The 251246-nt window shown below is 35.3% G+C and overlaps 13 protein-coding genes and 2 pseudogenes across 15 annotated transcripts; 5 read left to right on the top strand and 10 right to left on the bottom strand.

Moving 5' to 3' along the window:
- Positions 1-4541: 4541 nt before the first annotated feature.
- On the top strand, positions 4542-6190 carry LOC146723736 (large subunit ribosomal RNA; annotated as a pseudogene).
- Positions 6191-7499: 1309 nt separating this feature from the next.
- On the top strand, positions 7500-9434 carry LOC146723735 (uncharacterized). The gene has a single exon (XM_085481297.1). The coding sequence runs from the start codon at positions 7500-7502 to the stop codon at positions 9432-9434; it is 1935 nt and encodes a 644-aa protein (XP_085337423.1).
- Positions 9435-11983: 2549 nt separating this feature from the next.
- LOC146723734 (uncharacterized) lies at positions 11984-16069 on the bottom strand. Its single transcript, XM_085481296.1, has 3 exons — positions 13844-16069; positions 13245-13481; positions 11984-12805 (listed from the first exon to the last, which is right to left on the bottom strand). The coding sequence occupies exons 1-3, from the start codon at positions 16067-16069 to the stop codon at positions 11984-11986; spliced, it is 3285 nt and encodes a 1094-aa protein (XP_085337422.1).
- A 65060-nt stretch (positions 16070-81129) lies between these two features.
- LOC146723733 (uncharacterized) lies at positions 81130-81859 on the bottom strand. Its single transcript, XM_085481294.1, has 2 exons — positions 81776-81859; positions 81130-81700 (listed from the first exon to the last, which is right to left on the bottom strand). Exons 1-2 carry the CDS (start codon positions 81826-81828, stop codon positions 81130-81132), a joined length of 624 nt encoding a protein of 207 aa, XP_085337420.1. The 5' UTR covers positions 81829-81859.
- A 7390-nt stretch (positions 81860-89249) lies between these two features.
- Positions 89250-204731, top strand: LOC114946706 (very long chain fatty acid elongase AAEL008004-like). Its single transcript, XM_085481295.1, has 9 exons — positions 89250-89314; positions 101180-101501; positions 102163-102465; positions 200123-200502; positions 203186-203352; positions 203444-203612; positions 203851-203983; positions 204080-204212; positions 204368-204731. Exons 1-4 carry the CDS (start codon positions 89250-89252, stop codon positions 200153-200155), a joined length of 723 nt encoding a protein of 240 aa, XP_085337421.1. The 3' UTR covers positions 200156-200502; positions 203186-203352; positions 203444-203612; positions 203851-203983; positions 204080-204212; positions 204368-204731.
- Positions 146876-148880, bottom strand: LOC146723732 (uncharacterized). Its single transcript, XM_085481290.1, has one exon. The coding sequence runs from the start codon at positions 148224-148226 to the stop codon at positions 147243-147245; it is 984 nt and encodes a 327-aa protein (XP_085337416.1). The 5' UTR covers positions 148227-148880; the 3' UTR covers positions 146876-147242.
- On the bottom strand, positions 150157-151690 carry LOC146723731 (uncharacterized). Its single transcript, XM_085481291.1, has one exon. It carries the CDS (start codon positions 151432-151434, stop codon positions 150508-150510), a length of 927 nt encoding a protein of 308 aa, XP_085337417.1. The 5' UTR covers positions 151435-151690; the 3' UTR covers positions 150157-150507.
- On the bottom strand, positions 160164-167733 carry LOC146723729 (uncharacterized). Of its 2 annotated transcripts, XM_085481289.1 has the most exons (6): positions 165674-167733; positions 165456-165554; positions 165227-165364; positions 164847-165134; positions 164665-164765; positions 164476-164540 (listed from the first exon to the last, which is right to left on the bottom strand). In XM_085481289.1, exons 1-5 carry the CDS (start codon positions 166005-166007, stop codon positions 164710-164712), a joined length of 915 nt encoding a protein of 304 aa, XP_085337415.1. In that variant the 5' UTR covers positions 166008-167733; the 3' UTR covers positions 164476-164540; positions 164665-164709. The 2 variants fall into 2 exon arrangements, with proteins under 2 accessions (XP_085337414.1, XP_085337415.1); XM_085481288.1 differs by lacking the exon at positions 164665-164765 and having other exon boundaries at positions 160164-164540.
- LOC146723730 (uncharacterized) lies at positions 165590-167733 on the top strand. The gene has a single exon (XM_085481292.1). The coding sequence runs from the start codon at positions 166967-166969 to the stop codon at positions 167729-167731; it is 765 nt and encodes a 254-aa protein (XP_085337418.1). The 5' UTR covers positions 165590-166966; the 3' UTR covers positions 167732-167733.
- Positions 187689-188736, bottom strand: LOC146723728 (uncharacterized). Its single transcript, XM_085481287.1, has one exon. It carries the CDS (start codon positions 188734-188736, stop codon positions 188134-188136), a length of 603 nt encoding a protein of 200 aa, XP_085337413.1. The 3' UTR covers positions 187689-188133.
- Positions 204732-210650: 5919 nt separating the features above from the next.
- Positions 210651-215183, bottom strand: LOC146723727 (uncharacterized). The gene has a single exon (XM_085481285.1). The coding sequence runs from the start codon at positions 213378-213380 to the stop codon at positions 212070-212072; it is 1311 nt and encodes a 436-aa protein (XP_085337411.1). The 5' UTR covers positions 213381-215183; the 3' UTR covers positions 210651-212069.
- Positions 215184-226841: 11658 nt separating this feature from the next.
- LOC114942257 (uncharacterized) lies at positions 226842-231074 on the bottom strand (annotated as a pseudogene). The gene is made up of 8 exons (XR_014924419.1): positions 230040-231074; positions 229274-229416; positions 229081-229197; positions 228679-228999; positions 228547-228605; positions 228250-228442; positions 227731-228171; positions 226842-227659 (listed from the first exon to the last, which is right to left on the bottom strand). The product of XR_014924419.1 is annotated as an uncharacterized LOC114942257 (transcript).
- Positions 230476-234429, top strand: LOC146723726 (uncharacterized). The gene is given in 4 exon segments (XM_085481284.1): positions 230476-230586; positions 231718-231903; positions 231906-233945; positions 233947-234429. Coding segments are annotated over 4 exon segments (2820 nt in total).
- Positions 234430-241062: 6633 nt separating this feature from the next.
- LOC114942251 (uncharacterized) lies at positions 241063-244498 on the bottom strand. Its single transcript, XM_029317568.1, has 2 exons — positions 241283-244498; positions 241063-241212 (listed from the first exon to the last, which is right to left on the bottom strand). The coding sequence occupies exons 1-2, from the start codon at positions 244496-244498 to the stop codon at positions 241063-241065; spliced, it is 3366 nt and encodes a 1121-aa protein (XP_029173401.1).
- A 3075-nt stretch (positions 244499-247573) lies between these two features.
- LOC114942255 (acyl-CoA Delta-9 desaturase-like) lies at positions 247574-250574 on the bottom strand (the record flags this gene model as incomplete). Its single annotated transcript, XM_085481293.1, has 4 exons — positions 247574-248076; positions 249829-250011; positions 250110-250315; positions 250444-250574. Coding segments are annotated over 4 exons (764 nt in total), but the record flags the coding sequence as incomplete, so codon positions are not given.
- Positions 250575-251246: the final 672 nt, after the last annotated feature.

Raw genomic sequence — 251246 nt, 5'->3', positions numbered from 1 at the left:
TATTATGACAATAAATTTGCAAATAATAACATTAAAATTGAATGTAAAAATTGAAATTGAAAATTGAAAATATCTAACCCCGCACGCTGTCAATATAGCGGAGGGCAACTATCGCCGTCTGTTGTAAAACGTGCGAGATGGACATTTCCAATACATGCATCTATTCATGTGTTGTGTACGTGTGATATATGTGTGCGCATGTGTTGTATACGTGTGAATACGTGTAGCACGATACTACTATGTTTGCGTGGTCGATGATAATAATGATGACGGGGACGTTTCTTAAAAGAAATTTTTCATATTTCGACTTTGCAATTATATATCTCTGCTTACAAATCACGTAGAGCAGAAATAAAGACACTTTTATTATATAATTCAAACTCAATCTATCGATTAAGTCTAGTATAAACTTGATTGCTTCAGCCGTTATTGAGAATTCGAAATATTATAAAGACTCAAATGTCCGACTCGCGTTAAGATACACGGTGTCTCGGCTACGCCCTTAACTGGTCGCGAGACACTACCGTGTCTCTTGATAGTACCCAACCGGCCGGCCAGGAGGTCGGCGACGCACGGTCCTACGCACGGCCGTATGCGAGCGCGAGCGCCGAAAGGCGCGTTCAATCAAGACAAAGTCGCGGAGAGCGAACGATCGAAAAGTCCTATTGTACGATAAAATATTATCACGATAGCCGTATGGCGAATGTCAAACAACGATAATTAGCATTAATTAAGAAGGAAACAAACGAAATGCCGGGACAATAAGGTATAAGCACCGACGGTACCTCCGGGCCGGGCGGCACCTCCGGGTCGGGCGGCACCTCCGGGCCGGGCGACACCTCCGGGAACCACGGCCGACCGGCGACACCTCCGGGCCGGGCGACACCTCCGGGAACCACGGCCGACCGGCGGCACCTCCGGGCCGGGCGGCACCTCCGGGCCGGGCGACACCTCCGGGAACCACGGCCGACCGGCGGCACCTCCGGGCCGGGCGACACCTCCGGGAACCACGGCCGACCGGCGACACCTCCGGGCCGGGCGACACCTCCGGGCCGGGCGACACCTCCGGGAACCACGGCCGACCGGCGACACCTCCGGGACGGGCGGCACCTCCGGACGACCGAATGATCTCTCGAAGTCAGACGACCGCCGGCGGTACCTCCGGAACACTTAACGACGATTTACGGCGCCGCAACGAGGAGAGCTACGTAAAAACGTTTCGGACGAAAGTTACTTACTATTCGGCGCTCGCTCGACATGAGGGCGCTGTCCGATTACTAACTCGAAACGTGTCTCTCAAACCCACGTGTCGGAGACATATATTTCGAATTATTACGGATGATACGCAACACGCAAGCTGCGGTGACCGCGATTACGGTACGGAACACTCGCCCGATGCGAAATCACGCGCGCGGCAACCGAGACGGCTCGTTACGGGCGTGATTATACGTGCGGCACCACATAACGGCCGGCGTCAACTTGGGGACGGACGGCACCTCCGGGACGGGCGACACCTCCGGACGACCGAATGATTTCACCAAGTCCGTCGCCCGCCGGCGGTACCTCCGGGGCACTTGACGGCGAGTAGCGCCGCTACGAGGAGATAATGCTACGATACGGAAATACGTTTCGGACAAAGGTTTCGTACTTTTCGACGCTCCGCACGACCGCGCGACACGATTATTACGATATCTGCTAATTCCCGGCTACCACTCGTCGGATGCACAATTTTCGAGATTCTACGACCGATACGTGGACGAATGCAGGCAGGATGCCGATAAGCGAAACCGGAGTGTGTTCAGCGATTTTCGGATCTAAATTTTTCTCTTGCATTCATTTATTTATTTTCCGAAGGGGGGTTAAAGGGGGTATTGAAATTAAATCTCAAATATGAGATTATTTCATATTTAAAATCTTGGCCGTGTCCAAGTAAAATGTGGTGCCTTGTGCACCGGTATTTAATTCTAACGGAAAATTATTTAGTTTCGTTAGGATAACGCATTGTCATCCGCGATTTGGCTCTTGTTGCCCGTCTTATACGTTAAATTTATATTTATATTACAGAACCTTGTTAAAACTTTTATATTTGATACACGCTGGCTTAAAAAATGCGTTTGTTTACCAACATTAATATATATAACAGAGAAAAGTATAGAATCGAAAGGATCTGAATAGCTCAGCTGGAAGTGCAGTCGCCCGGCAAGCGAAAGGTCTCGGGTTCGATTCCCGATTCAGCGATTTTCGGATCTATATTTTTCTCTTGCATTCATTTATTTATTTTCCGTAGGGGGGTTAAAGGGGGTATTGAAATTAAATCTCAAATATGAGATTATTTCATATTTAAAATCTTGGCCGTGTCCAAGTAAAATTTGGTGCCTTGTGCACCGGTATTTAATTCTAACGGAAAATTATTTAGTTTCGTTAGGATAACGCATTGTCATCCGCGATTTGGCTCTTGTTGCCCGTGTTATACGTTAAAAATCTACTATGTTAGGCAATATTCTCCTCTTCGGCGTGGTTTTCGAGCCAGGTATCGCATTTATGACTTTGTTATTCGACCCATCGCATTGTCGGTAGAATTTCGAAACATGTATAATTGTATTTGCGTGCTCGAACAGCCGAAAGAGGCGAATATTTGCTAAGGCTCAGTGCCTATTGAAAATTGAGAGCGTCTTTATAATTTAGAAATATTTACTCGAAAATTGTAAAAGGTTTTTTCACCTTCTGATTACTTGCCCTCGTTATTCGATTGCAAGGAATTATTGCATTGATCTCTTGTTTGATTTCTTGGTTGATTGAAAATTGATTTATTGTCTTCATCGTACGTTGAAGACTACCGTTGGCTATATTTCGCATATTCGCATACGTTCAAATGCGAGGCGGGCGATATGTTTAAAATTGTCACGTATTTTCGGAGCGACGAAGCAAGGTTAATCGTAGAAATTGAAAATATTCGACGCCGAGATGTTATTCCGGTTGTTTTCGATTCCGCGAGCGAGGAATCTACAAAAACTCGCCTTTGTCTCGCGTTTCGGAGCGTGATGGGGCAATCGTCCGCGAATAGGATTTCAGCACGTGTGCCACGCGTCGATCGGATGAGCCTTAGCTGCCGAATTCCGCGAGGATCAAAAATGAGTCTACTCGAGGAGTCTGAACTGAAGAGACGTCTCCGTGTATATCAGCGAAAAGAGCATCGCGCGAATTTATCTCGTTCTAGAGCGAACTTCCGCGTTTTAATCTTGTCTGCGAGAGTTTTGAATAAAACTGCTTTGCCTCAAAAGTGAATTTCTCCACCTTTACAATTTTCTCCGCATCCAGTCTCCTTCGTATCTACGAGCCGACTTATAAATAAATAAATTTGCCTCTGCGCGGAAAATTAAAACAAATCGAAGGTTCTCGCACAACTTGTGAACTGCAGGACACATGAACATCGACATTTCGAACGCACATTGCGGTCCACGGATACAATTCCCGGACCACGCCTGGCTGAGAGTCGTTTTAGTACCCCTAAACTACTTGCGCCCGAAAAGCGCGCACGGCCACGACGCGGGCGACCAGAGAATGGCGCGCGCGTCGCCTGTGCTCTGTGCAACGCTTACAATGGGCGTACGAGCGATCGTTGGACGTTCGCCCGAGGTGTCTGTGCCGCGCCGACCAGCCGCGGCGCAAATCCTTGAGTCGTCTGAAATGACACACCGAAATAATAATGAGAAAGAGAAGCGCACAAGCGTGTAAAACGTTGGCGAACGCGCGCCCAGAGAATGCTGCGCGAATTAAGAGGGGGAGCGTGTTTGTGTATCCAAGTCGTGTGTGTACGCGAGAGCCGAGGAGAAATGGGATGAGAGTAAGAGCGCGCGCGAAGGGAGCAACAAACGGCCAAAAAAAGGGTCAGGGCGGTGAATGGCACCGCTTTCCCTAGAGCGGCGCGTGCGTCGTTGTCTCCCGAAAGTAGGTAGCGCATGCCTCACCGTCTCTCCTCTCCGTACATCACACAGACTGACCGACTGCTCTCGCACTCTGTGCCGCGTCTCTTGGTGCGATAGCGCTCGCGCGCCTTATGCCGAGGCGCCCTTGCCCGCACACATAACGGTATTACGGAGAAATATACGGCGCGTCGTCGTCCGGCGGAGAGAGCATTCGTAATCCTTTACCTCTTTACGGAGAAGGGTTTTGAATCGCGAGCCGACCGCGTGTCCGAGTCCACGAAATTTTCGTAAAGCAAAAAAAAAGGACCGGCGCGCCGCGTCGTGTACTCGTCGAATCGATTCCGCCCGAATTTCGTATATAAAAGAAAAAGGAGAGCCGAGAATTTCGAACCCCGCGATATATCGTCTCCATTACCACCAACGAGTGTGTGTGCGGTTAGCGCCCCGGCGATTTGCCTTCTCGCGTATTTCGTGTGCTGCCGCTGCTGCTCTCTCGTCGACGCTCTCTCTCTCTCCCTCTTATATATTATAGAAGAGAGACGACGATGAGCGACGCGGAGGAGGCAAACGGCTACGAAAACTCACTATGCGACGACCTCAGAGCAGGCGAGATTACCCGCTGAATTTAAGCATATTATTAAGCGGAGGAAAAGAAACTGACCAGGATTTCCTTAGTAGCGGCGAGCGAACAGGAAAGAGCCCAGCACCGAATCCCGCCGTTCCGCCGCAGGGAAATGTGGTGTTCGAAAGGATCCGCTTATCCCGAGGTGCCGCGTCGCGTCCAAGTCCATCTTGAATGGGGCCACTTACCCGTAGAGGGTGCCAGGCCCGTAGCGACCGGTGCGCGCCTCGGGAGAATCTCTCCTTAGAATCGGGTTGCTTGAGAGTGCAGCTCTAAGTGGGTGGTAAACTCCATCTAAGGCTAAATACGACCACGAGACCGATAGCGAACAAGTACCGTGAGGGAAAGTTGAAAAGAACTTTGAAAAGAGAGTTCAAGAGTACGTGAAACCGTTCAGTGGTAAACCTAAGAAACCCATAAGATCGAACGGGGAGATTCATCGTCAGCGGCGCTGGCTTCGCGTCGGTCGGCGATGTCCCGCGGAGTCCGTGCAAATCGATCGTCGGAACTGGGTATAGGGGCGAAAGACTAATTGAACCATCTAGTAGCTGGTTCCCTCCGAAGTTTCCCTTAGGATAGCTAGCACTCGGCCGTTCCGCACGGAACGCGCGCGAGTCTCATCTGCTAAAGCGAATGATTAGAGGCCTTTGGGCCAAAACGACCTCAACCTATTCTCAAACTTTAAATGGGTGAGATCTCTGGCTTTCTTGAATTATGAAGCCACGAGCATCTTCGAATCAGAGTGCCAAGTGGGCCATTTTTGGTAAGCAGAACTGGCGCTGTGGGATGAACCAAACGCAGAGTTAAGGCGCCCAACTCGACGCTCATGGGACACCATGAAAGGCGTTGGTTGCTTAAGACAGCAGAACGGTGGCCATGGAAGTCGGAATCCGCTAAGGAGTGTGTAAAACTCACCTGCCGAAGCAACTAGCCTTGAAAATGGATGGCGCTGAAGCGTCGGGCTTATACTCTGCCGTCAGTGGCAAGTGGGGCGGCAACCGGGAGCGGGCGTTAGTCTTCTCTCGCGTCGTCACGAAGCCCTGATGAGTAGGAGTGTCGCGACGGTGAGCGCAGAAAAGTCTGGGCGCGAGTTTGCCTGGAGCCGCCGTCGGTGCAGATCTTGGTGGTAGTAGCAAATACTCCAGCGAGGCCCTGGAGGACTGACGTGGAGAAGGGTTTCGTGTGAACAGCCGTTGCACACGAGTCAGTCGATCCTAAGCCTAGGAGAAATCCTATGTCAATGACGGCGTACAATATACTCGAGTGTCGAGAAATAATAATAAATATTATACGAAAGACACACGCCCGTCGGGCAAAAGGGAATCCGGTTCCTATTCCGGAACCCGGCAGCGGAACCGCATACAATTCGGGCCCTTGTAAGAGTGTTCGTCGGGGTAACCCAAAATGACCTGGAGACGCCGTCGGGAGATCCGGGAAGAGTTTTCTTTTCTGTATAAGCATTCGAGTTTCCTGGAAACCTCTAGCAGGGAGATAGGGTTTGGAACGCGAAGAGCACCGCAGTTGCGGCGGTGTCCGGATCTTCCCCTCGGACCTTGAAAATCCAGGAGAAGGCCACGTGGAGGTGTCGCGCCGGTTCGTACCCATATCCGCAGCAGGTCTCCAAGGTAAAGAGCCTCTAGTCGATAGAATAATGTAAGTAAGGGAAGTCGGCAAATTGGATTCGTAACTTCGGAATAAGGATTGGCTTTGAGAAGCGGGGCTGACGTGCCGGGCCTGGGCGAGATGAACGGTCGGCGTTCTCGCGCCGGTCCCGGGATCCGAGCTCGGTCCCGTGCCTTGGCCTCCCGCGGATCTTCCTTGCTGCGAGGCTTCCGTGGCGGCGCAAGCCGTCGTGGTCGTCCTCTTCGGCCGCCATTCAACGCTCAGCTCAGAACTGGCACGGACTAGGGGAATCCAACTGTCTAATTAAAACAAAGCATTGCGATGGCCCTCGCGGGTGTTGACGCAATGTGATTTCTGCCCAGTGCTCTGAATGTTAACGTGAAGAAATTCAAGCAAGCGCGGGTAAACGGCGGGAGTAACTATGACTCTCTTAAGGGAGCCGCCGATTTTGGTGGTTTCCATGCGCCAACCCCACCTCCTCGCGGTGAGAGTCGGGCAACGTCGGAACCAACCTCCCGGCGGCCAACGGGGCTCTGGCTTGGCGGAGCGGCAACGCTCCGTCCGGGTCCGTGGGGTTGCCAGCCCTTCGGGTCTGTTTACGGCAGGCACCACAAGAAGAGAAAAATATAATCTCCGGCGGCAGCCTCGGGCCGCCGGTCCTGTCGTCCCTTCGCCACCCTCTCTTGACCCCTCTTCAGGCTCTTCTCGTCGGCCGCCCGCTAGGCCACGACGCCGCCCAACACCCGCTGCCCCTGTCCCTGCTCCCCGCAAGCCCCGCAATTCCCATGCCCACACTGTGATCGTGCGTTCACCACGAAGACCGGACTCGGCCTCCATCGCCGATGTGCACACGAGGCCATCGTCAACGAGGAGGTTAACGTCGAGAGGGTTAACCGCCAATGGAGCGACGAAGAGAAGCGCATGATGACGAGGGAGGAGGCGCTTGCCGCGAATCGAGGCGTTAGGTTTATGAATCAACATCTGTTAACCGTCGTTCCGATTATGATCGATTATAATCGCCCGTTATAAAACATGAAAGCGTAGGCGAGTTAAAGAGATTGCGAGACACGGTGGCTGCATCGCTGGCCGCGCTGACGAATTTGAGTCGACCGGTTGCTCAGTGGGACGATATGCTTGTTTATTGCGTCTCACAAAAATTCTGTCAAAAAACGCGAAGCGAGTGGAACTTGAAGTGTTCCTCTATAACTTCAATTCCGGCGTACAAAGATATTCATGAATTTCTTACGACTCGAATCCGCGGATTGTCAGACTTCGCGGAAGTTTCAAGAGAAAGTGTTAATCAAAAGCCAAACAAGCCGCGTTCGTCAATGCATAACGTCTCCGCTGTCAAGTGCATATGCTGCTCAGGCAATCATTTCGTGATAAAGTGCGAGCCGTTTCGTCAAAAATCAGTTGAACAACGAAATGAGCTCGCTCGCAAAAATCGTGTATGCTTTAATTGCTTGCGCTCGGGGCATATTTCGCCGAATTGCCCGAGCCAACAGCGATGCAACCACTGCAGTCGGTCTCATCATTCTTTATTGCATTCCGAAAATTATCAATCGTCAGCTGTCAGAAAAGATTCGGAAGCTGCGAAACCAAGCGTGAAAACGAATGCGAAGTCCGACGCCTTGGACGGTTCCAATAACGCTGCCGTGGCCAGCGTCCAGACAATCGAGCCGCCGGACTTTACGACTCCCGCGGTTCTCCTCGCAACCGCGTGGGTGAACATCCACACCGCTGAGGGCCGACGCTTTAAGGTTCGCGCGCTATTGGATCAGGGATCCAATTTTAGTTTTATATCGGAATCTTTCTGTCAAACCATACGGACCAAGCGACAAAGAACCGATTTACAAATCAAAGGATTCGGGGAAACCTACACGGATGCCGCAAAGTCGCGCGTGTCCTTGCGAATGACTCCGTGCGCGAAATCCGACCCGGTATTTCCAATCACAGTGTACGTGTTTCCGAAGATCACGTCGTACGCGGCTTCGCAAGTTCGACCTGTCGAATCGTGGCCTCACTTGAAGGGCCTTTCCCTCGCGGATCCGGATCCGTCGAGCAAACATCAAATTCACTTGCTTCTTGGAGCCGACGTTTATGGCTCACTTTTGATGCGCGACTTGAGGCAAGGTCCGCTCGGTACCCCCACAGCTCAACTAACCACGCTCGGTTGGATTATTTCCGGTCCGACCAAAAATAAACGGAAGGCTTCAAAAGAAGCCGTTTTAAATTGCGTTCTCGGTCAAGAGATAGACACTCTTCTCCAGCGGTTCTGGGAAGATGAGGAGATCGCGCCTCAAATTCCCCTCACGAAGGAGGAAGAGATTTGTGAGCGACACTTCGTGCAGACGCATAGTCGGTTGTCCGACGGACGATACGTCGTTCGACTACCCTTTAAATGTGATCCTCCGATCGAAATCGGAGAGTCTCTTTCCATTGCGCGGTCGCTGTACAACCGCATGGAAAACAGATTGAGAAATCGATCGGAACTGTATTCGCAGTATAACGAATTTCTAGCGGAATACGAGTCCCTCGGACATATGACTAGCGTCGACGAGTCGGAAAAAACCGAGTATTTGCCCGTTTACATTCCGCACCACCCCGTGATTCGGGAAGATAGTTGCACGACTAAATTACGGGTCGTTTTCAACGCGTCGTGCCGAACTAGGAATGGCACGTCGTTGAATGACTTTTTATTAATAGGGCCCAAATTACAGCAAAATCTACCTGCCGTGTTATCGCGATGGCGACGGTGGAGCTTCGTTTGTACGGCCGACATCGCCAAGATGTTTCGGCAAATTCAAATTCATGAGCAAGATTCAGACTACCAAAGAATTCTTTGGCGTCCTCAAGCGGAAGCGCCCGTTCGACATTTTCGCTTGTTAACGGTCACTTACGGTCTCGCTCCCGCTCCGTATCTCGCAATGCGAGTATTGAAACAGCTCGCCCTTGACGAGGGAGAAAAGTTCAAGGCCGCGGTTCCTATCCTAGGAGAGTCTATTTATGTAGACGACGCCCTGTTTGGCGCGGATGATATAAAATCTTTAAAAAATACTCGCGTTCAATTGATGCAGTTAATGGAAAAGGGGGGATTTCAATTAAGGAAATGGGCATCAAATTCGATCGAACTTCTCAAGGATTTGTCTGTTGACCAATCGGAAGTAACCGATCATCTAATCCTGACGGAAGATTCACTTAAAGTTCTCGGCCTGTCATGGATGCCTAACGAAGACGTGTTTCGCTTGAGAGATCGTGTCTAATTGCGCGATCAACAGATCTTTTGCTGTCGACATTTTTTTTTTTTTTGAGCAACGTCAGTAGTACAGACGGAAAGATTCGCGGACGCTTCCTCTATCGAACGCGACGCGTATGTCTCAAGTTTGACTTGAGACCATTGATTATGTCAGGCGCGTGAACGGCGCGGACGGCAAGAGTTCGCGGACGACCTTGTTGTCGAAACGCGACGAATTTGTCTCAAAAGAGACCAACGAGTATGTCGGGCGCGTGAACGGCGCCGACGGCACGAGTTCGCGAACGACCTGACTGTCGAACGCAACGAATTTGTCTCAAAAGAGACCACTGAGTATGTCGGGCGCGTGAACGGCGCCGACGGCACGAGTTCGCGAACGACCTGACTGTCGAACGCGACGAATTTGTCTCGAAAGAGACCACTAAGTATGTCGGGCGCGTGAACGGCGCCGACGGCACGAGTTCGCGAACGACCTGACTGTCGAACGCGACGAATTTGTCTCGAAAGAGACCACTAAGTTTCGTCTCACGAGTCGAATTGGGTTTTGACGACGTGAATCGGAGTCTACCCGTACACTTGTTTCTCTAAAGCGAACTCGACACTTGGTTCCTGTCTCTTCTTTTGCACACTCGTTTGTAAGACGATGTGCTTCTATTGTCCACCCGCGCTTTTTCACTGTCCGCGAGAGTCACACGAGAATCACTTTCTCCGTTTTACCTTATCGTCCTCGTTATCTTCACAATCCGGCTCGAAGGACCATTTTACTTCTGTGCGAGAACCTTCGATTTGTTTTAATTTTCCGCGCAGAGGCAAATTTATTTATTTATAAGTCAAATCGTAGATACGAAGGAGACTAGATGCGGAGAAAATTGTAAAGGTGGAGAAATTCACTTTTGAGGCAAAGCAGTTTTATTCAAAACTCTCGCAGACAAGATTAAAACGCGGAAGTTCGCTCTAGAACGAGATAAATTCGCGCGATGCTCTTTTCGCTGATATACACGGAGACGTCTCTTCAGTTCAGACTCCTCGAGTAGACTCATTTTTGATCCTCGCGGAATTCGGCAGCTAAGGCTCATCCGATCGACGCGTGGCACACGTGCTGAAATCCTATTCGTGGACGATTGCCCCATCACGTTCCGAAACGCGAGACAAAGGCGAGTTTTTGTAGATTCCTCGCTCGCGGAATCGAAAACAACCGGAATAACATCTCGGCGTCGAATATGTTCAATTTCTACGATTGACCTTGCTTTGTCGCTCCGAAAATACGTGACAATTTTAAACACAAGTTGACGCGCAATTAGCTGCGTTCTTCATTGACCTACGAGCCAAGTGATTCACCGTTCAGGGTAATTGTTCGAAATTTTTGCGTTCGCGAAGAAACGCGCTTCTCGTTCAACCATCGTGGTCTCTTCTCTCGGACGAGAGAGAGAGAAAGAATAATCGTGGTGGCTCTTCGATCAGGCTGTCCGAGGACGCGCGCGGACCACCGCCTCCCGCCAGGGAAGGCTACGGCACAAAGGTAGAGTTGTGTGTTTCTCGATCGGAGCGTCTCTCCCGCAACGGGAGAGCCGGGGCGGAAGCTTTTTGAAGAAACCGTCGGACCGACACAGTTGACAGATAGTCGAAATATCATCGATCCTTCCTGTATTATACAGGGTGATTCAAAACAACCGTTTGTCTTTAAAATGTCGTATTCCTGACTTAATTTAAAGACGATTTTTCCTTTGCCAAAATTTTATCCGAAGCTTAGTTTTTGAAATATAAAAAGAAATAGTTAGCGAATTACAGCACGAGTACGGGCGGTAATCAGGAGCGGCGCACCACATTATCCGACGCGGGCGATTACGTGGGCGCTCGAAGCGATCAGCTGTTTGTTACACGCGGCGTTTTGTGTGTGTGTGTGTGTGGGTGCGCGTGTGTGTGTACGCGTATACACACACACACACACACACTCTCTCTCTCTCTCTCTCACTGATTCTTACCTTGTAGAGATGTTTGATGTCCTTTGACGAATAATTGTTGCCTGACTGGATACAATCCGATATTGACACACTGTGACACACTGCATGATGAAATCATTTTTTTGTAATAAATTCTATTGACACTTTGACTCACGCACTTGATTAAAAATTATTGTAATAAATAACTGATTACAAATTACAACACATAATCACAATCTGAGAGAATTTTCTCTTAGAATTTGCCCTGAAAATTGTGGTAATCGTAGGATAATATTGTATGGAAAAAATTTTATTAGAATTCCTCTAATTAATATTTATCACATTCAAAATAATAATATCTATCACAATAAAATATGAAACATGTTTTATTAATTTTACTAAACCGTAAAGTAAAATTAATGAAATATATTTTATATTTTATTGTGATTGTTTTTCCTTTTATTTAATTTTAATAACAGTAATTTTATTGTATCATATCAGATTTGTACACTGTATCTGGTTCCGACGCTTCGGACCCTTTTGATAGACTATTGAATACGTGATTGAGGTTCGATTGTCGTTCTTCAAGAACAAAGAAAGACAGGATATCGCGGATCCGTTACAAGCATACCGCTATTATTATAGGATGTTGCTCGTCATAGCTGAGCGCGGAATTCGTCAACCGCCCGCCAAGACGGAGTAAAGAGTCCTCTCCTAGAAAAGGACTCAATTTGCTCAACGAGCTCGAATGCGGCATGGTGCCGTTATTCTTTAGTGAGCGCGTTTCCCGCTCGAAGAATCTCTGTTGCAGATAGCGCAACCAGAAGATTTCCGCCCTCCTAAACTCATCGGCGTTCAGAAGGGGGAAGAGTTGGGAGCGAGACGCGCTCTTTTCTTTTACACGAAGAATAAAGCGATTCATATAGGCAGTCACGCGGACAAGCTTGGTCCAAGTGGAGAACCTATATGGGAGTTCCCATTCCTCGGCCTCTTGAACATAGAACGTCACAGGCCGTCTTCTTTCCACCGACACTTGCTGATCGGTGGCAGTGTCGAGCGGAGCTGAGACATTCAGAATCGGCCACGCAGTCGATGGCTTCTGAAGCCATCGTGGACCGTTCCACCATAGCGGGTGAGTCACGAGCTCGGAGGCGGTCAAGCCGCGCGAGGCACAGTCCGCCGGATTATCTCGAGACGGAACGTGATTCCAACAAACAGAATCCAGACAGGTATGCACTTCGGATACGCGGTTAGCCACGTAGGTGCTCCATTTTGATGGATGTTGACGGAGCCACGCGAGAGCGATAGTCGAATCCGTCCATCCGTATATTGGAATCGGAGGTAATTTCAACGATGTCAAGGTCCACTTGATTAGCCGGCTGAGGAGGACGATAGCGTTCAGTTCCAAGCGCGGGATGCTTACGGTTTTGATCGGCGCGACCTTTGTTTTAGCAGCGAGCAGAGTGATTTGAAACTTCGTTGGCGAAGGAAGCACTCGAATATAAACGACCGCCGCGTAAGCGCGGTTTGAAGCGTCGGCAAACCCGTGGATTTTGAACGCGAGGTTATTGGAATGTCGACCGGTCCAACGCGGTATTCGGACGCGGTTTAATGATTCTAAATCGTTGGTGTAGCTCTCCCAACGATCGCGCAACTACTCTGGAAGAGGGGAGTCCCAATCACATTTGAAAAGCCATAACTCTTGTAGCAAGATTTTCGCGGTTACAACAACCGGAGCAGCCCATCCTATTGGGTCGTATAATTTTGCCGTGAACGAGAGAACGGAACGTTTCGTGTGCGTAACCGATCTCAACGGAGTTATCACGAATTTGAACGCGTCCTCTTTAGCAAGCCATGAAAGCCCGAGAATCTTCTTTTACGAGTAAGTGATCGGTGACTTCCGGCTGATGAGCCGAAAGTCCTTGAAGAAGAGAGGAGGCATTAGAAACCCACTTTCGTAGTTGAAAACCTCCCTTTTGCAGGATTTCAACTAGTTGGACACGAGCTTCTATCAATGAAGTCGTATCGTCCGCGCCAAAGAGCGCATCGTCCACGTAGAGGGACTTGCTGAGAATTGAAACAGCCGCGGGATAGTTGTCACCTTTATCTAGAGAAAGCTGTTTCAGTACCCTTATTGCGAGGTACGGAGCGGGGGCGAGCCCGTACGTTACAGTGAGAAGGCGATAGTGTTCAATCGGCCCATCGGCCGACGATCGCCATAAGATTCTTTGAAAATCCGCGTCAGACGGATGCACGAGAATTTAGCGGAATATTTGAGCAATGTCCGCCGTGTAAACAAATTGCCATTGACGCCAGCGCAATAATATAGCGGAGAGGTCTTGCTGCAGTCTCTGACCGATCAGTAAGTGATCGTTAAGCGAAGTCTTATTGCTATCGTTTTGCACGAAGCGTTGAAGACAACGCGCAATTTCGTAGTGCAACTCGAGTCGCGCAAAACGGGATGATGAGGAATATATACCGGCTCGAACTCGGAGCGGTCAGATAATTGCACCTTCCTTATATGACCGAGCGAATTATACTCTCGTAAGAACTCGTTGTACTGCGCGTGAAGTTCAGGACGAAGCCGTAGCTTTCCTTCCATTTTATTATAAAGCGAGGTTGCAATGTGCAAAGAATCACCGATTTTTATCGGGAAATCATGCCTGAAGGGCAATCGAACCGCATAGCGTCCCTGAGGGGTACGATAGTGGTTGGCGATGAAATGAGCCTCGCACCTCTCCTCCTTCTCCGTGAGAGGGACAGGCCGCGAGATCTCCTCATCTTCCCAGAACTTCTGGAGAAGAGAGTGCATGCTTTGTTCCAACACGCAGTTTAATACAGATGCTTGAGCAGTAGTAGTCGGCCTACTATTTGTGGGGCCGGAAAGGATCCAACCGAGAGCGGTCAATTGCGCTGTCGGAGTTCCAATAGGACCTTGACGGACATCGCGCTTCAGAAGCGAGCCGTAAAGGTCAGCACCGATCAACAAATAAATTTGATGTTGACTTGAAGGATCAGGATCAGCAAAAGATAGACCCTGTAAATGAGGCCACGCATCGAAGGGCTGAATCCGCGAGGCAGCGTATGAAGTAATGCGTTGAAAAATGTAAGCCGTCAGAGGAAAGCTCGGGTTGGCTTGAGCACACGGGGTTAACTGTAGTGTTACGCGCGATTTCGCAGTACCCGTGTATTTTTCGCCGAAGCATTTAATTTGTAAATCGGCTCGTTGCCGTTTAGTGCGCAACGCCTGTGAGAGCGATTCTGATATAAAGCTAAAGGTGGATCCTTGATCCAACAACGCGCAAACATTTAAGCAGCGACCCTCCCCAGTGTGGAGGTCGACCCATGCCGTTGCCAAGAGGACATTTGGATGTTCCTGAAGCGAGGGCGGTACTATCTGGACGGCCGCGATCGTATTGACCGTCTGATTTGTAGTCGCCTTAGATGCGGCTTGTGACGCAGATTCGGAGGTAGTAGCCTCGGAACTGGCCAAGTTATCGAAGGCATTTTGATTTGCCGCTGAATGCAGCAATGTGTGATGCGAGCGACGACATTGTCTGCACCGATATTTGCTCGGGCATTTCGACGGGAAATGTCCGGACTTTAAGCAGTTAAAGCAAAGTTTATGCTGGCGCGCGAGAGCAAAGCGCTGTGAAGCTGATTTCTTCGCGTAGTCTTCGCATTTCGAAACGTGATGCTCACCGGAGCAACAAATACATTTAAAGGCAGTCACGTTGTTTACCGTTAAACGCGGTTTATCATTTTTCGAAGAACCGGAGTCCTTGCTTGAATCGGCAAAGTCCGACAATCCGCGTATACGGAGAGTTAAAAACTCATTAAGCTCCTGATAAGAAGAAGGCTCATTTCGTTTGATTCGCGTTAAATTCCATTCGGTACGTGTTCTCGCGCTAAACTTTTGCGTTATTGTATAAACAAGAATGTCGTCCCATTGTTCTACGGGACGATCGAGATTTTTTAATACGGCTAACGATGCAGACACTGTGTCGCGCAATTTTCGCAAATCGCTTACAATCTCGCTTTTCATTACCGGAAGGCTAATAAACGCGTGTAAATGAGCATAGATTAACGCTTGCTTATCGTCGTATTCATTGGTTAACAATTGCCAGGCAGATTCGTAATTCGCATCGGAAATTTTTAAATTATTGATCAGCAAGGAAGCGTCTCCCGTTACGCTCGTTTTTAAGTAATGAAATTTTTGAGAATTTGAAAGAGCGTCGTTAGTTACTACGAGAGATTCAAAAATGTTTCGGAAGTTTTCCCAATCGGTTAATTTCCCAGAAAACTTTGGCAGCGCGATGCGTGGCAATTGGAAGCAATGATTATTTGTTTCGCGAACGGAGGAATTGGAACTACGATCGGTAAACGGAATTGTATTAGGAGATAATCGACTTATCGTATCTTGCAACAGATCGGCCGTGTCGATGTAGACATCCTCAGCTCTCAGGAACTCTTCCAGAGTGAAGTACGGCAAGGTCGTTTGCTGCTCCGTGGTCGTCTTTTGAAGCAGTTTGACATGAAGGCCGCGGCAGGCGGCCCAGTGCTCCTCCAACTTGGCAAGCCTACTTCGCGTCTTGGCGAGTGTCACGTTTGATTTGGCCAGCTTCTTGAAGTTGACGAGATCTCGTTTGATCTCGTCAATACAAGCTCCCTGCTCGATGAGCAGGTCACTCACGGCATTCGACATGATTATCGATGCCGGATTGTTGAATCGTTTATCGATTATTCGCTACTGAAGCGAAATATTCAAGCGCGCGCGCAGACTTGAAGCGCCCGCTGATTGACGCGCGAGAGAGAGTGAGAGAGTCCGAGCGCGAGTTAGCGCACCGTCACGTTAAGCCGTTATTGGCTGTCTTTCTCACACGAAGCGATTGCGTGGCGCGTGATAGCGGCGTCGAAATTGCAAATCGCGTGGTTTTTTAAATCTTTAGAAACGTCGAAAATCACCGAAATGATCGAGAGAGTCAAAGAGAGATGCACGACGCGGACGCGTGATAGCGGCGTCGAAATAGCAAGTCGCGCACCTTTTAAATGTTTAGAAACGTCGAAAATCAACAAGATGATCGAGAGAGTCACAGAGAGATGCACGACGCGGACGCGTGATAGCGGCGTCGAAATAGCAGGTCGCGCACCTTTTAAATGTTTAGAAACGTCGAAAAGCAACAAGATGATCGAGAGCACAGATTAATAGACAGATCGCCAAAGGTCTGGATGAAGGAGAGACCAGCATTTCTCACTGATTTCAGCGCCATATTGTAGTAGTGGTCAATGCAGTAACTATTAATACGTTCCCAAGATAAGAGCGTCTCATGCTCATGAACTCGTCCGGCGGCATGTACGAGATTTATCTTTTCGTAGCGTTCGCGTATTTCGGAAAGGACAGAATTTTATGATGTTATAAATAAATAAATAAATAAAATATTAACCTGACCTATTATAATTATTTTTTAATAAATGTTTCATTATTATTATCATCTAAGTCTAAGTCGTTTAATTAATTTTTAGTTTTTTAATAATTAATTTAATTTATTCTAATCATTTTAATATGTGAAAAATACTAATACGTATACGTTTTATAATGAATTAATATATTTCGAGAGTCGAATTATATATTTTTAATAATATAAAAGTGTTCAAAAATTATATTTGACTTTTAATTTTAATTATTTTAGCAAAGAGTTCCGAAATCTCTTACGCACATAATAGGGATTTTGTTCATCCATATAATTCGCAATTAAGTATATATGTTAATTATTAATTTTAATAAAATACAAAATTAAAATTAAAGGTCAAATATAATTTTTGAACATAAATATATTTAATTTGTTATAAAACGTATACCCGTGATAGTATTTTTCTCGTACAAAAATAACTAGAATAAATTAAATTACTCATAAAAAAATAAAAAAATAATTAAATAATTTATATTTTATATGATAATAATAAAACATTTTATAAAAAAAGACAGATTCAATAAATATAAGTATATATATAACATGTACTTATATTTATTGAATCTGTTTTTTAATAAAATGTTTTATAAGCTTAGAAAACTTGACTTCGACGTAACTAGCAAATTTTATTTAATTATTTCACGACGGTTTGACGTAATAAAATGTTTTATTATTATTATATAAAATATAAGTTTAAATTCTTTAATTAATTTTTAATCTTTTATGATTAATTTAATTTACTCTAATTATTTTTGTACGAGAAAAATACTATCATGGGTATACGTTTTATAATTAATTTAATATATTTGTGTTTAAAAATTATATTTGACCTTTAATTTTAATTTTTATTTTATTAATAATTAACATATATACTAAATTGCGAATATATGGATGAAAAGAATCCCCATTATGTGTGTAAGAGATTTCGAAACTCTTTGCTAAAAAATAATTAAAATTAAAAGTCAAATATAATTTTTAAACACTAATATTATTAAGAATATATAATTCGGTTCCCGAAATATATTAATTCATTATAAAACGTATACGTGATATTATTTTTCTCATATAAAAATGACTAGCATAATGTTCGCGAACGCGCTGCGTGAGAGGAATCGAACGACACCAAAAAAAAGGATGAGTCACTTTTAGTGTAAAAGAAACTTTTAATATACGAATCTTTACGGAAATATAATGTACAATACTTAACAATTAAACGCACAAAAAAATTAACACAAAATCTAATCAGTTTCAGCGGACAATTCGAAATCACAAGAAAAGGCGGTGGTCGTCGATTTAATGTTCTGCGGTTTTTCTAAGCGGTTTACTCTTATGCGTACACGGCGGAAAGCGATCCAAACCGGGTGTGAGCTCCTCTTTTATCATTTTCGGAGAGGAGCCCACCCTCGCGTGAAGCGCCAATAATTTGCGTGATTTTAAAAGTGGCGCATGCTCCATAGCATATAATTATTCGGCGGAACGGTTGCGCTGCCGTTACTTGTTTGTGTATTTGAGCGTTTTTTTTATGTGACAGCTGTCAATTTACGACTCTTTTTTATTCCATTACAAACAAATGTGACTTTATTATTGCCGATCGAAGATTCTAGAATTTAACAATAACTATTTTCGAGATCGAACCTTGTCTCGACTGAAAACGTATAATATATGAAAATCCTAATTACATTTTACTGCCGAAATAATTTAACTGGCGATAAGAATTATTTTGCATCTCAAACATCCCGCCCGCCTTGTCGCAACGTGACAAATGGTTGGTGATGATTTCGGCGCGGATCACATTCCGATAGTGATTGATGGTGGGGCGGGCTCGCGTCGGCGCGGGACGAACGAATTCACGTTGATAGATCGCGTGTTGCGAATCGATCAGCTGAGTCGAACGAAAACACGTGGTGATCGCGTGATGTGAATCGATCAGGCTGGAACGGCGAAAACATGTGGCAGATGTGAACGGCGAGACTGCAACTTTATAACAATTATTACTACTATTGTACTATTGTAACTACTATTTATTACTACTATATTTCTACTACTAACAACTATTTAAAGTAAGCAAGCGACTGCTTTATTTGTCAAAAATTATTTTTTGAAATTATATATGTATATTTTTATTTATGTAAAAAAAATTTTATCAAAATTGAACCTCATAAATGTTAAATAAGATTGAAGAGAGTATCATTAGAATATCGCAAAAAATTTTTGTCCGGAAAGTAATGCGTCGCATTTTTTTAAAAAAGAATTTATTGATCGCATAGTAAAATAATCTCATACTTGAGATTTAATTTCATATTTAAAATCTTGGCCGTGTCCAAGTAAAATTTGGTGCCTTGTGCACCGGTATTTAATTCTAACGAAAAATAATTTAGTTTCGTTAGGGACACGCATTGTCATCCGCGATTTGGCTCTTATTGCCCGTCTTATACGTTAAATTTATATTTATATTACAGAGCCTTGTTAAACTCTTAAATAAATAATTTAGGTTTTTTAAACCATATTTTTATTCAGAACATTTTCAATTTATTATACATTTTATTATACATTGTATACTGTATATATAAATTATAAATATAATTTTGAAAAAAAACTATTTTTAATCATTTTTGTTATAATTACTTTTGTTATGTTTTTACAAAACATATTGAGGGAGGGTGGGTGGAGCAAAAGAAGAAGGAAGAGAGAAAGGGGGTGACAAAGGGGGAGGAAGGGAGTGGGAGAGGGAGAAGGAAAGGAAGAGAGAAGAGAAAGAAAGAGAGAGACACGAGGGTGAGAGCGGTGGGGAGAACGCACAGGGTTGGAGAGGGGGGAGGAGGAGAAGGAAGGACCGGGGACAAGAGGTGAGAGAGAAAGAGATGGAAGGGAAGGTGGAGGGGAGAGAGAGAAAAGATGGAAGGTGGATGGGAGTGGGACGGGGAACGGGAAAAAAAGAAGGGGAAGGACGGGTGGGAAGGAAAGGGTGAAGAAAGGGAAGGGGTTGAGAGGAGGGGGAGAGGGACGGGAAAGGATGGACGGAAAGAAGAACAAGGGGACAGGAAAGAGGGGGAAGGACGGGGGAGGGAGAGTAGAGAGAGAGAGAGAGAGGGAGAAGAGCTTTTATTATATGTTACAACACACACACAATATCGAAAATAATTTTAATAATAATCAATAAAAAATCCAAAAAATATTTCATTTATTAGTGATGTGTTCATGGAAAGATCCAATCCTAGGATGGATCGATACTTTTAATGGTCCAGTAGGACTGATGGTTGCTGGGCGAAAAAGGGATCAGTGCGAGTACCATTAGCTAGCAACAATATTTCAGAAAATTACATACCAGTAGATACTGTCATCAATACTATAATTCTTGTAACGTTTCTTCTAAATCGAAAATCGAACGACACTGCTTATGTATGAGTATGTATGAGCTATCAATTGTGACTAGTTTGGAAATAATTGACGCAGTCAGTTCCGAGAACTCGAAAATTTGCATCTAAAAATGCGAAATTTTTCACATTTTATTTTAAAAACTTTCAGCTTTCAGATTTCACGTATACTTATACTTCGCACGCACACGCTCAATGTGCTTTTGGTCCTTAAAGTGGCGACTCGTATCGTACATATTTACAATTCGTTTTCAATTAATGACTTCTGTAAGTACACTTTAATAAGAGATAAAATTAATGTTGAGGTGTGTGAGTAAAAAACTGTCACGATTGAAAGACGTATTTTGACAGTTCAAACGTGTCGAGGAGTTAATAGTGTGATATAAAATAATGATTGAGATTATTTTGATTTATTTTATGTACATTAAATTAAATGAAAAAAGATAAAGCGAAAAGAAGAAGAGGAAGAAGGAAGAAATAGAGAAAGTACATACTAAATTACATATGTACATACTATTATATTATAATAAAATATACAAATATAATATTATATTATATTATATTATTAATATTATATTATAATTATGTTAAATATCGTTTATATATGTATACACACACACACACACACACACACCAGGTAACAAATTGACGTCATTAAGGGGATCCTAAATGCACGGGCGAACTCCGATAGGGTCGATAATGAAGATTTTTTAAATATAATTATCGACAAAACTCTACAGATGTCGCAATAAAAAAGTTGTCAATCGACACACACATACATATACAGGGTGTCCCATTTTATATAATTTATAATTATATAAAAATTATATATACACAGGTTGTTACACATACATATACACATATGTATGTGTGTGTGTATTTATACAAGGTGTCCCATTTTTACTACCCCTAATATCTCTTTGTTTCAATGCATTTTATAATAAAACAACAAAAGTTATACGGTTTCAAAGGAACTATAAAATAGTACCATTAGTGTTGACCTTGCACAGTCATAAAGATTACGTGAAAGTCACTATCACATGATAAGTTATAAAGTTTCAACATTGCAATATCGCTTCTGAGAATTTTGCGCACATGCAAACTGCATCTGGGGTAAAATATTTTGTACAGTTATCAGCAAACCAATAGATCGCCTGTGGAATTATTTTTTAAAACAACCAGCACACGAATAGATCGCCTCTGGAATTATTTTTTAAAACAACCAGCACACGAATAGATCGCCTCTGGAATTATTTTTTAAAACAACCAGCACACGAATAGATCGCCTCTGGAATTACAGTTTTAAAACAACCAGCACACGAATAGATCGCCTCTGGAATTACAGTTTTAAAACAACCAGCACACGAATAGATCGCCTCTGGAATTATTTTTAAACCAGCACACGAATAGACCGCCTCTGGCACTAACTACTATAAAAACTATAATAATAATTATCAATTATACATGAAAAAATAAACAAAGGATTGCATTATCTTTCAGATAAAAAAAATTGAGAATTGCATTTTAATAAAAAAAAATTAAAATAAAAATTAAAAATAAAAATTAAAATTGCATTTTAAACGTCTATTTGAATGTTCTTATAAAATTACACCTACATACATACATACATACAAATATATATATATATATATGTATATATATATATTTATATACAGGGTAAACCATTTTAATCTTTGCACTAAAATTTCTCAAAATTCAAAAGTTTAAGACAAAAATGTTTCAGATAAAAGTTGTATGGTTTCAAGGGGGACATGAGATGGTGTCATTGATTTGACCTTGAATAGCCATTTGAAGGTTACGTGACGGTCAACTTCAATTTCTTAAATGGAACACTATATTTTTTCTTGCATACTTTTATAGCTGACTTTAAGATCTTTCCAAAACACTACAATAAAATATTTTTTCATTAAGTATTTTTCGAGTTATAAGGCTGCAAATTTGCAGTATTTTGACATAAAATAGAAAATATCTTGGGAAATATTCATTTTTCGATTATCATACCTTAATACTTTTATGCACAGAATAATGAGACGAATCAATTGGTGTAAAGAAAACACATAGTTGTCTTAAAGAAAAATTATCTAATTGCTTATTGCAATTTTCATATTTTTTTTAAAGGTAAATATGTGTTTTCTTTACACCAACTATATATATCAATATATATGTATCAATATATATATATATATATATTAATACGATGTTCAGCATAACAATACGTACGATTTTTGAAATGTTTGCAACAGTTTAGAAAAAAATATATATTGTAAAATTGATCTGTTTTGTGCAATCTATTACAAGCAATAAAAAATGAGGAAAAAAAATTTTTATAAAAAAAATTAGTGTTACCTTGAATTTTTTTTAATAAAATCATATTTTTTTATATAAATCGATTCTCAATATTCTGCATAAGTTGTAATGTAGGATGGCCAAAAAAAGCGAATAGCTTATGAGATATATTATACTTTCATAATGTACATAAACTATGAAATATCTCATGAAATCATTTTCTGATTATTTTATTCCAATTTTAAATCAATTGGTGTAAAGAAAACACAGATATAAATAAAGATATAAATTGTAAACCAGCAGCTACATATTTTCTCTAAAACTCAAATATCTCGTAAACTTTTCACTTTTTCACAATTTTATCTTTATAATTTTTGATGCAGAATATTGTAACAAATTGATTTAGATTGAATATAATGCTTTTATTAAAAAAAAATTATGACATTCATTTTTTCATAAAAAAAATTTTTTACAAATTTTTCTGTTACGTAATAGCCTTGAAACAAATTAATTTGTACAATATAAATTTTTTAATTATCAGAAACGTCTCAAATATCATGCGCACTATTATAATATATATATATATATATATATATATATATATATATATATATATATAATACATACAGCATACATAATACTGTTACATACAGCACAAATACACAAAATATTACATACCTATTTATTATGCACATAAATGTATATAACGATTAGATATACAAAAAAAAAGAAATAGAAGAAAAAAGAAATAAATAGAAAGAGAGCGAACGAGTGAGCCTTTTTATAAACGTCGACAAGCAATATATTATTATGTATGTATACATGTATGTGTGTATGTATATATACATATATATATTGCTTTATGATATATATTTATAATGTAAAGAGGCTAGAGAACTCATACTCACTATCTTTCTCTTTTTTTTCTTCAGCTTTCTGTATCTATTAATTTATTCATTATATCCATGTATGTGTATAACAAATAGATGTATATAATTAATGTTTATTTGTACTGTTTATAATGTTATATATATATATATATATATATATATTTCTTTTTCTTTTTGTCTATCTAATCGTTATATACATTTATGTGCATAATAAATAGGTATGTAATATTTTGTGTATTTGTGCTGTATGTAACAGTAATTCTGATATTGAATCAATTTTATGATATGACATAATACTAACCTTTTAAAACATGCTCCCTTTCTACTCAATCTGCGACCAGATAGGGGCAAACGTTTATTTTTGTTTGCACCCATTATACACTATATATTTAATAAATATAAAAATATTACTTTTAAAATATCACAGTATGTCTATCTATCACAATATTCGACACGTTATCACACGTTATAACGGTCGAGTCGCGCACTGCGTGTAAGCACGTATAGTACGTACCGCGTGACAAGTGAACCATCCCGCGCAAATATATGTCATTGCGCGCACACGATTTTGTTTACAAATATGTATATATAGGTGTCTACATGCTACATTTTTAGCATGTACCCAATTTTTGTTATTTTTCGTAAAATTATAATTACACAATTATTTAATATAATTATATAATAAAAATTTTTCCCGCGTTGTATGTGTCGTAAGGAGATATATGTATAATTGATCGTTTGCATTGAATGTCACTATTTTCTGAAAAGTAAAAAAAGAGAGCTCTCTCTCTCTCTCTCTCTTTCTTGATCCTTTATGCTTATTGTTAGTATTCTATCAATTAGTAATCAATGCAATCAATCATATCGTTTTACGGCAACAGCCAGTTACTCGTTCACTCACTCATTCATTCTTTTAAATATGTCCATTTTATACATAATTATGTAAATTTATATATAAAAAATAAGGGTGCATATATATCATGTCAAATTTGTATATAAAAACATATATATTTATATACATAAAGAAATACTTATTTATTACACTTGTATATATATATATATATATGTCGTGCGTATATAACGGGGACAGAATTTCAAGCGTATGCATACTTGAGGACATTTGTATACTTTGGGGACAGGCCTCAAACTAATCACATATCAAACGTATGGTTTGGGGACAATCTCCCATATGTCCAGCGTATATTTTGGGACACTCTTTTTTTAATTGCAAACTATATTAGATAAATTCCCAAACTCAGGATAATTGTCATTTTTGAAAATAAAACAATATTTTGGATATTAAAGCATTTTTTATACTCAACGTTTACTTTGAGGACTCATAAATGAAATGTATATTTCGAGGACATGCTCTCATATGTTCAGCGTATATTTCGAGGACATGTCCTCATATGTCCAGCGTATATTTTGGGACACCCTATTTTTTCAATTGCAAACCATATTAGATAAACTCCCAAAGTTTAGATAATTGTCATTTTTAAAAATAAAACAATATTTTGGGTGTTAAAGCATTTTTTATAGTTAACGTTTACTCTGAGGACTCATAAATGAAATGTATATTACGAGGACATGCTCTCATATGTTCAGCGTATATTTCGAGGACATGTCCTCATATGTCCAGCGTATATTTTGGGACACCCTATTTTTTCAATTGCAAACCATATTAGATAAACTCCCAAAGTTTAGATAATTGTCATTTTTAAAAATAAAACAATATTTTGGGTGTTAAAGCATTTTTTATACTCAACGTTTACTCTGAGGACTCATAAATGAAATGTATATTTCGAGAACATGTCCTCGAATTATACTTTAAATATATTATTCAGCGGTGTCTCGAAATAATACATTCATTTATGTAGTTTATATATTGTGAGTTTACTTCGAGGTCATCTTTATATAATTTATTTACTCTGAGAACTCAATGAAATGTATATTTCGAGGACATGTCTTCGAATTATACTTTAAATATATTATTTAGCGGTGTCCCGAAATAATACAACTGCCCGACTCGCGTTAAGATACACGGTGTCTCGTCGGCTACGCCCTTAACTGGTCGTGAGACACTACCGTGTCTCTTGATTCATTTATGTAGTTTATATATTGTGAACTTACTTCGAGGTCATCTTTTATTATAATTTATCTGGTCCGTTCCGTATACTTTGAAGACTTGTAAAATATAATTAGAAACTATACTTTAGAGAGATCAATATGATGTAAAATTTATAGTTTGAATCATATACGTAGTTTTTGAAAATTTCAAACCTTAATAAAATGTATTTTTCTAGGATATAAGAAGCCTTCAAATTATACTTTTAATATATTATTTGGCAATTAAAATAAGGTGTCCCGAAATAATACTTTCAAATTTTACATAGTTTATATAATCAGAATACACAATTCACAATATTTACATTTAACTCAGGGTTGGGACCGTCACTCTGAAAAAGTAACACATTACTGTTACAATTACTTATTGTAAAAGTAACTTATTACCGTTATTCGTTATTAATTTTAAAAAGTAACGCGTTACCGTTATTATTACTTAGAAAGTAACGATTCGTTATTTTTTTCGTTACTTTTTGTTACGTTTTCATTTTTTGTAATGCTAAAAAGTAAGCTATTGGATTTTAAAATTCTCTTACTTAATAATCTATATTAAATATAATAATATATGTTACAATTAAAAACTCTGAATTAGTCTTTGGCAAATGTATATAGCATATATAGTAAGATAATAAGGAATTAAAAAGTAACTAACCACTAATTCGTTACCGTACTATAAAAATGTAACGACGTCTTATATCGTTTACCGTGACAAACAAATAAATTTGTAATAATTATTAATTAAGTTATTAATTAAAATATTTAAGCGAATAAGCGAGTGGAAAGCGATAGACCGAAATCGGTGAGCATGTAGGGCTTATTTGTTTACGTCGCTTAATAACAAAAGTATCATCTTACTTTTCGGCGCGGCGGCATTGCTCGCCGCTCGCTGCATGACTCTGCCTCTCGATCAGATAATGCTTTTGTTACTAAAAGACGTAAATGAATAAGTCATCGTACATGCCCACCGATTCTGGCCTACCGCTTTCTACCCACTCATTCGCTAGATATTTTTATTAATAACTCAATAATTATTGCAAGTTTAGGCGAAATGATACAGGACTTTTCTATTCAGTTAACATGCTGTACCCGTTCACGAAAGATAGTTCGCGAATTATGGGATACCCTGTATATTTACGTTTCTCATCGAAATTAATCGTTGACGCACGAATTTCGTGTTGCCTTCCTGCAATTTCTGTCCTTTTTTATTAAGGTCTTAAAATTTCGTATATCTAACAATAAATTTGTATATTGTATATGGTCGATTAAGAAATTAAGCACATGAAACAACGCCGAATACTCGAGCTCGAGCCAATACACGGAATATTCTTTTTCTTTTTCAGCGGTCCCGTTTCTGTTTTCTCTATCAGTCTCAGGTACATGTCCTACATATCTCCATCCCCCATCTCTCTCTCCTCTCTCTCTCTCTTCTCTCTCTCTCTTCTCTCTCGTAATGACCAATTGAGATAAAATTCTTTATAACTTTAAAGACGTAAGAAACATTTATAAAGTATAATTTGAAGCCAGAAAATATAATAACTAAAATATAATTTGGAAATTATTTTTAACTAGATTTTTGTATACTTGTTCTACTTTGGGAAACAATGAGAATTTTCGGACATTTATAGAAAACTAATCTCGATTTATATAACTTTAGAAACAAGTTAGATATATATTATTTATTTTATTTAGGAACATTTATATATTAAAATATACATGTAAAAGAGTATATATCTTTTATATATGAACATTTGTAGGACTAAAAATGTCCTCCGTTTTGTACTTTTGCAATAAGTAAGGAGAAATTAATTTAAGAAGTCGGTCTATCCGCGCGAATAAAAGCGTACAGCGAAAAGAAACCGTTTACTACCTTGATACAAAGCGCACAGTGAAGCAATGGAAAAAGCACTCAGCTCGATATTCAATATGTTAATGTTTTCTCCGATTATAATAGAAAATTGATAATTGACCGTCAATCGTTCTATTTTTTGACCTAGTTTAACCCGTTCTATTTCTATGACAAATAAAACGATTGATCTGGAACACCTTGTATAATATATAATAATAAGATTTATGAAATTAAATTAATTTCTACAATTATCAATTTTCTATTATAATCGGAGAAAACATTAACATATTGAATATCGAGCTGAGTGCTTTTTTCCATTGCCTTCACTGTGCGCTTTGTATCAAGTTAGTAAACGGTTCTTTTCGCTGTACGCTTTTATTCGCGCGGATAGACCGACTTCTTAAATTAATTTCTCCTTATTTATTGCAAAAGTATAAAAAGAGGGACTTTTTTATTTAGTTTAATCCGTTCTATCTTTATGAAATTTTTAAATTATGATGAGCTTAAATGTTAATAATGTATCTTTTTTATAAATATAAGAAACAAAAATCTTATTTAATAAGCATGAAATTCGTACTTCCTTTCTTTTTAATTTCGACTATTTATTTGATTTAAATCGGTCAAAATTTTTTGTCAATTGCTCTTAAGAAATGGAAAAACTAACTAGTATAACTAATGTCACAATAAAATTATTTTTACTATATTTTACAATAAAGTAAATAATTAAATTATAAATAATATAAATTAACAATAAGCAATTTTATAATATCATTATTATATGTTATAATATAATAAATAATATTATAAAATAAAAGAAATATATAATATTATTAGCATTTATTATATTTTATAATATATTATATTTTATATTATCATATTTTGTTTTCTTCTAAATAAAATATCATTTCGATAATCATTAAAAAGTTATCGAGATATATACACCAGCATGTATAGTGTCCATCATGTATATGTATGTGAAACAATCGTACACTGGCGAATCCGAAACATAAACAGTTGAAAACGTGAATACGTGAACGCTGTTTCTTATGCGCGTGATGGGTCGGCGACGCCGACTCGGCGTGAGCGGCAATTGTATCATTGCGGCGTTAGCATCCGAGCAATAAGGGTGTTCGGATCGTACGTTTAATCTTCGCTTGGCTTTTATTTCGATCAGATTGAATTTATTCTTGCAATAAGAAGTTTGTTTGAAGAAAAATATTATTGTGGGTAAATATTACAATCATACTTATTGTGTTATTTTTATTTTTAAAAAGTTAATATAAAAATGAGACTTTTTCAGATGATTAATAAGGTTATTGACATTTAATAAGTTTATTAGTTGAGTAATAACGTTTATCATCAATATTTCACAAGGTATGTAAAATTGATGGACTTTATTTTTAATAATCTTTTAAATTAAAGCTATCGAATTATTTGATGAGAATTTTTTAAAATAAATTTAAATGATTGATGAAGCAGAATATTTTACTCAAACATTATATGTTTTAAATTGATTATTTATATTTAATGTATAATTACAGGGTGTCCATTTTAATTACCCATCTTAAATATTTTGTTAATATTTGTGAAAATGTTTCAGACAAAGTAATTTTGTTTAGTCTGAGGCCATAAAAAGCTATGCTTGTTTGATATTGTTATGTTTGACTTATTAACAAAAGACATGTTCACTGGAACCGATTTGATTTTTCCTTAAAATATATTGTTAAAACACTAAAATCTAAAAGACACGTATTTTTTTATACATAGTTAAATTGAAAAAAATAGAACAAATAAATTAAATTAATTAAACTATAAAATAAAATAAAATTTTGAAAAAATCATAGATGGTTTTTTGAAAAAAAAAAAAAGAAATAGATAGAATTATGTGTTATAACTTTAAGTATTCTGCAAATAGTTAAATTTTTGTTTAACATTTTATTTATAGTTTCAGTATAATTCGATTCTAAAAGAAAACATCGATTTTTTTTAAACTTTCGACATGTAAACAGTTGACACGTGAACACTGTTCTTTATGGCTATGTGTGATGAGCGGCTATCGTATCATTGCGGCGTAAGCAAAGGAATGTTTAATTTTTTAAACATGAAAAACCCGCTCGTATAGAAATACGTGTCTTTTAAACTTTTATATTATTTTATCATATTTTAAGGAAAATCAAATCGATTTCTGACAGTTGTGACATGTCCTTTGTTAGATAAAGATATTAAGATTATGTCAAAGTTATTATGGTTAATTCATGAATTTCTCGGCGAACAAGGATTTGTAATTAAAAATATTTCCAAAATCATCTCGATGTCAACTATATGGATACGCCATAAAAAATTTATGATCCTATTTAAAAAAAATTTAAATGATCTTAAACCCTTCACTAAAGATTAAACAAACAAGCAGTTTTTATAGTTCCTTCAGAATCAAGCAAATTTTGTCTAAAATATTTTCTAAGAAAATGTGTCATTTGCGAGATATTTGAGATAGGCAATTATAAAATATATATAATATATATAGGGTACACAATATTTTTTTTGAATATTTTTTGTTTAATTCCAATATATCTTTCTCGTGTGCTTGAATATTTAGATCAGTTAATTTTTGCTGTGTTTTAATAATAATTAAAATTTCATAATAATAATAACACAAATAATTAATAAATCTAATTTAAATTTAAATTTGAATTTTAGAATATAGATTTTATTTTAATTTTAGATTTTATTATTTTTCGAGATCAAACATCACTGTAAAATCATTAATTAAATATACCTAATTTGTCTTAATTTGCCTTAATTTGTTTAGATCATTGTTTCTAATTTCCTCACTTGTATAATTTATTAATTTTTTAAGGATGTTTTCTCTTGTACAATTTGATAATGGTGAATATTCCATTCTACCATCCAAACGAGTAAAGATCGTTCAAGGAAAAGATTGCATTATTAAATATACTGGAGGTGGGAAGTACAGTGCTGATTTAATAGATTCTTCTGGTATGAAAAGTATTATAAATTTATATGATTTTGAATAATTATAACAATAATTTAAAAAAATTTTTGAATGCAATGAAATAATTTTTAACTAGTTGTTTACTCATTATTACACTTAATATTATTATTTAAAATTTAATATTATATATTGACAGATTAATTAAATAATAACACATGCAATAAATTGATTTATTTATTATTAAAAGTTTCTAAATATTTAAAAAAATTTCTTTTTTGTTAGCTATAATAAAATTATACCTTTTTATTTATTCGAGTTTTACTTTTTTGTATTATAATATATATAATAAGTATAATAATTTTAATATTTATTAAAAATTTTTAAAAATTTAGATATTCAGGATAATTTAATTGATCTGAAAACAAAACTGGAACAAAATGAAACTTGATTAATAACGGAAAATTCTTCTCACTTATCAAATAGAAAGAGTAATCACTCATCTGATTCTTCGCAAAGGGCAATTCAAATTCTTCAAATAAAAGAAATGGGATTTTCTACGCCATTAATAATAACTCACCAACTGTTCCGAATTTAGAAATATCAATATTTCTTTAAATAATCCGCCCACCGTTTTGAGTAATACTAATACGGAATTAGAAAGTAGTTCTCCCGAAGTGGATTCACAGACAAAATTGGAGTCACTCGGACCGAATTGGCCCAACATATCTACTGATGAAAATCTCGAGAAGTCAATTCTAACGAAGAAAGTTTGTAATTCTAAAATTATACAAGACAATTCGAGTAATGATATAATGAATGAAGAGGATATGAGTCAAAGTAATAATAATGATAATAAAAATGACCAAGTTACGATCCTAAACCGAGTACTCACAGTGCTACATCTGAAATGTCTTTTACAATTGAAAAAATCTTCAATAAAAGAAAAGTCATCTTCATTAGATAATGGCTGTCCACTTGATATTCGTAAATTGTCAATTCCAGTAACTACTTCTGAAAAAAGGAAAGATAAAAAAACATTTCTGTTCATTTTGTAATACTTTGCAAACAAAATTTGCAAGACATCTCAAGCTAAAAACATAAGAATGAAGAAGAAGTTAAAAAATTTATTATTTACCAAATAAAATAAAGAACGAATTAAAATTATCGATACTTTACGACAAAAAAGGAGATTTCCTTCATAAACACAAAACCTGATAAATTCTGGCATTTTAATAGTATCAAGACAGCGTCAAAAAAAAATCAAAAAACCTCTGTAGAAGATTATGTATGCTGCAAAACATGTCAAGGATTTTTTGCACGAAACACCAATTCGTATTCATTACTCGAAGTGTAATAAATTTTCATAAAAAAAGGAGATCGTAACTTATTTTCTTCTCCAGTCGACCGTCTATGTGGATACATTCATTCTTGTGCTAATGAAACATTGCGTCGACATGTCTTTTCCAATTCTAAAAATGATGAAGTCTCAAGATGTATTAAATATGACGAACTCATCATACAGTTTGGCAATAAATTGGTGTGATAAATATACGTTGACTCATCAACTGATATGATTAGAGCACAAACTTCGCTTATTGGGACGCTTTTTTAAACTAGAAATAATAGCACTGGACAATGAAATCCATGAATTTAAAGATATATTTAAAACCACAAAATTTTGATAAAGCTATAGATAGTTTTAAGAAAAGTAGCTCACTGGGATTAAATATTATGTGGTTTCGAACACCAGCTGTCGCTCAAAATCTTACGACTCTGATAAAGAAATGTGCACATAAGTTCAGAACTGAATGCATAAAAAATCAAGACCATGAGAGAAAAAAAGTCTGTGGAAGATTTTTTTATTATTATGGGAAGAAGAAGTTCCCACACTTATCAACAAAAAAGCTCTTGAGGATCAAATAAATCAGAAACGCCGAAAAAAAAATAGTTCTCTCCTCCGTCTAAGCAAGATATCAAATTATTGTATGATTATTTCAAAAAAGAAGTGCAATACTTGCCTTGAAATTTTAGATAATGAATTCAATTTAAATGCATGGATTCTTTTAACTCAATGTACGCTCATTTTTATTCAAATCTTTAATCGTCGCCGAGCTGGAGAAATTGAGCGATTGACATTGATTAATTTATCAGAATAAAGAAGCATTAGATGAAAATGTCGATCAAGAACTTTATAAACAATTATCCAATTCACAAAAGAATTTGCTAAGCAATTTGTGTCGCTTAACACTTCGAGGAAAAATTGGGTAGAACTGTTTCAGTATTACTTAGTCCATTTGTAATCCAATGTATTGAAACTATTCTTAAATTTCGAAAATACGCTGGAGTAAGCTCTAATAATGAATATATATTTAGTGTACCTCATACTAATAGATTATCTAAAAAATCTAAGAGCATGTTCCTTTGATGCGTCGTTTTGCCAATGAATGCGGTGCACTCATTCCAAGTACTTTACGTTGGTACTATGTTAAGAAAAGCACATTGCAACGTATACTTCCATGTTAAATATCGAAGATTGTCAAATTGATCGTCTCGCTAATTTTATGGGCCATCACAAGGACATTCATAAAAAATATATAGAATGCCTGTGCCAGTAGCTGAAATAACCGATGTTTCACGATTGTTGATGGCAGCTATTGGTCATGATGACAAAGAAGATGACGAAGAAAATAGCGAAGAAAATAGCGATGATAACGAAAAAAAGCGATGAAAGTAGCGATGAAGAAGATGCTCATGGGTTATGCCAGCAATGATCGAACGTACTAATGCTAATATGGATAATATTGATCATACGTCTACATTTGACAGTGAAAACACTTTTTCTCCTCTGTCACAAATAATTCCACAAATTCTAAATGCCGCAACAGTAAGATCTATTATTTTTATTATAAATAAATATTTTATTTTTATTATAAGTATTTTATTATAAGTATTACTTTATCATTTTATTATGAAAACATAATAAATGTTATTGTACTATCTAAAATTTCAGCTTCACCTTTTGGAAAAACAAAAGAACTAAATGGACTGATCGAGAGAAAGAGGCAATAACTAAACATTTTGGAAATTTACAAAATTTATCAAAATTACCATCTTTACAAGAATGCAGAAAAGTCATTCTTAAATACAGAGTATTGAATCAAAGAACAAACCCCTCAACAAGTCAAAACGTGGATAGATAATCAAAAACGAGTCAAAAATCGTCAACAGTCCTATATATGTTCAAAAAATTTGTCTTTTTGAATTATTATTTATACATTTATTATTATTGTGCGAGAAGTTCATATGAATTTTTTGAATTATGCAACAAAATAATTTCTGAATATTATATAAAAACATTATTCAATATAGTAAGCATGGTTTTGTGTTTTGTTCTATTGTTTTAAAACATATAAAAATATCTTAAATTAATAGAATAAAATGATGATACTTATTGAATAAATTTTAAAAAACATTGCCCCATGTTCATAGAATTTATTGAAACTCACATGAACTTCTCGGATAAAATCCAATATTTAGAATAATTTTAGATATCTTATAAAATCCTAAATTTACATCTAAAATTCATAACTTAAAATTTCGTTAAAGTTATTTTCAAAATACAGATTATTTTACAATGTATCACTTTTTTTGCATTAATGTTATAATTGTGATATATTCGTTTACAAAAAATTGATTTGGTTTGTTCAAATTTTTTTTTTTTTATTTGAATACTTTTACATGTAATGTAACATGTTACATTTTAAATGTTCCTAAATAAATAAATAATATTATATATCTAACTTGCTTCTAAAATTATATAAATCGAATATCTTTCTATAAATGTCCGAAAATTCTCACCATTCCTAAATAATTGTAGAAAACAAATGTTAATCTAGTTATAAATAATTTCCGAATTATATTTTAGCCATATTATTCTTTTGCTTTAAATTATACTTTATCAATATTTCGTATATCCTTAAAATATATATTAATAAACTTTATTGCAATTGTTTTTTAAAGAGAAAGAGAGAGAGAGAGAGAGAGAGATTTTTTACAAATTTTTTTAAATTATATTTTCCAAATATATTTCCTAATTGTTTTCGAATTTATAGATAGATTAATAAACAGACAGATTTTACTCTCTTTAGGATTACAAGATTACATATGTATATAAATTTTTTACTTCAAACTTAAACATCAACTTTAAAATAGAGATATATTTGAACTACATATTAATCTTCAAACTATAAATGTTTTCATAATACATTCAATCTCCCTAAAATATTTTTTAATTATATTTTATATGTCCTCAAAGTATACATAAATTATATAAAAATAATCTCAAAGTAAGCTCACGATATACATATAAACTATATAAAATTTGAAATGTATTATTTCGGGACATCCTATTTTAATTGCCGAATAATATATTTAAAGTATATCCTAGGAAAAAATACATTTTATTAAGGTTTAAAATTTTCAAAAACTATGTATATATCATCAAATTATAAATTTACATCATATTTGATCACTCTAAAGTATACTTTCTAATTATATTTTACATGCCCTCAAAGTATACATAAATTATATAAAAGATGACCTCGAAGTAAGCTCATAATATATAAACTACATAAATGAATGTATTATTTCGGGACACCGCTGAATAATATATTTCAAGTATAATTCGAAGACATGTCCTCGAAATATACATTTCATTTGAGTCCTCAAAGTAAATAAATATATAAAAGATGACCTCGAAGTAAGCTCACAATATATAAACTACATAATGATTGTATTATTTCGGTACACCCGCTGAATAATATATTTAAAGTATAATTTGAGGACATGTCCTCGAAATATACATTTCATTTATGAGCCCTCAAAGTAAACGTTGAGTATAAAAAATGCTTTTAACACCCAAATATTGTTTTATTTTTAAAAAATGACAATTATCTAAACTTTGGGAGTTTATCTAATATGGTTTGCAATTGAAAAAAATAGGGGTGTCCCCAAAAATATACGCTGGACATATGAGGACAGTCCTCGAAATATACGCTGAACATATGAGAGCATGTCCTCGAAATTATACATTTCATTTATGAGTCCTCAAAGTAAACGTTGAGGTATAAAAAATGCTATTTAATATCCAAATATTGTTTTATTTTTAAAAATGACAATTATCTAAACTTTGGGAGTTTATCTAAATATGGTTTGCAATTGAAAAAATAGGGTGTCCCAAAATATACGCTGGACATATGAGGACATGTCCTCGAAATATACGCTGAACATATGAGTCCTCAAAGTAAAACGTTGAGTATAAAAAATGCTTTAATATCCAAAAATATTGTTTTATTTTCAAAAATGACAATTATGACAGAGTTTTGGAGTTTTATTTAATATGGTTTTTGCAATTGAAAAAATAGGGTGTCCCAAAATATACGCTGGACATATATATATATATATATATATATATAATTTATAATTTATATTAATTATATATAACAAGCACTTTTTACTTAATTATGTTATAGACACATATTTGTCATAATATAAATTCTGCGATTATACGTTTATACGTTTATATATTTCTATTATAATGTTATATTATTATATACACACAAATTTTTGTCCCGGGGTGATTTTCTAAACTTTTATTTTCTTTTTCTTTCCCCATCTTTGTCTGTCTTTACATGCATGTTATTATGTTGTATGTGTATCATTGTATAATTTGGATTTGTATGTATGTTTGAGGAAGATTGGAATAGATAAATTTCTGACTTCATGTTTTTATATTATAAATGCAGCTTTTTGTAAATATCCGAAATAAATAATTTTTCTACAAATATTTTAAATTTATCAAAATATTTTTTACTGCACAATTAGACTAATATATTTTGCATTATTCTATCTTTATTAATTTATTTCATAATAAAATGGATTTTATTGAACAAATAATAAATAGTAAATAGAGAAAATATAAAATATCGAAAAGAATATATTCATATAAACATATATTTGTGAAATCGAAATTTTGTTAAAATTGACTTTCATAGAAATTGTATTTTATAAATTTAATTAAAAAAAGCTGCATTTATCAGATAGAAACATAAAGTAATAAAATAATATATTCCAATCTTCTCAACACACACACACACACACACACACACACACACACGCACACAACTTCTTATAACAAATGTTATATAAATTATACATATACAGGATGTAACAACGATCATATATCAGGAGTTTTTAGAAGAAAATACGTATTTTATTGAAAAATGTTTTATTACCAAAGTTATAAGGGTTACTTATCATTACATAGTAGTATTAGTATTATGTTGAATAGCATTATCAAAGTCACATAAAGATTATTTGGAAATAATGGAAACCCTCATTTTTTATTGCATGCACAGAATGAAAAATTTATTTAGAAAAGCTCTCAAAGTAAGCTACATGTATGTACATGCAATAAAAAATGAAAAAGAAAATAAAAGTTTAAAATACCCCGGGACAAAAATTTGTGTATATAATAATATAACATTATATAGAAATATATAAAAGTATACGTATAATCGCAGAATTATATTATGAAATATGTCTATACATAATTAAGTAAAAGTGCTTGTTATATATAATTATATAAATTTATATATATATATATATATATATATATATATATATACAAGTGTAATAAATAAGTATTTCTTTATATATATAAATATATATGTTTTATATACAAATTTGACATGATTATATATGCACCCTTATTTTTTATATATAAATTTACATAATTATGTATAAAAATGGACATATTTTAAAAGAATGAATGAGTGAGTGAACGAGTAACTGGCTGTTGCCGTAAAACGATATGATTGATTGCATTGATTACTAATTGATAGAATACTAACAATAAGCATAAAGGATCAAGAAAGAGAGAGAGAGAGAGAGAGCTCTCTTTTTTTACTTTTCAAAAAATAGTGACATTCAATGCAAACGATCAATTATACATATATTTCTTTACGACACATACAACCCGGGAAAAAATTTTTTATATATAATTATATTAAAATAATTGTATAATTTTATACATATAATCGCAAAATTATAATTACACAATTATTTAATATAATTATATATAAAAAATTTTTCCCCGGCTGTACGTGTCGTAAAGAGATATACAATTCACCGTTTGCATTGAATGTCTCTATTTTCGGGAAAGAAAAAAAAGCTCGCTCTCTCTCTCTCTCTCTCTCTCTGTCTCTCTCTTTTTGTTTTATAGATTGCATACAATTTATCTTACATTTACAGTAAAAGTAATTTTTATAACAATTTACAGGTATATGCGAACAAATAAAATTCGTTAGAATCACAATGTCTATCAAATATATATTTCAGTAAAATCATTACTCGAATTACTTCGATGTATGAAAAATAAGATTTAGTTTTTATAAATTATAAATGCATATACTTATTATCTATAAAAATCATGTGAATATTATTGTATTATACAAATATAATTAAAATAAAATTGTATGTCATTATATATTTCATGTGTTTGATAATATAAATAACACAAAATTTTTTCTGTTTTATATATAGTTTTTTATAGAAAAAAATTGATGTATTATTTATATTATCAAACATAAAATATATAATGGCATACATTGGCTACACTAATTCAGAGGTTATCTTTTTCCTTCCAATGTCGAACAAAAAAGACAACCTCTGAACTAATGTGGCCAGTGTAGCCAAAACGAACAGACCTTATAAAAAACAGAAAGAGAGAGAGCGAAAGAAAGAGAGAGAGAGAGAGAGAGAGAGAAACACGTTGCAGCTCCATCTATCACGATATCACGCAACTAATCTACTGCTCTGTTTTATTCCGCAGCCTCGATTTGCACACACACATATGCGTGAAATGTTTTTTTATATATAACTTTTTTATTAGACTTGCAATCTCACTTTTTTTTAATTGCTTACTAATATTTCTTCATATAATCCTTACCGCGCATACTATATTTCATGCACAGACAAACTGCAAAACTTTTTTTATTAAATAAGTATTATTACGAACTGACACAAAGCAGCCGATAACAAAACTGTAATTTTTGATTTTTATATGATTTATATATGCAAACATAGCTAGCGCGGTCCGTTTTTATAAGTACTTTAATCGTGGAAAAGGATTTATTGATCAGTATAGTCAATAAAAAGTTATATGAAAAAAATAAATATTCTCGCATTCGGTCGGTAAAAACATCATTTAGGATTCCCTTAATAATATAAATATAAATTTTATAAACATACCCATCAATTAAAATGAGATTAACGCAACATAACACCGGTCTTATTTAAAATTAATAGTTAAAAAAGGAACACGTCCCATCGCTATGATGTTTCGTCAACGACTAAATTTGAAACGCACCACTAAACAATCTTTATTATTTTATCGTAAATATTTGTCAAATTCTCAGTGTCTTTCTGTAGGTTAACAGTATTATCATGCTTCTTTATGAAGAACATTTCAACAATCTTTCTTTTTTTTACATGTTTCTCATTATGTAAAATGGTCGGTGATTTCCAATCAAATTATGTCCAAAATCACATCTGTGTTTACTCAAAACCGAATGATTAGACTCATGTAATTTAATATTGCTAGCATGTTCCTTCACTCTAGTGCATAAATGTCTTTTCGTTTGTCCAATGTATGAGGCATTACAATTTTCACAATTAATCTTGTATACTACATTCGTTTTTATATCATTAGTTATTAAATCTTTACCTCGTTTTATCAGCCTATTCAACTTTTTTGGCAAACTATAAACGACATTTAAGTTAGCATTTTTAAGTGACCTTTTAATACTGTCGCTAACGTCTTTAACGTATGGAAGTGGAATTACATAATTCTTATCTTGAGCCGACATCACATTATCGTTATTATCCAAATCATTATTCAAATTGTCGTTATTATCCGCATTGTAACGGTTAACATTCCTATTATTATTTAGTACATTAATTCTTTTATTTACATATTTATTAATAATACGATTCGGAAAGCAATTATTAATTAAAATTTTCTTTAGAATCTCAATATTTGTGCCAGAACATGTAGGTTTCCTAAACCAATTAGTTGTCAATTCATTCCGATTGCGGATAACTGTAGAATTTAAAAAATTAATAGAAGAATTGGTCTCTATTTCATGCGTAAATTTTAATCGTTTATGATAATTATTAAATGTACTTAAAATTTCATTTATTTTAGAGTTAAGTAAAATAACAAAAATGTCATTCACATATCTATAAAAAGTCTGAACTTTAAAACTTAAAGAATTTAAACAATTTGTTTCTAAGTCATCCATTACTAAGTCAGCTAATATTGGTGATAGAGGGGATCCCATAGGGCTTCCATAAATCTGTTCATAGTACTGCTCATTAAATTGAAAACTAGTTGAAGTAAGTATTACATCAATAGCGTATAGAAACTGTTGCAAATTAAATTTAGTTCTTAGACTTATGTCACTCCAACGATTTTCAATTGCAGAAAAAACTAAATCTTTTGGAATATTCGTAAACAACGAACAAACATCCAAGGAAATCATTACGTCATCGTCATTAACCCTTGTATTTTTAATAATATTCACAAACGTCCAACCATCTTTAATATTTGAATTCGGTTTCTTAACAGATTTAACTAATATATCATGAATGTAACCGGCAATATTATAAAAGGGACTGCCCAACGATGACACAATGATTCTTAATGGGTAACTGTTCTTATGGATCTTTGGGAGTCCATAACACCGTGGCAACTTACCATTCGTGCAATTCAAAAATTTATATGTTTGATCATCAATGATCTCATTATTATGCCATGACTTTACTAACGTATGAAGTTTATTCGTCAGACATTTAATCGGATTTTTATTTAATTTTTTGTATGTTATCGAATCATTTAACAATAATTCCATATTAGTCACGTAGTCATTTCTATTTATAACTACTGTCACTTGTTCTTTATCAGCTTTGGTAACAATCAAATCTTTATTATTCTGCAAATATTTATTAGAAATATTAAAAGCATTCTGAATAAATCTGTCGCAATAATTAATATGTTTACTTTTAGATAGAAATTTTTGTAGTGAATTGGCAATGGATATTCTAGTTGTTCCCAAAGCATCCTCCGGAACTAATGATATAAAAACAAATGTAGTATACAAGATTAATTGTGAAAATTGTAATGCTTCATACATTGGACAAACGAAAAGACATTTATGCACTAGAGTGAAGGAACATGCTAGCAATATTAAATTACATGAGTCTAATCATTCGGTTTTGAGTAAACACAGATGTGATTTTGGACATAATTTGATTGGAAATCACCGACCATTTTACATAATGAGAAACATGTAAAAAAAAGAAAGATTGTTAAAATGTTCTTCATAAAGAAGCATGATAATACTGTTAACCTACAGAAAGACACTGAGAATTTGACAAATATTTACGATAAAATAATAAAGATTGTTTAGTGGTGCGTTTCAAATTTAGTCGTTGACGAAACATCATAGAGATGGGACGTGTTCCTCTTTTAACTATTAATTTTAAATAAGACCGGTGTTATGTTGCGTTAATCTCATTTTAATTGATGGGTATGTTTATAAAATTTATATTTATATTATTAACTTAACATTTAAATATGTTCTTGTATGTTTCAACATTAGTAAAAACTATTGTGTAATATTATGTTATAGAATTTTCACTTGATAAGGACCACAACCAAATGGTCGAAACGTCGTGAAAGTATTGAATAAAATTGCTAGTTACGTCGAAATCAAGTTTGCCAAGTTTAATTATATATATATATATATATATATATATATATATATATACTATAATATGTATAATATATAATATATAACATATTTCATTATGAACGAATGATATGGCTAGATCGCTCTTATTGTAAATAACAAAGATAGAGAATCTATTGCTGTGAGAACCAATATATAATGCTTAGCAAATTTGCCAGGATGAGGAACTATCTCAAATCAAGATTTTATAAGTTCCTCTTTCTTCTTAACAAACCTCCTAAAATTTTCTAAAATTAATATAGACGAGAAAAATATATCGGTCCGAAAAAGTCAAATATTTCATTATATATAATTAAATTATGTAACTATATAAACACAAGTAATTTTGAACTAATTAAAAATAAATAATTTGCAGTGAAGCAGACATTATCTACAATGAAGAAGTATATTCTGCTGCGTTTAAGATTGTGATAATCCGTACAATAACTCACGAGATAATATATCAGTGGGTTGGTCATCTTTTCGATCCATCTTGTCGATCTACATGGTGGTTAAATGAAGGCTTTATTACGTACTTCGAAACATATATCATGGCCAAGGTTGTTTCATATTTTAATACTAATTATAAGAATACTAGCTATTCGGACCGCGCTAGTTGTTCTGTCTATATAACCGCGAACTACTTTTACATTTGTAGACCAATTTTTAAAAATTTATACACAATCGATGCAAATTTTTCGAGAATGACTACTATGTTATTTTTTTTTTTCACTGCCGGATATTTTATTTTAGGCTGCGTTTTCATAAACTCTCTCTCTCTCTCTCTCTCTCTCTCTCTTAAATATTTATCAGAAAGAAATATTCTCCATATGTAAGTTTTGAGATTAATTTATATATTGAACTTAGTGATCTCAAACCAAGAGATACAGTTCCGAATAATTAATTTTTCGTGCTTTGGCTCTGTTGGCCGATTTAAAAAACATCATATTTATGTTCTTAAATATTTATATTTTATATTTATAATTTTTTTTGCTTATTAATATTTTTTTGTTATTTTAATTTCCACACACTTTTTATGTTTTAGCTCTGAAATATTAGTTTGTTGCCATTCTCGAAAAATTTTTAAAATTTTGCTACCAATTTCAAGGGAATTGGTCCATTAATTAGGTTTTGCGTGGGTGGGTGCGTGAATGGGATGAGTGAAAGTATAAATCTTAAAAAACCACATATAATAGCCATCCATAAAAAATTAGCAAAATTTTGATACCAATTTCAAGTAAATCTGTCAATAAATTTGTCTGTGCATGGGTGGATGCGTGGATAAGTGCGTAAAGGTATAAAACTTAAAAAAAATTACCATCGCCACTACTCCCGAAAAATTTGCAAAATTTTTGTACCAATTTCGATAAAATTGGTCAATAAATGTATAAGTGCATGGATGGGTGCGTGGGCAGCGATGTAAAATAAAAAAAATCACATATTAGCCATCCCCGAAAAATTTTCAAAATTTTAGTACCAATTTCAAGGGAATCGATCCATTAAGGAAGTGCGTGACTGGGTGGGTGATTGGAGGTGTAAAACTAAAAAAAATAATTTTTTTAAATGTTTTGGAACATTCTAAACACATTGGCGTAGAAATCTAAACAATTTTTTTTTCCGAAAACAGCCTCCTCTACATAAAAAATTTTTTTTAATTAAAAAAAACCACAGTAGTAGCCATTCCCGATAAATTTGCAAAATTTTGTTACCAATTTTGTGAAAATCGGTTAATAAATGTGTAAATGCGTGGGTGGGTGCGTGTGGGGGCAAAACTAAAAATAAATTATATAAGTCATCTCGAAAAAATTTGCGAAATTTTTGTACTAATTTCGTGAAAATTGGTCAATGAATGCATGAATGCGTGGGTGGATGCGTGGATCGTAGTGTAAAACTTAAAAAACATACATAGTAGCCACCTCCGAAAAATTTTCAAAATTTTAGTACCAATTTCGTGAAAATCGGTTTATAAATATGCGATTGCGTAGGTGGTTTTTTTAAGTTTTACACCTCCATCCACGCACCGTGGATGGAGGTGTAAAACTTAACACACAGCAGCCACCTTCAAAAAATTTGCAACATTTTGGTACCAATTTGGTGAAAATCAATCTATAAATGTGGAAGTAGTTCGCAAAATTTAGCATGGATAAGTAGTTCGCGGTCATACAGACACAGATATACAGACAGACATACCGATAGACTGTGCTTATATATATATATTTTTTTTATTAATTCTTTTGGCAAACGTAAGAAAATTTTGAAATTGTCTTTTCATTCGCTAACAATAGAAGAAATGCAAATATGTGTTATGATATTTTCTTAATTTCTTACAATATCTTAATTATTTCGTAAAAAATATTATAGAACATATAGCATTGAGTGTATTTAGATTATGTTATTATAATTAAGAAATAAAACTTTGCAAGTATATCTTATAATATAATTTAACAAAAATTTTTTATGTCAAATAGTTACGTATTATTTAAAAAAACAAATTAAATTATTATAATTTTACAAATTAAAAATATTATAATTTTACAATTTTATAATACATAATATTATAAAATTATATTATATATAAAAGCAAAGCTGTTTTTAGATGCAGCAAATAATTGTTTGTATGTTAATGTATATTGCTAATTTAAAACTATTTTTCGATTATTATTATATATTTACCTGATTGCATCAATCTGTCTATAGGTCTTTTCAGGTACCGGAATGGTGGACTTGAACATAGTCGAACTTCAACATAAATCTCGTCAAATAAATGCACATTTTAATATCCATTTTGCAAAATATGCTAACGATATTGAAATTAAGACACTTGCTCCTTTTTTTCATATTATAGGTATGTACGTATATTACAGTGTTCAACGGTCCAATTTTTGAGTCGTTTTCGATAATTAAAGAAAAAGATTTTATAAAAAATTAAATTGAATAATAATTTTTGAATAAATGCTATTACATGCAATAAAAAATTTTAAAGAAATGTAATATAAATATTGTTATCTCGATATTTTAATTAAAAAATTAGAATTTTTTGAAATTAATATAACCACACATATTTTTATATCAATCGATTAGATAATCAATTGATGTAAAGAAAATACAATGTTGTTTTTAAGAAAAAATATAATTAGTAGTTACAATTTACACACTTTTTAAAATATTTAAAGTGACATTGATTTTTTATTAAAGAAATTTTTTACATTCTTTTATTCCATTTTCTTGTTTTTGTAAAACAGATTAATTTTCAAATAAACTATAAACTATATAATAATACAAATACTATCAAAATTTTTTAAACTGTCGAAACATATAAAATATCGTACATTACACTAATCACACTATATATAAAATGAACATATACGTACATAGAATGTGTGTATATTTTACTTATATACATATACAAATTATTCATAAATTGAGTAAACAATAATTCATAATCAATAATTCCATATATACAGCTAAGAATAAAATAAATAGTTTTAATTTTACATTTAGCAGCTCTTAATTCCTCTAAGAGACAAAATTATTTTAATTTAAAATTAGTAAAATTAGTTTTTCTTTGCTATATTAGTTACGTTAATAATTTTATAAACAGCACAGGTTAAAATTTAAACTATAATAATACACATTTTACATTTTGATTATATTTTTATTATAGGAGCTAATCTGTGGCGTATGTTAGCAAATTTAACTCCTTATACTGGAATTTGGATTGGTATCAGAGAATATTTTAGGGCACAGTAAGTGATATGCATATTATAATATTCTATAATAATATATGTATCATATCATACATACATACACATACATACATGTAATAAGAACAAACCCAGCAAACACCGATATATAATTGTTACATTGCTATAATAAAACGGAATATAACAGGTAATATAACGTGTACGTTACATGTAACATTCATGTTAGTTGTAATTTCCCACTCATAGATGTAGCATTTTAATATAACATATATTACATTGTAGTTATATTGTAATTATATACCAAATAACATATTGATGTATTGATAAGTCAGTTCTATCTTGGGATATAATGACAATATAACTACAATGTAATATATGTAATATTAAAAATGTTACATCTATGAGTGGGAAATTACAACTAACATATACGTTACATGTAACATGCTTAAGTATATAACATTTATATACTGTGTTTGCTGGGAAATTATATTTAAAAAAAAATTTTTATCCTAGGTAAAATATACATATGCTAATTGTAACTATACATAAAAATGTATTAAGGAAGAATTTAAATCAGCAGTTAAAATTAATATTTATTTAAAATTATTTTAATTTAAATTTAAATCATTACATTAAATCGGATAATAGCGCCCGCGATGCGCGCACTTATGTTGTCTAGTAAAATAAAAAAATTAGTATATGTATACTGTTAAAAAGTTAACTGTTAACAAAAGAGTTAGCAAAACAGAGATCAGTTATATGTGATAAAAATATATGTATATATGTCGTAGGCCAATAGTTATTTTCGGTAAATAGCTTTTGATTAGTCAAATGCTATCTGCCAGGTCAAATGGCCCGTTTATTTGTGTCCAAATGCTATTTTCCTAAGCAAATAGCATTTGCCTGAACGTTTTTTAGGAAAATGGAAATAAATTTGGATATTGTTCTGAATGGGACACATTGAGTTTATGGCAGCTCTTTTGCGTATTAAAAATCAAAACAATATAATATATACAATGTTATAATCCCATGGAATGTTGGAAACCCATATAGAACCTCGCTTCGCGTCAAAAAGTATATGCTAAATACCATTTGCCTAACAGAGGTTCAGTCAAATAATATTTTATTAGGAAAATAACATTTGACTAGGAAAGCTGAGAAGAAAGCATTTGAAAAGAGGTCCATAAGAAAACCATTTGACATGGCAGATAGCATTTGACTAGTCAAAAGCTATTTGCTGCAAATAACCATTGGCAGCGACATATATATAAATACTGAAATAATCTATGCAATCATATATATTGTACTTTCTTAAATATATCAAATTTAATATTAAAACATAATAAAAGGATAAAAATCATTAAATTAAAAATTAAACTATAATTAGCATAATATTTATTTGCATTATTTTATGCAATATAATAAAATGAGGGTGATTTTGTAAATAACTATTTTATATAGAGAATCAATTTTAAGTAAAAAGTACTTATACCGGATGTTCAAAATAAAGCATTAGAAATCTTAATCTCCAAAAATATTGTTTCTAAAAAAATGTTTTAAATTAAAGTTGGCTTCAAGAGGGACAATGATTCGATCTTGGATAGTCGTTTCAAGATCACATAAAGATCATCTTAGATTTCTTAAATGGAAACTGGAAACCCCTATTTTTCAGTGTATATTTTTGTAGCTTATCTCGAAAACACTTCAAAACACTATAATAAATAATTTTTTCATTAAGTACTTTTTGAGTTATAAGGTTTGAAGTTACCAATTTTTTGACATAAATTGTAAAATATTTAATAGAATATTCATCATTTTTGGAAATCTTACCATAACGAAATGATTACCGATTAAATACAATATATGCAATAAAAAATTGGAAGTTCCAGAAACTAGTTTTAGAAATTGAAAGTTATTTTCATGTGATCTTCAAACAACTATCCAAGGTCGAACCATTGTCACCAGCTTATATGGTTCCTTTGAAACCATACAACTTTTATTTGAAACATTTTTTTTTAGAAATAATATTTTTGAAGACAAAAATATATAACGCTTTATTTTGAATATCCAGTATATTATAAAACATTATTTTTGTTCAACATTAAATTCTTTTTACATTAAAAAAACTAATTAAATGCTACAAATTTATTATTTAGTTGCATATATAATACGTGTGAAGTATATTAATGCACTCCGTTATGTCATTATTTAAGGATAATAATAACTATATGCAACGTATTATAATAAAAAGAACCATATATTTTTTATTATATTAATTAAATTTAGCATAGTTTAGATTTATAGCTATGTAGAAATTTTAGCCGTATTAAATTAAAGTTATTACTATTATTTAGTAATATTTAAAATTATATTATTTAGTAATAATTATATATTTATTTTAATAGCTATAACTGTGTTAGTTGCAATTCATATACTTGAAAATATACTGAATATACTGAAAAACTATGCAGCTGCTAGTTGCAATTTATGTACTTTTTGTTGGAAAGATCTATGTGTTTTTTTTACACTAATTGATTTTTATATCAATGCACACATATATATGTTACATATATATATATATATATACATACATACACATACTATAATGATTCTTGATCAAAATGTTTAATTTTACAGACATACTACTTTCTTTACTTTGAAAACTACTGACAATCTCTGGAACCTTATGCAGGCTGGCATTCATGAATATTATTTGGAACCATTTGATATAAACATAAAAAAGATAATGGATATTTGGGTACAAAACCTAAACTATCCTGTATTAAATGTGACACTAGATTATCAAACCAGTCATATAAAAATATCAAAAGAATTTGACGTCGAATCTGATGGAACATCTTATTTTATACCTGTCAGCTTTACTAAGGATGCGGACGCCGATTTTAGCTTACAATTAGACTCTTCTAATTATTTATATTTAACGGAGTTAAATCCGGAATTGAAAATACCCTTTACTAAGAAAGATAAATGGATTATTGTCAACAGACAACAAGAAGGTGAATCATATAATATCCAAAGTAACAAACATTAAACATCAAAATTACATCATTTTGACATATAATGGTGTCATTCGATTTTATTTCTACAAAAATATCTGTATTTATTACATATTTTTATTCATGTGTCTTTTAAATTTAAGATAAAAAACGCGCACATAAAACTTATTTTCCAACTAAATATAATTTCAGTTTATATAATTCTGTAGGCCACTTAATGTTTCAAAGTCTTATTTTTTAATTTCGATTACCGGCGTGAAATGTTATAACTGATAAAAATTGTGTATCTTTTACTATAATATATACATAATTATACATTTTTTATGACATACAATAAAAAAATAATCGATAAAATTTATTTGTTGAACAACAGGATATTATCGCGTCAACTATGATTTTCAAAATTGGCTAGCAATTGCACGTTACTTGAATTCTACGGAATATATAAATATAGATGTTACCAATCGAGCGCAAATCATTGATGATGCGTTCCATTTTACGGTGGAAAGAACTTAATTTCTCCATATTCTGGGAACTTACGAGCTATTTATGGCGAGAGAAAGATTATGTAGCATGGTATCCTATGATCAAAGTTTTTGAATACATATCAAATATTTTTGCATTTCCACAAGATCAACTTCCTAAGAAACTCAAGGTATTGTCAAGTAATAAAGTTTACTGATAAAAATTAAGTAATCAAGGTCATATAAAGGAACGATTTTATATCATAATTCTGACATAATTGTTTAGAAAGTAAGATTTTAGATAGTTAAAGAAAAATTTAATTATATGGTATGTGTTAAATTCTTAATTATATATTAATTATATATTAATTACTTGTATCGTTACAGTTATTATTTCTTCAATAACAATAATGGCGTCTGTAGAAACAGTAAAAAATTTTTAACCAATGAGTAACAAGACAAGTAACAATTTTGCAGCTATTTTATCGTTATTTTTTAAATATAATACGCGGCACATTTTTGTTCGAACAAACGCGCAATAAATATTTAATTCGCGTCTAAAAATCTCAATACATTTCTCTTTAGTAATTATCTTTTTTCAACAATTTATTAATCACAATTGCAAAAGAATTTGATAAATTTTATTTTAAACCAGATCATATAATATAATATTTTTTTTATTGTTTTTTGATAATTCTCGTAAACGTTTGTTTTAAAAACGTACCTAAACTTATAACTTAATTTAATATATAAATTAAAATATTACATCAAAACTTTGAATTTGCAATAAAATTATATAAATGTATAAACAAGCGATTCTTTCATATTATTAATCTGTTACAAGAAAAAATTAAAAATTTTTTTATTTATTATATTTTCAGAATTTTTTTATCTGATGATGAAATTATTCTTTTCGCAACATTCTTAATAAAAGAGTGATGGCAAAAAGACCTGTTTTTTTGCCCATTTTATAAGGTCGAATTTTGGAACCTCAAAGGACAATGTTAAAAAATTTTTTGCCCCTCGGGGAAATAGATAAAACCTATTCCATATGTTTTCCACACATAAATACAAACCAAAAATGCACCTAAAATCGTGGAGAATTCTGGGGAAAACTTTTGGCAAGCTGTTTGACTTGCTAAATAAGGTGTTAAAACGGGACCACTTTTCAATTTTTAACGTTGATCGAAACGCACTGAATTGAGATTCTTTCCGAATTCAATGAAGGTTCAGTTCTGAGCTTTAAAGCTTATCATATTCTCTGTATATAGGTGGTGTGATTGGGATGAAATGGTAAAAAATTGAAGGAATCCTCCTGAAGCGACATTAACGATCTTTGACGTGATTTTTCGACATTATTGATAACATGGTAATATGATATTACCTATACTATTGGGTATCATATTTGTTGAAAAAGTATGTAGGAGACACGCGCACGCATACATACACGCACGCACGCACCTTCAAATACCTTTCATTCATCTTTACAGATTATTTTAGGCTTTTAAGAATTCGGGAAGATAATTAGTTCATTGCATTTCGATCAACGTTAAAAACTGAAAAGTGATCTCGTTTTAACACCTTATTTAGCAAATCAAACAGCTTGCCAAAAATTTTCCCCATAGTTCTCCGCAGTCTTAGGTGCATTTTTGGTTTATATTTATGCGTGAAAAATATATGGAATAGGTTTTGTCCATTTCCCCGAGGAACAAAAAATCGGGGTTTTTTTAACATTGTCCTTTCAAACTTTTTATAATGCCAAATAGTATTATATATATATGATGAGACATTAATTCCAGAGAAATTTCAAAATGAGCATAGGCACGGTTCCTTAGATATGAAGAAGTGAAAGTAATAATTTCTCATGCAACTGACTAAAAATCATTACTTTCCCTCTGGTATCTCCGGAACCGTGCCTATGCTCTTCTTGAAATTTTACTGGGATTAATGTTTTATCTAATAGTATTATTTGCCATGAAAAAAGTTTGAAATTAGAGATCCCAAAAATGGGCAAAATTTGCCATCACTCTGTTCTATAATTAAGAAATATAATAGTTAATCAAAATTATAGTCAAAATTATAAAATAGATGAAGTATTTTATATCGATAGCGATATAAATCGAAATTATTGTTTTTATTACATTTTCGTTATATGGACGGTATTTAAAAAATTATATGTATAAAACTCAAGTCTATTAGCGTTAAGGAAAATAAAAATTGCAACAGTGCAATATGACGGTGCGATATAACAAGCTATGTTTCAAAATCATAACAAGTAATTATTTTTTAATGAAAAATGAGTTATTATTTTAAAATCTGCAACGTGGAAAACTAAATATATTTATTCAAGAAAGTAATTAATTTTGAGCATAGTTTAATTATATCTTATAATGAAATAACTTTAGTGAAAATAAGAATGTATATTTTTTTGCATACCATATTATATTTACCTTTGTAAATAATTTAACGACTGAATAGAATGATATATATATTTTTTGTCAAATTGTAGGAAGTATTAGTAAAAATAAGAAGCATATTTGAATATATAGAAGATGATATGTATAATCAAACGATATCCACTGATCACGATTTTGATAGATATTTGAAACAAGAGCTTGCAAAATGGGCATGTATTATCGGTAATTCCTTGTGCATGGAAAGTGCTAAAAATCACTTGCAATTGTTTCTAAGGAGCCAAACTGTAAATAAGTAAGTTGTTTTAATTTTTAATACAATTTTAATTTCTCAAAAAATGTTTGTGGTTGCTATAACTTCCATAAATTTAAGATATAAATTCGAAACAGGATTATAATCGACCAACACTAGCAATGTTTTATTTATTTAAAAATTAATGCGACGTTTCGACTATGGATTTTGGTCTTTTTCAAGTATACTAGAACACAGTAAATGTATAATAATTAGCGCAAAGACGTAGAAACAAATAACAAACTTATACATTGTAAAATTACTTACTTAACGAAAGATTGACATATAAACGCACATACAAATGTAGAAACTGTGATATTATCGAGATTAAAAAAGAAACGTTGTATTATAATACGTCGTCAATACGTATAAATCGAGAACAAACTAGACAGCCTTTATTATTTTGTCATAATTGTTATTTAGATCTTCGATATCCTTTTGTAAGTTGAGAGTGTTATTAAATTTTGTAAGTTGAAAGTGTTATTAAATTTTTTGATAAAAAACATTTCAGCAATTTCTCTTTTCTTAGTATTTTTCTCGTTATGCAATATTTGGGGAGCAGACCAATTAAAATCATGTCCCAATTCTGTTCTGTATTTGCTAATTATTGAGTAATTATTATACAATTACTGTGTTCTAGAACATTTCAAAAGGACCAAAACCCTTGGTCGAAACATCGTGTTAATTTTAAAATAAATAAAACATTGCCAGTGTGTTGGTTGATTATAATCCTGTTTTAAATTTTTAATTATTGTTTTATCTATTTCTCGGAATATTAAGATATAAAGATAAATTTTTTTACATAAATAGACTATTATTAAAAAATGATTGATATAGAATTTGATGAAAATCGGTGAAAGTATTTATTTGCATAAAAATTTGAATTTTTCAAAAAATGTAAGTTTTCAAATTTTACGAAAGGAACATACTATAGAGTGGGTCCATACATACAGACATACACATACATGCGTAACATTTTAGAAAATGTTAATTTACGTGAAAAAATTGGCAAAATGCACATTGCTTCCTCACCATATTATTTCTCTAATTAGGAATATGGTTTCTCAATGGCTTCCTCATAGAGGAAGCTTATAACTTGCACATTACCACACTGAAAAAAAATTGTTAATTTGACTGAACCTTTCAACTATAAATATTATTTTGTTAATTGAATATATAGAAATATTTAAACTAAATATGAATTATATAATACTAACAGAGAAAGAACAATATGCTAAATCGTATCATTCGTTAAATCGTACCTCTGTATTTCTTAAACAGAGTTAAAATATTTTAAAATGTTAACGCTGTTCTATCACAACAAATAATTTTTTCTTTATATATTTAAAAATGGACAATTGAAGAAAATATTATCAAATATCATAATTATATTGAGCTAATATTTGTTAATGTTTGTGTGTGTGTGTGTGCGTGCGTGCGTGTGCGTGCGCGCGCGTGTGTTTGTGTGTGGTGTGTTAGCGCGTGCGCGCGTGCGTGCGCGTGTGTGTGTGTGTGTGGGCGCGTGTGCGTGTAGCGTGTATATGTGTGTGTGTGTACAATTTTTTAATTCTATTAGATACGATTTAAAAACTTATGGGTACAATTTAGAAAACTGGTATTGTAAATATCGTATCAAATACCACTTTTTTATTTTCAATGTATGTATAATATGAAATATATAAATTTTGTGTTAATGTTTAGCGTATATCATTGACAAAGGAATATATGTATATAGGATATAGTTTCAAATGAATATAAAAATTATGCCATTTCTTTGATAGTTTTATTGCAATTTTAATATTTATCTTAGAAAGTACCATTAGGTATATGGTACTTCTTCAAAGATTGCTCAAACGTATAAATTTATATATAAAGGAGCCGAGGACAAAAGTCAAGTTAACATTTTTTGCATTTTAAGTTCAATTACCTTTAGATATATATTAATAATAATTATATCTTAAGATACTCCATTTATTGGTCTATTATTATACCTATATGTTTCATCTTCGAATGATAGGTATTTTAACTTTTCGGAATTGCATTTGTTGTTACTTTCATCCTGAGGGCCTAGGACGAAAGTAACACAGTATAAAAATAGAAGCATTAGTTGTTATTTTAGAATATGAAATAAAAATATGATTATTCCTTAAAATATTAAATCATTTTTATTATAATAATAAAAACTTAATCAATTAATTTTTATCTTCTTGGAAAAATTTATTAAATGTTCTGTATTAAACAATCAAATATAGTAATTATAATTAAAATCACAACAGTTTTATAACTTTTTAACTCTAAATAAGTTTACCTACTTATACAAAAAGATCAAGATATTTATATCTACTCCAAATCATAATTTTATTTAAGAATATCCTGTTGTGCAAATAATGTGTTACTTTTGTCCTCAGATAAATTTTTTGAAATAAAGGCATTATAATCTAGAAACGACGTAAGACTTATCGAAATCAATTACAGAAACTTAGAAATACATTTTCAAAGAATGCACCAGCAAATAGTTAAACCAATATATAGACTTTAATTAAACATATGTGTAGATACAAAAAGACTAAAACAAGGAATATTTATATGAATATAGTGTAAATACAAACACAAATTTTGATTCTGCATGTGCAACCGGCGCAATCATTCTAAGAAGACTAGTTGAGAAGAAAGAGGATCAGAATATATGTGTTTACTGTATAATACAACTTATTCAACATGTTGCGTAGGCTGACAGGATACTTGTTACTTTCATAACACTGTCACTTTTGTCCCCAGTCTCCCCTATGTATGCATGCATACATATACCCAGCTAACCATTTCTGCGGAGGCAAATGTAGGCAACAACTTTTGTTTGTATAAAATGGCCACAGATAAGAAACATATTTTGTCATTACAAACACTGTGAGCATAAATTCAGTAAATATTTCCCAACATTTGTTAGCAGACTATATTGTCAAAGTGGCAATGAGTAGCAAGCAGATCTGTCAAAAGTGTTGACAACAGATTGATGCCAAAAATGCAGCAGATCCTTCAGATCTAGGGTTTTCTTCGATTTGCTGAGAATTTGGCGCAAATCTGTTCTCAATTACGTTTGACAAATCTGTTTCCAGTCTGTTGCCAATCTGTCGTCGCACTGTTAGTAACCGATGTGCTCTGGCATTGCACCCAACTTGATGTTAGGATATACTTTCAACTTTTGATTGCAATTGGGGCGCACTCGAGGACACAGTAGGCCCTGGATTTGTAGCCATATTTGGTCGTATTTTGTTTCCAGATTGTTAACAATTTCCAAGCAAATGGTTAGCTGGGTACATTATATATATATATATATATATATATAATTATAATTGGACAATTTTTAGGTAAAACTAATTTAATATGAAATGGAATTTTGGCAAAATCAACTTGTTTCTTGTACATATACCATATTGCAATTTATAAACTGTTAATCTTTTGTGTGTACTTTATTCTTGGATGTTTATTAATAGAAAGACTATATATACGAAATATCGATAAGAATTAAATTTATTTCTTTTTGTATGTCATAGAATTTTGCCCGGCTGGCAGAAATGGACATATTGTAATGGTTTAAAAACAGCGAACTGTTATATATGGTTCCATGCATGGACCAACGCAGTTAGTATGTACGAAAAAAATTTTGATTATAAAGTATTAGACTATTTTAGTTGTTATGAGGACATACATCACATTATTCATTATCATCTGGATGGAAATATACTGACATTTGAAGAGAAATTTTCGAAAATAATTGAAAATATGACGCTTTCCGAAAATAATAAAATACTAGCACGAGAAAAAGAGCGTCTTTTTGCTTTAACTGCTAATTTGTTTCTTTCTACTCTTACGAGACATGCTAAAAATACTACACAACTGAAAGAAATATTGTTGAAATTTGAACCAATAAGAAACACGTAATAACATTTTTTTATAAATATATACTGCTTATCATGAAGATTTGTGTATATGTTAATTATAAAATACATACTGTTTAGGTATTATAGTCGAATCAGTATTAATGCAGTATTAAATGTGTTAATTAATAATGTCTATACTAAGCCACAACTTACTAAGGTAATTTTATTTTAAATCTCAAAAACTTCTTATATTTATTAATAAATTATAGTTTTCAATTGTTTAATATTTATTTTTCGTCTAAATGTAACATCTTATATTGTACATAATATAAATATACAATATTTTTTTTCTCTACACGTTCTATCTATATAATTCTTATAATTATGCAAATAAAGTAAAATTGGCCGCATTTGCATTTTATAATTAAATACGTAATTATTGATTGATAACAAATAAAAATAAATATTTATTGTAGATAGGTGAATTCGCAAACAATAATGTGCCACAGTTAGATCCGATTATTATTGAAAGCAAGATAAAAACACGTGAAATTGAACTTTGCAATCAGCTGGAATATCTTCAAAATTTGTTTGATGAATCCAAGAACAATGTGTTTCGCAAAATGTTAATCTAAATAACGTCTGACTACAATAAGTGCACCTAAAAGACGCGTGTCCAGTTACAACACGTCCAATTACCCTCGATATAATAATTAAAACCACACAGAAGCACCATTTATGTAAAATAGCAGACATTAATATATCAAAAAACTTTGCAGAATTTTTATATGTATAGATATTATCTAGAATAATTTAATCCTTATAAAATATTTTTAGTTATTTTATTTGTTTGTACATATATTTTTCTTGATTATTGTTTCTAATTACATTGTATGTTAACATTTTTAAATTATCTAATTATCGTTAAATTAATTCTTATTAAATTTTATATTTATATAAACATTAATTATATTTATGTAATATTTACTATATATATATATATATATATATATATATATATGTATATAATATGTAAAAATATATATTAATATATAAAACCCTATTAAACTGTGGATATATTAAGTATCAGATATTAAATTTTATATGCATATAGGGACGTAAAAAAAATAAAATTTTAGTTAAAAAAATGGGGCACGCTGCTAAGTTTCAAAGTTACAATGCACCTTAAAGTTACATAAATTAAGTGAATTGCAAAATATATTTTAACTGCAATAAGTTTTAAAGTAATAAATAATTTAATTTTAATATCATTACGATATATTATCTAGCAGCGCGCTAAGTTTTTTTTAACTAAAATTTTATTTTTTTTATTTTATATAAATTTATTATTATATATATTAATTTACTAGTTCATTATACAACTTTATATATGTTGGCAATTTTAATTTTCCACTGGTACAAGTTTTTATTCCCATTTGGCGCAATTTTTTTTGATATTATTACTTTTGTAGTAAGATTCTACATGGGTTTACAATGGATAATTCTTCATACAATTCTACATGGGTTTGCAATGGTTTATTTTGCATAGAATTCTACATGAGTTTGCAATGATTAATTTTTCATAGAATTCTATATGAGTTTGCAATGATTAATTTTTTATAGGATTCTACATGGGTTTGCAATGGGTAATTTTTTGTTACTGGCATACCGTTAACTGAGCGCCTTTTTTCATCTTTTTTTAAAGGTAAGTTTGTAGAGATTTATATATATACACGCACGCACGCGCGCGCCTGGGTGTGTTTATGTATGTATGTGTATATATAAAGAAAATGGCGGAGGAAAAAAAATATTGCGTAGAGAGGACTGGATGGAGAAGATCAGGAGGAGAGGAGGATACTGCTGGAGAGGATGATAGAGGTGGTGCTGGATAAAAAAGCAGGTATAGCAGAGTTATGGGAGGTGAGGAGGGATGATGGGAGAATGATAGTGATTGTAGAGATGGAGAATGAAAAGGATAAGAGGAGCTCTTGGAGAATGGGAGAATGATGTGGAGGAAATAGGAAATAGGAATTGAAGAGGATTTGACAAGAGAGGAAAGGAGAATTAGGTGGATGATGATGGAAAGAGCGAGGAGAGAGAGAGAGAGCTAAAGGGAAAGAGGCGATGGTAAGTGGTAAAAGGTTGTGGATAGAGGGAGAGGAATGGGAATGGAAAGAGCAGGAACAGAGGTTAGAGAGAAAAGGGGAATAGAAAGAGAAAGGGGAAAGGGAAAGGCGGAGGAAGGGACTCAGAAAATTGTAAGGTCGCAAAATGGCCAGGCGAGGAAGAAGAGGAAGATCATGTTTGTAATAGGAAAAGGTGAGGGAGGGGGGGGGGGGGAGGAAAAGGCAGGTTTTGTATGTTAAAGTTGGAGAGAGAGGCAGGACAAAGAGGAGAGAGAACCGGGACAGAGAATGTGATAGCTGAGCTGAGAACAGAGATGAGGGAACAGAGGAGTAGCAAGGGAGAGGAGAGGACAAAAAGAGAAGAGACGAGGAGGGCCTAAATATCGATGGAGGCCCAGAAGCGGAAAGAGGAAGAAAGGAGGCAAAAAAGGAGAGGAGAGAATAGAATACTTGTTCAGTGAAAAAATGTATTGTATGCAATGTATTATATGGAAAGAGAAGAGAAAGGAGATTGTAAAGGGTTTAGCGCACCCTTGAAAACGCCCCGGAAGTCCCAAGGAAACCCGGAACAAACATTGATTGATTGATACTAAACATTCTACATAAAATATTTTACATAAAATATTTTATAAAAAACGCTCAAAGCAAATGTTAATATTAAATTAGAAATGAATAAGCAATGCATAGCGATTTAATAAGATACTTCATTAAAGTTGAAACGTTTTCAGATATTTAAATTAAATTTAATAATTAAAATTTAATTTTTACTTTTATAATTACAAACAATAATTTACATGTATTGGTACATATATTGATGGTGAGAATATATATAAAAAATAATAGCAAATAGAAAGATTTGATAAAACAAGCATTGATAAAGATAATAATTTTAATACTTAAACTCATTGTCAGAATTATTTAAAAATTTTAATAATTATTTATTAATTATATATTATACAGTAAAATGATAGAACATACTAATTGACAATCGAATGAAGAAATCTATAATATTATAAATTTGAAACAATCGTTAACATATCTATTTTGATGCGTATAATCTGAAATCCCATATCTGAAAAAACCCACTATATACAGGAATCTCAGGAATTGTAGTAAATCTGTTAATAGTAGATTTTTGAGATCATTTGGAATTAATTTTTCCTCCGTGAAATGTCGAGATAGACTAATATTATGTCAACATAGACTAATATTATATGTTCCCAAATTTGCCATCATATATCCCAGCAAACACCGATATATAATTGTTACATTGCTATAATAAAACGGAATATAACAGGTAATATAACGTTACATGTAACATCCATGTTAGTTGTAATTTCCCACTCATAGATGTAACATTTTAATATAACATATATTACATTGTAGTTATATTGTAATTATATGGTATACCAAATAGCACATTGATGTATTGATAAGTCAGTGCTATCTTGGGATATAATGACAATATAACTACAATGTAATATATGTAATATTAAAAATGTTACATCTATGAGTGGGAAATTACAACTATTGTAACATATACGTTACATGTAACATGCTTAAGTATATAACATTTATATACTGTGTTTGCTGGGAGGTATGTGTATTAGTTCGATAACATTAAGAAAAAACGTAGGGTTTAAGAATCTTATATAATAGTTAGTACAGTAGAACGTGAATCAAAGAAATGATTTGTAAAAGATTGAATTTGTCTTGACAAAAATTATGGACGTAATGAGAGAGCGAAATCGAATGTTTAGTTTGTATGGTAATGTATACAAATATTCGTCGAGTAGGTATTTAGTATCTGTTTGTAAATTCAAACTATTTTTTTATACATTTTATAAATTAAGTAAATAAAATAAACTTTTAATTAATATTAAAATTGTTACATAATATATATTTTTTTAATTTTATAAATTGTATTACAACTTATATCCCTATTCCCTACCTCTCTCCCCTCTACACTGTCCATTAACTCCTCCCTCATCATCTTTCTATTTAGCGTTTTCTCTTCCTCGACCCCCTTCCCAACATTTCTTTTTCGCCTCCTTTTTTTCTCCTGCTCCTCCATCCATTTTGTTTGCCATACCTTCTGCAGAAGTGCTTCCTCAAAAGATGGCAATGAAGGCCGCTGACCAGACATCTAATTTTTTAACCTAAAATAAAAGTAAAAATATGTGTGTTAACATAGTTTACATATATTATTTTAAAATTGATATCAAAATGTTGCAAATTTTTCGGAGATGACGACGATGTGATTTTTCTCAAGTTTTATACCTTCACTCACGCACCCACCTACGCACTAACATTTATGGAGCAATTTTCTCGAAATTGCTACCAAAATTTTTGAAATTTGTCAGAGATGGTTATTAAATGATTTTTAAAAATGTTACTACCCTATCCACCCACTCACGCACCCACCCACGCACATCCTTATTAATAGACTGATTTCCTCGAAATCAGTGCCAAAATTGTGCAAATTTTTCGAAGATGACAATGATTTTTTTAAGTTTTACACAAAACGCATGTTATAATGCATGTGGACAAAATGCATGTTATAATGCTAACAGAACTAAGACTTAGACATAGAAAAAGGACTCAAACGACCCTTATTATTTGACAAAATAATAATCAATTATACAAAATGTTCTATCTTAAATAATACATTGATTTTTAAAATAACAATATATTTAAAAAAATATCTAGTAGTTTAAATACAAATAAGAAAGGCCTAAAAGCCATACGTGGATGTTTTTTGCGTACATCTCCAAATAAAAGTAATGGTGACACATAATGATTTAAAAAATCTCTTTATCCGGAATAAGACTATACTTACAACAAGATGACCTTCTTGGAATTCTACGACTTTTGTGAATGAGATATTTCTTGGAAACCATATATGGGGTCCTGACTAAAAAAAGGAAGAGTTAGCGAAATTCTTACTCCAGACGATGCGATAACAGATTAAGTGCTTAAGCCCAAATAGACCAACAAACGAAAAGGTTGTTTTGACGCTTTTCAAAGGCTGATGATTGTTTTTTGGAAACAGACTTTAAATTCTTTAGAAATTCTTTCTGTAAATATTGGTAAAACTATACATAAAAAAATTTATTAATATATATGAATGTATTCTTTTTTACATAAAAAGATTAAAAATCAATATAACGTAAATTATAGGAATCGACCCTACTCTGGTAGAAATTTTGATTGGGCGCTTGCATGGCACTGACTGGCGTGCCATACTGCTATTTCAGGAGCTGGCATGGCACGCTGGTAAGCGCCATCCTGGATTCGTCACGTTTTGCCCGCTGGTGCCACAACTTTGAAAAGATTTGGTATGGTCCTGGCATAGCACTAACATGGTGCCCGTAAAAGATACTACATAGTACAGACATGGAACTAGCGAGTTATTGATGTGGCATATGCATGGAAAATATATGATGAATTAAATAAATTTAGTTTTAGGATTTTATGCTGTCAGCCTTTCAAAAAGATACTATTGAACTATATCCGACGTTTGACTATATTGATTTTCAATAATATATAATAACTTTTTCGTCAATAATCGAAATGTTCAATAGTATTTTTTCGAGAGTGTGACAGCATAAAATCCTGAAACTAAATTTATTTAATCCATTATTATTGCATGTTATTTATTAATCATACTTATCTATATCTACTTTTTAATTATTATAATAAGTAAAAATAAGATATTTTCAAAAATATTTTTTTATTAAAATTTGTATTGCACAAAATGTTTATCATGTTTATCTACAATATAATATAATATAAATATAATACAAAGCCTAGATTTTTAAGTAAAAATAAATATTATTGTATATTTTAAAATGCAATCATACCTGTCTAATCACAAGATTTTTTCATAAATATAGGAGTTTCATTAAAAATTTGTTTAATTTTTTCTGCATTTTTTTCTTAACTTTTTCTGTTAATAAATTGCTTGCGCTTTCTTAATTTTTTGTTTATTATCTTCTGAATTCTGCGAAAAAGCATCTCCTTTCCATCAAGAAGCATCAAGCGGTCTATAGCTTCTGAATATGTTTCTGAAATAAAATAATCATTTTAATATTATAATTCTCGAAAAAAAACTTACAAGATGTTGAATTGATCTGTAATCAAAATTTTTAACTGCATTAAGGTGCTTCCAGAATAATACAATCCAACAGATTCAGTGTTATAGCTTCTGCTGGATCGAGCTAGTCTGTGAGCATCTAATCAGTTTGAATTTATTAAATTTCTTTCATTTAAAATAAATAAAATTATTTGTATATAATACGTACTTGCTTGACCAAAAATGTTAATATTGCAGAAAAACCATGACTTATATCAAATATTTAAAAATATAAATTGGGAATAAGTACACGCGTTTTACTAAAAGTTTTATCAAATTAATAATAAAATAAATTTCACAAAATATCTTCTTGCGTCGGTTGCATGCATAGGCTGCGTTTGGAAACGCCCTCAGAGTACGTTCCCTCTTTTTCTATATCTAGGACATAGAAAAGAGATATGGAAAGAAAGAGAATGCACTCGGGGACGTTTTCGAATAGCAGCTATAGTGATGACGTGGATCTAAGCGAGTTAAGCATTAAACAAGTGGACACAGAGTTTTCGTTTAAGACGATCGCAAAATATCTTCTAAACGTACTGCTACAATTCTTTCTTTGTATTCTTATGCTTTCGACCTTTCTTTTGTTAAATTAAAAGATATAACATTTCTAACGCTAACTGTTTCAGGTCAAAAAATATGTTCTCTTCTTAGCCCTGCCATAATTAAAGAAAATATCAGGAATAAATATCTATTATAAATAAATATTATTTTAAAACAAAAATAAATTCGAAGGCTCTAATAAAAAAATACATATTACAAAATAAATAATTAAGAAGGGCTAATAAGCTGGAAAGAACCCTTTATATTCGAATTTGTATCTGTATATATTAGAGGTTTACACTTTTAATTATTTTAAAATAATACCTCTTTATAATATTTAATATTTAAAATTAATTAACAAGTTAAAAGTATAATATTTAATTTTTATTAGGCTTTTTTCGAGTACGAAGTTAGAATAACATAAAATAAAAAAGACGTAAATATTAAATGTAACATTTATTAGAAGCGGAACGTTTCGTACTTTTACTTAAGACTTCTTTAGCCGCAATATACAAACGCTATAAACATAATATAAATATTAACTATAACAATTTTAAGAATATCAAATTGTATGTGGGTGTTTTCTACATAATTAAATTAAACTTACCAATTGTTTGTCCAAGTTAAAATAAATAAATTTTACAGTGTGTCAAATGATAAAGATTATTCTGTATGTATACATGTCAAAATTATTCAATGTATAATAATCACGTTTACTTAACAATAACAATTGAGTTATGAACAGACAATGACATCAATCTTAAAGCGACGGTATTATATATACTAAGCAAACAGTGACGAAAGGAAGAGTCATGGGAACATATATGAGAAAGATGTAGGGTAGGTAGTGAAAGGGAGAGGAGTTGGCAGGAGGTAGTTAAGGAGATTCTAGGAGAAGGAGGGGAGGGAGAATTATGGATGAGGGAGATAGAGGAAAAGAGAGAGAGAGAAGGAAGAGAAGAGATGAAAAGGGAGAGGAGATAGGAGAGTGAGAAAGGTTGGAGGAAAGAATGAATGTGACGAGGGAAGGAAAAGAAGGCAAAAAGATCTAAAAAGCAAGAGGAAACGGAAGATCCAGGCGGCGTAGATGTGTGTGTGTGTGTACTAAGGGGTTGAGCGGAAGCTAAGGGGAGAAGACCGTAAGGGCGACTCAGTGTGGAGGCTCAATCCCCTAGAAATTAAGTACATTAAGTTTAGAATATGTTAGGCTAAGTTAGATTAATATAAATTTAACATATATAAGATAGGCAATAAGGGCCAAATCGCGGATGACAGTGCGTTATTCTAAACGAAACTAAAATTTTTTTCGTTAGAATTAAATACCTGTGCACAAGGCACCAAATTTTTACTTGGACACGGCCAAGATATAAAATTGGAATAATCTCTACAAGAGATTTTTAATTCCATGTATCCCCTATTCCCCCTAAAGAAATAAAGTGCGAGAGAAAAATATAGATCCGAAAGTCGCAGAAGGTGTGCACAGGTATTTAATTCTAACGAAAAAAATTTTAGTTTCGTTTAGAATAACGCACTGTCATCCGCGATTTGGCTCTTATTGCCTATCTTATATATGTTAAATTTATATTTATATATTACAGAGCCTAGTTAAACTCTTAAGTTAGATTAAGTTTATGTTTTTCTAAATATTTTGTAAATAATATAAAACAAACTGTTAATCTCGGCTCAAATTATTGTGTTACAATAAAAATAAAATCTCGACGGCAATCGGAGCCTGTGCGGATGACATGCACAAAATTAATAAATTAAAATGAGATCTCAAGTCAAACTCATTTATTAAATTCTAAACGTTTCGACCCACTTCGGGTCTTCTTCAGTAGCTGCAAAATACAAAGAAACAAAAAAAAAATAAAAGATAATCGGTACAATCAGAAAATTATAAAACTCGTATACATACAATCCGCAAATAAATTAAATATCATTCTCCTCCCTATTCGAACCGTCCGGCCGTCGGAGTGTCTCCCTAACGGTGACCATCGTCAGGAAGGAAGCAGAGCAGTGACTCCCTTACCAACACTAATCAACATAGTATTAATTAAACGTGTAAGATCCCCAAGAATTATAAATTAAAAACCGGGAAGAACACTCACCCCGACAGCAAAAACAGAGAGAAGACGATGCTACACATGACACATCACTCTAACGACTGTGCGGTATTCTACCTCGACACAGTCGATACATATATACGCAAAAAAAAACAAATATAAAAATAAAATATGAAAATAAAAATAAAAACAACTAATACTTATCGGCACTCATGTCAAAGGTCTAACGAAAAAATCCGGTTATGTATAATCACAAAGCTAGATTTTGGTAAATTTTTCAATTAACAGATCAAAATTCTCGTTTAATTTGTCGGTGTCGCTATGTAAATTTAAACTATTCTTCTGACGCTTTATGTGGATCATTTCGGATATCAAACGTTTACCTAAAAAAGGCTCCTCATCCAAGATTTTTACATCCTCCCAATTAAATTCATGGTTCAAATTTTGTAAATAATGTTTGTGTAATTTTGCGTAAAAATGTGGATAGAAAAGTATATGTAAATTGTAACCCCAAAGGGAACAAAATAAATGTTACTACTACTACTACTACTACAGTGACGAAAGGATAATAACAATCATGTTGTATAATTTTGTTTATTAAAAATAGAATCTAATAACGGAAAGTAAGAAGAATCTAAATGTTTGCTATCTTCTGTTGCATTTAGACCATTATGTTATTGTTTTATGTGGATAGTCTCCGAGATCAACCTTTTTGTTATGTTCGTTAATAGTTTTAAACCAGCAGGGGATTCAATAATTACGCCGGTATTGTTATCTAATACTAACGTGGCTATATTTCAAAGATCTAAGTCTACGCACACATGCTTCCTGATCCAAGCCGATAAACGGAATGCTCCGATCGGCACACGCCCGCACGTTACTTGCTTGAGCGCCCCATCTCGCAACCTAAACATGGCGCTCTTATACTTGGCGCGTCTTATGAAACCGAATACATAACAGCTCTTCCCTTTTTTTACAGAAGTTCCTTAATTCTACATATAAAAGAAAACAACTTAATAACTTGTGGGCATTTTATATATATTTTATTTATTACCGTGTATGTATAAGAGAGAACGAAAACGAGAGAGACTTTTGACGACGAGATTATCAAATCTCCGTATTTTGTTTATCGACCTTTTACCGAGTGTTTATTTGTAATACTTATTTGTCGAGAGCGTTCGGAGCGATATTTTGTTATTCCGAGAAAACCAAAAACACATCTCTTTGTGATAAACGAGGACAACGTTGATTGGTCCGATATTTCGGGTGGGAATACTTTTAACGCCGGGTATTTATATGCCGACTTTTGGTATCGAGGCTCTCTCTTCTCTGAACTCACAACGAACGACGACGAAAGAAAAAGACACAGCTCGGAAGAATCATCGAAGTGAAGACTGATAAAGCTCGGACAATTAAACGATAAACATATATATACATACAATATAGCGTTGGAATAAATTGAGAAACCTTTGTTCCTATCCGGACGAAATTAATATCCTGACCAAGATCTCGAGAGAGACCAAACTATCCAAATATCTTTCGAATATATACATATTTTCTACTACAACATCAGAAGTGGGATCGTGGCCTGCCCTAGCGTCGGAGGAGACTGAAGTCTGACGACAGGAACATTCAAAATGGAAACGGGGAATGAGATGACCGTGGCCGAATTGAAAGACGCTCTTCGTCTACGAGGACTGACTACTAGTGGAGCAAAAGCCGAGTTGATAAAACGGCTGAACGAGCATAACCCGAGCGTGTGGAGAGAGCTGGAAGAGGAACGAGGGCATGTGCGGCGTGAAATTGTCTTGAGCCCTGGGTGTTCGCGTCAAGTCGCGGAGGACGGCGGAACATTGACGGCGGGCGAGGAGGCACGTGCGTCGGAGGACAGGAGCTTTACGGTATTGAACCTGGAGGAAAGCGTCGTTGTGATGAGGCGAGAGCTAGAGCTGCTGAGACGTGAGAAGGCGTGTTGGCAGAGAGAGCAGGAACTGATGCGGCGGGAATTAGAGACTACGAGAGGGTCCCCCGCACCAGGAAGTAACGCGGCATCGGAGGGCAGCGTTACGTCGTTGACAGCAGGCGGAGTTCGCAATATTAGAGAACTGCTGCCCGAATTCGACGGATCCGAAAATACTTTTTGGAGGTGGAAACAGCAACTCCAATTGTTGAAGCATACGTACAACTTGGACGAGAACTCCACACGGATACTAGTCAGTTCGAGGTTGAAAGGACGTGCCCTCGCTTGGTTCTACTCAAGAGCCGAGTACCTCGTATTGAACATGGAGGAGCTGCTCAAAGAAATGGAGCAGATGTTCGACCTACGTCCGGGAAAGCTGGTGATGAGAAGGGAATTCGAATCGCGAATCTGGAGGGCTGGTGAATCATTTTGTGATTACTACCATAGCAAAATGATTCTAGCTAACAGAGTGCCGATCGCAGAAGACGAAATCCTGGACTATATCATCGAGGGCGTGTCGGATCAACAATTGAGAAACCAGGCGCGTATGCTGAATTGTCGAGGGGGAATTGATCTGCTCAAGGCGTTTGAGAAGATCCAGCCCGAAGGAAGGAAGGCAAGTGACACCAGGACAAACAAGGATGGACTGAGGACCACCGGCGTTAGGAGAACTGAGGCGCCGACGGCTGGAGGAACGAGAAAGTGTTACCGGTGTCATGAGGTGGGGCATGTTGCTGCCCAGTGCAAAAAAGTGCCGAATGCGAGATCGTGTTTTGTGTGCGGGGCAACGGAGCATTTCGCGAGAGAATGCCCGAAGCGGAAACAGGTCGCGACGTCGGAGGCGGCAAGAGACTTGGCGCGCGCCGCCACGACTGGCGTAGTACATCCGGTAGATCTTCCGAGGCCTTACATGATGCGCGTTAAAATTACACCTTTGAACGCAAAAGAAAAATGTTTGTACGTAGTGGAAGCAATGATTGATTCGGGTTCGCCGATTAGTCTTGTACGAAGCAGTGTGATACCGTGTGAACCACATTTTTCTAATGTAAGCGAGCGATCTTTTTGCGGTATCAACGGATCGCGATTAGAAATTAACGGTACCTTTCTCGGACAGTTGACGGTTGGCGGCGTGCAGGTCGAGATAAGATTTTATGTAGTACCGGATGGTACAATGGAATTCGATGTTCTCCTTGGACGAGATTTTCTGAACTGTTCGCAATTACACGTCACGTTCGGTGAAACACTTAAAATCGCGAGCGCCGAAGAGACACGCGCAATTAACGCATTAATGCACATTGACTACGATAACAATGCTGTTCACTCGTGTGATGAGTTAAGAGTTAATCCGGCGATCGGTGAGGATGTGTCGGCGCGAATCAAAGAAATATATATATCTTGTTATCTTGAAAAAATGCGAGTAGAGGAAGATGCGTCTGATGTGAGAATGATAATTGCGCTTAAACATGAACAGCCTATAAGCTCGCGGCCGCGTCGATTGTCATATGCCGATAAAGAAGTGCTGCGTGAGATCTTGGACGATTTAATGAGTAGAGCGGTGATACGCCCGAGTAATTCTCCGTACGCGAGTCCAATTGTTCTGGTTAGAAAAAAGGACGGCGGTTGTCGATTATGTATAGATTATCGGGAACTTAATAAAATCACCGTGCGGGATAACTTTCCAACGGAGTTAATCGATGATAATATCGATCGCCTACAGGGCAAGGTATATTTCACGATTCTCGACCTTAAAGACGGCTTTCATCATGTGAAAATGCATGAAATGTCCGTGAAATATACCTCGTTTGTGACACCTCTCGGGCAATTCGAATATTTGCGAATGCCATTCGGGCTGGCAAATGCTCCGAGAGTTTTTCAGCGCTACATACACGCGGTTTTTGATTCGTTGATCCGCGAGAATAAAATAATAGTTTATTTGGATGATCTGCTAATAGCGACAAAAGATGTGGATGAGCACGTTGAAATTTTGTCTAGAGTGTTTGAGATCGCTGGTGGGAATCATTTGAAATTTAAACTCGACAAGTGTTATTTTGTTCAGACCGATATTAAATATTTAGGTTATTGTGTGAGCCGGCACGGTATCCGGCCGAGCGACGAAAATATTGCTTCTGTTGTGGATTACCCGGTGCCGCGAAACGCCAAGGACGTACAGCGTTTTGTCGGACTGGCTAGTTATTTTCGCCGGTTTATACCCGATTTCTCTCTGATAGCGAAACCATTGTACGATTCCATGAGAAAGAATGCAATCTTTAAATTCGACTCTCTCGAGAATGCGGCGTTCGAGACACTTAAACGGCATTTATCGAGTAAGCCGGTGCTGGCAATCTATGCACCCCAAGCGGAGACTGAGTTGCACTGCGACGCCAGTGCTAGCGGGTTCGGCGGTATACTGCTCCAGAGACAAAGCGACAATCTGTGGCGTCCGATTTTTTTTTGGAGCCAGCGAACCACACCTGTCGAGTCGAAGTATCACAGCTTCGAACTCGAGTGCCTCGCGGTTGTATACGCGCTTAAGAGATTCCATATATATCTTGCTGGACGGAAATTTAGGATTGTTACGGATTGCGATAGTTTCCGTTTAACTCTCAATAAAAAAGATGTTAATCCGCGGATTTCACGGTGGGCCTTATTTTTGCAAAATTATGACTATGAAATCGTTCATCGTCCGGGGAGTCGAATGGGCCACGTCGACGCGCTGAGTCGCTGCCATAGTGTGCTCGTGCTTGAGGGCAGTACATTTGAAAGAACTTTATCTGTTTGTCAAGACCGCGACGAAGCGATTCGAACGATACAGAGAAAACTTGAAAAGAACGATGTAAAATACTATGAATTGAGAGACGGGTTAGTGTACCGCAAAGATCAAAATAAAAAACTGCTCTTTTATGTCCCGTGTTCTATGGAATCAAATGTAATTAGGACTTGTCACGATGACCTCGGGCACGTGGGGCTCGATAAGGTCATAGAAAATATCGCGAAGGTTTATTGGTTCCCGCGGATGCGCGAAAAGGTGCGGGAATACATTGATAATTGTTTGAAATGTATTGAATTTTCTCCGTCCAGTGGAAAGGCAGAAGGATTTTTGCATAACTTGCCGAAAGGTAAATTGCCGTTTGCAACCGTGCATGTCGATCATCTGGGCCCGTTAGAAAAGACCGGAAAAGGCTATCGGCATTTATTAGTGATAATCGATGCATTTACAAAGTTCATAAGACTCTATCCCTGCCGAACCACGAATACGGAGGAAGTAATGAAACACCTCAGCGAGTATTTTCGATCTTATAGCAGACCGAAACGTTTGATATCCGACCGAGGGACATGTTTCACGTCTGAAATATTAAGCGAATACTTGAAGGCCCTAGCCATCGAGCATGTATTGACGGCCGTAAGAACGCCAAGGGCGAACGGGCAAGCCGAGCGATTTAATGAAATAATAACGCCCATGTTAGCAAAACTTAGTGAAACGCCGTGTAAATGGGATCGCGTATTGGACCAAGTAGAATTTTCTATTAACAATACTATTTGCAGGGCAACAGGCGAGACTCCTGCTCGTTTGTTATTCGGTCTTGTGCAAAGGGGCAAATTAAATGATTCTTTGAGAGAAATATTGGATAAAGACGTCGAGCGAAATCTTGACTTGCTTCGCGACAGGGCGAGCGAAAAGATATGCGAAGCGCAGCGAAAGGGCGCCGAGCGATATAATTTGCGAAGAAAAACGGCCCGTAAGTATAACGTTGGCGATTACGTCGAAATACGTAATGTAGAAACGGCGGCCGGAATAAACAGAAAATTAATACCAAAATATAAAGGCCCGTATATCGTGAAAAAAATTCTGGATTGTGATCGTTACGTTATCGCCGACATCGACGGGTTCCAGCTAACGCAGCGACCTTATACAGGGATATTTGCGCCTGATCAAATGCGTCCTTATATAAGTGTATGATTTTGTATGATTTTTGAAAAGACATGTTATTTATATTGTGTTCGATAATTTTGATAATAACGTTGACCGGGACGGTCAAAAAATCAGGAATGGCCGAGCTGTGGGCATTTCATATATATTTTATTTATTACCGTGTATGTATAAGAGAAAACGAAAACGAGAGAGACTTTTGACGACGAGATTATCGAATCTCCGTATTTTGTTTATCGACCTTTTACCGAGTGTTTATTTGTAATACTTATTTGTCGAGAGCGTTCGGAGCGATATTTTGTTATTCCGAGAAAACCAAAAACACATCTCTTTGTGATAAACGAGGACAACGTTGATTGGTCCGATATTTCGGGTGGGAATACTTTTAACGCTGGGTATTTATATGCCGACTTTTGGTATCGAGGCTCTCTCTTCTCTGAACTCACAACGAACGACGACGAAAGAAAAAGACACAGCTCGGAAGAATCATCGAAGTGAAGACTGATAAAGCTCGGACAATTAAACGATAAACATATATATACATACAATATAGCGTTGGAATAAATTGAGAAACCTTTGTTCCTATCCGGACGAAATTAATATCCTGACCAAGATCTCGAGAGAGACCAAACTATCCAAATATCTTTCGAATATATACATATTTTCTACTACAAACTCAAACGCAACGCATACATATTTTTTTTTTTTAATGTGAAAATAGAAAATCTGAGTACCGCTCCGGTTCCCTTCTATTTCGTTTGGGACGTTCGTTTCGAACTTGTTCCCCCACGCGCTTATCAGTTGCCTCAATAGGCAATGCTATTTGTTCGCCTGTATTCTTCTCTGTCCCTTCCTCAGGTGAAATGTGGACGGTGCTACTTATTGTTTCATCGTTTGTCCCTGTATCCGGTCTCTCTCTACTCGACTTAATTTCTGACTTATCTAAGTCGGGATTTGAATAGTTAAATCTATCCATCGCCTCTTGCGATTTATTATTCTCAGTGTTCTGTTCGTTCAGACGTAATTGATTTACATGTCTTTTCCAGATTTTTCCATTCTCTAATCTTATTAAATAATGTAACTTTCCTAATTTCCTGTAAACTATACCAAAACGCCATTTTGATTTTTTATCTAAGTATTCACGTGCTGCGATTTTATTTCCCACTTGAAAATTACTTGTTTCATTACTCCTTACTGATTTTTTTTTTATTTCAATTTCTTTTGGAGACAATAAATCCAACCGATTTCGCAATTTTCGTCCGAACATGATTTCGGCGGGTGATTGTTTTAACTCCGGAAATGGAGTAATATGGTAATGAAACAAAAACTTTTGAACGCTGCAAGTAGGTATACTAGGGGGGTTCTAGACCAGGTCCTCTGAGGGGGGTGCGGGGCGGGGGGGGTATTCGGGGGCGAGGGGGTATGACGTCACACGGGCGGGGAGTCTTATCAGCAGATAAGCTTATCTATGTTTATAAACAAAAGATAAACAATATCTATTACAAAGGGCTGCCGACAATCAGGGGGGGGGTTGCGTTTCTTCTCATACGTTTATATTTATAAACAAAAGATAAACAATATCTATTACAAAAGGGCTGCCGACAATCGGGGGGGGGGGGGGGGGTTGCGTTTCTTCTCATACGTTTATGTTTATAAACAAAAGATAAACAATATCTATTACAAAAGGGCTGCCGACAATCAGGGGAAGGGGGGGGGGGTTGCGTTTCTTCTCCTTATACGTTATCTGTATATTTCTAAGAAATATAATCAAATTCTAAGAAGGGCCGCTTGGATCCAAGCGTCGACAATCAGTTCTCTGAAAATCTAAGATAATCAAATTTTAAGAAGGGTCACCGCTTGGCATACGCCGACAATCAAGAGGGTTGATACATGATCTATACATATATTTCTAAGAAATATCAGCGGGTAAAGTTTCAGGGCGAACGTGTCATCGCTTGCGGCCTGCGACATGTTTTTGCATGGGATTGTATATCACCCTCGCGGTACCTCCCCAATAAGCGGCGGTTCTTTATTGTTTATCTTAGGAAGAAATACCAGCGCCGATAACCAGCGGCTGCAGGAATTTATAAACAAAACAAGCGCCGAAAATTTACGTCATCTAAATTTTTCTCGTTCGTACGTTGACGAACAAAGGGTTGATTGGAATATATAACGAGGACCGATGCCGCTGCCGGGCCATAGTACCACTGGCGAGCGCACGCTCTCTTCATTCAAGATGTTTGTAATACTATCAAGTGCTTCCAACATTCTCAGTTTAAGTGCCGAACAGTTACAATATATTCCGAAGATTGTTTTACTGCAAAAGTGCGGATATTTCGTAGAGCATTTGTGGGACAAGCTTCCGGAGCATATCAAGACGGATCCGGAGGTTCAGACATATCGTCGCTGCCTCGAACATTACAATCGGCCGTGGATGCGAACGCATATTGACGGTCCAGCACCGATGATCAGGGATTGCAGCGAATGTCAGCGAAAATAGGCTGAGGTTAAAAGTGTGAAAAAGTGTGATTTATAATATTGTATTATATATTTAAATTAATAATTGTTATATTTTTAAATTAATAATTGTTATGTTTACAGATGAACCATACGTTCCAATAATGGTTCCAGAGATGTTCGATTGGGACGCATTTTTAAGAGGCGACGACGAGGCTGATTGGGGTCTGGTGCAGCTTTTCACTCTACCAGACCTGTACGATGTTAGGTCTCAGCCTACACCGCCGTCACCGCCGCCGTCACCGCCGCAATCACCGTCGCAATCACCGTCGCAATCACCGTCGTCACCCCAATCGTCCATAATGTAAATTATTTTATTTTTTATTTTTCATTTATATCCTTATTTTTATATTTTTATATTTTTATATTTTTATATTTTTATATTTTTATATTTTTTAATTTTGTATTTTACATATATTATTTTTTATTTTTATATTTACACACACACAGTAGAGAGGGTTTGGAGTCAATAAATACCGCGGAAGTGACGAACCGTGGGGTCCTTATCTCTTCTGTAACACATGCACAAGTACACACACACACACACACACACACACACACACACACAAATGTAAATTTACACATATTTTATAGATTAAAAAAAAAATATTATTATCAAATGAGTGTATTTATTTTAGATTAAAATGTCCTTACCTCTTGTTCCCTTTTAAATTATAAGTAAATATAAAGATGTAACGAAGCACCTTTCCCGACGCCACGGATCGGCTCGTCGGTGCCAGGATTCGGGAAGAGGGGAGACTCAGATTTACAATGACACACGGTTGCTCTGGTAAAAGTAGAGTTTATTCGGGGCCACCTTCCTGTGGTTCTCCCGTGATTCAAACCATTATACACAGCACAGTATAATCGGACGAAACGCGACCAGATGATACAGACGCGTACACGACTTATTGCTAGGATTGACAGATAGAAATATTACGGACGAGACGCGACCAGATTATACGGACGCGGACACGACTTATTGCTAGGATTGACGGATAGAAATATTACGGACGAGACGCGACCAGATTATACGGACGCGGACACGACTTATTGCTAGGATTGACGGATAGAAATATTACGGACGAGACGCGACCAGATTATACGGACGCGGACACGACTTATTGCTAGGATTGACGGATAGAAATATTACGGACGAAACGCGACCAGATTATACGGACGCGGACACGACTTATTGCTAGAGTTTCCAACGCGGACACGCGTACGGGCGCCCTGAGAAGGGCGATCTCCGTCGGGCGCCGGTGACTTTCAGGTAGGACCCGGTGATCGAGGACGCTCGGCCTGCACGACGAGAACGCTCGTCGGCCGGGGTGATTTACGGACAGGACCCGGTGACCGAGGACGCTCGGCCTGCACGACGAGAACGCTCGTCGGCCGGGGTGAGTTACGGACAGGACCCGGTGACCGAGGACGCTCGGCCTGCACGACGAGAACGCTCGTCGGCCGGGGTGAGTTACGGACAGGACCCGGTGACCGAGAACGCTCGGCCTGCACGACGAGAACGCTCGTCGCCCGGGGTGAGTTACGGACAGGACCCGGTGACCGAGAACGCTCGGCCTGCACGACGAGAACGCTCGTCGGCCGGGGTGAGTTGGAGTGTGGGAGTTGAGGAGTGATCCCTGAGTACGCTCGAGGGACCAGGACGGGACTGGTCTCGAAGTCTCGGCTGCGCCGCTCTTTATACCCGTCGGCCACCCCACTCTAAGACTAGCTTGGAGGGGGTTGAGTGACGGGTGGGGGCGAAAAGGCGAATTCCCAACGTATTCGTGTGGTGGCCCCGAAAGGGGCCGTTTACACGAGCGCGGGCGACTAGTGACGGCTAATCGGGTCGTCACATCACCCTCCTTTTCTAGGGGGGGGGTGGCTATTCGACGGATCGTTCGCGGTCTTCCTCGTCGGTCGAATCTGATGATCCACCGGCCCGTCGGGGTGCGTACCTTATACCGCCGTGAGATGGTGGCGGCGTGGTACGGTATGTCGACGGTTTGGCCATCCCCCAGAGTGACCTGGATGGGTCGTGGCGGTCCCGGGCGTGGTGCTGGCGCTGGTGGGGCCTGGCCGGTTGGAGGTCGGCGTGGTGCCGGTTGGGGTGGCTCCCTGGCTGGTGGCGCGACAAGGGATCGCACCTGTTGGCCTGTGTTGGCGCGATGCGCTGGCTGGTCCGCTTCGTCAGGAGTCGCTGACTGGCGCGTGGTGGCTGGCGATGCGACAGCGGATGGCGTGTGTCGGCGGGTGCCGATTGAGGGAACCGATCGGTTCGCGGATGGTCGAGCGGGCTGGCGTGCGCTGGCCGGTGTCGTCGTGGGCCTGGTGACGCCGGCGACGGTGGAGGCCGGGGAGTCGGAGAGGACCGGTGGTCGTCGATGCCGGGTGTTAACCGGGATAGGTTGGCGTCTACCCGGGGGAGGCGGAGGTGCCTCCAAGAGCACCAAATTCCGACGTCGCTGCTCGGCGTCGGACCGCTGGATGTGGGTCCCTATTCCCGGTACTGGCCGGGTGGTTTGCCCGGAAACGGGCAGATTTCGTCCGGAAACGGACGGATTTTCTTTTGAGCGCTGGTTTGCTTCTTCGCTTGGTGTTTCCATCGTGACGGGATGAGTTCTGACCCAAGGGTGCCCGTTCTTTATACCCCTCGGTGATCGGGACGCGGACCATGAAGAGTGCCGCTCCCGGTGCGGGACCGGGTGGCAAAGCGCGGACCATGAAGAGTGCCGCTCTCGGTTCGGGACCGGGTGGCGAAGCGCGGACCATGAAGAATGTCGTTCCCGGTATTCGGCCAAAGATTTTCGACAAGACGCGGACCATGAAGAGTGCCGCTCCACGTATTTTGATTCGAAACCGCGAACATGCCTAACGGTTGACCGGCGGCGTTAATCGGCGCGCGTTGCTCGGGTATCGGACTAGGGTTCGGTCGCAGGACGCGGTTCGGAGGCGGATTTCAAGTCCCTCACGTGGACGTGCCGATGCCATCGACCTCGGTCGTCCTTCAGGTCCACGATGACGGGGGAGATGATGCGTCTGATCGTCAACGGGCCACCAAATCTTGGTGCTAGTTTGGCATTAAAGCCGCGCTCTTTGTTCGATAACGGGTGCTCCTTTTTCCATACTCGGTCTCCAACTTGTGGACGCCAGTCGCGTCGACGTAAATCGTAGTTTCGCTGTTGATGTTGGAAGGCGCGGGCCAGGTTGATTCTGACAATTTCGTAGGCGTCTTCGAGTCGACGTCGAACTGTTTCAGGAGCGTTGCTGGTCGTTGCCGGGCGGCGGTCGTCGGGATGCGGTGATTGTAACTCCCGGCCGTACATCAGAAAGGCCGGGGTGTATCCCGTGGATTCTTGTCGTGCGGTATTGAAAGCGAACTGGAGCTGGGGAATGTGTTCATCCCAACGGCGATGTCGGCCTTCCACATATTGCGCCACCATGGTCTTTATGGTGCGGTTGGCTCGTTCGACCGGGTTGCACTGCGGTGCGTAGGCGGGGGCGGTTCTATGCTTGATCCCGAAGGATCGTAGTAATCCCTCGAGCTGGTGCGATCTCAACTGAGTCCCGTTATCAGAGACGATGATGTCCGGGCAGCCGTGACGATATATAATACGTCCAGCTACTTCTCGTGTGACGTTGGCGGCGGTGGCTTGGCGGAGCGGCGTCATCTCTATCCATTTGGAGAATCGATCCTGCATGGTCAGCAGCCAGGTATGGCCACTGGTCGATCGTGGCAATGGTCCGACCAGATCAATGGAGACCTGTTGCCACGGGTGCGTGACGTTGGTGGCTCGAAGTTTCCCGGCCGGCAAGGTTTGTGCGGCCTTGTGGATGGCGCAGTTTCGGCAGTCACGGACGTATCGAGTGACGTCGCGGAACATTCCTGGCCAATAATATAAGCGCGCTACTCGTGCGATGGTCTTCGCAATGCCAAAGTGTCCGGCGGTCGGGTCGTCATGCAGTCGGTGCAGTATTTCCGCGCGCTGGGGTTTCGGGACGCACTGTTTCCATTGCTCCTCGCTTGGCGAGTCGTGGAAGTTGAGATCATGCAGGATGTGTCGATGCAACTGTCGGTTCTGGATGCGGTAGTCCGCATGTTCGGCCGGGTGTTGTTGTACCTGGTGATAAAGGCGGCGGTACCATTGACAGTCTGGAGCGGCTTGTATGACACAGGCCTCGGGTTGACGAGAGAGAGCGTCGGCCACGACGTTCAGTTTTCCTTTACGATACCGGATGTCATAGTCGTACTGCTGAAGCTCGAATACCCATCTCCCTAGGCGACCGGTGGGAGCTTCCAGTCTCTGCAGCCATCGAAGCGACTGGTGATCGGTGACAACCGTGAAGTGATAACCCTCCAGATAGTCGCGCATTCGGCGGATTCCCCACACTACCGCCAGACATTCTAGCTCTGTAGCGCTGTAGTTCCTTTCTGCGCTATTTAGTGTACGGCTGGCGTAGGCAATGACGCGTTCGCCTTCGGATAGTTCTTGGGTGAGCACGGCACCTAGCCCACACGTGCTGGCGTCGGTCTGGAGGGTGAATGGTCGGCTGAAATCGGGACAAGCAAGAACTGGTGCGGTGGTGAGCGCCCGCTTCAGCTCGTCGAAAGCCTTTTCTTCTTCTGGTCCCCACGCAAAACGTGCTCTTTTTTGGGTCAAGCGTGTCAACGGTGCGGCGGTGGTGGAGAAGTCTGGTACAAAACGGCGGTACCAGGAGGCGACGCCGAGGAATTGGCGCACTTGACGTACGGTTGTCGGGGTCGTCCACGCGGCTACCGCGCTGACCTTGTCTGGGTCCGTTCGAATGCCGTCTTTGTCTACTATATGCCCCAAATATTTGAGACGGCTGCAACAGAAGTGGCACTTCTGTGGGTTAAGGCGGAGGCGCGCTTGTCTCAACCGTCTGAAGACCTCGGCCAAATGTTCCATATGGGTCTCCAGTGACGAGCTGACTACGATGATGTCGTCGAGGTAGACCAATACGTGTGGCTCGAGTTCCGGGCCGAGGACACTATCCAGCAACCGCTGGAACGTGGCCGGTGCCGAATGTAACCCAAAAGGCATGACTTTAAATTGGTAGAGTCCTCGCCCAGGAATTGTAAAGGCGGTGGCTGGACGGCTGACCGGATCTAGTGGCACCTGCCAATATCCGTCCTTTAAGTCGAGTGTTGAAAGGTACTGGGCCCCTCGGAGCTTATCGAGGGTAGCGAGGATGTGCGGCAGTGGGTAGGCATCTTTGTCGGAGGCTTGATTCAACTTGCGGAAATCGATACAAAATCGGTGTCCTTCATCCTTCTTCTTGACGAGGACTACGGGGGAACTCCAGGCGCTGTTGGACGGTTCGATCACTCCGGCTTCCAACATTTTATTCACCTCGCTATCAATGACGGCCTGCATGGCCGGATTACGGGGTCGGTATCTCTGCTTTATTGGGGCTCCAGGCCGCAATCTGATCTGGTGTTTGGTGCGATCGGTGGGCCCCTGCACGGACTCAAATAACCGGAGTTCGGTATCCAAGAACTGCCGGAAACGTTGGTCTTCCTCTGGTGAGCGTGGGGAGATTCCGGCGGACAGTTTGCCGTAGACAGACGCCACCTGGGCCGGAGCCGTCCTCCCTGGTCGGTTGGATGGGGGAGGCGGCAGCGTAATGCGTAACCGAGCCCATAGGTCGACTCCGATTAGTACCTCGCTGCTGAGGTTATCCAGGACCTGGAAGCGGTGGCGGACAGAGCGAGGGCCGACTCGGATGGCGAAGCGGATCGAACCGGAGGTGGGTGCCTTGGAGCCGTCGGCTAAGTTGACCGGTTCTTCGGACGGCTGGATCTGGAGGCCGCGATCAGACAAGCGTTTGGCCATGGCGGCGTTCACAAACGACACTTCGGATCCGGAATCGAGAAGTGCCCAGGTGTTGAATCGGTGAATCTGGACTGGTAAATGCGGCCGCGGTGTGTACTCTATCTGGACGCGGGTCGGGCGATGGCCGCCTCGTTTCCGACCCGCCGGTCGTTTTCCGTCGGAGGGTGGCAGTCTCGCGTTAGGACGCCATCCTTCCCGCACTGCGAGCAGAACTTCCGTGCTGGGCGGCGACAGTCGAGTCGTGTGTGCCCTCGCTGTTTGCATCGCCAACAGCAACTCGCCCGGTCATAGGTAGTGGCGGCAAGATTCGCCTCGGTGGACCGTAATGTTTCGCGGCGTTGTTCTTGGCGACGCCGGTGGATTTCCTCCCACTCGGCGGCACGACTGCATAGCGCGGAAACGGAGTGCAGTTCGTCCAATCGAACGTATAGCTGGAGTTCCGGGTCGGCGTTTTCGTATAATTGCTCGAGCCGTTCCTGGCTAGTGTAGCCGCCAGCCCGACGCATCATTGTCTGTACGGCGGTAGCGTATCGCGTAAACGCCTCTCCTGGCTTCTGTCGCCGGCCTTGTATTTCCCGTCGTAATTGTCGTTTGTACCCGGGTGATAGATACTGGGCCAAGAAATCCTTTCGGAACCCGGCCCATGTGGACCACTGTTCTCTGGTGTTTCGCCACCACAGAAGGGCGTCGCCCTTTAACAGCTCGGACAGACCGGTGAGAAGATTGTGGTCTTCCAGACCATAGGCCACACTGAGTTCCTCCAGATGCTCGAGGAAAGCGAGGGGGTCCTTACCATCAAAATGGCATCCCCATTTGCGTATCTGGTTGAGGGCCTTAGCCGGGTCGGCTTCTGGTGGTTCGGGGGTTCCGCGTGCACTCCGGTAACGTTCTTCGCGGCTAAGCGGCGCGTGGAGCGTTTCGGCCGCTCCGGTGTTTGGCTGATTGGCCATTACGTGGTCTCTTATGCGGCGGCGGAGGTCGATTAATCTCCCTTCTGGGTCTAGATCGCGGGTGGCGAGGTATCGGACGGCTTCCTCTTTATCTAGGCGGTAGATCCACCCAAGCATGTGGATTGCAAACCGGAGTCTCAGACGGTCGAGTCAGGTCCCTGTTCGGGCGCCATGTAACGAAGCACCTTTCCCGACGCCACGGATCGGCTCGTCGGTGCCAGGATTCGGGAAGAGGGGAGACTCAGATTTACAATGACACACGGTTGCTCTGGTAAAAGTAGAGTTTATTCGGGGCCACCTTCCTGTGGTTCTCCCGTGATTCAAACCATTATACACAGCACAGTATAATCGGACGAAACGCGACCAGATGATACAGACGCGTACACGACTTATTGCTAGGATTGACAGATAGAAATATTACGGACGAGACGCGACCAGATTATACGGACGCGGACACGACTTATTGCTAGGATTGACGGATAGAAATATTACGGACGAGACGCGACCAGATTATACGGACGCGGACACGACTTATTGCTAGGATTGACGGATAGAAATATTACGGACGAGACGCGACCAGATTATACGGACGCGGACACGACTTATTGCTAGGATTGACGGATAGAAATATTACGGACGAAACGCGACCAGATTATACGGACGCGGACACGACTTATTGCTAGAGTTTCCAACGCGGACACGCGTACGGGCGCCCTGAGAAGGGCGATCTCCGTCGGGCGCCGGTGACTTTCAGGTAGGACCCGGTGATCGAGGACGCTCGGCCTGCACGACGAGAACGCTCGTCGGCCGGGGTGATTTACGGACAGGACCCGGTGACCGAGGACGCTCGGCCTGCACGACGAGAACGCTCGTCGGCCGGGGTGAGTTACGGACAGGACCCGGTGACCGAGGACGCTCGGCCTGCACGACGAGAACGCTCGTCGGCCGGGGTGAGTTACGGACAGGACCCGGTGACCGAGAACGCTCGGCCTGCACGACGAGAACGCTCGTCGGCCGGGGTGATTTACGGACAGGACCCGGTGACCGAGGACGCTCGGCCTGCACGACGAGAACGCTCGTCGGCCGGGGTGAGTTACGGACAGGACCCGGTGACCGAGAACGCTCGGCCTGCACGACGAGAACGCTCGTCGGCCGGGGTGATTTACGGACAGGACCCGGTGACCGAGGACGCTCGGCCTGCACGACGAGAACGCTCGTCGGCCGGGGTGAGTTACGGACAGGACCCGGTGACCGAGAACGCTCGGCCTGCACGACGAGAACGCTCGTCGGCCGGGGTGATTTACGGACAGGACCCGGTGACCGAGGACGCTCGGCCTGCACGACGAGAACGCTCGTCGGCCGGGGTGAGTTACGGACAGGACCCGGTGACCGAGAACGCTCGGCCTGCACGACGAGAACGCTCGTCGCCCGGGGTGAGTTACGGACAGGACCCGGTGACCGAGAACGCTCGGCCTGCACGACGAGAACGCTCGTCGGCCGGGGTGAGTTGGAGTGTGGGAGTTGAGGAGTGATCCCTGAGTACGCTCGAGGGACCAGGACGGGACTGGTCTCGAAGTCTCGGCTGCGCCGCTCTTTATACCCGTCGGCCACCCCACTCTAAGACTAGCTTGGAGGGGGTTGAGTGACGGGTGGGGGCGAAAAGGCGAATTCCCAACGTATTCGTGTGGTGGCCCCGAAAGGGGCCGTTTACACGAGCGCGGGCGACTAGTGACGGCTAATCGGGTCGTCACAAAGAAATTATTAAAAATTATTTTAAAAGCTCTCTCATTCTCTCTCTCTCGCGTACGTCTCTCGCTGCAGCCCGTCTTCTTTCTCTCTCGCGTCTTAATTCGCCGTCTCTCTCTCGCCACAGGCCCGAGCCGAATCTCTCTCGCCGCGAGCCGTCGAATCTCTCTCTCTCTCTCGCCGCCACATCCGATCTCTCTCTCGCGCGCTGTCTCTTTCTTTTCTAGTGATTGCTCTCTCGCAAAGTATGTAACGGGTGGCGCGCAAATAAAGTACACCATGATATACATATAAGTATTTATTCGTCTTATATTTAATACATAATTATATTTAATACATAATTATATATAAAGTTTTATTACATATTAAAAACTAAAGCCACCAGCTCGCAATCGACAAGTTGGTGCATGTTGAAGGCATTGCTAGCGCGTATCGCATTCGACAATTCTCTCGCATTCGTTACAGTGGATGCAATATTGGAGAATTGAGTATATTTGATATCAACCGTTGCGACGAGCCTCGTCAATCGATCGTACATTATTTCGATACATGAATCGAGCTCGAACATACGATGTAACGTCGATTCGACCATCATCATGCGCACGTCCGTTGATTCGAGACTTATGAGCTTGGTGCCGTTTATCTTGTGAAATCGCACTGTTAGCGGCCCGACACTTATGCAATTATACACATCGTTGTTGGAGGAGGAGTCATTGTTCAGGTAATTGTGAATAGCGTGGCGTTGCTCGTAGAGTTCTTTCCACGTTTCGAGAGATAGTAATAGCTGTTTTCCCCGATGATTTCCTATGGCGATCTCCACGTAACTCGGCGGATCCACTCTGATGCCGATTTCGAGGAATTTGAATTCCGTTGCCGTCAATGCGTATCGTCTTCCAAGTATGCGAACCGCACGAGGCTCCAGCGAAACGCTGTAAAAATTAGATAAAAAAGATAAAATAAAATTAAAAATATAAAATATATAAAATAGAAAAAGTTATACTTACTCGTCGCATTTCTTCTCGCACGTTTCTTCATGTCTCGGCATGTAGTAATTCATGCTGCTGCTGCTTCTTTGAACCGAGGGTATTAAAAAGTGAACCACCAGTCAGAACGGTCGACAAAAGACTGATTGTATAATAAGGTACTAATAATCGAGTAACGGTCATTTTTAAAATATTAGGAGAAGGGGATTCTTAGAAATATATCTGGAGGGAAAGAACAAAGAGAAATATTTAAAATATTAGGAGAAGGGGATTCTTAGAAATATATCTGGAGGGAAAGACAAATTATTAAAAGTAGTGGGGGTAAAAGAAATTCTTAGAAATATATATCTGGAGGGGAACAAAAAGAAATATTTAAAATATTAGGAGAAGGGGTAAAACAAATTCTTAGAAATATATATATCTGGTGAGGGAGAGAAATAACAAAGAAAATAGTATGTAAATAATATGTTTATTCAAAAAACGGATGATCGTCGGATCCAAGCCTGGATTTTGCGGCCGACCACCAATTAAATAATTTAAATACATTTTGTAACGCGCAATTTTTTACATGTTTATTACATCGTAGAGTATATGTGGAATCTAATTTATTTAATGCAGGCACATCTTCATATATGGCATCCAAGGTCTCAATGATGAAACCGCTGCATACATCGTCCACTATTTCGGCAAGCCACTCTCGCTTTTCGAGTCCTTTTACATACACGAGAGAGGACTCTTCCTCCTCGTCTTGTTCATTTATGCCATTGATAGCTGCCGTAATCAAGCGCTGAACCATGCAGTATGGAACATTTCCATCCTCCCATTGCAAGCTGTGATGATGCTGAGTTAGCCACGAGGCCTGACGCCTTTCCGACTTTATAAGCACGCTCCATGGCACAGGGCATGCGAAGAACTAGTGCGACAGGATATATCCTCTTCTCAGGATTGCCGCTTCCTTCACGATAAATCGCTTGTTTAGGATAAATCCTTGCAGGTCGACAAACGTTGGTGCGGACATGATCTCTTCGATGTGAGTCAGTTAAGAGGTATTACTTCACTAACATCAGACATCTCGCATCATCTGGATTATGTATCCTCCTCCCCCTCTTTCACACGCGTATTTGTGTAAACATTTTTTAGGTGATTTTGCGCACAACGTTGGTCAATGGGTTGTAATGGATCACGCGATCGTGCATGATGAGGCAGTACGCAGTGGTATTATTAGGTATATTCTCCTTACACTCAAATTCCAATCTCACATCCACCGTTGCGCTCTTGACCGATTCGTTTTGTCGAGAACAATCGATAATCACAAACGGACCGTTTTGTAAAAACCGTGTGATGGTGAGGCTCGGCTCGAGATACTCGTATCCGTAATAATTTTTGCAGAAACGCGCATACGTGTCATACAGAATCGACCATCTGTTTCTATCGAAATCCAGATTCATATCGTCGTACGGATAACATTCCGAGTTCAGATAGAGTTTCACGTTGGTTAATTTACAGTTGTCGAATCGACTCGTGAGTATCCTCGGACATGACATTTTTACGCCCTGTCTGCAGAGCAAAAATTACATATCGCGGCTTCTCCAGTTGAGTCGCGGTCTTAATGGCCCACGAATGCTTGGTCGTACGCTGCAATAGCGGAAATTCGTATAGATCCCACGAGCGGAAACCCATGCTGAGGTAACGTCCGCTTTCCAGAGCGCGCAGCATCGACAGCTTCTTAATCTCGCTCAACAACACGTGTGGCATTCGCCATTGTATCTTGAATATGTTGATCACAGGCTCCAGTGCAGAATCTCCATACAGGCAATTATTGTCGTTGCGCGCTCGTATTAGGATCAACTCATGACGCGCATTAATAACAACGCGTTTGTAATCCTCGCAAAATCCCAGCAACATGTGCAGCGGCACCCAAAAATTAAAGTATCCATTCACAGTAGTCGGGCTATCCCAGCCTGCATTTCGCATAATCACGCTTCTATCGGATGACATTGTTACATAGTTTTTCAGCAGACTTGTTATTCCCACATTCCTGTTGCGATCAATCTCCACACCATCGAGCTCATAGCGAATTTCGTCAAACATGAATGCGACGCAATTATTTCCCAGCATCACATTGGATCCCTCAACTGGATGAGTTATCCGCAGTTCACCCTCGATGTAGAGGAAACTCTCATACGGCAATGTATATAAATCCTGTTGTTGTATGGGTATTCTTATCTCGTCGCTGTATCCAAATGTTGTGTTGGCAAACGGGTTGTATGTGTGAGTCTCAATCTTGACGATGAGATCGTCAAAGACTGGCTCTTCCTCGATGTTGAGAATCTCAGTCATTGTTCAGATGGCGCGCACCGCAAATCCCAAAGATTGTAAAAACGCAACGTTTGACGAGGTGAGTCTCTTCTTCGTAGTTGATTTGATATTAGCGAATGATGTTGCTGCTGGTCTGATTGTGTTCTTCGTGTCTTTATTCAACACGAGCATCCCGTCGCACGAGGGTGGCCCGCCGTCGTACGTGCAATCTAATTGTTATCTCTTCACCTCGAAAATCGATTTTTTTTTTTAATGTGGGTTTTTGGCTATTTTTTTAAAAACATCTTTTTTTTTCTCTTTTTATTTTTTAAAAATGGGTTTTTATGAAATAATAAAAAAAATTTAAAAAAAATTTTAATTTTATTTTTAAATAAAATTAAAAATAAAAAGTGAAAGAAAATTTTCAATTTTGAACATACATGTTACAAAAAAATTTTACATGATTAATAAAAATAATGTGAAGAAGTTAATCGGAAACAATTGAAAAGGGGTAAAAATCAATGTAATAGAATCAGATGTTTTAGGAAATCACGGGCGTGGGTCAAAGGAGTTTAAAAAATAAATAAGATTTTTTTTTGCCAAGTTATAGTTTTCCCCCTTAATACAAATATCATTTTTTAAATATTCTGTGTGAAACCTGACTGTGATACCAAAAATTTTGTTAAAATTTAATTATTTTTAAAAAAATATTGGGAAAAATTTGTTGAAAAATGGTCATATTTCTTTTTTTTTTGGAGAATTTGGATCATGTGGATTTTTTTTTTGGGGGCATTAAAAAAGAAGTAAGGGGCTTTGCGTGCGGCGTGGTGGTGCGGCGCGTGCCCTTTTTTTGTGGGGTGGGGAAATCCTTTTTTTTTGGGGATAGTAGATAGGTTTAGTTTTAAAAATGAAAACTTTTCACATCTTTTATAATTACTTAAAATAAGTTTTTTATTATAAATAAATACACCCGTGTCTCACCTCAGAATATTGTAATAAAGTAGTATATAAATATGTAGTAATTTTTTAAATTAAATTTTTTTTGTCGCAAGTCTTAATGTTTTATTTTTTTTTTTGCTTTTTAATGTCATTATATTTTTTAAATAATTTATTTTTTCAGAATTTTTTAAGATTCGTAAGATTTTGGAGATATAGTTTTTTGGGGGGGGACTTAAAACTTTTTACCTTTTTTTAAAATAAAATTTTTTACTATAAAAAACATTAGGGTTTCATTAAAAAAAAATTCCAAAGGGGAAAAAAAACCAAAAAAAGCTGTTACATGATTCCTCTAAAAACGTTTTTTAAAATTATAAAGTGTAAATTCAAATTGTATTTGCATTATGAAAAGTATGAACAAACCCTTCAATACGTTCCTAAAGAATGAAACCCCTAACTTTTTTAGTGGAAGTGAATGCCCAAAAAGCTCTTAGGTTATATTCAGTCAATTAACAATAAAAGAGTTTTATCACAAAAGCGTAGCCTTTAATATTTAATACACGCTATGGTAAAAAGCCCCCAATATCGAACACGATAAAATTTTTTATTTCCCTTTTATTAAATTTAAATTTAAATTTTTTATAGAAATAAATTGAAATTTTTTCAATATTCTACAAAAAATAAATTTTTTACAAAAAAAAAAATTTTTTAATACTTAAAATTTAATTGTTCCCACGTACGTTTCACAACAGATTTAGAAAAATCAGTTAAATCTATATTTTTAAAATTTTGATTGATAGAAAATTTTTTATCACGCACATGATTTTATAATAAAAATTATTTTCCCAATATGAAATGTGCAGATAATATAATAAATAAATAGTGAAAAAATTCTTTGAAATTTTTTAATTATTAAAAATTATTTCCCAATTATATGCAAAATGATAGCAACAAAATTTTATTTTTAACAAAAATTGCAACCCAGATATTTAGAAACTATTCACACACAAGAAAAATAATTTTTGAAAAGAATTGCGGGGTGTACGATTACATTTTTTTTTAATTGGAAAAACCCAAATATTTAAAAAATTTTTTAATTTTAAAAAAAGGGAAAAAAGAAAAAGAATCTTCAATATAAAAAAAATAAAATATAAAAAATATATAATAAAAAAAATTAACTCTAAGCTTTTAAATAATAATACTTTTTTAAAACAGACCATTTTATAAATATTTATATACAACGTTTTAATTAGTTATTAAAATTTTTTTAATATTCTCTTAAAAATTTTTTTAAAAAATAAACAAAATTTTGAAGGAAAGGGTTTTGGGGATTTCCAAATTATGTAACGTTTACTAATCGGAAACAAAATATTTTTTTAAAATTTTATTTTAAAAATACCTAAAACGAAAACTTTGGAATTTTTTAAAAATAAAAATTTGAGATTTTTCTTTTTGAAAATATTTTAATTATCTATATGAAATATTTAATTGTAACATTTTGAATTATATCAAAAACAAATGTAAAAGTATCTTTTTAAAATCAAAATGAAACAATTTGAAATTTTATTTTTCATGTTTTATGGTTAAAGTTAACAGGGAATTTTTTAAAATCTTGCAAGGTCAAAGAAAATTACACACTGCTTCTTTAAAAACTATGGGTTTTTTTGAAAATTTTTTGTCTTGCATATTTAACAAATTATTTAAAGTCGTAGGGGAAATTTTTTATCAATAAATCCAATGCCTCTTAAAAAATTTTTGTTTAATTGGGAAAATAAATCCGTTTTAAACGTTTGTAAGAAATAACCCATTTATAAGTAAATTTTTACTTTTTAAATATCTCGAAATATATGGAAAATTTCAAAAAAAGTTTTTATTTTAAAAGGGAAACAAAAAGGCATTACTTGATTTTATTTATCATTTTTTGATAAAAACTTGAGTAATTTTGAAACAAATATATAAGGGGAAAAACGTTAAAATTAAAAAAAAAAAAATTTCTATTTATAAAAAAAAAATTTTTTACTTCAAATTTTCGTTTATTTTTTTTTTAAAAAAATTTTTGGTTATGCAATGATGATTATTTAAAAAAATAAATAAATACTTTTTTTACGTGTTCAAGTGTTACGTGAAAAAAGTCATACAAAAAAAAAAATGAACAGATGTAATTTCATTTTTTTTTAACTGAGTTTCTGAAATATTTTTTTAAATTGTGTAATAATTTGAAACTTTGCATATTTTATTAAAATAATTTTTTTATGTATTTATATAACTTTTTTTTTTACAGATCCGGAAAAATTAAAAAAAATTTAAACGGGCTAGGGGCGTATAAAAGCGGGATAAGGGAATTGAAAAATCGGCTGCTAAAGCGCTGAATTTTGGCTTGCCTAGACGCTGCATCCCCAATTTCAAAATTAATTTTGGGTTTGGCCTATTCGTATCCAAAATAAAATTATTGTATTTTTGCTTTTTTGTCTGTAATGCGCAGATTTTTTGGTGCCCGTGGCGCCTAACAATTTGAAAAAGTATTTTGTTTTTGGGTTATTACACATCCAACTTTAAAATATTTTGCTTTGTGATTTTGTCTGAAAATCCAACCTTTTGCCTGCTCTAGGGGGTCAATTAAAAATCTTTTTTGATACTTCATCCTAGAAGGCTGCCCCAAAACGCGTTATCATAACTAAAAATGGCCCAAACAACTAAAGGATCATCGTCCAAGTTCCATTATGGGAATAAGGAAAAGAAAATTTTTGGTTTTAAAGAATGGTTGCGGGGAAAAGAGATGACAGTTTCCCCGCGCTCTGAGAGCAATTTTTGAATGCACTCGACCTTTGGTTGAAAAAATTTCCCCATCTTTTTTCCCTGAATAATTCAAAGAAAAAGCATTTTCAAATATGCACAGTGTTTTGGTGGTGGACTTGGGTGCTTGCCCTTTCGATGCAAAATCTATTATTATATAGATTCTCTAAAGGGAGTCAATGGGAAAAAAAATATTTTTAAGGAGAAATTCAAAATTTTTGGGGGCAGTTATTTCCCTTCAGATTTTTAAAACAATTAATAGTTTTTTTCCCAAAGTCAGTCAAGGTGAGGTTATAATTGTGACTATAAACAACTTGCTAAGACCTCATTGTCCGCAATGTTTGAAAAACAAACATAACTCTTTCCGTACCCCTTTGATTCAATTTTCTCCCTTAACGCTACTGCCGTTTTGGGGACTTGAAAAAACGAGAGAGGGATGCATGAAAAAAGGGCTTTCACGTGTAAGGAAATGAGGAAAAGCGTTCGAACGAATGAAAAAAAATGCTTTTTCTTAAAAGAAAAATATTTTTTTAAAACCTGCAAAAAAAGTCAGAAAAAATGCGTGATCTCCATAAGGATCCTGAAAAAAACGTCAGATAAAGCGTGAAGTACCATAAGGGTCCTGAAACAAAAGCAGAAATGATGACATACCATAGGATCCTGAAAAAAAAACGCAGAGGTGCTGATCAGTACCAAAGGACCTGAAAAAAACGTCAGATGGGGTGATCAGTACCATAAAGGGTCCTGAAACAAAAAGTCAGAGATCGTACAGTCCATAAGGATTTGAAAAAAAACGCGATGGGCTGATCAGACATAAAGGCCTTTAAAAAAACTTCAGATGGGCTGACAGTACCAAAAGGGTCCTGAAAAAAAACGTCAAAAAAAGCGTGATAAAACGTTTGCAACGTGTACCCCCGACGAAAACAAAAGCATTCCCCTTACTCGCCCCGATTTCTCTCCGGGCCGATGAGCTGGTGCCGCTCATAATTTTGGGTTCGACGGATTCAACTCAATCTATTGTGACGACATAGCCCCCTAAAAAACAAGTTCGCCCAAAAATGTCCATTGCTTCGCCTCCCTTACTAGACAGGACAGTGTTACGGTTTGAGGCCGATTTTTAAAACACGCAAACCTGTCAATGACGCAAACCCAAAAAACACATCCGCCAATTTTAACCAAACCTAATAAGGAACCCGAACAACGTGCACGAACCCTGAAAAACGAGTCACGACCCGAAACAACGAGTCACGTAACGCCGAAAACCCGAAACATCCGAGTATAACCCTGAAACACGAGGCACGAAGCCCGCAAGAACTAGTAATTAATATTTCAAAAACAACGAGCAGCATAGTTTGGAGAGCCGGGCATTGGTAAACGAGTTGCAAGGCGTCCACTAGAAAATTTCTCTCGAAGCGAGGCACTCGTCTTTCGAGGATACGATGATTTGTGGCAAGCCGACATTGTCGAGATGCGTCAATACCGTTTCAACAGAGGTTACCACTACATACTCACCATCATCAATGTGTTGAGCAAGTATGCGTGGGCTGTACCACTCAAGAGTAAAGGAGGAAGCGAGACAGTTGACGCAATCGCCAAGATAATTCGGGATAGCAAGAGATGCCCGAAAAACATGCAAACCGATAACGGAAAGGAATTTTACAACGCCGATGTGCAACGACTTATGCAAAGACATGACATTAATCACTATTCTACATATTCGATATTGAAGGCGTCGGTCGTCGAGCGATTCAATCGCACGCTAAAGAACGACATGTGGAAGATGTTTACGCTAAATGGTACTTACAAGTGGTTCGACATGCTGCCACGTCTCATATCAGATTACAACGGACGCAAGCATCGAACGATTGGTATGCGACCCGCCGACGTTACCCCCGCGATCGCCGAAAGACTCTTGGCTACCGTGTACAATCGTGTAAAAATCGCGGGCCCGGCAAAGTTCAAAGTAGGTGATCGATCAGGTACGCGTCAGCAAGTACAAACAACTTTTCGAGAAGGGATACACGCCAAATTGGACAACCGAGGTGTTTAAGATTGTTAAAGTGCAGCATACTAATCCCGTAACATATCTACTCGAGGATTATCGCAAGACATCTATCGCTGGAGCGTTTTACGAGCATGAGCTGCATCGTGCAAATTATCCGGATGTGTACCTCGTGGAGAAAATATTGCGCAGGAGGGGTGACGAGGTTTATGTGAAATGGCTGGGATTCGACAGTTTGCACAACTCTTGGATACATAAAAACAATATTATTTAATGTATTTTATTCAATCATTGTATAACATAATATATATTGTATAACATATATGAAATATATGAAATATATAACAAAATATATATAATTCTCATTAATACGTCCTTACAATATAATTTATTTACAATGGTATTCGATAATGTCCCCACGGCAAGGTGTCGGTCGAATCAAATCAGGTACGACATACCGCTTGTCGTCGTAGGGACTTAGAGCAATTTTTGTCTCGCTGATGGTATACACTTTATGCAATTTCGATCTTATACATGACTGTTGAAGCGTCATTTCAATCTCGTCATTAAGACAGCGTGTATAATCGTCGAATGTTATACTACGCGCTACGATGTTACTTTTGACACCTTTTGCCTTTTTAGTGTCCTTTTTACCATCCACCCGCAAAGCATACATTTTTGCTCTAAGCCCGACGAATTCGGTCATTATCGCGCCGTTATTCTCATCTTTTATCAGACCCGGCACCTTTTTATTCGCGAGCGGTATACCGTACTCATTATTCGCGGCGTAATCGCTGGTATCGAATCGAGCGATGTCACGTTTCAAATTTTCATAGACATCCTGACATTTAATTTGATATAATATATTAAACTATCCGTGTCGGTGTACATTACTCTACAATTGTCACGATAGAGCGGTGACATGTATGCGTGGTGAAATTCATAAAGACATACTTTTGATACGTCGAGTATGCACATGCCAACGTAGATTGGTTTGTAGAATTTAACTTCGAGTTTGCGTAATTCTATGGCAACTAATTTTTCCGAAAATATGCTAGTACTATGAAAATTTGGTTTCGCGATCATTGCCTCCGCACCGTACCGTCCGTCCCATTTTGTTAATAATTTTACATCCACATGATTGCGCACATTTTCCATCGTCTTGCCAAATACCGCATTATTCATCAATTTATATAAATTTTTTTCAAAATCGTTTTTCGCTTGTGTTCTAAACTGTGTTGAGTTCGATGTATTTTTGAAGCCACGCTGACTGCGTGAATTGTAGTATGCGATATATTTTTGTTATGCGTAGCCCGTGGCGCGTGCACTGCTGCAGATTACGATAGTGTATTACGTAGCGCTTCTTTCTTATCGTAAAGCGTTGCTAGGAGTTTATACTCCCGCTTGCCGGGCGGCTTATCGCGCGTCGGTCAAAACGGTAGGTCAATGTGCGCGTCATGAAGATACTGCGGATACTCTAAATCTACTTCGAGAACATAGCCTATAGGTGAATCGAACGCGATAGATGATACGTCAAAATTCGATATATCGTCGACCCACCGAAAATCGGCATATGGCAATGGTTGACACATTGCCCATCCGTACAAATTATTTACATCAAAATACATGAGGTAAGATAAGGGTTTCGATGGATCGTATGATTGCATGTACTTGTTATTTGCCTGTGCGTATCGACTTGAACATTGACTAAGGCCGCCGCGTATACCTCGTTCGACAAACATTACCATGTCAATGTCTGTTAATAATTCAAATTTTATATTTGTATGTTTTAACATGGCGTCCCATGTATATCCGGGGAGAGTATAATAATACGCGGGATTGAGTCCGTAACTTTTTATACAACTATCGCGAAAATTCTCAAATATATCGGCCAATAACAAGACATCAATTTTTAAATATAAATCGCTATATTCGCCTAGCGTTCGAAGGGAGAATCGGCTCCAGACGGTCTCGGCGTGCGCGTAATCACTCTCGGATACTGTGTCGCCGGTTAAGGAACTGTAAAATGAGTCGCGCGGCGGTAAACGTGTGTCTTGTAATCTGTCCACGCAGTCAATGTATTCGTACGGAAAGACGCCCTTCCGTGTCAATATATTGAATTTTTCACTAGTTTAATTTTGATATTTTGAATGTAAAATTTTTAGTTTTTCTTTATCCAAAAATGACGCTAATTTGTCGAGACTAGCGCTGAGAAACTTGTACGAATCGATAAACCGTAATTTAATATAATTTTTCGAATTATTATCTTGTGTCAATCTAACAGTCTTCGAGAATGAAATGTATTTTTCCTTTGTTATCGGCAGTAATTCGATTTCCCCTTCGAACGCTGTGGCTATGTCCACGATAATAAAATGTGCGTCGTAACCTGATAAATTATGAAAGACTATAGGGATACAAAATGATTCTTTGTAATTTAAGTTACAATTTGAATGCGCAGGACCCCTGTACTGCCCGGTGAGGTGGCAATGATCGCGGACGCGTGTATCGTCTTCGTCAAACGGTTTTTTCACAAATGTGACAATGCGTCGCGGTGCAAAATTTTAACCACTCGTCAGGCGTTAAATTTACCATGGGGACATTGGTCGTTAAAATATTTTTTACGCGGATTGCTAAATTTTTAAGCTGTTCGGCGAACCATGCGACGCAATCGACACTACGGCGGGAATTGTACGCGGACAACGAACTGTCGTACGAACACTGTACATAGTATGCGATGCTGAACACTTGATGATGTTGATGATTTTTGGCATCTTCGGTCTTTGCCAAAACACATTCGAGGTCGGCGTACACTACAAACGGCAGCGCAGCCGCTCCTTCCTCGTGTAGTTGTCGAAGCTGAGCCACTTGTCATTCTCGCTCGGCAACCGAATAGCGCAGTCGTTCAGTTTCCCGCAATTTTCCATATGCGCCTGCAATTTATCCGCCGCTCCGAAATAATGTAGGCATCTGTAAAAAAAATAAAAAATTTAATGAAAATTTAATTAAAATATAATTTACGTGTAATAAATATATATATACCTACCGATCGCATATAAATTTTTTACATTTCTTTTTGCTCAGTTGTGAGCCCGCGAGACGAGACAGATTTTTAATGCATGTGAAATGCCCGACGCTGTTTTCGTCTTCCACGTACAGCAGATTGACATGTCTGTCCTTCTTTTTTTCCGAAAGACGTAGCGGGACGATGTTCTCGTTCTCGATGATGTACACGTTTACGGAGATGTCGTTTGCAAGTTCGAATTTTTTAATTTGATTCACAGTCACTGGAAACTCAATGTTTTGGAGATTCAGCACTGTGGTGTAATGCGGATAGGAGGATTCCCGATCCACATGTATATCAGCGGGGTACAGAGCGGCCACCACTGACCATGCGAAACACGCATTGTCCGCTGATCGCACATTAACAACCGCTCTCTTTGTTACAATTTTTTGCGGTAATGTGATACGACATCCCGCGCGCATAGGATTATACTTGTTGATATTTACTGTCAAATCTATTATCCGCGACAATGCCCAGCCGCTATCGCGTTCCTGGAACTTTTCTAGCGATGCTAGCGTGGGCTCGATTACGCGGCGCTCGTACCACTCGCGTACATCGGACGTGCGAAAGAGTTCAAAGTTTCTCGTATTGATACTTTTATTGGCACGTTTGTCACCGGACACAAATTCGCCGTTGAAAACAGTGTTCACTTTTACACTGGCGTGTCTTTGTAGCACATTCTCCACGTTCTCGACTACATACAATGTCTTTGGCATTTTTCAAAAATTGACGCGGTTCGATATAGTCTGCGTTAATTACCGCACCGGTCAGTATACGGCTATCGAACGCCGTATCGATTTCGCGCCAAACGAGTCTTTGCGCGTTATTGCCACCGCCACTAAATCCGCCGCCGCTGCCACTAGGTATGGATCCACCACTAAACATGGATTCACCGACATACTGTCTCTGCAAGCGCACCTTCGCACCCTCGAGTTGCGCTATTCTCGCCACGAGAGATTGTCTATGTCCAATCGAGAGACGCGGACGCTTGGCACGGCTGCGTTCTTCCAGCTCTTCGATAAACCGTTCGCACTCTTGCAGCCATCCGAAATATTCGCCCAAGGTGGCGACTTGGTGGGAACGCTCCAACAGGTCGCGCTCAATATGTTCTGCGTTCTCCATTTTTGTAAAAAATTCGCTTGTACTGCACAGAAATAACTACTTCAATTGCACACTAAACTAAACTTTTTTCTCACAGCTATTTTTCCTTAAGGAAAGCATGCGCTCGCCAGTGGTACTATGGCCCGGCAGCGGCATCGGTCCTCGTTATATATCCCAATCAACCCTTTGTTCGTCAACGTACGAACGAGAAAAATTTAGATGACGTAAATTTTCGGCGCTTGTTTTGTTTATAAATTCCTGCAGCCGCTGGTTATCGGCGCTGGTATTTCTTCCTAAGATAAACAATAAAGAACCGCCGCTTATTGGGGAGGTACCGCGAAGGTGATATACAATCCCATGCAAAAACATGTCGCAGGCCGCAAGCGATGACACGTTCGCCCTGAAACTTTACCCGCTGATATTTCTTAGAAATATATGTATAGATCATGTATCAACCCTCTTGATTGTCGGCGTATGCCAAGCGGTGACCCTTCTTAAAATTTGATTATCTTAGATTTTCAGAGAACTGATTGTCGGCGCTTGGATCCAAGCGGCCCTTCTTAGAATTTGATTATATTTCTTAGAAATATACAGATAACGTATAAGGAGAAGAAACGCAACCCCCCCCTCTACCCCTGATTGTCGGCAGCTCTTTTGTAATAGATATTGTTTATCTTTTGTTTATAAACATAAACGTATGAGAAGAAACGCAACCCCCCCCCCCCCCCGATTGTCGGCAGCCCTTTTGTAATAGATATTGTTTATCTTTTGTTTATAAACATAAACGTATGAGAAAAAACGCAACCCCCCCCCCCTGATTGTCGGCAGCCCTTTGTAATAGATATTGTTTATCTTTTGTTTATAAACATAGATAAGCTTATCTGTTGATAAGACTCCCCGCCCGCGTGACGTCATACCCCCCCGCCCCGCACCCCCCTCAGAGGACCTGGTCTAGAACCCCCCTAGTATACCTACTGCTGCATTTTACATTTTATTTTCTAAATTTGTTTTACGCAACCATTGTTTCAATATTTGTACGAATCTTTCCGCTGCACCATTGGTAGCCGGGTGATAAGGAGCTGTCAGTCTATGGATAATCCCATTTGCTTTGATAAAATTTTGAAACTCTTGTGATATAAATGTTCTACCATTATCTGTTACTAGCATTCGTGGAATACCGAATCTAGCAAAAATTTCACGACATTTTTTAATAGTACTTGAAGCAGTAATATTATTTATTACATAAACTTCAGGCCATTTAGTATGCGCATCTACGCAAACTAGAAAATTATAACCTGCAAATGGTTCTGCAAAATCCATATGGATTCTTTGGAACGCTTCCTCAGTAGGCTCCCAATGATGCAATGGCGCCGGCTTCGGATTATTTTGAACGCGACTACATTCCTTACAACTACGAACAGTTTTTTCAATTTCTAAATCTATTCCTTGCCACCAAACATAGTTTCTCGCTAGGGCTTTCATTCTAATGTGGCGATAATATCGTCACATATTCCCCGGGTATAAGTAGAGACATACAAAAGGACGAAAACAAAAACGAGACAAAATAAACCAGTAAAGAGAAAACATAACAGACGAGACGTTTGACAACTAGCATTGAGACAGAAAAAAGAATAATAACACGAGTGAAAAAGATTAGGTGAGAAGATTCTCGAATGTCAAGAAGATAGGCGACAAGAGGAAATGTAACGCGCGATCAGGAGATTCGGTTTCCGACTGCTGTCGCGTGCGGATGTATACCGCGAATATTCTGTAGCGAACTCAAACGCAGCATTTATAACAGTTCTCATATTAAACCGATTTTGATTATTTACCCACTGACACACACAGATCCTCGCCTGCACCGGTGCATAAGAACCCGGGACATAAACGATTATTAAACTAACAATGCCTATATGGCCTAAGTGCAATTCTTTAAGAATTTTATTTCTGAATTTTTCTGGAATTACAACTCTATCTTTTCTTAACAGAATTCCGTTATTTAACGCGAATTCGTGGTTTTGCAACCCAAATTTTTTTAAACATTTGCCTTGTTCCAGAGATTCAACTATTTTTAAGAGATTCTCATCTTTACGCGTTTCTGTTTGAATTTCATTTGCTTTAACAGGTAGCATATTTAATGTATCAACAGTATACACGTCTAGCACATCATACTTCGCCCTATTATTTTGTTTTATTGGTAGTCGCGAAAATCCGTCAGTGTTGCCATGATTTTCAGTTTTTCTAAATTTTATATCAAAATCAAAACCCTGGAGGAAACCGCGTAGTGCTGCATCCGCATTGCACTGTACGCCGGTAAGCCTTTTCCAGGATTCAAAATTTGCGTTAACGGTTTATTATCCGTGAGTAAAATGAAATGTTTACCGTATAGAAAATTATGAAATTTTTTTACTCCGAAAATAATGGCATACGCCTCTTTATCGATCTGTGTATATTTTCTTTGCGTATCATTTAACGTGCTCGAAGTGTATTCTATTACTCGCTCTGTTCCGTTTAGATAAACATGCGATAATACGGCTCCGACTCCATATGGACTAGCATCCGTAGCTAAAACGATTGGCAGATTTGGATTGAACGACACTAGAATTTTATCATTACAGAAAGCTTGTTTTGCGCTATTAAACGCCCTTTCACAAACTGAAGTCCATTTAAATTCTTTTTCAACAAGTCATTTAATGGTTTCAACATGCTACTCATATTTTTTATAAATCGTCCGTAATAATTTATTAAATCAATGAACGCTCGGACTTCGGATACGTTCTTGGGTCTTGGCAGCTTTTCTACTACTTCCATTTTCTTTTTCTCCTTTTTTATACCATCTTTTCCGATGATGTGCCCGCAGTACAAAATTTGATTTTTCAAAAATGCACATTTTTCTAAATTTATTCTTATGTTATATTTTGATAAACGACTCAAGACTAATTCTAAAATCTCAAAATGTTTTTCGACGTTTACACTTGCGATCTTAATATCGTCCAGAAAAACAGTAATATCTGGAATATTTTTCAAAATATTTTTGATCGTTCTCTGCCATATCGCCGGTGCCGATGCTACTCCATACATCAAGAGACACGGTAGTGTCTCGCGACCAGTTAAGGGCGTAGCGGAGACACCGTGTATCTTAACGCGAGTCGGACATTTGAGTCTTTATAATATTTCGAATCCTCAATAATGGCTGAAGCAATCGAGTTTATACTAGACTTAATAGATAGATTGAGTTCGAATTATATAATAAAAGTGTCTTTATTTCTGCTCTACGTGATTTGTAAGCAGAGATATATAAATGCAAAGTCGAAATATGAAAAATTTCTATTAAGAAACGTCCCCGTCATCATTATTATCATCATCATCGACCACGCATACATAGTAGTATCGTGCTACACGTATTCACACGTATACAACACATGCGCACACATATATCACACGTACACAACCATGCAAAATGCATGTAGTGGTAATTTTGTCCATCTCGCACGTTTTACAACAGATGGCGATAGTGGCACTCCGCCATATCGGCAGCGTGCGGGGTTATGTTGGCTAACTCTCTCTCTCTCTCTCTCTCTCTCTCTCTCTCTCTCTCTCTCTCTCTCTCTCTCTCTTTCTCACACACACACACACACACACTCTCTCATTCTCACTCACTCACTCACTGTTCGTCTTGTGTACTTATTTAGTACATTCATGATTAAACATCTATATGCATTAATGTGAAATTTACTTACAATTAGTTTACTTGAAATATTCAATCTCTAAAGTGTTTATCTTATAAGATAGACAAAAAAATCTGAGTAAATAATAAGAAAAAAAAACAAAAGGATTATTATTGTCATAATTTTTTATCAATTAAGTACTCTCAACTATCCAATAATTAAATAAATACGTACAAATGTGCGCGCGTGTACACACATACACATATTGATATTAAAGAGATTGAAGGAGAGGAAGGAGAAGATAAAAATTTAAATATTTACATATATTTTCAAATATTATATATGAATTTATAGTTTACATATCTAATTAATAATGAATTTCTAATTATATTAAACATATCAAAATAAAGACATACATGTATTTATCAAATGAATAAAATTATTGAATACAGACTTAAAAAATGTATTAAACATAGACTTAAAAAATTAATTAATTAAACATATTCCAAATTTAGAAAAAATTAACTTTATTTATATATGCAACAGCTTTTTAAACTAAATTTTTAAATTCTATTTTATATTAAACAATTATCTCAATCAACATCTACGTCCACATTAGCTGCACTGCAGACTACCTCTACAGCCACATTATCTGCTCCGCGGATATAGCGTTATGCCAATACGATACATTACATGTACTTACTTACTTGCCTTTACTGTACCAACTCTTGTTCTTTCCACGTAATCATGTTTTTACAGTTATCGTTTGCTGTATATCTTCCAGCAAACTTTATTTCGTGTGAAGTGTATTTAATTAATTAAATCTCTGCGAAAGATTGAGAAGATGAAGGGATAATTCAAACTATGAAGACATGGTTACATGGAAAAGACAAAAGTTGATACAATAATAAAGACATACATGTATTTGTATCCTGCTGGCATAAGGTTATAGAAGTTGATTGAGATTGAAAAATAATAATGAAAATAATAAAAAAAATAAAGACACATGTATTTGTATCGTGCTGGCATAAAGTTATAAAAGTTGATTGAGATTGAAAAATAATAATAAAAATAATTAAAAAAAGGAAATATTCAATCATCATTTAAAAGCATATTTGAAATCTGTAGAATAAACAGTTTTTGCAAAAAATGTGGAGCATTTGAGCTCTAGTAAGTCTAAAAATAAATGTAAACATCAATTAACAATAACTGATGTTATATATATATTATATATATAAACCAATTTGTTGCAATATTCACTATAAAAGGTTGTAAGGGTAAGATGGCTAAAAGTGAATAATTTAAAAGATAGTTAACATAATTTTACATAAACTGAAATATTTCATAAAATAAAATATTTGTAATATTTCGAAGTTTATGTAAGATTATGTAAAAATTATACCTTTACAACTTTTTATAGTAAATATTGCGAGGAATCGATTTATATGAGAAAAATTAAGGTAATTCTATTTTGAAAATATAAGTGACCATTAAATAACCTTGAAAATCGCCGTTTAGGAAAAAGTCTGTGTCAACTTTTTCTTTTTCGAAATCCTGCAACTTTTATCTAAATTTAATAGAAAATGTATAAAAAATGCTCGACATTAGTACACACACACACACACACACACATACACACACACACACACACGCATATGGGTAAATTTATATAAATAGGGTGCTTTAGGAGGAATGATCAGGATTCTAGGATATGATTGTACACATCATTTTAAGCAAAGAAGTTTAGATAAACATGTTTAATAATTGTTCTATTCCGGTCATAAAAATATACAAAAAGAAATAAAAAAATTTTAGTTAAAAAAACTGGGAGCGCTGCTAAATAATACTCTAACAATATTAAAATTAAATTGTTACTTTTAAACTCATTACAGTTAAAATATGTTTTGTGTTTAAATTAATTAATGTTACTTTAAGGTGTGTAAATGTAGAATCGTACCATAAAAAAACTTATCTTTTAAAAAAAAAGATAAACAAGATGCCAAGTCCATGCGCCATGTGAAAAAGAAATAAAAAAATTTTAGTTAAAAAAACTGGGCGCGCTGCTAAGTTTCAAAATTACAATGCACCTTAAAGTAACATTAATTAATTTAAACACAAAACATATTTTAACTGTAATGAGCTTAAAAGTAACAATTTAATTTTAATATTGTTAGAATATTATTTAGCAGCGCTCCCAGTTTTTTTAACTAAAATTTTTTTATTTCTTTTTCACATGGCGCATGGACTTGGCATCTTGTTTATCTTTTTTTTTAAAAGATAAGTTTTTTTATGGTACGATTCTACATTTGCAAATTTAAATTTTTACTGATTCATTATACGACTCTATATATGTCTGCAACTTTAATTTTCCACTGGTACAAGTTTCTACTTTCACTTGGCGCAATTTTTTTTTATTTCATTACTTTTGTTACGATTGTACATGGGTTTATAATCGATAATTTTTCATACAATTCTATTGTACATGGGTTTGCAATGTAGGATTCTACATAAGTTTGCAATGGATAATTTTTAATACAATTCTACATAGGTTTGCAATGGTTAATTTTTCATAAGATTCTACATGAGTTTGCAATGGTTAATTTTTCATAGGATTCTACATAGGTTTGCAATGGGTACGATTCTACATGGGTTTGCAATGGTTAATTTTGCCTAGGATTCTACATGGGTTTGCAATGATTAATTTTTCATAGGATTCTACATGGGTTTGCAATAGGATAGGATTCTACATGGGTTTGCAATGGATAATTTTTGTTAATGGCGTGCCCTTAACTGGTCGCCTTTTTTTACCTTTTTTTAAAGGTGAGTTTTTAGATTGTTATGACGTGACGCAAGAAGCCAAAAAAACTCGTATTTAAAAATTTTTTGTTTTTTTATCACAAATTCAGACTGCTCCCTCTTTTATTATTGCATTAACCTTAATTGTGAAAAAGCATTTGTTATTCTATTAACGCAATAAAAACTTGACTCACCGACTGTGAGTAATAAAAATTAGTTATGTACTTTGATTTCTTGAGTAACTACAGTTATAATTTATTGCTTATATTTCTTAAATTTTATGATACGACTTTAATGAGTTTCTTATTATGGTGTCCTGTGTTTTTCTGATCCTGGCTTATCAATCTTGGAGGGATTTAATATCGTTTGGACGCTATGATGACGATAATTAGAGATTTGATTTTAATTACTCTATCGGACCGGCGGATTTTTTAATAGAAAATTTGTCTCGGCGTAGATATAACCCTTTATTTTCTATTTTCTAATTTTTGTTTTTTATGCGGGATAATTTAGACTTTATAGCGCTAAAGATGGCCCTAAGAAATGTTCGAAATGTCCGCGATTATTATTGAGATTATATGTAAAACATTTGTCTACTTGTATAAATAATAAATTTCACGATGTTAACTTTAAATAAGTAATTGTCATTTTTATTAAGATTTTTTGCACCTAACGTACGGTGCCAGGCTCGTATTGTCATTTACTCTACTATTTTTTTTATTTTGAGAGCTATTTATAGCAATTTATGTTATTTAAATTTTATTAAATAGGGTTTGTGCACACTGTATATTTTATTTTAAAAACTATGTTGTATTTTTTACAGCTCCGTTAAGTCGTGAATGGCCATTAATATCTTCACAATTTCCATTAATGATGATAATTTTTGGATATTTGTATTTTATTCGTTATATTGGACCCCGCTATATGATAAGTCGAACGCCATATAAATTGAAAACCTTAATGTTGCTTTATAACTTTATACAAATTTTAGCAAACTTATGGATGGTACAAGAATTTATATCTTCTGACTGGTTTTCAAAATATACCCTATTGTGTTCAGAGCTATTTCCGCATTCTTCCAATACGCTTAAAGTATATTTTTATTATATGTAATATTATCATTAGTTATTGATTATATTGTTTGTCGGAAAAATAAGTTGTAAATAATTTTTAAATTTATATTTAAAAATTATTTACAACTTATTTTTCTGAGAATATAAAATAGACAATATGAAAGCGAGTAGAGTAAATATGATAATATGGAATATAAGATTATGAGTAGCCTTATATTCTACTCAAGAAATTGTCAGCAGTTCAATTATTAAAAAAAAAGAAGTTCTAAGATTAAACTTTTGATTCAATAGAACTTTGATAATTTTTCTGTTCACACATTAAATTTTTACAAATAATTAATTACAGGTATATAAATTTTATAAGTCGTAATAATTACAATTTCGAAGAGAGAGAGAAAATTAAGACAGTGTTAGGAAAATATTATACTAATATAATTATATTTATTATCGATAATTATCTAGCAGATCATTATTCTATAAATTATTACACAATTAAATAATTTTTCTCACTTAATATTATACTAAAATTCTTTTATTTCAGTTTTTAATCAGATATTTTTGTAATAATTTCTGTGACATATTTCCTGTTGTTCGTTATTATTCACATTCTACATAGGCAATATTTTTTTATTTTTTTAATAACACTTTATGTACTTGGTTTTATCAAAGTCGAGTTTCAGATATTCAATTCTATGTGGTGGCTATTTATATTAAAGATATTCGATCTGACAGAAACCTGTATATTTGTGTTGAGGAAGAAACAGAATCAAGTTTCCACTTTGCACGTCTATCATCATGTCTCTAATATTTTTTTCGGATGGTTTTATTTAAAATACATTCTGGACAAGAGAGTGTTATTGCTTACTCTATTTAATTGTAGCATACACGTAATTATGTATATGTATTATTTTGTTTCTGCATGGGGTCCGAAATATCAACAAAAAATATATTTTCTTAAACCTTTTATAACTAAAATCCAAATGGTAAGTTGCATTATATTTTATTTATAATAAAACTTTATACACGAGTGAGTATGCATATAAAAATATATTAGGGGTATCCTACACAAAAGTTTTAGTCTTTCTGCATATTGATACAATTATATCATATAAGATATAAATAAATGTTTACCCTTTTATGTTTTGAAGTGTTAACATTAACATTTTCAAAACGTTAAATATAATTAATTAATATTAAACGTTATTTCACAAAACAATAATAACAAGATGAGTGACCAAAAATTTTATATTCTATATATACATTCGATATGCATTTCAATAAGAAAAGAACGTCGCTAAAAGTATATAGATTAATTTATTCTGCTCTTTGTAAAGGTGTTCTATCCATAATATTTGCAAATATTAATTTTGATATTTTATAAATAATAATTTTGATGTTAGTTGTCAATCACACTCTAGGATGCCACGAAAAGACTAAAACTAATGATTTGCAAGCATTATGCAGGGTGTCCCAGAGCACTTGTGCCAACGCTCGTGAGCAGGTAGAGGACAGTAAATTGAGCAAAAAAGTTTTATACCATTTTGCGATATTCGTAATAATAAACGAAATATTTAATACACTCAGCCGCAAAAAAAGCGGTACACTTAAAATTTGAGAAAATTCATCAAATTTTAAATAACCATAACTTGGTAAATAATAATGATAAAAATATGTTTAAAAAAGCAAAATGAAGGTTTTAATGTCCACTTTAAGAATATTTAAGTGCCAATTATGCTCAACCATTTTTTTAAATTGGCGGATAACGAAGTGAGAGAATGTAAAATTGATTATTAAAGGACCGAGTTTGGGACAGTGTACGGCGCGAATCAGGTATTGCAGCCCAATGGGATCAAATGCACGTGAAAGTGTGGAGTGTTACCTTTAAAATGCTTTTTTATTGAGCTCGATATGATAATTATTCATTGAATTATTCCAAATTCAATTCAAAACGCTTTTTTTCTTCTTCAATTTGCAACTCAGCGAATAATTATTGTATCGAGATCGGTAAAAAAGCATTTTAAAAGTAACACTCCACACTTTTACGTGCATTTAGTCCCATTGGGCTGCAATACCTGATTTACACCACGCACTGGAGCGCAAAGCGGAAACCTTTATTTAACAGTTTAAAAAAACATAATTTTATTATAATGAACATAATTAACATAATTTTAATTTAATTTACGTGTGTGTGTGTGTATTCGTTTATATACCACAAGGATAAGGACCCCGTGGTTCGTCAACTCCACAGTATTTAAAGACTCCAAACTCTCCTTGTGGCGTGTGTGTGTGTTTGTGTACGCGCGCACGCATGTGTGTATTAATAGTGGGTATGACCTCATTCATGCGATCAGGCATACTCTGTATTAATTTTTTTATTTCATCGTGCGTAATTGCATCCCATGAGTTTTGAAGAGTTCTTTGAGGTTCTCGCAGTGACTGAGAGGCAGGTACGTGATTTCGTACTTTCTTGCCGAGATTGTCCCACAAATGTTCGATGGGATTTAAATCTGGACTATTTGCTGGCCAAACGAGTCGATTTATGCCAACTTCATCAAAGAAATCAAGCACTCTTCTCGCAATGTGTGGTCGAGCATTGTCTTGCATAAACAAGAAGTTATCTCCGATAAAATGTGCATACGGAACAACATACGGAATGAGTACGTCTTCCACGTATACATCTGCGTTTATGTTTCTGTCAAAAAAAGTGCAAATCTGTATAAGTGTATGCTGAAATACCTGCCCAACCATTACAGAGCCTCCATTGTAGCTATGCCTTTCACTTACAGTACAATCTGCAAATCGTTCTTTACGGCGACGATAAACTCGTTCTCGTCCATCTGGAGAATAGAGACAAAAACGAGATTCATCGCTAAAGAGTACTTGGCTCCAGTCTGCGTAATTCCAGTCTCTATGCGCAATTGCAAAATTGAGTCGAGCTACACGATGACGACGTGTAAGTAAAGGTACAGTCGCTGGTCTGCGCGAAAACAGATTTTGTTGCGCTAATCTTCTCTGAACGATGTCAACGGATACATTACAATGGTGGACATTCCTTAAATTGTTTCGAATTTGGCTGTTCGATGTCTGTCTCTTAACGAATTTAAAACAATAAATCGGTCATCATTTTCATTGGTACATCGAGGGCGTCCAGAACCAGGTCTTTTCTTGAAAGAATTGGTGTTTAAGTACCTGGCATAAGCACGTTGCACAGTTGATGCCGACAAATCAAGTGCCTCAGCAATGTATCTTTGACTTCTGCCATCTTTAATTAAAGCAACAACTTGAGCAGCTTTTTCTGAAGTTATCATTGCCATAATTGGTCAGTAATTTCGAGAAGTAATTAATTATGGTTTCAATTGATAAAGTCGCAAAAAACAACGCGTCTAGAAAGCTTACAACTCAATCGCATAACTTGCACTGTAGTCTTTCCATGTCTTTTCCGTTTGAGACGCGTTGCTAAGAGACAGACGCGTCGTTAAGTCCCAGAATATGTACCGGGTGTTTAAATAAGCGTTACAAATTTTTATCTCTAAAAATGTAGAAAAAAATGTTTCAAATAAAAGTTTTAATATCTCGAGGGGGGCATAGTTGATGTCATAGAAATGTTTGTAAGAGGCAATTTTCAAGCTTATTTATTTAGTCAATTTAATTATTTTATATAGAATTATTCTAAGCATTTATGTAAATAGATTTTTTGTAATATTCTGCATAAAAATATGAGAAAATGTAGCCAAGAATTGAACAGTTTCCGAGATATTTCACATAATCTGACATATTTTTGATATAAAGTACAAAATATCTCGTAAAATATTTAGTTTTCAATAGTCTTGCTTTCATGTATAGAATAATTAGACGAAACAATTGGTATAAACAACAAACAAAAAAATATATATATCTGCATGTAGCAAATTGTATATTTTTTTTACTATGTATCTTTTTTTATTTGTCTATAATTATTCTATACATAAAAGTATCATCGAACACTAAATATTTTATTTACAAAATATTTTTTAATTTTTTTATCAAAATATGTTAGATTATGTAAAATATCTCGTTCAATTATTGACTTTTACCCTGTATGCAGAATATGTTACAAGGAAAAAATCAATTTACATAAATACTTAGACTAATCAATATAAAATAATTATCTTGAAAATTGCCTTCTACAAATATTTCTGTAACATCAAAGTATATATATCTCCGTTGAAATGCTGAAACTTTTATTTGCAGTATTATTTTCTAAAAATTATACTTTTAGAAATAAAAAATTGTAACGTTTTATTTAGAACATTCAGTAAATATATTTATACACACACATGTGAATGATATATATTATATATATAAGAATTGCATGTAAATATATAAGCAAAAAAAAACAAATATATATATATATATATATATATATATATTATTGTGTTCAAACTATGTAATAAAGATACAATTATGTGTATGTTTTACTGTCATTGACACGCTTAGATAAAAACGCGTGTGCGAGATGATTCAACAGTAAAAATATATTATGTTGTCTAAAAAAATATAATATGTTGAACACAATAAAATTGACAAAATTAAACAAATCAAATATAGTAGGCCAACTAAACGAGCAAATAAATAAGGTGTAAAAATTTTATTAATAGTTAAATAATTAAAATAACATTCCGTTACAGAATCGATATAAATTGTAAACGTTTCGACTGCACTACAGTCTTTATCAATACATAAAAGTTAAATATTAAAATACAAAGTTAAATGTTAAAAATACAAAGTTAGTTAAATATTAAAATATAAAATTAAAACGATTCTTTGCTGTTGACCAATAGATATGCAAGGCGATTGGTCTGAGATGCCAAGTTATGCGATATTTAAACATGCTGCGGATATAATACGCAAATTAAATCAATGTTAGAGAAAATTAAAAAATCTTTCAACTTACATTATCGTTTTAACAAGTCCTTTTTCCCGATATTTCAAGTGTGTGTTGCGAAGTCTGAATACCAAATGTCAAAATAGAGAGCGTGATGTATTTATTTATTACCAATGTTTTTTCTAAATTATGATTCAGCAAATTTTTTAAGTATGTCAAAATAACTACTGTCTAACAACTCGGTGTCTTTATTTAAATTAATTCCATTTTTCTGTTCTTTAATGTGGATCATTTCAGATATTAGTCTTTTATGGTAATTCTTTTCATGATCCATAATTTTAATATTGTCCCAGTCAAATGTATGTTGTTCGTTTAGAATGTGTTCAGTGACAACCGAATGTCTAGCAGAGTCTAATTTAATATTATTTTTATGTTCTTTAAGTCTCGTTCCTAACTGTCTTTTTGTCTGTCCGACGTATGTGGCATCACAATCGTTGCAATTCAATTTATAAATAACGTTAGAATTCGTGGGGCAATTATTTTTGTCCTTTTGAACTTTTATGAAGTCATTCAATTTTTTAATGCAACGATATCCTACCACTACGTCAGGTCTTCTTATTGCTGAAGCAACTTTCTCAGATATTGATTCTATATATGGTATGACAAAATATTTAATGTTAGTATTAGTATTATTAGTATCTGTTATATTGTTATTATTAGGCTTGTTAATTTTCTTAGTTGAGAGATTTTTTAATCTGCGTTTTATTTCTGTGAAAATTAGATCAAGAGGATAACCGTTGGATAGCAAAATGTTAATAGCTTTCTCTATATTTTTTTTTTGTGAAATTGCGGATGTAATAGTAATAAAGCTCTATCTACCAAGTTATAAATTGTTCCTATTTTATGACAAGTCGGATGATTTGAAAAAAATGAAACGTTTACAATTTATATCGATTCTGTAACGGAATGTTATTTTAATTATTTAACTATTAATAAATTTTTACACCTTATTTATTTGCTCGTTTAGTTGGCCTACTATATTTGATTTGTTTAATTTTGTTAATTTATACGAGCCTTTCATTAATTAATTACAATAAAATTTTTTCTTTTTGACATGTATGTAAATTTTTAATATGTGGAAACTGTTGATAATAGCCGAATTGTCGGTAATTATCGACAATTTTAGTTACGCTTAGATAAGGGCGCTAACCCGTCGGAGACTAAAAGTGAGATGTGTGTGTGTGTGTGCTGATCGATATTCGAGAGTTCTAGTCATAGTAGAATATTTTTCGTGCAATTCTTAACGCATTAAACAAGTTTCTAAAGAGTTCAAGACAGTACCGATGTTATATTATTTTTGAAAAAATGTTTACTACTCGAAAATGTATTTAAATGCATTTTAAGACAGATAAAAGTGAAATGTGTGTGTGTGTTTGTGTGTGTGCTGGTCAATATTTGAGAGTTCTAATCGTAATAAAATATTTTTCCTACAATTCTTAACGCATTAAACGAGTTTCTAAAGAGTTCAAGGCACTACCAATGTTGCGTTATTTAAAAAAAAATTTAATTTTATTAAATTTTTTATTACAGTATTTTTCGTCTGAACTTTTGGGAACTCATGCCCAAAATGTTGAACTCGTCAGAATATTGCTCCCTTATGATAACAGATTCGAAATTCGATGAGATGCTAAAAAGCCATACGAGAAGTTAGCATCTCTTTTCTTTAGAATGCGATTTTATGTGCAAATCAATAGAACTATTGTTGAAACTTATTAGAACTCCTAGAACTATGCCGGATGCAAGTAAATTTGTGAGATGCTAACAATTGAGATGCTAGCTTCACACTGTCGCTATTGACAGCCATCCGACATGTCCACCGAGTCTGGTCTACCGCTTTTTACCCGATTATTTGCTTAGATATTTTAATTAATAACTCAATAATTATTGCGAATTTAGCAAAATGGTGTAAAACTTCTATACAATTTAACGTGCTTTACTTGCCCACGATGGTTGACACGACTATTACCGGACACCCTGTATATGCTTGCAAATCATTAGTTTCTGTAACTAAACGAACAAATATGAAGCACATCATCAGGTGCAGGATAAGAAATTAAATCAAAAATTCCTGAGCTATTTTTTAATTTGAGTTTTATTTTTAATGCTATAAATTGTTAAAGTTTGCCAAATAGCGCGTAGCTATATATGGAAAACAGCGTAGGCGCCGCTTTAGTAGGCGTACTAAGGCCTATTAAGGTGATGTCTACTTGAATCTCGATACTCTCGGGTCCCCACCTAGTAGACCTTAATACGCCTATTAAGGCGGCGCTTACGTTGTCTACCGTTGTAGCCATGCACTAATTGGCAAACTTTAACAATTTATTACACATATAAGAGGCTAATAAGAGCAGCAGTAATAATATAAAGATTATAAACTAATTTATTACATTTAATCAATATCACTGATATAAACAAAACAGTTTAAATTAAAATTATAAAAATAGACTCGAAAGTTGAAACAAATAAGAAATTCTAAGGTTATTTCAACTGATGAATACAGACGTTTGTTGTTTATTGATGGAACTCTCCCCAGGGCATATGGCTTGCCTAAAGTCCATAAAGAAAACTGCCCGTTCAGATTAATAGTGTCATCGGTTGACACTCCTCTGTATAACTTAGCGAATTTCCTGCACAAGATTATAGTTAAAAGCCTCCCAATGCCTGAAGGTCGTGTTGACAACGGTTTCAAACTAGTGCAAAAATTGTCACAGATTCACATTGATAATGAATTTAAATTAATCTCGTTAGATGTTGTCTCACTGTTTACTAACGTCCCTATTGATTTGGCTCTTGAAAGTATTTTCTCGATTTCTAGATGGGAATTTATCTCAAAGAATTGTGACTTATCAAAATCAGAATTTTTAAATGGAATAGACTTAGTTTTACATTCTACCTTTTTTATTTTTAATAACGTTATCTGCCAAACCTTTGGAACGCCGATGGGTTCTCCTCTCTCACCAGTGATTGCAGATTTAGTTTTACAAGAGCTTGAGAATAAATCATTACGATTATTAAAATTCACACCCCCGATTTACTTTAGATATGTTGACGACATTGTATTGACTGTTCCATTGACTTGAATTGACCACACACTTATGACTTTTAATTCTTATCACAATAGACTCCAATTCACTCTGGAAACTGACGATAATAATAAAATAAACTTTTTAGATTTGACACTAATTTTAGAAAACAACAAGATAATCACTGATTGGTATCACAAGCCAACATTCTCGGGGAGATATTTACACTTCTTTTCTCAGCATCCTTTGTGTCAAAAGAGAGGAACTATATACGGTCTAGTGGATAGAACAATTTTATTGTCACATCCACGATTTCATTATAAAAATCTCGTTACCATTGTCAACATACTTTTAGAAAATTGTTATCCGCTTGACGTGATCTTTAATACTTAACCAACGTCTATTAATTTTATTCAAAAAATTAAAAAATACCACAACTAACGGTAACAACAATAATAATAATAATAGTGAAAAAACGTCTTTTTTCACTATTCCATTTTTACCCGGATTGACGAAACAATTTAGAATTATTATTAGGAACATGAATATTAAATTATCCTTCTTTAGTTTTAATAAATTAAATAAATACATACAAGTACATAAAGATACTATTTCTACAATGAATAATACACAAACGTTGTTTACAAAATTAATTGTTCAAACTGCGACGCTTCTTACGTGGGCCAGACTAGTAGAAGACTGACCACAAAAATTTCTGAACATAGAAAACACAGTTAGAAATACTAATACTAAATCAGTAATAACGGACCACCGCGTTAATTTTAACCATGAATTTGATTGGGACAACATTAATATTTTAGATAAAGAAATTTATTACGGAAAAAGATCAGTATTAGAAATGATATACATAAAAAGACAAAATAATAGTCTCAATTTACAGACTGATACTGAAAATCTATCCGATATTTATATTGAAGCTATAGAGAGACTACCTAAACTCTAAGGTTAAATAACAAATACAAAATGATTATAATTGTTTGTCACTTTTCGTTTCCAACTGAGCTTCAGTTTTCTCTGAGCCGTTCTACTGACATTAGGATTTCACTAGCGTTACTGTTGTTACTGTTACAATTGAAATATTGTCACATTATAAATACATGTAAGTTTTTATTAGCATTTTTTATACCATATGTTAGATTATTGTTTTATAACGCACTTGACTTTTAGATCTTATAATTATTGAGGTGTATTGAGAAAATTATTTTAATTTATAGGATGCGATTAATATTTTATATTCTAACACCTGCCAACCTCGTAGTCAGAAAACTAGAGAGGATCGCTTCCCACAGTAACGTAAATGTGATAGCTTAGCAAGAGTCATATTAATCTTACGAAGTTTTATTTCGTTTACTGATGTAACGGCGTTTAAATATGTTTATTAGACATTTATACGTTAAAAACATTTAGACTTTGTTGATTTTAATTTTGCTTTTTATACTGCGCTAAAGAAGATCCGAAAAATTGGATCGAAACGTTCGCCTTCTTATTTGTTTCAACTTTCGAGTCTATTTTTATAATTTTAATTTAAACTGTTTTGTTTATATCAGTGATATTGATTAAATGTAATAAATTATAAATTTAACATATATAAGACAGGCAATAAGAGCCAAACCGCGGATGACAGTGCGTTATCCTAAACGAAACTAAATTTTTTCGTTAGAATTAAATACCTGTGCACAAGGCACCAAATTTTACTTGGACACGGCCAAGATATAAAATTGGAATAATCTCTACAAGAGATTTAATTCCATGCATCCCCTATTCCCCCTAAAGAAATAAATGCGAGAGAAAAATATAGATCCGAAAGTCGCAGAATCGGGAATCGAACCCGAGACCTTTCGCTTGCCGGGCGACTGCTCTTCCAACTGAGCTATTCAGATCCTTTCGATTCTATACTTTTCTCTGTTATATATATTAATGTTGGTAAACAAACGCCTTTAAGCCAGCGTGTATAAATTAAGAGTTTAACTAGGCTCTGTAATGTAAATATAAATTTAACATATATAAGACAGGCAATGTCATCCGCGATTTGGCTCTTATTGCCTGTCTTATACGTTAAATTTATATTTATATTACAGAGCCTTGTTAAAACTCTTATATTTGATACACGCTGGCTTAAAAAATGCGTTTGTTTACCAACATTAATATATATAACAGAGAAAAGTATAGAATCGAAAGGATCTGAATAGCTCAGTTGGAAGAGCAGTCGCCCGGCAAACGAAAGGTCTCGGGTTCGATTCCCGATTCTGCGACTTTCGGATCTATATTTTTCTCTCGCATTTATTTCTTTAGGGGGAATAGGGGATGCATGGAATTAAATCTCTTGTAGAGATTATTCCAATTTTATATCTTGGCCGTGTCCAAGTAAAATTTGGTGCCTTGTGCACAGGTATTTAATTCTAACGAAAAAATTTAGTTTCGTTTAGGATAACGCACTGTCATCCGCGATTTGGCTCTTATTGCCTGTCTTATATATGTTAAATTTATATTTATATTACAGAGCCTAGTTAAACTCTTAATTTATACACGCTGACTTAAAGGCGTTTGTTTACCAACATTAATATATATAACAGAGAAAAGTATAGAATCGAAAGGATCTGAATAGCTTAGTTGGAAGAGCAGTCGCCCGGCAAGCGAAAGGTCTCGGGTTCGATTCCCGATTCTGCGACTTTCGGATCTATATTTTTCTCTCGCATTTATTTCTTTAGGGGGAATAGGGGATGCATGGAATTAAATCTCTTGTAGAGATTATTCCAATTTTATATCTTGGCCGTGTCCAAGTAAAATTTGGTGCCTTGTGCACAGGTATTTAATTCTAACGAAAAAATTTAGTTTCGTTTAGGATAACGCACTGTCATCCGCGATTTGGCTCTTATTGCCTGTCTTATATATGTTAAATTTATATTTATATTACAGAGCCTAGTTAAACTCTTAATGTAATAAATTAGTTTATAATCTTCATATTATTACTGCTGCTCTTATTAGCCTCTTATATGTGTAATACTTTATTTGAATTAAAGAGCATTTAATTAGTATATTGTTTAACAATTTATAACGTCAAAAATAAAACTTAAATTAAAAATGGCTTAGAACTTTTTGATTTAGTTTATTGGCTTGCACCTGATGTATGTTTCATATTCGTTCGGTTAGTTACACCCTGTATAGACATATATATTGGATAAAAATCTGCCACAAAGGTAAAAAAATTTGCAGTGCAACTTGGAGTGATCAGTTTCACAAATGATTGTATAAGATTGGAAAAATTTAAAAGCTACTCGGAAAGTAGATATATTTTGCTACATGATAACGCTAAGGCACATGTTGTTTTTTCTAAACAAATTATCTTTAATTTAGGGTTAGAAATTCTCCTGCACGGTATATTCTTTATATTTAGTGTCATTAGATTATTATCTGTTCCTGTCAATACAGAAACTTTCTAACTGAGCAGCACTTTAAAGATGTGATTTAAATGTATTTTATGATAATTTAATTGCGTCTAAATCAATATCTCTTTTACGATCAAATTCAATAGTTGCTTGAGAATGGCAAAAAGTAGAAAGTGAGAACAAATATTTTAATAAATATTTGCGAAATATTGTAAAATTATTCTTAATTTTATCTTTTATACTGTACAAAGTGTGCCATTTTATAGGATCAAAATATTTCAGAAACACTGCATTAATCAAAAAATGTTTTAAACAAAAGTTATATGGCTTTAAGGAGACCATAATGATTTGACAATGATTTGACCTTAGATTTGATGGTGACAATGATTTGACCTTAAATAGTCGTGTGAAGGTCACCGTCAATTTCTTAAAAAAGTCAACCTATTTTTCAATGCATATTATTGTAGTTTATCTCATTATCAAGAGCTTCCTAAAAAACTTATAATAAAGTGTTTTTCATTAAATATTTTTTAAGTTATAAAGGTTTGAAGTTAACATAAAATGTAAAATAGCTTGTGAAGTATTCAGTTTTTGGTAATCTTACCTTAAAACTTTTTTTATATGGAACAATAAACCCAATTACGTTTCGAGAAAGTATTAAAATCCTGCCGTTAAATCGTCTGTCAAACGTTCTAAAACGAAACGCCGCTTTCGGTCGCGCGCGGCTCGAGTTGTTTTTAATTTTTTCAAGACCAATAATGACAGGGAAAATAAGTCGACTCAAAACAAATAAATCTGTGTCAACCCGCGATTGGTTAGAAGAATCATATTGTCATGTTTAAATTATTTAGTCATTCGGTCAGAGGTAGCTCAAGTTTAATTTATTTGCCAAATTGGAGGCACTATACAACCAAATTTTGCTCGGAAAACAATTTGGCTTGACTTAGAAGTCTCGCACTCTTATAATTTTCACGCTTACTTGATTGCGTCCTGTCTGTCCGACAGTTTGAATTTGAGTTGAATAAAATTAATTCTCAAATTAATCGGATCCTATTAACTAACGTCCTTGCTTTTTTCGGCGCACAAATAAATTATTTTGATGCAGTCGCAATTAAAAAAAAGAATTATCGAGGGCGCGGCTACAATTAATAAAGAAAATAGGTAACTGTTTTGAAAATGTCATTTTCAATATGCTGCATACTTTTTCTTAAAAGCAATTATGTGTTGTTTTTACACTAATTGATTGCTCTCATTATTCCATGCATAATAACAGAGATCTTTATTTTTGATCTCCTGTTTGCTGGATTGGCCTCTTGAGCGATTTCTAGGCGCCCTGTTATTAGAACGGTCTCGAATATGTCCGCGTCTGATTTGTGTCGTCAGTTATTCTATTTGTTTTGTTAATGACTTTATTTGTTCTTCTAGAGATTGATTTGCTGTAGAAATAATGGCTGATACCGTGGTGCGGCTTGTTACTTCCAGAATTCGATCTGCTTGTTCAGCCACAACTTCTAATTTGTCATCCGTTCGTGTAGCCAGGATAACTTGTACCTGTGTGGGTAGTCTGTCCATCCACAGGGTTCTTAATAGTTTCTCTGGTATATTGATGCCGGCTAAGGTACGCAAGTGTCGTAAGAACTGAGAAGGTTTGCGATCTCCCAATTCTTCATGCTCTAGTAATTGCTGGGTTCGTTGCTCTTGTGTTGCTGTTAAGCGTTGTACTAAAGCTTATTTTACTGTCTCATATTTACCTATTGCTGAAGGTTATGTTTCCCTTATTTCCCGGGCATATCGTGTTTTGATGTGTGCAAGCATATATGCGTACCTAGTGGCATCTTGAGTAATGTTGCCCAGCAAAAATTGACTCTTTAATTGAGCGAACCAGAGTTCTGGCTCTTCGAGCCAGAAAGGTGGAGCCTAAGTGCAAAATTTGTTTGTCACTCTCCATCATGTTGGGATCACCAATTTGAAGCAAAGTAGGTCTAATAATCTCTAAAAACTTACCTGTAAAACAAAGGTAAAAAAAGCGCCTAGTTAACGGCATGCCAGTAACAAAAAATTATCTATTACAAACCCATGTAAAATCCTATGAAAAATTTGCAATGGATAATTTTTTGTTACTGGCATGCCGTTAACTGGGCACCTTTTTTACCTTTTTTTAAAGATAAGTTTTTAGAGGTTATATTATTCATTTTTGTATATAATCATACTAATCATTATTTGAAAAACAATGCTTTGAATATTTACTTTTGTTAGCAATATATAAAGTTTTAAATATAGATATAAATATATATATATATATATATATATATATATATATATTATGTGTAATACACACACACACATGTATAATAATATAATCACATATGTATGCAGTATTGCATATCACATATTTAGTATATTACAAACATATTCTTTCATAAATATATATTTATATAATGATATTTGCAACTTTTAGATATTTGTTGCTTTTATTATGTTACATTATCATTTTATACTATTTTTATAATATTTTCTGCAACACCACCATTGTACTATATCTTTTATAAGTATATAAATAATAATTATTGGTAAAGATCGCTTCCTTATTTTACATCAATAATTATCTACTTATAAAAAAATTGTAGGATAATAGTGTAGTAAGAAAGTAGTTATTATTATGAAAGAAATAGTTTAATAAAATAGTAACGCAACTAGAAAGTACTTGCAAATATTAGTATATAAATATGCATTCAAGAAAGAAACAGATAGATAAAAGGATCTACATTTTGCAATATATACTTATTTACTAAATACATGTCATATGCAATACCATATAATATATATGTGATATCCTATATTTTTTTTATAATAATATAATAATCTATTTTCTTGTTACGCAATCATCATGCGCTACAAGAAAATAGATATTATTATATGAAAAATTTAGTATATTATTAAAAAAAGACACGTACCTGTTATGTGTGTACATGTCAAGAGATCAATGTGTATACATACATACATATCTATTATTTTATTTTATATATTATAATATAACCCCGTCAATGTGTATGTATACAAATATTAAACGAAGATGGAATGATACTTTTAGCAAGCGCATTTCGGACCGGAGCTTTAACCAACATAACCTCACACTGTCAATATTATTAACACATCGTACGTAATAATCACGAAACGCTACTATAGCACATTCTTGTATCAAAAGTTGGAACTGTACAAGAATCGCGCATTGACTTGCGTGAACGATGACGACGTGGACATTTCTTAAATGAAAATTTTTACTTTGAGACTTTGCATTAAAATATTTCCGTTCACAAAGCACATAAAGCAAAAATAAAGACACTTTTATTATATAATTTGAACCCAATCTATCGATTAAGTCTAGTATAAACTCGATTGCTTTAGCCGTTATTGAGCATTCGAAATTTATAATAGACTCAAGTCTCCGCTTCGCGTAAAAATACACGGTGTGCCTCGGGTATGCCGCGAACTGGGCGCAAGACGCTACCGTGTCTCTTGATTAATACGTTAATTAGTTACTTATAACTAGGCGCTTCCTTAAAGCTAGGGTGACGTGCGCTTGGGATATGGAGTACGTGATTAAGTTTTTTCAATTAATAGAATACGTGTTTACATTATTAATACCGCATTCTCACTAATGCTTTATTAGAAGTGTAGTTTTCCTTGTACATTTTTCTATTATTATTATTGTTATTATTGTAGAACTTCTCCCATTGATATCGTCGTTTCTTTCCTCCCTTTCGCTTGGTCTGTGGGGAGGCATCTTTGTACGCCTTCTTCGGCGGTGATACGGGTGGAGAGATCAGAGGTGGTACTCTCCACAATACTGCTTGTAATGGTGATCGTTCCTGTAGAGGAAACCTTGGTGGGCTATCTAGAAAGTCTAGATCAATGTCGTCGTCCGGTGATGGTATGGCTGGGAATTCTGAAAGAAGATTGTTGATTTTAGTATTTCTCAGCGATTGTTCGCCAGTTGATGGAATACTAAATGGCTTCGGCGTTTTAACACCGGAAGTCCTTCTCCTCTCTACAGGATGGTTACCTGGTAATAGTGACTGAACCAGCGTACGTATGCCAGGAGGTTTTGCGAACTCCGGCAGAGAGGCGTTTGAAGTTCGAGGTCGTTCCGGCGGGTAGTCGCCAGTAATTGGTTATTGGCCTAGCGTGCAAGCGCTGAGTCGTAGTGCGTTCCTGCGTGGGAACGCCAGGAACGGGCAGAAACTCCGGCAAGTAGACGCCAGGAGTTGGCTTTAGGCCCGGCATGTAAACGCCTGGAGTTGTTGTGCGTTCTGGCATGGGGACAACCGGAACGGGTAGGGACTCCGGCGAATAGACGCCAGGAGCTCCGTGCCTTTACCGGCGGGCAAGTGCCTAGAAAGGTATTTATATATTGCTTGCAAAAAGGTGGCTGCTGAGGGCCCTTAGAAGGACCGTTGTTGCCGGTGATGTGATTCCTTGGACGATGCTGCTCATCTGGTCTTCTCTTGACCAACTTATGTAGTGGAATCGGCCAAGTCCTATTTCTCACCGTGGCGAGGTTCTCTTCCGGAGATCTCTTAACAGAGATCTTGTTTGAGTAGTTGCCGTTAATGCTAGCGTCATGCGCCATTAGTACAAGTACCAGGAGTTTTTTTTCGCCGCAGGGGATCTCTTTATATCCCCTGCGTGGGTGTATTATATTTACGAGTAGCGCGCCCGCGTTCACTTATTTCGCGAATAAATAGTTAGTCGCGGGCGGCCGCTATACTTGTTTCTCGAGAAAAGAGTTGAATGTGACCGGTCGCCACATCTGCACTCTCGGGAAAGCAATGTTCTTTGTTATTATTTGTGGCTAGTCGCCACACTAACATCTAAACAAACGATATACGGTAGTAAATTTTTCTGTATCTTTCTGTAAATTGATAGTATTCTCTGATTTTTTAATGAAATTGTTGTGTGCCGCTTGACGGGCACAGGGATTGCCAAATGAGGATGAGGATCCGGGTGCCAGGGAGGTCATTGGGGTGGTTGTTGAAATGAGTGTAGACACTGAGGCACTCAATACACATTTATTCTAAACTGAACACTCCTTGTGATATTAATTTACATCTTTACACTTACTTGCGTGAACTATCATTCCAATCTCGCGATACCAACGGCGTTAATATTTATTCCGCAAACTACGCGTCTGTATCCGGCTACGATATAATGAGCGACTGCCGGGAGCGCGTCTTCTCTTCGTTTTTATATTGTAAGGTTAATTATGGGAGGAAGGGAACGGAAAACTTAATTACGAGGTAAACGTAAAACATAAGTTATACCGGGACGCGATCTTTACTCGACTAGGCTGAGCTGAGGACTGCTTGGCGAGCGTCGAGTTCGTCATTTGTATACTGAAAAATCAAAGGGTCGCCGATTTTCGCCGGTCGCTGGTCGATTCTTTTTTTCAATAAACAAATAAATCGGCCACCCGCTTCATAGTGTTCCGCAGGAGATAAGCGGGATATGTATATTCCGCCGCGATCACGCGTAAAAGAAACCGAGATGAATATCGTCCGCCGATAATTTTGCGGTATCTATCCTTGTACATATATAGATCTCACTTACTTGAGCGGTCGCAATTTTGCTACAATATCGCGATCTTTTTGACCGGAGGGGGTACCTGGCAACGGGCCTTTTCGATCAAAAATTATATGTGCAAGCGAAGGAAGTTTAAAGATATTTTGCTTTGCTTACACTTAGGCAATTTTTGGTCCCGCGTGTGATTCGTAACGTCTGCATTTTCGTCCGTCGTCAGGCGGATGTAATATGAGTAGTTATAGCTATTTAGAGCTATAACAAAATATATTTCAGCTATTTCCCTTTTTTCCAAAATTTCTTTTTGTGTAGTATAATAGGATTCCCTATCAAAATCGTGTTGAAATGTAATGCGGTGTTCAGAAACTACAGAATAATTGCTGTGTGGATCTCTTTCGTCTATGTTCATTAATATCTCTCAATCGTTGTTTAAATATAAAGAAACATTTAAGCTATATAGACAGATACATATTGTTGGAATTTAATCAATATAAACGTTTTCTAGCGGATAATAAAGATTTGTTAGTTACAAAAGCAGACAAGGGCCAAGTTACAGTAATTTTAAATAGAGATGAATATGCTTCTTGTTGAAATAAATAAACTACTAAATGACAAGACTACATATAAAATTATAAAGAGAGACCCTATTAATACTATGATTAGGAAACTTCATGACTTGATTAAATCTTGGCATAAAAATAATTTAATAGATGAAAGAATTTTTAAGTTTCGATGCACCAATGGCAATACTCTAGGATGTTATGGACTACCTAAAATACACAACAAAAGGTTGTCCCATGAGAATTATTGTTTCTACTCCGGGAAGCCCTTCTTACATTGCTAATTTTTTTTACAAATTGTTATAAGCGTTTATTTCTAAACCAAAATCTTTTATTAAAGTTGGTTTTTTGCTTCTGACAATAGAAGGACTTCAACTGTTTTACGACTTTCGATTCAAAATCTATGTAGAAATAATAAGGAAATTAATGATTAATTCGACCGTACTGGCTCTTGTTGATATTATTCTTTTTTATTAGATATGAAGTACACTACATTTCGACCTTAAGTTTAGATTCTTTTCAAATGCTAAAATTATACAAAATCGATAGTTAGCGACGTAAAACTAAAACTAAATTACAAATCAATTCGTGCAAGGAGAGACAACAATGTACTTATTTAAAACAATTCTAATAAGACGTATTAAGATATAAAGATATAAATTATAATATGTTGAGCGCTGTGAATTTTAACATGTCGATAAGACATTCTATCAACTTCTGGTACAGAAACGCTACAAGACGCTAGATTATTCTATAACACGCTTTCCTTGGAGCTCGGATTGCTCGGTCGTGACAGGGTTCGGTAAACAGAACGATACGCCGTTAATAAGACTAATCACAAGAGACAAATTTATTCGTAGTTTTGTTGGACAATCATGACAATAAAAAAATGGAAAAGAGCTATAATTACACGCATACAGAGATTTTATAAATCCACGATCAGTGGCGAATATCGATACGTGAACTTAAACAAAAAGAAACAGAAACAAACGTGCTTTCGTTAACAACTAATTTAATAAGTGATACGCTCGTGACGGCGCAATATTCACCCATGGGGGAGGTTTCAATAAGCGGGCTTTAGCGTCGGATCGCTCTGCCTGTATGGCCTATGCCGGGTCGATTTTAAATCTTTATCGCAATTCGCGAACGCGCGACCTTGCGGTTAACGGGGCTCCGTTTCGGAACGATATACCCACTATTCTGAATCGGAGTAAGGTTGGCGTCTCGAAACGCGAACACGCAATTTCGGACGCAGCACGAAAGGACGAGTTGGGGGCGGCAAACTCGCTACCTCGCAGTCATCGAGGAAAAGATTCAGGGTGCGTTCCGTTATGCACTGCAAGTACTGACAGTACTACCAATAGCGTTCCGATATAGATAGCAGTGCACTGCGAAAGTACTATCATGAGTATATGACGTCATTAATTTTGACGTTATTTCCTGTTGCGATTACTGCAACCGGCAAGGTAAAGCACTCGCAGTAATCAAGATGGCTACCTCCATGTGTACGATGGAACTAACTTTTAAATTCCATATCTGAATATAATGATACAATATTTTTAACGTAATTTTTACATTTTATTCTAGGTATTTTAATTTGTCGTCTCATTTCATTTATTAATTCCATTTCCAAATCGCTTTCACTTGATGACTCACTCGAATCATATATATTCTCGATTAAATTATATGTAATTAATGCAATAATGGTATTATCCATTTCACCAATTTTTCACTCGATGATTATTAGCGAAAAAGGTTAGTTAAAAGTCTGCTGAAAGCGTACTGTAGTGCGTTCCGTTTTACTATTTTGCAGTAGCTTCAAAGTGCACAAAATTAAAAAGGAACGCTGTCAACAGTACACTTGCATGACGTCATAGTGCCAGTACTTGCAGTGCATAACGGAACGCACCCTCAGTCTTCGAGACGCGCACTCGCGATTCTCGGACTTAAGGCGAGGGGAAAATCTGAGGCGGCGAACACGCTACCTATTTCGGCGTTTATCGGAAGGACTTTAGTCGCGAGACGATAAACTCGTTATCTCGGACTTAGTTTTAGGAATAAAATCGAGATCAGATCCGGAGCAAACCTGCTGGCGGCGATCTCGTTGGAACTGGTCGTCTTTGTTTGCCGATTCCGAGTTTTTATACTCTGTCGTTTCACCCCTTTTAATGTTCCGACTCGGTCATGGGGATAGGGTTGGCGCGTGGTCTTGCCGTCGTATATCCTCGGCTTTACTCGGCCCGCTTCCGACGCGGGATTTAGTTTCTGCGAGCGGCAGCCGTTCGGCCTTGTTCGGCCGCGCTCGTGATCTGAGCCGAACGGGAGATAGACTCCGCTCGCTGTTCGAATTTTAAGAATTGGGCGCTTGGCGCCGCTGCCCTTTGCCCGGTTGATGGTCACCAGGCGGCAGCCTTCCGGCAGATCTTCGGCCGGGAATGTGAGATTTGTTAAAATTATAATGATATTATAATAAACAGAGTTGAGATTGTATGTGTCCGTTTGAAGATTAATTGTGTTTGTTTGCTTTTTAATATATAACATTTCAGCAATCTTTCTCTTACGTCTATGTTTTTCGATATGTAAAATACAAGGGTCAAGCCACCGGAAATCATGATTGCATTCTATTCTATATCTACTAACAACCGATAGATTTGATTCATGCTTTTTAATGTTACTCTGGTGTTTTTTTATGCGAGTATTTAAATGTCTCTTTGTTTGTCTTATGTAAGAGACATTGCAATCCATGCATTCCAATCTATATACATTTGTTTTATTTAATTTATAAGTGGAATCCTTACCTCTTTTGATAAGGCTACTCAGTTTTTTCTGTAATTTGTATACCACTTTTAGTCCTTTTTTCTGAGCGATTTAGAGATGTTGTCGCTGAACTTTCCCATGTATGATAACACAATGTATGTACAATTATTTGTGTTGTTAATATTACTATTCTCGCTGCTATTGTTATTGGTGTTCTTATTTTTTAAAAATTGTAGTCTTTTTTGATATATTTATTAATAGTAAGTAATGAGAATTTATTATTAGTTAAGATCTGTTTTACTATGTTATTATTATCATTATGTAATTTTTTATCTGACAATAAGATGGCTCTGTCCACTAAATTGTTTATGCAATTAATTTTATTTTTAAACGGATGGGCAGAAAGGAAGTTAATGTATCTCCCTGAGAAAATAGGCTTCCTAAACCAATTAGTGATCAACTTTCCTTCACTACTCGTAATAATTGTTGTGTCTAATAAATTGATGGAATTATTACATTCTATCTCATAGGTGAATTTTAATCGTTGGTGGTTAGCATTAAAAATCGATAACATCTCATCTAATTTATTGCGTGGTATAACAGTAAAAATGTCATCGACATATCTGAAATAAACCGGAACTAAGAACTGCAATGAATTTAAGCAATGAGACTCTAGATCATCCATTACCATATCGGCCAGGATGGGTGACAGAGGGGACCTTATTGGGCTGCCAAAGACTTGTTCCTAAAATAGACCGTTAAAGCTGAAAGTAGTAGTCCTTTGAACAACATAGATAACACAAAATGGGTCTTGTATATAAGCGACACTTTTATTCCAAAGAACGTAATGGATTTTTGAGTTTAGGCAATATATTTTATTAACTTCCTATTAACCAATCAAATAAAAACGATCGACAACAATTAGTAATAAAAACAATTAAGAATGTTGAAAATTGTATCAACAATAGGAAAATAACGGGCGAATCAATCGAGGTGACAAGAAATATAGTTGTAATCATTTATCGAATTTTTTAACTACACAACAATATTATAGTTTTAGCAAACAACACATTTCAAAAAATTTTCACAACACTTTTCAAAAAGATGGTTGGTCGCTTGCGAAAAAAATTAAGAATATAAGCATTAATTGTGAGGAAGTGTTGGTCTCGTTAGACGTCACATCATTATATACAAACATACCGAAAGACTTAGTAATCGAAGCTATAAAAAAGAGATGAGACGCGATCGCACCTAACATTAGTCTCAATCTTGAGCAACTTATACATGCTGTTAATGTTATCTTGGATTCTACTACTTTCAGCTTTAACGGTCTATTTTATGAACAAGTCTTTAACAGCCCAATGAGGTCCCCTCTGTCACCCATCCTGGCAGATATGGTGATGGATGATCTAGAGTCTCATTGCTGAAATTCATTGCAGTTCTTAGTTCCGGTTTATTTCAGATATGTTGATGACATTTTTACTGTTATACCACGCAATAAATTAGATGAGATGTTATCGATTTTTAATCCTTACCACCAACGGTTAAAATTTACCTATGAGATAGAATGTAATAATTCCATCAATTTTTTAGACACAACAATTATTACGAGTAGTGAAGGAAAGTTGATCACTAATTGGTTTAGGAAGCCTATTTTCTCAGGGAGATACATTAACTTCCTTTCTGCCCATCCGTTTAAAAATAAAATTAATTGTATAAACAATTTAGTGGACAGAGCCATCTTATTGTCAGATAAAAAATTACATAATGATAATAATAACATAGTAAAACAGATCTTAATTAATAATAAATTCTCATTACTTACTATTAATAAATATATCAAAAAAAGACTACAATTTTTAGAAAATAAGAACACCAATAACAATAGCAGTGAGAATAGTAATATTAACAACACAAATAATTGTACATACATTGTGTTACCATACATGGGAAAGTTCAGCGACAACATCTCTAAATCGCTTAGAAAAAAGGGACTAAAAGTAGTATAAATTATAAATAAAACTGAGTAGCCTTATCAAAAGAGGTAAGGATTCCACTTATAAATTAAATAAAACAAATTAAATAAAACAAATATATAGATTAGAATGCATGGATTGCAATGTCTTTTACATAGGACAAACAGAGACATTTAAATATTTGCATATAGTAACACCAGAGTAACATTAAAAAGCATGAATCGAATCTATTGGTTGTTAGTAGACATAGAATAGAATGCAATCATGATTTCCGGTGGCTTGACCCTTGTATTTTACATACCAAAAAACAGACGTAAGAGAGAGATTGCTGAAATGTTATATATTAGAAAGCAAACAAACACAATTAATCTTCAAACAGACACAGACAATCTCAACTCTGTTTATAATAAGGTCATTAGAATAATCTAGCGTCTTGTAGCGTTTCTATACCAGTAGTTGACAGAATGTCTTATTGACATGTTAAAATTCACAGCGCTCAACATATTATAATTTATATCTTTATATCTTAATGCGTCTTATTAGAATTGTTTTAAATAAGTACATTGTTGTCTCTCCTTGCACGAATTGACTTGCAATTTAGTTTTAGTTTTACGTCGCTATTTATCGATTTTGTATAATTTTAGCACTTGAAAAGGACCTAAACTTAAGGTCGAAACGTAACGTACTTCATATCTAATAAAAAAGAATAATATCAACAAGAGCCAGTATGGTCAAATTAATCATTAATTTCCTTATTATTTTTTCTCTCTGGCAAAGAATACAAATTTACTATGCAGAAATGTTATGGGTAATACTAATAGCAAATTCTGCAAGTTACAGCCCCTACCTTTGCGTTAAAAAAATGGCATAATAACTCCTTGCGTATACAGGTGTCCCGTTTTAAATGTTCCGCGCAAATATCTCGAAAACTATGAAAGACATGAAAAAATGTTTCAGATAAAAGTTGTTTGACTCGAAGGGGGACATAAAATAATGTTATTGATTTACCTTGAATAGTCATTTGAAGGTCATGTAAAGGTCACCTTCAATTTCTTGAATAAAACTATTGCAAACTCATGTAGAATCCTATGAAAAATTAACCATTGCAAACCCATGTAGAATTGTATTAAAAATTATCCATTGCAAACTTATGTAGAATCCTACATTGCAAACCCATGTACAATAGAATTGTATGAAAAATTATCGATTATAAACCCATGTACAATCGTAACAAAAGTAATGAAATAAAAAAAAATTGCGCCAAGTGAAAGTAGAAACTTGTACCAGTGGAAAATTAAAGTTGCAGACATATATAGAGTCGTATAATGAATCAGTAAAAATTTAAATTTGCAAATGTAGAATCGTACCATAAAAAAACTTATCTTTTAAAAAAAAAGATAAACAAGATGCCAAGTCCATGCGCCATGTGAAAAAGAAATAAAAAAATTTTAGTTAAAAAAACTGGGAGCGCTGCTAAATAATATTCTAACAATATTAAAATTAAATTGTTACTTTTAAACTCATTACAGTTAAAATATGTTTTGTGTTTAAATTAATTAATGTTACTTTAAGGTGCATTGTAATTTTGAAACTTAGCAGCGCGCCCAGTTTTTTTAACTAAAATTTTTTTATTTTTTTTTCACATGGCGCATGGACTTGGCATCTTGTTTATCTTTTTTTTTAAAAGATAAGTTTTTTTATGGTACGATTCTACATTTGCAAATTTAAATTTTTACTGATTCATTATACGACTCTATATATGTCTGCAACTTTAATTTTCCACTGGTACAAGTTTCTACTTTCACTTGGCGCAATTTTTTTTTTATTTCATTACTTTTGTTACGATTGTACATGGGTTTATAATCGATAATTTTTCATACAATTCTATTGTACATGGGTTTGCAATGTAGGATTCTACATAAGTTTGCAATGGATAATTTTTAATACAATTCTACATGGGTTTGCAATGGTTAATTTTTCATAGGATTCTACATGAGTTTGCAATGGTTAATTTTTCATAGGATTCTACATAGGTTTGCAATGGGTACCATTCTACATGGGTTTGCAATGGTTAATTTTGCCTAGGATTCTTCATGGGTTTGCAATGATTAATTTTTTATAGGATTCTACATGGGTTTGCAATAGGATAGGATTCTACATGGGTTTGCAATGAATAATTTTTGTTAATGGCGTGCCCTTAACTGGTCGCCTTTTTTTACCTTTTTTTAAAGGTGAGTTTTTAGAGATAATATCATTCGTTTTTGTATATTTTTATGACCGGAATAGAACAATTATTAAACATGTTTATCTAAACTTCTTTGCTTAAAATGATGTGTACAATCATATCCTAGAATCCTGATCATTCCTCCTAAAGCACCCTATTTATATAAATTTACCCATATGTGTGTGTGTGTTTGTGTGTGTGTACTAATGTCGAGCATTTTTTATACATTTTCTATTAAATTTAGATAAAAGTTGCAGGATTTCAAAAAAGAAAAAGTTGACACAGACTTTTTCCTAAACGGCGATTTTCAAGGTTATTTAAAGGTCACTTATATTTTCAAAATAGAATTACCTTAATTTTTCTCATATAAATCGATTCCTCGCAATATTTACTATAAAAAGTTGTAAAGGTATAATTTTTACATAATCTTACATAAACTTCGAAATATTACAAATATTTTATTCTATGAAATATTTCAGTTTATGTAAAATTATGTTAACTATCTTTTAAATTATTTACTTTTAGCCATCTTACCCTTACAACCTTTTATAGTGAATATTGCAACAAATTGGTTTATATATATAATATATATATATATAACATCAGTTATTATTAATTGATGTTTACATTTATTTTTAGACTTACTAGAGCTCTAATGCTCCACATTTTTTGCAAAAAACTGTTTATTCTACCAATTTCAAATATGCTTTTAAATGATGATTGAATATTTCCTTTTTTTAATTATTTTTATTATTATTTTTCAATCTCAATCAACTTTTATAACTTTATGCCAGCACGATACAAATACATGTGTCTTTATTTTTTTTATTATTTTCATTATTATTTTTCAATCTCAATCAACTTCTATAACCTTATGCCAGCAGGATACAAATACATGTATGTCTTTATTATTGTATCAACTCTTGTCTTTTCCATGTAACCATGTCTTCATAGTTTGAATTATCCCTTCATCTTCTCAATCTTTCGCAGAGATTTAATTAATTAAATACACTTCACACGAAATAAAGTTTGCTGGAAGATATACAGCAAACGATAACTGTAAAAACATGATTACGTGGAAAGAACAAGAGTTGGTACAGTAAAGGCAAGTAAGTAAGTACATGTAATGTACCGTATTGGCATAACGCTATATCCGCGGAGCAGATAATGTGGCTGTAGAGGTAGTCTGCAGTGCAGCTAATGTGGACGTAGATGTTAATTGAGATAATTGTCTAATATAAAATAGAATTTAAAAATTTAGTTTAAAAAGCTGTTGCATATATAAATAAAGTTTATTTTTTCTAAATTTGGAATATGTTTAATTAATTAATTTTTTAAGTTTATGTTTAATAAATTTTTTAAGTCTGTATTCAATAATTTTATTCATTTGATAAATACATGTATGTCTTTATTTTGATATGTTTAATATAATTAGAAATTCATTATTAATTAGATATGTAAACTATAAATTCATATATAATATTTGAAAATATATGTGAATATTTAAATTTTTATGTTCTCCTTCCTCTCCTTCAATCTCTTTAATATCAATATGTGTATGTGTGTACACGCGCGCACATTTGTACGTATTTATTTAATTATTGGATAGTTGAGAGTACTTAATTGATAAAAAATTATGACAATAATAATCCTTGTTTTTTTTCTTATTATTTACTCAGATTTTTTTGTCTATCTTATAAGATAAACACTTTAGAGATTGAATATTTCAAGTAAACTAATTGTAAGTAAATTTCACATTAATGCATATAGATGTTTAATCATGAATGTACTAAATAAGTACACAAGACGAACAGTGAGTGAGTGAGTGAGAATGAGAGAGTGTGTGTGTGTGTGCGTGTGTGTGTGAGAAAGAGAGAGAGAGAGAGTTAGCCAACATAACCCCGCACGCTGCCGATCATGAATGTACTAAATAAGTACACAAGACGAACAGTGAGTGAGTGAGTGAGAATGAGAGAGTGTGTGTGTGTGTGCGTGTGTGTGTGAGAAAGAGAGAGAGAGAGAGAGAGAGAGAGAGTTAGCCAACATAACCCCGCACGCTGCCGATATGGCGGAGCGCCACTATCGCTATCTGTTGTAAAACGTGCGAAATGGACAAAATTACCACTACATGCATCTTGCATGTGTTGTGTACGTGTGATATATGTGTGCGCATGTGTTGTATACGTGTGAATACGTGTAGCACGATACTACTATGTATGCGTGGTCGATGATGATGATAATGATGATGATAATAATGATGACGGGGACGTTTCTTAATAGAAATTTTTCATATTTCGACTTTGCATTTATATATCTCTGCTTACAAATCACGTAGAGCAGAAATAAAGACACTTTTATTATATAATTCGAACTCAATCTATCGATTAAGTCTAGTATAAACTCGATTGCTTCAGCCATTATTGAGGATTCGAAATATTATAAAGACTCAAATGTCCGACTCGCGTTAAGATACACGGTGTCTCCGCTACGCCCTTAACTGGTCGCGAGACACTACCGTGTCTCTTGATGACACCATTTTATGTCCCCTTTCGAGTCAAACAACTTTTATCTGAAACATTTTTTCATGTCTTTCATTGTTTTTGAAATATTTGCGCAGAACATTAAAAATGGGACACCTATATACGCGAAAAAGTTATTATGCCATTTTTTAACACAAAGGTAAAGGCTGTAACTTGTAGAATTTGCTATTGGCATCACACAACATTTCTGCATAGGTTTTGAATCGAAAGCCGTGAAACAGTTGAAGTCCTTTTTTTGTAAGATTGGGTATTAATTTCGAGAAAATCGGTCTATAAATTTGTTAATGCGTGGGTAAGTAAATAGGGTGTTAAAAATTTTTTTAAATCATTTATTGGCCATTCCCGATAAATTTACAAAATTTGAGTACAAATTTCGAAAAAGTCGGTGAATAAGTGTGTGAATGCGTGGGTGGGATAAAACTTAGAAAAATTACACAGCAGCTTTCTCTGAAAAATTTGCAACATTTTGGTACCAATTTGATGAAAATCGGTCCACAAATGCGGAAGTAGTTCGCGGTCAGACAGACAGACAGACCGACGGACAGTCCGGTAAGACGGACGGTAGGGTTTTCGAAAGCTCTTGAGATAAGCTACAAAAATATGTAATGAAAAGGAGGTAGTTCTATTTAAAAAATAGCCGGTGACCTTTACGAAACCTTCAAACGACTATCCAAGGTTAAATCATTGTCACCATCTTATGACCTCCTTGAAGTCATACAACTTTTGTTTGAAACATTTTTGATTTAACGCAGTGTTTATGATTTGAGTAGGTTCTTTAAAATGGGACACCCTGTACATATAATTTATAAAAAGAGCAAAAATAAAAAAAAATGACTAAAACTTTTGCATACACCTAATATATGTATATATTTATACAAATTATTATTCAAAAAATATATTTATCGTGAATAAAGAAGGTCCCAATTCCTTTTTTTGAAAAATATTGACTTGAGCTACTAACCACTTGATTGCTGCCACTTGATATTTTTACATTTCGATAAGAGTTATGGTCTTTTTCAAAAGATAGTCTTTAAAAAAAAAAAAAAAACACGCACGTGCAAAGAAACTACATTATGTTAACATTAGAAGGTTGTTAGTTAAATATATTATTGAGTCATTATATTTAAAAGCCGAATAAAATAAAATATACGAACAATCTAACCTCAATAACGCCAATTTTTACATTTCTAATTATTGAATATCTAATCTGTAACCAAAAATTGAAAAGTTAATATAAAACTGCCTCAGTTGTATTTCAGTTGAAAGGAAGCACACAGAAGAAATAAATATTAATAAAACAATACATACATTACAAAGATATACATTGCTGAACTGAAAACTTCTATTATTTATGGCTAACCTATTGTAGGGTTTTCCCAAAGGATTGTCAGGATAAACTAACACCCTCACTTTACATGCACAAGTTAAGTCTTTATTTAATAAAAAAAAGAACACGATAGAACTATTTACACTTGGAAAGATGACTCTCCTTATAATATAACCGATTATCAAACGTATGCTTCGGGGAGAGCAGCAACCCTTGCCGGAGGAACGCGTGTTTCTTAATATTATCTTTTTATCTAATTCCTCACTTCCAACGCTTTTACTCCACTCTTTCGTAGCTAAACTACGGCTTATCCCTATAGTCAGTTACTCCAGAGCCTTCTTCCACCTTCTCTACTATTCTACTATCACTCTAACTCTTCCTTATTTTAATTGTAACTCCTTTTGACTCTAACTTTTAGACACACGTGTTCTCCTCTCCGTAGCTCAGCTCGCTCTCCTCGAAGCATACGTTCTCGCTCCTCACTCCGGCGCTCGACGCGCTTATCCCCTTCCACTAATTTCTTACAGCTTCGGCCATTCTGGCAATTCCGTTCGTCCTCGAACGATGTTCACTCATACATCAACTTATTATATACCCTTTTATTTTGTAATACTATTTTAACATCATTTTTCTACTTTACTTTGACTTTAACTCGCTAACATTTATTATTACTATTTAACAATCTTTCACCCTTCTTTAAGTCTAATTTATCTCTCAACTTTGTTGTACATTTTATTTCGTTTACATTCTCTTATACGTAGAATATATATATAACTCCGTCTATTTATTATACCAATTTCTCTATATTTCCTTATTGCTCTTTATTCCCTTCCTTACATTTTAGCTTTTTATTTACCTTTTTAAATTAGTGACTTTAATTCTTTTTCTTTATTCCCCTTTTTGTTATTCTCTATTGTTTCATACTTATTTATCCTAAATTCTTAGCTACTCTCCTCTATATCTTTCTATTATAATTTTGTAACAATTTTGTTTACATAGTAATTTCCTATTATTAACGCATCTCTCTCTCTCTTTTTTTTCTTTTTTTTTCTCACAACCAGGTAAACGTATTGACTGAGATATTAATACTCTTATATTATAAACATACATCTTATATCTAACTTATCTCTATTGACTCAAGTGGAACGCTTATATACTATCAAAGAATTTATGTTTCTATAGGGAATTCTCCAATTATTTCGTCACATATTCTACTTCTTTCTCACCGCTCATATACCTTGTAAAATATTTGTCAAAGTTATCCCTTACTCCCCTTTCTTTTTCAGACTTTTATTTTATTACAACTATTAAATGTTACTTTACCACTGACTAGATAGACTGTTACTCCGATTCATTCTCCTCTTCACATTCCTCTATACTTTTGTCAACTGTTATGTCCTCTTCCCCAACACGAATCCATAATTTTAATTTATCCGGTGACATTATAGTATTTAGCGGTTTTTGTGTAATATTAAAACCCGGCACATCCGCTATCGTATATCTATTTTTATTTAACACTGCTTTAATTCTATAAGGACCTTTATATTTTGGAGTTAATTTTGTATTGACACCCGGTTTATTTTGTGTTACCCTTACTTGGACTAAATCTCCTACTTTATACCTTTTGTTCTTCTTGTGTCTCTTATCGTAATAAGTTTTATTATACTCTTGGAGTTTTCTGTTTACTGTTTGAGCTATATTCCTCTCCTCCTCCCTTTGTCTATCAAAATCAGTGTCTACTTCCGTAAGGTTATCTATTAATTCTCTCAAAACTTTATCATCACTATGCTTTTGCTCATACCCTAATAACAATTTACTTGGTGTAGAATCAATAGCTTTGTTTAATGAATTATTAATTATATATTGCACTGAAGCTAATTTTACTTTCCAATTCTCCGGACCTTCAATTATTTTCGACAGTGTTGACTTTAAAAATCGATTAACTCTCTCAACTTGCCCATTGGCCCATGGTGATGCTACAGCCGTTTTAATATGTTTTATTTCTCTTTCTTTCATAAACTCTAAGAAATTAATTGACGTAAACGCTGTCCCTCTATCACTGATGATTCTCTCTGGGTTTCCGAAAATATGAAAAAGTGATTTTAAATTTTTTATTACTTCCTCTGTTCCCTTAGATTTAGTTGGATATAACCAAACAAATTTAGTAAAAGCATCTATTGTTATTAGTACATATTTATAACCGTCACTTGTTTTTTCCAAAGGCCCGAAATGATCTACGTGTAACGTTTTAAAAGGGATTTTATCTTTATCAATTATTTCTAATTCACCCTCTGATTTTCCTCCCTTTAAGGAATACGATAAACATTTTACACAATTATCTATATATTGTTTAACTTGTATCTTAAGATTCGAAAACCAATAATGTGTCTGTATTCCATGTACTGTTTTATCATAACCCACATGACCCATTTCATCGTGATTTATTCTAATTATATTGTTTATCATACTCTCGGGAACTACAAATAAATCTTTCCCTTTAAACTGTCTGAATAACAATCCATCTATCAGTGAAAATTTTTTACTTCCACTTAACTCAACATTTTTAGCAATTTCTCTTAACTTCAAGTCTGTTAGCTGTTTAAACATTAACTCATCTTCTGCTGTAATCGAGTTTATTGCCAAACCGTTACGACTTAGAGCGTCTACATGTGTCATCCTATCTGCGGATCTATGTACAAGTTCAAACTTATAATTTTGCACAGCTAGTGACCAACGAGCGATTCTTAGGTTTATTTTAATTTTTTTCATTGCTAACGTGAGAGAATTGCAATCTGTTATAATTTTAAACCTGATGCCTTGCAAATATATGTGAAAACGTTCTATGGCCTTTACAATTGCTAGTGTTTCTAGCTCAAAACTGTGGTATCTCTTTTCCGTATCGCTCGTCGCTCTACTAAAATATGCAATAGGACACATAGAACCGGACGACTGCCTCTGCAGCAAAATCGCGCCAAAACCCTGATTACTCGCGTCAGTATGGAGTTTGGTTTCGGCCGCCGGGTTATAGATTCTCAAAATCGGTGGAGTAGTAAGTTCTCTCGTTAGATCATTAAATGACTCAATACATTTACTGTCAAATTCAAAGGGGATTCCCTTCCTTAATAGAATTTGAAGCGGTGCTGCTCTCAAAGAATAATTCTGAATGAATTTACGAAAATAGCCTGTGAGGCCCAAAAATCCTCGAATTTGTTTAACATTCTTAGGATAAGGAAATTCCAAAATGGCTTTTATATGTCTCTCACTCATCGAGACTCCTTCGGCTGATATTAAATATCCCAAATATTCAATTTTATTCATTAAAAACAGACATTTAGAAAAATTCAATTTTAAGTGATATTTCTTAAGAATAAAAAGCACCTCCTCTATTACTTTTAAATTCTCCTCCACCGTTCTTGTCGCAATCAAAATATCATCCATGTAGATGTGTACTTTACCAGCCCTTATGAGTGGTTAAAAAATTTGGAGTACCCTCTTTTGGAACTCGGCGGGCGCCTTCGAATATCCAAACGGCATTTTTACGAACTCGTACTGTCCCATTGGCGTTGCAAAGGCGAAATACTTTGTGTCGTCCGGGTGTATGCTGATTTGATGGAAGCCATCGAGAAGGTCGAACTTCGAGAAGACTGCCATACCGTATAATTGATCAACCTGATCTTCAATTACCGGGAACGGGTATTTCTGTGGTAAAATTCTCTGATTAAGAGGCCGCAAATCAATACACATACGCTTTTTCCCATTTCGCTTTGATACTAATACAACTCGCGCACAATATGGTGAAATGCTAGGCTTAATTATTCCTCGCGCAAGCAAATCTTTAATAATTTCTTCCAATTCGAGTTTTTCCGCTGCTGCCATTCGTCTAGGGGCATAACGATAAAAAGAATGATCTTTTAAATAAATTCTAATCTTATAATCAACCTCCACGGGTTCAATAGGGCTGTCATCAATTCTATGAAATACATCTAACAGCTTTTTTCTGTTAAGTACACTTAGTACGGGATCTGTGTTTTCAAGAATGATGTCGTCCCTATTTTTCTCTTCTGTTAAATTAATAGAGAAGATAAAGTTCAACTCTGTATTAGGCGGAGGGCACTCGAACTCGAAGACCCTATTTTGATAACTTAAACGCAATTTTGAACCATCAAGAAAGTCTCTTCCTAACAAAATATCAAACGCGAAGGTTGTATCTTTCACAATCACTAAGGTTACATCAAAATAGTACCCTTCTAATTTTTCAAAGCAAAGTTGATCGCAAATTTTTCCCGAAACTAATATCTCCGAATTATTAACCTCTTTCAGATTCAAGTTGTCTTTAACCTGCAAACATTTATTGTTTTGGAAAAATTTTAAATATACCGATTCTCTAATTAAGCTCACCGGGCTTCCAGTATCGATTAACGCCAGAAAAGATCTGTTCTTACTTTCTAGAGTTTGCACTCTTACAAAAGGTGTCCTCTTCTCGATGACACATACGCCACCGTCATTCTGCTCACTCGCTGCAACAGGCTGCTCCCCTGCCTCGTCTCCCAATTGTCCCAAAAGATTCACTCTCGTAGGTGTTGTTCCCGCTCTGGATGTTGGGCAGTTGAATATTCGGTGACCTTGCTGCTTACATTTATAGCAAGTATAATTCTTGAATCGACAGTCCTGGACGGTATGTCCCCTTTCAAAACAACCAGTGCACGCAGGCGTATTTGGATTATCACGCTTCCATCCTGTGCGCGCATCTCCAAAATTTGAACGACGAAACGGTACTCCATCTTCCGTAATTCTCCGCATTCTATCAATAAATCTAGGCACCGTCTCTGTCTGCATATCAATTGCAAACCTTCTCAAAGCTGGGTCTTTAACTCCGTCCGATAGCATTTCAATTTTTTCTCGTTCAGATAGTTGCAGGAATTGCATTAGATTCAATTTATCTTCTACATAATCCACGAATTTCTCCGTATTCGCTTTCCAAATGCGTCTGTTTATTCTTGCAATTGTTACGGAAATCGATTCTTTCCTCTCGAAATAAGCTCTTATTTTGGACTCAAAACTCGGCCATGTCACTCCAGTTTCTGGTTCCTGGCGATTATACCAATTCCGCGCCCTCCCTTCTAACTGGTTAATGGCGGCCGCTACCAGAGTTTCTTCTGAGATTCTGTGGATTCGCGCTATATTTTTACATCGGTCGACCCACCGTTCAACGCTCTCGTCATCTTTACCGAAGAATTTTGGTATTAATTTTGAGGCAAATTTTATTTGTCCCCAATTTTGCGCCGAAAACGAATTTGTATTCTCATTTGTCACGGTTCGAGATAACGGCTCTTCTGTTTGCATTGTTGGAAAAGGCCCCGTATTTTCCGATCTTATTATTTGCACAACAGATCGAACAATCGCTTGTAAATCGAACGCGTTCAAGGTGCCTCCCTCAACCGCGGTTCCCGCCATTCGCACCTGAGGGGGAAACACCACCGAATTTGCGTCTTCCCGCGATATTGAGTCTGTGTCTCCTACCTCCTGCTCTCCGATGGAACCCGGTCCGGCCAATATTAACTTTTCCGGCCAACCGTTTTTCTCATAATATTCCGAAATTCTATCTGTGATCGCAGCGCGTGTTCCGCGCGCGTCAAACTCGAGCTGTCTAGCAACGTCCTTAAGACCCTCAATTGTTAGACCTTCCAATAGCGCACGGTTACTCATCATGTAGTAATCTTTTAAAAAAAAAAAAATTTTCCTCAGCTCACTCGTTAGATAAAAGTAAAAAAAATAATAAAAAACTGATATTTCCTATTCCCGTTTTTAACGCATCAATCGACACGATAGATTTAATAATTTCGCTTCTGATTGTCTATCTCGCTATAGTCAATGTCTTTAATGCACACCCGTTATTGCTCGAATCCGCACACGCGTCTGTAGACTCTCTCCGTCTCTGTTTTTCTTTTCTCTGATCACGCCTGTTTTCGACCGAAATCACGCCTGTTATTCACTAAGATCACCTGTTTACGAAAGGAATCCTATCTTCCTTCCCGCTCCTTTGATGACGTCATGCTCCGTTTCCGAAATTCCTTGCCTTTTCTTTCTCTGCTTCTTTGTAATCACTAACATTAATTATTGCGTATTCTTGATGATCATCCCACTTCTGATGTGATGACTGTAGGGTTTTCCCAAAGGACTGTCCGGATAAACTAACACCCTCACTTTACATGCACAAGTTAAGTCTTTATTTAATAAAAAAAAGAACACGATAGAACTATTTACACTTGGAAAGATGACTCTCCTTATAATATAACCGATTATCAAACGTATGCTTCGGGGAGAGCAGCAACCCTTGCCGGAGAAACGCGTGTTTCTTAATATTATCTTTTTATCTAATTCCTCACTTCCAACGCTTTTACTCCACTCTTTCGTAGTTAAACTACGACTTATCCCTATAGTCAGTTACTCCAGAGCCTTCTTCCACCTTCTCTACTATTCTACTATCACTCTAACTCTTCCTTATTTTAATTGTAACTCCTTTTGACTCTGACTTTTAGACACACGTGTTCTCCTCTCCGTAGCTCAGCTCGCTCTCCTCGAAGCATACGTTCTCGCTCCTCACTCCGGCGCTCGACGCGCTTATCCCCTTCCACTAATTTCTTACACTATTTTACTATTGTGGCACGTTTGTAATGACAGATGTATTTTCGAAGTTTAATACGGTTGTATGTGAATAAAATTAATGAGTATGGTTAAAATTCTGGTGCACCTAAAAAAAAAATGGTGACATTTTATAAAATGGATTATTTCAAATCAATACACTGCCTTTACCATAAAAGATTTTAAAGAATTACAATGCAGAAAAACGAACAAGTAAATCATGTAAATTTTAAGTTATCTTTTTTATTAGCGAAGTTAGTCTTCTTAAAATCTAATAAATATTATATATCTCGACGATATATATACAGGGTGTCCTTAAAGTTCGTTATCACCCCTAAGATTCGGAAATAAATCAAAATTTCGAAAATTCGCAAAACACGTGTTTGATCATTTCAAGGGGCTACTCTTTTAAGGGGATTGAAGAGGGTCGTCTCTCAAGGGGGTCCAAGGGAGGCGATCCCCCTTGAAAATCTTAAATGGGACCTCATATTTTTTATTACATATTCTTATAGCTTATTTCAAGAGCTTTCCAAAACACTATAAGAAAATATTTTTCATTAAGTATTTTTCGAGTTATGAGACTTAAAAGTTACAATTTGTTAGTATCAGCATTAACAAAGATGTGACAATAATATGCTTATTTTTTGTGTTTTATTGATTTTTTTAAGTTTTCTTCTAAATTCTATTGCTGTTTCTAAGTTCTTTTAATTTTTTTTAAATTTGTATTTGTTGTTTGTACGCACATACCAACACATGTTATTGACTTTTAAGTCTCGTGTAAGTCTCTAAATAATAGATTGCATTTATTTTATTGTAGTGCTTATTATGAATCGTAAATTTACGCGCGCGTTCTGCTAAAGACAAAGTAAAAATTATTTTTCTTTACGGAGAATGTATGTATACCCAAAGAAACATTTCAAACATATTGAAAAATACAAATTAAAAAAAAATTAAAAGAACTCAGAAACAACAATAGAATTTAGAAAAAAACTTAAAAAAACCAATAAAACACAAAAAATAAGCAATTATTGCCACATCTTTGTTAATGCTAATACTTACAAATTGTAACTTTTAAGTTTTATAACTCGAAAAATACTTAATGAAAAAATATTTTCTTATATAATAGTATTTTAGAAAGCTCTTAAAATAAGCTATAAGAATATGCAATAAAAAATAGGAGGTCCCAATTAAGATTTTCAAGAGGGGTTGCCCTCCTTGGACCCCCTTGAGGGGCGACCCCCTTCGACCCCCTTAAAAGAGTAGCCCCTTAAAATAATCGAACACGTTTTGCGATTTTTTGAAATTTTGATTTATTTCCGAAATATTAGGGGTGATAACGGACTTTAGGAACACCCTGTATATATATTGTATATATAATATAGCACAGTAAGCTTTAAATATAATAATAAACTCAAACATTAAATCATCATTTTACTTACTCTCTATTTGCAATGTATTTACTATTGAGAGATATTAAAGAGATGCTGAAAAAAATAGATCTTCCAAGTGTCTGGTGACAAATCGCTTAGTTTAATGAAAACATCGCAAAAATACAACGCAAAATTAAATACATTTATAATAAAAAACGTAAAAAACTAAAAATTATCTTGACAAAAAACTTGTAATTATAAAACGCATGTATAACAATGTACTGGCTAGAAGTTTATGCACCTGAGATATACAAAATGATAAATACACTTCACAAAAACATCCTTGTTCGTAAGCTAAGCAAACAAACTTCTGTCAATGACGACTTTTGCAGATCTCATTAAACTATGAATCAATGAAGATTTCTACTTGATGAAAAATATAATTAGATGTCATTCAACATGACAGTGCAGGATTGTAAAAAGCATTATGTAAATTCCGTATACACCTTGCTTTTTCTTGTAATTAGCTACTATTATTATTATATTTGCTTAATTATCTTTACATAAAATGATGGTAATGAAACATACAGCAATTCAAGTTGGTATTTCTCAGAAAAAGAAATTGATGACTATTATCTTTTTTGGATAAATATATATTTTTATATATTAAATTTTATTTAAGAGTTTAACAAGACTCTGTAATATAAATATAAATTTAACGTATAAGACATGCAATAAGAGCCAAATCGCGGATGACAATGCGTTATCCTAACGAAACTAAATCATTTTTCGTTAGAATTAAATACCGGTGCACAAGGCACCAAATTTTACTTGGACACGGCCAAGATTTTAAATATGAAATAATCTCATATTTGAGATTTAATTTCAATACCCCTTTAACCCCCCTACGGAAAATAAATAAATGAATGCAAGAGAAAAATATAGATCCGAAAGTCGCTGAATCGGAAATCGAACCCGAGACCTTTCGCTTGCCGGGCGACTGCTCTTCCAACTGAGCTATTCAGATCCCTTGTGAACCGGTATTTAATTCTAACGAAAAATGATTTAGTTTCGTTAGGATAACGCATTGTCATCCGCGATTTGGCTCTTATTGCCTGTCTTATACGTTAAATTTATTTTTAAATTTTATTATTATACTTTTTACTTAAAACTTATTTTAATTATTTTGATGTTTTGATAAGCAATATAATGCGCATGTATATCATTTTTGTTTTTCTGTTTGCGCAATTAGGTACAATTTGTTGCAATAATAATATTAGGTCTGCAAATTTTGAATCCAGCCTGTCCAATACAAGAGAAATTTCATTCAGTTGTAGCTGCTTTTTTTATAGGAAATATATTAATACTTCTTTACTTATTTTATGATTTTTATAAGAAAAGTTATACTGATAAACCTAAAAAAAAAGAATAATTAAGTTTAATATCAAATAAGCACACACACACACACACACACACACACACAAATAATGATTAATATGAACTAATTAGTTATTTAAGTTACTATTAATAAATTAATTATTAAATTACTTAGTTGCTTAAGTAAATTATTAATTAGTTATTCTTAATTTTTTCAACAACTTATATATACATGTATATATATGTATTTCATCAAGAGACACGGTAGTGTCTCGCGACCAGTTAAGGGCGTAGCGGAGACACCGTGTATCTTAACGCGAGTCGGACATTTAAGTCTTTATAATATTTCGAATCCTCAATAATGGCTGAAGCAATCGAGTTTATACTAGACTTAATCGATAGATTGAGTTCGAATTATATAATAAAAGTGTCTTTATTTCTGCTCTACGTGATTTGTAAGCAGAGATATATAAATGCAAAGTCGAAATATGAAAAATTTCTATTAAGAAACGTCCCCGTCATCATTATCATCATCATTATCATCATCATTATCATCATCGACCACGCATACATAGTAGTATCGTGCTACACGTATTCACACGTATACAACACATGCGCACACATATATCACACGTACACAACACATGCAAGATGCATGTAGTGGTAATTTTGTCCATCTCGCACGTTTTACAACAGATGGCGATAGTGGCGCTCCGCCATATCGGCAGCGTGCGGGGTTATGTTGGCTAACTCTCTCTCTCTCTCTCTCTCTCTCTCTCTCTCTCTCTCTCTCTCTCTCTCTTTCTCACACACACACGCACACACACACACACTCTCTCATTCTCACTCACTCACTCACTGTTCGTCTTGTGTACTTATTTAGTACATTCATGATCGGCAGCGTGCGGGGTTATGTTGGCTAACTCTCTCTCTCTCTCTTTCTCACACACACACGCACACACACACACTCTCTCATTCTCACTCACTCACTCACTGTTCGTCTTGTGTACTTATTTAGTACATTCATGATTAAACATCTATATGCATTAATGTGAAATTTACTTACAATTAGTTTACTTGAAATATTCAATCTCTAAAGTGTTTATCTTATAAGATAGACAAAAAAATCTGAGTAAATAATAAGAAAAAAAAACAAGGATTATTATTGTCATAATTTTTTATCAATTAAGTACTCTCAACTATCCAATAATTAAATAAATACGTACAAATGTGCGCGCGTGTACACACATACACATATTGATATTAAAGAGATTGAAGGAGAGGAAGGAGAAGATAAAAATTTAAATATTCACATATATTTTCAAATATTATATATGAATTTATAGTTTACATATCTAATTAATAATGAATTTCTAATTATATTAAACATATCAAAATAAAGACATACATGTATTTATCAAATGAATAAAATTATTGAATACAGACTTAAAAAATTTATTAAACATAGACTTAAAAAATTAATTAATTAAACATATTCCAAATTTAAAAAAAATAAACTTTATTTATATATGCAACAGCTTTTTAAACTAAATTTTTAAATTCTATTTTATATTAGACAATTATCTCAATCAACATCTACGTCCACATTAGCTGCACTGCAGACTACCTCTACAGCCACATTATCTGCTCCGCGGATATAGCGTTATGCCAATACGATACATTACATGTACTTACTTACTTGCCTTTACTGTACCAACTCTTGTTCTTTCCACGTAATCATGTTTTTACAGTTATCGTTTGCTGTATATCTTCCAGCAAACTTTATTTCGTGTAAAGTGTATTTAATTAATTAAATCTCTGCGAAAGATTGAGAAGATGAAGGGATAATTCAAACTATGAAGACATGGTTACATGGAAAAGACAAGAGTTGATACAATAATAAAGACATACATGTATTTGTATCCTGCTGGCATAAGGTTATAGAAGTTGATTGAGATTGAAAAATAATAATGAAAATAATAAAAAAAATAAAGACACATGTATTTGTATCGTGCTGGCATAAAGTTATAAAAGTTGATTGAGATTGAAAAATAATAATAAAAATAATTAAAAAAAGGAAATATTCAATCATCATTTAAAAGCATATTTGAAATCTGTAGAATAAACAGTTTTTGCAAAAAATGTGGAGCATTAGAGCTCTAGTAAGTCTAAAAATAAATGTAAACATCAATTAATAATAACTGATGTTATATATATATATATATATATATATTATATATATAAACCAATTTGTTGCAATATTCACTATAAAAGGTTGTAAGGGTAAGATGGCTAAAAGTGAATAATTTAAAAGATAGTTAACATAATTTTACATAAACTGAAATATTTCATAAAATAAAATATTTGTAATATTTCGAAGTTTATGTAAGATTATGTAGATACATAAAAATTATACCTTTACAACTTTTTATAGTAAATATTGCGAGGAATCGATTTATATGAGAAAAATTAAGGTAATTCTATTTTGAAAATATAAGTGACCTTTAAATAACCTTGAAAATCGCCGTTTAGGAAAAAGTCTGTGTCAACTTTTTCTTTTTCGAAATCCTGCAACTTTTATCTAAATTTAATAGAAAATGTATAAAAAATGCTCGACATTAGTACACACACACACACACACACACACATATGGGTAAATTTATATAAATAGGGTGCTTTAAGAGGAATGATCAGGATTCTAGGATATGATTGTACACATCATTTTAAGCAAAGAAGTTTAGATAAACATGTTTAATAATTGTTCTATTCCGGTCATAAAAATATACAAAAATGAATGATATAATCTCTAAAAACTCACCTTTAAAAAAAGGTAAAAAAAGGCGACCAGTTAAGGGCACGCCATTAACAAAAATTATCCATTGCAAACCCATGTAGAATCCTATCCTATTGCAAACCCATGTAGAATCCTATGAAAAATTAATCATTGCAAACCCATGTAGAATCCTAGGCAAAATTAACCATTGCAAACCCATGTAGAATCGTACCCATTGCAAACCTATGTAGAATCCTATGAAAAATTAACCATTGCAAACTCATGTAGAATCCTATGAAAAATTAACTATTGCAAACCCATGTAGAATTGTATTAAAAATTATCCATTGCAAACTTATGTAGAATCCTACATTGCAAACCCATGTACAATAGAATTGTATGAAAAATTATCGATTATAAACCCATGTACAATCGTAACAAAAGTAATGAAATAAAAAAAAAAGCGCTGCTAAGTTTCAAAATTACAATGCACCTTAAAGTAACATTAATTAATTTAAACACAAAACATATTTTAACTGTAATGAGTTTAAAAGTAACAATTTAATTTTAATATTGTTAGAATATTATTTAGCAGCGCTCCCAGTTTTTTTAACTAAAATTTTTTTATTTCTTTTTCACATGGCGCATGGACTTGGCATCTTGTTTATCTTTTTTTTTAAAAGATAAGTTTTTTTATGGTACGATTCTACATTTGCTAATTTAAATTTTTACTGATTCATTATACGACTCTATATATGTCTGCAACTTTAATTTTCCACTGGTACAAGTTTCTACTTTCACTTGGCGCAATTTTTTTTTTATTTCATTACTTTTGTTACGATTGTACATGGGTTTATAATCGATAATTTTTCATACAATTCTATTGTACATGGGTTTGCAATGTAGGATTCTACATAAGTTTGCAATGGATAATTTTTAATACAATTCTACATGGGTTTGCAATAGTTAATTTTTCATAGGATTCTACATGAGTTTGCAATGGTTAATTTTTCATAGGATTCTACATAGGTTTGCAATGGGTACGATTCTACATGGGTTTGCAATGGTTAATTTTGCCTAGGATTCTACATGGGTTTGCAATGATTAATTTTTCATAGGATTCTACATGGGTTTGCAATAGGATAGGATTCTACATGGGTTTGCAATGGATAATTTTTGTTAATGACGTGCCCTTAACTGGTCGCCTTTTTTTACCTTTTTTTAAAGGTGAGTTTTTAGAGATTATTAAATATACGTGATGTTTCAGGAGGAAAAGTACATATTTCAGAAGATTGTAGTATGGACCATTTTGAGTAAAAAAGTTCATATTATTATATTGGTAAGTTTTTTTTGCAGAAAAAAGTAATTTTTATACTCTTGTTCATTTGTGGCAGATTTTGTTGATGCTTAACATTAAAACAGCTGTAACTCCACAGCTATTGAAAATTGGACACATATTAATATAACCTTTCTTACTCAAAATGGTCCATATTACAACCTCCTGAAATATGTACCTTTCCTCCTGAAACATTCTGTATATATTAACAAAATATGTTATATATAAATTGAGCATAACGTATGTTGTGTTATTTATTATTATTTATATGTTGTATATATCTATACAAACTTATCTTTTTAAAAAAGAGTAATAAAAAGGTTTTAAGTGTATTCATTATTCGAAAGTTATATAAAAAACATTATTTTTAAATTAATGTAAGAAATTGTTTATAAAATGTTAGTTAAAAACTGTATAAAATAATTATATCAAAATATTGTGCCATAAAAATAAAAATTTATTTTAAAAAATATTTTATTACATTTTATTATTTTAAATATTAAAAAAGCATGTCTCGTAATTTAATTTCAGCAAATTCATAATTACTTAATATGTAATTTAATAAATTAAAATATCATTAGAAAGATGTATAACTACGTAACGGTTGCTTTTGCAAGCGCACGGAATACTCAATCAGGATCACGGCTTTCTCGAGAAAGGGGTAACAGAACACCGCGATGATAAAAAAGAAAATATAAAGATATATTAGAAGTAGGTATACTATTGGGGTTCTAACGCTGGTACTCTGAGGGGGGTGAGGGGCGAGGGGAAATCGTGGCAAGGAGGTATGGCGTCACGCGGGGGGGGGGGTCTTATCAGCTGATAAGCTTATCTTATCAGCTCAGATCACCTGATAAGGGGAGATTATCGGATCATGTTACCTGATGTTTATAAACAAAAGATAAACATATATTCCTTAGTTTCCAAATTTTCTTTCTTTCTTAATTGTCGCAATAACATCGCGTTTGGCTCTATTGGTCGAGAGGAATGAAGTGTAGAGTGTGGTTTTAAAATTAAAGAGCTGACTTAAAAGTATTCTTATTATAAACATATATCTATTACAATGATATCTATCACAAAACAAGATAAACATATATCTATTACAACAATATCTATCACAAGATAAGATAAACAAATATCTAATACAACGATATCTATTACATAAAAAAGATAAGATAATGAGATATTTATTACTGCAATATCTTTTATCTTCAGCGAACACGTCGAAACATGTTTTCGCGGGGGAGAGGATAAAAAGTGCCCCTTCTCCTTCCCACCATAAGCGGCGGTTCATTATTGTTTATTTTAGGAAGAAATACCAGCACCGATAACCAGCGGCTGCAGGAATTTATAAACAAAACAATAATCTGCGGCTGCTTTATAATCAATTAATACGTTATCTAATTCTACGAATTATCCCCCGGGGAGATGCGCAATCTTTTTTCGAGGAAATTTAAACAAAAGCTGCGAAATCTTCTACTGTTTCTTTGGCGGTACCTAAGCGCCGAAAATCTGCGGCCGCTTCATCAACAAATATTGAACAAGGATTGATAATAATGTGAAAAAAGAAAAAGATTCTGAATACGTGTATTAACTTCTATATCAAGGGATATTAATACTTGCAGTTTCAAAGATCAGCAATTAAAATCTTAAACCTTGAAGTAATAATTCTTAATAATTATCAAGACCACTGTCATTCGGTTTGGTAAAGTAATTCTGCATTCTCCGATGGGAGGAGCAAACCACATTTTACGGTATATAAATCCGGCACCCAGCACGGAGTGGCAGTAGTTCCGTTATAGAATTTCAGCAGTAAACCAACAAGCTTCATCAACTGCTACTACTACTAGTTCCGAAGACAACGAGACACAGCCGCCATTTCGGACCGAGGTACCGAAGCTCCTCAGATCTTTAGACTCAGAGGGAAGAACACAGTAGCGAAATGTATCATAGCAAGGCATATTAAACATTGTTTAACTTTGTGAGTATTTAAGCCAGTTCACATATCCCTAAATAGTAGAGCGTGACGGACACTCATTATATTTAATCATTTTATATTAACTCAATCTTACATTATATTCCGAACTCTGAATTTTGAATATAGACATAAGCTATATATTACTCTGCATTCCCAATATTATTTCGATCTACGAATTGCATCTGCACACATCTGCGTTACAATCGTCGACATATACGATACAATATTTTATCCAATACTATTCAATACTATTTAACCAATATCGCATACTTATTTAACCTATTCTACTTGCAATATAAATATATCCATGCATTTTATTGTATTACTGCTTACATATATATGTATATAACCCTGTATCCTATTACCTATTAGCGAATTGAATGACGCTGATTCCCCAGTACACATTAGAAGTTATATCTTGTCAAAAGGTACATTCGAAAGTCATCTCTGAGATGCACGTTTGGTAAAGTGAACGCATTAGCCTTTTAGAGAGGAACCGGAGGACCCGGAATAGCCGAGGAACACCTATCTCTCTATTCTTTTACGCTTTTATTACCTTGCATTTTCCAATAAGTTGCGAATACTTTACCACACCAACTGACAGCAATCTTACATATTAATATTCAATTCATTTTGATAAGTGTACACCATCCTATTTATTACCAACAGAATGATACCCTGTCATAAGATAAATTTGTTGCTACGATTCTGAGATGCCCGTTTAGTAACGTGAACGTACGCATTAGCCTTTTAAGAAAGGACCAGAATTCACGGAATAACCGTGTAAGTAGTATAATGGCAGGTATGGCCCGTCAAAACAAACCCCCACCACCGACCCGTCTGGCGCCGGGTCTTATCTTATCTTTCCCCCACCACCGGCGTCTGGCTTTTCCGAGTGTGGGTGTTAGGGGGAAAGGGTGTTGGGGGAAAAAAAATGGCGACTGGCCCCGAAAGGTGGGGATGAGAATTTTTATTTTTTATTTTTTCTGATTTTCTCTGGATTTGAACCCGGGACCTCCGTGTTTCCGAGCAGGGTCCTAGTATGTTGAGCTAAACGAGATCTTACTAGTCTAAGGATTAGATGTGGTATTTAAGCTAAAGTTGCGTAGAGTACGGCATGGGGGTTCGGGTATACGTATGGCAAGGATAGCTCGTCGAATCAAATGGTCGATATCGGACGGGGGTGGGGTAAAAACAGTTCGGGTATACGTATGGCAAGGATAGCTCGTCGAATCAAATGGTCGATATTAGACGGGGTGGGGTAAAAACATTTTGGCCAAGAAAAGCGTCGTGCGGTCGACCGGTGGCAGGTAGTAGCTGACAATGGCGTAGGGTAATAAAAAAGAACACGCAAATATTTGTACAGGCGAGCATTCCGACTCGCGTCACGATAAAAAATAATAATACATCGTCGTAGATTAGAAAGATGTCAGATAAAATTTTATTTTAAAATAACTCGCTGCTTAATGAAGGTAAACAGGAACATGCATGTGGAGGAAATTTCTGGAAAGAGGAAGTGAAAGAAAATTGAACAATAGTTTTAAAAGTACAAATATGGATTATATTTAAAATATTTTTACAGAACAAAATTTATTTATTCATACTAAAATTCATATTATATATTGTTATAATTCGCTTATTTTTTGTGAGTAAAAATTTTACGAAATAAGTGTATGATTAAACGATCGTTATATTCACAATCTTCGGAAAAAAGAGCGAGAAACTGATTAAGATTATAACCGCTGCACATATAATATAAAAATACACAGCAGTATTGTCCGCAAGTCTTAGAAAAAATTCCTTGTAATTGTTGAATATTCCAACGATGGATGATGGAGTTTCGTCGAAGTCGGATGAGAAATCCTGGATACAAGGGGGGCAATCCGTAGCTGTCGAAATAAGTGGCTGTACCGTGTTCATCGAGGTAGAAGGCGATCCAATGTTCTCCAGGTCGATCGTGATTGTCGGTGTTAGCGACGATAGCCGTCGACCTCGTCCACACCCTCGGAACTCTGTCGGCTGCATAGACTCCAACATGTCTGGCATCGAGATGATGCAATGCTTGTAGAATTTCGCGAGAGTTCATTTTTTTTTTGTCCCGAATACGAACGAGTGTACGGTATTATTTGAACAATACCGGTTTTTACCTCTTTCGATAATGCGTCTTCTTCTATCTTGAGTTGTTTTGAGAGGTTTTCAATGTCAGTTTGCGTCGAGATGGAAATTGTTTCGTTCTTGTCCGTCAACGTCGATGACGATTCAGAAATCACAAATCTCTCTTCTTCTTCTTTTTCAATCTGCTGTTCGTTGCTTTGCTGATTTTTTTCCTCTATTTGTATTTTAGTTATATTCTCATTTACATCGCAAGAAACGGCGGTTTCGTATTTATCGTCGCTATCGTCGAAAGTAATTTCCCAACTTTCGTCAGAACTACAAGTAGCTTCAGTAGAGGTTGAAACGTTCTCGCAATTATTTTGCGCACTTAGCCAGCATTTTAATTTATAAGCATTGTATAACGCGCAATGAAAGGTTCCAAATTTTCGAATCCCGTGATGACCGCAATATTGTACGATATCCTCCTCATCCGGTAGATTTTTAAATGCTGGTGAGGTACCCTCCAAATTATTTATATCTCTGGAAAGTAAATTCCTCAAGTAGTTTGCTTTTTCGTTACCTCTGACGTAAATGCAGCGCGCGTGTCTTGCAATTTCGCGGAGATACGAGGTAAAATATTTCGGATTAACTGAGCCGTCGAACCACTCGATGCCGTGATAATTTCGTGAGAGCCAATTGTTTTCTCGTCTTGCTTTTGCGGGTAATTTTCCAAACGCGTATGGTGGCATCATAATCCAGTGCTCGACAATCGGAGTATCGATCGCGACAACGGCGACTTCCTTCGCGATAAATTTATTGGCTTCATCGCGGAAACCTTGTATGTCGACGACTATGTCCATATTGTGAGATTTTCGTTGATGAGGTACAAGCTCTTAGCGAAACGTGCGCGTTTGGTTGTGTCTCGTACAAAACTGAATTTATTCTAGCGCGTTACATAGTTTCCACTCCGTGAAAAGTGTCATCGAAATTTCCAAAGGAAGAGGAGGGGGAAAATTTTCTAATCGCGTATTACATTACGGTGTATGAATACATGTTGGTGAACGAGTGTTAAAAGCTAACCGGAAAAATCGACGATAACTTGACGCGATGCATCGATTTCTATGACATTATCGAATTCGGCGTAAACGATACAATTAATTGTTTCGGTGAGCGCCTTCTCGAATCTCGCTTCTAACCGTAGACTTCCGTGTTTCACGAGATTCCAATGACCGGCGCAATTAGCGGATAGATCGGGTGTAAGATCAAAAGCGAATAACGTATATCCCCGAGAATAATCATCTCTACTTATAGAATTTCCCTCGTTCAAAAAATGGATACCCGTCCCTGAGAAGAGCGTATGATAAGCTTCGATGTAAAGCGGTTCGCGAGACGAGAAAACCGGTTGTAACGGTCTACTGGGTATTTGTGTACCGTCGACGTATAGCGAGAAGAAATTTATTCCGTAATTTTGGAAATTAAACGGATTCAATTTTCTGTCACCGTTAAACGCTTTATTATCGACGATACCTACTATTATTCGTTTCGGCAATTGTCCCAGTATTACATTATCTAACGATTCACCCACAACCCCGCTGTGAATCGTGAATGTTTTAATTTCAACTCTCGTAAGCGGATACTTGGCGGTAACTTTGCTCAGCATTCTAGCATGCGCTAGTAATACTCCGGAGCTTATTTTCGCTCTTCTCACCATTAGACTTGCATCGAGTATACGAATTTTCGACGTGCAATTAGTTTCTATAAAACAAAACGTATCTTTCGAACGCACGAGTCTCAACCGCACCTCGACGCCATTAATTAAGAATTTATCCTGATTGAAAACGTCGCAATGGAGGTGACCTATAAGATCTAGCGCGCGCCCTCCGCGTATGTAACGAGCTCGTCTCGCTATAGCGGTATTGCCTTCCGCTCCTGCCGTATCGTCCATGTGTCCGGGTGTATCCGCATCCCATAAGCACGAGGTTAGATGGGAAGTTTTTGCGGGCGATGAATAATTTAACAACGCTTCGATGTACGCGCGGTACGCATAAGCGTTGTTTGGAGGCGACACGAGCTTTTGATTGAAATACACGTCGATTTGATTGAAGATGGAATGAAGAAAATGATTTACGGGGCCCACGTTGACGCCTGATCCGGCGGCGAGACCGGGTAGCGGCTCGGTTTCTACGCGTACCCGAAGACTTAGTAACGTGTGTGTGAGATCTAAATATTCTTCTCCGTGACCCGGGATGACGAATTCTAGCGGGGAGTCGTCCGAAAGCGAGGTCACGGGTTTGTAATGAATCCATTGCGAACTTTCGATGCTAGTTTGCGTGGGCGGTAAAGAGAAGAGATCGAGCTCGCTCTTTAAACACTCGCTCGAGTGTGTGTGAAGAAATGACATTCTTTTCTATCGTCGCCCGCTTTACCAGCGTTATTGTCACGGACAAGCGTATTTAGAAATAATGGTGATTATGAAAATATATCGTATACTGTGCGCTTTTTACCGCTACTAGCTTTACGCCGTTTCGCGGACGATTTGAGCCTTTTTACAGTCGAGCGATTTTTCCTCGTATTATTTTTAGTTTTTTTTGTATTTGTTCTTTTTTTCCCACGAGACTTGATTTTCGATAAACTTTTTTTCTTATTTGTCTTACGCCGTTTACGCGACACGGTTACCGAGGATTTAGCGACGTGAGTCTTAAGCCTGCCGAAAGGAAACTGCGCTACATGAATTTTTTCATCTGATTTATATCCCGTACCCTTCATTAGACTACTTATTTTTTCCCTAGCTTTTCTCTTAAGATTGTCACGCGATTGTTCAAAACGATGTTTGACAGCTACCTTTAACGGCATTTTATTTTCAACATCCTCGATTATATTAACCCCGGCCCGCAAAGCTTCTTTACCCACTGCCCCTAGACCTCTAGTTAAATAAGGCAATACACGTCTGAACATTCCTCCGAGAAAACTACCTATTCCATGACCTCGTTGATAGGGTGAACCGACAAAAACTCGTGGAATTCCGCCACCGCGAGTTCCACCGTTTTGTAATTCGTTATAATACTCCGAATAATAATCCATATTAATGAACAAATCCCTTCTTTCTTATCAAAAAAATCTTTACAGAGTATTTTTAAAAATCTAATCGATACGTTTGAAATGTAAAGTCACCGTTAACGTGCCGGATTCAAATGGTATTTTGTTTCCAGTATCGTCTTTTATATCGATTTCAATCCGTCGGAAATTTGTTAGGCGCAGCGGGATATAATGCAGAGGTGAGAAATGTTTTACCTGATTCGTTCCATATTCGTAATCGCGCCCACCCCCTGTGACAGGCACTATTCGGAGAAGAAGAGTTTGCACATCTCCTGTTATGTAAGGTTCGCAAATATCACAATAAACGAACAGTTTATCGGGAATACCCCGCGCCAAACTACACGCTTCGTAACCATAGAATCCCTCGTCACGTACTCCATTTTCGTCAAGAAAACCGAGTTTAAGAAAAATTGAAGTAGATTTTTCTTTGGAATTAAGCTTAGATGTCGTGAGCATAGAACAATAGATACTTTCCCCCTTAGGAGCGTTATAAAGAAAATCAGCTAAACCGATCATTTGCAAAAGTCTATCGGAAAAATGCATATAATGAATCAGATTGCAACCAGCAGGACACGCGAGGGAGAACAAAATACTACCGCCTGTAAATTTTTCTTGCTTCAAACGAAAATGGGAACCGACTTCTTTGCATGACGAATTAATCATGGAGACGAGCTCTTCCATGTTATTATAAATGCCGCACGGTATTGAGGCTTCCTTCGAAGTTAACACCTCATCTTTTTTATTTTTCTCTTTAACTTGAGAGTCGATATCGACGAAACTGAGTATATTTTCTCCGCGCCTTACATGAAAAAAGGTATTAGGGAATTGGATTTCGCTCAACGCGACTTCCCAGTCACCGTGTAAGTGCAGCGATTGAGGTAATTCCGTAATGAACGACGAGGTTTTATTGTCGGGGAAATAGCGCATGCTGCTATTGCTTGGAAGAACCAGAAGAAATTGATCCGCCCTCATTTCGAAGAATAGTTAAATTCGAAGCGGGTATCCAGGAGTTAAATTTAGAAGGATAACCTTGCCAGCTAACTAATAATTGTTTATTGCTACCGCGTCCCCTGCTTTTTATCACACGATCGACGATAAATTCCTCGTCGCGTAAGTCTTTAATAACCGGTGCTAATTCTTGTTCGTAAAAAATTCCGTCTATAACTTCACCCGATAAATCGCTTAATTCATATACGCGGGGTTTTCTCCATTCGAGAACTCGATGAATTCGAAATATCTCCTTGCTCCACTTCGCTTCGTATCCTTTCTCGAAGATTACTTTTGCTCTACTGACGCGTACGAGATCGTCCACGCGATATTTAGCCTTTTGTTTACGCCCACGCTTCTTTTTCTTTTCTTTATCGTTATCCCATCGTCGTTTCATATTTTCACACGCGGTACGAGCATTTTCTCGCGTAACGACAGCGGGTTGCATTTTGATGGTGGAATGACGGGTATGATTGTAAGCGTGAACAATATCTTGTAAAACATCAAAGTAACGACGTGTATTTTTATGCGTAAAATAACGCCACATCCGCTCTTTGAGTGTTCTATTAAATCGTTCCACTATAGACGCTTTAATAACGGGATTGCGCGTTACACGAAAACGGATGTCTTTTTCTTTTAAGAAATTTTGTACAGGGCGGGCGATAAATTCTTTGCCTTTGTCGGTCTGTAAGTATACAGGTAGTCGACCCTCGTTTCTGGAAAATATTTGTTGAAAGGCCTTTATTACACAGTTGGCTGTTTTGTCACGTAAAGGTTCTACCCAAACAAATTTACTAAGCACATCGATAACCGTTAGTAGATAAGAATAACCGTCATTATAGCTCTTGAGATTACGAAGATCGATCAAATCGGCTTCCCATAAATCATCGATATTTGTTACGTTATAATGTAAACGAGGAAATTTTCGTCGTACCGGACGATGCAGCGTGTATGCATCCTGCGATTTAAGCCACTCGACGACTTTGTTACGCGTAAAATTCGGTTTAACGGCTCGCGATAAATTGTCCACCGCAGAGTAGCCTGCATAATGCGAGGGGTCGTAATACAATTTTTCGAATTCCATTAATTGAGATTTATCCAATCGAGTAAACCTCTTCTTCTCTTTGACGGAGAAACTACGCTATGTGCTAATGTTCTATCGTCGTCACCGTCGTCGTCACCGTCCTCGTCGGCGGATATGAATTGCGTATCTTCTTCGGTTTCACTTGCTTCGTCTAACCTGTGACTGTACGATTTTGAACGTGTGATCGGAGTGGAGGACCCGCGAGGTAACGCGGAAGTAATATAGCGAGATCGCGCGCCTGCTTTTAATAACTTTTGATTTCCTATGAGACGCGGTGACGTACCTATGTTACGTAGTAATCGAGCAAACTGATTTCTTCCGGATGCTTCTACCGTTTTTCTCTCGCGTACCGCATCGTTTATAAGTTCCGCGATATTCGAACCCTCCACAATGTCACCGTCTATGGTTACGAGCCCTTGTCTATTCCAGCTAATTTTAGATGACGGAGTATCGAGCAGATGCTTCATTAGTAAGCGTGCTTTACTACGATAACTTTTCGGAACACTATTAAGTATTTTTTGTATCATTTCCGCTGATTGAGCGCGTTTTTTCTCGAAACTACTACTAACGGCGCTAATGTTACCGTCGTTGGTAATTAAAGTTTGCGTTTCCATAAAATCATCGTCATCATCGTGGTTATCATCCTCTTGCTCTTTCGTGTCTTCGTCCTGTTCTCCATCACCGGCGTGCGCGTCTTTGCGTAATCGTTTTCTCGCAGCACGAACAAATTGAAGATAACGCTGAAGTACCTCTTTATACATTTTCCATCTTTCGTCCTCGCTGACCTGAGGCGTGAGATTCAGAATACGCCACATCTCTGCATCGAGCCGTGACAAAGGAGTTCCCGGGGTCCGTACGGTATTATTAGCATCATTTTCCACATTTGATATCTCGGTAATTTTATTCGATGAATTATCGGCCGGCGCGTTAGAGGAAATTTCCGGTTGTCGCTGCAGTCTTTCGAGATTTTCCGACGAAATTAAAACCATTTTTTTTGCTCTCTCCATTATTGAATTGTAAATATTTTATCTTTTTCACATTTGACGCAACAAATATACATAGAATAGCGCCCCTTTTTTAATCTCCAATGATCCGGGATAATATAGCTCCGAGTATAGGAGCAATAAGATAGGGTAAGAATCCGCCGCGTTGCACCAATAGTTTTCTCTTAACTTTCAAATTACCTTTTTTCGCAGCAATACGCCGTAGGATCGATTTATGTCTAGCAAGGCGTTTTTTTTCACTACTTGCAAGCGGTACGTTACCTTTAAGAGTATTGAAAACGCACTCTTGAATACACTTTATGAGATTATTATCGACGGTACGTAAAAACGCTGTTCTTTGATTTTTTTTCAGATAACATAAAGTTTTCAAAAGATTCGTGTTTCTTTCGCCGATAGATCGTCTAGCGATTTTTACCGCGCCGTCGGGTGAATTCTTCGACGACGATGATGCCGGTTGCGATTTTTTTTCTTTTTTTACCATCGCAGTGTAATTGCACGAGTGACAAGTCGTGTGTGAATACGAGTCTTTTATACGCCTCTTTTGATCGATCTACGTGGAATGTACGCGTAATGCAGCTTATCGTTGGGAAAGATACACGTCCGAAATCGATATTCATCTGGAGTCGATTGTTTTAAATCGAGCAATAAATACCCGTGAGGCTTCGAGGTAGCGTCGTAGTACGCTTCTTCCATAAACTTAGGATCGTCCGGATATACTTGACGAGCTAAATGCCGAATTTGCGCGCGATCGCGTGGATTTTTGAAAACTACTATGTAATTCGCATTGAGAGATATGTCGCGTTGTCCGCGTCCCTGATGGAAAAGATTTTGCGAAATGAGAATAACACTGAGATTCTTATGATGGCTTCCTTTAGTAAATAGATCTACGATAACATCGCACGATGACGACTCTCTCATAAGATCGTCGATTATCACTAATTTCGGGGTGTGTGGATCGTAAGAATAATCTTCCGGGCGCGGTAAACCCTCGTGAAATTCGATTATATTTTTCTTCGAGTTTATCGGAATGCTATTTGCATATACGTTCTTTTTTCTTACGCTACTCTTTTCTTCTCTTTCATTTTCATCACATTGCAGGCGTTGATAGGCATCTTGCCACTCGGCGTAATAAAATAAAATTCTCTCGAATCGAGTATCGGACACGTTGGACAAATAACGAAGAAATGTTTTCACGAAAATCGTTTTTCCACATCCCGTAGGCCCGCAGACGATCGACGTCCAAGGATGTTTCCAGCGTACATCCATTTCCCCAAAATGAACGCGATATTCACCGTTTACGTACAATCTCGTAAATGAAAGAAAGTCTAATCCGGCGCGTTCTTAAAAACAAAAAATTAGCGTAAAGAGCGTCCGTGTAATTAAATTTTAATATTACTCATAGTATGAAATGAGTTACGACGGAAAAAGCTTATTCGCGCACCGGGGGCCAACCCGCGGCGGTCGCATGCTCGTGCTAGCGAATAGCGCCGATCAGCTGACGAGCGCCGATCAGCTGATGAGCGCCTGGTTAGCTCGCAACTACCGATCAGCTGATGAGCGCCTGGTTAGCGCACCGCTACCGATCAGCTGACGAGCGCTACGTTGCGCTGCCCACAATCAGCTTTTAATCAAATGTTCTCGTTGGTGTGTATGTCTTGCGATAGCGGACGTATGTGAGTTCGGCATGAATATATTTGAATATATAAAAATTGTACGTAACAAGAATTTTTTAAAAATTAAATATTTTTATAAATTTAACGTATAAGACGGGCAACAAGAGCCAAATCGCGGATGACAATGCGTTATCCTAACGAAACTAAATAATTTTTCGTTAGAAATAAATACCGGTGCACAAGGCACCAAATTTTTACTTGGACACGGCCAAGATTTTAAATATGAAATAATCTCATATTTTGAGATTTAATTTCAATACCCCTTTAACCCCCCTACGGAAAATAAATAAATGAATGCAAGAGAAAAATATAGATCCGAAAATCGCTGAATCGGGAATCGAACCCGAGACCTTTCGCTTGCCGGGCGACTGCTCTTCCAGCTGAGCTATTCAGATCCTTTCGATTCTATACTTTTCTCTGTTATATATATTAATGTTGGTAAACAAACGCATTTTTTAAGCCAGCGTGTATCAAATATAAGAGTTTTAACAAGGCTCTGTAATATAAATATAAATTTAACGTATAAGACGGGCAACAAGAGCCAAATCGCGGATGACAATGCGTTATCCTAACGAAACTAAATAATTTTTCGTTAGAAATAAATACCGGTGCACAAGGCACCAAATTTTAACTTGGACACGGCCAAGATTTTAAATATGAAATAATCTCATATTTTGAGATTTAATTTCAATACCCCTTTAACCCCCCTACGGAAAATAAATAAATGAATGCAAGAGAAAAATATAGATCCGAAAATCGCTGAATCGGGAATCGAACCCGAGACCTTTCGCTTGCCGGGCGACTGCTCTTCCAGCTGAGCTATTCAGATCCTTTCGATTCTATACTTTTCTCTGTTATATATATTAATGTTGGTAAACAAACGCATTTTTTAAGCCAGCGTGTATCAAATATAAGAGTTTTAACAAGGCTCTGTAATATAAATATAAATTTAACGTATAAGACGGGCAACAAGAGCCAAATCGCGGATGACAATGCGTTATCCTAACGAAACTAAATAATTTTTCGTTAGAAATAAATACCGGTGCACAAGGCACCAAATTTTTACTTGGACACGGCCAAGATTTTAAATATGAAATAATCTCATATTTTGAGATTTAATTTCAATACCCCTTTAACCCCCCTACGGAAAATAAATAAATGAATGCAAGAGAAAAATATAGATCCGAAAATCGCTGAATCGGGAATCGAACCCGAGACCTTTCGCTTGCCGGGCGACTGCTCTTCCAGCTGAGCTATTCAGATCCTTTCGATTCTATACTTTTCTCTGTTATATATATTAATGTTGGTAAACAAAGGCATTTTTTAAGCCAGCGTGTATCAAATATAAGAGTTTTAACAAGGCTCTGTAATATAAATATAAATTTAACGTATAAGACGGGCAACAAGAGCCAAATCGCGGATGACAATGCGTTATCCTAACGAAACTAAATAATTTTTCGTTAGAAATAAATACCGGTGCACAAGGCACCAAATTTTTACTTGGACACGGCCAAGATTTTAAATATGAAATAATCTCATATTTTGAGATTTAATTTCAATACCCCTTTAACCCCCCTACGGAAAATAAATAAATGAATGCAAGAGAAAAATATAGATCCGAAAATCGCTGAATCGGGAATCGAACCCGAGACCTTTCGCTTGCCGGGCGACTGCTCTTCCAGCTGAGCTATTCAGATCCTTTCGATTCTATACTTTTCTCTGTTATATATATTAATGTTGGTAAACAAACGCATTTTTTAAGCCAGCGTGTATCAAATATAAGAGTTTTAACAAGGCTCTGTAATATAAATATAAATTTAACGTATAAGACGGGCAACAAGAGCCAAATCGCGGATGACAATGCGTTATCCTAACGAAACTAAATAATTTTTCGTTAGAAATAAATACCGGTGCACAAGGCACCAAATTTTTACTTGGACACGGCCAAGATTTTAAATATGAAATAATCTCATATTTTGAGATTTAATTTCAATACCCCTTTAACCCCCCTACGGAAAATAAATAAATGAATGCAAGAGAAAAATATAGATCTGAAAATCGCTGAATCGGGAATCGAACCCGAGACCTTTCGCTTGCCGGGCGACTGCTCTTCCAGCTGAGCTATTCAGATCCTTTCGATTCTATACTTTTCTCTGTTATATATATTAATGTTGGTAAACAAACGCATTTTTTAAGCCAGCGTGTATCAAATATAAGAGTTTTAACAAGGCTCTGTAATATAAATATAAATTTAACGTATAAGACGGGCAACAAGAGCCAAATCGCGGATGACAATGCGTTATCCTAACGAAACTAAATAATTTTTCGTTAGAAATAAATACCGGTGCACAAGGCACCAAATTTTAACTTGGACACGGCCAAGATTTTAAATATGAAATAATCTCATATTTTGAGATTTAATTTCAACGATGTTAAAACTCTTATATTTGATACACGCTGGCTTAAAAAATGCGTTTGTTTACCAACATTAATATATATAACAGAGAAAAGTATAGAATCGAAAGGATCTGAATAGCTCAGCTGGAAGAGCAGTCGCCCGGCAAGCGAAAGGTCTCGGGTTCGATTCCCGATTCAGCGATTTTCGGATCTATATTTTTCTCTTGCATTCATTTATTTATTTTCCGTAGGGGGGTTAAAGGGGTATTGAAATTAAATCTCAAAATATGAGATTATTTCATATTTAAAATCTTGGCCGTGTCCAAGTAAAAATTTAGTGCCTTGTGCACCGGTATTTATTTCTAACGAAAAATTATTTAGTTTCGTTAGGATAACGCATTATCATCCGCGATTTGGCTCTTGTTGCCCGTCTTATACGTTAAATTTATATTTATATTACAGAGCCTTGTTAAAACTCTTATATTTGATACACGCTGGCTTAAAAAATGCGTTTGTTTACCAACATTAATATATATAACAGAGAAAAGTATAGAATCGAAAGGATCTGAATAGCTCAGCTGGAAGAGCAGTCGCCCGGCAAGCGAAAGGTCTCGGGTTCGATTCCCGATTCAGCGATTTTCGGATCTATATTTTTCTCTTGCATTCATTTATTTATTTTCCGTAGGGGGGTTAAAGGGGTATTGAAATTAAATCTCAAAATATGAGATTATTTCATATTTAAAATCTTGGCCGTGTCCAAGTAAAAATTTGGTGCCTTGTGCACCGGTATTTATTTCTAACGAAAAATTATTTAGTTTCGTTAGGATAACGCATTGTCATCCGCGATTTGGCTCTTGTTGCCCGTCTTATACGTTAAATTTATATTTATATTACAGAGCCTTGTTAAAACTCTTATATTTGATACACGCTGGCTTAAAAAATGCGTTTGTTTACCAACATTAATATATATAACAGAGAAAAGTATAGAATCGAAAGGATCTGAATAGCTCAGCTGGAAGAGCAGTCGCCCGGCAAGCGAAAGGTCTCGGGTTCGATTCCCGATTCAGCGATTTTCGGATCTATATTTTTCTCTTGCATTCATTTATTTATTTTCCGTAGGGGGGTTAAAGGGGTATTGAAATTAAATCTCAAAATATGAGATTATTTCATATTTAAAATCTTGGCCGTGTCCAAGTAAAAATTTGGTGCCTTGTGCACCGGTATTTATTTCTAACGAAAAATTATTTAGTTTCGTTAGGATAACGCATTGTCATCCGCGATTTGGCTCTTGTTGCCCGTCTTATACGTTAAATTTATATTTATATTACAGAGCCTTGTTAAAACTCTTATATTTGATACACGCTGGCTTAAAAAATGCGTTTGTTTACCAACATTAATATATATAACAGAGAAAAGTATAGAATCGAAAGGATCTGAATAGCTCAGCTGGAAGAGCAGTCGCCCGGCAAGCGAAAGGTCTCGGGTTCGATTCCCGATTCAGCGATTTTCGGATCTATATTTTTCTCTTGCATTCATTTATTTATTTTCCGTAGGGGGGTTAAAGGGGTATTGAAATTAAATCTCAAAATATGAGATTATTTCATATTTAAAATCTTGGCCGTGTCCAAGTAAAAATTTGGTGCCTTGTGCACCGGTATTTATTTCTAACGAAAAATTATTTAGTTTCGTTAGGATAACGCATTGTCATCCGCGATTTGGCTCTTGTTGCCCGTCTTATACGTTAAATTTATATTTATATTACAGAGCCTTGTTAAAACTCTTATATTTGATACACGCTGGCTTAAAAAATGCGTTTGTTTACCAACATTAATATATATAACAGAGAAAAGTATAGAATCGAAAGGATCTGAATAGCTCAGCTGGAAGAGCAGTCGCCCGGCAAGCGAAAGGTCTCGGGTTCGATTCCCGATTCAGCGATTTTCGGATCTATATTTTTCTCTTGCATTCATTTATTTATTTTCCGTAGGGGGGTTAAAGGGGTATTGAAATTAAATCTCAAAATATGAGATTATTTCATATTTAAAATCTTGGCCGTGTCCAAGTAAAAATTTGGTGCCTTGTGCACCGGTATTTATTTCTAACGAAAAATTATTTAGTTTCGTTAGGATAACGCATTGTCATCCGCGATTTGGCTCTTGTTGCCCGTCTTATACGTTAAATTTATATTTATATTACAGAGCCTTGTTAAAACTCTTATAAATATTTTTATGTTAAAGTTTTTCAGACAAAAAAAATTATATTAAAAATTTTGTTAAAAATTTAATATTTTACTAAATAAAAATGATTTTGCTTAAAAGGATAATTATTAAAACTAAAATGGGAAAACAATATTTTCATTAAAATATATAAATTTTATTAATAAACAATATTTTTTATTAAAAATATAAATTTTTGTATTTATATTTACAAAGTATTTTTTCTTATTACTAATATCTACATCTTCTAACTTTAGTTAAACTACTCCTTGTCCTTCCTATTATAAAAATAAAATTAAAACTACGGGTATTTTAAAACTACGATTTATAAAATATAATATAAAGTATAATATTTTATAATATTTTATGAAATATATATATATATATACATTTTACTTTTACAATATTTACACTTTTATATAATATTTGCATTTCTACTCAAGTGGCGGAAAACGTACGCGTATCTTCGTAAAGATAGAAGTGCGAAGAGGAGAGCTATGTCATTGTTCCGGTAAATAACCGTATGGAAGAGAATATCGATTTTTGATAAATCTTCGTTTTAATAACACAGTCTTGCATATTTTTGTTTCGTCACGCGTTATTATATCGTGAAATGCGGTTCGCCGAATGGCTTTAAAACGAAGATTTATCGATGTCCCAGGAATCGCCTCTTCAACTTGCTCTCCGCGCGCTCTCTCTTCCCGTTTCTCTTCTTCTTCTTCTCTTTCTTTACGTAGCAATAATTCTCTAATACTATTAAAATTAACTAAACGCGAGTTTTCAAAATTCAAGGTTATACCCTTTACTTTGCAAACTTCGCGTGTGAGTCCTTCGGGTGTACGGACCACATATGCGTAAAATTTCGGACCACCGGATACGAACGACTCAATGTAACTACCTTGTCCGTAGCTAGCGAGTTCATCCGTCATGTCGCCTAAAAAATTACCCGTATGCGGTTCGTATTCCTGCGGATCTCCGCGACTTACATAAATACAGGAATCCGTGTCGTAATATAAAACACGCTTGTCTAATTTTTCTAAATAATCGTACAATTTTAATCGCGCTTGAGCCGTCGTGTAAGCCGCTATTATAACATTAGTAAGAGGCGAAGGTACGATAGCCTCTTCTCGTAGTCGAAACGAAACATATATCACCTCGTCGTTTACAGGCAATATATCGGTTATTTCATGCTGAGGGCTAGTGAGCAAACTCATTAATCGTTCTTGTGTTTTGACAATTACGGTATTCGGTAAGTTTGCACGTTGACCAAATTTACCCCAAAAAGAATTCAAGCATAATTTAGCCACCGAGCGTAAACCGGAATTGAGTGCAATGTTATCTTTTTCAAGAACGATTCCTTCTACTTCCTCATACTCGCGGATGTAACGCTCTTTAGCAACATTATCGACACAATCGCTCGGCCATCCGGTAGCTTCTTGCTTTAATTGTAAAAATGTATTGATGTATCCCGTAAATAGACCCCCTTGCCGCGTACCGGGTTCGTAACGAGTGATGTTATATTGCCAAATCTCACTAACCCCTGTCACGAAATATCCTTTCTCGATTGCTTTTCGTAATTCGCACGATATCCATGTACCTTCGAATTCGCGTTCGTGAGCTTCGTGAGTACACGCAATCTGAGAAAATGTTTCGCAGCAACTACGACATAACGCAAATAATAATTTGCCCTGCACGCGATAGGGTAATACAGGATGAAAGAGATCGCGGGGAGGAAGTACTTTACATCGCACGACCCCCTCGACTGAATCGAAATTATATCCCGGTGATAATCCGATTAACTCCTCGCATTCCTCACCTACGTATATTGTCGGGTGACCAATCGGAAAACCACCGGTCTTTAACACAAACGGATACAGAGAACATACATCCACGTAACGTATTTTTTCCGTACCCGTGATCTCGTATCGCGTCACGATATTTCCTGTGCGTCCGCCGTAAAATGAGTCTCGGGGATCGAGCGGTTTGGCGTCTATCATTTGATGTCGATGTAAATATTCGCGCATCTCGACATTTTCATTCATCTCGCGATCAAAGTCGCATTCCCATTTCTCAATCACCCTATATCCACGCTTTCGAAGACGAAATGTCGTTGCAACTGTGTGCTCGTAACGTGAATCACACGTATCTGTACGATCCGTCGAAAGCAGTCTGTCGCGATTTACCCGAAAACATCTTGGACAACCATGCCAAAAACAACCGTGAAATTGTAATGCGTAATATTGCGTTACGTTATTTTCTACCGACTCGTAGTATCCATCGACTAGCGTACCATCGCGTAATCGATATTCTCGAGCGCGACCGCCATGGATAATATGATGTCCGAGCTCCCGCTCTTTCCATATCAACCATTGCAGGGCTTTACGCGAGTGAATATTCGCATGCCTGTATCCCCCCGTTGGAATAATTCCGATCTCTCTTTCGCGTAAAAAGTTTTTTCTAAATACGCGCATACACGTTGAGGCGATGGTTGTGCATTCCTCGAATGGACACACGTTTCCACGCTCTAAGAATATTTTTCTAAAAGCCATACACGCTCGTCTAAGGATATCTACATCGTTACGACAATAAAGCAATATTTCACGTTGAAAATCAAACACATAATTCGCGCGTGTCATCTCGGAGTGCCACGCGAGAAATTTTTCGCGTTCTTTTATTTGCATAGAATCGGGTGAATAATATTGAACACCGGGTAACGCTCCGACATAAGACTGATTATCGATAGTATTAAATAAATGTGGAAAAATGCCTTTATTCGTACCTTCTGCCAGTCCGAAAGCTTTGGGTAATTCGGATAAACGCATCGGCATGTAATTGATACTATCGATAAATTTCGTATGACCTAGCGTTAATACAACTATTTTCGTTCCGTTTAAAATTACTTGAGGCTCTAAGACATGGTTTTCCACGATATATTTCAAAATAAATTGCGCGTCGAATGACTTCGCGTTATGCGCGATGCAGATTATTTGTTTAAAATATTTTATCGGTCGCGTTACGAAATCTACAAATTCCTGCACGGGGTTGCGACGAAATATAAATTCGCGAATACCGCACCAACGACATCGCACCGACATTTCATCTATTCCTGCACACTCCTCGCAAATTTGTTGAGCGACGCAGAGCGTAGGTACGTGAATTTTTACATTTGTGCTACCTTGGAGCGTTTCGTCTTGCCTCGTCTCAAAGTCATAAAACACGAATGCGACCCGGCTTTCTACGTGTTCGCGAGTCTGATTAATCGAACCTTCGGCGTCATCGTCGTCGTCGTTTCTCCGGTGATGCTGTTGTTGCTCGTTATTTCGATCCGCGTGTTCGGAAGTGCGCGGATCGGGACGATTATTATTATTATGCCGACGAAGGGGAAGCATGTAACAAAGATGATTCAAAGGCTGAACAGAACGACACGTAGCGCAATAAGTCGTGTCGCATTCGTGTTGTTTATTTCTTTGAATCAAACGTCCGCAATTTTCGCAAAATCGCATAGTTTCACAAACACTCCGACGTGATTTACCGTCGTATGATTTTGCCGCGCGATGACGCTCCAAGCAGGCATGATTGAAAAATTCACGTCTACAATTATTGCACCTAATACGATCCGCGAATGATTGCTCACACGGTGGCTCTCCGTTACATCGCGGACATTTATTAGAACATCGATGCTCTCTCGCATCGGAGCGGTAACTTAAATTACACGGTATGCAATATCCTCGCCCGCCTGCTGCTGCATTTAAATTTAAAATTACATCGAAATGTTTATTATTTGAACGGTATAATAAATTTAGACAAGCTTTTATTTCCCGCTGCAGAGTGGTTAGAAACACGTTTCCATCGAATAGCGGCTTACCGCCTCGACCAAAAGTATCGTCGTTATATATTATTATCGCGACATTTTCGCTCGCGAGATATTGCTGAAAACGCTCGATTTCAACAATTCCACTCCCTTCCTCCGGAATCGTGACACCGACCTCCCTCGTAAGTTGCAACGCTAACTCGCGCTGTAACACCGAGTTTTGTCTTCTCACCGCATTCCATTTCGCGTGTAACTCTCCCGTGCGTAAATTTCCACGCTCGTTAAAAATTAGAGCCGATACAAGCGCGCGAGGAAGACATAAATTATCGGTATTGGAAATTGTTAAAATCGAACGTTTAGCAATAACATCGGGCGTAAGCCCGTTACGTCCGCGACCAATGGGTGGAGTGACTTTAAAAATCCGAATGTTAAATTCTCGCGCTATATCGTGTCCTCCGCAGCTTTGCGCTAACGAGCTTACGAGTTCCCAAATATTTTCGTAAGTCAAATCTCGCGAAGGTCGGAACGATATACCTGCGGGGCCACGAGTTAAACTTGCGGAATCAAAAGACATACCGACGTAATCCCTCGGTTCGCACGAATGCAACGCGTACTCGTGAAGTTCGCGAAACGCATTTTCTAACCACTCATACGCGTTTGCTCCTTCGGGTATCGGCCGAATACGGAAACTAATTTCCCGTCCTTCTATACCAAAAGTTCTAAACCGACGCACGTTTTCCGCTAACATTATTAAATATCTAAAATTACCTTCGAGCTCTTGATTCGTTACTTCCTCTTGTCCACCAGCAGCCGCTAAATCTCGCTCTTCGTCGGAAGTTTCCTCACCGGAGCGGGTTTGAGAATCTTCTCGGTGTATTCTGACGTTCCTTCCCCCACCACTTTGTACTGTGAGAAATAAAAAATTATATTAACAAAATAAAATATTTAATAAAATATTACTCTCTTACGTTTGAATTTTTATTAATAATGTGAAACTGTTGTTATTAATAATTATGTTATGTTCACTTACGTTTTAATATTCTTTTACCGGGGCAATTGTGTCACCCTGCGAGGGTTAATACTCCGGTGAATATGAAATTTCGGGCGCGATGTTAGGAGAGAAAGAAATTCCTAATAAAATTTTATTTTAATTAGAATAAACAAAAAATTTAAACGTAGGAGAAGATTAAGTATAAAATATGTAATTATTACCTTCCTCAGCCATCTCCCCGCTATTTTCTTCTTCTTCTTCTTCTTCTTCTTCTTCTTCTTCTACAGAAAACGTGGTGTTGTTATTTTCATCTTCTTCTTCATCTCCCGTTTGTTCTTCTCGTTCTTCCGGCTCTTCTTCTTCATCTTCCGTTTGCTCTTCTTCTTCCGACTCTTCCTCCTCCTCCTCCTCCAGATCCTCTTCATCTTCCGGAATCGTGTTTACTTCCTCATCGATTTCCTCCCCCCGTTCTCGATCCTCTACGACCACGTTTTCATTTGCCGCGTCATCTAATATTCATCAGACATATATTATTAGTATTTCACATAATTAAAAAATCTTTTGTGTTGATATATACCACTGTAGTATTTTTCTTACTTACTTTCAAGCGGAGTAAATATGGTCGCCTCATCGAACGGACTTACTTCGCGAACCCGCACTTCTTCCACGTCGTTATCGCTTTCGGCTAAATCAATAACCGGATGCTCCAACTCCGGCGTTAACACGATGCGTGCACGGCCTGGAACGTATAACATTTTTATTAAAAAATTTCCTGTTTAATATAATGTTTTTCTAGCAGCGTGATATAATTTATAATGTTAAAAACTTACGCGAAGGCCCGGGCTCCGGCGAAGAATCCGCTCGTCGTCTTCTATTTAACCTTAGCCTTAGTGATACAGGGCGATTCTCCAGTACGCGCAGCCGGTTTCCTGTAACGCGTGCGACAGGGCGTACGGAAGCTAAAGTTTTAGCGAATTAAATAAATAAATAATTGGGGTAGTTTTAATTAATTTATTTATAATTAACTGTAATAAAAATAAAAACTTACCATTATTATCTTCTCCCCGCAGAACTCGATGAAAATGCAGGAGGAGATATTCTATGTGGCCTGCTACGTCGTTTTCCTTCTCACCACCAAAATAGTATCGCGACTCGATCACCTCACCCGCGATAATCACTAATTCGCGAAAAACACTAAAATGCCCTAGTCGGAATAATACCGCTAGCACAGCGCTGGGACATTCCCCCGCGAATTTTCCAAAAATATTGAAGCATTTGTCTTCACTAGCGCATGCTAATTCATATATATGCCTGGAAAAATTTTTCCCGCATAAACTCTGCGCTAGTGATAGACAAATTTCAATTACTTTTTTCAAACTCATTATTTGAAATTTAATAGTACACTTGCGTCGAATACGTGAGTACGCGAGAGACGAAATTCGAAAAAATGTAACTAACTTAACTCCGAGAGCCGTATTTATACGTTTTTATCAAGATGGGGAATTTTCAGGTAACTTTTCTCGATTTTATTTTATCTTTTTTTCTCATACCCGAGTATTCTTACCCTTGTTTTATATATATGTTAATATTTACTTAGATATAGAAAATATTTAATTTAGGGCAATATTTACTTAATTACAAAAAGTTTATGGAAATCAAGATGAGGAATTTTTAGTTATCTTTTCTCTATTTTATTTTATCTTTTTTATCTTTTTTCTCATGCCCGAGTATTCTTACCCTTGTTTTATATATAAATATATATATATATATATGGTAATATTTACTTATTGTTAGATACAGAAAATATTTAATCTAGGGCGATATTTACTTAGCTACAAAAAGTTTATGGAAATCAAGATGAGAAATTTTCGGGTATCTTTTCTCGATAGCGGTAGGAATTTTATATTTTCTCTGTAGTCAGATTTAAAAATTATATCATTTATATTGTTTAAAAAATTCCCCTTCCACATTAAAAATTATATCGTTTATATTGTTTAAAAAATTCCTCTCCCACATAATTTTTATTATACTACACATGCATTTTCTCCCTATTACTTTATTGTTTAAAAATTCCCCTTCCGCATTAAAAATTATATCATTTATATTGTTTAAAAATTCCCCTTCCTCATAATTTTTATTTATCTGCGCATGCCTTTTCTCCCTACCACTTCTATTTTATCTTCTTATAAATTTTCTTGAAAATCTTCGCTCACTCGTCTTTCATCGTCCGGACTTTCAAGTTCGTTAGTAAAAAGATAGTTAGTAAAAAAGTTCTCGATTTTTCGATTTTTCCGCGTCTTTGATTATTAAATCTTTGATTTTCTACGCGGTAGCAACTACCATGAACAATCTTAAGAAAATCGAGCAACAACCGCGCATGTTGCTGTCAACAACATACGGATTGAATTCATCCTACACGAAGAAAATTCAAGTGGGTCTTATGACGGAAGACAACGTCGAACTGGATTTTCTACCTGCTGTTAAATTAACATCTCACGGAGCTGCAGGGATTTGCTTCGACATGGAATCGTGGCAAAAATTTCAAGAAAACATGGAAACGATGTCGAGCTACTTAAATGGTGATAAAATTAATTTGAGCTCGATCATCTTTAACAAGATAATTATAAATTTCACTACCGCATATGGTGCTAGAGCCATACTAATAACATATCGTGAAAACGAACAAGAAGATCTTTCTTCCGAAACTGCGGAGGATACGAACGAAAACGGACCGAAAGCGAAGAAACGTAAAACTTACAACATTGCGATAGTCATGCAGAGAACGACTTTTCAAGGTGTAGAAAATATAGTTAATTGTGTGAACGCTAATTTAAATCGTCTAAATTTTATTTCAACTAATGTCAACGAATGTGCTCGATATTTAATTAACGAAATACAGTTAAATCTTCCTGTCAACGGTAGCATTAATAGCAGTATCGTGAAACTCACGATCAGAGATAACAGTAAGGAAATAGAACGTAATGTACGCACCCAACTGAAAGATTTAACATTTCTCGATGTATACTTCGAGATAACATTTTTAGAAATAATTTCACTTTATTTCGAACAAATTGTATATGCAATTATATCAAAACGTAAATTTTAATAATTATTCAACGAATATTTTTTTGAAATGATTGTGAATAATTTTGTTCTGTAAAATATTTTAAATATAAATCATATTTGTACTTTTAAAACCATTGTTCAATTTTCTTTCACTTACTCTTTCCAGAAATTTCCTCAACATGCATGTTCCTGTTTACCTTCATTAAGCAGCGAGTTATTTTAAAATAAAATTTTATCTGACATCTTTCTAATCTACGACGATGTATTATTATTTTTTATCGTGACGCGAGTCGGAATGCTCGCCTGTACAAATATTTGCGTGTTCTTTTTTATTACCCTACGCCATTGTCAGCTACTACCTGCCACCGGTCGACCGCACGACGCTTTTCTTGGCCAAAATGTTTTTACCCCACCCCGTCTAATATCGACCATTTGATTCGACGAGCTATCCTTGCCATACGTATACCCGAACTGTTTTTACCCCACCCCCGTCCAATATCGACCATTTGATTCGACGAGCTATCCTTGCCATACGTATACCCGAACCCCCATGCCGTACTCTACGCAACTTTAGCTTAAATACCACATCTAATCCTTAGACTAGTAAGATCTCGTTTAGCTCAACATACTAGGACCCTGCTCGGAAACACGGAGGTCCCGGGTTCAAATCCAGAGAAAATCAGAAAAAATAAAAAATAAAAATTCTCATCCCCACCTTTCGGGGCCAGTCGCCATTTTTTTTTCCCCCAACACCCTTTCCCCCTAACACCCACACTCGGAAAAGCCAGACGCCGGTGGTGGGGGAAAGATAAGATAAGACCCGGCGCCAGACGGGTCGGTGGTGGGGGTTTGTTTTGACGGGCCATACCTGCCATTATACTACTCGTGTATTTCTTTTCCCATTCCTGCTTACTCTCTCTTTCTCTGCTCTATGAACCAAACGAATTACTTTACCAAACCGAATGACAGTGGTCTTGATAATTATTAAGAATTATTACTTCAAGGTTTAAGATTTTAATTGCTGATGTTTGAAACTGCAAGTATTAATATCCCTTGATATAAAAGTTAATACACGTATTCAGAATCTTTTTCTTTTTCCACATTATTATCAATCCCCGTTCAATATCGTTTCATAACAATAATAATTGTTAAAATCTATAATAATTGACACAAGGCTTAATTAATCAATAGGTAAAGGGCTTGCTCTCTCTCTCTCTCTCTCTCTCTCTCTCTCTCTCTCTCACGCCTTCATTTTACTAGTAAGTAGATCACGACATAAACGTGAGTCACACTCAATTACCTTTGATTATTGAATTCTCTCCGTTCAATCAAACATATTATTCATATAAATTTATCCAACCGGTAGATGGTCTCTCTCTTCCAAAAGAGGAATCAAATTGATCGTAACGAGCAACGTCTTCATAGACTGCGCGAACGTAGGACAAGGAGGGTCATAAATTTACATGTCCAAATCTTTTCCACGCGGATAATCATTCGACCCCCTTCTCCCGTCGTTTATTCGCCTATAAATAACCTTTCCCCTTACATTGATTATTCTCATCCGCAATTTCTGGAACCTTCACATTCAGAACTAGATACGTTCATAGTAGACCCGAATCATCATTTCTTGCCCGATCCCGAATATTATATCTCGGATCAAAGCCAACGAAATATATCATCAGAATACGATCCCTTCCTACAATCTAATAAGGAACAAGACATTAATATTCTCGACGAGGACACTGTGACCCTCACATTTGACGACATCCATAACTTTATCCCAGAAGAAGCTCAGGACAACCTCACTTTCTTCATTACTTATTTTAATCGGACTAACAATCCCAAACTGGAGCTTCATAATATTGTAACTCAACTTCAAGCTCCTCACGAGTCACATCAGAATCAATAAATCTCATATTGTCGTAAGAGTTTCATGAATAAATAATAAACATTATCTTATTAAAATATCTTTATTTATCAATCCGACCTGTCAGTTTCTTTCTCTGTCTGATACTCTCAATTGAATCTCAAGCTCTCGGCATCCGTGGGTATAGCCGGCCTAGCAGGTTGCCCATAAAAGAAAATAGAGAGCAGCTTCTTAACGTCCACCGAGGTAGACGCGAGAGAGGACCGTCTTGTGCAGAAGATAATTTGCTGTCAAATGAATTGTTGGACGTAACACATAATAAATTTTCTTATAAAAGAAGGGGGTTGTTTGGCGGTTTTCAGAAGGCAACGAGTGAGCTCTTCTTTTGACCAAATGTGGTCGTGAGGATCTATCATGACCATATATGGTCATAAGGATAATAGGCGACGAGAAAATCTAAGAGAGAATAAGTCGTAAAAGTCTATGATTTGTTGGTTCCCGAGGTTTATGACGTGCAGATGTTAGCATCTTGAAAGGCACGGGGTTGCTTATCGTATCAAGATCGAGGGCGGTCTGAGCGACAAAAAAAGTTCAAACGGTAGCCGCACGTTGGGATTTCTATTGTTCGCTTGTTAGCTCCTATATGTTTCTGAAATCGTTCTCTATATAATTCTCTGTTATATTTTAGTTATTAAAATTATAATTTAATATAATGAAATAAAATAATGATTGCTAAATTATATAGTTATGATTTCACAACGTGGTATATTCTTAATTACGGTGAAATGTTATATTCATGGAATTTTCATTTATGTAAATATATTAAAAAAAAGGAGAATAATATCTCTGATACTAAGTTGTAAAAATCTGAGTAGTTTCAATTATTGATAATAGTGATAAAGATAGTAAGGTTCCATAAATATATTTACAAATGAGGCGTATTGTTTACGTTATCTTAATCAAAGAAAAAGATTTTATGGAATATTTTATAACAAATAGTCGGTCATTAGAATTTATCAATTTTTATAATTCATTCACCATTGTGTGATTAAGATATTTATTCCGACGATTCATTATTTTAATTATTCCATAAATAATATTATTCAATTTCAAACACGTTGATTATAGGGTTCACACATTAATTAATAGGTTTGCATACATTGATTATATTTCGCATTTATATCGTTAAGGTTGTAAGAAATGGCGACGACTAGTAATTTATAGGTATGCGCTTGTTGCGTTGGATTGGTCGCTAGTCCTTAGACTAGTTACAACTAAAAGACTTTCTACCATATGTTGGTATTACTAACGATAAATGATAAAAATGTCTAATTCTAAGTTAGATCATTTGCAAAATAGTTGATTATATAGGTTCTTGCAAGAAATGATGTTAGCGCGAAAAAATTAGGATTTTGACCAATGGCAGGACGTCACAGCCGTATCAATTTCTCGCCATACGAGTCTGTTTTCTCGCAAACTACTTCCTGCATCTGCGTGTACGAAACGTCTGCGTATAGCATTCTTCAAATTTTCTAGACAAGCAATTTGGGCGACAAGCGATTGCCGAATACCGATCGCTAACCGTGGACGTTTAATTTGACTTTGTTCTTCCAATAATGCAATAAATTCATCACATTGCTACTCCCACACAATGTATTCTTCCACCGAATTTACCCTTGCGGATTGCTCCAACAAATTTGCTTCCATCTTGATGCTCTTGCGGAACCTTTGATAAAGATACTGATAGAGTAAGTCTCTTTGCCATGATTTTTATATGATCATAGACACTTGAAATTTTGGATATATTGCATTTTTATGATGATTTTATCTGAGGATGTCACAGCAGCCATATTAGCGCTCGTGATACATTTTTACAAATCGGATAATTTTGTCACGTACAGTTTTGATTTATTAGCGCTTGAAATTTTGGATATGTAGCATTTTTTATGATGATTTCATTTGAGGATGATGTCACAGCAGCCGTATTGGCGTTCGTGATACATTTTTTGCAAATCGGATAATTTTGTCACGTACGGTTTTGATTCATTAGCGTTTGAAATTTTGAATATGTAGCATTTTTATGATGATTTCATCTGAGGATGATGTCATAACAGACATGTATCAGCGCTTTGATTAATTGAAAATAATATTACATCAGAATTTTACATCAATATAAAACTAAAATATTAGAAAATAATTTAGTATCACATTGATCACTCAAATAAAAATGTTGTACTCCGCCAAAGACTGTAGCAACATGGATTTTTACGTTTCGAGAGTACAAGATAGCAATATTTTGTGCAAAAAAAATGTGACAAGTAAGTTTCCATATTTTTTGTTAAATAATTATTTTTAAATAAACAATTTTTTGATAAATAATTTAAATAAAATTTTTTAGCGCTTTATCTCATCATGCGGCTCGTATACTTGGAAGAAGATACGTCTTAACTCCGACATTATATAAATATTTAAAAATTGGAATCAGCATCGAAATAATATTCTATGTGGAATTGGCTCTCGGCGATAATCGAGGCAATCAAATAATATTACCTATTAAAACGTGGAGATTGCTAATGCTGAAACGAGCAGACATTGGGCAACTGGGACTCCGCTATAGATTTGTGATCTGAAATTGAAAGAGACACGTCTACTTCAAAAATTATAAAAATTACATCATCTGATAATTTTTTGTGTGTCTTGATGCCATCAACTTTATTACATTTACGCATGTGCGTGAAGAGTAGAACGCGTGGGTTGTCATATTATTCGAGAAAGTCCTTCCATTATAGGCTCCATCATAGGCTGAATTCGTGATAGACCGTTAGCTATGACGTCCAGAGCTCGCCTTTCAACGAGCTCTTAAGGTATTGAAGCTTTTGCGACTTTGACAAATCGGTAACCTCGTGAACAAGCGACCTGTAAAGATCCCAGAAACTCTCCCACGCTAGCCGGTCTCCCGAAAATTTTGGCATGTTTATTTTGGGCAGCTGCAGCTGTCGCATGAAAGGCAGCGTTGACGTTTCAGCGCCCTTATCGGCACGATCTGCAGCTGCTTTCACCGCGGATGGAGTTTTTAGTGCGGCCAAGAATTTACTCCATATCTGGAAGTAGGCATCTTCTGTCAGCGTGAATAGATCCTTGCTGATGTAGTCAGTTGCCTCGACCTTCTCGAGGACCACGAGCTTGAAATGTCGATCCTGAAACTGCTTCCAATAATCATCAAGGCGTTCCAATCTGGTTTGCGCCTCTGCTCTGGTCACTCAAGCTTGCCCGAGCTTCTGCATATTCGACCACATGCGGGTGATGTAGCCGGCTAGTAAGTTCTGTTGCTTGATGAGTTTCTCCATTTTGCGATGAACCTCACAAATATCAAAAGAGACACACGGATACGGTAGATTTACCGAACAGCTGTCTTTGAGAAAAGTTCTTGTAAACGAGCCTTTATTACAGCTTGGCAGTCGGAGCAAGGAAACCCGGCGGAAAGCGTAAACAAGAGCTAGCGTGGGAGAGTTTCCGCGATCTTTACAGGTCGCTTGTTCACAAGGTTACCGATTTGTCAAAGTCGCAAAAGCTTCAATACCTTAAGAGCTCGTTGAAAGGCGAGCTCTGGACGTGGAGCAAGATGATCACACGTTGCGCGGCTGAAAGGGGGCGAGCGCTGTCGCACGCGGTAACGCTATGTAGATCAGGGTCGATCGGCAAGTTCCGATGGTCCGGAAGCTCGATGCACTACACTGCAGTGTTACAATTGCACTTGTGCACCGCTGGGATTGTTGCTTCCAAGCGAGAGTGATTACGATTGAATCACGCGGTCAATATCAAAACGGGAACGTTGCACAGGGCACTGCAGGAACACGTGCCAATGATCACGATAGCTGTGCGTGATCTTCAGCGATCAATAATTAGCGCGAAAACAAGATCCGGCTCGAAAGACCAAATGTTAACGTATCGACTCGGTAAATCAACGCGTTGCGAGAACTTTTGATTTTTTCCCGGAGTCTGTCCGCCGCAAAGGAGTGACCGGAAAGATGAAGGATCGCACACAAAAAATAGTCTCTAATCTTTCACGCAAACCAAGATTTATTTCAAACACACAATACATGCACAAGCCCATGCACTACAGAGTCGTCAGGCAACTAAACAATTAGCAACTGCCGCAAAGCAAAAGCCCGTGCATGAGGAAACGTATTAACCGCGGAACTGCCCGTAAGAGACTGCTCAGATCGCAGCGCGTAAAGCCCGCGCAGAAGCATGTCCTGCTCTCCTGCGTTGACAGTGTCGCGCTACGATCGACCAGCGATGTCGATCTCGAAACAATAATCATTTAATAATTATTAATTATTTTAATAAGCAAGCGGATATTTAATTAAAATTTAATGTAATTTGTAAATTAATAATCAAAGATTCAATTTTTAAAATAAGTTAGACTTGAATTACGGATAATTAATTTCTCTTGTATACTTACGATAAGGGTCGATGATCCTCGTGTGATCAAAGGTTGATAAGAGTGGTATCACACCGTTGATTAAATATAATATATATTTTCTAAGTACTCTGGTACAATAGTATATAATTATGCCGAAATTTTATAAGTATCGACGAGCAAAAATTTATAAGTATAATTTATATACAGGGTGTCCGGTAATTGTCGCCTCAATCATCGTGTGCAGGTAAAGTGAGTTAAACCGAATAAGAAAGTTCTCTACCGTTTTGCGATTTTCGCAATAATTATTGAGTTATTAAATAAAAAAGATCGGCCAATCCACGCAAATAAAAGCGCGCGACGAGAAGAAACGTTCTACTGTAACACGATATATGGCGCGCCGCAAAGCGGAAGGAGGAGCGATGACTGTCTACGAATCATGTTCAAAAAATCTTTGTGTATTGTGTTACAGTAGGACGTCTCTTGTCGACGCGCTTCTATTCGCGTGGATTGGCCGATTTTTCTTATTTAATAATTCAATAATTATTACGTAAATCGCAAAACGGTAGAGGACTTTCCTGTTCGGTTTAACTTACTTTACCTGCACACGACGATTGAGGCGACAATTACCGGACACCCTGTATAATCTCTGAGAGAGCCGACGAATCGTATGTTTAATAATACTGCAAACTGATCTGTGTAACTGCTTCTGGTATATTGAACGTGCTGTGTGTCCGAGCGATCGGGTATATACCCGGAGATTTTGGCGGTTGAATGTTTTGCTTTATGAATTTTGAACCTGTTTGTGCGATTCTTGACAATAGGATTAATAGTTGCATGTTTATAATTTTTTCGTAACGTTTTCGATATGTTTACACTGTATTTCTAAAAGACTGTTTTGATCTTGTGTCGAAAATTCGTTAATCTTATTTATGTTAATTAAAAAATGTATAGAAAAACATTATTGTAAATTATTTGAATTTGACCATTGACTGCAAGCACCATTTGTATCCTTTAAAAATAAATGATATTAATATTAATTGACTTATAATTATTTATGCGTTCCTATCCTTACATTATTCCTAATTGTACGCTTTTTAATATAATTGGAATGTATAATACGTGGACTCTAATATATCTGGATATACAGGGTGTCCCGAATTTAAATGGCAAAACTTCAGGAGCGTGTAGGGGACCGAAAAAAAGACAAAAGTCCTTTAGAGATTTGCTCGTTTTTTCTTCGTTTTAGAGAAAATTGCAAAAAAAAAAGCAAAACAAGTTTTCATTTTTTTACTTATTTATTTACATTTTATTTATGTTATCATCTATTTAATGCAGATATTGTTCAAATTGTTGCCCTCTTGCAGCAATGCAAGCATTACACCTAGCACTGACTTGATTAATTGCGGCTAGACATTGTTCTGGTAATATTTGGTGCACTGCATCTATGATTCGGTTTCTTAATTGCTCTCTTGAATTGATTGGCACCGAAAAAACTTTTTGTTTCAAATGTAACGTCCAGACAAATTTCAAAATCTCAATCTTTTTCAAAACTTTATTCTCTAAATTTAAAGTGTAAGAACGGCAATAAGAGCCAATCGCGGAAGACAGTGCGTTATCCCAACGAAACTAAAATTTTTCGTTAGAATTAAATATCTGTGCACAAGGCACCAAATTTTACGTGATCACGGCCAAGATTTTAAAATATGAAATAATCTCATATTTAAGATTTAATTTCAATAATCCTTTACCCCCCTACGGAAATAAATAAATAAATGCAAGAGAAAAATATAGATCCGAAAATCGCTGAATCGGGAATCGAACCCGAGACCTTTCGCTTGCCGGGCGACTGCTCTTCCAACTGAGCTATTCAGATCCTTTCGATTCTATACTTTTCTCTGTTATATATATATATAATAATGTTGATAAACGAACGCCTTTAAGCTATCGTGTATAAGTTAAGAGTTTAACACGGCTTTGTAAATATAAATTTAAATTTTTCTCTTGCATTTATTTATTTATTTCCGTAGGGGAGTTAAAGAATTATTGAAATTAAATCTCAAATATGAGATTATTTCATATTTTAAAATCTTGGCCGTGACCAAAGTAAAATTTGGTGCCTTGTGCACAGATATTTAATTCTAACGAAAAATTTTAGTTTCGTTGGGATAACGCACTGTCTTCCGCGATTGACTCTTATTGCCGTTCTTACACTTTAAATTTATATTTACAGAGCCGTGTTAAACTCTTAATTTATTCTTTAACTTATTAATCATGACAATCTCTAGTCTGCATGAAAGACCGGTATTAATAAATATTTAATCACACATATAATTACTTATAGGTTAAGACATGTCTTCTCACAAATGACCATAAGAACAACATATATAATACTAATTTAGTTTAATAAGAAATAATCTTCATTGGCCACTTGTGTGTGTGTGTGTGTGTGTGTGCGAGGAAACCTAAAATAGAAATAAGCACGCCTATAGCAAATATATATATATTAACCTTTAAGAACTTCTATATATATATATATATATATATATATATATATATATACAGGGTGTCCCATAATTCGCGAACCACCGCGAATGGGAAGATAGAGCGTGTTAAACTGAATAAAAAAATCCTGTATCATTTTGCGATATTCGCAATAATTATTGAGTTATTAACTAAAACATCTAAACGAATGAGCGGGTAGAAAGCGGTAGGCCGGACTCGGTGTGCATGTACCGCTTAGTATCAAAAGTATCATCTTACTTTTCGGCGCCACTACATTGGTCGCCGCTCGCTGCATGACGCCGCCTCTCGATCAAATAATGCTTTCTACCTGCTTATTCGTTTAGATATTTTAATAAATAACTCAATAATTATTGCGAATATCGCAAAATGATACAGGACTTTTCTATTCAGTTTAACACGCTCTATCTGCCCATTCGCGGTGGTTCGCGAATTATGGGACACTCTGTATATACATATATACATATATCAATCAAAATTAATATTAAACGCTAGTGGTGAAAATAAACTTGGCAAACTTGATTTCGACGTAACTAGCAATTTTATTCAATACTTTCACGACGTTTCGACCATTCGGTTGTGGTCCTTATCAAGTAAAAATTCTATAACATAATATTACACAATAGTTTTTACCAATGTTGAAACATACAAGAACATATTTAAATTTGGTTGTGGTCCTTATCAAGTGAAAATTCTATAACATAATATTACACAATAGTTTTTACCAATGTTGAAACATACAAGAACATATTTAAATGTTAAGTTAATAATATAAATATAAATTTTATAAACATACCCATCAATTAAAATGAGATTAACGCAACATAACACCGGTCTTATTTAAAATTAATAGTTAAAAGAGGAACACGTCCCATTGCTATGATGTTTCGTCAACGACTAAATTTGAAACGCACCACCTAAACAATCTTTATTATTTTGTCGTAAATATTTGTCAAATTCTCAGTGTCTTTCTGTAAGTTAACAGTATTATCATGCTTCTTTATGAAGAACATTTCAGCAATCTTTCTTTTTTTTACATGTTTCTCATTATGTAAAATGGTCGGTGATTTCCAATCAAATTATGTCCAAAATCATATCTGTGTTTACTCAAAACCGAATGATTAGACTCATGTAATTTAATATTGCTAGCATGTTCCTTCACTCTAGTGCATAAATGTCTTTTCGTTTGTCCAATGTATGAGGCATTACAATTTTCACAATTAATCTTGTATATTACATTTGTTTTTATATCATTAGTTATTAAATCTTTACCTCATTTTATCAGTCTATTCAACTTTTTTGGCAAACTATAAACGACATTTAAGTTAGCATTTTTAAGTGACCTTTTAATACTGTCGCTAACGTCTTTAAAGTATGGAAGTGGAATTACATACAGGGTGTCTAGCAACCGGGAATTTCGGGAATTCCGGGAAAAAAGCGGGAATTTGATTTGCTCGGGAAATTTCGGGAAATAAGCGGGAATTTTTCAATATTTCCGGGAATTTGTTTAAATCAGTTAGAAATTATATATTTAAGATTAAAAATGTAGGCATGAATCTCCAATAGGTTTGCAATCTTAGAATCTAAACTTTAAATCTTAGAAATTATTTCCCGCGAACCATTTGGTTGTTTTTCGGTGGATATTTTTTCTATGTTTAAAATGTTTTTTTGGAATCGCACGGCCGGCAATGCCGCTATGCCGCTTAAACCCCCACTATCGCGCCGAGTATCATATAACGCAACGGCAACTCGCGACTCCTGGCTCGCGATTCGCGGTTCCGCTCTTCCCCTTCTCTTTCGGCATCGCGTGTTTTCGACAAGTATTGACAAGTACAGTCACGATTGTTTCTCTCATACTGAAATTATTATAATTATATTACGTGAAATAAAGTGTGTGAAAAAGGTTTTATATATCACTTCAGGTGAGTGTATTTATGTAATATTCATTTAGAGTAACTACATAAAGGGAGCATTTTTAAAAATATAATTTTAAATCAATTAATTTTTTCATTTTTTTTATATGTTATTAATATGTTATTATTTGTATAAATAGTAAAATAGTAAACTTGTGAACTTGTAAAAGATTATGAGATCTCTCGCTCTTCTCGGCATTCTTTATTTTCGTATTCTTCTCTCCTTTTTTATTCGCTTTTTCTCTTGAATTTGAAAACGATATTTTGTTATTTTTATCAAATAAAAAGACCGAGAGATGGCAAAATTTGTCTTTTTAAAACTAACAATTCTTGTAACTAATTTTGGTCAGTAGTGTGTTTTACTATATATTAAAATTGGTTTTATAATATTTAATTAATATTTAGTAATATATATTTGAATAATAGACTATGTTAATACTTGTTTAGCACTTTGTTTTAAAATTTATTATTTTAATGATCGTATAGTTTGTTTGCCATGGGTCCATCTAAAACGCAGTTTCAAATACAATGGATATCTGACTTCCCATGGGTTTCGAAAGGAAAGAACCAATATGAAGCTTTCTGCAAACTTTGCAATAAATATTTTTCTTATGAGTCGATGGGTCGTACTGCCCTCGTAAGCCATTCCAAAGGAAAAAAACACAAAGATGCTGCTAAGACTAATGAGAAGACAGTTCCTGTCCATTCTTTCTTTTCTTCTCAAACATTACGCCAAACTATTTCATCATGTTCAGACGCAAATAAAGAAATGTTCATCAGTACATCTTCATCTGCATGCCCGTTAGTTGCATCAACCAAGCAATTATCATCAACTACGGTGACAGAATTAAATAATCGGCTCCCTCTTCAACAATTGAATCCTTCAACTTCTACCTTAACTCTTGATAAATATAAGATAAAAAATAGTGTGACTGAAGCGGAAATACTTTGGTGCTTGCACACCGTCATTAGGCACAATTCTTTGCGTGATGCCGAAAGTAGCGTACTACTTTTCTCTAGAATGTTTCCAGATAGCGCCATAGCCAAGGATATAAAATTGCACAAAGACAAAATTTGTTACAGCATCGTTTATGGGCTATGTCCATATTATCAAAAAATTCTGAAAAGTTCCGTGCAGGAATGTCGATATTTTGTTGTTGGATTCGACGAAAGTTTCAATAAGATAGCTGAGAAGTCGCAGATGGATTTAAGTATTTGATTTTGGAATGAAAACACTAATGAAGTTAAAGCACGATATTATAATTCAGTATTTTTGGAACATACAACAGCGACAGACCTGTACGAAGGATTCAAATATGGGTTGCATAAATTAGATTTTCGGAATGTTTTGCAAATTTCGATGGATGGACCTAATGTTAATTGGGCATTTTTGCGCCTTTTTTTGAAAGACGAGAGAGATACGCCTGATTCTCCACAATTACTGCAAATAGGATCATGCGGTTTACATGTTGTGCATGGTGCATTTAAAACGGGCATGCAGAAAACCAAATGGGAAATAATTTCTTTTTTACGCGCATTGTTTAATTTATTTAAGCAGACACAAGCTCGCCGTGGAGATTTTACTACAATTACAGGTTCGTCTCAATTTCCTCTGAACTTCTGCCACGTTCGTTGGATAGAAAATGCTAAAGTCGCAGAGAGAGCTAAGAACATTTTACCTTTTATACGGATGTATGTGGAAAAAGTGAAGAACACAAAACAGGAACCTACTTGCAATATAAAAACAGTTAATCTCGGCTCGAATTATTGTGTTACAATAAAAATAAAATCTCAACGGCAATCGGAGCCTGTGCGGGCGACATGCACAAAATTAATAAATTAAAATGAGATCTCAAATCAAACTCATTTATTAAATTCTAAACGTTTCGACCCACTTCGGGTCTTCTTCAGTAGCTGCAAAATACAAAGAAACAAAAATAAAAGATAATCGGTACAAACAGAAAATTATAAAACTCATATACATACAATCCGCAAATAAATTAAATATCATTCTCCTCCCTATTCAAACCGTCCGGCCGTCGGAGCGTCTCCCTAACGGTGACCATCGTCAGGAAGGAAGCAGAGCAGTGACTCCCTTACCAACACTAATCAACATAGTATAGATTAAACGTAGAAAAATCCACAAAAATTAAAAATTAAAAACCGGGAAGTACACTCACCCCGACAGTAAAAACAGAGAGAAGACAATGCTACACGTGACACATCACTCTAACGACTGTGCGGTATTCTACCTCGACACAGTCGATACATATATACGCAAAAAACAAATATAAAAATATAAAAATAAAATATGAAAATAAAAATAAAAACAACTAAAACTTATCGGCACTCATGTCAAAGGTCTAATAAAAAAAACCCGGCTATGTATAATCACAAAGCTAGATTTTGGTAAATTTTTCTATTAACAGATCAAAATTCTCGTTTAATTTATCAGTGTCGCTATGTAAATTAAAACTATTCCTCTGCCGTTTTATGTGGATCATTTCGGATATCAAACGTTTACCTAAAAAAGGCTCCTCGTCTAAGACTTTTACATCCTCCCAATTAAATTCATGGTTCAATAATCTATGTTCCGATATGACTGATAATTGTGACGCGTTTCTTTTTATGTTGTTGCGATGTTCTTTCATCCTAGTTTTCAACAATCTACCCGTCTGCCCTACGTACGACGCATCACAATCCATACAATCATTTTTATAAACTACATTGTTATGGAGTTCCCTTGGTAACTTATCCTTGTGTACTTTAATGAATTTACGGAGACTGTTAATTGCTGTATAGGATGGAATGACATCCAAATCACGTGTAATGTCTTCAATTCTCTTCGATACATTATTAATATACGGAATATTAAAGTACGAAACTTTTTTCTGCGTAAGGATCTTGTCATTGCATATATTTGCTCTATTGTTATGCAACTTATTATTGTAGCGGAAGAACAACTTTTTTAACCGCGCTTGTAATGTTTGAAATATCAAATTGAGAGGATAATTATTAGACAAAAGAACTCCAATCATAGACTCAAAGTTACCTTTATGGAATTTCGGATGAGATAGCCAAAAAACTCTATCAATGAGGCTGATAATGGTGCCTTTTTTATGACAGAGAGGATGCTGCGATTCAAAATTTAAATATCTGCCTGAATACGTCGGCTTATGAAACAAATCAAACTCAAAGCTCCCATTATTTATAATAATGGTGACGTCTAAAAAATTCAATCGATTGTCAACCCCCTCCTCCATGGTGAACTGCAATCTAGGATGGAAAGAATTGAAAGTGTTTAAAACAATTTTAAGCATGGAGGGTGGGACTACTTGCAATAGTTTCAAGATAGTAGCAAAAGCATTACAAGATAAGCTTCTTTACGCAAAATTAACATTTTTTCAATCCCTCGCAGAAGAGTGTGAACCATTTCTTACTGAATTTTAGTCTGACGCACCATTAGCACCATTCTTGCACGGCGCGTTGATGCTTCTTTTAAAAAACTGCATGACTCGGTTTGTAAAAGACGATGTAATGGCAGCTGAAAAATTGCACACTATTGACGTCTATAAGAAAATTGATAATAAATACGTAAACCTTAAAAATGCCAAAGATGTCGATATTGGCTACGCTACTCGAGCTGCATTAAGAAAATGTAAAGGAGTTAATGATAAAGAAGTATTGTTTCTTCGCCAAGACATTAGAACATGCCTTCAATTTTTTGTTGGAAAACTCCTTGATAGAAGCCCTTTAAAATTTCCATTGACAGAAGCTTTAACATTTTTAAATCCAAGAAGTCTGTCTACTGGTGAGAAAACGGCATTTAAAAATTTGTCGGCAGCTTTGGACATCGCTGTAAAAGAAAATGTGCTCTCTGCATCGGTGGCTCAGAACGCGGAAAGAGAGTTTAAAACATTAGTGTCTGAAGAGTATGTCCTCGAGCAAATGAAGACATATTCTCGACAAAATTTAAGATTGGATCATTTCTGGATGGACATTCTTTCCAAGACTGATGCAGATGCAAATCAAAACCTGCGGACAGTAATTAAAATGTTTTTAATCTTGTCACACGGGAATGCATCCTTGGAAAGGGGATTTTCTATAAATAAAGACATTCTTGTAGAAAATTTGAAACATGAATCACTTATTGCTCAGCGTGTTATTTATGATGCTGTGACTCATGCTGGTGGACTAATTCCGACGTTCAATATTTCCAAATCGATGGTGCAGTCAATGAGAAGTGCCTACTCTAGATATAAGGAAGTTCTTGATGAGCAAAAGAAGAAAATTTCCGACCGAGACAAAGTTGTGGCTGAAAAAAAGAAAGCCAAAATTATGACTCAAGAACTGGAGGCGAAAAAGCGACGAATTCTAATTCAAACCTCTGAAGAGATAGCCGCCATAGATGAGGAAATGAAGAAATGGCAAAAATAAATTAATAATTATTACTCTTTAACGTTTATAATACTTTGTGATACTAAAACTGCTATAAAAAAGTTGAGTTTATTTAATTTACTTATTAGAGTAACTATATCTCAGTAATATAATATACATTTTGTTTAATAAATATAAGATATTTTTCAAATTATATTTTTATGTATTATATTTTTCTTCTTTTTTATCTCCGAATCAAATACAATTATCATACTGAGCGAGCCTATACCTTCCCAGAAAATCCGGGAATTCTTACCAAAACTCCGGGAAAATTCCGGGAAAAAGCCGGGAATTTTGCCGAGACAAATTGCTAGACACCCTGTACATAATTCTTATCTTGAGCCGAATTCACATTATCGTTATTATCCAAATCATTATTCAAATTGTCGTTATTATCCGCATTGTGACGGTTAACATTCCTATTATTATTTAGTACATTAATTCTTTTATTTACATATTTATTAATAATACGATTCGGAAAGCAATTATTAATTAAAATTTTCTTTACAATCTCAATATTTGTGCCAGAACATGTAGGTTTCCTAAACCAATTAGTTGTCAATTCATTCCGATTGCGGATAACTGTAGAATTTAAAAAATTAATAGAAGAATTGGTCTCTATTTCATGCGTAAATTTTAATCGTTCATGATAATTATTAAATGTACTTAAAATTTCATTTATTTTAGAGTTAAGTAAAATAACAAAAATGTCATTCACATATCTATAAAAAGTCTGAACTTTAAAACTTAAAGAATTTAAACAATTTGTTTCTAAGTCGTCCATTACTAAGTCAGCTAATATCGGTGATAGAGGGGATCCCATAGGGCTTCCATAAATCTGTTCATAGTACTGCTCATTAAATTGAAAACTAGTTGAAGTAAGTATTACATCAATAGCGTATAGAAACTGTTGCAAATTAAATTTAGTTCTTAGACTTATGTCTCCAACGATTTTCAATTGCAGAAAAAACTAAATCTTTTGGAATATTCGTAAACAACGAACAAACATCCAAGGAAATCATTACGTCATCGTCATTAACCCTTGTATTTTTAATAATATTCACAAACGTCCAACCATCTTTAATATTTGAATCCGGTTTCTTAACAGATTTAACTAATATATTATCATGAATGTAACCGGCAATATTATAAAAGGGACTGCCCAACGATGACACAATGATTCTTAATGGGTAACTGTTCTTATGGATCTTTGGGAGTCCATAACACCGTGGCAACTTACCATTCGTGCAATTCAAAAATTTATATGTTTAATCATCAATGATCTCATTATTATGCCATGACTTTACTAACGTATGAAGTTTATTCGTCAGACGTTTAATCGGATTTTTATTTAATTTTTTGTATGTTATCGAATCATTTAACAATAATTCCATAAATTAATACAAATTGTCGCTCGTATATTGACAACAAAGTGATAAATATAAGGCCAACTTATCGAGCTGAATATTCGAGATGTTCAGTCAACTACCATTTATTACATGTATAAATTATAAAACTACAGTCATTAGATATTAAAACTAACGCAATTTACAATCATTCTACAAACGTTTCGACCGCACGCGGTCTTCTTCAGTATAATTATTGAAATATAAATGCATACAACTTCACATAATATCGAAATTTAATTATAGTTATCATATACAGCAATTAACAGTCTCCGTAAATTCATTAAAGTACACAAGGATAAGTTACCAAGGGAACTCCATAACAATGTAGTTTATAAAAATGATTGTATGGATTGTGATGCGTCGTACGTAGGGCAGACGGGTAGATTGTTGAAAACTAGGATGAAAGAACATCGCAACAACATAAAAAGAAACGCGTCACAATTATCAGTCATATCGGAACATAGATTATTGAACCATGAATTTAATTGGGAGGATGTAAAAGTCTTAGACGAGGAGCCTTTTTTAGGTAAACGTTTGATATCCGAAATGATCCACATAAAACGTCAGAGGAATAGTTTAAATTTACATAGCGACACTGATAAATTAAATGAGAATCTTGATCTGTTAATAGAAAAATTTACCAAAATCTAGCTTTGTGATTTTACATAGCCGGGTTTTTTTTGTTAGACTTTTGACATGAGTGCCGATTAGTTTAGTTGTTTTTATTTTTATTTTTATTTTCATATTTTATTTTTATATTTGTTTTTTGCGTATATATGTATCGACTGTGTCGAGGTAGAATACCGCACAGTCGTTAGAGTGATGTGTCACGTGTAGCATCGTCTTCTCTCTGTTTTTGCTGTCGGGGTGAGTGTTCTTCCCGGTTTTTAATTTTTAATTCTTGTGAATTGTTCTACGTTTAATTTATACCATGTTGATTAGTGTTGGTAAGGGAGTCACGGCTCTGCTTCCTTCCTGACGATGGTCACCGTTAGGGAGACACTCCGACGGCCGGACGGTTTGAATAGGGAGGAGAATGATATTTAATTTATTTGCGGATTGTATGTATACGAGTTTTATAATTTTCTGATTGTACCGATTATCTTCTATTTTTGTTTCTTTGTATTTTGCAGCTATTGAAGAAGACCCGAAGTGGGTCGAAACGTTTAGAATTTAATAAATGAGTTTGATTTGAGATCTCATTTTAATTTATTAATTTTGTGCATGTCATCCGCACAGGCTCCGATTGCCGTCGATATTTTATTTTTAATTATAGTTATTCAGAATCGAGAGTTTTTGAGCAATTAACGCGTGTTCTAATCCGTCATGTCCAACAATGTTCGCCTCGATATGATCTCTGATTTTGCTCAGATCTCGGATAGTTTCATCGTTAATATGCGAGAAATTAACCCGTTCCGTAGGCGCTGCGATTAATAAAAATTAACGATTAACGTATGTCGAAATTATAATATATATCCCCTACAATTGGTAATACGCTTACCTATCATCGTCCTTCTTGACAATTTTGCTACTTATTAACAGTTATTAAGGATGACACATAACAACCCAACAATACAGAAAGACAGCTCATTTTAAACTCTACTTGATCGGAGAGCGTGCGTGTTTATATATGATCTAATATCTATGTTTGACTCGTTAATGTCCTATTTGTCCTATTATTATTTATTGTTCGCTAATATATCCAAAATATCAAAATACGACTCGCTATGTAACTCAGTATCTTTGTTTAAATTTAGTCCATTTTTTTGTTCCTTGATATGTAACATCTCAGAAATGAGTCTTTTATAATAATTATTTTCGTTGTCCATGATCTTAACATTGGCCCAATTAAAAGTATGATGTTCATTTCTTATGTGTTCAGAAATTACTGAATGTTTCGTTGAGTTCAACCTAATATTATTTTTATGTTCTTTTATTCGCGTCTGCAATTGCCTCTTTGTTTGGCCTACATAAGATGCATTACAATTATTGCAACTGATCTTATAAACCACATTCGAATTGCATGGATGTTTAGTTTTATCTTTCTGTGCTTTAATAATATTATCCAGTTTGTTGAGACATCTATACCCTACAATACAATTTTTATTTTTTACCGAGGAAACAATCATTTCCGAGATCCTATCTATATACGGAATGACAAAGAATTTTTTATTAGCCGAGTCATTTCCTATACTTTTTGTTCTTTCTATGTTGGCCTGTCTCTCTATAATGCTCCCCTTAGATATGATGTGTTCTATCCGATGATTAATTTTATTTATTATAATTCCATATTAGTCACGTAGTCATTTCTATTTATAACTACTGTCACTTGTTCTTTATCAGCTTTGGCAACAATCAAATCTTTATTATTCTGCAAATATTTATTAGAAATATTAAAAGCATTCTGAATAAATCTGTCACAATAATTAATATGTTTACTTTTAGATAGAAATTTTTGTAGTGAATTGGCAATGGATATTCTAGTTGTTTCCAAAGCATCCTCCGGAACTAATGATATAAAAACAAATGTAGTATACAAGATTAATTGTGAAAATTGTAATGCCTCATACATTGGACAAACGAAAAGTCATTTATGCACTAGAGTGAAGGAACATGCTAGCAATATTAAATTACATGAGTCTAATCATTCGGTTTTGAGTAAACACAGATGTGATTTTGGACATAATTTGATTGGAAATCACCGACCATTTTACATAATGAGAAACATGTAAAAAAAAGAAAGATTGCTGAAATGTTCTTCATAAAGAAGCATGATAATACTGTTAACCTACAGAAAGACACTGAGAATTTGACAAATATTTACGACAAAATAATAAAGATTGTTTAGTGGTGCGTTTCAAATTTACTCGTTAACGAAACATCATAGCGATGGGACGTGTTCCTCTTTTAACTATTAATTTTAAATAAGACCGGTGTTATGTTGCGTTAATCTCATTTTAATTGATGTGGGTATGTTTATAAAATTTATATTTATATTATTAACTTAACATTTAAATATGTTCTTGTATGTTTCAACATTGGTAAAAACAATTGTGTAATATTATGTTATAGAATTTTCACTTGATAAGGACCACAACCAAATGGTCGAAACGTCGTGAAAGTATTGAATAAAATTGCTAGTTACGTCGAAATCAAGTTTGCCAAGTTTAATTATATATATATATATATATATATATATATATAATTAAACTTGGCAAACTTGATTTCGACGTAACTAGCAATTTTATTCAATACTTTCACGACGTTTCGACCATTTGGTATATATAAATATATACTATAATATGTATAATATATAATATATAACATATTTCATTATGAACGAATGATATGGCTAGATCGCTCGTATTGTAAATAACAAAGATAGTGTAGGAGAGAAGGACAGTGGTGATAAATGAAATGATATATCAAATCAAATCGTTATATTAAAGTTCGCTTACACGTACAGTGACTTGCTCGCTCGCTACGCTTCGACTGACTCGATGTGTACGCGGATGAGGACGATCTCTCGCTTTTGGAAATCGCGAAAACAAGTAAAAACTAAGTACGTCACATAGCACGTTGTTATTGAGGTAAAGTCACTCGGTAGGCACGTGTCACAACACTTGTAGCGGTCCATGTATATTACAAGCCGCCTACAGCTCGGCCAGCCTGACATTATGGCCGTCTCGGGCATAAATACAATAAATTCTTTCATCACTATAATCGTCAATCTTTGTAGTAAAATGAAATAAAGCTACTAATAATAAGATTAATATAACAATACATTATACATTTGCGAGTCAATAAGCGCTATAGAAATCGGCTGTCATCATTAGATTATTCCCCATCAACATGGTAGAATTTGTTTTATTATTCTTTATTTGTGTACATCTTTATATGGTCTGAACTCACGACTCCCGTGTATGGTAACTGTGTTACTTGGAAGCCCTCAATATCTGACACGACGTAACGGTCGTGATCAAGGACGCTTTTTATGACATACGGACCCTTGAACTGTGGGATTAACTTTTTGTTTACCCCCGGTGTTACATCAGTATTGCGGATCATAACGTAATCGCCTTGTTTATAAATGGTCGCACGCTTTCGCTTACTATTATAATAAATTTCGTTCGCACTTTGGATATTTTTAATAACATTTACCGCCTGATCTCTAATGGTTTCCAAATCTCTGTCGTCATCGCAATACGGATTAAGGAAGAGACGAATCTCATCGTTCACGGTTCCTAATTGATCGATACCAAATAATAATTGACTAGGAGTGTTACCCGTGCCTCGACAGCGTGTATTATTAAGGGAAAATTCGACGTCTTCTAATATTTTATCCCATTTTTCTGGTGTTTTACATAGCTTTGCCAACATCGGCGTAAGAACTCGGTTGAAACGCTCAACCTGCCCATTAGCACGTGGAGTAGCGACAGCGATTAAAATGTGGCGGATTGATTCCCCCTCCATAAATTTTTCAAATAGCTGTGACTCTAACCCCGTAACTCTAATTTATCCCGAATTTTACCGATTTCTTGATCTTTATCTTGTCGAATCGACAATGCCTGTTCGAACGTGTTCGCTTCTAAAACTAGTATGCTATTACAACGGCTTAATGCGTCGACGTGCGACATACGCTCGCCAGGACGATGCTCGATTTTAAAATCATAGTTTTGTAAAAACATCGCCCATCTAGAGATACGTGGATTAATGGTTTGCTTGCTTAGCGTGAGACGGAAGCTATTGCAATCTGTAATAATTGTAAATGGAATTCCAGACAAATAAATATGGAATCTTTTAATTGAATATACGGCCGCCAAGCATTCTAATTCGAAGCTGTGGTAGCGTGCTTCTGTCGCAGTGGTTCTCCGACTAAAATATGATACAGGCCGCATGGTGTTATCATTCTGTTTTTGCAATAATATTGCGCCAAACCCGCTCGCACTCGCATCGCAATGTAACTCTGTTACCAACTTTGGTGAATATATAGCAAGAATCGGTTGTGATGACAGCATTTTCTTCAGCAATTCAAACACGTGGTTTTCTTCGGGGCCAAAGTGGAAGGTCGCGTTTTTTTTAATTAATTCGTAAAGTGGTTTCGCTATAATTGAAAAGTTTTTAATAAAGCGTCGAAAATAACTAGCGAGACATACAAATCTATGAAGCTCCTTTGCGTTACGTGGTACTGGGAAGTCGACAACAGACTCCACATTTGCCATGCTGGGTCGAATACCATTCTCATCGATCAAGTAGCCGAGATAAACAATTTCACGATACAAAAACGAACACTTATCTAAACGAAATTGCAATCCGTATCGTCGGGCTAAATTGAAAACTCCTACCAGAATTTCCAAATGTTCCTCGATATCTTTTGTCGCAATCAATATATCGTCAAGATATACTAATATTTTGTTTGCCCGGATTAGGTCACGAAAAATGTCATTAATGTATCGCTGGAATACTCGTGGGGCGTTTGTCAGTCCGAAGGGCATTTTTAGAAATTCAAACTGACCCGCAGGCGTTACAAAAGAAGTAAATTTTATTGACTCGTCCGCGACCTTCACGTGATGAAAGCCATCTCGTAAGTCGAGGCTTGAAAAGTATGATTTTTCGCGCAGCTGATCCAAGTGATCATCGATCAACGGAGTCGGAAAATTATCTTTTATAGTTATTTTGTTAAGTTCGCGGTAATCAACACATAACCGTCGTTCGCCATTTTTTTTATGTACAAGTACAATCGGAAAAGCATATGGTGAATTACTTGGTCTAATAATCTGTTCCCGTAATAATTTATCTAACATTTGATTTAATTTTTCCTTGTCAGCAAATGAAAGTCTACGCGGTCTAAAACTGATAGGTCGGTTATGCGTTAAATTGATAATCACTTCGACCTCTCCGCGCGCAAATACGTTATTTGTTTTCGTAATATATTCGTTTTTATATATCTGCTCAATACGGCCTCTCACTTTGAAATCGAGACGGGGATCAATATTTAATGTTTCGGTAACGGACGATGGATGATTTGTATATGCGATATGAAAAACTTGTTTTGAAAAATCTGTGCTATCATCAGGTTCCAATTCTGCTCGCGAAATGTTAACTTTTTCTCCCAACAATACTTTGATTGACGGTGACGAAATAAAATCTCTACCAAGCAATGCGGCGCAAGTCATCGCTGTGTCCGGTACTACAAAAAATTTAATTTTTATTATAACACTATTAACCTCGACATCTCTCTCAAAAATTCCTAAAATTTCTAATTTTGTACCATTAATACCGTAAAATGATTGGTTTTCTACCGCCGGAATACAATTGTCAAGGGGAACAAAATTTTTTTTTATTAAGCTTATTGGAGATCCCGAATCGATCATCGCTACTAATGAACATTTATACTCGTCGTTCGAGTTACTCGCAATCTGATATGTAAGATTTACCAAGTATGGGGCGACCGGCGGGATTGCTTGAATCATGTTCGTTGTATTCTCTGCCTTTGGTTGTGATTTAGGACAGCCTTGTATGCGATGTCCGACGCTGCCGCATCCAAAGCACGAGCCCTTCTCGCGCCTTGGCTCCCGCTTACAATCTCTGGAAAGGTGCCCGGGTGTTCCACAGTTATAGCAGCGAACCGGATTGCTCCGTATCGTGGCAGTTCCCTCTTTATGTTGCGATTCCATCGAAGTTCCTGATTGCTGTCCTCTCACAGTTTGCTCTGCGTTATTTTTCAATTCCACATCCAGTGACAAACTCCGAAAAGCATCCAACAAGTCCGTCGCAGATGCAAAGCGGAACATCTTTGCCTGACTGCGCATGTGAGGGTCTGGTACTCCATCAATCAGACAATCGATAAGTTCCTCCTCATCAATCGATGCTTTATTTGCGAGAATTGTTTTCTCATAGAAATATTCTGAGAACGCTTCCCCGCTTCGCCATTTGCGACTTTCCAAGTTTTTTCTCAATGTCGATTTGCTCGGCCGATTATTAAAGACTCGAGACATCTCTAGCAATAACTCGGTGGTATTCAGTTGTAAATATTCTGGTCTTGAGTGAAACCAATTCAATGCTTTATTTTTCAGTCGCGAGTTGATCAATATTTTAGTCGCGTTTTCATCGAGTTGATAAGTGACGCGTAAAAGTTCGACTTGTTTTTTCCATATGTCAAAATTATTGCAATCGCCGTGGAACTCGTTCAATAGGTTGCCAATGGCTTGAATATTAAATTTTGGATCGAAAACGCAATTATTATTAACACTGTTTCCCGCGTCGACCGATGTTTTTTGTTCCCTTCGAGCGAGGCTCAATTCTCGCTCCAGCAATGCCTTCTCCCGTCGCAACAGCTCGAGCTCTCTTGCCATCAGCTCTGGCGGCATTTCGCGATGATGCGGTGTTACCGCAGCCTCTTCAGGACGCGACATTGGGTCCGAATGGATCTCTTCATCTGAGTTCGATTGCCCCGACGTACTAGCGTCAGTATCCACTATCGGCAAATTATGCGCTGCACCATCACTCAACCGCTCAGCCGCCGCCCTCCAAATATGTTCTTTGACGGACAGTATCCGAGTCACCAATTCGGCTTTTGTTCCCGCCATCGGTTGTCCAATAGATCGTGCAACTTCTCTTAAATTTATTACCGTTAACTGGTTTAAGTCGTTTCGAGGTGACCCCTCCATTTCACAACACCACCACTCAACAACAAGTATGTAACATGTAAAGCCGTTAACAATTCAAATTCACGACAACAAAGTACGCCAGGCGTTGCAAGTCAATAATTGCAGTCCGAAACAATATCAAATTTCAATTCAATATGCACAAAATTTATAGCGATAACTACTATTACCGTCGCTAGTCGTCAAATCACAAATTGTCAAAGCACCGTTTTAAACAGACAAATTAAATTTTATATCCGCGAGCAAGTCGTATTTAACAGGCACAAATGGATGTTCTTTGTAGACGTGGACCACTTCTGATTTGTAGGGGAGAAGGACAGTGGTGATAAATGAAATGATATATCAAATCAAATCGTTATATTAAAGTTCGCTTACACGTACAGTGACTTGCTCGCTCGCTACGCTTCGACTGACTCGATGTGTACGCGGATGAGGACGATCTCTCGCTTTTGGAAATCGCGAAAACAAGTAAAAACTAAGTACGTCACATAGCACGTTGTTATTGAGGTAAAGTCACTCGGTAGGCACGTGTCACAACACTTGTAGCGGTCCATGTATATTACAAGCCGCCTACAATAGAGAATCTATTGCTGTGAGAACCAATATATAATGCTTAGCAAATTTGCCAGGATGAGGAACTATCTCAAATCAAAATTTTATAAGTTCCTCTTTCTTCTTAACATACCTCCTAAAATTTTCTGAAATTAATATAGACGAGAAAAATATATCGGTCCAAAAAAGTCAAATATTTCATTATATATAATTAAATTATGTAACTATATAAACACAAATAATTTTGAACTAATTAAAAATAAATAATTTGCAGTAAAGCAGACATTATCTACAATGAAGAAATATATTCTGCTGCGTTTAAGACTGTGATAATCCGTACAATAACTCACGAGATAATATACGAGGTGTGTTCAAAAAGTATCGCGAATTTTGTGTTTTTTCAAAAATTATTTATTTATTCATGAATATCTATTTTGTCCCCTTCAAAGTAATCCCCACCAGATATTATACACTTGTGCCAACGTTTTTTCCAATCCTCGAAGCACTTCAAAAAATCATTTTTTGTGATCTTGTTCAGCTCCTCCTTCGATGCTGTCTTTATCTCCTCAATCGTAATGATTGAGCTTTGGTTTTCACGTCATAACTATAAACCCATGATTCGTCACCAGTTATGACCCTCTGGAGCAAATTTGGGTCGTCGCGGACAGAGTCCAACATCTCCTGAGCAATGTTAATGCGATGCTGTTTTTGGTCGAAATTGAGCAATTTTGGTACGAATTTCGCGGCGACCCGTGTCAAGCTCAAATCATTGGTAAAAATCGAATGGCACGAGCCAATCAATATGTTTAGGTCCTCAGCAACTTCTCTAACGGTGATTCGACGATTGACCAATACTATTTTCTTCACTTCATCAATGTTTTCGTCTGTTGTTGACGTGCTCGGGCGTCCGGCACGCTCTTCGTCGTTCACATCTTCTCGGCCCTCGGAAAACATTTTGTACCACCGATAAACGTTGCTTCGGTCCAAGGTAGCTTCACCATATGCCACAGTCAACATTCGGAATGCGTCCGCGCACTTAATTTTGTTTTTCACACAAAATTTGATACAGATTCTTTGATCCATTTTTTGGAATAGGCAAAAATCGAAGACGAGCCAAAACACGTGCTAGCAAAGCAGCTGTCAAAAATTAACTGAACATTCAAAATGGCCCGTACTTGTCGGCATAAATGAGAAACATGAGTACCAACATAACGCCACAAAAAAATCGAAAATCGAATATACGTAACCCGCGGAAATTCAAAATTCGCGATACTTTTTGAACACACCTCGTAATTAAATTATGTAACTATATAAACACAAATAATTTTGAACTAATTAAAAATAAATAATTTGCAGTGAAGCAGACATTATCTACAATGAAGAAATATATTCTGCTGCGTTTAAGACTGTGATAATCCGTACAATAACTCACGAGATAATATATCAGTGGGTTGGTCATCTTTTCGATCCATCTTGTCGATCTACATGGTGGTTAAATGAAGGCTTTATTACGTACTTCGAAACATATATCATGGCCAAGGTTGTTTCATATTTTAATATTAATTATAAGAATACTAGCTATTCGGACCGCGCTAGTTGTTCTGTCTATATAACCGCGAACTACTTTTACATTTGTAGACCAATTTTTAAAAATTTATACACAAATGATGCAAATTTTTCGAGAATGACTACTATGTTATTTTTTTTTTTCACTGCCGGATATTTTATTTTGGGCTGCGTTTTCATAAACTTAAATATTTATCAGAAAGAAATATTCTCCATATGTAAGTTTTGAGATTAATTTATATATGGAACTTAGTGATCTCAAACCAAGAGATACAGTTCCGAATAATTAATTTTTCGTGCTTTGGCTCTGTTGGCCGATTTAAAAAACATCATATTTATGTTCTTAAATATTTATATTTTATATTTATAATTTTTTTTTCTTATTAATATTTTTTTGTTATTTTAATTTCCACACACTTTTTATGTTTTAGCTCTGAAATATTAGTTTGTTGCCATTCTCGAAAAATTTTTAAAATTTTGCTACCAATTTCAAGGGAATTGGTCCATTAATTAGGTTTTGCGTGGGTGGGTGCGTGAATGGGATGAGTGAAAGTATAAATCTTAAAAAACCACATATAATAGCCATCCATAAAAAATTAGCAAAATTTTGATACCAATTTCAAGTAAATCTGTCAATAAATTTGTCAGTGCATGGGTAGATGCATGGATAAGTGCGTAAAGGTATAAAACTTAAAAAAAATTACCATCGCCTCTACTCCCGAAAAATTTGCAAAATTTTTGTACCAATTTCGATAAAATTGGTCAATAAATGTATAAGTGCATGGATGGGTGCGTGGGCAGCGATGTAAAATAAAAAAAACCACATATTAGCCATCCCCGAAAAATTTTCAAAATTTTAGTACCAGTTTCAAGGGAATCGATCCATTAAGGAAGTGCGTGACTGGGTGGATGATTGGAGGTGTAAAATTAAAAAAAATAATTTTTTTCAATGTTTTGGAACATTCTAAACACATTGGCGTAGAAATCTAAACAAATTTTTTTTCCGAAAACAGCCTCCTCTACATAAAAAATTTTTTTTAATAAAAAAACCACAGTAGTAGCCATTCCCGATAAATTTGCAAAATTTTGTTACCAATTTTGGGAAAATCAGTTAATAAATGTGTAAATGCGTGGGTGGGTGCGTGTGGGGGCAAAACTAAAAACAAATTATATAATAGTCATCTCCAAAAAATTTGCGAAATTTTTGTACTAATTTCGTGAAAATTGGTCAATAAATGCATGAATGCGTGGGTGGATGCGTGGATCGTAGTGTAAAACTTAAAAAACATACATAGTAGCCACCTCCGAAAAATTTTCAAAATTTTAGTACCATTTGCGAAAAAATCAGTCAATAAATACTTGAATGCGTGGGTGGATTAGTGGGTTGGCAAAACTTAAAAAACATTATATAGTAGCTATCCCCCAAAAAATTTGCTAAATTTTGGTTTCGATTTCGAAAAAATCGGTCCATTAAGACGTGTATGCGTGGGTGGGTGCATGAGTGGGAGTGTAAAACTAAAAAAAAGCTACCTAGTAGTCATCTCCGAAAAATTTACAAAATTTTGGTACCAATTTCGTGAAAATCGGTTTATATATATGCGATTGCGTAGGTGGTTTTTTTAAGTTTTACACCTCCATCCACGCACCGTGGATGGAGGTGTAAAACTTAACACACAGCAGCCACCTTCAAAAAATTTGCAACATTTTGGTACCAATTTGGTGAAAATTGGTCTATAAATGTGGAAGTAGTTCGCAAAATTTAGCATGGATAAGTAGTTCGCGGTCATACAGACACAGATATACAGACAGACATACCGATAGACTGTGCTTATATATATATATTTTTTTTATTAATTCTTTTGGCAAACGTAAGAAAATTCTGAAATTGTCTTTTCATTCGCTAACAATAGAAGAAATGCAAATATGTGTTATGATATTTTCTTAATTTCTTACAATATCTTAATTATTTCGTAAAAAATATTATAGAACATATAGCATTGAGTGTATTTAGATTATGTTATTATAATCAAGAAATAAAACTTTGCAAGTATATCTTATAATATAATTTAACAAAAATTTTTTATGTCAAATAGTTACGTATTATTTAAAAAAACAAATTAAATTATTATAATTTTACAAATTAAAAATATTATAATTTTACAATTTTATAATACATAATATGATAAAATTATATTATATATAAAAGCAAAGCTGTTTTTAGATGCAGCAAATAATTGTTTGTATGTTAATGCATATTGCTAATTTAAAACTATTTTTCGATTATTATTATATATTTACCTGATTGCATCAATCTGTCTATAGGTCTTTTCAGGTACCGGAATGGTGGACTTGAACATAGTCGAACTTCAACATAAATCTCGTCAAATAAATGCAAATTTTAATATCTATTTTGCAAAACATGCTAACGATATTGAAATTAAGACACTTGCTCCTTTTTTTCATATTATAGGTATGTACGTATACGTATATTACAGTGTTCAACGGTCCAATTTTTGAGTCGTTTTCGATAATTAAAGAAAAAGATTTTATAAAAAATTAAATTAAATAATAATTTTTGAATAAATGCTATTACATGCAATAAAAAATTTTAAAGAAATGTAATATAAATATTGTTATCTCGATATTTTAACTAAAAAATTAAAATTTTTTGAAATAAATATATATATATATATATATAACCACACATATTTTTATATCAATCGATTAGATAATCAATTGATGTAAAGAAAAAAAAAGGTAAAAAAAGGCGACCAGTTAAGGGCACGCCATTAACAAAAATTATCCATTGCAAACCCATGTAGAATCCTACCTATGAAAAATTAATCATTGCAAACCCATGTAGAATCCTAGGCAAAATTAACCGTTGCAAACCCATGTAGAATCGTACCCATTGCAAACCTATGTGGAATCCTATGAAAAATTAACCATTGCAAACCCATGTAGAATCCTATGAAAAATTAACCATTGCAAACCCAGAGTAAAATTGTATTAAAAATTATCCATTGCAAACTTATGTAGAATCCTACATTGCAAATCCATGTACAAAAGAATTGTATGAAAAATTATCGATTATAAACCCATGTACAATCGTAACAAAAGTAATGAAATAAAAAAAATTGCGCCAAGTGAAAGTAGAAACTTGTACCAGTGGAAAATTAAAGTTGCAGACATATATAGAGTCGTATAATGAATCAGTAAAAATTTAAATTTGCAAATGTAGAATCGTACCATAAAAAAACTTATCTTTTAAAAAAAAAAGATAAACAAGATGCCAAGTCCATGCGCCATGTGAAAAAGTGTTAAACAAAAAAGTATTTTTAAATAAAAAAATCTATCAATTGACAAAAATTTATATTCTAAAATTAATATCTCTACAAAAAGTAATGTCCAAAAATTGCGCGAATAAATAAACATTTTTATAAAAAATTAAAATTTAAAAACTTATGCAAATTTAAAATTAATATAAAATAAAAAGAAATAAAAAAATTTTAGTTAAAAAAACTGGGCGCGCTGATAAGTTTCAAAATTACAATGCACCTTAAAGTAACATTAATTAATATAAACACAAAACATATTTTAACTGCAATGAGTTTAAAAGTAACAATTTAATTTTAATATTATTAAAATATTATTTAGCAGCGCGCCCAGTTTTTTTAACTAAAATTTTTTTATTTCTTTTTATTTTATATTAATTTTAAATTTGCGTAAGTTTTTAAATTTTAATTTTTATAAAAATGTTTATTTATTCGCGCAATTTTTGGACATTACTTTTCGTAGAGATATTAATTTTAGAATATAAATTTTTGTCAATTGATAGATTTTTTTATTTAAAAATACTTTTTTGTTTAACACTTTTTCACATGGCGCATGGACTTGGCATCTTGTTTATCTTTTTTTTTTAAAAGATAAGTTTTTTTATGGTACAATTCTACATTTGCAAATTTAAATTTTTACTGATTCATTATACGACTCTATATATGTCTGCAACTTTAATTTTCCACTGGTACAGGTTTCTACTTTCACTTGGCGCAATTTTTTTTATTTCATTACTTTTGTTACGATTGTACATGGGTTTATAATCGATAATTTTTCATACAATTCTTTTGTACATGGATTTGCAATGTAGGATTCTACATAAGTTTGCAATGGATAATTTTTAATACAATTTTACTCTGGGTTTGCAATGGTTAATTTTTCATAGGATTCTACATGGGTTTGCAATGGTTAATTTTTCATAGGATTCCACATAGGTTTGCAATGGGTACGATTCTACATGGGTTTGCAACGGTTAATTTTGCCTAGGATTCTACATGGGTTTGCAATGATTAATTTTTCATAGGTAGGATTCTACATGGGTTTGCAATGGTAATATATACAATGTTACAATCCCATGGAATGTTGGAAACCTATATAGAACCTCGCTTCGCGTCAAAAAGTATATGCTAAATACCATTTGCCTAACAGAGGTTCAGTCAAATAATATTTTATTAGGAAAATAACATTTGACTAGGAAAGCTGAGAAGAAAGCATTTGAAAAGAGGTCCATAAGAAAACCATTTGACATATGGCAGATAGCATTTGACTAGTCAAAAGCTATTTGCTGTAAATAACCATTGGCAGCGACATATATATAAATACTGAAATAATCTATGCAATCATATATATTGTGTGTGTGTGTACTTTCTTAAATATATCAAATTTAATATTAAAACATAATAAAAGGATAAAAATCATTAAATTAAAAATTAAACTATAATTAGCATAATATTTATTTGCATTATTTTATGCAATATAATAAAATGAGGGTGATTTTGTAAATAACTATTTTATATAGAGAATCAATTTTAAGTAAAAAGTACTTATACCGGATGTTCAAAATAAAGCATTAGAAATCTTAATCTCCAAAAATATTGTTTCTAAAAAAATGTTTTAAATTAAAGTTGGCTTCAAGAGGGACAATGATTCGATCTTGGATAGTCGTTTCAAGATCACATAAAGATCATCTTAGATTTCTTAAATGGAAACTGGAAACCCCTATTTTTCAGTGTATATTTTTGTAGCTTATCTCGAAAACACTTCAAAACACTATAATAAATAATTTTTTCATTAAGTACTTTTTGAGTTATAAGGTTTGAAGTTACCAATTTTTTGACATAAATTGTAAAATATTTAATAGAATATTCGTCATTTTTGGAAATCTTACCATAACGAAATGATTACCGATTAAATATACAACATATGCAATAAAAAATTGGAAGTTCCAGAAACTAGTTTTAGAAATTGAAAGTTATTTTCATGTGATCTTCAAACAACTATCCAAGGTCGAACCATTGTCACCAGCTTATATGGTTCCTTTGAAACCATACAACTTTTATTTGAAACATTTTTTTTAGAAATAATATTTTTGAAGACAAAAATATATAACGCTTTATTTTGAATAAGAACAATCACATTGATGATATCCAGTATATTATAAAACATTATTTTTGTTCAACATTAAATTCTTTTTACATTAAAAAAACTAATTAAATGCTACAAATTTATTATTTAGTTGCATATATAATACGTGTGAAGTATATTAATGCACTCCGTTATGTCATTATTTAAGGATAATAATAACTATATGCAACGTATTATAATAAAAAGAACCATATATTTTTTATTATATTAATTAAATTTAGCATAGTTTAGATTTATAGCTATGTAGAAATTTTAGCCGTATTAAATTAAAGTTATTACTATTATTTAGTAATATTTAAAATTATATTATTTAGTAATAATTATATATTTATTTTAATAGCTATAACTGTGTTAGTTGCAATTTATATACTTGAAAATATACTGAATATACTGAAAAACTATGCAGCTACTAGTTGCAATTTATGTACTTTTTGTTGGAAAGATCTATGTGTTTTTTTTTACACTAATTGATTTTTATATCAATGCACACATATATATGTTACATATATATATATATATATATATATATATATATATATATACATACATACACATACTATAGTGATTCTTGATCAAAATGTTTAATTTTACAGACATACTACTTTCTTTACTTTGAAAACTACTGACAATCTCTGGAACCTTATGCAGGCTGGCATCCATGAATATTATTTGGAACCATTTGATATAAACATAAAAAAGATAATGGATATTTGGGTACAAAACCTAAACTATCCTGTATTAAATGTGACACTAGATTATCAAACCAGTCATATAAAAATATCAAAAGAATTTGACGTCGAATCTGATGGAACATCTTATTTTATACCTGTCAGCTTTACTAAGGATGCGGACGCCGATTTTAGCTTACAATAAGACTCTTCTAATTATTTATATTTAACGGAGTTAAATCCGGAATTGAAAATACCCTTTACTAAGAAAGATAAATGGATTATTGTCAACAGACAACAAGAAGGTGAATCATATAATATCCAAAGTAACAAACATTAAACATCAAAATTACATCATTTTGACATATAATGGTGTCATTTCGATTTTATTTCTACAAAAATATCTATATTTATTACATATTTTTATTCATGTGTCTTTTAAATTTAAGATAAAAAACGCGCACATAAAACTTATTTTCCAACTAAATATAATTTCAGTTTATATAATTCTGTAGGCCACTTAATGTTTCAAAGTCTTATTTTTTAATTTTGATTACCGGCGTGAAATGTTATAACTGATAAAAATTGTGTATCTTTTACTATAATATATACATAATTATACATTTTTTATGACATACAATAAAAAAATAATCGATAAAATTTATTTGTTGAATAACAGGTTATTATCGCGTCAACTATGATTCTCAAAATTGGCTAGCAATTGCACGTTACTTGAATTTAAAAAAAGGTAAAAAAAGGTGACCAGTTAAGGGCACGCCATTAACAAAAATTATCCATTGCAAACCCATGTAGAATCCTATCCTATTGCAAACCCATGTAGAATCCTATGAAAAATTAATCATTGCAAACCCATGTAGAATCCTAGGCAAAATTAACCATTGCAAACCCATGTAGAATCGTACCCATTGCAAACCTATGTAGAATCCTATGAAAAATTAACCATTGCAAACTTATGTAGAATCCTATGAAAAATTAACCATTGCAAACCCATGTAGAATTGTATTAAAAATTATCCATTGCAAACTTATGTAGAATCCTACATTGCAAACCCATATACAATAGAATTGTATGAAAAATTATCGATTATAAACCCATGTACAATCGTAACAAAAGTAATGAAATAAAAAAAAAATTGCGCCAAGTGAAAGTAGAAACTTGTACCAGTGGAAAATTAAAGTTGCAGACATATATAGAGTTGTATAATGAATCAGTAAAAATTTAAATTTGCAAATGTAGAATCGTACCATAAAAAAACTTATCTTTTAAAAAAAAAGATAAACAAGATGCCAAGTCCATGCGCCATGTGAAAAAGAAATAAAAAAATTTTAGTTAAAAAAACTGGGCGCGCTGCTAAGTTTCAAAATTACAATGCACCTTAAAGTAACATTAATTAATTTAAACACAAAACATATTTTAACTGTAATGAGCTTAAAAGTAACAATTTAATTTTAATATTGTTAGAATATTATTTAGCAGCGCTCCCAGTTTTTTTAACTAAAATTTTTTTATTTCTTTTTCACATGGCGCATGGACTTGGCATCTTGTTTATCTTTTTTTTTAAAAGATAAGTTTTTTTATGGTACGATTCTACATTTGCAAATTTAAATTTTTACTGATTCATTATACGACTCTATATATGTCTGCAACTTTAATTTTCCACTGGTACAAGTTTCTACTTTCACTTGGCGCAATTTTTTTTTATTTCATTACTTTTGTTACGATTGTACATGGGTTTATAATCGATAATTTTTCATACAATTCTATTGTACATGGGTTTGCAATGTAGGATTCTACATAAGTTTGCAATGGATAATTTTTAATACAATTCTACATAGGTTTGCAATGGTTAATTTTTCATAAGATTCTACATGAGTTTGCAATGGTTAATTTTTCATAGGATTCTACATAGGTTTGCAATGGGTACGATTCTACATGGGTTTGCAATGGTTAATTTTGCCTAGGATTCTACATGGGTTTGCAATGATTAATTTTTCATAGGATTCTACATGGGTTTGCAATAGGATAGGATTCTACATGGGTTTGCAATGGATAATTTTTGTTAATGGCGTGCCCTTAACTGGTCGCCTTTTTTTACCTTTTTTTAAAGGTGAGTTTTTAGAGATTATAATGATGACGGGGACGTTTCTTAATAGAAATTTTTCATATTTCGACTTTGCATTTATATATCTCTGCTTACAAATCACGTAGAGCAGAAATAAAGACACTTTTATTATATAATTCAAACTCAATCTATCGATTAAGTCTAGTATAAACTCGATTGCTTCAGCCATTATTGAGGATTCGAAATATTATAAAGACTCAAATGTCCGACTCGCGTTAAGATACACGGTGTCTCCGCTACGCCCTTAACTGGTCGCAAGACACTACCGTGTCTCTTGATTCGTCCTATGTTCTCTTATTTAATATTTAATTTTCCAATATATATATATATTTTTTTTCTCCATTGCGAGCAGTGCATTTTTATTTTTTCTTTCTCGATTATTCTTTTACTTTTTATTCTTTTGCGATGCTCTCTTCCTCCTGTCTTCTCGATTTCTCTTTCTCTCTCGCCCCTTCTCTTTTTCAAGATCGACACAATCCAATACATCTTTTACAAAATTCTAGTATTTGTGCTGAACATACACAATAGCTGTTTCCTAATTGGTTGGTCCCTCCCTTCGTCAGGCTTGTGCCTAGGCTGGGGAGGGGAAATGATGAGATGCACAGGATGAAAAATTTGGCTCCGGCACATTCTATGGTGTACAGCGTTCTGTCTATGTCATATCTTCTGTCGTGCAAATTTTGTGTATTATTACAGTGTGTTCCTCTATCATATAATATCTGCTAATTTATTCGTCACCTGAATTTCGTTCGACAAACAAAACTCCAAGAATATAATAATATAAATATTGTAATACACTCGGTGTAATTGATTTAATCGATCAAGAACTATGAATGTCCATCCAGGAGGCACACTAAAAGAAATACTCGTTGATAGAAATATTATGATATGGGATCCAATTAAGGAAAAACTATTATCTCCCGGAAAATGCATGGAGATCAATTGTGCTTTCGGCCAGACGACTAAAATGGTCTTGCTGCCGCATCTACATCACGAATCTCTACATTAATAGGTAAGCATTAAAAAAAAAAGTATTATATAAAAAATATATATAAAATAAATTTAAACGGAATTATTTCTTAATTCTCAATTGTTACTTCAAGGTACCGATAGTTTGGAAGTTATGATAGAATACGCGAGAAGAAAATACACTGGCGAAAGAATAGATTTCGATATATTGGATATTCAAGCGGAAAATCTACCCGAGCAATATATAGGTCAATTTGATCACGTTTTCTCATATTCCACCATAAATTCACGTAATAATGTTCTGTAAGTATAAATTAAATATTATATAGTTAATTATTTCCACGATACAGCACTTTTTTAAATATATTTTCGACATTTATGCGGAATATTTGAAAAATAATCATATTTAGAAAACAAAAATTATTTAGATTATCCCGTTATTATCAAAATAGGATCAGCTTGAAATAAATTTCGTAGTCTAAAAATTTTTCAATAAATACGTAACTTTTAGAAAATAACTTCTTTTTTGTTTATTTAATAGGCAAGAAATTAAAAATGTATCTAAACTACTGAAACGTGGAGGGTGCTTCCATTTGACAATGGTCCTCGCACATGACGCATTTGGATTGTATAATAAAATGCTGAATCATCCAATTTATGGAAAATATTTTATGGTATGCATCCGTTAATATATTTTAAATATGTACTATTTTCTAACCACCTGTTACATATTTTTAATTATTATTTTTATATTTTCATGTCACATGCAGAAATACGTTTCAGATTTTCATTATTATCACGTTAATGCCGATGGTTACTTAAGACAATTGATTGAATTCCAAGGATTTAAAATAAAGTACTGTCAAACAAAGGATATAATATATAAATCTGATTACATTTTACGTAAGTATTTTTATTTTATTATAAATGATAAGATCTTAATTAACAAATTAAATTTTTTTTAAATTAAGCTATTTAACAGTAATGTGTGATGAAAAAGTCACTAACATAATTACTCTTTTATGTGCAAATCTTTCATGAGAATTTATTTATTTCAGCGCATATCGTCTTTGAGCTTCCTTCCATACATGAACTGACACCTAAACAACAGCAAGACCTTAAGGACATATTAAAAAAGAAATGGAACAAAATGGAAAAAAAGTTTGATCGATCTTCATATGCCAATGACCCAAAATATGACCCAGAATGTAACGATTTATTCGATATTGTACAAATATTAGCATATAAATCGTAATACCTGTTAGATTTTTATAATGATAGAGTTAATTAACTATTCTATCTATCTATAATATAAAACATATTCTTTATGTATTTATAATGTAATATATATTTATATGAGCAATATTTTTATGTACATAAAGAATGTAATTGTACGTATACAGTATATCATATCTCTGTATAATATATTTATGATTGTATATGTATAATAAGTTTATTAATAATACTAATTTTTTTAATAATAAAACATATATATAATTTATATTTAAAACAAATATAATTTTATTGATCACCAAAAGTCAATCTTAAATTATATTATCTACACATTTAATTGTAAGAATTTTATTTATTAAATTTATCTAATAGAATAAAATAAAATTAATTAAAATTAATATTGGACGCTAGTGGTGAAAATAAATTTGGTAAAATTAATTTTGACGTAACTAGCAATTTTATTCAATAAATTTACGACGTTTCGACCATTTGGTTGTGGTCCTTATCAAGTGAGAATTTTATAACACAATATTTCACAATAGTTTTTAACAATGTTGTAACATACAAGAACATATTTAAATATTAAATTATAACAACAAACATACCCATCAATTAAAATGCGATTAACGCAACATAAAACCGATCTTATTTAAAATTAATAGTTAAAAGAGGAACACGTCTCATCTCCATGATGTTTCGTCAACGACTGAGTTTGAAACGCACCACTAAACAATCTTTATTATTTTTTCGTAGATATTTGTCAAATTCTCAGTGTCTTTCTGTAGGTTAACAATATTATCATGCTTCTTTATGAAGAACATTTCAGCAATCTCTCTCTTTCTTACATGTTTTTCATTGTGCAAAATGGTCTGTGATTTCCAATTAAAATCATGTTCAAAATCAAATCTGTGTTTACTTACAACCGAATATATTACAACCAAATTAGGTATTACAACCAAATTTTCTTTCTTTCTTAATTGTCGCAATAACATCGCGTGTGGTTCTATTGGCTGAAAGGAATAAAGTGTAGATCGTGTTTTAAAAATTAAGAAGCCGACTTAATATTCTTATTATTGTTTCGATTGTTTCGTCGCATCTGAGACGAATCACGACGCTTTGGGGGTATAAACATTGAGAGAAATATTGATTTGTAAGTGTCTGAATAGCTCAGTTGGAAGAGCAGTCGCCCGGCAAGCGGAAGGTCTCGGGTTCGATTCCCGATTCAGCCGACTTTCGGACCAATATTTTTCTCGTCTATTTCTTTACAGAGGAAGTTAGGAGAAGGAACAAAAAGGAATTTCTGAGATCCCAACCACAGGATACAAATTCCTTAGTTTCCAAATTTTCTTTCTTTCTTAATTGTCGCAATCATCGGTAATAGATTACATAATAGGTAATGAGGAGGTAAGAGAGGAAATCAGGAAGTTAGAGATAGGTGAAAGGATGGACTCGGATCACATGCCGTTAATAGTGTGGTTAGAAGGGAAAGGAGGAGGAGGGGAAAGAAAAGGAAAAAAGAGGAGGAGATGGAACTGGACGAAAGAGGGGAAGGAGGAATTTAGGGAGAAGATAGGGGAAATTTGGGGGAAGCAGAGGGATGAACAAGAAGAGGAGGGTGTGTAGAGGGAGAGTGGGAGGAGAAGAAAAAGAAGATACAGGAAGTGTTAGATAAGGGGAATGAGAGAGAAGGAAAGGAGAAGAAAGAAAAAAAGAGAGGGTGGTTTGGTAGGGAGTGTAGAAGAGAGAAGGGGGAGGTGGTAAAGGAGTTAAAAAGGTGGAGGAGGATAGGGGGGAAAGGAGAAGAATACAGGAAAAGAAAAAAGAAGTATGAGAGATTATGTAGAAAGAAGAAGGAGGAGGAGAATGAGGAGTGGACGAAGAAAGCAATGGAAGCGAGGACGGAAGGGCAGGTTTGGGAGGTGGTTAGGAGGGAAAGGGGAAAAGGAAAAGGAGGAATGGGTGAGGGGATTGAGATGGAAAAATGGAACAGATATTTTAGAGATCTATTAGGAGGGGTAGAGTCGAGAGTGATAATGGGAGGAAGAAGGACGGAGAAGGAGAGAGGGGAAGATCAGATAGAAAAGGGAGAAATTAGGAGGGCGATAGGTAGGATAAAGGAAAGAAAAGCGGTGGGGGTGGACGGGATTCCGGGAGAAGTGTGGAAATTTGGAGGAGAGGGAATAGAGAAGTGGGTATGGGAGTTGTGCAATAGGATATGGAAGGGGGAGGGGTGGATAAGGGAGTGGAGTGAGGGGCTGGTGGTGCCAATCTTGAAGAGGGGTGAGGGAAAGGAGGTTTCGGAGTACAGGGGGGTAACTCTGACACCGTCTTTATACAAAGTATATGCGACGGTGTTGGCAGAGAGATTGAGGGGAGAGATAGAGGAAAAAGGGATGTTGCCACCGAATCAAACGGGGTTCAGGAAAGGGATGGGAACAGTGGACAATATTTATGTATTAAATTATTTAATAAACAGACAAATAAGTAGGAAAGGAAAGCAAATGGTACTACTGTTTGTGGACCTGAGAGCAGCGTTTGATTCGGTGGACAGAGTGAAGTTGATGGCGGCGTTAAGAGGGAAGGGGGTGAAGGAAGAGACGGTGAGGAGGTGCGAGGAAGTGCTAGGAGAGATAGGGTTCAGGGTTAGAATAGGGGAGGAGGTGGGGGAGAAGTTTTGGACAGGGAGGGGGTGAGACAGGGATGCCCACTGAGCCCGCTTCTGTTTAACATGTTGATGGCGGACTTGGAGGAGGAAATGGAGAAAGGGAGATGGGGGGGTGTGAGATTAGGAGAGGGCAAGGTCTATACATTAGCGTACGCGGATGACGTGGTGCTGTTGGCAGAAGATGAGGGGGGGATGAGGTGTATGATGGAGAGGTTAGGGAGATATCTGGAGGGGAAGGGACTGGAACTGAATGAGAAGAAGTCGAAGGTGATGAGATGCAGAAGGGGAGGAGGGAGGTTAAAAAAGGCTAGTTGGTTTTGGAAGGGAAAAAAATTAGAGGAGGTAAAGGAGTACAAGTATTTAGGATATGTGATTCAAAGGAATGGGGGGCAAGAGGGACAGGTAAGGGACAGAATAAAGAGAGGGGCAGCAATTATGGGACAGGTATGGGGAATAGGTAAGAGGAGATTTGGGAATAACTGGGGGAGGAGGTTGTGGCTCTTCGATGCGTTAGTATGGACGGTTTTAGGATACGGGGTGGAGATATGGGGATGGGAAGAGAGAGAGGGATTGAAAAGGATACAAGAAAGGTATCTGAGATGGATGTTAGGAGTGGATTGGGGAACGCCTGGATATATGGTAAGGGAGGAATTGCAAAGGGAAAAGATAAGGACAAGGATGGGAAGAAGAGCATGGGGATATGAGAGAAGGTTAGAGGAGGGTAAGGGAGGATGGTTGGCGAGAATATGTTTGGGGGAGATTAAAGAAAGGGCAAAAAAAAGGAGGGGAATTGTCAGGGTGGGAGAGAGAAAGAAGGGAATTTTTTGAGGGTAAGGGGATGGGATTAAGGGAGATAGAGGAAAGAAGGGAAAAGGGGGAGTTCAGATGGGAAGAAGTTGAGGAATGGGAAGGAAAGGAACAGAGGGAGGAGAGGGTAGGAAAAATGATAAAATCGGAATATAATAAGTGGTACAAACAGATTAAAGGGGAGGGGATTCCGGGCCCTATTTGAAGAAAGGGTGGGCGGAAGGTAGATGGAGGAGGATGGCAAGGTACAGACTGGGGAATGAAATGAAGGGAAATAGGTATTGGGAAAAGGAGGAGGATAGGAAGTGCAGGATATGTGGGAGAGGGTTAGAGACGTGGGAGCATGTGTGGGAGGAATGTATGGATTGGGGAAGGGAAGAGAGCTGGCAGGAAATGGTAAAGGAGATATTAGGAGAGGAGGGGAAAGGGGAAATATGGTTAAAAAGGTTAGAGGAAGTAAGAGGGAAAGGGGGGGAGAAGGAGAAGGAGGAAAAAGGAGGACAGGGGGATGAGAGAGGGTAGGAGATAAGGGGAGAGAGAGGGGGGAGTGAGTGTGTGAGTGAGTGTGTGAGAGAGAGAGAGGGAGGGAGAGGAAAGGAGTGGAAGAATAACGGTAACCGGAAGCGGAGGTCCAACATAGGCTAAGTAGAATGTAAGATTGCGTAGGTTAAGATAATTTAGAATAAGAAAGGTTAGGGAAAGCCGGACGTGTGTGTGTGTGTAGGTAAGGCAGAAATGCGAGAAAAGATGAGAAAGGCGGCGAAGAGGAGAGGCGTGGCGAAAAATATGTAATTAGATTAAGTTTTAGGTATAAGTTTAGGCTAAGGAAAAAGGGTAAAGGAAGGAATAAAGGTTTGGGAACGCTCCTTTAAAAAAAAAGCGCCTTGTAATCCCCAATTGGGGCGGCAATAAATATATCTAATCTAATCTAATTGTCGCAATAACATCGCGTGTTGGCTGAGAGGAATGGAGTGTAGATCGTATTATAGATCAATTTACTTTCACGTTGTGTAGAAAATCCATATTTAGTATATATTAGATGATTATTTATAAAGACAGAAAAGATTATCTTTGATATAAATTATCCACGAAAATTCCGTTGACGGAGCAGATAAACAGCACCGGAAAGAGCCCAGCAAACACAGTAAATAAATGTCATATACTTAAGCATGTTACATGTAACGTATATGTTAGTTGTAATTTCCCACTCATAGATGTAACATTTTTAATATTACATATATTATATTGTAGTTATATTGTCATTATATCCCAAGATAGCACTGACTTATCAATACATCAATGTGCCATTTGGTATATAATTACAATATAACTACAATGTAATATATGTTATATTAAAATGTTACATCTATGAGTGGGAACTTACAATTAACATGGATGTTACATGTAACGTACACGTTATATTACCTGTTATATTCCGTATTATTATAGCAATGTAACAATTATATATCGGTGTTTGCTGGGTCTTTATACTTATTTATTATTGATGGGTATGTTCGTTGTTATAATTTAATATTTAAATATGTTCTTGTATGTTACAACATTGTTAAAAACTATTGTGAAATATTGTGTTATAGAATTCTCACTTGATAAGGACCACAACCAAATGGTCGAAACGTCGTGAATTTATTGAATAAAATTGCTAGTTACGTCGAAATTAATTTTACCAAAAATAAAATAAATTGTAAAATTTTTTAAACTGATAGAACTTCCTTTTTGTATATTATTCTATGCGATTTTTATCTTAAAAAAATACTAGCAGAAAATACTTTAAAATCTGCTCAATTTTATATCTATATAATATAAGCATTAAAAAATATTTTCCAACTTTATTATATAAAGTCAGTTTTTAATTTAAAACATAGATTGAGTTTAACGTATAACATCACTTCATTTCATTTATCATAAGTCAATCTGTAACAATGAAAAAATATTTTTTTATTAAATACAGACATTCATTTCACACGCCGCTGCTGAATGTCAGCGTAAGCTCGCGCAATTTCACTGTCGCATCAAGATCCACATAACGTCTCGCTAGATTATTCGATCTTTTACTCTCTCTTTGTTTATAACTTAAATATATTAAGGACTGCTATTACAGTTGGTATTCTTGTGTTTTATAATTTTTATTTTTATTTTTTTGTTATTATTTATCAAATTCATAATTTTTTTGAAACAATCATGATTAAAATATTGCAACTACAATTCAAATGCATTAATTTTTATAAATTTTTTCCTTTTTTACGTAATAAACCCTGAAAATACTTATTCAGAAATTAAGAAAATCTTATACAGTTTATGCTAAACTTATAAATGACTTTTTTTATTAATATATTATTGAGATTATTCCGTAAAATAATTTTTGCTCTAATTAATGCTTCAGATATTATTTTCTTCAAAATAAATATATTTTTGGAATGTTCTTAGATATAGTTCCGTTATGTGATTGTATGTAACTGTAAAATATAAAATAAATAATTTTAATGTTTTAATTAAAGTTTATGTTAATGTTCATAGTGTTGTGTGCCTCGGGTGAGACACAAGGGGTCGCGCCAAATTAGGATGAGGATCCGGGGCGTCGGGACTTATTTTGGGTTGATGAAATAAATGAACTTCACTTTTTATTATTAAAACTTTTATTCAAGTAAACCGCTTGACTTTTATTTATTTTACCACTGTTACACTTGTGAGTATATCGGTTTAACGGCACTGTTTTACTATAACTTCGCGTTTCGTTCACGATTGCGAAGAGATGTTATATATCGCACGCGGCTAGCGAGGTCGTTTAACTAACAACGCGAGAGTGACTTTACGACTGAGCGATTCGGCGCGTCTCTGCTCCCTTTTCATAATATCGCTTTTTGGGATTTCCTTGATCGGAAGGGGTGCCTAGCAACGGGTCTCCTCGGTCAAGGACCTAGGTGCAAGTGAAGCAGATTCAAAGTCCTTCTGCTTTGTTTGCACGTTGAGCAATTTCGGTTCCGCGTATATCTCGCAGCGTATGCGTTTTTACGCGGTCAGTGTCCGTCGTCAAGTGGATGTAACACGAGTAGCTATTTCTTAATAGTTATATCTTTGAGGGATATAACATCCCTCCCCCGTTAAAGAAGAAAAACGAAGGTACGTAATTTTTCGCTTACAATTAAAACTTATAAATGTTTTATGCCCGTTTACAATTTAATTACAATCGTTTCCTATTTTCTAAGAACGTGTGCTATTGCTTCTTTTCAGTATGAATCTAGGTACCTTCTTTTTGTGTTTTTTTTATTTTTTATTCTCCAAATTACAATGGCAATAATAAGTATTATGATTAAAATTATTATTATTATTATTATTATTATTATTATTATTCCGCTAGATACCATTGGATATATAAACTGTTTTTGTGTGTCGTGATCTAGCTGTCTCGGGATATGTATTAGTAAGGAGCTCATCTAATGATGATTAGGTAAGTCCCTAGTGTTTAATAAATAACTTTAATTTTGTCGTGTGCATGCGTATCGCTTTTTCTTCCCCCTCTTTTTTTTGTATCTACCTTATTGTACATTAGGCGTCGGAGGTTTTCTTTTCGGTTATCCTCGTCGTAGCGTTTCGTCATATATAAGCATTTTTTCACCGACTTCAATTTTGTTTTAAAAAATTTTTTGTTGGTCTAGGTATCGTCCGATAAAAAATTCCTGGCGCGGTTTGTTCGGCTTTTATGATTCCTGCGATATTTTTAGTTACGGCGGGTCGGATATGTGATAAGCGATACTGGCTTACGCGTACCGGGGTCTCTCTTTCCGAGTCTCCCTCGTTTTTATCGCGTTCGTCCTCAGATTCGTTTTTTCGTGACCTATTTAAATTTCGGTTAATCGTTTCGCTGCGCGGCCGTAATCGGATCTTCTCATACGGGCGCAGTTTTATTACCGCGTTTCCTAGTTGCAGCTCCTGTTTCCTATGGTTGCAAAAAGCATTTTGTTTCTTCAGGAAATCTATTCCTATAATTCCGTCAAATTCCATCGGAAAATCATCTTTCACAACGTAAATCGCGTGTTTTATTTTGTTCCCGTTAGCTTAATGGTCGCGTACATTTTTCCGATCGTCTTTGCCTTGTGACCGGTTATTCCCACGAGAGTTATTTTATCGTTGTAAATTTCGGTCTCGCCTTTTAAGAGTTTCACTTTTATCAATGAAATCGTAGCTCCCGAATCGTAAAGCATATTTACTTTCCCGTGTTTTGCCTCTCGCATGGGCAGATTAATTATATTTAAACTCTCTTTCTCTCTCGGCGTTCGGCGCACGTGTGACATCTGATATTCCCGCGCGCGTGTCGTCTTATTCTTTTTCTCTTGTCTTTCGTCCTCGTCGCTACTTTGCTCGTCATCGTTACTGCTTCGCTCGGAATCCGTATCACTGTTTCTCGTTTTCAGCTTTTTACGACTTTTGGTTACATTAACGTTACGCGATTTTTTATCACCGTTTATTCTATCGTGACTTGATGTCGTTTTTAACCGTCCATTTAATGTCCAGCATTCTTCACGGTTGTGTCCGCGTTTTTTGCAGTAATTGCAAAATTTTTCTATTGTAGTTACGCGATCTGACTTCTCCGGTTTAGGAAGCGCGTATTTACTACTACGGCATTCTCGCTCGTAGTGTCCCGATTTTCCGCATTTATAGCATTGCACGGCGTTTTTTGATGGTCGCGACGGCGCTTCATCATAACGATTTCGATTTGTATAGTGACTTGATCGCGATGCGATTGTGCCCTTTACCTTTTCTTCGGCAGTTGCAGCAGTTATTGCCTCCTGTAGCGTTTGGTAATTTCGAGAACAAATAAGCAGTTGTATCTCGTCGCGTAGTCCTATTTGGAAATTTTGCAAGGCTTGTTTTTGTATAGTACTTAGTATGATCCGCTTTTCAATGGGGGAGTGATCTTTTCCCTCCGTCATAGATTCATATAACTCCATAGCTAAGGTATCGACGCGCGTTCCGAAAGCTTGCGCGCCTTCATTTGCCTTTTGTTTTAAGGAATTGAACTTTATCTGCAAATACGTAGTACTTCGCCTACTCTGATACGTACATTCCAATTGTCGCTTGAGTTCGTCGTATGTCTGTATGTCTCGCGTTTGAAAATCCAACATTGCTTTGCCTTTTAATTTTGTACACAAAATAGCTTCCACCAACCCTCTCTCATTAGCAGGGTGTATATTTTTCATAGCATAAGTGCATGCGCTTAAGAATTCTTGCAGTTTGTGTTGTGTCGTCCCGTTAAATTCCGGAATCATTTGTCGTGCTTCTTTTAATGAGATAAAATACTCATGGGGTCCTTGTCGGTGTCTAGCGTCATTCTCCGTCCGTCCGTACATAACGTCATATCTCTTGTTATCGTACTCTGGGTATCGCGTTTCTCCCTCGAGTGTACGTGCGTGTGTGTCCCGGCGGATCTGATCTAATTCTCACATGCCTCTCATTATTTCGCGTAGCATAGGGTTTTCTATTCCTATCTCCCTATAATTAGGTGTTTCGCGCATCTCGGTTTCTTCAACGCGTCTATTTGTGTTTCGCCTAATATCGCGAGGGTTATCTGTTCCTATATCGCTATTAGGGGGTAGTGCATGTACATCGACTTCCACGAGTCGATTATTGTCGCAAGCTATGGTGCCGTGAAGACGGTCAATCTCGCGGTCGATAGCACCCTCGGACACATCCATGACACCGTTCGGCGGTGTTCGCAACATGTCCTGATATTCGCTCGGATCAAAAATACTACTGTCGTAAGACGTAAGCGAGAATTCTCCGCGTTGCGACACGTTACTAGAAGTTCGACTTACGCGTCCTTTACTTTCTTTTCTTAATTTTTTAACGGCGTCGATTTCTCCTTTTTCAAATAAACTTTTGTCAAAAATATTAAACGGAAATTCGCGTTCGGCTTTCCCGTGCGTAAATGATTCTGAGTCGCTCTCACTTGAATAAATTGCTTCTAATTTTATTCGCACGTTTTCAAGATTTTTTAAAGTTAACGGTAATGCTCTGATTGACCGTTTGGCTGAGTCGCTATGTAACCATGATTTATTCTTTAACGCTTGTCGGGGTGTTTCGCTCTCCTCCAACATTCACGCAATATATGTATATAAAAAGTTTTATTCGGACTTACATTAATACGGCTAGCATTATTATCGCTCGCTTGCTGACGCTGCAGGTCATCGCTCGGCGGTGTTGATACGGCTGGCAATCCGGCGTTGTAAGGTGATCCTGCGGGTCGCGGTACGGTGTGATGCGTTGTTCGTGTTGTCGTAGGTCGCGTCCTTGGATGATGGCCTACTTCACGTCTGCTGATGCGTTGTCCGTGTGTGTGTGTATTCTTGCACGTACGGCACGCTGCTGCTTATACGTCGGCTGATTTATCTGGCTGACGTGTCTGTTTCCTTATGTGCGCGTATATGTTACAGGTCTTATTTGATGCCTTCTATTTTGTCCGCTTCCCGTCGATTATTATTTTTGACGTGCCTGATTATTAATACTGCTGTATTTTTCAGGTCTTCCTCCGAGTAGTTCCTGACGGTTCTTCGGCGCAATCCCACCGCTGCCACCAATTTTGTTGTGTGCCTCGGGTGAGACACAAGGGGTCGCGCCAAATTAGGATGAGGATCCGGGGCGTCAGGACTTATTTCGGGTTGATGAAATAAATGCACTTCACTTTTATTATTAAAACTTTTATTCGAGTAAACCGCTTGACTTTTATTTATTTTACCACTGTTATACTTGTGAGTATATCGGTTTAACGGCACTGTTTAACTATAACTCCGCGTATCGCGCGCGACTGCGAGAAGATGTTAAGATCGCACACGGCTAGCGAGATTGTTTTAACGAACAACGCGAGAGCGTCTTGAGAGCGACTTATTGCGACTGCGACTGAGCGATTCGGCGCGTTTCTGCTCCCTTTTCATAATATCGCTTTTTGGGATTTCCTTGATCGGAAGGGGTGCCTAGCAACGGGCCTCCTCGGTCAAGGACCTAGGTGCAAGCGAAGCAGATTCAAAGTCCTTCTGCTTTGTTTGCACGTTGAGCAATTTCGGTTCCGCGTATATCTCGCAGCGTATGCGTTTTTACGCGGTCAGTGTCCGTCGTCAAGTGGATGTAACGAGTAGCTATTTCTTAATAGTTATGGTATATCTTTGAGGGATATAACATAATATACAGAGACAGAAATAGTTTATGATAATTAACTGTTTAATTTATGTTCAAATGGTTAATTATTTATATCGCTTCATTTTTAGAATTGTACTGTTAAGGATTGTTTAACATATAAAATATTTCAACAGATAATTATTTTAATATTTTTATGCATTTTAACATTTTTATATAAAACAGAGCTTGGCACAATTTGCATATATTGATTGATTTTTGAGAGTCACCGTTACCGCCTTCCCTTTACGTCTTAACGTCTTAGCAACGAACTGTTTAACAGCCTAACTAAGCACGTGCCGCTCTGTCTCAGGTACGCATCTCTAACACGACGTGATTCTGTATCTCTCGTGACTGCCAAATATCAATGTTTTTAAATGCGATCTTTAAAATCTTTCTTTTTAAATAGTTAAATCAGTAACAAAATTTTAATTCTTAATTAATAATTACATTTACGATATAATAATCCTAAAATATTAAATTATATGCAATAGATTAAAAATATCTTGAGGATACGGGGGATATGAAATCACGTTGTGGTACATAAATGCGTCGTACCTGAGACAGAACGCTGCGTGCTTAGTTACAGCTGTTAGATGATTTGTTGTTAAAACGTCAAGATGTAAGAGGTAGGCAGTAATTTTCAAAAATCGGTCGAAATATGCAAATTATATCAAATTCTGTTGTAGAATAATAAAAAGACAAAAAAATAAAATTTCAAAATACAAATTGTTTCAAATTCTTTTGTCTTTTACTTGATTTTATATTTTGTTAATATTTTTATTGTTTTTATTATTAATTTAATATTAATATATTTTGCATTGTAAATTGCATTTTATAATGTTATGTAAAAAACTCTTTCCTATTGTAATTTTTTATTATAAATTTTATATTTTTTATATTTTATTGTTATTTGCGCGTGTGTGCTACATTTTCTTACATTTATTTCATTACTTTTGTACAACTTATATTCTAAAATATTCTTATATATATACTTTTAAATTTAATTATTCTAAAATTTAATTATTTGATTTTATAAAAATTAATATTCTTATATCATGATAATATATATGCAATAATTACAATAAATGTGAGATATTAAAATCAATGATGGAATAATATAAATATAAAATAAAATACGCGAGACGTTTCGACACTTACTTGTGTCTGATTTTTCAGTCGCTTTTTTCTTCAATTTCTAATGTAGTGTTTTTTTCCATTCGAAATTCTTTCTTCCTTCATTGTCCATGAGTTAAAATGTGTTTTGATGTGGTCGTTTATATATAAAATCTAATAGTTTAATTTCTAATAATTAAATTTAAAAGAATATTTTATAATTTAATTTAATTTAAAATTTAATTGAAACATAATTTCTATGGTTTTATTAAAAAACAGTTTGGCATTTTTTTTAAGTTGAATTTGAGGAAATTCTCCATTTTTCATACTTTCTAAAAAGTATACGTTACACACATATATAATATATAAATATAATTTATTTTTTTAATATATTTTTCTATTAAAAAATATATAAAAATACTGGAAGAGTGTTAAATAATTATTTACATATTATATAATATGTAAAATTTTTTATTTTTATTTTTTAATTTTTAAAATTTTTTACTACTTTAATTTCTCTTTACTTTCTTTATACTTTTTAATTTCTTTATTTTTGTAGTGAGGTAGTAGGCTTTGTAGACGGTATTGAAGCCTCACGTTCTGTTGGCGACATGAAACAATATAAAGTTTTTAAATTTTATATTAATAATGGCGAAGGGAGGCGAATACAAATTGTCGTGTGGAATGACGATATTACACCCGTAGAACCACATGTAAAATTAAACCACGTGAGTATTTGTTTTCTCTTTCTGCTTTCTCGTAGAGGAAACTTAGTTTTCGTGAAAAAATCTTTCAGATCAATGTGTTCAGAATTTTCTAAACCATCAAAAAATCACATTAAAAAATATCTATGTGTGTGTATGTATGTATATTAGGGTGGTCGTTAAATTGAACATCATGTTGGATGGTCATAAATCAGCTCCAAATGTAGAAAAAATAATTCTCTAATTTTTTCAGATTTTTATTTTCAGCCTTGAGTCTCCCTGTTTACACGTGTTATGTTATATTCTTATATCAGTTCATTTATTTATTCATTTATATGTTATTTAAATATTATTTATATTATATTTTTTATAATTTGAAAAAATACTTAATTTACTTTAGTTCTAGATGGAGTCAACTGCAAAAGTATATATATTATTTAACTATTATTATTATAATGCGAATACTTATTTAGTCAGCTCTTTTAATTTTTAAAGCCACAATCTCCACTTGATTCCTCTCGACCAATGATATTATTATTATATTATTATATTATTATATTATTTAACTATTTTATATTATTTTATGCTATATTTTCGGTATTTTCAAATAGTTTCAACTTTTTTTCACTAAAATTTCAAACTATTTACAACAAAAATTGATGACAGAAGCAGCTGCAGAACTGTGGTATTAATAAAATTATTACTAAATTACATGCCAACAGGGAGACTCAGGACTCAAAATAAAAATCTGAAAAAATTAGAGATTTTTTTTCTATATTTACGACCATCCAACATTAAAATTCTGAAAAAACCTATATAACGACCACCCTAATGTATATATGTCTGCCGACTCACTTTTCCGAAAATTTAAACGTTTTAAGAATTGTTTGAGCTACGGCACTCCACTTTGGCATACAAGTAAAATAGTACAATACTTTTATTTATTACCATTTTTATAAAAATTTATATAGTATTTTAAATTTTAATGCAATTTTAATTTTTCGATAAATGTTTGTGATTGTTCTAACTTCTATAAATTTTGACATATCGAGGTAAATTCTTTTACTTGAATAGAGTATCATTAAAGAATAAAGAATGGTTGCTATTAAATTTAATGAAGATCGGTGATCATTTTTCATGAAATTTTGAATTTTTTAAATAATATAAATTTTCGAATTTTTTACGAAAGAAACATACAAAAGGAACATAAAAAATAAATAAATACATATATATATATATATATATATATATATATATATATATACGTATGTTATTTATTTAAGAAATTTTTCAAATTTAATTTTAATTCAATAAGTTAATTATTTGTATATTTTTAATTAATATAAAATTTCGTACTCCTAAGGCTCGTACTCCTAAAATTTCACGATATAATAACGGCAATGTGCCCTACGAGCTACAGATCCAGAGTAATACAACAATCTCCAATTTGGGGAAATATAATATGGAACGAACCAATTTAATCGAACCGGAGCTTGTGGAGTTTTGTGATGTAATGAATACATCATCAAGAGTCGGTAAATTACAATTCAATCTTATGCCTTCTCATACTCATGAATTGTTTTTATTATTATTTTTTTTATTTTTATTCATTTCTCATAATACTATTTAATATTTCGAAAAATATTGAAAATACAAAAAAAATGTTTTATACCAAAGTTTCATAACTTCAAGGGAAACGAAAAATGGTATCATTAGTTTGATTTTGGATAATTGTTTGAAGGTCACATGAAGATCAACTTCTATTTTTTAAATGGAAGCTCCTATTTTTGAATACTTATTCTTGTAACTTATCTCGAAAGCTTTCCAAAACAATATAATAAAATATTTTTCTCTTAAATATTTCTTGAGTTACATAAAATACAAAATATCTTGTGAAACATTCAGTTTTCAGCAATTTTACTTTAATACTTTTATGCATAGAATAATGAAACCAATCAATTAGTGTAAAAAAATACATAGTTGCATTAAAAAAAAGTGTGCAGTTGCAATGGCAAATTACTTACATTTTTTTTAAATACTTATTTGTTTTCTTTATATCAATTAATTGGTCTCATTATTCCGTGCATAAAAGTATTAAAGTAGGGATTACGGAAAACTGAATATTTTACAAGATATTTTATGTTTTATGTTAAAAAATTGTAAACTTTAAGCTTTATATCTCAAAAAGTACTTAAGGGGATGCCGGAGCGTTGGCCGAACTCCGACGGGTTAGCACCACACATATCTAAACATATGCACGTATACACATATACACATGATAGGTTAGCACCACACATATCTAAACATATGCACGTATACACATATACACATGATAGGTTAGCACCACACATATCTAAACATATGCACGTATACAACACATACGCGTAAAAATGTTTTTATATATAACTTTTTTATTAGACTTGCAATCTCACTTTTAATCGTTTACTAATAATTTTTCATATTATCCTTACCGCGCATACTATATTTCATGCACAGACAAACTGCAGAACATTTTTAATTAAATAAGTATTATTACGAACTGACACTGCCGATAACAAAACTGTAATTTTTGATTTTTATATGATTTATATATGCAAACATAGCTAGCGCGGTCCGTTTTTATAAGTACTTTAATCGTGGAAAAGGATTTATTGATCAGTATAGTCAATAAAAAGTTATATGAAAAAAATAAATATTCACGCATTCGGTCGGTAAAAACATCATCCGGGATCCCCTTAAGAGGAAAGTATTTTATTATAGTGTTTTGGAAAGCTCTTGAAATAAGCAACTACAAGAATATGCATTAAAAAATAAGGGTTTCTATTTAAGAAATTGAAAGTGACCTTCACGTAAGATTCAAACGATTATGCAAGATCAAACCAATGATATCCTGTCTGTCCCCCTCAAAGTCATAAAACTTTTGTATAAAACATGTTTTTCGTATTTTCTATATTTTTCGAAATATTGGTGTAGATCGATTAAATCGAACATCCTGAATATATACATATACAGGATAAGTCTGATAAAAAGTCCACCACGTTTTTTTCAAAAACGATTAGAGATAGGGGAAGATATAGAAAATATCTCTTTTCAAAATTAGGGTTTAAAATATCGATTTACAAATCTTATCACTTTGATCTTGAATGACGTTGCCAAGGTCAAAGTAAAAACATCTTGAATTTTTTTAATAAGATCATAATATATTTTTATTATTTTATAAATTGATTCCTTGTAATATTCTGTATAAGAAGTTATAAAAGAGTAGGATGATTAAAAAGTAAATATATAGATTATAAAATATTTTATATTTTAATTTTACATAATCTTACATGAACTGTGAAATTTCTCTTAAAATATTCATTTTTTGATAATCTTATCTTAAAATTTTTATGAATAAAATAATGAGAAAAATCGATTAGTCTAGAGAAAATACATAATTGTTTTTAAGAAAAAATATGTAATTTTCAACTAGAAGCCATTTTGTACATAAAAGTATTAGGATAAGATTATTGAAAAATGAATATTTTACAAGATATTTCATAATTTATGTAAGATTATGTCAAATTAAAATATGAAATATCTCGTAAACTATTCACATTTTGACCTTTTTACTCTTATAACTTTTTATACAGAATATTATAGAAATCGATTTGTATAAAAAAAGTATGGTGATTCTATTTAAAAAATTCAAGTTTTTGTCTTGACCTTGGCAACACCATTTAAGGTCAAAGTGATAAGATTTGTAAATAGATATTTTTAAACCTATAATTTTGATAATATATATTATTCTTTATATCTTCCTTTATCTTTTCTTTTTGAGAAGAACGTAATGAATTTTCTATTAGACTCACTCTGTATATATGTTTATATATTTATATGTTTATATATTTATATATTTATATATGTTTATATATTTTTTCTTTTATAGCATTAGAGGGCTATATAAAGTCCAATTTTGGGCCAATTTATAAAACTAATTTGAATAAGAAAATTGGATGTGGATCCATCACTAATGGGTACTTTAAATTAGAAGTACATATTACAAATTTTGAAGAAAACGATTATGAACTTATGAAAGGAGATAAAATTTAAGTAATTGGCGAGATGCAATATGCAAGTAAGAAATGTTTAAATATTTATTATTATTATTATTAATTTCAATTTCATTAATTTTAAACTTTCCTGCTTTGATATTTTGATTTCGTAATCATGGTGTTTCAAAAAAATATAATAATAAATTTAAGGGCTTCTTAAAAATGTTTTTGTAAATCAAAAAATGTCAATAAATTTATATCTTCGATTATCAAATAAATTAAAGAATTATCGATAAATTCATTTATTTTTTGAACTTACAAATTTTCAAACAACATTAAATTAACAAATTTTAAATTCAATAACATTATTAAATATTTAAGTAATTGTTTAAAATGATTTCCTTGTTCCCTTTCCTTCGTATACACACACATTTCACAGTCATTTTTTTTATGATTATATGTTAATACCTTTATTCTTTTTCAATTATACATATATATTTTATCTTTATATATAATAACTGTGTAATAATTATTTACAGTTGATCCACCGTACTTTTCAGTACAAAGTCTAAAAGACATTAAGAAATTAGAAGAGCGAATATCTTTGACTACTATAATAAATGTTAATCGCACGTTAAAGAAAAATAAATTTGAAGAAAATTCATCACAACAGGTAAAAATTATATCATCATTAAAAGTAATAAGTGTAATCGGTGTGTGTGTACAAGGTGAATCAAAAGTATGTTTAAAAAATTTGTGTATTCTTGCATAAAAAGGAACAAGCTCACAAATTTTGAAAACAATATTTTTGATTCACCTTATATCTCCGTAGAGAGAAACAAAGAGTGCAAACTTCTCCATTTGTTTACATAAACAGCTTCAGTAAGCAACCACTACGAAGTAGCACAAATAAATGTATAAAAAATATTTAAAACTTATTTTAAAAGCTATTTAAAAAATGTTAAAATAATTGGTTAAGTCCCTTTTTATTCATTAAAAAAAGTTTACTTTTATATGTTAATGTATTATAAATATTAATTTAACGTTTATTATAAATATTTTATATATTTTTATATTTTTTAAAAATATTAATAAATTTTTATATTTTTTAAAAATATTAATAAAATAAATATGTAATAAACGTTAAATAAACATTTATTTTATTAATATTTTAATAATAAAATATTAAATATTTAGGTTCTCTTAAATATAAGGTTCTCGGGTTCAATTCCCGATTCAGCCACTTTCGGATCTATATTTTTCTCGCATTTATTTCTTTAAGGGGGGTCAGAGGGGGTTTAATGGAATTAAATCTCAAAGATGAGATTATTCCATATATTTAAGTCTTGGCAGTGACCAAGTAAAATTCGTGCCTTGTGCATATAATTATTTATTTCCGATGAAAAATTAATTTTTGTCGGAATACACGCAGCAACATCCGCGTTCGGCTCTTACAGCCTTTCTATCATATGTATTATATTTACTATTGAGAGCCTGATAGAAATGTCTTAATTAAATATTTAATAAATGTTAAATAAATATTTATATTGAATTAACATTAAGGTAAACGTTTTTTTAAAATGTGACTTATATAAAAAGGGACTTAACCAATTATTTTAACATTTTAAAAATATCTTTGAAATTAGTTTTAAACATTTTTTATATATTTGTTTCTTACTTGAGTATGCTTACAATAGAATTCAGATTGGACCATTTAATTTGATATGTATATTATAGTCTATCTCTTTTAGTTTAAAAAATAAAAGAGAATTTTTGGTGGAACATCCTATATACATATACAAAATGTTTCAAGGAATGATCAATATTCTATGGTTATATTCTAGAACATGATTGTATGAATTATTTTAAGCAAAAAAATTTATACAAACATCTTATTTTGAACGGTTTTAAAGATACAATGTGTTCAATTTTAAAAATCAAACACATTTATTAATTTAGGAGAAATAAATACTATGAAACAATAATTAATTAATTAATTAATTAATTTTTTTTATTTAATTTTTGCCGTTTTCTGTTACTATCCGAATACAAATGTAAACATTAGGTCACATTTAATAAGTTTTGCGTTAATTTGAAATTTTTTGTTTCTGGTGTAATTAAAATGTTTTATGTTTACACTCATGCCAAATTTATTGTTAATTAATTTAAATTATTGTTTACTAATTAATATTAATTTAAATTAATTATTTAAAATTGTAAGCTTAAAATTATTTGTAATTGTTTCATAAAATTTGCTTCTATTAAGTTAAAAAAATGTATTTGTTCTTAAGACTGAACACGTTGTAGTTTTATAACCACGTTCACAAATGAAACACATGTTTATATAAACTTTATTGCTTAATATAAGGTATACAATCTCATATTTCTATACTTTAGAATGCTAATCATTCTTCCTGAAACACTTTGTATATAATATATAATATAACTATATACATAATACTATATATAAAATTACATATATATTATACAATAATTACATTTTATAGGTATATGCATATATGTGCATATATGTTTATTTATTTATTTATTAGAATATCTTTTAGTGTCAGATCAAGAAAAAAAGCAAACAAGAATAAAGAGAGAAGAATTTTAAAATGTTACTATTAAATATAAGAGTTTTAACAAGGCTCTGTAATATAAATATAGATTTAACGTATAAGACGGGCAACAAGAGCCAAATCGCGGATGACAATGCGTTATCCTAACGAAACTAAATAATTTTTCGTTAGAAATAAATACCGGTGCACAAGGCACCAAATTTTTACTTGGACACGGCCAAGATTTTAAATATGAAATAATCTCATATTTTGAGATTTAATTTCAATACCCCTTTAACCCCCCTACGGAAAATAAATAAATGAATGCAAGAGAAAAATATAGATCCGAAAATCGCTGAATCGGGAATCGAACCCGAGACCTTTCGCTTGCCGGGCGACTGCTCTTCCAGCTGAGCTATTCAGATCCTTTCGATTCTATACTTTTCTCTGTTATATGTATTAACGTTGGTAAACAAACGCATTTTTTAAGCCAGCGTGTATCAAATATAAGAGTTTTAACAAGGCTCTGTTTCTCTTGCATTCATTTATTTATTTTCCGTAGGGGGGTTAAAGGGGTATTGAAATTAAATCTCAAAATATGAGATTATTTCATATTTAAAATCTTGGCCGTGTCCAAGTAAAAATTTGGTGCCTTGTGCACCGGTATTTATTTCTAACGAAAAATTATTTAGTTTCGTTAGGATAACGCATTGTCATCCGCGATTTGGCTCTTGTTGCCCGTTATACGTTAAATTTATATTTATATTACAGAGCCTTGTTAAAACTCTTATATTTGATACACGCTGGCTTAAAAAATGCGTTTGTTTACCAACATTAATACATATAACAGAGAAAAGTATAGAATCGAAAGGATCTGAATAGCTCAGCTGGAAGAGCAGTCGCCCGGCAAGCGAAAGGTCTCGGGTTCGATTCCCGATTCAGCGATTTTCGGATCTATATTTTTCTCTTGCATTTATTTATTTATTTTCCGTAGGGGGGTTAAAGGGGTATTGAAATTAAATCTCAAAATATGAGATTATTTCATATTTAAAATCTTGGCCGTGTCCATGTAAAAATTTGGTGCCTTGTGCACCGGTATTTATTTCTAACGAAAAATTATTTAGTTTCGTTAGGATAACGCATTGTCATCCGCGATTTGGCTCTTGTTGCCCGTCTTATACGTTAAATTTATATTTATATTACAGAGCCTTGTTAAAACTCTTATATTTGATACACGCTGGCTTAAAAAATGCGTTTGTTTACCAACATTAATACATATAACAGAGAAAAGTATAGAATCGAAAGGATCTGAATAGCTCAGCTGGAAGAGCAGTCGCCCGGCAAGCGAAAGGTCTCGGGTTCGATTCCCGATTCAGCGATTTTCGGATCTATATTTTTCTCTTGCATTCATTTATTTATTTTCCGTAGGGGGGTTAAAGGGGTATTGAAATTAAATCTCAAAATATGAGATTATTTCATATTTAAAATCTTGGCCGTGTCCAAGTAAAAATTTGGTGCCTTGTGCACCGGTATTTATTTCTAACGAAAAATTATTTAGTTTCGTTAGGATAACGCATTGTCATCCGCGATTTGGCTCTTGTTGCCCGTCTTATACGTTAAATTTATGTTACTATTAATTATTCAAAATTATAAAATTTAATTGTTTTATATGTATAATATAATTGTAAACATAAAATTTGCTACTTTTAAATAAATTTATTCGTTCTTAAAACTGATCACGTTGTATTTTTATAACCGCGTTCAGAACAAAATACATGCTTATATAAACTTAAAATAATCTGTATTTATTATGTTCTAGAATGTAAATTAATCTTCCTGAAAAACCCGGTATATTTAATGTAATTTTCTCTGCATTTCCATATTCTTGTAGCTTTGCTCGAGAACTTTTCAAAACACTATAACAAAATATTTTTTTATTTATATAAAAAAAAATATATTGCAAATTACTTACTTTTTTAAAATTAACTCTGTGTTTTTCTTATATCAATTAATTGGTCTCATTGTTCTGTACATAAAAATATTAAAGTAAAATTACCGAAAACTGAATGTTTTACCAGATATTTTGTATTTTATGTTAAAATTCTATAAACTTCAGATCTAATAACTAAAAAAAATACTTTATTATTGTGTTTTGAAAAATTCTAAAGCTGAACTATAAGAATATGTAATAAAAAGTGGAGGTTTCCATTAAAAAATTTAAAGTGATCTTTACGTGACCTTGACGACGCTGTTCAAGGTCATACTGATATTGTTACATAATGCTTTATTTGAAGTCCTGCAACTTTTGTTTAAAACATTTTTTTATCTTGCATATCCCTGGCGAAAATAATATGTTTATTAAAAGTTTACAAAGAGTTTGTTTAAATGTTAAGTAGATATTTTATTTGAATTTTAAAACATTCATTAAATTGTTTATAAGATGTAAATTTAAACATGGAATTGTTTGTTAAATGTTCATGGTTAACGTTTGATAGGCGTTCGGAAAGTGTTGTGTGATGTTTTCGGAGTGTTGTATATGTTCAGGATGTGTTTTAAGCAGCAATTCATAATTGTGTTAATTAAGTGTTTTCTTATTATTGTTGAGATGTTTGTAAAGTGTTCCAACTGTTTCACAAAAATTTTCAAACAACTCAGTAATAGTTTACAAAGTGTTTTGAAAGTGTCCGTGTGTCAGTGATGAGATGTTTGTTCAATGTTTTTTCACACTTTTTTATTGTTTATTTTGTTGTTAAAGATTAGTTTTTCTAATTAATTCTATTATGAGGAACAATATAGATCAATTATAGATTTCAGTCTAATCTTACTGATTAAACTGACATTTATAATCGATCTATACTGTTCCTAATAATGGAATTAATTGGGAAGATTAATTTATCAAAGCAAAGATCAATTAATCCAAAATTTTGATATGATTCTAATTTCTTCTGCATATTATTACACAAGTACCATATACATATTATTATACAAGTTTCTTAGATGTGAATTTTATTTCTATTTATGGATAAACTTAACACAATCAGTCTAGTCATAAAAATAGAGATAGAATTCCACATCAAAGAAATTTGCTCTAAACAATATGCAATTAGAGAATACACTAGAATCATATATAAATTCCGCATTATATATGTATATGTAATTGATTTTTTTATCTTTTAGTCATCAATATTGCAAATATTAAGAAAATATTTAAAAAATGTATAGATTTACAGTTAAGATTTTGAAACTACATGTTTTTATTGTAAATTATTTTTTTACAGTTTTATACATTTCTTTTTTTCAAAATTATATTTATTACTTACATATATTTTAGTTTTAAAATTATTTGCTTCTTAAGGTTCCTGGGTGCTTATGGCGGTCATATTGGATTGTGACATCAGAGGCGAGAAAATACACACTGAGATTTCTTAGATGCCATCTCAAAATAAAAAAATATTTCGATGAAACGGCACTTTAGATGGCTTTGGCACACTTTTAAAAAAACTTTGAAAACTATTCTTTTCCCTTGACAGTCAATCAACAATAGTAAAATTATCGTGATCAGACTTTGACATGCGGAATGACTGCGCATGTGCAAAAATCAGACGAACTTAGCCCAGCAGATCATTACAGAAAGTGGCTTGAAAATTTTTCGATTGGGAATACTGAAGACGGTAAATACAGTTCTGCCTAAATAGAAGATTTGATCAATAGCCTCTTAACATATCTTTCGAAAAGGTGTATTGATATGAATAATGGATCACGTGTAAAGAAAAGCGATACCTGAAGTAAACGATTGCAACAAAGACAACCCAGACTGGGGCTTGTATTACGATAATTTTACAGCTGTTGATTGATTATAAAGGGAAAAAGATAGTTTTCGGAGTTTAGAGTGTGCCAAGCTATCTAAAGTGGTTTCATCGGAATATTTTTTATTTTGAAATGGCATCTAAAAAATCTCAGCGTGTTTTCTCGCCTCTGACGTCACGATTCTGACATGGTCGGCGAGGTACCAGGAGCCTTTACAACCTCAAAGTGTTATGCCCGATTTCTGGAAGATAAATAACTGTGATTAGAATTAATTTACACTATTTTTGCAAGTAAAAAACTAAATAAATTTACCAAAATTATTTGACATAGAAGTAGAAATAACTGGGACTGCTACTGGGCCCTGCGGCCCATTCCCGTACGTGTCATAGGGAATCTGCCAGCTTAAATAGTCAGTTTCCGGTGTGTTTAACTGCTGTTGGTTTTGTAACTGCTGTTGATTTTGTATCTGCTCTTGTAGTGGCTCTTGGTCAGGTTGCAATTGCTGGGTTCTTATTGATGGCTGAAGTTGTTGCAAAGAGCCCCTTCTTTTATATTGTCTTTTCGAATCAGATCTTTGTTGCAATTGTTTACTAGAGGTATCGTTCTTTTTTATACGCGATCCGTTCATGTCAATACATCTTTTCGAAAGATATGTTGGGAGGCTATTGATCAAATCTTCGATTTGGGCAGAACTGTATTTACGATCTTCAGTACCCCCAATCGAAAAATTTTCAAGCCACTTTCTGTAATGATCTGCGAATTATTAATATTAGATATTAAAACAATTGTCCAGAATATAAATAACATCATTCAACAAATTGTACATCTTACATTTGGCAACATTTACAAACGAATGTGAAAAGGATTCCAAGTCTGAGCTCCTAGGCTTCCCATATCTCATATTCCAAGCCTTATCACCGTAGATTCCGGTAAGGAATGCTACAGCCCAATCAGAATGTTCCTTAACCGTACTCAGAACATGATAGGCATATTTGGAACACATAATTCCCTCACCAAGATGTACCTGAGGAAGTAGCAATGAGTTAGTAAAAATCGATAGCACAATTCACAAAAAAGTATTAGCCTGTATTCCATTTTTATCCGAGAAAAAATTAAAAGAAATAATACCTTTTCCTCCGATTCAGGAGCCATACTGCTCGAAGTGAGTGTAGAAGGCACATGTATTTCTGGAAAAAAATTAATTATAGATAAATATTATAGGTAAATATTATAGGTAAATATTAATTATAGATGACGTACTCATTAGGTTCTCGATATTTGATATTTTTTGGTCAAGTTGATCAACGCTTTCTCCAATCATATCTTTAATTACTTTAATTTTCTTTTCTAAATTTTTTTCCAATCTTTCTTCTAATTTCATCATTTTCTTATCAAAAATTCTCTCTATATGCTCAACTTGCTGATTGTTAGCAAAGGAAATTTCATCTTTTTTTTCAGCTCAGCCTTTAATTGCTGAATTTGTTCTAGAAGAGATTTCGTCTCGATCGAATCTCTGTTAACAAATTCATAGTTTTCACTCTCTGCTTGAGTATTATCTCCATCATATCTTTTGCTTTTTTTCTTTTTTTTTCTACAATAAACAAAAAATTAATAATAAATGTTTTATTCACATTTAACATTAAATTTTCCTATGAGACTTACTTTCGCTGGTTCAATTGAAACATCTGTTTCGGGAATTTTTTCTTGCAATAAATTATTCTCAATAAATAATTCGAATTCCTTATTTGAGGCACGTTGTTTTCTATTTTTCGTGATTTTCTGTACACCGAAATAAAAACATAACTTAATGAAGGTAAAACGATTTTTAAATAATAAATGAAAGATTTATACTCACCTCTTGATCTTTATTTTTTTTGATAAAATAATTTACTTGCTCGTTCTTTTCCTGATCTTCTACTCCCGTGGATTCAGGTTCTTTTTCGTCAATTTGCAGGTCTGGCCATCTAGGTCTCACATTATCCAGGGCTTCTAAAGACTCTGAATTAAACACATTAAAACATAATAAAGTGTGTAAAGCGTTTTCCATTCTTGTTAGCATCTTACACATTAAGTTTTGATAATAGATAAAAGCTGCCGATACTGTTATCGTCTCAAGACTTAGATTAATTTAAAGTTATATTTGTCATAGAATGTTGCAAATCGTAACGTGTGCGCAATGTCGTAATATTTTAACTAAATAATGTTCTAAATCATACTATAAAAAAACCAACAATATTACTCAACATATTACCAACAATTACTCAATGATTTTTATAGACTAATTAGACAAAAATCAGATAATTTTATTTAATTATAAAAAACTAAAAAAACTTTTTGCAATATTTACAAAAAAATTGAATATATAATTATTTAAATATGTTAATAAGAACTATTTTGAATTTCATAAAGCTTTACCGTGTTATTTATTACTCAATAATTTTTATAATAAAAATGACAATTAATATTATACATGGGATATTAAAAAATCATGATTTTAAAAGACCTATATCAGTATCAGACTTTTCTCTATTAGTAGTTGTAATTTTATGTCAAACTTGAGAATACTATAACACAATTAAGAAAAAAATTATCTATTTTTATGCGCTTAAAAAATTTCTTACCTGCCAGTTTGCCAATAACGGCATAATATTTTGATTCTTTGCCATTTTTGCTGCGTAGACTTGTTCGGACCGAATACAATTTGCCATACACATAATCATTTAGATCCTCAGGCTGAAATTAAATCTTCTCTCCTTTGTCATTAACATCACTTATTTTACTTATTGGCACTTTTTCTTTTTCATTATCTTTATATTTCACATACGCGAACCAATTAGACGTATTCATATTATTACTGAAGTCACGGATATAAACTGCGTTCGCTTTGACGTTTTCAGCGCTATAAGCATCTTTCTTAGCAACGCGTCAACAACGTTCATAATAAATGAAAGAGCGCAGGACTTGGTAACGAGCGCGGTCGCAGGAACGTGTGTATCACAAATGTAATCCCTCTGGTCCACAATATTTTAAATAATTGTGAAGATATAAAAATTTCCAATGGGGCGTTATAAGCGCTATTTGTTCTTAAATAAGAATATTCCTCGGTGTACGCAATGGTATCGACGTAAACGACAAAATGAAGAAGAAAGAATGCTTCGATCTCATTCGGTAAAGTATCCGTGTTAATCACTAACAAGGAAAGTCGCGGTTGACTCTTCACCGATTTTGATTCCATTTTTTATAATAAATCTACTCTGAATATAGTTAAGCCCTATAGAAACTTTTTGTCTGTCAATACGTCTTGTAATATATTTTTATACTTAAAATTTAAATAAAACGTATGTTATACGATACAAAGAAAGACGTGTTATAGATCAATGCCCTATGGCACAGTGAGTGAGTGCAAAAGTTAATAATACGAGAATACAGGTTCAGAACTTGCGCTGTCAATACTCTTTTTTTATTTTTTGGTTTTTTATTTTTTTAGTTATTTATATATATATGTATATATCATGTATTATTAACTACATAGAAAAAAATATTTGGCATATATTTACAATTAGATACGTATATATCTTTTTATATATTTGTCTGCATAAAATGTGAAATAAATAGTTTTACAGAAAAATACTTTTACTTTTATTTTTATTTTTTACTTTTATTTTAAAGATTTATACATTTTCTATAATTTTCTTAAATAATGTAATAATAATGTTAGGATATATGTATACACACAAGTTTCATAAAAACAACTATGAGAAATCTCTGTTTAAAAAAAGTAAAAATATTTTTATGTAAAAATATTTTCTTTATTTTACATTTTACGCAAACAGATATAAAAAGATATATGCGCAGCTAATTGTAAATATATGCCATTAAATATTCATTTTTACATAATAAATAATAGATATGTACATATATATGTATAAAATAATTTAAAAAAAATAAAATAAACAAAAAATTTTTTAAATGTTGGCAATGCAAGTTTCGGGAACTTCGCTTTTTACTAACGGTTGCACTCATTCATTGTGCCATATGACATTGTTCGATGATGTGTCCTTTTTTGACTTATAACGTACATTAGAGTTTATCCAAATTTCAAGTATATAAAAAATGTTATAAACCGCATTGGATGAAAAATCCTTTAAGGATTTTTAAAGTAGATTTGTTACAAAAAGGGGATCAAAATTGATGGAGAGTCAACCACGATCTCTCCTTTGTAAGAGTTTACAATTCTTAGATAAAAATAAAATACAGATTTTTTTGTTAACCTCTTACATTTTTTGTCAATATCCTTAGATCGATCAACAAAAGCTTGTCCATATTAGTGATGAAACTTTGCAAGGAGAAAGGCTTCCACTTCATTTAAACTCTGATGAAAGACAGGGAGAATGTACAAATTCTAATCAAGTCTATATACAAGCATCTCATATTGAATCAATAAAAAGCAGTCCAACAGAGGTTTCAACTTCAAGCTCATCAACATTAGTATTGTAGTACAAAATACACCAGCTTTGTCAATATTTCAATCCACCTGCAGCCAAGGTTCAGATTCGATTGGTTGCTTTTCAACTGAAAATTTTCAATCTTTTGCTAGTAATGCTGAAGAGCAAGACAAAGACAGTAGTGATTCCAACTTTAAAAGTATTGAAACTGAAGATGAATCTGATCTGGAAGAAGTTTCAGATTATCTTAGGGAAGAATCTATTTTGAAAAATGTTGAATCTCGTCTTGTAGAAGAAGAAAATTGTTTCATCTTTCACGACGAATTTATAAGAGATGAGTTATCGAATTCTGATGAACAAGAAACTCTTTGCCCATGTACCAAAACTGCTGTTGCGGATGTTATGCTCATGTGTTTAGTATTAGGATTAAGACATAACTTATCATGGGAAGCTCAGACCGACATTTTAAAAATGTTTAACGCTATTTATGGAGATAATACGATTAAAGTAACAAAGTATAGCTACTTTAAATTGTTAGATAGAGAGAAAGAAAACATATATTTTCATATTTATTGTCCGGATTGTGAAATCTATCTTGGAAAAAAAGAAATATTGAAAGGAAATGAAATATGCACAAGCTGTGGTGTTGATATTGATGTTTCCAACTCATCAAATTTTTTTGTCTCAATATCCTTAGAATCTCAACTTCAAAAATTGACCAAAAACAATGATTTTGTTCATGCTGTGATGAATCATAGGTTTAATCGAAACAAAATTGAAGAAAATGCTTTGGAAGATATCTATGATAGAAACGAATACAAGAAGCACTTTGAGAAAGAAGGTGTATTGTCTTCACCATACAATTTCTCTTATTCTTTTTTTACTGACGGTGTTCACACAGGTAAATCAAACAACAAGACACTTTGGCCTATTTATCTTACTATAAATGAATTACCAATCTCAGAACGGAATAAATATGTCTTACTTGCTGGCTTGTATATAGGACCCAAAGATCCTAATCAAAAAATTTTTTTTCAACCGTTTATTAACGAAGCTAATAAACTTTCTACAGAAGGATTTAAATGGTTTCACAATGGCCAAGAAACTGTTAGTAAAGTTATTCCACTTTGTTGTATTGCTGATTCAGTTGCAAGATACCAATTGCTAAATTTTCAGTCATTTGCTGCCTACTATGGCTGCACATTCTGTTACCAAAAATCAGAGCGCACACGAAAAGGACAAAGATTTACAGTTTCAATTCATCCTGCTGAGGAAAGAACATTGGAGTCTACAAAGGAAGATCTACTTAAAGCATTTCAGAGAAAAGATGAAACAAATAAAAGCAAAAGGCAATATAGAGGAGTAAAGAGTTTTTCACCATTAATATTATTACATTACTTCAATTTTATGTCTGGATTTGTAGTTGATTATATGCATAATATTTTACTTGGAGTAACTAAATTACATACTGAACTTATTCTACAATCTACTCGCAAAAAGTTTTGGCACATCTCAGAAAGTGTAGGAATAGATCATCTATTAAGCACGATTGATGAACGGCTTTTAATGATACATCCTCCTTCTTCTATAACAAGGACTCCTCGCTCTATTAAAGATATAAGTAGATGGAAAGCATCCGAGTGGAGAGCATGGTTATTATTTTATTCTATGCCATGTTTAAAAGGTCTGCTGAAGAAAAAGCATATAAATCATTTTGCAATGTTATCTGTAGCAAATAATATTTTGCTTCAAAAATCAGTGACACGTGAAGAAGTATTTCAAGCTCATGAACTTTTTCTGCGCTACATGTATTTCTTTCAGAAATATTTCGATAAGGAAAACATGGTATATAATATTCATCTTCTGTCACATATTTGCAAAGGTGTTCTCAATTGGGGCCCATTATGGACTCATAATTCTTTCATATACGAAAGTCAAAATCGTCACCTTATGCAATTATATCATAGTCCTTCAAATGTTGTATTACAAATTGCGCGCAAGTTTCTCATTTATACTTCAATACCTTATTTGTGTTCAAAGCTCGTTTTGTCACAAAAAACTATTGAGTTTTCTGAAAAAATTTAAAAAAAAAAACTTGATTCGCTTTATACGTTGTGGAGAGGAAATTATACTTTTAGGAAAAGGTAAAAGATGTTCATTATCAACTGAAGAAGAACAGTTACTTGCGATAAATGATATGTCAACTGATAATTGTTTAGCTTACCAGAGAATGATTTATAAGCGGATAAGATATTCATGTAATAGTTATTGTAACAACAAACTTAATAATAATTCATACATATTTATCAGTTCTGGGAAAAAGGTTGTGATTAAATTAATTTTAAAGTTTCCAGTTGGAGTCAAACTGATTGTGCAGCAGCTTAATATACATGATGAATCTATTATTACAAATAAAAATGTAAAAAATTTTCATATTCAAAAAATAGATAGTTATGGCCATTTAAAATTTATCGACGTAAGTTACATAAAAAGTCAGTGCATTTTTATAAGTGTACCATGTAGCAACTATGTGTGTGACATGCCATTCGGCTGTTACGGAGACTAGTTAAGACTCTGTAATGCCTGCTTCGTTTTTTATTCTTTTACGCTTACTGATGAAGATTGCTTGAAACTTAATTTAGCACTGACAGTTATATGTAATAATATAAAATTTATATTTATAAAATTTATGTTATATAATTTACGTTTCTATAATTACATTTATATATATTTTACGTTTGGTTGATAACTTAATTTGTAATAAAATGCTTACCTGTTTTTTTTATTCTTTCAAATGCTTTCTGTAAATTATGTAAGTAAAATAATAAAAGGATAATTTTTATAAATTAAATAATTGAAATAATTAAAGTACCTATTTTTTGCTGTCTATTAAAACAACTTATTAGTTTGTCCAGTATCGTTAACCAGAGAATTTAAAATTTGATTACTTTAGAAATATGTGCTTATGAGTATTTCCCTTCTTATATGTTTATGGCATGTTGAAAAAAACATTAATTATGTTTTTTTTAGAATATTTTGAAAAGTTGTTTACGGTGTTTGTAAATGATTTAGAAGCGTTTTTGTTATAATATTTAAGAAGTGTATCATACTGTTTAATGTTGTTTTTAAAAGGGATCCATGTTGTGGAGATGTTTATTAACTGCTTATAAATAAAATGTTTGAGAAATATTATGAGATTGTTTTGATGCACGCTGAAATTGGTGTTACATGACTGTTTTCAAAGTGTTTCTTAGGAAATGTTTAAGTGACGTTTAATAATATAATTTCAAACGTTTCTATTACAGTTTTCTAAGTATTTATAAAATGTTCATGTCAGCAGAGTATTAATCAGGTGTTTACAACGTGCTTTCAAACAGTGTAACCATCAATAAAACTCTTCATAAACAAATATAAATACAATCTCTCACTAACAATTTTCGCCAGGGATTTTTGGAATAATTCAGGTACTTCTATACTTTTTGAACATCCTGTATATGTGTGGTACATATATATATATATATATATATATATATATATATTCATATATACTTACATAAGCATGCATACATATATTATATATACACATATACATACACACATACATACATACACACACACACACACGCGCGCGCGCACACACGCACACACGCACACACACGCACACGCGCACGCACACGCACACACACACACACACGTATGTACGTATCAGAACAGTGATAAGGCCAGTCCGATGTTTTAAATGCTGGCACTTTGGACACCGTGCTGTCCAGTGTAAAAGCGAGATAGACCGATCCAAACTCTGCATCAAGTGTGGAGAAGAGAGTCACACCCTCGCCAAGTGTAGTAAGCCTGCGAAATGTGTACTATGCGCTGACCAACCCGGGAAAGAGAACACTGCACATAATGCCGGTACAAGTAGATGCCCAGTATACCAAGAGGCACTTAAGAAGATCACAGACAGACGAAAATGAGAATATTGCAGCTCAACATCAACCACTGTGAGGCTGCACATGACTTGCTCATGCAGACAGTACGAGAATTGAAGCTTGACCTTGTGATTATATCAGAGCCCTACAAACACCTCAACGGCCAACCATGGGAAACTGACAGCACCACCAAGGCTGTCATTTGGTCCTGTGGCAAGCTTCCTTTTCAGAGTGTAGTTAGCAATGATAGCGCCGGCTTTGTAGCAGTAACAGTAGATGGCACCCGCTTCTACAGCTGTTACGCACTACCTAGCCTCTCCATTGTTGAATTCACCGACTTCCTGGACAAACTGACTGAGGACGCGAAGCAGCACTACCCAGTGGCGATCGCCGGCGACTTCAACGCCTGGGCAGTGGACTGGGGCAGCAAGCAGACGAATGCGCGAGGAAAAGCACTACTAGGAGCTTTTACTACACTAGATGTAGTCCTGATCAACAGTGGTGATACGCCAACCTATGTTAAAGGAGATGTAAGCTCTATTGTAGATCTCACTTTCGTCAGCAGCAGCCTCATCAGAAGGAACTACGACTGGAAGGTGATGGATATCTACACGGCCAGCGATCACAACGCGATTCTCTGGGAACTATCACATGACCAGAATACAAGAAGTCCAATCAAGAAACTCAACACCATTGGATGGAAAGTAAAGTCTTTTGACCCAAGTGCATTGGTCATAGCCCTAAATAGTGAACCGATTACGACTGGAACCGCAGAAGAAATGACCAAGGATTTGATGAAGAGAGTTGCCCAGGCCTGTAACGTAAGTATGCCTCGGAAACGTAGCATGGGCCAACGCCTGGCAGTGTACTGGTGGAATGATCACATCAGCGTTCTTCGAAAAGAGTGTCTCAAAAAAAGGAGAATATCGCAGCGTGGCTACAGACGACCTGACTCTGCGGAGCTGGTTGCGAAGTATAAAAAAGCTCGTCGATTACTAAACAAAGCCATCAAGGATAGCAAGAGAAAATGCTGGGAGGAGCTCATCAACGAGGTGGACAAAGACCTGTGGAGTAGGCCATACAAGGTCGTCATGACCCACCTACGAAGCCAGCCAATGCCTTCACCCACATGCCCACAACTCCTGCGGAAAATCGTTGCTGCGCTATTTCCACAACAGCGTGAAGTCAGCTACCGGTTGGCTTATGACGAACTGGAGGACATTTCACCTGTCACGGAAGAAGAATTAATGGAGGCTTGTAATCGTGTAGGGAATAATAAAGCACCGGGATTGGACGGAATCCCTAATATTGCCTTAAAAACAGCTATAAAGGCGGCACCGGCATTATTCCTGGACGTTTACACCACATGTCTCAAAGAAGGGATTTTTCCTCGAAAGTGGAAGCAGCAACGATTAGTACTGCTTCCCAAAGGAAAGAAGCCACCGGATGAACCGTCATCTTACCGCCCACTTTGCATGCTGGACACAGCGGGTAAGATATATGAACGCATGATTCACCAGAGGATTGAGGCAGTAGTCGATCCACTCTTGGCAGAAAATCAGTATGGATTTCGCAAAGGACGATCAACCCTGGACGCGATAAATCTGGTTGTGGGTACGGCTAAAGAAGCAATCGCAGGAACTAGATGGAAGGGTGGTACGAAGAAATATTGCCTGGTGGCCACGTTAGACATCAGAAACGCCTTCAACTCCGCCAATTGGGACTGTATTATGCAGGCTCTCCAAGAGAAGAACGTACCAGGATACCTTCTTAGGATTGCAGCAAGCTACTTTGAGAATAGGGTCCTGAAGTATGACACGAAGAACGGCCCGAGGGAGTATGATATTACTGGAGGAGTACCACAAGGTTCAGTTATTGGCCCGCTCCTGTGGAATATTATGTATGATGGTCTATTAAGGCTGACACTGCCAAGAAGCGTCAAACTCGTAGCGTATGCAGACGACGTAGCCGTAGTGATCGTTGCCAAACACCTTGACGAGATTAACCACATGTTCGATATCACCTTCGAGCGAGTTAACCGTTGGATGGACACAGCAAACCTGCAATTGGCTCAACACAAGACTGAGGCAGTGCTCATCACCAGCAGGAAGACAGTAGAAACGATTAAGTTGAAAGTCGGAGAACAAGAAATCACATCGCAACCATTTATCCGATATCTGGGAGTGATGATTGATGCCCGACTTAACTTCAAACAGCAAGTCGAACACGTCAGTTCCAAAGCGTCAGTAGTGAGAGCTAGCTTAGCACGACTGATGCCGAACGTCGGAGGCCCAAAGCAGAGCAGAAGACTACTACTGTCATCAGTAGTCACATCAGTGCTCACATATGGAATATCCATTTGAGCGGACGCTCTCGAGACTCAAGAATCATGGAGAAAGGCTGGACCAGTATATCGTCTGAGTGCCTTAAGAGTAGCCAGCGCCTTCCGCACAATATCTGAGGAAGCAGTGTGTGTCATTTCCGGAACTCTGCCACTTAGAGTTCTAGCTGAGGAAAAACGGGCCCTTTACCATCGAAGGAGATCAACCACACTAAGCGCTGAGGAGCTTAGAACAGAAGAGCGGCAACGTAGTATCGCACGATGGCAACATCAATGGGATGCTGCAGAGAAGGGGAGATGGACGCACCGTCTCATACCTCGGATTGATGTTTGGCTAAACCGGAGTCACGGCGAGGTCAACTACTATCTTACACAGATGCTGTCGTCAGGACACGGCTGCTTTCGGGAGTACCTACATCGCTTCAAGCACGATAATTCTCCGGAGTGCCCGTCCTGCCCAAGAGTTGCTGAAAATGCGGAGCACGTTTTCTTTGTGTGTCCTCGTTTCAATCCACAGCGTGATGAATTAGAGAAGATCCTGAACAAGAGAATCCAACCAGAGTTAATAGCAGAAGCAATGCTGTCTTCAGAAGCTGCCTGGAACGCTTCAAGCATTTTTGCCACAGAAGTGCTAACAGAGCTGCGTTCCACTGAAAGAAGAAGAGCAAAGAACAGTAGCTAAAAGGAAGATAGAAATAACACCTTAGCCAACAGAAAAGAGAGCGGCAGCTAATTCCTTCTCCTGCGAAGTAATGCCTAACGGCGGTTTCCGTGGGGGTTTCAGAGGCTGGAAGAAAGGGGCGGTTTTAGTGAGTATGGGCGCTAGCGTCGAGTCTCACATATCCAGGCAAAACATATATGCCTGGAATACGTAAATGTATTTCCGCGCCTTAAAAAAAAAAGAAAAAAAAAACACACACACACACGCACGCACGCACGCACGCACACACACACACACACACATATACGCACACACGCACGCACGCACACGCGCGCGCGCGAAACACATCTAATTATAGTGTTTATATCATTTCTGATACTGATCTTTTTCCGTAATATATTTCTTTATCTAAAATATTAATGTTCTTCCAATCAAATTCATGATTAAAATTAACGCGGTGGTCCGTTATTACTGATTTTGTATTAATATTTCTGTGCACAACGGATAGCGGGAAAGGAAGGTCGGAAGCGAGACGATAGAGAAGCACTGCACTCGACACACGCGTAACGTAAACAAAAATTATATTTAAACTAAGAACAACAAAAATTACAATTGTTTAAACCACACAGAAATTTCCCGAGAATTGATTGACAAGAATAAACCAAAAGAAATAGCCGAGTCGGTAATTAATAACTAAATGTTCCGCAAGCAACGGTAATTAAACGTGATAAAACGAAAAAGACAAGCGATCTTTTTCGTTCAGTAGAAGCACACTCTTGACGCGACAAGCAATCGGAAAAAAGCGCCGCGATCACGAGAGAGGAGGTTTATATAGGCCCGTATTTCTAGAAGAGTCTAGAAAGATTTTCTTAATTTTATCGTTCGGCTGAGGACGAAAGAGCGTTTAGTGCAATTGTTTACTTTCAGGAAAATAGTCGTTTTGTTATTATCGGGAACTAAATTGTATCTCCTCTCGCGCGACCGCGGTGTTTACCATTATATGAGATTTGACGAAAGCGCTTTCTTTTCGCAGGCGCGGGGTATACGTATATCTGTGCGGTCGAGCGCTATTTGAAAATAATATTAATATAAAATTAAGCATGATGCATGTTGCATGTGAATGAAAAGCCTGTATGAATTTTAATTAATAATGTTTTTAAGAATTTTCAGCTTTTTTGACGTTCGATTTTCGAACATTCCGCCCGCCTTGCAGTATACTGCAATCGAATTAGAAGCTAGAGCGTGGGGGCGCGAGCTTGTTCACGCGTTCGCGCGTAAAGCACACGTGGAGCGCACGTGCTCCGCCGGTTTAGGCAAAGGAATGCTGAATCGATCAGCTGTTTATTCTCGAGTGTAATGGTTAGTAGCGTGTAGGCTAAAGCGTGGCGCAGACCGTGAGAATTTCGATCTTTGAGAAAATATGGCGTATAGTGATAGTGTATGTGTCGTGATTGTGATAAGAATAGTGGAGCGAGGAGAGGGGTGTAGGGATAAGAAGAGAGGAGCAATGAGTAGAGTGAGGTGATGATTGATGTGCAAGTGAATGTGAAGATGGATCAACGAAGAGTTTCAAGACAAAAATTATGCGACGCGTGCCCTTTAATTACGGGGAGGCTTCGGAGCCGTCGGTCAGAAAGACTAGCTTATTTACGGGTCGCGTTAAATTAGTGCCCGCGGTGCGGACGTCGACTACGCGAACGTTACCGTCGGAACCGGGGTGCAGACGCGTTATGCGCGCAAGCGGCCACCGTGTTGGTGGAGTGATCTCGTTCCGTACTAGGCAGAGTCGACCGACGCGAGCCTCCTGATTAATTCGGGACCATTTCGGTCGATGGGCCAGCGTGTTTAAATATTCGTTGACCCACCGAGACCAGAAATGGTCCTTCATTTGTTGCAGGAGCTACCACCGGGAGAGACGGGCCGACGGCTCTCGTTCGAGCGACGGCTCGGGGATCGTCGCGAGAGCGGAGCCGACCAGGAAGTGACCGGGTGTCAGCGCTGCTAAATCCTCCGGGTCGTCAGACAATGGCTGCAGCGGTCGAGAATTGAGGCAGGCCTCAATCTGGGCGAGTAGGGTCGCCATCTCTTCATAGGTAAGGGTTGCTTCACCTATGACTCGCCGAAGATGATGCTTCATGGCCTTTACGGCGGCTTCTCACAAGCCGCCGAAGTTAGGTGCCGCCGGTGGGTTAAAATGCCACCGGATTTTTTCCTGGGCGGCACAAGATGCTATGCGGCGTCCGTCGGCACTGGCGGTGGAGAACAGTTGCTTTAGCTGCTTGTCGGCACCCACGAAGGTGGTGCCGCAATCACTATACAACGAGTGGCATACTTCTCTCCTGGCGATGAATCGGCGCAAAGAGGCGAGGAAGACGTCGGCGGTGTAGTCAGAGGCGGCGTCGAGGTGGACTGCCCTGGAGGCTAAACAAACAAACACAACGATAAACCCTTTGGTCGTCTTGTGTCCACGGCTCTTTGTTCGCATTCAAACCGGTCCGGCGTAGTCTACGCCGGTATGCAGGAACGGCCGGCCTGGCGTGACCCTTGGAGCGGGAAGATTTCCCATCAGTGGCTGAGGAGTGGCGGCCCGCCACCTTGTGCACCTTACGCAGCGGCTGATGCGGCTCTTCACCAGCGAGCGACCGCGAGGAACCCAATACTCCTGGCGAAGAGAACACAAAGACAGCTGGGTACCGCCGTGCAGCGTTCGCTTGTGGTGGTCGTCTATGATGAGGCAAGTGTAGTTCGATTTGCTTGGTAGTATTGGTGGATGCGTGGCATCGAATGGGAGCTGAGCATGTTTCAGGCGCCCGCCGACGCGTAGGAGCCCCTCGCTGTCCAGAAATGGACTGAGCTTTAGCAGGGAGCTTCGCGACGGCAGGGGTTGCTCCCTTTGTAGATGCCTAATTTCCTCTTTGTATGCTGCAGCCTGGACTGTCTTTAACCAGGAGATCCGGGCTTCCTCGATTTCGTCGGCGCTGATCAAGCCGAGCTGGCCGTGCTCGTGGTGGGGCTGACGGTGGATCCGCAACCAGCGACGGCACCACGCTGTGATCCGGGGCAATTGTTGTAGCGAGGAGTATCGGAGCAGCATCTCATGTTCGGTCCTCAGTTCGGCGATGGCGGTGACGTGGGTGCGGACTCGCCTCTCTGGGAGGTCATCCTCTGGAAGCTCCTCGCTGTTGGTCGTCCAAGGGTGGCTCCCGGCTGACAGCCACGACGGACCTTGCCACCAGAGTGAGTGGTCCTCCAGCTCGCTGGGGTAGAGTCCTCTGGAAGCGTAGTCCGCGGGATTATCTCGGCCGGGGACGTGATGCCAGTGGGCGTCTGGAGTTAGCGTCTGGATCTCGCTCACTCGGTTAGCCACGTAAGTGACCCACGACGAGGGGTGACCCCGAATCCAACCGAGCGTCACAGTGGAGTCTGACGACAGGTGTAGAGGTGCCTTCTCTGCTCCAATAAGAGGGACGACATGGGCGACCAGTCGAGCGAGAAGACAGGCGGCCGATAACTCTAAACGAGGTAAGGATACCTGCTTCAATGGAGCCACCTTGGTCTTCGCAGCCAACAGCGTCACTCTGCTACTTTCGTTGGTGTTGGTTCGCAGGTAGAGGACGGCGGCGTAGGCGCGTTCGGAGGCATCGGCAAACCCGTGAATTTCCTGATGGGAGTCCGCTATACTGCCTAACCATTGAGGCACACTCAGGTTTTCCACTGCAGCTAGCTCGTCCTGGAAACGCAGCCATTTCCTCGCTTTCTCGGTTGGCAGAGACGCGTCCCAGTCAAGGCCCAGTAGCCAGATCGTTTGGATGTTGATCTTGGCCAGCACGGTAGTTGGAGACAGCCAGCCGAGTGGATCAAACAACTTCGCCGTCAAGGAGAGGACCGATCTTTTGGTGACCGCCGAGAGGGTGATCTGATGAGTGGCGAAGGCGAAACGATCGTTGCACGGTTGCCATCGAAGTCCGTGAGTGGAGTGACTCTCTCCGGGCAGCCACCATCTGGCCTCTTGTCGAAGACGGTCGTCGGGCTCCACTTTGTTCAGCAATAGCGAGTCGTTTGCCGACCACTTTTTAAGTGAAAAGCCGCCCGCTTTGCAGATGTCAATCAGCTGTTGCAGCATGACTTCGGCTTCCTTCATGGTCTCCGCACCGGCCAGGATGTCGTCCATGTAGACGTCGCTCAGCAGGATGAGGGCTCCTTTCCGGTAGCGATGTCCTTCGTCCTCGGCCAGTTGGCGTAAAGTGCGGATCGCCAAATAAGGAGCACAGGATAGACCGTAAGTAACGGTACCTAGCCAGTACTCCTTGATTTCGTCGTTGGCGTTCTCTCTCCACAATATCCTTTGCAGGTTTTGGTCGTCGGGGTGCACCAGTATCTGCCTATACATCTTTTCGATGTCCGTCGCAAAGACGTAACGATGACGTCGCCAGCGCAGCAAGATGTCGGCTAGCGAAGGAAGCAGATTCGGCCCAGTTGAGAGGTATTTATTGAGAGAGTCTCCGTTTGGCAAGGAGCTCGAGCCGTTGAAGACTACCCTCAATTTTGTGGAGGTGCTGTCTGGACGCAACACACCATGATGCGGCAGGTAGCAGGCACCTCGATGAGATTCAGCAGGTTCTGGCGCAGGCATCATATGGTTAAGGTCCTTGTAATTTTGCATAAAATCGACATACATGCTTTGGAAGTCGCTTTCTTTCTTGAATCTTTTTTCCATATGATGCAGAGCACGACTTGCGGCGCGTCGAGTCCCCGACAGGTCAGGGATAGACTCGATTGTTGGCAGCCGCACGATGTACCGGCCATCTGGAGAGCGAGTATGATGTCGGCGGTAGTGTTCTTCGCACTCCAGTTCGGCCTTGGTGAGGATCGGAGATGGCCGGCGAACTTCCTCCTGCTCCCAGAACCGCCGCACCAAGCAGGTGATGTCCTCCTCGATTTGGCAATGGTGAGTGGAAACACGTTGGCCGGGCGCCGTCGAGTTAACGGTACCCGAAAGGATCCAGCCCAACGAGGTTTGTTGCGCTACAGGCTCCTGAGGACCTCCCTTTTGTAGGCCCTGGCGAATGATGGTCCCATATACGTCGGCTCCCAACAGGATGTCGACGGAATCCGAGGAGCTGAATTCCGGGTCGGCGAGCTCCAGGTCCTTCAGATGGGTCCAAGCGCTCATACTGCTGTGGCATCCTCCGGAAAACAAGGTCAGTTTCGGCAGCACTAACGCGTCGACGAGGGTGGACGATTCACCGCGGTGCGACTGTAGGGTAAGTCTCATCTTCCCTTTTGATACTCTGGTCCTTCTTTCTCCGACTCCATAGACACTCACGGCGGCTGCTATTCGAGGAAGTCGTAGTCGCTGCGCTAGTCGTTCCGAGATGATGGATGATTCGGATCCCTGGTCGATTAGGGCGCGAGCGGACTGCCAAGATCCGTGGCAGTCGAGGACGCGGACCCTGGCCGTGGCGAGCAGCACCGTAGCGGAGGAAGAATGTGTACCTTGGGCCACATGTGAAGTCGTAGAGGGCTCGGCTGCCCGGAAGGCGTCGTGAAGCGAGGAGTAATGTTGACTGCCACACGCTGTACACGTCTTCTTCGACGCGCACTCCGAAAACTGATGGCGTCCAAGGCAGTTTGAGCAGAGTTTGTGTTCACTGACGAGCTGTTTGCGAGCCATCGCCGTCTTGCCCTTGTAGTCGCCGCAGAACATTTTAAGTCTGTTAATAATAATAATTTTCCGAATCTTAATCCATCGTTTTAATAATTTTATCGTTTCAAAACCAAACCAAATTTCAATATACATAAAAAATGAAAAATATGTCGAACGCATTATTTCAGTTTGCGTGTGATAAACAATATACTAATTAAATGCTCTTTAATTCAAATAAAGTATTACACATATAAAAGGCTAATAAGGGCAGAAGTAATATTACGGTTATAAAAACTAGTTTATTACATTTAATCAATATGTACTGATATAAACAATAAAGTTTAAATTAATCTAAAATTATAAAAATAAACTCAAAAGTTAAAACAAATGAGAAAGCGAACGTTTCGATCCAATTTTTCGGATCTTCTTCAGCGCAGTACAAAAAGCAAAATTAAAATCACCAAAGTCTAAATGTTTTTATTTAATACAAAATTGTTAAAATTCACACCCCCGATTTACTTTAGATATGTTGACGACATTGTATTGACTGTTCTATTGACTTTAATTGACCACACACTTATGATTTTTAATTCTTATCATAATAGACTCCAATTCACTCTGGAAACTGACGATAATAATAAAATAAACTTTTTAGATTTGACATTAATTTTAGAAAACAACAAGATAATTACTGATTGGTATCACAAGCCGACATTCTCGGGGAGATATTTACATTTCTTGTCTCAGCATCCATTTTGTCAAAAGCGGGGAACTATATACGGTCTAGTGGATAGAACAATTTTATTGTCACATCCACGATTTCATTATAAGAATCTCGTTACCGTTGTCAACATACTTTTAGAAAACTGTTATCCGCTTGACTTGATCTTTAATACTATTAACCAACGTCTAGTAAATTTATTTAAAAAATTAAAAAATACCACAATTAACGGTAACAATAATAATAATAGTGAAAAAACGTCTTTTTTCACTATACCGTTTTTACCCGGTTTGACGGAACAATTTAGAAATATTATTAGGAACATGAATTTTAAATTATTTTTTTTAATTTTAATAAATTAAATAAATATATACGAGTACATAAAGATACTATTTCTAAAATGAATAATACCAACGTTGTTTACAAAATTAATTGTTCAAACTGCGACGCTTCTTACGTGGGCCAGACTAGTAGAAGACTGACCACAAGAATTTCTGAACATAAGAAACACATAGTTAGAAATATTAATACAAAATCAGTAATAACGGACCACCGCGTTAATTTTAATCATGAATTTGATTGGAAGAACATTAATATTTTAGATAAAGAAATATATTACGGAAAAAGATCAGTATCAGAAATGATATACATAAAAAGACAAAATAATAGTCTCAATCTACAGACTAATACTGAAAATCTATCTGATATTTATATCGAAGCTATAGAGAGACTACCTAAACTCTAAGATTAAATAACAAATACAAAATGATTATAATTGTTTGTCACTTTTCGTTTCCAACTGAGCTTTAGTTTCCTTTGAGCCGTTCTACTGACATGAGGATTACACTAGCGTCACTTTTGTTACTGTTACAATTAAAATATTATCACATCATAAATATATGTAAGTTTTTATTAGCATTTTTTTATACCATGTGTTAGATTATTGTTTTATAACGCACTTGATTTTGGATATTATAATTAGTGAGGTGTAATGAGAAAATTTTTTTGATTTATAGGATGCGATTAATATTTTATATTTTAACACCTGCCAACCTCGTAGTCAGAAAATTAGAGAGGATCGCTTCTCACAGTAACGTAAATGTGATGGCTCAGTGAGAGTCATATTAATGTTAATCTTACGACGTTTTATTTCGTTTACTGATGTAACCGCGTTTAAATATGTTTATTAGACGTTTATACGTTAAAAATATTTAGACTTTGGTGATTTTAATTTTGCTTTTTGTACTGCGCTGAAGAAGATCCGAAAAATTGGATTGAAACGTTTGCTTTCTCATTTGTTTTAACTTTCGAGTATATTTTTATAATTTTAGATTAATTTAAACTTTATTGTTTACATCAGTACATATTGATTAAATGTAATAAACTAGTTTATATAACCGTGATATTATTTCTGCTCTTATTAGCTTTTTATATGTGTAATATCTTATAATTTACTAAAAATATTCTCAGAATATACTATAAGATATTTTCAGTATGTACTGAGAAGCAAACTAGTGGTGAGACATAGGAACTTTCTCAGTATATACTTGATATCGTAGTACATATTTCGAATATTCTTAGAATATACTCAATATACTTTAACGATATTCTCAGAACATTTTCCTAATCTACATGTGCTGTGTGGGGAGGAAGAAGTGAACGGTAAAAAAAGAAAAGAAAGAAGTGGTAGCTTAGAAAGTATAGAGAATTTATTGAAAAGAAAAAGGGAGCTGGTGGAAAAGAGCACAGAAAGGAGGGCGTAAAGGTTTTTAAAAAAATAATAAAATAGTGAGATCACCAGAGAAAAGAAAGGATGAGGAAAGGGAGATAAAGAGACTAATTCAAGATATGTGGCAGGAAGTGAAAGAGATGATGGAGAAATTGAATGAGGAAATAAAAAAGTAGGGGGAGAGGATAAGAGGAGAGATGGAGAGGAGCTAAGAAGAGACTACAGAGAGCAAATGGAAAAATGGAGAGAAGAGAAGGAGTTAAAAGAGAATATAGAAGGAATGAAGAGGAGAGTGGAAGGGCTGGAGAAAAAGATGGCGAATTGGAGGGAGGGTAAGAAAGAGGAAGAGGGACCCATAGAAAAAGAAATGGAAAAAAGAGTAGGGGATATGGAAAGGAGGTTAAAGATAATGGAAAAAGAGAAAAGGAGGAAGAACAGTCATAAAAGGATTGGAAGTTAAGAGAAAAGAAGAGAGTGGGCAGAGAAATTGCTGGAGGAGATAGAGGCGAAGGTAAGAATAATGAAAATAAGGAAAATAGGAAAGGACAGAAAGAAAGAAAAGGAGATAGTGATGATAGAATTGGAGAAAGGGGAACAAAAATGGAAGGTGATGGAGAAGAAAAAGAAGCTAAGAGGTAGAAAAAAGAGGATCAATGCGGATCTAACGTGGAAATCATAAAACACATTATGAGTTGACAGTTTATTTGCAATTCGAAACGCCATACTAAGATATAAATACATAGATAAGAAAAACTGTAATTTCGTATTCATTTCTCGTTTTTCATATAAAATTGGAGTTTCTTGGGATCGTTGATATGTATTGCAATCTTGAAGAAGGATTTTTAATTCTGTCAAATTAATGCAACAAAAGACTAGAAATATGAAAATCGTAATTTTGTTACCAATATAGACAGTCGAGGGATCCTTTAATTTTGCACGATTAGTTAGTAACTCTTATTTTCATTGCTTTGAAGAGAACGTTTTTTTATCATGTCGGCGGATGCAGTTTTTAAATCGTAAGCTAAACCTAAATAAACAAAGAAGTCGATAAATGCTGTGGTAAAATTCAACCCATAATTTCCAAATTCCGCTGTTTTGTAATCCCAAGGGAAAATGTGATGATAATTGTGCCAGCCTTCGCCAAGAGCCATGATAGAAACTGCAATATTGTCGGTAGAGCTGATTGATCTATATAATATAATAATAACACTGTTACACAAAAAAACAAAAGTAGTATGTCCGAGAGACCCCCCTACTTTTTGGTTTGTTGCTGCTCTGAATCAAAATCCGAGGTCCGTTTAACTCCATCAGATCCCAATTTTTTATAACCTTAAAATATATGAAATTTCAGGGTAAATTCGACTTTATATGGAAAAATCATTCAACTCTCGGCTGAAATTTAAACGAAATTTTATTTTTAATTGGAAACGTTATGCCGATGATATATATTGGTGTATTGAACTATTATACCTATTTATACTATGAGATACTTTGCATACCTTCTTGAAATACGAGATCACAGCAAGAAGGAAGCTATATTTACTGTAAATAGTGCACTCTTTACTTGGATGCGATAAATAAAAAATGGACCATCAATTGTCTTTGTGCCGTAAAAAACACAATGATCTTGTGTTTATGTTTACTTATTTTTCCGATCTATAAGAAGTTGAATACTTCTTGCATCCATTACATGATGAAGTCATGTTCGGATAGAAACTACCCAGGTGGCAAAATGACATCATTTTGACGTTTTTTTGGTGACATTAGTTTGCTACTTGGGTACTGAATCTGCTGACATGATGAACAGTACGGGCGATGACAACTGCTCTAAAAGGGGATAAAAATATGGCCAGAAAGGAACACAATGAAACCTGGATCCATGAAGATAATCAAGGAATCGTTGATTGACAAATCAAAAGTTTTACTTCCGCCTCTCCATATAAAACTTGGTTTAATGAAGCAATACGTAAATGTTTTAAACAAAGAAGGTGATTGTTTTCGCTACATAGGACAAACGTTTCCTAACATCTCTGACGCTAAATTGAAAGAAGGAATATTCAACGGCCCTCAGATTCATACATTGTTAAAAGATGGGATCTTTGCTACAAAAATGAATGATGTCGAAAAAGAAGCATGGCTTAATTTCAAAAACGTTGTCGGAAATTTTTTAAGAAATCACAGAAATCCAGATTATAAAGAATTGGTGGGAAAAATGATTGAAAACTTTAAGAAATTAGGATGTCTGATGAATTTGAAGATACATTTCTTGGATTTGCATTTCGATTGGTTCCTAGAAAATCTCGGTGATTATAGCAAAGAGCAAGAAGAACGATTCCATCAAGATATCAGAGAAATGGAATGTCGATATCAAGGAAGGTGGAATGTAAATATGATGGCTGACTATTACTGGACAGTGAAAAGAGATATACTACAAAGAGCAAGAAAGCGAAAAAAACGAATACCTTTACACAGAACGTTTGAGACCAAGAGAGCACGCTACTCACGGTAAATATAGCTTCCTTCTTGCTGTGATCTCGTATTTCAAGAAGGTATGCAAAATATCTTTAGTATAAATAGGCATGATAGTTCAGTACACCGACATATATCATCAGCATAACGTTTCCATTAAATTTCAGCCAAGAGTTAAATGATTTCTTCATATAAAGTCGAATTTACCCCGAAATTTTATATTTTTTAAGATTATAAAAAACTGGGACTTGATGGAGTTAAACGGATTTGGATTCAGAGGACCAAAAAACCAAGGCGTAGGGAGTCTAGTTTTTCGGACATACCACTTTTGTTTTTTTGTGTGCCTGTGTAATTTTTAAGCACCGATATGATGTGAATTATTATAAATACGATTCACTAATTTTAAATAAATAAATATATATACATATATATTTGTACATAATAAGTCACATATACTGCACAAATGCATACTTATTATATGGTTTTTCACCCCATAAGTGGGCCACAGAATTCACCGCCCAAGTAAAATTTAAATTTAAACCATATCTGCACACAGACATGTGCCATGCATACCAGAAACTCTCATTCCATGCCAACCAAGGTACCAATATTGGTATGATAAAGCAACAGAGTACTACCAAATATGAATACCATCTAAAAAAAAGTATGAATAAAAAAGATAATATCAATATATAAAGTCAAACGAACAATGCTTCATTTGGTCCCGTAAAAATAAGCTATGCCTGTCGTACTTTCTTTGAAAGACCACGAGGGGGTCTTGTTCTATATCACTCATGTCAATCGTAGCACCCTTGATAATGACGTCCGAATGTTTATGAACCATAAGCCATCCGATATGCGAGAAAAAAAATCCTCTACGCGCATTATACGGATCCGCATCAGTGTCAGTGAATTTATGATGCGTTCTATGATCTCTAACCCACACGAAAATGTTATCCTAAAAATTATAGCTTAATAAAATTTGAATACTACAAAAACAGAAATAAAATGTAGAACTCTAAATAATAGCTAACAAAAGTTTACAATACACTTAAACGAGAAGAAAAACATTAACAATAAACTTACTTGGAGAGCAGCAGCATTGAGAATTACAAGAATGAGTCTCAGTGGCCATTTCGCTTTATAAGACCGATGACACCATAATCTATGAGCGCCAGCAGTAATGCCAAAACCCGAAAGAACAGCAATAATATAAACTATAAATTACAAATAATTATTTGATAACATATATGTATTTTATTTTTAAGCTGGTTGAAGTTTGGAACGTTCCAGAAGCGATTTTCTAAAAACGGGTTTGTTGCCATTACCCTTTTGCATAGAGCAAGTTCTGAGGGCCAAAAACAAAGTACAGAAACGATTAATGCAATACACGCGTTGAAAGACACCCTTATACTCGAAAAACCACCCCTAAAATCAAATAAAATATTCTTGCACCTCAACAAATGAGTTGTCGCCCTTGTCCTTTTGCATAGAGGAGCTCCTAACATTCTTACACAACGTACAAAACAATACAATTCGATACATGCGTCGGAAGACACCCTTATACTCGAAAAACAACCCTTAAAATCACTTAAAAGATCCTACATCTCAACGAATGATTTGTCGCCCTTGTCCTTTTGCATAGAGGAGCTCCTAACATTCTTACACAACGTACAAAACAGTACGATTTGATACATACGTCGGAAGACACCCTTACTCTCGAAAAACAACCCTTAAAATCACTTAAAAGATCCTACATCTCAACGATAATATATATATATATCGAAACTACGATATATATCGAAACTGTATGCATTAAGATGACGATACTTGAAAACTATTTTGTTAGTTGTAAAGAGGGGTAGAAAAAATAACTTTTTATACGATTG

Source organism: Nylanderia fulva, unplaced genomic scaffold (genome assembly GCF_048542155.1).
Source record: "Nylanderia fulva isolate GAGA-0341 unplaced genomic scaffold, ASM4854215v1 Scaffold171, whole genome shotgun sequence".
Classification (NCBI taxonomy): Eukaryota; Metazoa; Arthropoda; class Insecta; order Hymenoptera; family Formicidae; genus Nylanderia; species Nylanderia fulva.
This window is presented reverse-complemented; position numbering and strand designations above follow the sequence as displayed.

Excerpts from the sequence above, each read along its gene's own strand:
- LOC146723728 (XM_085481287.1), bottom strand. The coding sequence starts at position 188,736 with ATGGAGGGGGAATCAATCCGCCACATTTTAATCGCTGTCGCTACTCCA.
- LOC146723729 (XM_085481288.1), bottom strand. The coding sequence starts at position 166,007 with ATGAGTTTGAAAAAAGTAATTGAAATTTGTCTATCACTAGCGCAGAGT. Across the intron at positions 165,135-165,226 it reads CATATTTACTCCGCTTGAAA|ATGACGCGGCAAATGAAAAC; the intron begins GTAAGTAAGAAA and ends GATGAATATTAG. Across the intron at positions 164,541-164,846 it reads CGGGGAGATGGCTGAGGAAG|TACAAAGTGGTGGGGGAAGG; the intron begins GTAATAATTACA and ends TATTTCTCACAG.
- LOC146723733 (XM_085481294.1), bottom strand. The coding sequence starts at position 81,828 with ATGAATTACTACATGCCGAGACATGAAGAAACGTGCGAGAAGAAATGC. Across the intron at positions 81,701-81,775 it reads TGCGAGAAGAAATGCGACGA|CGTTTCGCTGGAGCCTCGTG; the intron begins GTAAGTATAACT and ends TAATTTTTACAG.
- LOC114946706 (XM_085481295.1), top strand. The coding sequence starts at position 89,250 with ATGCGTCAATACCGTTTCAACAGAGGTTACCACTACATACTCACCATC. Across the intron at positions 89,315-101,179 it reads ATCATCAATGTGTTGAGCAA|GGTTTGTGCACACTGTATAT; the intron begins GTATGCGTGGGC and ends TTTATTAAATAG. Across the intron at positions 101,502-102,162 it reads ATTCTTCCAATACGCTTAAA|ATATTCAATTCTATGTGGTG; the intron begins GTATATTTTTAT and ends GTCGAGTTTCAG.
- LOC146723732 (XM_085481290.1), bottom strand. The coding sequence starts at position 148,226 with ATGGACATAGTCGTCGACATACAAGGTTTCCGCGATGAAGCCAATAAA.
- LOC146723734 (XM_085481296.1), bottom strand. The coding sequence starts at position 16,069 with ATGTCGAATGCCGTGAGTGACCTGCTCATCGAGCAGGGAGCTTGTATT. Across the intron at positions 13,482-13,843 it reads ACCGCTCCGAGTTCGAGCCG|CTTTCTCTAGATAAAGGTGA; the intron begins GTATATATTCCT and ends GTACTGAAACAG. Across the intron at positions 12,806-13,244 it reads AAGTCACCGATCACTTACTC|GTCGCGCCGATCAAAACCGT; the intron begins GTAAAAGAAGAT and ends GCTAAAACAAAG.
- LOC146723735 (XM_085481297.1), top strand. The coding sequence starts at position 7,500 with ATGCATAACGTCTCCGCTGTCAAGTGCATATGCTGCTCAGGCAATCAT.
- LOC146723730 (XM_085481292.1), top strand. The coding sequence starts at position 166,967 with ATGAACAATCTTAAGAAAATCGAGCAACAACCGCGCATGTTGCTGTCA.
- LOC114942251 (XM_029317568.1), bottom strand. The coding sequence starts at position 244,498 with ATGTTCTGCGGCGACTACAAGGGCAAGACGGCGATGGCTCGCAAACAG. Across the intron at positions 241,213-241,282 it reads GCGTAGACTACGCCGGACCG|CCTCCAGGGCAGTCCACCTC; the intron begins GTTTGAATGCGA and ends TTGTTTGTTTAG.
- LOC146723731 (XM_085481291.1), bottom strand. The coding sequence starts at position 151,434 with ATGAGGGCGGATCAATTTCTTCTGGTTCTTCCAAGCAATAGCAGCATG.
- LOC146723727 (XM_085481285.1), bottom strand. The coding sequence starts at position 213,380 with ATGTACGGACGGACGGAGAATGACGCTAGACACCGACAAGGACCCCAT.